The sequence below is a fragment of the Barbatula barbatula genome (genome assembly GCF_947034865.1).
Source record: "Barbatula barbatula genome assembly, chromosome: 1".
Taxonomy (NCBI): domain Eukaryota; kingdom Metazoa; phylum Chordata; class Actinopteri; order Cypriniformes; family Nemacheilidae; genus Barbatula; species Barbatula barbatula.
This window is the reverse complement of record NC_136766.1, coordinates 25,777,914-26,066,271: the sequence shown is the minus strand read 5'-3', so window position 1 is coordinate 26,066,271 and position 288,358 is coordinate 25,777,914. Positions and strand designations below refer to the sequence as shown.

The window sequence follows — 288,358 nt, the reverse complement described above, 5'->3', positions numbered from 1 at the left end:
TAAAATTACTTTCCAAAGTTTTTTTGTCACGTTGCCAGGAGACAAAATGCTTTAAAGATGAATAATCACTCTACAATTATCACAAGAAATACATAGTGTATTATTAAATTTTGCATTTAAATAAGGCATGACTGTTGTTATATTTGTAACAGCAAAGTCTATTACCATGTGAGAAATTCCAAAGTTATGGATGTGACGTTTTATTGAATTCTCAGAGAATGTCTATATTATCAATATATTGAATCATCTGATTATATTTTACTAATCCCCTGATGATAGAGTCCAGACATTAGTATATGCATGAGCTTTCCAATGAAAAATATTGTTATGGATGTGACAACATGGATTGAGAGACAACATGGTTCCTAAAGAGAACATTTCCTTTAAATTTAAATAAAAAACCTTATTTTAAATGCGTCAATTTCCAACCTACTAATTCTCATTGCTGGGTAAGCTTTAATATATAGTCTTACAAAACTAGTAAAACTTACATAAGTAAAGGCAAAAGAAGCGATGCAAAAAGAAACAATGGCACATTATGCAGCTTCTTTAGTTTCAACTTGACATAACACTTTCAGGGTCATGACGTCAACAACGTGTTCAAATAATACATGTATATCTTCCATTTTAATTAAGACAAAACCAGAGGGTTCCAGAGCTGCAATTTTGTCCTCTGAAAACTCAGCCTTTTGTAATGTGTCCATGGCCTCTAAAACATCTTGGTCCTCGACGCAGAGTACTTTGGGCAGCTGAACAGAACCAAGGAGCACACTTGACTGCTCCAAACACCACTCACTTGCTTTTTAACTGAAATTATATAGTGTTATATATGGACAAAACTTTTATATTTAAACTTTCGGCAGTGACTGCAAGATGTTCACGTGCTTGTATGCGTCTATCGAGTGCAGGTGTCGAATGCAAGTGACTTCACTTGCACAGGAAGCAAATGTGTCTGAGAGAGAAAGTTTTTTAATTAATAATATTGTTAATGAGGACCTACATTTAATTTCTGACTTTATTTCTAAGCACTATGCATATATCTACACTTTAGGGGAGGATAAAGATAATGAAGCTCTTCTTGAAACAATAATTAACACCAAAATGTTGTCCTTGGAAAGTAAAGAGACATGTTTCCAAAATCTTTGTTTGAATGATATAGAATTGTGTATAAAAGCACTTAAAAACAACAAATCCCCTGGAAATGATGGCCATACGTCAAAGTTTTACAAAAGATTTGCAAGTTATTTATCTACATTTTTATTAGCTGTAATTGAAGAAGCCATTGCTAATTAATTTTTACCAACATCAGAGTGATAACGTTGCTTCCTAAGCCCCAAAAGGATACATTGCTTTTGGAAAATTGGAGACCCATCTCATTGCTCAATAATGACTTTAAGGTTATGGCTGCAGTTTTTGCAAATTGTATGAAAAATGTGTTTAATTAAGTAATTGATGAATCTCAATGTGGATTTATGAAAGGACGCCATATTTCCTCTAATATTTGTTTAGTTTTTGATTTAGTACAATGTAATCGTTTACTTGATGGGGATCCATTGATACCTTTTCTTGACTTTGAGAAAAGCCTTTGATACAGTTAGTCTCACGTTTATATTTGACTCTTTGACATTGTTTGGACAATATTTTATTAAAAGTATTAAGACTTTGTATTTCGGTAGTAATAGTTCTATTAAACTTGCAAATGGAACATCACCTAGATTTGAGGTGATTTGAGGTATCCACTAAGGGTGTCCAATTTATGCACATATTAAAATAACCCAACTTGCAGATGACACAACTATTTTCCTTGGGGATAGTGATGAAGCACCTCTGGCTTTGAATGTTGTTAAAACATTTTCACATTTTTTCGGGGTTAAATTTAAACTTGGGTTAATGTGAGATTGACAATTCATCTATGGTGTGTAATATATCAGTTAAAGACACAATAACTTATTTGGGTGTTAGTATTTCTAAAAACACTGAAATAAGAACTTAAGATCTGTTAACTCATATAACTCATTGCTAGCTAGAGCTCTTTCTATTCATTGGACAGTTCTATTGAGTAAAGCAAAAGGTCTCTCAAGAGCAGCCAATCTCTTTACCTCACTTAGCACCCCAAAGGTATTTGCTCACAAAAATAAACCAAGTTTATTTAATATCATCCCTTATTATTAGTTTGAAAAGTTAGGAGTGTTAACATTTTTGTAATTGAATGCCCTTTATTTGTATTTTTTTGTATTTCTGCTTTTATATTTTGCATTATTATTCAATTGGTATTGTTATTCATCTTTGTTGCTATTCATCTTTTCTTTGTTTATATTGTATAATAACGGTGCTTTTTGTACATATATATATAAGTCAATTGCAATTGAGAGTGCAATTGTAATTCTGTTGCCAGACCCTTCTCCGCAGTTCTCCGATGTCATACGCCATCTGCGCTGCCTGCGCATGCTGCAAGAAGTCGAACGTGTGCTTGCACAGGGTTGAGGTGTCTTCTAAAAGCATTCTGCTGGCTCACAGTACAGTAAGTAATTCAATGTGAGAGATTCATTTTGAGTGAAAGTATGACTGACCAATCATATTGGTCACACCAATCGCATTTTTCGAAATGGGCGTTTTTTGTTAACTTTCCGCGATCTGGGGGGTTGTTCACCAACAGTCTCGTAAAGCGGAAGAAGCAAACTTCGTTCAAAACACCTTGTGGATGAAGAAAAAGAGAAAAGCTGAATAACCTTGTTCAAAGCAACAGGACGAAGATGTTTTTTATCAAGTAATTTGATCATCAAATTGTAAGTTATTTATCATTTATAAGGCCGCCGTGCCTCAAATTCATTCCGGTTGCTGATGTGCACATTTGTGAATGTTTTTAGTGATTTTGACTGTGGTAAGTCTTACATTTTTCATACTGTGCATGCATATTTGCTGTTATTCTACATAGGAGTGACATTTTATCAGATACAAGGTTAATGTACCACGGTCATTTCCATACGTTTAGTTCACTGAATAGTTACGAGTTTAATATTAAGATTTATTATAATCATAGTTTATTCGCTGGTGAATCACTGTTTTCTATCTGCTAGTGTTTTAATAGCTGTGTTTGGCTGGAGTAACATTGTAAATGTATGTTGTGGTAGGTGTGATGGTATAATGATGTATTCTCACTTCTATAGGAAAGGACAGTAAGGTATTTTACTGTGCTCAAACGTTGCTGCTTATTTCCATAAAGTTTCCCTTTTTCAACCATGTCAAGTCAATATCACTCCTGACGCCAGTAATCATCAGCTCTCATTGAATTTAAATGATTCTGGCCACTGCTGTTATCTGTCAGTATGAACAACGTTTTATACACTTGGACGTGCACCTTGAGATTCTGCAGGCTCAAGCGCTGCAGCGTTTTGATGGGTAGCTGGAGAGAGATGGTGCCGCAGCGCTGTCTGTCTGAGGGAGAGGTCTGCCTCTGATGGGCCCGCTGAGAAATGAGCTGGTTTTAATGAAGTGGCATTATTAGCAAAGAGGGACAGATAGCTTCCTCCGGGAGACGGAACGAATGCTGCAACATACATGCAGGGAGAAACGAAGGAGGCACGAGAGAAAGAGATGGAAGAGTTGATACTGTTTGATAGAGAGAGGTTGGGGAAAAGGAAGAAGTAGAGAGAGGGGAATTTGGAGGGCAGCACTTTCAAGGGAGATGCGATTTGTTTGAGAGACATCGGGCTGGAGTGTGAATGTGTGCATGTGAGGCAGAAAGCCTCATTTAGAATGGAGTGCTAAAAGCTCTGGTCTGAATTAGGCCAGTGTCCATTAATAATGAATATCCAAAATAGCACCATCACAAATCAAAGTCCCCGGACACACGCTGCAATCTAGGAGCAGCACTGCCCGCAGCTGAATGCGGTATAGAAGAGATACACACAGACACACGCACATGCACAAACAACAATGTACAGAAATCTCCACTTTATGTGTAATGCAATTTTTGTATGCGTGCTATACACAAGTCAACCTAAAAAAACAGCACACTCCCACTATCTAAGATAAACAACACACACACACACACACACACACACACACTTTATTATGACTCAATGGAGAATATGACACACAGACAGGGTACAATGCGCCATAAACCCCGACTAAATCAAACACCACGCCAATGATTGCTAATCAGCTCTTTATTTGGCACACACACACTTTCAGTACCCCAAGCCATCATCTCATATAAATGTAAAGCCACTACAGTAAGGTCAGGCAGTCACATTTAATGAAGAAATTAGATCTTGAGATAATTTTCGACAGGAAAGAAAACTCTGTAATATCAGTTGCTTTGCTTTATTCATAGATGGCAATGAAATTGAGATTTTTGCGTAAGTCTCTTTCATATATTAAGTCCGAAAAAAGACCCCAGGAATGTCACATAACTCCTCTGCATGCAGAGATAACTTTATATGAATTTGAAATGAAATTCTTCCAAAACCAAGTTATCTGAACTATTATATTAACTGGCATATTCAAAATATAGCTTGATACTCATTTGTATCGGAATATTTTCTTCTGAGGCAATAATAGTTAGCAACTAAATTTGTTATAATATATCATTTAATGATAATAATTATAACAATTTATTATTATGATTAATTTATTTTATATTACTTATATTGTTAATAATAATAATATGTAACTGAGAACAGTACAGACTTTCCTGTCGTACAGCTTTAGATATAAGAATAAAGACAAACATAACAGAAGAGCACTTAACCAACACAGTATTTACAAAACACCTCCAAGGTCAAAGTTTGGAGTTCAGTGTTGTAGGAACTGTAATGGAGAGAGTGAGTAGATGCTTGATCTGACTCCCCACATGGGATCTGAACTGTGGCACTACTCCCCAGTAATGGGTCAATCGGGTTAGCACATGCACACCTACACACACAGACACACGCACACACACACACTGTGTGTCACTCCTTTCTTCCTTTATGGTTTATTTATATATGCCATGGAACAAATCAGAGTATTTGTATAAAAGTTCTATTTTTAATTCAACTAAATTACATTTTAGAGGGCACAAATACTTGAACTAGTGCCTTGACTAATGTATGCTTTAACATATTGGCGCAACTAATGGTGAAAAGGCATTGACTAATGAAGTGCTAACCTTAATACGACTGGTGTCATAGTAACTAAAGGCTTGTGAGAAGAACAGTCACCTTTAACACGTGTTAATGAATGTATTAATTAATACTTCGCATTATTTGATCCCGTCATCATAACAGTTTAACAATACATATTTCTTCCAAGCAGCTTGAGAAAAAACAGTGCCTTTCAGGAATAGTCCATATTAGATTGTAGTGTTCTGAAGCCCTGCGACAGCTGTGTGAGAGCAGGCTGAAATTCAAGTCATTATTCATGGAAAGTCTTGTTCTCCATCACAGCTCTTAAATCTCCTCTGCGTTTCCTCATGTTCAAACAATGCCGTTTAATACCGCTGACGTCAAACCTGATACGACATGTCTTGTTCACATGAGATGCCCAGTAATAAATGGAATTTAAGGTCTGTTTGGTGGAGGGCAAGATTTGTCTTGAACAATGACTTAAATACATATCGCATGGTTTTAAAAGATTAGGATTAGAACGTGCTGTGTTTGCATTTATTTGTTGTCACTTCCTGGAGCGTGACGATCCCTCTTTCCATTTAGTTTCGTGAACGTTCAGCTTGTGATCCTGGAATCAAATCAAATATCAAATAATATGTTTAGAATCACATGAGGGTAGATGAATAATGACATACGTTTTTCGTCTTGAACTGTTCCTTTAACAGCCCTGCTGTCAAAACCAAAAGTGTCAAAGCAATATACGTAAATAGCCCACATTTTATTATATTGAATAATAATTTGTTATTAATTGTCATTTTTTATTCAAGAGAGTAATGTTTTGTTGAATGGTTTAAAAAAAAGTATATTCCAGGCCAACAGGAGAGATGCAGACAGTGATGAGGAACAGACATGTAGGGTTGATAATAGGTCATGTCTGGATCTTTATGTCTTCTCTTATTTCCCATTACTCTCTCTCTTTCTCTCGCTCTCTCTCTCTCTCTCACTCACTCGCTCTTGACTGTCTCTATTTCTTTATGTCTTTATTTTATGCTAATATCTGCTATATATAGTTGGTGGGCTAAACTCTCATTGTGACCACAGAGCTGTGAAGTGCAACAATATAACGGAGCAAAGCTTGTATCGAGCCTCAGGCTACCTGTGTGCTCAGGACAGGATTAAACTGGGCCAGTGCCAGCTGGAGCGAAAACGCCAACGCGTAGACCGGTTTTGGCGGACAAGCCTTCACGTGAACACAGATTTCACTGATTAGCAATCGAGCTGAATGAGCCACAGGCAATATATATTTATAGATAATCAGAGTGCTTCATTTTGTTTGGCAGGTTCATTCTACTGTTATATAGCATTCTCAGCTGCGACCATGTGTTTATGAGCACAGCAGAAAGAAAAGACATAAAATGAGCCGTGCGGTGTGTCAAGACCATGGCTTTAACAAAGAAATTGAATTCAGATTTAGTTTTCTTCTATTTTATGCACCTTCAGATAAATACTTTGCTCCATTTACAAAACCTCAAGACATCTTCTCAACTGAGAAAGAAGTTCATAATTATGATAAATGAAATCATCTCTAAACTGCCGAATGGTGCATTATAGGTTGGTGGACAGCAATTATAAACAAAGAATAAATAATAAATATAAATGGGAAGTCCTCCTTTACACGCTTGTGCGTGTAACGGTAAGGAAAAATTGCACGATGTGTATATGGCACATGCAAGCATATGGAAGCCACTTGACAGCACTTGTGTACAACATTCAGTCGCGTGTGTCTGTGATAATAAAACTGTGTCATTTCTCTTGACTCTACGCTGTTGAAGCCCCTCACTGAGATTGGTGTGAATTATACTAGTGCGCCATTTCCATTTTCAATACAAGACCAGACACACACGCGCCCCCCAGGAGGAAGGATTGGAGGTTTAATACCATGCTGGACGTTTAAGTACGTGTGTGTCTGTGTGTGTCTGTGCGCGCTGTTGAATATTTAATGAGACAAAACCTTAGTATGAATATTTGATGATGACATGTGTCCCATATGGAGGGTTCAAAGACCACCACGCCCACAGTTCAAGTTGTGTGAGGCAGGGAGGGAGGGGGTAAATGACGGAGATCACAGCAGTGTGTGCTTCTGTGTTTGAGAGATTACTGCGTGTGTGTGCGTGTGTGTGTGTGTGTCTGTTTGAGTATTAGTCTGTCTCAAATCTCCTCCCTCCCCATATCTGTCTATATCTTTATTCTTCCCCCATCCCTCATTCTTATCCGTCCTTTTGTCCGTCCATCTCAGAGCTCCTGCTATCTGTCCATATCCGACTTCTCTTTTAATTTTGTTCTGTCCATCTGTCTTGTCCTCTACTAGAGTGGATGTTAAAACATTGAGAAAAGATTTGTTATAAGGTGAATAAATAATGACTGAAGAACTTTAAGTTTTGCATGAGTCTTGTGCTATTATAAGCAGTTATTCATTGACATAATTCAACTTCAGTGTTTAATAGCCATTAAATACCCCTCGCTGTCGGTTATGCTCTCATGTAATGTCAATCTGTTTCCAGTTTTTCATAATATGGCATGCTCTCCAGATTGTTTATGAGACTGTGTGTGTTGTGTTTTCTGTGTGGTTCTCCCTGTGGATTTGGTGGATTCAATGCAATTACTCACATCTGAACCATAACACACACACACACACACACACACACACACAGACCTTATTCCCACCACCCAGAGAGAAAATATCAGCATCTGCTGTAAAAGAGAGAGACATTAATTAACCCCGCCCCTCTGCTTCTGACGTGCCCCTCTTGATCCCACTGCTTTAATCCACACCTGAGCCACACACACAGAGCTGATGTATGTTCCATATTCCACTTATTCGACAAGAAGTTGTGATTGTAGTGTCAACGGCGTGTGTGTGGTTGGCATCATCACGGTGAGCAAATGCCTGCAGAGTGGGGACGTTCAATGATACGGCCCAGCATGCACCTGGATTTTAGCTTCTTTGCTATATTCACTATCTCACCCCCTCCGCTCTGTTGACATAATTACAACTGAAAAATGCAAAGAGCGCGAGACATATCGAGTAGCCCCCCCCCCTTTAAAATACGACAATTAGTTAATGCGTTAATGAACTAACATTGAAACAATAATAATACAGCATTTTATTGTAACAAATGATTTATGTAAGTTCATGTTATTTCCAGCATTTACTTGTACATTATTCAAATCAAATGTCGTCACTGTTAACATTAGTTGCATTAAATGCACCATGAATTAACATGAATAACTATATGGACATCATCATAACATCAACAGGGAATACTGAATACTGAAAGACTAAATTGTTCATTGCTAGCTAATGTTAGCTAATGCATTTACTTATGTTAACAAATAGCACATTATTGAAGATCAGTGATGTGATGGGTGATTTGAAGCTTGTAATTTAAGTTGGTAAACTGGTGTTTGTCCGACTGTCAGTTTTGAATGCTTATATCTTTAAAATGGGAATTTTGTCAGCGCGTAGGAACATATCAGTTTTTTGACGTCCTTAGGGCTAACATAAGGAGAAAACGTTCATTTTGATTTCAGCGGGGCTTTAAATGCTCTCTCAATTGTAAATCACTTTGGATAAAAGCGTCTGCTACTTGAATAAACATTAATGTGTTATCCAAACTACTCAGAGGAAGAACAACACAGGCAGTTTAATGCACCAGTACATATCGTTTCGAAAAAACAAAAATCTATACTCTCGTGGAAGAATATTTCAATGCCTACGGAGAAGATGGGAAATCGTTTTGTGCACGGCCACAGTCCATCGGCAATGGAGAAAGTTAGTAGTTCCCTGCATACAAGAACACTTGAGCTTCACTTTTATTACTTACTTTTTTACTATATATAAGGACCTACATGATATGGAGCTTAAATATGTTACTTGAGACTTCTTTTGGCGTGATATTTAAGTGCTCACATACTCCTCCCAATCATCTAAAATGATAAAAAGACATCATACTGTTCCTACTGTACCCTGACATATTTTGTTTCAAGAACACACCCATAATGGCTTAAAATCTACGCCATCAGTTTACTACGTATTGGAACAGAGCTTGAGTGTCCCAACCTTTGAATGACGGTTCAGCTTCACCCCAGTCTCTCTCTCTCTCTCTCTGACTCTAATTGTTACCATCTCGGTTCCTTGTTCTATTCCCTTTCTGCTTCTGTCCATCCAAACCACGTATCCAACCAAAACCAAATGCCATTTGTGTGTGTGTGTGACGGTAATTATAATCCCAGAGTCCTGGAGAGCCACCAATAAAACCATTGAAAGGGAGTCCTTTGTGGTTTCTCTGATTTTATTGTTGCTTCTTTATGAGATTTTTCAAACTAATGGCTCTCTAACCCTCTCATGCTCCTATGCGTAGTTCTGGCAGGATTAAGCGTCGAAATACAGCATGTGAGATCTGGAAAAATTGTAAGGGGAGGCCATCATGTTTCTGAGTCATAGTCAGATGTCAGGCTGTTGTGGTGGACTCAATGATTTTCATTGACCTTGGACAGTTACACCAGCTTTTCTGGCCCTCTGATGGAACGTTGGAAAGATTGTTTGAATTAGATCTTTATGTACGTTTAGAGTTTGGGTAGGTTGAGTTCAAACCGCTCTTTGTTTCTGTTCCCTGCTTTGACTGACACTTGAAGGAAAAACACCTATGATTATTAAGCATGCACTTCCCGAGCCCTGCAGGCCATTAACTAGCAATTCAAATGTTTGCAAATAGAGTGTGTGTGTTTTACCCCCTCGCATGCAAATTAGGAAACGTGCACATGTTTTAATTATGCTCATTTCCTGATTTCTATGTGTGTGCAACAGGAAGCTTCTATTTTCAATGTGTAATACAAACATGGGAAATGTCTGGTGACATCTTCTGTAAACAAAACGTCTTTGTGCCTATTGGAAAGAGAAACATAAATGATGTCTCGGTAATCTCAACTGTTTCTCTGTTTCTGTTCCACCGATTAGATTAAATGTAGAGCATTAAAAATGCTCACAGGGATTTCTTTGTTCCTTAAATTGTTTAAGTACAATCATATTGGGTGACTAAATCCATCTCCACACCTTATTTAAACTTGTTTTGATCAATGGTGAGGTTTTGCAATTTATAAAAACAAGTTAAATTACTCCTTTTTGAAGAATGTAATGTAAATGTAACTTAATACAAATTGATTGTATTGAAAAAATGTGAGCGGACACAAAAATACAGTACAGATTTGCCAGTATGCTTAAAGTTCACCCAAAAAGTTGTTCCAAATCTCCATACATTTCTTTCCAATGAACACAGGGAACATATTTGGAAGAATGCTTGTAACCAAACCGTTCTTGGCCACCATTGACTACCATAGTAGGAAGAATTGCTTTATAAATGTCTTTGTTCTGTTGAACAAAAAGAAGATATTTTTAAGAATGTAGGAAAGCAAACAGTTCTCGGGTGTTTTTAACTACCATGGTAGTCAACGGTGGCCAAGAACTGTCACAAGCATTCATCCAAATATCTTTCTCTGTGTTCATCAGAACAAAGACATTTATACAGATTTGGAATAACTGGAGGGTGAGTAATGATGACATCATTTTTTATTTTCTGGTGAACTGTCCCTTTAACCAAAGTTTAATGTACTGTAAAAGTCAACGACTTTCATATGTTTTTTTATTATAACCCTCTTAGATCAAATTATCCGAGCTGTGCTATTCATGAGAATTTTTAACTGTAGCTCTGTACTCCTACGCTATGTCAACAGTAATCTCAATTATGTGTTTCTTACTTAAAGAGTTTTAAGGAGAAAAATATACATATTTCTTTAACCATCAGCTATATTTAAGAAGTCTATTAAGTCTCCCGAGCCTATGAAAGAGCAGCTTCCAAGCAATAAAATACTCCCCCGGGTGTGTGTGTGTTTAATTTAACTGCATTTCTGTGTATGAGCTTTGGACCTGTTTTTGACAGATGACATCTCAATCCTGTGGTTGCAGGTGTTCTTTGAGTGTGTGTGTGTCAGGGTCATACCTTGCCTCTGGCTCTTGGAACAGGAGTCGGAATAGAGTGAGCGCTTGAATGCTGAACGGATAGGGAGGAGAACAGGAAGAGATTCACACCCCTGGAATGTCTTTACTACTGTTTGCCACTGGGAATATCCTCTGCACTCATTTTTTTCCCTCTTTTCTCGTTCCTCTTGCTTGCTTCTCCACTCTTTCAGACAGTGAGGAACAGATGGGGCTAGACAGGGTGTGAAGGCACACCTGGTTTTCATCCACTGAGAGATTGAGAGACAGCATGAGAAAATAGACACGAAAAAGATAAACGAAAAGGAGAAGACAAAAGACGAAAGCTGGGTGAAGTGCATCGTGATCTCTGTCGAATAGTTTGCATACGCTGTCAGGATGTATGCAGAGTTAGGGAACAGTGGGACGGGGATGTGTGTACATGTCTGGGAATTGAAAAAAGTGTAATAAAACATTTAAATCCAAGATTCTGAGAGGTATTTATAAGGGTGGTTTTAAAAGGAACTCTGGATCCTTACGATAACCCACAATGTACACATGTATGTACATTGGTAAAATGTTAGTTAATTTGCTTCGGTACATTGGTAAATGTTTATGTAGTGTCAAAGTCAGCTCAGTGGGGTGTGTGTATATGCTTTTATGCCTGGACTCCCCAATTTCCATATTTCCTCCTGCCTTTGACTATTCTATCTAATAAAAGGAAAGATCAAATTAATAATAATTGTTTGTTAACGGCTAACGGTTAATTGAATTTGTTCTAGGTCAATAGTTTTTGTCACTGTTTTTATTTCTCACTCACATCCCCTTAGGCATTAGAAAATGTAATAAATAATGAAATAAAAAACAATTATAAAAACCTTTTGTTGTTTTCAGCATTTAAAAATGGCCTACAGATGAAATCACCAGGCCTACACTGTCCTGTAATTAAATCCATACTTTCTGTGTCGTTTAATACAAAATATAAATATGAGGTTTGGTAATAATATATATTTTCAAATATACAAAAGAATAAACGTAAACACCATAGTGATTTTCAGGAGTGATATTATAGGCTCAACTTTACTAAAAGGAAAATTCTGTCATCATTTACTCACTCTTTTGTTGTACCAAGCCATTATTATTTGTTCCATCTGTGGAGCACAAAAGAAGATGGATGAGAAACGAGAGGATGGCGGTTGTAACTGTCAACATAACGCAGCACATAAAGTTTTCTTAGGAGGTACCTTGATAAAAAAAACCTTGTCTGCTATGTCATTGACTAAGTGGACAATAAGGCAGCAAGACAGCTGCCTTTGGTTTTGGACACAGCCGAAATCTTGAACCATTAAGCCCTAAATTTGGTTGCTATAGTGATTTCCCTGCAGGATTTGTGGTGGAGTTGAGCAAATACGGAGAGATATTGATGGAACCACGACCAGGAGAAGCTGGTCGTATTATATCTTAACCTTTAATTTATTTCTATTCATGGTTTATATGCAGGTATGGAGCCTGTTGTTTTAGCTGTCGGCTAGCATTTGTCCAGGTTTAATGTGGAGGTCAGCTACCCGTGATGTACGACCCAAAGTAAGGTTGGGATGATTTGAGTTGAGTCTGGTTGTCTGAAGCCGACAATTTAAGTGTTCAAAAGTTGTTTAAATGTCCCATATTTCATAGAAAATGACACAAATCAGTTCGGTTCAGTATTGGTGATGTGAAAAAAATATAAGAGGGATTAAGTTCATTTTAAAATATCAGTTATTTTGTCAAATCATCTTTTATATTTTTTTATGAAAATTGAAGAGACAGTAGAAAATTCTGATAAACACAAGAGCGTCCTGCTGCTTTCTATTAAAAAGATCTTAAAGATCTCATTTGTGATTTTCTTTCCTATGGGAAGAAACAGCAGGACCGTCAATATTCAACAGAGTCTAGACCTGAGATAACAAATAGCAATAGTCCAGACACCAATTTTAACATTCGACCAAAGGTTTTAATGATAGACAGTAAAAGATAACATGACCACATGTCAGAATTATGCGTAAGATTTTTTGAACCCATCCAGGACATATTCAGGTCAAATTTATGTGATTCAAAATAAACCTATATCTCTGAAGAGCACATATAAACAGATTTTTGGTGTTCCTGAAAGTGTATCTTTTCATGTTTGTGGGAAATTATGGGAAAAATGAAAAGACAAATATAGAAACGCATGAGATTAAACGCTATATAAAGAGATATGGAAGGATTGACTAAAATGGACGAATAAGAGGTTTATATAAAAACATGCTCCGTTTGTGAGTGAAAACAAGACAAGGCATATGTATAAGTACTCTTCATCTACATCAATTTACTAATATATGATCATGTTCCTCTGTGTGAATTTATGGTTGTGTTATTTGGAAAATAGATTTTTCATTTATTTAATTGATACGTCTCGGTTGCATTTAAAATCAATTTTGCCTGTGAATCCTTTGTGTGTGTGTGTGTATTTCTAAAAACTTGCAATTGTTCAAGGCAGGTTATGTGAAGGCCAGTTCCTCAATAGACACTGTAGTCACTGTACTCTTCACAGGACAATGAAGTGACAATGAAGCGTCTGCTTGAGCTTTGATGGAGCAGAAAATGGCCAGTCAGTTTCAGGGTCAGACAGTTTTGTTTACTGGCAGGAATTGACATTGAAAAGAGACATTTGAAGGTTCTAAAACTTACATTTATAGTCGTTTAATAGGTTCCATCAGAAGCACGCCCATGACCCGAATTACTTCTAAACCCGTATACGTTTTTTGGTTCTGTAGAACACAAAGAAAGATATTATATTTGGATGAATGTTAGCAACTGAGATTTCTGATTACCACATAGAGAAAAATATTGTATATTTCTTTGTGCTATTAAAGGTAAAAAAAGATAATGGCTAGTAATACTATAAATTATTTATATTTTGTTTAATGTATACTAAGATTAATTTATATTACTATTTATTGTAGAATAATTGTATTACATTAACAATTTGTTGAAATATTATTTATTTAAAAAAATGTGTTGAATGGGTTGTGTAACTTTGTCGCATTTAAGTTTAGCCAAGTAGTGGTTCTTCTAACCCCAAAATAATACTGGCTAGACATACTTTTAACTTGCTAGCTTATGTACTTTACCTGTTATGTCTTTTTCTTGTTATCAGAAATAATCAGGGACTGTGTTCTGAAAAGTGAACCGAAAGTTAAGTCAAGGTCACAAGCGTGCACATTACTGTTCGTTTATGTTGTTGACGTCTATACACTGTGAGAACTTTTTCTAAATGTACGATAAAGTAAAAGACAATGTTACAGGCATATCAGGATGTAATTTAAACCATAACAAAGTATGTAATGTATATATTAAAATATACTATTTACCTTTTGTACTATTGAATACCACATTAATATCATAGGTTGTAAAACAAAATAACATGCAATAACTTAAACTTTATAAAATATGCTTTATGGGACCATTATGGCTAATAAACCTACAGATAAATAAGTCAACAAAAAAACACTTAAAAAATATAGCAAAAAGAAATTTAGACAAATAGCAAATAAATGTCATAAATGATTTTAGGTTTTTACTGTAATTTAAATGTTGTTTAGAAAAGAACATGTATTGTTTTCCCAAACATGACTTTTTATCTATAAGATACCTTATTATTTTATTATATTTCAGAGTATTCGATACTCTGCATTATGAATGAAAAGTGCTAAGTGTAAGGGTTAGAATTAAGGTTTGGGTTAAGGTCTTTGCACGGAATTTTCATATATACGTTTTTGGCGCTCCTATGGTGTCCCTGAATTGCCAAAAAGCCTCTCAAAATGCTGACTACGCATGCGAAAAAACACAGAAAATCGTATCCACTCCGAACTGTGAAAATATCGAAGGCAGTGTGTAAATGTGATTGGCACAACGTGAGGTCGTATTTATTTTTTAACTTCATTTCGGACGCAAATTTCGGACTCAATGTGCAATGGGCTTTAATGTTAGTTACGTGTAATTGTGCATAATTTATAGTAAATACATGTAAAATAAAGTGTTTATTAAATATTACTGTATATTTTTACAACATGGAGAGTGGGAAGAGAGATTGAAAAATAGAGTAGTGCTAGTGCTAGTGATGTACTTTAAAAATAATAATTATGAAAATGGAAGGCAGAGTGAATGGGGGCAGGGGTATTGGCCGGTGGTGAATGGGGTATTAGGTAAGAGGAGGTAAAATAGTGTAAGTGGGGGTTTGTTATCTCCATTAGCACCTGTAGGGCTAACGTGACCGTCTCTTTGTTACCATAGCGATGGCTTGTCACATAATACACACCCAACTAAAATGAACCCCAAGCCACCCCCTCCTCACACACAAACACACTAATAAAACCTTCCTGTCCCTCAGGTAATGATAACATGCACACCATTCCCTTTTCTTTGTCAGTCCATACAGTTAGTGTGTGTTATTCCTCTGGTAAGTGCCACAAATATGGCTGTCTTAGTTGATCAATAAAGGCTTGCGCACGTGCCAGACTGCCAGCGTGTGTGTTATCCCTTATTTTGCTGTGCGTTGTTAAAATCAAATGAGCAGATACGCAGCACCACACACTCAAATCGTGTTCTACCTGGATTATGGATTATGTGTGTAAAAGAAACAAGTGTGTGTGTGTGTGTGTGTGTGTGTGTGTGTGTGTTATTAGTTGTAGTTAATGACTGCAGCACAGCTCTACAGATATTGCTTGTGTTGAGTGATCTGAGATTGTCTTCGACTCTTAGCCATTTATCAATGCTATATGAGAGAGAGCGACTTTAGAGTGATGGCAGAGGTAAAAACTGAATCATTTTGTCGCCGTCCTTTGTTTGTGTGTGTAGGTTTGGCTTTATTTGTTAAGACTGCAATTTAAAAAAATGTCCACTAAAATAAAGTGAAACTCATCAACTGGACATCTGATCTTTTTTTTATTACATTTCTTATTTAAAAAGGCTCATAAATCCCTCAAATCATGTTTTTCCTGAAATCTGAAAAGGTTTGAATGGGTTTTTGAGGATTGGGGTAGAAGATCAAAATATCACGAGCCAATTATGTAAAACAACAGAAGTCTATGAGACAGTATGTCCCCACTAATATAGTGAATGTTTGTTGTGCGTGTGTGTGTGTGTGAAAAGTAAGTGTGTCAGTTCCTCAGTGGCATCTGGACTGTGATGTTGTGCACAAAGTGTGTGTGTGTGGGACATGATAGTGCAGTTTGGGCCCTTTGCAGATGGACGACACACAACACACAGCAGGCCTGCTTAATAATTAACCAGGCAAATCTATTATATGAATATTTAATTCGAATGGTTGATGTGCTGCTTTTATAGAGGACAACATGAGTGTGCAAATGTATGTGCTGTCCATAAACTGTGTTTGCGTGCGTGCGTGCGTGCGTGCGTGCGTGTATCAAATTTCCCCAAAATGATAGTAAAAGTCTCGCACACTTTTTCCACACACACACAATTCAAATGGTTTATTAAACATTCTAAATTATGTTTATTTGAAAATGTGAAAAAAATGCTGATAGTTTTCTGTGATGGTTTTGGGGTTGTGTTAGTGGAAGGCAATAGAATATATAGTTTGTCCAGTACAAAAATCACTAAGCCTATGGAAAGTCCCCACAATGTATAGAAACATGTGTCTGTGTATGTGTGTGTGCATGCATACCTGTGTGTTTAATGACATATTGGCGTTGTTTATCTGATCATAACACTGAATCAGAGAACATCTTTTCTATTTTATGTTTTTGTATTTTTATTTGTCTTTAAAGTTGCACATGTTTAAATGTATGCGTATTTATTATTACATATTAGATTAAATGAACTTTAAAAGAGATTAATGCAAGTTACTACATATATTAACACTACACTTGCTGGAAAACATTGTCTTCGGAGGCTGTGTTTCAAGGTAAGGTATAAAGGCTTTCAAGGTCTGAATCCAATGTTTGCTTACTTCCTTTCTCCTGAGATACCAGTATATCTTCCTGCATATTAAAAAGAGATAAAAGTGGGTAATTTGGAACAACCATTTACAATTTCTCAATGTAAATAGATGGCTGATTGCGTATGTGTGTGTATAAAAAATATAACTGTTGGTTGAGCATTAGTTGCTGTTATTTTACCATATTGCTGTATTATAAACAGTGAAAAGCCTCTTGAAATCAAGCCTGAACTCCCAACACTTGTTGTGAAGAACCACTGATATATTTGAATGGTTAAAATACATCATATAATGCTTTGGCAATGTTAATCTTTTTTGCCATTTCAACTCAGCTTTGTGAATATGAATCTGAGGCAAAAAGAAAGAAAGAAAGAGAGAGAGGAAAAACTCCAGGAGCAAATAAGAGAGACAGCAAACATTGGAGAATAAAGGAGAAAACTGAGTGTGTGTTTGTGCAGCGATGTTCTCGTTCCCATGTCACTTTCTGTTCCAATATCTGTGAGAATTAGAAACTCTCCTCTCTCTCTCTCTCTGCACTGACAACTCAATGTCAACAGTGACCTAAAGGGGGAGAGGGAAGGGAGAGTCGGAAAGAGAAAGAGGAGAGCATCTTGGGAAAAGACGGAGTGAATGAGAAAGGTGAGCAGCCAATAATAACTGCTGTGTTCCTTTTGAGCAGTAAAGCGTTGCGTCTATCAAAGCAAAACTTGAACAGAGGAGAAATGAAACATGAATCAACAGAGAAAGAAAAAGAACAAGAGATGAGACTTTAAATAAGTAGCGATATATTGTGCATATATTTCAAACTGGCTCGTGTTTACTTACTTTTGGGCCTAGATTGATGACCACGCACGTAGTTTATAGCAAACACACTGAGGTGAGAAATAGGTCTCTGAATTATTCATCGGGTGAAGTCACCAGACAATTTAAGATTTGAACATGTTATATTATTGAATATGTTATTTCCATTCACATTTTGGATGAATTCTACGTGTGCGTTCACGTGACACATGCACATTTATGTTCCGTTTGTGTTTACCAAGGTCTACGGTAGCATGTGCATACGTGACAAGGAAATAAAGATGATTTCAGCCTTGTAACATGACAACCAATCAGCATCCTTCCAGAAACAACTGGCCTCTTGAAGTGCGTCTGGGTGTCGACGATGGTGTTTGATTTGAATTTAAAATATCGGCCTCATTACGATTTTCATTATATAATCAATTATTCATGAGTTAGGCAAACGAAATGGCTTAGATGCTCAGCGAGCACTCAACAAGGGCGATCGGGTTTGAACTTGATTTTCACTTGATTCTTTCTTTCTCTCCATCAAGTTCTCTCGCTCCCCCTCTCTCGCTTTTTTGTTCCGTTTTCACTGTCTACCTTCAAAATGTTCTTTTGACAAAACGAAAGTGTGTGCGAGTCCCAGGGGAGCATTTTCCCCAGCTTCCACAAACTTATACTTTGCCACGTTTAGAAAGCAAGACTGAAAAGGAAAGAGAGAGAGAGGCAGATGTAGAGAGAGATTGGAAGAGGAAATCGAGGTTTGTGCAACAGAGAGCAATAGATGACAGTTAAACAGAAGGAAAGATGGAGGGTTGGCAGATGGAGGGATATGAGAGCTTTGGGACTCTTTGAGGGAGAACATAGCGAGGGAGAGAAAGAGAGAGACAGAGAACGAAAGGAGTACTGACACAAAAGCGTTAATGCCATAACACGGGTACGTGCCCCCCATACTTTAAAATCGGTGGGAATATTTGTATCTTTGGTGAGGAAGTTGCACAATTATTGAAGATAAAGTGTTTTTGTAAAAGGGCATAATTGACCCATTCATATGTAAACTGGTCGGTCCAGTTGAGTCACACCCAAAGCAGATCATCTGCTTTAAACTGAAAGATCTGTCATCATCAACTCCCCTTCATGTAGAGCCAAGCTTCTTTGACTTTTCCCCCGTGAAACAAAACGAGTTTTTCCATCAGAATGTCAAAGCAATTTATTTAGCCATCAAATCAATTAGGTTTAAGTTTGGATTATTAAAAAAAATGCATTATAGGTTGGGACTTGAACCCAGGTGTCATGTCTGCCCACAAGATGAAAACCCACAAGAGAAAATGATATATGATCATTTAGCCATGCAGGACTTTCGCTGTTTCTCTTTGAAAGAATAAATCAAAAATAAGGAGAACGACTATAATGGCCCTAAAAGAAGCATCTCTGATCAACAATATGGTGACGGTACAATGGAAAGAATGGACAAATGGAGCAAGAAAAGCGCTTCAGACTTATCTCATTCAACATGACAGCTTACCAAGAGAAAATTATGCTTAAATAAAAATACTTTTTCTTTTTCACTCAGTCTCAGGAAGATAAATAAGGAAAAGTAATGAGAAAAGTTTGCACGGGAGAAGAAAAGCCATTGTGCCCATATATTACCGGTCGCAAATTACAGCCGTTAAAAACACCTTTTTGCTCCAGCTCCCCCTCACCAGCCATCCTCTGCCTGAGCAAAGATAAACAACGTCCCTAGATGAAGGGTAAAAAAAAGAATTGAAATGAAACAAATGACCTCTTATTTTCATTTCATCCCCCCACTCTCAAATCACCCATGCTCTTCACTTTCTCCCTCTCTCTGCTCTCGCTAATGGTTATTTGCCTTGGTGGAAAGGGTACAGTGTTCTCATCGAGAAGAAAAGAAACTCTCCATGTGAGGGATAGAAAGAGAATGAGAGAAAGCAGACGTGCAGATGAGAGAGGACGAGAGAGAAAAAGATATATTTCATTTAGATCCATTTTCATCCCCAGTGACACACATCCCCTTCCTCTGGCTACAATAAAAGAAAAGAATGGGAAAAAGAGATACGGGAGATGTGAAAAAAAGAATTACATGTCAATATTTGTTCCCGTTGGCTCCTTGGATAAGGGCTGATGCATTACTGAGAACCTCTCCCTGTAAACCAATTCAATAACGGCGAGGTTCACCGAAGATCACAGTGACTCCAGGGGCAGCACAGAGAAACAACAAGAAATGGAAAGAACAAGTGAGGAGACGGAGAGATGAGACTGGTTAAATGGAGAGAGAGAGAGAAACACAGAAAACCATAAAAAACAGTTTTGCAACAAAGGATTCTAAAGAAGATTCAAAAGAAACGTGGCAAACGTTGAGCTACATTTGCAAAAGTGCTTTAAAAGATAACTATTTCATTTTATAACGTTATCTGCTCTTTATCTTAAGTGTTCTTTACATCGCAAAGGTAGCACAGAATGTGCATCTGAAGTGGCATTTAGGGGCATTCGCACAGCAGCCTTTTGTATAAATACATTTTTAATAGGCAAACGCAATCTGACAAAAAAATAACACACAGTTGCTTGACGTTGGAAAATGTAAAAACATTGAGTGCTCATTTGTGAAAAGAAGAGATTTGACAGTAGTCAAAACTTGTGTTTCTGTTTAGAGCACAAAGCACTTGTGCAACCCACGCTTCTAATCTCATCTCTTTAAGTTGTTAACACAAAGGTTCACTTACCTCTGCTGTCTTCGATAACATTTGGATAACAACTCTTTGTCTGTTATAAAGTCACAATGTGTTTGTGGTCATTGAGAATCAGAACACATTTTATGCTAAATTAATGGAGAAATCCAGAAGGTTTGCAAACTTGAAGTTTGCACGTACACATGCGAATTTATGTGATTTTGGGATATACTATGATTTTTCAAAAAATGTTTAGTCCGATTAGAGGATTTCTACCCATGATACCACCTGAAATATAATTATGTTCGGAATTGCATCTTATTATTATTTTGTTTGCAAAACAGAAAACGCATAATCATGTTTTTTTATTATTATTGTGTATTCCAAGTAATTTTAATCAGTTGCTTTTTTTTAGGCAATATAAATTCATCAATATTATATTAATCAATTTAATTATTCAATTATATTATTTTAATGTTAGTCACATGATATTAATTAGGCAATAAATACAGCCAACTAACACAATAAAACACTAAAGAAAAGTGATAACATCATAAAAACATGTTTTTAGAAAATAAACTCAATAGTTTTTAGATAAAAGTGTTCATTTATAACACATAGAGCACAGCAGAAAGACTAATGTGTGCTTTTCGAGCAAATAAATGTAGTTTCAATTTTAGGGCTTGCACAACTACTTACTCCACTAGTAGTCGACTCGATTTTGAGTGTTTGCTTGATGTAAATGTCTATGTTTCCACATGCCTTGCAGCATCAACGGTTAGACAGCCACCTGGAAAGTGCGGCCTTCACAGCTGAGATGACACGGGTGAGAAACCATCCATTACCGCCGCTTGCATTGTCATGAGTTGTGCGAAATACATACATGCGTCCCGTTTGCTCATATTTTCTGTCAGCCTCTGGACGACACCTGGATAGTTGCAGAGTGTTTTGAAAGAATTTGTGAAGACTGTAAACCAGTGATTATCAGTCCATTCCTACAATTCCTGCACGTTGTGGATACCTCACGTACTTCGCACATCCAATTCCATGTTAACAATTGTCATGTTAGCGGTGTTGTCGGAACCATATAGGTGGAATAATAATGAATCCAGAAACACTGCTCTGAGAGTAGCACAGACATTTTGGTAATCCCTTTAAAAAGAACATGCCATTACGTGTTACTAGTGGTGTGAAGTAATGAACTACTCTTGTTGCTAAAGGGGGCTGTTTCTGTGCATGCTCTAAATAATGCTTACATGACTTACAGGATCGAACACACAACGCACTATTCCAAGACGCATGTCTGAATGCATGTCAAACATACTTCAATGTTCTGTAAAAAACCTCTTTGTGTGTTGTTTCAACAGCAATGTTTTGTAAAACAGGCAGATAAAAGCAAATGTCAAAACATTGGATGTGCGCATTAGACTTGCAGCATTGAAAAAACAGCATACGCTGGTAAGGTGGGTTTTGAAGCATGGTTGCTGGTTTGTACTGGTTTAAGCTGGTCATTTGCTGGTTTAAGATGCATGTGCTTGTTTAAGCTGTTCACGAGCTGGTCCTAAGCTGGTTAAGTGCTGGTTTATGATCAGCTTAAACCAGGACATGACTTAGACCAGCACAAACAAGCTACACTGTACCATGCTTCACAAACTACCAAACCTGCATATTCAGATTTTTTCAGTTTTTTAGATATTAATCAGACAAAACTGACAAATATATTTTCTGACTGCATTTTCACGTCTGCCTGTTGCATTACCTTTCAAAACTCAGTTTTGTGTAACAAAATGGTGAACTTTGACAGTAGGAATGGGTCATTGTTACTTCTCGATAATTTAAGTTGTAGTTCTATTTAAAGGAATAGTTCACTCAAAAACGAAAATATAATTTCAAACCTGTATGACTTTCTTCAGCACAATACAACAGAAGATATTGTGAAGAACGTTGGTAACCACTGACGCATGTTATTGCCTTCCATTGTATGCACACAAAAGCTACAGGGACATTTCTCGAAATATCTTTACTTGTTGAATGACAAGAGGACAGATGTTGTATGATGACAGAATTTGTATTTTTTGGCACAATTTCTCACCTCTATTTCGCTATTCTAGATCCCATAAATATCTTTAATTTGACATGAATTCATCTGATTCGTGTTGATTAATGAGAGACTGATGAACAGGATGTGTAGACGGCAAAAGACGTATTAGCCCATAAGAAAGCTATTAATTTACTGGACTTAAAGATGTTCATGGTTCTATTCTCATCAAGTTAATGACATTGTTTTTGCGTCTCATATGGTCTTATATTAAGCCAGATGGTTGGACTGTATGGTGATGTTTCATAAACGGTAAATGAACATTGTCTTTCGGTGTTTAATTTGATTAATTGTGTTGTTGTTATTGAGTCTGGGAGCAATGAGAGACTCAGGTGGAAGGGTCGTGATCCTGTCTTCCACCTTCATCACCTGTCCATCAAGACACAAAGTGGGCTGGGACTGGCTGCATCGGGCTGTCTATCACCCTTAGTGGGAGGGTCGGTTATAATGATAGCACCCCATCTGGTCGTGAGGACATGACATCACGGTGCGCTGATTGGGGTGAAAGACCAATACGCCTACTTTTTTCTGTTCAGTCCACTCCTATTTTAGCACGGCACGTGTGTGTGTGTGTGTGTGTCGTGACATGCCATTTGAGAGAGACAGATGGGATCCACTCACATAACACACATAGACACTTACTTTGCCGGTCTACTGTCTCAAGCCTGTTTCACCCTCACCTCCCCGTGATGCTGGCAAGGTCATGACCCTTATAACCCCTGACTTTAACAGACTGGATAAGCATATGGAGTTAACTCGGGGGAAATACAGAATGAGAAAGTGAGATTGTAAATTGAAATGAATACACATTGTGTTTATTGCAATGAACTTACTGTCCATTACAAGCATCCTTATCATAAACATCACATCGGTCCATTCCGGTTTACATGTCGAAGCTGATCCAGGGCCCCGCCGACAAATGTGACACTGCCCTCACCTAAGCCAAATAACATTTTAATGCCACCCGCTCGGATTCTGTCTACATTCATTATGACAAGAGCGCTTAGGGCTACCATGTGTTCTCCATACAAGAACTCCAATCTGTCATACAGAGTAATGGCTGTTGCCGCTCTAAATGAACACCAGCGCACACACGCAAACATCCGCGTTCTGTGACTCCGGCAATGTTGGCTTCTATCTCGATCAAAGCGATAACGGCACTTCTTAATGTCTCACCTCATTGAGATTCTATCAGTCTATCAGTCAGTGCCCTCACACACATACACACACAGGCAGACGCAGCTTCACCTGAGGAATGGCATTCTCATTAAAATACATCAGATACGACCACGAGCATTCACCGCCTGAGCGGCGCACACGTCGTACACACAACTCATTTCAACTTCTCACAAAAGTCTTATTAAAACAAATCTCTCTCCTTATTTTCTACCTGTGCGTATGAATATTAAATCGATTTGGACTCGTGTATACGTATTCGTAAATATGCATAATGGAAGCGGGCGTGCGCGTATATGTGCAGACACGACCCAAACTTTCAACCGTCGTTAGTAATGACAGACACAGCGTAATTAGCCCGGGGTAAACAATTAACACAGGACATCCATTCTAATGCAAATGACCCAACCCCACTAGAATCCCACACAATGCATTTACAGTCATTATGATCACCTTCCAGGTTGGCAAATGTTTCATTCATGCATGTGTGTGCGCGCGTGCTTTGCGTTTTATTGTTATATTTCTGTTATTCTCTGGTGTTTACCATTCTCATTAAGGTTTACGCTAAATGTTTTTTTAATAACGCCGTTCCAGGTAAGCCGTATGGAAATTTTTGTCCGATTGGAAGCGGAAAGACATTAACGGACAGTGTGTGGGTGCAAAGCTCATCCTTCAATCATGCGGCCCATTCTCTGTAATCACACCATCATTGTTCTCCTACCTTCCCCGCGTCTGCCGTCGTCTCTTGTTCTCCATACCGGTTTACCTCTAAATTAGCATCGCCGCCATTCGCCGTCCATTCGGCTTTTCAATTACCTCTGCATGTTTAATTTACTCTCTGGATTTCATTTTGAGCATCGCAGATTGATTGTCGTAAATGGAGCTATTTATTTTTCCGCAAAGAGGCACGGAAGTGCATTAAGGGATTGATTTTAAGGCACATAAATGTTCTCATTCAGCGTGTCACTTAAAGACTTATTTTTCTAATACGGTTTTATGCATAGAAGGACTTGATGTACAGATACGTATTTCCATGCGCCGTCGAGTCGTCTTCTGTGTTTTTCGTCTTCGTCTATTTTGAAAAGCTTTTAAGGTCATCTATGTTAATGCGCACGGGAATAGAGTTTGTCGTAATGGCGGCACTTATTCACTTAATCGAGATCATGCGATACAGTTTTTCCTCCCGGAACAAAACTCTCCATCTTTTCATCTCACGCGCTCTCTCGTTCCTCTCCTCCAAGAATAATTGCAGCGATAGTCAACACGGTTGCTAATTAATCATGCAGTAGCTGAAAATTGAGGTGAAAGAGAAAAAGATGAGAGGAGAGGGAGAGAGATGAGAGGGCCTGGGAGATGAGAGATGAGAGACGTCTTCAAATGAGAGGAGAGGCCAGGAGTGGACGAGTGCAGGCCACATGGTGAGAGAGGGAGAAAGAAACAGAGTTATGAAGGAAACAAAGGAAAACATAGAGACATGGTGTCGGATTCAAAACCTCACAAATAGTACCAAACAAATCAGTATTCCTTGTGCGAAGCGCTTGGGAGGATCGGCTTCCAAATTATTTCAATACAGGTGGCTTATTGATTATATATTTAGCATCAAAATTTCACTGGCGTGGTCTGCCATCTTAAATAGATTTTTTTCACTGAGCTCATTACAGTGCATTGTGGGATTGCCTTTCAGGGTGCATGCCATGCTGCATTAGGATTTGGTCAAAATAAGATGTATTTTGACCATCTTGCGTTTCTAGGTTTTGGAACACACCCATTAAGATTTACAATTGTAATGAAAAGGTGGACAGGAGAGGAGAAATGGCTGCTCATGTTCAGTCTTTGCTCTCTCTCTCTCTCTCTCTCTCTCTCTCGTGTTTTACATTATATTAGTGGGACAAAGGTCCATTCTCTTGCAGTTTGGCTAAAATTACCCTCTTAGCTTCCAACAGCCCCTCATTATCGCTCTATCTATCCCCCATTCTTCCAATCTCTCTCCCTTTTGCCCTTTCCGTTCAAATCTGTTCCATTCTGCATCCATCTAATTCTTTCTGTTTCTACAGCCTTACCTTCATCTTTGTCTCTATAGCTTTCCTGCTCTCTTCACCCTTCAAACATCCATAATGCGTTATGCTATATTCCTCTCTTTTCCCGATCCCCACGACCTCCTCTTTCCCCTTTCGCTCTCGTCTTCATCTCTTCATCCCTGCCTGTGCAGCCCTCTCCAAATTGGAGAGGGCTGGTTTCCTCTAATTAAAATCTTTAATCAGACTTCTAATTAGCCTAACCAGAGCCTTGTAAATCATTTCCGCCTTTTGCCTCTTCTACAGACCCGGACCAAGATGCGTTCCAATGCCATTCGGCCTGCTGTAATGCAGCTAAATGGATGCGGACTGCTGCATGGTAATGGATATGATGGAGAAAGAGGAAGATTTCTGATTTTGCCCATGTTTATTGTGCTGAGGGGGTTTCCTGTGGTTGGCACACTGGTGCTCCGTACAGCCTCTAATGTGGTTTATGGATGCTACAAAAAGCCACTCTGTATTGATGAGAGATCCTGGTGATTTTTCATTATGGTCGAAATGGTTTTGAGATACTTATCTGAAATACAAAACTTCATATGTCTTGGAAATTGGCTTTAAAGGGATGGTTCACCCAAAAATGAAAATTCTGCCATTCTTTACTCACCCTCAAACCTGTATAAATTTGTCTGTTCTTCTAAACACTAAGAAAGATTTTTGAAAGAGTGTTTGCATCCAACAGTTCTGGGACACCGACTACCACAGCAGGGGAAAAAACTACTATGGTCGTCAATGGTACTCCAGAACTGTTCGGTTTTCCACATTCTTCAAAACATATTCAAGACATTTTAACAGGTTGGGAAGAGTAATGTCAAAATTTCGTTGTTGGGTGAACTATCCCTTTAAATTAGCATTGAAGTGGTATTCCAAAATATTTGTCACCGACAATTATGTCTATTTCTATACGCTTGTGAAATAATTGACTTGACTGAATGTTAAGGCTTTACATCAAGAATTTGATCAACTGACCTGAAGAATTGTTGTAGAGGGACAACTATAATTTCATTTGTGACAGCCATGACACCATAACCATGAAATTAAAACTAACATTTCTCATTTTGTATGAAATATTGTTTATTATAAATAATTGATCCACCCACTTTATTAATGACTGGCATCCAGATCCAATCAGTTCAAGGAAGAAGTTTGAATTTATTTCTAAATTGTTTATATAGCACTTTTCACAACACATATCGTTTTAAAGCAGCTGCAGAAGAATCAAGTCCTGTCCACTCATAGGCGTAATTTGCGGTTGGGACAGGTGGGATGTGTCCCCGCCACCTTTTGGAAGAAATTAAGAAATGCTTGAGGAGGGTGTGTATTGTTTACGGGCCGTTAACTTCTTAAAATCCTGGAAAATGCAGGATGGGCCATTTTCTCACCATTTCCTGTTGCTCACATTCATAAGTTATTCTTATTACAGAATCAATTTATTAAGGTATTCATTGTTTTTGTCCCCACCACTTTTCAAAACAAAGTAATGCCATAAGTCCTTTATTAATCATTACGTTCAGTTCAGCATTAACTAATACACATTTTTTTATCAATATTAACCTACTTAACGCACAGTCAACAAACATGAACAATTGAATTTGCAATATCCAACATTTACAAAGATGAATACATGCTGAAAGACTATTTTACTGCAAGTTCATGTTAGCCATGCGTTTTCTAATTTGAACAAATACAATTCTTACCCGCAATTCACGTTTAGCCTGTGGATTGTTTTGTATCAGGCTTCTTTGAGTCCTTTTGACATGATCTGATCTAATATCAATGCTCATATCCTTGAGCGGCCTATTTAGAACTTGCACTGCATTATTCAACCTATACGTTTTATGAGAACATGCATTCCCATTGAACACACTTTATGCTTTACCAGCTGAGCTTCAGAAAGGCCGCCAATTGGACAGACAGATGAATGGACAGATATCTTGTATATATCCCCAAAAGCGAAATTCAGGAAAGATGAGCTGTTAACATTATCTTACCACAATGAGCTTTTTAACACTCAGCGCTGACAGTGTCCTTTACTAATTAGGCTACATAGACTGAGTATCTCCGTAGCCAACCTGCCTCCAGGCTGGAACTTTATATGACTAACCCCTGCTACTGCACCATCCTTCACAGGAATCCAAGCCAGGGATCCCCGCTTACGTTCCACCGTATTAAGTGAATAATCCGACGCCCCCTGTGACCAAGGGTACTGTACACAGTGAATTGACCCTTGCCATTGTTAATGGTATAATGTTGGGGTTTCATTGTGGTGGTGTGGGACAAGCCTCCACAGCATTATTAGCTGTGTGTGATTACTCAGCACAGCTGGATGGGGAGAGGATGGAAAATTAGTGTTTTTTCTCCTTCTCCTTCTTTCTTTTCCTCTCTTGTTTTATGAGCTTGTGCCCAATGCCCCCAAAACACACTTACAATCTCCACGGTAGCTGAAGTCGTTATTTGAATAAATGACATCACCTGTTGATTTTCCAGGGGAGCTCATATCTTCTGCTCTCTCTCTCTCTCTCTCTCTCTCTCTCACACTCTCTTTCTTTCTTTTGTTTCTCTTCCCCTTCTCTTTTCCCAGCCGCAGGCCTGGTATTTTCAGGGCTGTGTGAAAGGGTGAAAGCATAAAGCACTTTTTCTCTCATCTCTCCATTTTAATCCCTGAGTGATGGCTGAAATGTGCGAGGCCCAGAAATGACTGTCTCTCCTCGCCTGTGGGCATAAGCCATCAGTCACCTCACTACAGTCTAAAACAGCACAATTCCTCCTCAACCTGACCACAGAGAACCCACACACACACACACACACGCAGTGACCGTGCCGCCCTGCAGGTGTGTAGCCTACGCACACGGCCGTTGTGTAGTTCACTCACAAATGTGAATAAGGCCTGTATTCATGTGTTTGTGATGGGCCGCATTATGTCGCATGCTCAAAAAAATTAAGAGCACTTCCTTTGTGCTCCAGCCAGCCTAAATGGCACATTATGCGCCCCTTTCCCATTTTCTCTCTCTCTCTCTCTCTCTCTCTCTCTCTCTTAAGAATGGATGATGTTGGTTGTACTTATTCACCTCTTTGAGGCAAAGGGAACACACTCCTATCACATCATGGAAAACACACGCACACACACTCCTGTATCCTTGTAATGCATAATGCATTGTGCTGTAGTTGATTCCCCCACCGCCCCCCACACCCCCACTTCCACACGCCCAGTCTGTTCCAGGCTATCAGACATGACAGTGCCAGCTGGGCTTCTGGCAGCAGCCGAGCAGGGAGGAGGAGAAAAAAGAGAGAGAATCCAAGAGAGAAGGAGAGATGGAGACACAGCAGGACAATGTGAAGCAGGGATCTGGGGGGGGGGGGGGGGTTGGGGCGCTGGGAGGTGCAGTTTGCTGCACTACAGCGTCTGTTCCATTCCCCGCTGATCTAAGGCGTGTTGCAGAACCGTGCCGGTCCGGATTTTTTGGACGGAAAACCACTCTGAGTTGAGCGGTGTTCAGTTTATATAAAGACAGCTGTCAGCACGGGAGTGTGTGCCACTTCCAAACACTCCACTCATCGCTGACTCACTCTGAGCAATTAACTGCTCCAGTTAACCTCCGTTCTGTTGATAGAGCAGAGAGAGAGAGAGAGAGAAACAGTGTATCTGAGTGTATCTGTTAGAGCAAATCACTGTGTGTGTTCAAGAAAGTGTAAGAACCAAAGAAAGTCTGTGCACGCCTGTCCATCTGTCTGGGAAGGTGTGCCTGTTTAAAGCAGCATGTGAGCTTTAAAGCAGCATGTGTATGTGATCATGTCTGAGTTAGCTCAGACTGTCGAGAGACTTCCCGGATTATTGTTTTGGGAGTTTGTATTCATAGGTGTGCATGTGTGTGCTTCTACCTTCACTAACCAGACGGCCATACAGAAGAACACTCAAGTAATGCCATCTCTGTCATCTGCTCTCCTAACCCGAGACCCCTTTTTCTTGACTCGAACTCGCCCTCTTTCTCACCCTGGGGGTCGGCCACCCGTTTTTCTCGTCTCGCAGGAAACTCCTGGAGCCTTTGCTTGGAAACATCTGAGACGGGGAACAGATGGTGCTGTGATTTCTGTCAATTGTGAACATGCTTCTCCCGAACTCTGAATGTACGCATATATATAGAATTGTGGGGGTTTTCTTGTAACTATTTAGACCTCAGCTCCTGTAGACTATACACCCTTGGGTGTGTATTTGTGTGAATGAAAGAGAGAGAGAGGGAGACACAGGAAACGTGCGTGTTTATGTTCTTTTCAGGCCTACTTGCTGCTGTGGGTCAGACCCGTGGAGTCATCTCGGATTCATAACACCGGGAAACACGCCACAGGTCCGTCACTCAGCACTTAGATCCAGACGAGAAAAACGGGGTGTTGACAGAGCATCTCTTTTATCACTGATCTCCGAGCAGTTTCCAGCTCTTTTTATTACGGTCGGATTTGAACGTTGATATGAGTGGCTGGTCTCAAACCAGCATATATGGGAAACTAAGCGTGAAACTGCACCGGAGGGGCCCGCGGGTCATGGATGATGATGAACTGATGCTCCGGTCTCTGTGCATGAAGGAGCAGCACCCCACTGTTTGTCCAGAAATGGATCCAACATATAAAAGATCCTGCAGTATAGTTGTGCGTATGTGTGTATGTGTGTGTGAGCTTTACCGTCTACACGCTTGCACGGAAAGTAAATCAGGGGCCTATTGTACCGTAAATGTCACTCGCCCAGCTTCTCGTCTCCTGACGCTGGCAGAGTGTATTGTGGGTTATGAGACTGGATGGACACCAACTCTGCAATAAAGGTGCCTTGAAGATCTTGGAAGGGACTAATACATAAAATGAACTGTGAATTTTGGTCTGGTGTGTTTTACAAGACAACATCCATGAGGAAAGACAATCAAGTGAGATGGTAAATGTCAGTTCTGTAGCAGAGGAAAAATGATTATCCTGTTTGGGAGTGATAATGAGTTAAAATGTAAACTATGATTCCCCTAGAAACACTTGCTGTGATGTTGAGAAATAAGTGGTTCCCAGGGTGTTGCTATGTAGTATGTAAACTGTGTGTTTTTATTGCTGCTATGCAGTTACTTGGACAGTCTAGTTGGCGTACTACCTCTACCATTTTACATGAACCATTTTTATAGTCTCACAGGTAAAAAATGAAAATATTTGAGATATTATATAATAATTGCACACCACTGGGTTTCTCTTCAGATCTGCAGCAAAAATAGTGCATATTAAAATAAAGTGTGCCGTTTCGCTGCCAGTAGTGACACCAACCATAATTGCAATATAATGATTATTTCAAAACAGATTTATATTAAGAAATAAACAATAAGTAAGTCCCAACTAACTCATACGATTGGAGGGCCAGAAGTTAAAATCTTACACAAACTGAAAAGTAATTCCTTCATTGATAAAAAATCCCCAAATTGTTAAAATGTAATTTTTATGAAAATATTTTATGAACAAAAATGTGCATCATCTCGCAAATACAGAAGTACAGTATACATAACAAAAATCTACTGTACTTATTAAAACACTCAATTGTATAAAAACATTTCACAAGTTGACAAAGAAACCGAACGTATGGTCAATAAAGATAAATCTTTTTATTTCTTAATTCTCTCTTATGCTGTCACACCATGTGACACGTGGTACATTTTACATCAGACTGACTGGAAATCGGTGTCCGGGTGACTTTAAAAAGGAAACTAATAAGATCCTCCAATGGAATTTTGAATTTTGAGAGAACATCAATTGGGGTTCATGCATTGCTACAGCTACGTGGATAGATTGACATTCAGGGGAAAAGGGGGTGTAAAATTACACCTGGGAGGTCAAAGGCTGGATCTTGGGGGAGCAAAGGGAGGGTAAAGGTGTTGCAGTGGTGAAAGGTGAGACCCTCCGAAGATGCAAATCTCCCACATGATGTCCCGGGGGACTCGTTTAAGTGCGAAGCAGGCGTGGGCAGATGGATCACCTGTGCCGAAGTGGCTTGTTATAGGCCCGGCGGACTGTCAAACACTGATCTGAGAGCAGTTTAAAAGATCTTATAACAGTTGAGGTTGGTATCTGGGAGGAAGAGGGGGGTGATTCTAGGCCAGCATGAAAGGGCAACTAATTACAGGCTCCAGTGACTGTGATGTTCTGTGAGAGTCCTTCAGGCTGCAGCTCCCAGAGAGATAGTTAAGACATATCCAGTAACACCAATAGGCTCCACATAAAGCAAGCATCCATGACCAGTTAACGTTAGTCATCATTACTGAAGGTGAGAGGGCGAAGAAGAGGGAGATTCTTTCAGTCAGCATGTGTTTGTCGGGGGTGAATGCACTAGATGTGATGCGTGAGGCCTCTGACGGCTTTACAATGACAAGCATATGTACAGCATGTATGTCTAATTACCCATCAAAAACACGCGAGGCGTGCAACAGCCACGCAGAGATGCTGAAATGCCTGATTGTGTATGTGTGTGTGTGTGTGTGTGCGCGCTTTGGGATTGCCCGTGTGTGTTCTCAGTGTGTTAAGTAGAGACGACTATCTCTGAGAGTGTGATATGGATTAGAGAGGCTGAGGAGTAATTGGCAGAGTCTATGTGCTGTCATGTTTCAGCAGACTGTTTGGCATTGCAGTGTGTTTGGCATTATCTGAATCTGTTTTCAGCCCCGATCCCCCATTTTCACCCTCTCAGACTATCCGAGCATCAATTGATTCTGTCTGCCTGTGTTGACTGCTCGCTGATCAATTTGCAGTTAAACTTGACTAATCTTGAACTTTACTCTAACAATTTTAAACAGGCGTTCGCGGAGGCTTTTTAAGAATGACGCAGCTGTAATTAAGCTCAAAATGTGAAAATGCCTAAAAGCCACCAGTTTCAAGCTATGGCGGGCAGTTACAAAGGACCGTCACGCAGAAGACCGCCGGCGCCCCCTTTCGGTTGTTATGATAACTGCAGCCTTTCCATTAAAAAACACAATTGTAAATTGCAGATTTGCAGTGATAAGATGTTGCAATTCAAATAAAACACACACACACACACACACACCTTGATAAACAGGGAGGGGTTTGATGAAAGCGAGTGATATCTGGAAAGAGGAAAATGCACAGATGGAAAGAGTGTGTATAGGAGACAGTTGGAGAGGAACATGAAGAAACGGTGAAAAGAACCTTCTCCGCCTCGTCTGAACCTGCCCTGTCAGTTCCTTTTAGCTGAAAACCCACAGAAGAAGCCGGAGGAAAGAAGGAAGCTTTCATTAATTAACGGTACAAGCCAACAAGGAACTTTTACTTTGTTTTTGCCCCTCACTTCTCTGAACAGACGGAACAGCTGCGCTCAGCAAGTGCAAAAAAACTGAATCTACTGTTCCGACTGTATATAATATCCTCCAACGTCTGCTGTTATTTAAGCGATTTGTTTATTCTGTCTTTTCTGTGATCTATCGGATGTAAACCGAAATTTCCGGAGGACGCGGCTCGGTTTGTGGTTTGGATTTGAGGGGATTTTAAAGTTGATATGAGTCACGTATAGGCCAGAAGGATGATCATCATTGGCACTGCACTGTCAGGAGCGCAGGGATGTCTGCAGAATGCATTTGGTGTCAGGAGTTTAGTATTGATGTTAGATCTTTAACATTTTCATTCTGAACTATTTTTCTACCATTTCAACAGTCGGTTGCCACAGCTACAGTTTAATGTGTTTTGACTTATTCTAAAGTAAATTTTTACTTGCTATCAGAATGCTTTTTTGTTTGTGACAATAATGACTAAAACCAAAGTACCATCACTTGTTTATTGTAACACTGATATTTTGGCAGAGATCTGAGAATTTAGTTTTCCCCAAAATGACAACATGAAATGGGGTTCGCAATAATAGTGTTCTTTTTTCAGATATATCTTTATATTTTACTTTATTACAGTTTAATCCAAGATTACTTTTTAGTGCAGTAGTGTGCATGGATGAACAACATGCAAGATCACAAGATCTTTCTAAACAAGATCAAAAGCATGCTAATTCATGCAGAATGTAATAATAGTAATAATATTCTCCTCTTTAAGGCCTTCAATGCTGCATACTACTCTTGGTTCTTTTCTCTCTCTACGACTGTTGGCTGGACTACAAAGCGTCTGGTCGTCTTCTCCACAGGAGCCTACTGCACCCAGTCAGAAATCTCCGGTTTACATCACCCCACCTGGACCCTGGGGCTGCAACTCTACAGGTCGCTCTGCACAGACACTTCCCAGACCAACACCCTAATCTCTCCTCTGCATTTAGCCAACTCTCTGCTGGCTTTAGGTAGCGGTGCAAAAGGTTCCACAGTAGAGCAATTTCACAATCTCCTGAGAAACACCAAAGATAAGAATGCATTTAGTGAAGCTTTGAAATCTGTGCGTAAATGTAATGGAACCAGCTTCATGCTGCACTGTTCTCCAAACAAGCCCCTAAACTGGAGGAAAGCTTTCTGGATGACCTCCAGTCCCAGTTTGTGCTGCAGCATGTGGCCTTGGCTGTTGTAGAGAAACAGGATGACATGGAGAAGCTGCATTCTTGGGAAAATGTGGAATGGCAGTAAGTTTTACAGTTTAGTGATTTTCCCTATGTTTTATAATAAACATACCTACCACATATATTTGTGATAAGCCTCTTTCACAAGAGTCGGAAACTACTTCACGGCAGGGTAAAGCAACTTCCCATACAGGTTAAATCCCATTGTAATAGAATGCTACTTACGTTTATGTATTTTTTTTAATTTACATTAAACATAAAAATCAATATCTGTGCGTTTTTCTGTTCTGTGCGCTCATACTGCTAATATTCATTGAATTGTTTTGAGTTATACACCCATAGCTCGCGTGTTATTCAAACATGATCGCATCACTGTATTATAAAAATTACATTCAAATACTGGTACACTTTTGAGTTTAATATTTGTTAGAAAATAAGATAATATTAACTGCTAAGGTGGCTTCTTTTTTATTGTTATTCAAATACGATTCTTTGTTCATTCGTAGTACCAAATGTAAAATGTTAAAACGTGAATTGTGAAAACGTAATAAATGCAGAACTTAAAAATTAACCAATATTAAGAAATATGAACCGTAACTAATCTTAATAAATTAGACCTTATAATAAAATGCTTACGTTAAACAGCTGTATTGCCTTCTCCAAACTTATAATGGGTCGCTTCCAATACGGCACATAAGATTCTAATGTTCCTGGATAATAATGGTCTTCCGTTTATTTTAATATACTGTAAACATAAACAATTATTCACTCCCAGATCACACTTACACACAGTCTAGCAGACATAATAAAACACGCATCCATAATGCATGGCAATGATCCAATGCACCCAAAACATCTGATATTAAATATTTTACATTGTTAAAGAGAACATCATCACTGGATTTATTATATGCAGTCAAAATCAGCAAGTACCTGCCTCAGGTTGCTGACCCGTAAAAAGTACAAACCTTGGGTCCAAAACAGCAGTACTAGAGCCCCCTCTTAGCTGCGAGGTGTTTCTAAATTAAGATTTAAATTTTAATAAGGTATTAAGCTTTTTTACATCATTTATACAAAGACATTTAATCCAGACACTCTTGTTAGACTTGGATACTGCTGTCACCGGAACATCGTTTACCCTGCGTCGAACGATGCGAAAGTAACAAAGGACCAGAAGTGTGAAAAAGGCCAATTCTTCAAGTTTTTTTCCTGCAGAGAGCGGAAGGAGCGGCACTTAGCATTTGATGGCTGGATGTATAGACACTAGGGGTGTGACGAGACACTTATTCCACGAGATGAGACACACGACTCGGTTCACGAGAAAGGGACAATATTTTTAAGTAATCCTCAATGATGAAATATATGAACATGTTTTATTTTATTTGCATTTAGAAAATTTTGCTTAAATTAATGTAAATGTTGATTTGTTGATTTGGGGTCAGTTGTGGCCTGGTGGTTGGAGAGTGAACTGTACAAGCCCAAGTAACTATTTAACCACACCCCCTCTGATTTAATAACACGCTCCAAAACCTTTGTAGGAACGGTTTTATTTCAAGGTTGTAAGTGTTATACGGTATATACGGATCAGCACATATCTAAAAGACCAAAGAGCTGATGTTTGAGACAAACAGGATCAGACAGAATGGTCAAAGCACTGCTGGGCTTCCAGTCTCTTGTGTGCCGGAGAATTAACTGCTGCAGATTGTGCTGCTGCTTGATAAATGAACAGTAAGCAGTTGCACGATTGATGCTAAAGGTGAAAATTGGCTCAGATGATAAGAAATTTCACTTTGTTTGGTGTGCTGTACATGGTTATTGGGATATCTTTGTATGTATTTATACGTATGCTGTATGATTGTGTGAGTTGGCCTTGGGAGGTCTACTCGATCGTGTTGGTTTGTTGTAATGTACTGGATGAAAGAGCGTTTTATTGCTTTCAAACAAGGTTCTCTTTAGTCGTGTGATTTACGAACGCTCTGCGAATCGCTCTGAACGGATCATTAAAAAGCACCGGCTCAAAAGACTTAAATCAGTATTTCACATTGTCTGCTTCACAAGCATCCTACACCGTTGATTTAGTCTATCAGGATGAACTTATCCTCCCATGGGGGGTGATGTGTCATCTTAAATAATTCAACAATGAGCGTCTGGGTCTGTCAACAGCGTCTTGTTGACACAAAATCTGGCCTTGTTTGCAACAAGGTATCTGCAGCGAGATCAAAAATGTTGCGGACAGATTTGACCTTGCATCTTGCATCAGATGTTTTAGAGCTTAAATATAACCACAAAGCCATGTACACGCATTTTAATCGCCGGACATTAAAATCTCTCAGTCTGTAGAAAAGGTTGGATTTCTTGTCATATTAGTATTGAGTTATACCCGCGTTGTTGTATTCGCTGCATCCGGCAGTTTAGTCAAATCTGAGACAGTTCAACGGTAAAGTTTCAAGAACAGACGTGCTTAAAATGAGTTTTAAACATGTTCGTGATATGTATGTCTATTTCAGCAGAGATCTGTCTTTCTCTTTTTGCGCATTGTCTCACCAACATGCTGGAGTCTTGTTTTACTCATCGATTTCTTTGTCTGAGTAATACTGGCAGGTGCTTTGATCCTATTTTAAACACAGAGCGATGGGAATGGAGCAGTAGGAGGGGAGCTTTTCTCCAATACCAAACGCAACAGGAAATAAAGTTTGGATTGATTTTCGTTGATAAGCAATCTAATTAATTGCTTTTGTTTTACGTTTTGACTTAATTACAGATTTTTTTCCATTCTTCTCCAGCAAGGAGCCCGAGTCTGTGGAAGTTCATTAATTCAGCCGATGAAATATACAAATGAGATCAGACAATAGATTGGGCCCTGTGAATGAGATTATGAAAATTGAATTCATAGTTTGGATTTATAATTTAAAGGCAGTCAGTAGTCACACCGCTTCAGGGTTCTATAGTAATTCATTTAGTTGCCTGTGCGATATTAACGTTGTCCGAAGCCTTTTTTGCCTCTCTGACTGGGTGTTGGTGGACTTTTATGGTGTTAAACTGAAAGCAGCTTTCTGGGATAATCTTGTATTGTACATCTTCAAATGGAATTTGAGTATTGCATGCGCACGGTAGGAAAAAGGTATTAAACGTTGTAAACCTCTGACATGTTTACATTTGATCCGTCGAATGACGTCACTTTCTACAAAGATCTTTAAGAATAGTTCATCCAAAACCGACAGTTTGATTCACCATCAGCCAGTGAGCACAATGCAATAGAAAGACATGCTGTCTTGTTATATCTTTTAACTTATTATATTCAATCCAGACTGAAAGCTCAGATAAAATAGGATTTCTTGTGGCACTGCCTTAGTGGAGAAAAACCCAAACAGATTTCTAATATATAGCCATATACAAACACATTAACAAAGATGGCAGTTTATACAGCCGTGAAAAAATCTAGACACCATTCCAAATTGGCATTTAATCGTATTGTGGCCATTCCAGTCCAGTGTCTGTTGAATTTGAATAAAAGAACAGCAATGTGAAAGACTAACAGCATGACAGACTGTGATAAAAAGAGGTTATCATAAATAAATTCGAACTTTTATAAATACATGTTCAAATATTATTGTTGTGTTGCATATAGGGAATATGAACTTGATTTCTTCACTGAAAGAAATCTGTTATTTTGACCTGTTTCTCCAGTTTTCATTTTCTGCCAATAAATGCAGATAGAAACAATATTTGAAGTTTGGGAGAGTTACCAGAACGAAACAAAAATGGCAATTTATAAAAACTGAAAATAAAAATGGTTTCTAACTTTTTCCTGTATGTGTATAGTAGACATGTGTATAGTTCTAGTTCCACTCGAGACGCATACATGAAAATACTTCAGCATTTGTTATTGGTGCACGTATACAATCTATACCTCAACACCAATGAAGGAGAGGGCTCAAAGCTGGGAGAAAATGGAGAGCCGGAAAAATAAAGAAAGGTAACAGATAAAAAAACACAGCGGAATGACAGAGGGTGAGAAACTTTTGAAGGAACAGTCAAAAGAGAATAGAGAGAAATTGTGGCCCATTCCGGGGGTCACACCAAAAATAAGAAACAAACCCCAAAACAGGAACACACATTTCAACCCCCCAGCCACCAACAGCAGCTCTGTTTGGAACACCAAAGGATTGAATGAGAGAAGATGAAAGTGGTTTAATTCTGAGCGTTTTGGCTTTTATTGTTTGTGGCTCAGTTATTACTGAAAACGGGCTTGAGAGAGGATTTGAGATGCAGAACTACACAATAGCCGCATTGTTTTTATGCTCTGTAATTAATGAAGGAGGAATGAGTGTCCTTCTCTTGTGTATGCTTGTTGGGTCATTCTATTTCTCTCTTTCAGTCACAGAATCTCCCAGGATGTTTTCTTTCTTTTGATTGCCGGCCAAGACCGCAGTGACAAGAATCCTTGTGTGGCATTTCACAAACTCGCATGGCAGAATTCCCCTTTTAATGCACGCCGTTCCAAGAGCTTTGCCACCCCATAATAACTGACAGATAGCATGCCATGTGTTTTGAACTTTACACTGATCAAATTTCATCCCCCTGTATAATTATTGAAATCCGACTGTTCTTGCTCTTGGCATGCGCTCGCAAGCTCAAAGAGAACATAGCATACCATCGAGGCGCTTGCAAAGCTTGGCACCAGGCCGAAAGCAGAGGTTTGCTTTCCCGACGCAGGATCAGGTGTTTCTCATAATAAATGACAGCCCAGGAACTCGTCTTGGGTTTATAAAATGAGACGTTTTTCTTATGGAGGAATTCGTTCCAAGTTTCTGTCTCTTTGCTTTGTTCATTTTTTTTCAGGTTTGTTAATTGTGTTCCTAATTATGTCAAAAGCAATATGTTTTCAATTGCGAACTTCCTTAGGAGAAGAATGTGTAGTGCTGAAGCAATGGTTTTGCTGAATATCAGGAGTGTTTAAAGGTGATTATGAAAATGACGTCTTGGGTGGTACATTCCTCTTTAAACCAAAGCAAACTGGGGCCCTGAGGTGACTGAGGGGAATGGACAAAACTAACACCAAATGCTCTCGCTAATAATTAGGATATAATATACATGGGCGAAACAACCCACTTGTGTCAGGTTATGCAAAAACAACTTTAGTGGCCCCCGAACATTTGACCTAGATGCCAGGGCTGCACGACCATGGGTAAAATGATAATCATGATTATTTCGCTCAAGATTTTAATCAGGTTAATAAACACAATTATTTTGTTAGTTCAGAACTTTGGTTTTTAAGTTGTCTTCAGCATGTTTACTAGGCCTATACTATTCTCAGCCAATGAATATGTTATAATCTGTTACCATTGAACTTCTTCAACAGCGTATTTCAAAGCACGCAATCAATCATCTAAACACTCCACCCCAAGAATTTACATTTTGTGACCTTTGGAATGAAACTTTGCTGCTCCATTTTTGATATCTTGTTTTTTTTTATATAAATCATTACTATTGGTCATCCTTCATGTTTCTCTGTGAGTTTCACAAAAATGTATTATAGGGGATGTGCAACGGGTGTTTCATGCCTTTTGACTACATTACAATGTTAAACGTGCTTGACATGGTCAGCTTGTCAAAAAACGAGTTTTACATACAGTATTGCATATAATGTCTGTGCACGACACACTCCCCCAAGGTTTGTATAGGTTTCAGAAAGTAACATTAAACGTAACATCAACACATGTGCACGTTCTTTAGCCCCCCCCCCCCGCACATCGGAAATAATAGTAAAGCTGTATCTGTCTTTTATAAATCTGATCAAACTAAAGACTGTAAATCGGAAGGGGTCCGATTTAATTTGTCTGCTGGATGATGACATTTGTAAACATTTTTGATAATCAATACAGTCTAGAAACCACCATATGTTACAAATGCAGTCTTTTAGCTTTTTGCCTGTTTCTTGGCACTGTTTGATATAGACACTTAACCATTGTGTACAGGAGGTTTGCCGGTTTTATTGGTTATTTATTTTCTCATGGCAGACGAAATGAATATCAGGAATCCCATTGTCATAAACATCATTCAGTTGCAAGTGTCATTTGGGTCTTGCGTTTTTCTCCCTGCAGTAAATTTGGTGCAGTGAGATACAATAACAAGACCTGGCTTAACCCCATATTGTCTTGCAATCATCCTTAGTATTTGATTTAGGTTGATATTGCTTTTCCCACCTTCACTCTTTCTCATTCTTTATCTTTCCCTTGACTAATCCAATGAGGTGAAAACACAGTGGAAAAGAACATGTGACTGTAATACCGCTAATAGTCTCTTTATCGAATCTCATCTTTGTCAGTGAATTTAATGGGTGTAATGGGCTGTAATAATACGCTCTATTCTTTTGCCTCCCGTGCACCCCTCCTTTTGCCTTTTCTTTCTTTTATCTTTCTTCCTTTTTCTGGCATAGTGTCTTTGATAATCCTCTTTATGATTGAACTCACCAAGGCCTCAATGTCAGATCCATCCAGGAGTCTGGCTGTATGACAGTGTAAGGCGACCTCATAAGATGCAGCAAGATTTCTGTCAGGACAGATTTCTGTTGAAATGCATGTTTGTGCATGTCTGTGCTCTTGCTGGTCATACTGTCCTATCTTCCTCATCTATTCAATGTCTTCATGTATGTTTTAACGTTTTTCCTGTTTTCTTTTAGAAAACTTTCTTTTTGGAATAGAGGATTTTGACATAGAAAACCAAGACTTGCGCAACTTCCTGGGTACAAAAAACAGCAAAGTTTCTATGATGCTCAGATCGGGTAATTTTTTTGTTTGTTTACCATATAAATCCATCAGAGTTCATATAAAAGTAGGGCGATTGATAATTTGCGAGTGATTAATCGTTTGACAGCATCAGATAATTTCAAACATTGATCAAACTGACTGTATCTACCTATGCATTCAACAGATTTAATGCACACCAGAATCGAGTATTCAAACAGACTTTGCTTTTTTATTCAACATAATATTGTAAATGATTCAACAAATGAAAATGGACAAAAATATTATTGTTGCACAACCTTTAGAGGCAAATCACTGCGTTTTCTGTAGCTCTCAATGAGACTTTTGCAACTGTTAACTGGTAGTTTGGCCCACTCGTCCTGTGCAAACTGCTCCAGCAGTCTCAGGTTTTATGGGTGCCTTCTCCAGACTGCAAGTTCAGCTCTTTCCATAAATGTTCAATAGGATTCAGATCAGGACTCATAGAAAGCCACTTCAGAATGTGTGTTTTGGGTCATTATCCTGTTGGAGGACCCATGACCTTCGACTGGGATGTTTGGCTCCAGAATGCATTGATAGTCTTGAGATTTAATTGTGCCCTACACAGATTCAAGGCACCCCGTGCCATATACAGCAAAGAACCCCTAAAACATAACCGAGCCGTATGGTGTTCACTTCTTTAAAAGCTTGATTTTTTCGTCTGTGAACATAGAGCTGATGTGACTTTTTATCCAAAATACAATCTCCCAGAAGGATTGTGGCTTGTCAATATGAATGTTTGCAAATTCCATTCTGGCTTTTTTATGTTTTTCATTAATAATATTGTTCCTGTTGTCACAGGAACTTCAAGTTGCTTGGACATGGTCTTGTAGCCTTTACCTTTACCATGATTGACTTTTATTTTCGTTCTGAGCTCCTCAGACAACACTATTCTTTGCTTTCTCTGGTCCATATTCAGTGTGGGTTACTAATTAAAGAAACAAATTAGCTTAAAATATCATCTTTTCTAAGGGCTACCAGCCAATGTGTCCAGACCATTTTAGAATCTATAATTCATCTATTTCCACAGCTTCTTTGCTTTATTCTATGACATACCAAAGGCATGCAAGTATACATGGTACAATACATCTCAGGTTGGATGAAAGAGCATCACCTCCAGCTGAACCTGGCCAAGACAGAACTACTCGTGTTTTCGGCACACCCCACGGTGCAACACGATCTCAACATCCAACTTGGCTCCACAATCACTCCCTCCGAATCAGCCAGGAACCTCGGAGTCATTTTGATGAGCAGCTGTCTTTCAATGATCACATTGCAAAGACAACTTGATCCTGTCGATATGCCTTATTCAACATTCGAAAGGTTAGACCTCCTTGTCCAGGCCCTGGTAATCTCAAGGTTGGACTACTGCAATGCTCTCCTTGCTGGTCTTTCTGCAAAGGCTATCAAACCACTCCAGCCAGTTCAAAACGCAGCAGCACGCCTCGTCTTCCAACAGCCCAAAAAGGCTCATGTGACACCCCTTTTTATCTCTCTCCACTGGCTACCCATTTAAGCCCGTATCAGATTCAAGTAAGTGATGCTTGCCTACAGAGCTATCATTGGATCTGCACCGGCATTCTTTTACACCCTACTACAATCCTACACCCCATCAAGAACCCTGCGTTCAGCAACAGGCGGCGCCTTGTAATGCCTTCTCATAAGGGCATTAAATACCTTTCCCGCTCATTCTCCTTCACAACTCCTTCCTGGTGGAACATTCTTCCTAACGCAGTCTGGTCAACCACATCTCTCACAACCTTCAAAAAACTACTTAAAACCCATCTATTCTGTGAAGACTTGACTGACAAATGAAAAGCACACTAACTCTCTCTTCTCTCAACAGGTAGTGGTCTAGCTTTTGTTGAAACTAGCAACTTTGTATTAGCACCTATCGTACTATTGCTCTTTTATGACATATCGCTTATTGCTGATAAAAGCGACTTACAAAGAATTATGTAAACACAAACTTTACGATTAATCGTTTGGCAGCGCTCATATTATATAAAGGCTGTGTTTTCCAACCCATTACAAAGGTATAGCAGGTGCCTTGTAAGGCAAGTGGTTTGAAGCACTTTACTGTGGTAAATTTGAATGGTCAAAACCTTTGCCAACCTTTCTTTTTAACAGGACATGAAAAAACATGGTGCCGGTTTTAGAGATGGGCCTTTGGGAAGGGAAGAGCAGTGTGTTACTGCTTTTTTCCTTACACGTGGAGAGTTTAACCCGACTGGACAGACTGCTGACCCTGGAACAGGTTGAGAAGTGGCTGGGGAAGTATCATACTGTCTCTCCCTAGAGCCAAACTCAGTAGCACGGTCAATCTACAGGTAATAGTCTACATATTCTACATTAAACTTCCTACACAATCATTATGAGTTTGTGGTACACATTGAAAAATACTTCTAGACATTATAGATAAATATTCCAAACATACAATGTAGATAAGACTCATTTAGAAAGCTAATGGTAGATATCCAGATATTACATTAGCATAATGAGAACAAACCATAGGTCATATATTATTCTCATTCAGAGGGGGAGCTATTTTCCTTTTAATGGAAATTGTATTTTCACTGAAATTGCAGTCAGTGTGTGTAATGCAGTTTTATGTGTCTTTCGACATTAAGCTATGCTTTTTATTCTCTAAACATTCATCAGTTGTTCACCATAAGTGTTGCTATCATTACCTTCTTTACGGCTCTTTTTCTGCACATCAGCAGATTAAACATGTTTCTTTGTTGCTTTGTTACTGAGGTTTATATTGTAGAGTAGAAGGATTTTAGTACTTTTGGCTTAAACCTCCCAAGAGGATTCAAAACAAATGGTTAAGGGGTGGTCCTTAAATACTGCAGTGCATATTGTATGGAGTCTGCTAGTGCAGTTTATGTTACATAAGGAAAGTTTGAAAATTTTGTCAAATAGATTTGAGTGAACTAACATTCAACCAATCACAAGTGATTGTTAAGAGGTAAATCGTCTTCCGTGGATGCGTATCTGTTAAATATTCAAATGCATGGAACAGCGAACAGCGCACTATTGTATACACTATTGTGTAGCAGCAACTTAAAACGGGGCACTTGGCACTGATCAATAAAGGTATGGCCTATGTACACGCATTAAAAACAAGCTATAGTGTCGATAATATATGCTAAGAGTTCGTGGAAATAAGAGCAATATTTAGAGTGCAACACTGTCACTTTGGAGTCGAAGCATCACATGTCATCACATAGTGATTGATAAACTTTTAGCGAAATTTGGTATAACAAGAATAGACGCGAAAAGTGGGCCTGATTTATGAAAAGAGCGTACAACCAAAAACTGAAATTTTAGGCTACTTCTAAGACGGTGCAGATCCAGTGATAGTCCTGTAGGCAAACATCAGTGAATTGAATCTTATACGGGCTTAAACCGGCAGCCAGTGGAGAGAGATGAAGGGGTGTCACATGAGCCCTTTTGGGCTGTTGGAAAACAAGGCATTTTTATGTTGCCGATGTTCGCTTGGGGAAGGAAGACGCACACTGGGTCACAGAGTGTATGTAAGGCCATAAGGGCCATAATTGCCTCTCTTCACATAAAACATGAGGTTCTGTCATGGTTCTGCCACTAGGTCAATGAAAGCAAGACAAGGTGGGACAGAACCATGAGAGCAATATATAGTATAGTGTGTATAGTGTATATACTGTATACACAACTGTCATATATATATATATATATATATATATATATATATATATATATTAACACATACGCATACATGTATAAATATTTATGATATATGTACATGTATTCATTCATATTTACCAATAATTTTAATCATATCTAAATATGTATGAACTTTTATATTTTATATTTTTATTGAGTGTACACATGTATGTGTATGTTTTTATGAATACAAAATAAAAATGCACAGTACACAGGCATATATTATGTAAACAGAAACTTTTTTCTGGATGTAATTAATCACGATTAATCGTTTGACAGCCCCCACAAAATATTTTTTTACCACAGGGGTTCTTTAAAACATGGGATGGGGCTTTATTTATATCTACAACACAAACATTTTAATTCTGTCATCATTTACTCACTTTCTTGTCATTTTAAACCATTGTGACTTTCTTTCTTCAACAGAACATAAAAAATATTTATTTTTTTGAATAAAGTTTTTGGAAGTAACCGAATAGCACCGAATGGTAACCGAATAGCACCGAATATTCACTTCTATTATATGGAAACAAAACCAATGCACGTGAATGGGGGCCAGTTAACAACATTCTTCAAAATATGAAAACGACAAGAGTGTGAGTAAACGATGACAGTCAATTATGACAGAATTTTTTAGTAACTATCAAGCATCAACAGCAGTTTATTCAAAGTTACTCAGAGCCCCCTTTCCACTTGGCAACGATCCATGCATAATACAAAAAATACGGGCACTTTACGGTGTTAAATTTGAATAGTCAAAATCTTTGTCAAACCTTTCTTTTTAACAGAAATCTACAGTCACTTTGAGGACATGGAAAACATGGTACAGGTGTTAGAGATGGGCCTTTGCGAAGTGAAGGCCAGCGTGTTGCTGCTTTTGCCCATGAAAAATACTGATAGAATGTAATTACTCAATTGCCTGCCTCTGACCCTCAAAATGTTACTTATGCAGCAAAACACAGAAGAGTCTCCTGGCTTTTGCAAATTCTGTTCAAGCCTTGATGCTTCAACAAGGCCTGGGCAAAGTCAAAGACAAGTAATTACCCCTCATTCAGAAGCCACTGAGTTAGAAGTTTGGCAAGAGTCACTGACGCCATCTTGGCTACAAGAAACAGCCTAGACTCAAACAGCAAAGAGTGACAAAGTTTTGGAAAAGCACAGATGGCTCTGTCTGCACTGTTGAACAGATCTGAAATTGGATGACAGAGAGTGACACTGGTGGAATTGTTTGGGATGTTAAGTTGAGTAAATAAAACGTTTGGCTCGTGGTTAAACACGTTTGGCGTGTTGGCCAATCCGTCTGCGTGGTGTTCTCCACATAGATTGCAAAGGTGAGAGTTTTGGAGCTTGATGAATGATTTTGTGACTTCTGTTGGATCTCAACCTCAACCCCCCATCAGTCTTTTCTCCTGCCTCGGCTCTTTCCTGTCTCCCTGCCCATTCTTCTTGTTTGTCTTTTCTCTCAAGCTACCTCTCCGTCCTCCCTCTCTGAATATCTGACCTCGGCTCATCTATCTCCTGCACCAGTTCCTCCCACTTTCCCTTTCTTTATTCATCACTTTATCCAGCACCTCAATCTCTCTGTCTGCCCTCTCATTTTCAGTCATTTCAGGCTGGTCAGAGTCCCCGCAGCTCATCTTCTGTTTCGCTTCTCTCATAACCTTACTTTGTTACATTCCCTTTGTACCTTTTATTTATATTTGCTTGCATAATGCAGTCTGCTTTTCATTTTGCGTCTTGCCTTCTATTTTCTGTGAAGTATTTAACTCATAGATGTCATTTGCAGATGGGGCATGTCCCCACCACTTTTTGAAAGCAATTGAAAAACAGCATAGGGAACACATGTAACGCATAAAAAGCGTATCTCCATCCGTCATTCCTCATACTTTGTTCAGAACATCAGCTTTTTCTTACAACGTGATAAACAATGACCAGTAACAGCTTGTAGCAAAACTCAAACATAGCTTTTAAGTGCATTATGATGCATCACAAACAATATTATTGAATTATAAAATTGACTCAACATGTCCATGAGGAAGAGGAAGAGGTTTCTTATGTGGTTCACTTCCCTTTTGTATTGAATAGAAGTGGCTCTGACCGCACACCCAGACAGCTTTTCACAAACCTGGATCCTGAAGTCTACAGCGGGCACTCTTGGATCACTGGGTTGCACTTTATTTTACATTACGTGTAACTATAGTGTACTTACCTAAGAAAAGACTGGGTAGTGTAAGGTATACATGCTATAAGTTTAGGTTTAGGGGTAGGTTCAGGGCTAGTACCTAGTTATAGCCCAGTTATTATATTTACTGTAATAAGTACACAGTATGTACATGGGAAACAGGACTGTAAAATAAAGTGCTACCGATCACTATCCCGGGGTAATGCTGCACAGGACAAAGCTTCCAAACCCACAAAACTGGTTCTGTTCACATCAAAGAGAACAGAGAAGTTGGAATCGGAGACATGTGTTCCAGTTTTATGTCTTTTGTCAGAACATGGTGGGATTTTACGACAGTAGAGGTTAAAATAGTAAGAGAGAGAAAGAATATAAAAATAAAACAAGGAGGATAGTTGTTGAAGTAGACAGGTCATGCAGGGAACAACCATTCCCAAGGTGCTACAAGAACTAAACGGTCTTGAACCAGTTGCTCTCATGTGGGACAGCATTTTGTTAAAGTTTTGCCGGGTGAGAAATATAAGCATCTACAGACTCCTGCCGGCCACGTCCTGCCCCACAGAACAAGACGTTGACATTAACATGAGCGTTAAGGATGCCCACAAGGGACCCACTAGCTTGCTTTAAAAGAAAGCCACAGACAGCCCAGACATGACTTTCACTTTTGGACTAGACACACACAGTAATGCAACGTTCACATAAGTGATGCCCCAGCGTACGGAAAGAGCCTGAAAGTCTTGCCTTGACTGTGTAACGTGAATAAAGCTGTATTACTGCTCTGACAAGATCTCCCGCTGTCCCCCCCATCAGCACGTCCTCTCTCGATCTGTCTCCGCCAGCTCTTTCATGCTTTTCTGGATTTTATTTCATCTAACCGCTCACACACAACATGCCTCTGTCTTGTAGTTTCTGAAGCAAATCACCGTAGGTCACTGACACTTAATGCTTTCCCCTCTACATGGTTAGTAATAGAAAAGCCATGTTGATGGCCGCTTCTTGTTCCTCCTTCTCAGATTGGGTCGAGCTGAGCAAACACAGCCTCCATCTCAGGTTGTTAATAGCATTTCAACCTTTTATCTGTCATCTCGCCCGAGAGCTTCAGCCTCCAACATGGCTGCCAGACGCTCTGTCACTCTGGCTCAGGTCTCTCTAGCCCTTCTGTCACACACTCATGTGGAAGTCTTTGGTCTCAGGAGGAGCTGCCATTATTATTTCCAACCCGTGCGAGTTGCCCGCCAATCTGCACTCGCACGCTAATATAGCCATACAACGACTACAGGGGCTGTAGTCGGGGCATGATGACCTAAATTGGACTGACGTGCAGCTGGAGAGGTTAGTGGTCGTGAGGGAGGTGGAATGGGGTTGAGTGGTGCAGAGAGAGAAAGAAAGGGCAGGAGAGCAGGCAAGGCAGATAAAAATATCTTCCCTGGTGGTGAGGCAGTGGGCCAATGCTCAGGAACGGTTAGTGCCAGGCGATAGCGGCTAAGTAGAGATTGAGTCTGGACTCCATAATGAGCATAAGGGTTTGAGGGGTCACCGTCTGCCTGATGTCTGGCTAACACACACAGCCAAACAAACTGACCTTAAAGAGTCTAATGCAGAGATACATAGAAAACACACACATACACACACACTAAAAACCTCTTACTGGGCCAAGGCCTGTGAAAGCCAGTGTGGCTGTAATTGGATTGCACAATTCTCTGTGTGTACCAGAGAGACAGAGGGTGTCAAGCTAGCATACACACACTCGTTGATGAGGTCAGTTTGTACATTGAATTGTTATTTCATGACACAAGCAACATAGGGCCACTTAAAAATAACCAGCACATTATGCCAAAATTAAGTTTTTGTCTTTTGCCAATGGGACGTGAATAAATATACCAGACATAAATATATTTTACTAGCCATATATGTGTTTTAATAGGTACCTATTCACAAAAAGAAATTTTCATTCTGTCACCGTTTACTCACCCTCAAGTTTTTCCAAAACTGTATAAATGTCATTGTTCTGATGAACACAGAGAAATACATTTCTGGTACATCATTCACTATCATATTAGAAAGTTAATAGTATATTTTTTGTTCTGTTGGAAAACTATATTAGATCATTTGAAGAATTTAGGGAAGCAAACAGTTCTGGGGCACCTTTGAATACCACTGTAATTTTTCCTTATCAAGGATGTCGCAGAACTGACAATTGCTTACATTCTTCCTATATATTTGGTTACTATTCCTAAAATAACAGTTTGAAAGACCAGATGATATGCACGGTTTACTGCAAACAAGGTTTAAGGTCACTTAACTTAAAAGACTTTATCTAAAAGTACGAAAAAAAAACAATAGGCTTTATGTTGTGAGAAAAGTAAAACAATGCTATATTTTAGAATCTTCAAAATATCCAGCATTTACTTAGATTTAGGAAATATGTGCTTTTGACATTTTATCAAACAGCTTCTTGAGGTCACCCTGGATGAGTTCCCTCAGAAGTGTTCTCAACTCTAAATGGCTTGTTGGTCTGTATTATTCGGTTCAAGTCATCCATTAATTTTTTTTAACAAAATGCTTATTTTGTAATGAAATAAATTAATATGTTCATTAATTTATACATATGATTTCAGATCAAATGTTTCTGTCATCATTTACTCACCCTAAGGTTGTTCCAAACCTGTATAAATGTTCTGCTGAACACAAAGGAAGGTTATTGCAAATTATGTCTCTAAAAAACTATTTTAAGTTTATTTCAAATAGGGCTACAGTTAAGAAGCTAAGATTTATTTAATGTTTATTTTCCCCTACCACATGGGAATTTGAGTTTTAATTGCAGTAAATGTAACATAAATAAATAAATATAGTAAATAAATATATTCAAAGTTAAGTTCCTGTCTGGCTAGTGGCCCATATAATATTACCGTTTTTGTTAATTAAATTTATATTAATATGAATTTATATTCATATGTTATTGTAGAATATCTTTGTAATAAATTAAATTAAAACAACTCAGCGGTTATTGATTTTTTGTGGAGGTCCACCAGAAGTTAAGTTTAGGCCCCAATAACATTTGTTTATGTTGTTGACGCTGATACCATCAATACGTCAATAATTATTTTGGCTTTATACTGTAAGTATAATAATATTACATTAATGTATTACGTGACATGTTGTTTGCCAGGTTTAACATGAAAGTCTTTTTAAATTATGCAACATGGCTCCATCTCTCTGTCCGGAGCTTTCTAAGGGATCCTTGGTCTAAAAATGGCTTCTTGTGAAAGGAAGATAAACTAGGATGATGGAACATTTTCTAGTGAGACACACCAGCATACTCAGTAATATTTTACTAGAACATCTTTAGTAGAGCATCTTTGATTTCATTTGAGTCACTCACATCACTTATGTAAGGAATAAACACTTCTTGCCGTTTAATGCATGCATTTCACATGCACCAATGCACTCCTCCATACAGCTCATTCTCAGCATCATTTATGAACCAGCAGGTCTGTGTTTCTCGCTAACATCTCGTAAATATTTTAGAAGCTGATAAACGTTGCGAAGTTCTCTGTGACGGAATGTGATCCGAAAGATAAACAAAAAGAAGAATATTGAGCGTTGAGGGAAAAAAGCGAAGGAGATGGAGAATGTAAATTAGACATAAGACAGTGATAAAGAACCCTGCCACTGAATAATGCCCAAGACGTTTTCTGTGAGGCGAAGTGACTGCCATGATGATGCAAGGCTGAATAAAACAGTCACCTGCAGTCTGAAAAAGCTGTGTTTGCCACTGGTGGGCCATCTCCACGCATATATTTTCACGTACCACTGTGTTTTTCTGTTGTATAGAAAACAGAGCAACCAACTTCAGGGCTGTTGCTTCTCGTGCGTTATTCATGAGCTGTATGTTTTTGTAGACGCATTTATTGATGGAGGCACTTGAATTATGCTAGAGTATAATGCAGCAGTGTAATGTGTTGTGAAACTGGTTTGCTTGTAAACAAAAAAGAATGGGCTAGATTTGAAAACTTTGGGATAGTGGTTGAGATAGAAGAGAGGAGAAGTGAAAGACAGGAGAAAATATAGATGCCTCATTTCCACCCAATGAGCAGCATTAGAGCTGAACCGTGTTTACGCAACTCTTCTCTCTCTCTCTGCTTCATTCTCTCTCTCTTTCTGCTACATCCTTTCTCTCCCTCTGCCCATCACATTGACTACATTAGGAGTCTGTTATGCCACATTACCATGTGATATTTATTTGACTTCGTTCATCCGCTTCCAGTGCAGAAACTACTGTACTGATCTGTAGACCCATCATTCATTCCTGCCGCCTGCTGGGCACGTCTCCTCATGGTGAAGGTGCCATTTATTATTTTGGGGCTCACTGCACCTGGGGAGGGTTTACCTGCTACTCCTCTGGGGTCCCATGAGCTATGTTGGATTTTGTAGGAGCGAAGCTTGCCTTCACTAGTAGAGATGTAACAATTCACTCAACTCACCATGCAATGCAATTCACAATACTGATCTCACAATACGATTCATTCACAATTTATTTTTACAAAATTAGTTGAGACAAATTAGAAAAACTGCCCTTTTATTATTCCTCTGTAATATGCTGCACATTTGTCTGTAAAATTAAAATAAATGTAAAATAACAAAACTAAACCACAATTTTAAAACAAATTCAGCTTTATTGTCAAGTGTGCTTAGACACACAAGGAATTTGTCTTAGTGACAGAAGCTTCCAGTGCACATACTGGTTAAAAAAGTGACAAGGCTCAGGAAACAAACGTCTTGGTTACGGCTGTAGAGGCGCAAGGTGCGTACTGAACACAACATGGACGGGGTTAGGTCTTCTTCCCCAAGGGGGAGGGCCTGCAAGTTCACCACCTTGTCCCAAAGGTAGGAACTTTGGGCGCGTAGCCAGGCCGGAGTCTCAGGTCCACGTGGGAGTCACCCGGCCCCAACTCTAGGCACTCATTGGACAGAGAGAGTGCATGTAGACCCCCTATCCTCGAGTGCCACCAGGAGAGCCGTCTTTATCATAGATGAGATAGAGCGGCCTCCACCCGGGCTCAACGGGCCTCCACGCACCCCTCAGGAATATGATGATCAGGTCGTGCCGACCGATACTTACCTGTGACCAGTACGTGATGTGCGGCAATGGCGACAAAATACACCTTAAGGGTAGAAGGGGAGAGATTGCGCTCCAACCCTTCCTGGAGCATGACGCTGATCACACAACTCTACAGGTCTATAACATGTCAATAACATATGTATAAATATAAGTATTTTGTGTGTTGCACATTTTTTTATTGCACAGTAGAACATTTAACTGTTCATGAGGTAGATGGCCTGAGGGAAGCAACTTTTCCTATGTCTGGCTGTTTTTGTGCTCTGTAGCGCCAACCAGACGGCAGCAGTTCAAAGAGAAAGTGTGTGGGGTTTGAGGGGTCCAGTGTGATTTTGCGAGTTCTTGGAGAGTGGGGAGGGTTATGCCAGTGATTCCAAAACAAATAAAAATGAATAATACAAAAGTCTCTTTATTATAAACAAACTTTGTCTGTGCTTCTCTTGGCTTCTCTTGGATTTTTTATCTGGTGTGATATGTGCATTTCTTGCTCTGTCCCGGAGTAGCTTAGTCCGCTGGAAGTGCTGCTCTCCCCTGGGGCTGCTCAGGTAGGCTCTCGCATCGTGCCATGCGATGACAGCGGGCACTGAATATTTAAACGCTGATTGTTTTAAAAAATGAGTGGCCTCAGCACACCCTTCAATATAAAGAGGTCTCACCATCCCAAGGAGAAGAGAGAGAGACAAAGAAAGAGGCGTGTTATTTATAGAGCCTGTCACAACGCAGGCTGGGAGATGTCTGCTAATGCCGCATGTGACTCTAATTGCCGGAGACAGCGTTGTCGTAGTAACACACAGCGCCATGTGACCGCAGTGGCAACAAGCTGCTTCAGGTCAAGGCTAGGCAGCCCAGTAGAACGTCTGTAGCGCCGGAAAACATCAAATTTACCAAGTTTCAACAGGAAAGCTGGAGATGTTCAAGCCTGGGAGAAAAAAAAGCGTTAATTAATGGAAAGTAAATGTGCCTAATGCTGTGTCAGCCTGTATAGCAAGGACATACCCTACGCGAGAGAGAGAAAAAGGCTCGAGAGACAAGGAAAAACGAACACTTGCAGGACCACAAATACACCCTTAGATACAAGCCTGGACATTCAGATTGGAGTGAGAAAAAGACAGGGAAAAATGGAGAATGAGCAAGGGAAGAGAATTAAACAAGCGGCGGCTGGTCAGATGAGGGATGAGGATGCCACGGAGGTGGCTGATCAGCGAAGGGGATGAGGCAGTGATGAAGTGATGGAGGAAGAAGGGAGGAGAAGTAGAATAATGGATGAGGACAATATAAGTGCATTAGTGCAGGTGTTTCTAAGAAACAAAGTGAAGCGCAGAGGGTCGAACAGTGTTAGGTGCAGGTGACAGCCTCCCCCAGCTCTTTTCCTCATTATCAAGCTCTTCCTCCAAATCTCTTTTTCTACCTTTTCCCTCTCTGATTCAAATCGCTGTGCCAGCTCTGCCATACCCGCAAGCTCGCATTATTTCTGCAACAAGATAGAGCGTGCAAGCATTCTTTTTTAATTACAAAAGTAATTTAGGTAGTGCTTAATCTTTCACAGTTAAAGCACTTGCCGTTCGGTCTCGGCTTTCACAAACACGCTCGGTGTCTCTCAATCTTCCAACCACAGTTCACTTATTATCTCCTCTTCCTTTTCTGCCATCTCTGTCTCTCTCTCTCTCTCTCTCTCTCTCTCTCTCTCCATGTGGGTAACTGTCGTTTATCCGAGATCTCATCCGGTGGGAATATAAACTACCTGTCACTGAGCGTCTTTCTGCCAAATTCATATCTGAAAGGAAAACAAAAGCGGGCCGAGGTCAGAGAGATCTTTTTTAATTATTCATAAGCCACTCTCCCTCGGCCGCCGTCTTCAGCTCCTGTCGCCCGCATTGTACCACCCGCACCGCCAACAAGGGCATCTGTCATGGCTTTAAAATAAAAGGTAGACAATGAGGAGGGATGACAAACTGATTTTGGAAATAATATTGATTTACAGTGACACTCTTTTTGCTTTGCTTCATTTGCAAATTCTACCTGTCTTAAGAGGATCGGAGTGTTTTCTTTTCCTGCGGGAGTTTTCAATGGGCATTAATGTTATATTTTTTCCAGTTCTGTGTTAGCTCATATTTGAGCTTTGCTTTTATTTAGTTTGCATAATTGATTTATGTTACGTGGGAGTGGATTTTTGGGTCTGGTGCTCACTTGGCATCTTAGCTCGAGATAATTATTTTATTTTCTATGATTCAGGAAGTGCATTTTAGAGAGAAATAAATGAACTTATTTTTACTTTACCTTCATTTTCCTCACTCTAAGATGTGTGGAAAGAGACATTGGCTGATTTCTGATGTCAAGCCTTGAGAAAGGGAAGCTCCACTTGGGACCTGTGCTGCAGTGGACGTCACTTGAACTGGATCACGTGTCTGGCAGCAAGGATGATGTGCATGAGGACGAGCATATGTAGAAGCCAAATCTCTTTTACGCTGATCCTTCCTTCATTATACTTGCAAGGGACAACATCAGCGGGGCATCATGCTCATGATCGGTGCTCCGGACCAGACTGAAGGTCCTTCAAGATGTCCTTCAAGATGAGCTGTATAGCAAAAATGGTTTAAACCACTGGCACTGACAGTCAAGGCTATTGACAACAGTGCTGTAGTTCTTGAGTCCAGCCTCGAGACGTTTTTCTGTCTTGGACTTATCTTGTACTCGTTGGTATCTGCACTTTTCTCGAACTTGGTCATTGGACTCGCCAAATGTACTAGTTGGTCTCGACCGAGGATAGTTATCTTTCCTCTTGGAGTAGGTTACTTTTTGTGATGGGTGTCAAGCTGGAAAAAGATGATAAATAATAGTTTTTGACTAGTTGATGTGACGCTAAGATACTGTGCCAAATAAACCGAAAGTTTTCCTGACATCAACACTCATCATACAAACCTCAACAATGGTGACAATCATCAAACTAATTCAGAAAACAGATGAACTACAATGAATGAGATTTGTATTATGATTTTAGCCAGTATGCCTTGAAGCATGAAGCTTTCTTTTGTTTATTGTCACTATTGTTGAGTTTCATACACTGATTCTTGATGTCTAGTTGATTCAACAATTTAATGTTTTTTTGTGTATTTTTTCTATCAATTCAGAGATGTATAATAAGCCATACCACTGCTTTAATCGCACACTTTAGTATCACACAATACTTATAAATCAATAAAACAATGCACTCATGAGCAATTATTTAGGTAACTGCCCAAAGACTACAATCATTGTCACCTGATCCCAATGGATCTTTGTTTTCATTGCCTCAAGTGTATAATTGTATACACTGTTATAACAGACCATGAAAACCTAATGTTAAAACACAAGAATCAATAGGCCAACTAAAGAAAATACTGATCACAATAATGATGGTTTGTTGAAACTTCCCTAATTTTTTCAACATTAATTGTGGTTGCAAAAGTGATGTTGATTCAATGCAATTAACAGTGAAAAGTCAACAAGCGTAGAATGGAAACATTTTCCATTGACAACCCAGAATGTGATTGTTACACTGCAATAAAAATCTGAAGATCTTAACGTTGCACATCAGCTTTATGTGACTTTGGTGAAATTGCTACACCTAAAATAAACAAAATTACCTATTTGATTCGCTTTTTGATCATTACATATAAATGATGTGGTCATAAAGAGAGGATTCTTTTTTCTGTCTCTGTCTTGACCGTCTCATGGATTCGAACCTCTTTGGACTTGGACTCGAACCACTTTAGACTCGGCCTTGACTAGTCCTGGAGCACTTTTCCACCATTGCGCTGAACCGTTCTCGCTGCTTAATCGTTCCAACCGTGCCGATCCATGCCAGCCGGTACGTAAATGGTTTAATTTTCCACCGCAGGGCTGATAGCGGAAATGTTTAGAATGTGAACACACACGCTGTCTTGGTAACACAGGAGACTGAGCTATAAAGGCTCTCTGCGCATTCATCAGCAGGATTCAGCACGGTTAGAAAACCATGATGAAAAATCAGAGCCGAGAACAGTTTGTAATCGTGTCGTGTCAAACCAGGCTCACGTGGAAACATAACTGTAACGTTTCAGACGGTGCTTACAACGTTTAAGCCTGATGGTGGAAAAGTGCTTCTGGTCTTGGACTCGACAAAGGTGGACTTGACTACAGCCCTGGTTTACAATAACACACATATTTGCTGAAAATATCTATTACTCTTATGTGCTAAAATGTTGCATTTTACTTAAACAGATACAGGTGATGGATAAAACAGTAGCTTTACAGTATATCTTACTGATCATTTACAGTATATGTATAAGCCTCATTCTTTCACAAAGTTTGAAACATCCCATGCACAATTATATAATCCTGGATATCTGGTAACGTTAGGAGGCCCATTTAATTTAGCAAAGTTACTAAGATGTCATTAAATTGTGACCAGTTATGACAGTGTAACACATTTTTCCATATTTAAATCCAGATTTCCTACAATCATGTGGGCCTGCCGATGCCCATCTGGTTGTGTCTATTGGGCCCAGTGTAAAGTACATATGTACATATGACTGGTACACATGTATCTACGTCTGCAATCCATTCATAGTGGAGACACTGACTGACGGCAACACTCAGAGTGATAGACATGCACCGCTATGAGATCGTCAGGAGAATACTTTAGAGCCAGTGTGTTGGGTGTTGGCACACTGACACAACTCATTCCCCCCTGTTACTGTAAGGAAAACACACACTGTGACAGTCAAGTGAATAAATGCTGATGTTAAGATACTGGTTCACCACACACACTCTTACACTGCAATATACAATGTGGAAACATGCTCATTATGTGTGTATAACACTGAGATTCTTATACACTGATGTTTACATGTCCCATGTAACCTTGCCTAAGCTCTGACATAGGATGGTCTTTTCTCTCTCTGTCCTTTTCTTAATGTCTCTCTCTCTCTCTAGCTGACTCATCTACTCAGACAAACTTACCCAAGCAGATCAGGGACTCCAGAGAAGCACAGGCTAAGCTGGCAGCGCTGCCCCCGCCCCAGGATCACTCTCTTGGGAAGCAAAGATCACTCACACGGGCTATTATTGATGGGCCATGCTTAATGCTAATGCCGCTAATGACTCAAGACCCCTGTCAACAACGCAGACAGATGATAAACCTTTTAATCTTTTAATGCCTGTCCCAATCGATGGAGGCCATGTCGGTACCACTCCATGCCAGTTAAATGTTGTGACAAATTATACCATAAATAAAGAATTGACACGGTGTTTGTAGACCACAGGACGTTGTTATAAAATGTAATTTTGTGGACTTTTTTATCGATACACTTATGGATGGATAAGCTGTGCTTGGCTGGTAAACAAGGCAGTGTGACCTGTATTGCAAAGTACTGACTTAAATGTAATGCTGTGTTCAATATACTGAGTGCCCACAAAAATAAATAATGAAATAAAATGAAAAAAGAAAAGTAATATCTAAAGCCAATAAAGCTGTTTACAAGTAGGGTTTACAAGGCTATAAGGCTTTTAATGTTTCAATGAGCTTATTAATCAGCTTCAATTTTACGGAGTCCTTTATTCATTTAAATTCTCCAGAGTGGAAACCTCTCAAAGAGACATAAAATGAAAGAAAATAACTGTGTTATGAAATTGGGCGAAGTACTGTAGCCTATCCTTATCCAACCTCTGTCCAATAATTACATGAGCAACTGGGCCAGAGATGTTATAAGTAGATGTGATATTGGAACCGTGGGGTCTTTTAAGCACTGACGCTTATTAAGGGCCACTGGAAAATGTGGAACGTGCGACTGATTTCTCATCCTCTCAGCAAAGGTTTCTCCAGCCAATTCCGCACAAACTGTTAGCTTCCTGCCTCCACAAATGAATTATTGAGAAATAAAATGAACAAGTGGAAAAAAGAGCACGCCTTCTCCACCATTAATCTTGTAAAAAGAGTGTCCCTGCACGTCCATGTTTTATTAAAAGCTTTGAGGGTTTTATTTGATTATCTCAGAAGGCATCGGTTCTCCTCACATGGAAACGCGTATTTTTAGAGGACCGCGTTATTTTTGCAAACGGGGTAAAAGGGGGCTAGCGGAGGCCAGAAATGGATTCTTTTAGATGGAAAGTGTAAATGCATTGTACATTTGTCCACATAAGGAACATCAGATGTTTGGCCCAGAGACAAGCCTGTTCGTGATAAATGCGTAATGTCAGAATGTGAGCACCGCTGCTACTGTTTCTACAAGAGCCTCACAGTGCCCTCTGAATTAAAAACACGATATGCGCTCGGTGATGTTAAAAAATGAGTTACGTAATTATCCTACTCCAAAACCACCAGAAGAATGTCATTATTCATTTGCGACTTCTAAAAGTTTTAGAGGGGCCCAGATGTTGCATTTTGGAGGTGACATAAGGGTCTCATAACCCTTTTGACTTTTATAAGTGTGTGTGAAACCTAACCCTCCACGTGAGCTTGTTTCTGCACACGTGTGTTGGTCTGTTTTAATGTATTCTCTTTATACATCATGCGTGTTTGTGTGCAAGGGAACTTATATCGCACGTTATGTTAAAGAAACTCTGTATGGAGCCTGAGGCTGAGCAATGAGAGCGCATTATTTCAGCTCAAGCTCTCATTAGCTTCACTGCTGATTTGTGCTCACATTTCATTCAGCTCAAATTCATTCAAATCCATTATATTTTGTTCCTCTCTTTTAAGACCTACTCAGCTATATATATACATTTCTATTTTTGTTATCAGTTGTCTGTAATTGCGAGAAACGTGGTGCTTCTATATGTAAATTCGTGAAATCATCATACATTTTATATTTCCTTTCACCCCTATTTTTCTTGCCGCTCTGAAGAGGATTCAATATGTTACGTGAACTTGGTCAAAGGGTGCATTATCTTATAATTTAATATACTGGAGGACAATACGGTAAGCTATGCAAAGTTGTTTGCTAAGGAATTATGGAGAGTGTTTAGGGTCCCTGGAGGAAAATTTTGTTTGACTTGCGCTCTTGTTCTCAGAGGGGGTCTGTCATGCTGCATATCTCTTCAAAGTGCGGATGAAAGATTGGGAGAGATGGGGGAGTGTATGTCTCTGTATGTGCCTGTAATGAAAAGTGAGATGCATCGTGAGGTGGAAGTTGACTGTGCGAGTGACATTATCAGACGGAAGGAGCAGGTATCCTCTTTATCCAAAGGGTTAAGAGGATTTAATGTTTAATCTGTCATTTTTAAATGAAATATGATAAACCATGAACTGTTCAGTCTCTATTTGTATTGATACAGAAGAACTGCACACAGGGGGCTTGTCTACCATCAGGCTGAGCTTGTCCATTTGCACTCAAAGCAATTTCAAATGCGTACGAGGATTGAAGATATGTGTTGGATGGAGATTGAAGTGTTAAGTAAAATGACCAAGAGTATTAAGGCATTCGAAGGATGTTTATTGTTAGACTTTTTTATTTGTTTTTTGACTGACGTAGTATCCGGGCGCAGAAAACGCCCGGTGTTCATGCGGCACTGCGCAGACCGATCGTTGCGGGGCATCAAAGTACCGCGAGAGCGTTTCAAAAGCATACAAAGCCGACCGTTCTCGCGGTACTTTAGTGCCTCGTTTCTGCGCAGCTCCGCAACCAATTGAACACACCTGCGGCGTCTAATGCCGTTTCCATGGAGATGCGTCCACACGCTCGAGCGCCTGAATGTGAGTTTTAGCGTTAGCCGTTAACTGTTGAAAACTTTGCCTTTATTTACTTTAAGTCATTGATAGTGCAACATTTACTTCAGCTAACGTTTTAACACGGAGGAGGACGCTGGCAGAGACACTATTTCAGAGGTAAGAGTGAGAAATGGTGCTTTGCGGTTAATCACAGGCTTACTGTAACGTTAGCTGTGAAGAGAGCTGTAAACATTACGTTTCCTAAACGTACGATACATATACGATGATAAAGATCAAATTTTTGTCACCAGCAGCAGTGGATTTATACGTTTAAAACCTTATAAATGTGATCCGTAGACAGTTTAGACTCAGAAGTGTTTTATAATCAAGCAGTTGCCAACCACAATCTTGGTTTTGTCGCTTCATCTCAGACAGAGGCAGTGTGTGTCTCTCAAACCTGTATTAACTGATCAACATCAACTCACCTGCCTCCTCCCCATTCCGCAATCTCATCTGATCTGATGGGAATCTTCGTTTCTAAACGTTTTCCCTATTGCTCACACTCTCTCCCTCTCTTCTGGTCCTTTTGTTTTGTCTGCTTTATTACATACATCAAAAACGGACAGTTTGGAACTGAATCAAAGCTTCAATAAAGAAGGAGGATCTGCCGGGCTTGACAAGTAAATGTGGAAATAGAGAGACGTGAGCTTGGAGAAGATAAATAGTTTATGAATGAGATATTTTTACTCTTGCTTCCTGACTGAGCCGGAAAGGCGTTCTGTCTGAGATGAATTTATCCGTCTTCTGGCTGGGAATGAACTGTTGAAGAATGCAGTATTGTTGTCACAAGTCTCTGCTAAAATGGTTATTCTCTCGCTGATGTTCAGATTGCGTTGTTTCCTTTCTCCTTTGGTGTTTTGATTTACGTCAGACAAAGAATGACATCTTGGGAAATCACCAAGCTGAAGGCACAACAGATTGAGCCATTGTTAGGCTGTTGACCAAATTAAACCGTCAGGTCTAAACATGGACAAACAACAAATAATCTAGCATTTTGGAATATGTGAATGTAATTTTTCTACGCTGATGCAATAGTTGGAGGATATATACGTATATGAGCATCAGGTTATTTGCTGTATATACTGTAAGTGCTGTATGAGCATTATCAATTGTGTTTCTTACCTTCACAAGCAGCACGAGTATTGTTATTCATTGTATATATAGAGTATTATATGGCAAGGGCAGTATATCTCACCTTACTTTCTTATTAAAGGGTAACGATACAGATAGACGTATCAGCCTCTCACTATGGCTGACCCAAGGACCCCCCGCAAAGGCCGTCCATCTTCCAGCCTGTCCAAGCGGTCCATTTCGGGGAAAGGTCGCTCCAAGAGCAAACACACATCCTCCACACCGGCCCCCAGTGACTTATCTCCTGAAGTGCCAGAGATTGCAGGTAAGAATAACAAGCTCCATGGTGTTATTGTCTGCCACCCTCTTAATTTCGCCCCAAACAGCTACAGACAAGCTCTCTGATCTGCCACTTATTTATGTTATACTGATAGACGTATTGAATTTGACGTCATTATGTATTCAAATGTAAGCATCTGCTTAAGAGTAGGCTTATGTAATGTCATTAAACTTTGAAAAGGAAACCTCTGTTGCTAACCCCCCTCGCAAACACACTCTAGCATGTACTGTAATACACTCAACGTTCATTTTGCTAACCAATAAGATGCTGTTGTGAGCACACATGGGAAATTGGCAGCTAATGCAAGCCTCAGTTTCTAAACACAGCTTGTTTTGTGTCAAATTTGCAAGTAAATTGAGCAAAAAGGGTGGCGAAAGCTTACTGAAGACACAATCTGCTATCACGCCCGAATGTGATAGTAGGGCCTCTGCATGTGTGTTTTGTCGTGTTATTTTTTTCCACTTCACGTTGCATTCACATTTCAGCATTCTTGTACTTTAAATCGAAATATGTCTTAACTTTTGATAAGTGCTGCGTTCTCAATACAACGCCATTATTTTCTAATTTTCGTGAAAGCCTAGCGATTGGCTTGACCTGAGCTGTGAAGCAAACGTTCTCTAGTGTGAAATGAGACAGTTGTTTGCATTATGTTTCTATTCGTGGTGCTTTTTCAGATGAGAAGACTGAAGACGAGCCTGTTTCGCAGGTGCCCATTTCAGACACTCGGGAGGAAGTAGATTCGTACACCAAACGTCTGGTAATTCACTCATATATGCTAAATTACAAGCCTTTAGGCGCAGACACTGATAAATCACCTCACAATGATTGGGATTCTTATCCGATTGTAATCTGCAATTTATAATTTTTCCCTCGCTTGATTCGCAAGCCTGCGGTTCTGGTTTACTAATCAGTGCTTTCATACCGGCATTATTGAGTTCTTCTAATGATGTGAGTGAATATTTTATCCACTCCCCGCATGCACTGCGGGTTTAAAGGTGTTGTTTGGGCCCCGCACACGTTTTTGACCACATCGATCACACAAATCCAACAGACGCAGCACAGAAAATATGCTATGCGTTACCAAACGCTCTTTATAATAGCAGAAGAGAGGCACATTGTTGATCTGCAATCTCTATCGTAGGCTCATGCATACGCATGAAGAGGTCTTTGGCTTAAACGAGATAGATAACCCCTGGTAACAAATCATGGCTGATGGAAATAGGGGAGGAAGAAAGTAAGACCGAGTGGGCAGAGCAGGCCGGCAAACTCACAGCATTTCTGTCCTTTCATCAATGAGGTTAATAGAATTAATTACAGCCCTCTGGCTGGAAAAAAGCAATGGCATTTACATGCAGCAGCTCAGCGTGCCGGCCCCTGCTGGGAGACCCTGTAGAAAAACCAGCTGGTACGCTGGTTGTAATGACAACATTTTTTCTGTAATGCACATTCACAGACATTAGCTCTTTAGTCAAAAATCAATATGTTTACGCTTTTATCACAGAGATAAGCCCAATTATTAATTTGACAAGTCACGCCACACAACTTCTGAGAGAATCGTGAGAGAGTTGTTTGGATTCTCGTACGGCTTGACGTGCAAAATACTGGCTTCGCATATCATTTAATGTTACGCCATATCATGTTTCATCCTGTTTGGTTAGTCTGTGGCCTAATCAAGATCCGCTTAGGCACATAGCATCTTTACAGACACATGGCAACAATTCTTTGAAAGTACCAGTGACAAAAAACTAGAACATAAAATATTGTGTATACACACAAAATAGGCATTGAAATATAAGCATGCAAGTTTAATTTATCATGAGTAATAATACATGTATATTTTGTACATATAAATATTGACATTGTATTACAAGGTTTATGGGTAGTTGACAAATAAATGTATCCTATTATGTGAGAGCAAAAAATTAACAATGAGGATAAATCTCTCTAAAAATATCAATATTAATAATATAAAAGAATATATTATTAACAGTTGGTTTTCTACATTTTCAAACCATAGGACACATTGTTGTCAACGGCCCATATACAAACACGTGTGCCCTTCTGGAGGAGTATAAATGCTTTCTTCTGTATATCAGTCTAGATATTATAATGTTGTATTTAATTAATCATTTTTTCCTCTAGAAAGAAACATTTAAAAAGTACTTAGCGCTGAACGGCATATCAAAGGAGTCATGGACAGATGAAAATGAGCGAGCCTTGGATACATTCATCTCAGATCCTTCCGTTAGGCTTCTCATTGTCTACCATGACCCTTCCACCGGCCCACGCGTGGACTGCACCATGCCAGCTCAGGTACGCCGCAGGTCTATTTTGAGATGTGACATTTAGCGTCCCAATCAGAGCCTTTTGTGTCATAAAGACTATGAAGATTATTCAGGGGTTCGAGCGTGCTTGTTTTTTATAATGGTATTTTAAGCTTCAGTTTAATGAAGGAACACGCAGAGATTTCTGAATAGGTTTATTCTTCATGCAACGTTCATTTCCAATGCATCTGGTGACATGCCAGGATACCAAAGATCTCATTATCCAACTGTGTGTGACGACCGCTGGTGATCCATTAAAGCTCAAAATATGATTTACCACTTCCTATGCTTCCAATCCCATCCTATCCATCTTCCTTTTCTCTTGCCCCCCCCCAGGTGGTGGAGCAGATGTCCTACTTCATTCGAGCAGAGGACAGTATAATCACGGAGGAGAGTTTTGAAAGCTCGGTGCAATTCGGCTCTATAAAAGGAGGGGCTTTAGAGAGTCTTCTCAGGTTGATGAACGGTATTCACGGCCCTCAGGTCACTCTCAGCACCACCTGGCAGGAGAGCACCAAGAACAACTACTTTGTAAACTTGCACCGCTTCGTTACCAACGTTACAGGTAATGACAACTTGCCATCTATTGAAGGACCTCCACAGAACATAACGTAATAAACTTCTGTGAATACACTTACTATACATGTCGTTTGTTTGGAACCAGGGATCTAGAATCTGACGCAATTTTTAAATGTATTAGTTTAGCTCTTCAATATTTGAATTATACTAGATTATAAATGTTGGATTAAAGGAATAGTTGACCTAAAAGTGAAAACTCTCTCATTATTTTCTATTATTAGATCATTTCCTAATAAAGATTTTTTTCCTTATGGCATATACGTTATGAGGATATCATTTAATATAACACTGATAATCATATACATGTGGGATGGGATCAGGGTAAATTATGAGTAAATAATGAAAGAATTTTGATATTTGGGTGAACTATACCTTTAAAAGGCTATTTCACTGGCAAGTCAAAAGTTTTTACTCACCCTCAAGGCATCCTAACTGAATACGGTTTTCTTTTTGAAGAATAATGCAGTCAAAGGTTATAATACCGCGTATCCTTTTACTTTCAAGCAGTAGGTTTTTGAAGCTCCAAAAAGTGCATCCATCAATCGAAGAACTGCTCGACACCGCTCCTTGGTCTTAACAAAGGTCTACTGAAGCGAAGCGATGCGTTTGTTTATGAGAAATATCCATATTGGCAGCGCTATAAACGTTGACGTCGAGCTTCCGTTTTCAGTATATAAAAATGTATAGAGGTCTGGAACAATCTAAGGGTGAATAAATGATGATGGAATTTTCATTTTTGGGTGAAGTAGCCCTTTTAAGGCTAGCCTACCTGATTTGTTGAGAAAACATCTTCTTCTATAACACATTCACAGTTTGCATTATATGACAAAAATCTATTGAAGCATCAAACCTAAATAACTCACGTGATGAGGCTTGAGATTGTTCAGGTGAAAAAACTAAATGGAGATTTCCACCATCGCTTCGAATCGCACTCGTTGCTGAATCATTCCTCTCCGTGTATGATTCAGGCTCACATTGAATCATAACTGTAACCGTTTCAGACTGTGCTTACAATGGTTCGGCGCGGCGGTGGAAAAGCGCTCAAAGATGAGGTCAAGGCTACTGGACGCAAGAAAATGCTTACCGTACTTACGAGCTTTGTGTAACATCTTAATGCAGACTTCATTTCATTTTTTTTTCTATAAACCCTCTTGTAGGTGTAGCTTTCAGCCAGTGTACCTCACTTTTCACACTTTTGATATGTTTGATATGCTTATTCAGTTGTGATTGGTCTTGTCTTCCATGCATACAATAGCTGCATTTACACTTGTAAGACATCACATTATATGTCGATTTTTGTGTTCTAGCCTAACCAAAGCCTTACCTTAAATTTGAACACTTCTCTTGTTCCGCACTGGTATTTCCTTCAGGAAATGCAACTTTAACTTTTGTAGCTTTATTCTGTAGCTCATTTCGATTCACGTTCAGGCTATTGATCTTTCCTCGCAACCCATATTGCAGCCGGAGGCCACCTTCTCATATGTTTCTCTCGCATTAGGCAAGCATTTCTGACCTGGGATCAGATTTCTGCTTTTTTGTTATGATCTCAGTCTCCATCAACTTCCAGGGCATATCTGATTCAGAATCAGTGCTTTTGTGGGTTTTTTTCTTTCACTCAGATTGAGCTCGCAGCCATTCAGAGGTAATCACCTGGCACAGTGGAGCACCGTGATGGTTCAATTATTATGCTCATCAGTCCAATCAGCACACCCACATCACCCTGAGCAGCACGACTCTGACTAAACAGAAATAACACGCCGACCAATCACAGGCCCTTCTTACCTGAGAAAAGGCACTGGAACAGTGCTCCCGGGTAATCAGAAAGCCTCTTGGCAATTTTAACAATTCGCCTCTCGGTTCTCTTTCTTTCTCTCTCCGTTTAGTGCGTCATTCTGTAGATGTTGTTCAAGGCAGTAGGCCCGGAGGCCAAAAAATACATTTCGAGGCCATGTAGATGGAACAACATGGCAGGCGATTCAAATTCAATACACAAAGTTGCCATGGATCTGTTTTAATTCAGCTAAGCAATCACTGTGAAGTCACTAAGTGCTCTTCAGTGGCTGCTGATGATGTATTCAGCTGGTAAGTGATGTATTCCAGAGATGATTTAGCTAGAAAAAGAATGAAGTGAGGAAGTGTCCCTGGTATATTGATTTCAGACATCCTTACATAAACTAACAATGTAAGCTATGTTCATTCTCACATGATGAGGTAAAGCTACGCTGATTCATCTTCATCATTTACCAAAGCAGAACAATTTTGGAGGGAATTCATAGAGAGTAGATACAGACCCACTCCTACATTAACAAAGCAAAAAAAAACAGAAAATACATGCACAGATTTTTAACTTTTTAGCCAGCATTCACTAGCTGCTGTGTTTTTTGATGTCTCATTATTTTTTCTCTGGTGTATCGCGTTGGTTTGTCTTTGTTCTCGCCGTAAAGGCCAATCAAATGCCGTCATTGTGTTCCTACACTCAGCCTCAAGTCTTCAGAACCGTAGACACAGATTCTCGTGCATAATGGCCTTGTTCCGTTTAATCTTTTCATCTCTCAATACGCTCTGCACTCTGTTTTGTATCTTGCTCTCTCTCCTCGTTCTCCTTCCATCAGGCTTTTCGCTCAACAATTTTATTTGACGGATCTCCACTATCCTTTTATCTGTCTTTCTGTCTTTAAACGGCCATTAAAGTGGTTGCAGTAACGGCCGTTTTGATGTCCAGCATCGAGGGAGCCACGGGTGCTGGAAAAGGCACCAAAGAAAACGAACAGCAGTCGTAAAATTATTTGTGACTGCTCACATGTGCCACACAATCATAAAAGTGTAGTTGTAAAGTTTTATTGTCTTTCTATTTTATGTTCTCATGTTGATTCATTTCAACAGCATGCACAGCATTATAACGTGCATTTGCTGTCCACAGCAGGAAGAAATGGAGAGCGATATGATAGATGTGATGACCTCGGAGAAAAAACTTATTGCTGCTCAGTGGTTGCTCTTTCAATGCTCAAAAGACTTTATTGAGGTCTTAGTTGTGTTCCTCAGATGAGTCTCAGATGTATCTCCAATAACTCTTTTGGGCTCATAAAAATAGAGAGAAATTTCGACATGCAGTAAAAGAAAGCTGTATAATTCAGCCCAGCTCAGATTATAACTGATATTTTCACATTAAAATATTCAGACTCGTTTTGAGACATTGTTGAGATCTTTAAGGAGATGCTTGTGCGATTACCAATGTTTCTTTTTCAAGAAAGTACTTATTTAAGAAGCAGGAGACCTACAGGCAAGTTCACCCCAAAAATAAAAAGTAATTCACAATTTATGCACCCTTACTGTATGCCACTCAAAACGTGTATATGACTCTTCTGTGGAACACAAATGTGATCCTTGACCAAAAAAACAGTCATAAGGGTACATTTTTGATCACCTGAAAGCTGAAGAAATAAGCTTTCTATTGATTTATGGTTTAGGATATTTGGCTGAGTTACAATTACTTAAAAACTCTGGAATCTGAGGTTACAAAAAAACTAAATGTTGTGAAAATCACCTTTAAAGTTGTCCACCAGAGATGCTGTAGCTATACATGATGTTGCAGAGGGGGAACATGGGTAAGGATGGCTATTACTAATTTAATTTTGTTCTTTTTTTCAGACAGCAGATCTCAACTGCTGGGCAGCACAGTGCTATATGTTCCTCTGGAGGCCCTGCAGCACCGCCCAGAGGAAGCCTTCAAGAACAAGTATCTAGTGCAGAGGCTGGAGAGTAAGACTGTGCTCGTGTGTTTGCATGCATCTGTGCTTGTGTGTGTGTTTGTGTGTGTAAAAGGGTAAGGGCTTGAATATTTGCTGATGGAGTAAGCCGTGAAGAATGAACAGTGTGAACAGTACATAAGACGCCATATACAGGAAATTACATCTACCGTGACAGTCTGTGGTTCAAGCCCGTGAGCGTGATTTACACAGAAACCACAGCTGAAGGGCAAAATAAAGGGCTAATTCAATTCAATACTGCCATGCTGCTCTAGGACAGTTAAAGGAGTCTTTATTAAATTTGGCGGTTGGGGAGGGGTCCAGGGTTAAAGGGACAGGCCGGGGGCACTTTCATTCTAGAGAGGTGTTGGTGAATAAAGAGCTAGCTTTTTTGAAAAGTAAGTTCACGACACAGTATGATGGATACCCCACTCATGATTTTTTTTGCAGCAGGCCGCAGAGAAAGGACTGTTTGTCCTCCAAGTGCTTTTTTCCCTTTGGGATACATCGGAGTAGTTCACAGACAATTTTTTAAATGTGGACATACAGCTGAGAAGCTTTCCAATGATTGAAAAAAATAAGTAAATATAGTCGGTAGGGCTGAACGATTAATCACAAAGCTTTCGAAACCCAAATTCAGAACCTAAAACCAACATAATTCCCATGACGGCTATCTCGGTTACTCTCCCTTTAACATCAATGTAGATGGGTGCCGCCAGCTCACTTTTCTTTCTTATCAGTGCGAAATAAATATTAAATAGGCTACACAATAATTTCAGGTTATACAAATATATTTCAGACATTATTAAAAGCTGTACTTCTGATCACAAGCCCAACTCTCTAACCACCAGACCTACAGCTGACCGTTTGTACCATGCAAACAGTCAACAAGGGCATAACAAAACAAAAACTGCGCGTCTGGACGTTGCACATGTGCGGCGGATTGGTCCTGTACAGAGAGAAAAAGTTTACTTTTACTTTTGGATAAAAGATCACACCTCCGGTGATGATTTTAATGTGTAAAGAGCGATAGACGGTTTCATCAGACACACACGCCTGGCCCAAAGTTAACTTCCGGTCCACGTTTGTTTATTGGTCTATATAATGTAACAATTTATATATTTATTTTTTGTTTATATGAATTATAATAAAATAATCTACTCCCTACAGGGAGGTATTTTCGGAGGTATACCCGAAGTTAAGGTCGTGCCACATAATGTTTGTTTATGTTGTTGGCGCTGAAAAACTTTAATACTGCATGGCTTCAGATGGCTTAATAATATATTACCTGGTCATTGTTCAGGTCGTTAACCATGAGTACTTTCATATCATATTTATTTATTTAGAACAAGTATACATGCACGGAGTCTATGTTGCCGTGTAACAAAACAAAGTACATAACAGGAATCTGCGACAAAATGTAAGTATGTCCGAAAGGTGCAGGAAGAAGCAAAAGCTTATTCATTTCCTGCCCCATTTTACACATCCTCATAGTTCCAATACCTTGAGTCTATACAAAAATTCTCAAAAAATGAAAACAACAAATATATCGCAATGCAACATCGCCTACATTTTAATCAGACAAAATAATATCAACATTTCACATTTACCACATTTATATTTTTATATATCTTTCAAATAAATAACCTTTCATTGTTTTAACACCTTACTCCACAAATGGAAATACACATACTTTTTAAAGTTGTTCTTATTTTAAGTTTTTTAAAGTTAAATCAAGTTATACCCACCCAGCCTTTCCTACAAAAAAACATTTTTTGTAAATTTTCCGGAAGCAGATTATGTCTTGCTTTAAACATAACTTGTGCCGTCTTAAATTTCACCAAATCCATGTGACTTTATAAGTTTAATAAGTATTCCCCCAAATGTCTACACAGTAACTGAGATACGGTAACATGAGTGTATTATACAAGACATACATTGACTTATTATTCAATCTATGTCTTGACCTCGATGCCAATTTAGCTTTAAGTAAGGGATAATGTACATGCAGTCGGTTGTTATCTCAGAAATAAGACCCGACAGTCCTGCATCACACTAAAGGGGCTTATTTCGCGATAACAGCCGGCTGCTTGTTATTATTATCCCGCTTTTTTCACAGCTACTTGCCACATGAGAAAAACATTTACATAAAATGTGAATTTGAAATATTTTATTAGCTAATTTTTACCGAATGTAGATCTTCTGCGAGGAAAGTCATTTACTTTCGGTTTTAAAGTAAGAAATGACTTTCAAACGTCGCAAACAGGCACATTGGTTTAATAATTTGTAAATATAATGTCATATATTTTATTGAAAGACATATTCATAATTAATTTTAGTGTAATATAAAACTGCTCCTCTCAAAATGATTTGCAACATCCGGGTTACAGGGTGTTATTAGTTTTGAGCGGCTTTTATTTGAAAATAACAATCCCTGGAATGTCGCGACTGGCCAATCAGAATCTATTTCAAATGAGCCGTATAATAACATGTTTTAGTTGAGGTTTACAGCTAATTTTGTGGTCTAAGATCACACTCAAGGCCACACCCCTTTTTCAATAATGAGGCATTAATGTACTTATGATCAGTCCGAGCTCATGCGATTGAATGAAGGCGGGGACTGATTTGTATATTCATGAATCCGCATATACAGTACTAAATAAAGCAAGGGTGTAGAGTTACATTCCAGTCATTTTATGGCATAAAGATTTTTATAACAGGAAAAAAACTTTTACATTTACTTATGAATGCTTAAAGATGATTTTTGAAGTGATAAAATTATCAAATACAGTGGGGCAATGTCTTTACCCCCTTTCTGCACCTTAAAGGTGGTAGTTGTGTTGCTGTCTATGGGGTGGGGTCAGAATGCTCTTGGTATTCATCAAAATCTTAATTTGTGGAACGACATGAGAATGAGTCAATAACGACAAATCGATCTCTTTAAACACGAGGGTGATGGCATACTTCTTATTGTTGAGTGAACTAATCTTGTTAATATGTTAAATGGAGGCCAAAAACAAGGATAGAGAAGCACTGACAACTTATTTAATGATCCAACACAAACGAGAAACTTTGGAGCTATTTTGTTCTGTAATTCTTTTTGCAGAATTGTGTGGCCACAGATTCCATGCAAGTCTAATGTCAGACCCTTTTAAGCACCTCAAACAATCTTTTCTCTTTTCCCTCAGTGGTGATGATCCACTGGACACGTCAAATAAGAGAAGTATTGAACGCTCAGGAGATGGGCGAGATGGGAGACAGCTCGGGTCCTCTGGAGGAGATCTCTTTCTGGAAGAGCCGCTTTGCCGACCTGGCCAGCATTAGTCAGCAGCTGCAGAAACCAGGAGTCTGTCACACACTGGAGATTTTGCGGCTCTGCAACTCTTTCTACGTCCCACAATTCAGTAAACTAGCCAAGCACATCCAGGTACATCTGAGCGCGTAAGTGTGCGCGTGTCCACGGGCGTACGGAAATATGTGTGGGGCTACATAGCAGGAATTGAACCAAGGGGTAATGGCCTGAACAAGAACATTCGCTGGCTGTTGATGATTTATATGCAGCTTCTGCACGGCTTCTTCTCACCTCTCGGAAATGAGGCCGTATCGCATTCAGGTTCGCCGATTACGAGCCGGTCCGGCTTCTCATTTAAACGGGAGACGGAGCATGTCTGTCAGCCATACTTCAGCGTTCGGTGTCACACTCTCATTGCCCTTTAACACTGATTTCAGACCAGTTTTATGGTTGTTCTTATAATGACTTGGGATGGAGTTTAAATGGAGGATTCTGCTCCTGCATCAGCAAGAGAGCGACATTCTTTTTTATTGTTATACCTTAAACTTAATATTGGGCAGGGCTGCTGCATCTGATTTCTTTCATTTGGTACAATTTCCAACGCTTCAGAAAAATAAATGTGATAACTAGTAATGTGAAACAATTAAACTGTTTGACCTTCTGTGGTAGAACTCATTGTGATAGGAAAGTTGTAGACTCAGCTGTGTGGCTGTTCACTGCCCGTAACAGCCGCTGTTGTGAATGACGGCATTCAACAATGGAAGTTGAACCAAGAGGCTGACTTCTACATTCTATCCGTTATCACAAAACATCCCCGAAAGAAAACAAAAACACAGCTCTGATAACTGCGTACTTCAGTGTCTCCAGTTATTTGCATAGTTCTATATACTGCGCTTGCCAGGGCGAATGCATCCAGGAAAAAGACTAAACGGGAAAATTATAGTTTCTGGGGGACCATCATGGTGGCTAGATAGATGAGTTACTTTTAACTACGTGTTGCGAAAGCCCCTAAAGAGATATTATTGCTGTGTAATGGCTCTTTGTCTGAGCAAACCGACTAGACCTCGATTTTGTTACTCATGAACTCATGAACCAGAAATTTTAATAACATAAAAATCAATGCAGATTTGTTTTGTTTGGTTCTCCCCAGGATTGTTCTTTGCAGGCCCAATCGAACATCTCTTTCCTGTCCCTGCTGAAAGAGCCGTGTGAGGAGCTGGCTCGACTCAAACCTTGTGAGATTGCACCTAAACTTGCTCACATCATCAAACTCATCCGTGTGATATGGGTCAACTCCAGCTACTACAATACCCGTGATAGGATCACCGCCCTGTTCGGAAAGGTACCTCTGTTTGCTTTTACCTCCATGTCTTCAGTCAACATTACATCTTATTTATATTACACTTTAGGCCAGAGGTAATTTTTAAAATTAATGATGTTGCTTATGTCACTTTAGGACCTCTGTTCTGCTGACTGGGTTTTACTGTTTAAAAACTTTCCTGTAGCTCAACGCAAGGTTGTGGGTTCGATCCCAGGGGATTGCAGATTCCTATGTAAAATGTATAGGATAATGCAATGTAAGTCGCTTTGGATAAAAGCGTCTGCCAAATGCCTACATGTAAATGTTTAGAGCACCTGTGACACACATGTTGTGCATTAAATAGCATGGTACATGTATGTAATCTCTTTATATCACATGATTATTTTTTGTTAATCTACAAATGCCAGCTGTGCAGTACCGCCTATTGTGCTGTATCGCCATTGTACAGTATGTACATTATGTGTCACTTCTATAAAACATGACATGAGTGAATAGGTTTTCAATACTCTTATAACAAAGAGTTATAAAAAAAGTCTTATAAAAAAAATCCATTACACCTTGATATTATTATGCACAACAGCTGCCCACTCTTCCTGTCTGGACTCATGGATCAATGCAGTCCTGCATAGTTTTCTAGGAATTAGCTGAGCTTGCATGCTCAGAGGTTTCCCTAAAATCAATCCACACACACACATCCCAGAAGAACCAGCAAACCTGTACAATCATATTAAATCCCTCCCCACCCCCGCTTCCGGCACATCAAAGTTCGAATTGCCGTGGACTCGGTCGCACCGATAAGCCATCAACCGCAGTCCCTCAGCACATGTAACACGTGTTTTTCAGATCAGAGGAGCGGGGCCCTGCGTCCACGCTGCCGCTTGCATCGCTTCACTTGATTTTTATTTCCATCCCTCACTTATTGAGAGCGTCAGGGAAAGCGTTTAACCTTCTGTAATTACGCCGTGACCCTTTCTCTGCAGGAATCACACGGTACCACTGCCACTTTGATTCTTTCTTTTTTTCATTTTTCTTTTTTCTTCTCTATCATTCTCTTTTTTGAAAACACATCAAGGCAAATGGAACTGCTACAAAAACATTTGCTCTAATTGTTTCCTGAGGGGTGAGGTTGTGAGTGCACGTCGAAATGCTCACATTGGCTCTGCTGTTGTTCTCCAAAAGGCCGTTTTAGTTCTGCGAGGTCAGAGTTTGTACCTTCGACCTGCATAGGCAGAATTAGCGCAACGGTAATCTGCTCTGAAGAAACGTGTTAAAGGGACAGTTCGACCCAAAAATTAAAATGCTGTCATCCTTTACTCATCCTTGAATTGTTCCAAATTTGTAAATCTGTATACATTTCTTTGTTCTAATGAACATAGAGAAAGATATTTGGAAGAATGCTTATAACCAAACAGTTCTTGGCCACCATTGACAACCATAAAATTGCTTTATAAATGTCTTTGTTCTGTAAAACACAAAAGAAGATTGTAGTGAGGTTGGCAGGACGAGAGCCGGGATTGGAGGCCGGTCAGCTGTACGCGCACCGGCCTCGTATCACGGAGGAGATCGGGAGCATAAGAGGACCTGGTCCTCTCTCACTGACTGACGTCCTCTTATGCTCCCGATCTCCTCCGTGATATGAGACGCGTACAGCTGACCGGCCTCCAATCCCGGCTCTCGTCCCGCCTACCTCACTACAAAGATATTATGAAGAATGTAGGAAAGCAAACAGTTCTGGGGCACTCCGGTGGCCAAGAACGGCTTGGTTACAAGTATTCTTCCAAATATCTTTCTCTGTGTTTATCGAACAAAGCTTTGAAACAACTCTGAGCAAATGATGACATGTGTAAAATTTTGGGGTGAACTGTCCCTTTAAAGTTAAACGTCTTCCTGTTGGTCAAGTTAATTTAAAGTCTCAAAGCTCTAGTGGTGATTACAGTACTACCCCCCCACTAGAATCACAGACATATCCCTCACCCCTTCCCTTAGTCCCTGAACATCTGTTCATTCACCACTTTAATTCTTCAGGCAGTCTTAATAGAGTAGTTCACCCAATAATAAAAGTGCTGTCATGTACGCACCGTCACGTATTTCCAAAAACGTATGCTCTTGTTTTTTGCGGAACACAAACGGAAGATCCTATTAAATATTCTTTTTTGGGTGAAGTGTTTCTTTAACCCGCAATTCAGTCAGGTGAGCTCTCTAGACTTGTTTTTATACTGTCAACTATCTGATTGAATGGTTCTCTGGCGCTTGTAGAAAACCTTTTGTTAAAATAAGTTAAACGTTTCTGTTTCAGCTGCAATGGAAAAGTGCTTTTCCCAGTTTACGAGCATTTTTCACTACCAGTCCTATTGGAACGTTTCATTTCTTTCAACTTGAGTGAAAGATTCCTGCAACTGAAAAACGCTCTGTGGAAGTTTAATGTTTTTTATTGCTATTCTATGGAATAATATGCCGTTTTTCTCATGGCAATTTCACTGTGGCATGAATGTACTATGAGTACAAATTGCCTGTTAAGCTCCATTAATACTCAGTGACTTGGATCTTTGTACCTGGTTCACAGACCTCAAGGATTGGAGATCAACTACCCCTACCGAATTTTAAACTAAGCATTTTTTTGTGAATTGAGAAAACTGTTCTCAAATCAGTGTTTTACGGTGAGTTGTAACAACGCCCGTATACGCAGAAATGGTCCAAAAAGTCCAGCCTGCGTTTTGTTGTCATTGGCTACATGTGGCGGCTTGTGTTTAATGAAGATGAAATGGGCCCCAATATTTGTTGTCCTTTTCCGTTGAAGGCCGACGTTCCATGGCATAAAATCAAAAGAAAACGGATTATTTTAGCAGGGAAACATTTCATTGTGCTTGCAGTTAGGAAGTGGAGAAATAGAGAAGGTAGAGTGAAAAGAGATGGACCAGAACTTGCTTTCTCGAATCGGTTTCCAGCTAATAATTTCCAATCAGAGGGCATCTGAGTCACGACGTTTGTGGTTGTGCGTTTTTGCGGGTATGTTTGTACATGTGCGTCACAACCACCTTCCCTTGCCTCCCCCTCGGGGCTTTAGCATTTCTTTATTTGTTTTTGGTTTGTCTTTTCCCCCGTCCTATTTCTCGGAGCTGGTAGAGCCTACATTGGATTTAATATCATTTTCCAATCAGCCAACGCTGGGGGACACAGACTTTTGACTCCGGCATGCTGTTCTGTTTAATACCGAACGAAAGAACAAGAGGGAAAGAGTGAGTTCAAATACATAAGGCCTTCAGTGGAATAATTTGTAATAATTGTTGCCAGTGTATCAAGACCGGCATCCTCATTGTTATTTTGTACATGAGATCCGTGGCTCTACAAGCTGTCTGCTTCCTTCTGTCTGTAGCCTGATATAAAACACCATCTGCTGGGGTTTCTTAAAGCTCAGTGCCTGTCATCTATTCTTACCTCCTACGTCCAGCAAATCTTACTTTCAGCTCCCCAATGAAAGACGACGGCGACGTTTTTTTTTTCCGCACCAGAGGTAAGACGCTCCTCTGCCTGCTGATTTTCGAGAGCTGCAGTGACAGTCTGATTGTACAAGGCCTTGGAAATCTCCCGAGACGTGGGGCGTGTGTTGTCTTCATTTACAGGAATGGAAAAAAAAAACATTATAAACTCATAAGCTGTTTAATTCTGTGGCTCTCTTAACCTTTTGCTTACATGAGAATTTTGAGTCATTTACATAGCAATTTAATTTCCTCTTGTTTTGTGCTTCCTTCATTAAACCCGGAATTTGCCTGGCGCTATAATCAGGGTGACTGAAGCACACACACACATCTTTAATTTCTCTCTTTCATGCTTTTCTTTCACAAACATACACGTAGTCTTTTTATTTCTCTCTCTCAGACACACACACAAGCTGGTTTCAGCTCTGGTGTTCGCTGTCGGATTTAACTACTGATCAAAGTAATGAAAAGCAATCTGTCATTTCACATCCTCCACTGTACACCTCATCCTTCATAATTACACTTTTCTTCTTCCTCTTTTGCTGGCTTTGTTACACTCTCTTCGTTGTATTTTTGCTCGTTTCTATACACCGACCTCTGTGTTTTGTAAGACATACGTGTCTGAGTGACATCGGGCACAAAAGCTGGGGTTTTAACAAATTTGAGCAAAGCCTGTCTTATTCACAGCAAAGTTCATACCCAAGGTTAATCTACACCTGAATGCAGAGCACATTAGCGCACACACCTGTCTGTGCTTGCTTTAGTTCGGTCAACGGCGGTCTCTCATCAAACATTCATGCGCTAATCTTCACAGTTATGAAAGCGAACATCTAGTCATGCTGTATAAATACACACAAAGACAGATTCATTCCTAGATCTGTGCGGGGTTCATCTATACTGTATATCTGTATGTGTTTATAAGGTGTTCACGTGCTGTTTTTTCTTTTTGGCAGATGAGTAATGAGATCATCCGTCTGTGCTGTAGAGAGATCTCTCTGGACAGGATCTTCCAGGGTTACGTGATCTCCAGCAAACAGGTTCTGAATGATTGTATCCAGTGCTGCCTGGTGTGGAAGGAGCTGTACCTGTACACCTCCCAGCTTCACCACAAGTACGGTACCATTCAATTGCTGTTTTTGTTTGACACATCACTGGATCGCAACACTTACACACTGTTAATGCACTGGGTTACAGCTGCACCTCTGCTTTACACACCATTGTTCAAAGGATTACTGCGGTAGGTTGGCATTAGCACCAGCCATAGTAGAACTTCCACTTGAGCCAGTTTGTTTCTCCCAAAGTTCTTTAACGTCAGTTTTGGTTCTTTGCCACTGTCACCTAAGGCTTGCATTAGAATTGTGCCTGTATTCCAGTTCATCATGGTAATAATAATGAAGCTTATTTCCATCAATGGGTTAAAATACAGTAGAGAAAGTCAAAAATGCAAGCTTTGCTCATAGGTTGTTTAACACACCCATGATGTGCCAGCTGTCTATTTAGATCCTTATTTATTAAAGTAATCATTTATTTGTGGATTGATGTTCATTTTGTTTCTGAAATGCTCAAAATACTTTTTAATATTGTTTAAAAATAAAACCTTATTAAGAACAATAAAGATATGTTTTCTTTAAATGCAGGCAAATACCATGATTACACTGCATATCCAGATAAAAGTCCTTGTAGTTATCATCATATGAAAATAATACAGATGCCGATAGCTTGCACAAGCTTCATCACTCTTTTCACATTGTTTTGTTTATTACCACACGATGACATGCAATTTCTATTTCTAACTAAAAAATTGTATATATAATTTTTACTAAATAAATATTGTGGACATGATAACGATTATTGTGGACATAACCACAAAGGAAGTGCTTACTGATGGACGGAATGCCTATTCTTCTCCCGATGGGGGGAAGAAGGGAGGCTGAATAATGCACTGACCCACCCAAGGAGGGGGGAGGTGCTTGACTATAAGCAAAACATACAAGGTTATGCAAGTCAAAACACAGGTCAAATATCAGACAGAGTTTGCCTGCCTCCGGGACAGAGCAGGGGAAGACTGTTCCAAAGTTTAGGCTCTAGATAGGAAAAGGATCTGCCGCCTGCACCTAGTTTTGAAATTCTAGCTATTACCAACTGACGGGGCTAATACTCACTGGAACTTTGAGGCTAAATATAAAACAGATGCAAAACCGGCCTATAGATTATTTATGATGAGTATTTTAATGCTAATGTTACTATTATCTGTCTTTAAAGACTGTTAATGTGGTTATCTGCATTGCTCCCACTACTCATACAACCTTTAACCTTATTGTTATACGATTGCTAACTTTAGCCCTGCTTTTTACTAAAGTTACAGCCTTACCATTACTGCCACCGTTACTGCCGATAGTCACGAGTAGCACTGCTGCTGCTACTGTTGACACCTCACTTGTTACCAGCACCTCAATTTCTACTTCACTTCAGCTTCTGTGTCATCTGCAGCTGAATGTTCCCATTCTCCTCTAGTGCTCTTCTGTCTGAGTCAGCTGTATGCAGTCAGCGTTCAGTCCCCGGTCTTCCTTTCTATACAGCAGCCAATACAGAACACACTTTAAGCCTGTGTATTATTTACCGCTCCCTCCCTGCTCTCTGTCTCTCGACTTTATGGCCCTTCCTCTCGCTTTCATTTCCACCATCACTAGCTCCACTTAACCCACATAGCCTTCTCAGGCTTTCCACGCAATAGTAGGTCTCTCTCTCTCTCTTTCGCAATGGAAATGATACCGCCATGCTTCTAAATCAGGGTGCCAATACCGTGCCGTGATTGTGGCCCTCCTGCCGAAAAAAGAACGTCATTTTACGGTGCGATGACAGAGTTTCTTCTTCAAAGTGATGGCAACTTATGGGCAAATGACAGGCTGAGCATGGCTCCCTGAGTCGCCTCCTGGTGTTTCACATTGCACTTAGGTTAAGGTGGAGTTTCATCTCTTGATGTGATGAAACTTTGCAATAGTGTTTCATCATGTCGCAGCAGAATCCACTGTCTGTTTCACACTATTTCACCGTAACCTATAGCATAGCCCACAACGCTGTGATTTTGAAAGATGTTAACAATGTTGTGTTCTGCAGATGAAAAATATTTTTCAAGTCAAGCAATACCACACTTACACTGCCTTTCCTGTACTATCGTATACAGCTATTACATTTTTCTCAGCAAGGGGCTCTTGAGATGTTTCAATGAAATAAATGTGTGGTCAACCAAACACAACTCAATATTCTCTCAGGGGGTTACACCTCAAGATTTCATACATTTACCCCTACCCGGCAGGTTTTAGGATTTTAGCACCTTTCAGTTTAGACATAAGATTGAGTTTGTTCAGCGCCATGGACCTACTGGTTTCTGTTTGTGACAGAAGGTTTTATTTGTGGTGACAGAGCTTGAGGGTTTGCTTTGCCTCACATATGCTGAAATCCTTTACTTAAGTGGCTGATTCAATGTTTAAAAATTGCATCTGAGACCTGGATAGTGTAAAGAACAAACTGTTCCATTACCCTTGCTATTGTTCTTCTGGTACTAAACTGTTCGCTAGCTCTTCCAATTTTCTTGGTTTATTGCAAATGTGTTTCACATTGCAGATTTGCTACAGAAACGGTATCTGAAGTGGCTTTTATTATGTTAGGATGCGTTATATATCAGTCAAAAGTTTAAGGTCACTTGACTTGAAAGATCTTAAAAATCCTTGTATACCTGAATGTTCAAATACATTTGTAGACAAAAACGCATATTAATCACATAAATGTCTGTCATTATGTCTGTAAAAACTGTTTTATTAAAACATTTACTAAACAATCACTAAATAATGACTGAATAATGACAAAAATGCACCCAATATCAGCCCATAGATGAGAACTCATTCAATTCAGTTTGAAAGCATTTTCAATAACTTTTTAAAAACATTTCAAGTTGTTGATAAGATAGCAAGGGTACGTTTTTACATATTATAGTTAAAGGCAGGGTGGTTGATCCTGTCGAGAAACATGTTGTCATATTGGTTGGAAATCTCTTTACATCCTGATCATGTAGTATAGTGGTCAAATCATATTTTTATAATGATATATTTCTTCTGTGGAAGGCGTAGGACCAAAAAAAGTTCTGGCCGAACACTGTGACTGGTCATGTGTACATTTTCAGCCAACATATTTTGTATACCACCTCGGACCCTGTTCAAGCAGAGGTCCGCTTTGTCAATGCAGGGAGAATGGCGGACAATCAGCAACAATCGAACTTTCCTGCGGAACCAATAACAAGTCAATTTAAAAAAACGAAAGTCCCTTTTTGAAAATGCAGAGACAAAAAAACGTCAGATTCATGAAAGAGGAAAAACTTACCATCGAACTTTTTCACGATGCTTTGCCTCACAGATGCTCAAATCCTTTACTCCGAATATTTGTACACTTTTTGGACAATATTTGTACACTTATTTTAGAAGTTTTTTTAACAAAAACTTCTAAAATATCTAAAATGACAATAGAGTTCTTCATTATGTGAATATGAATATGTATGTCAAATGTTTTTGGTGCTTTTAATGTTTCGATGAGTTTACACTTTACTCTAAATGGTGAAATAAAATAGCAATAAAGAATAAGGCAACCTAAACTTTTGAAAAATGTTAATACCGTAATCATTTGAGCGGTTTACAAAACCCTGTTTTTAGTTTTTAGACTTCCGTGAGGTAATGCCACTGGCAAAGAAATTCAGGTTTACTATTTTCATCCCCTTTGAAGTGCTGCCAAAAATCTAAATAAACCTCAACACTATCAGCCTTAACAAAAGATTAAGAATAAACGAAAATCCTGACCCATCCCTATAGTTGACAGAGACGTCTTAATGAGTCACAAAGCATGTATTTTGACATGGCAGGAGAAAATGTATTCTGCTCAATCCCATGAAAAGTGATTGATGTGATTCTCCACAGAAAACACAATGCACACTGATTGGCACGAGAACACCAAAGTTTAAAGCTGCTTTGATCTGGTTTTCCATTGAAGACGTCTTACCTCGGAACTGTGAGGATGCCAGCAAACAACAAATACATGAACATACGTGCAGTTGTATTAATGGAGACGTTTGTCAAAAACAGTGCCGTGGAGCCTGTTAATTGGTACAGTGGTATAAACAGAAGGAAAAGCTTCACAAATGACATTTTCTTTTACTTTTTGAATGATCGAACCAGGAGTTTGCAGAACAGAAGAGTGAATGCAGAAGAGCATGCTAGTTTTGTTATTATTACGAGCCGTTTGTTGTCACAATGGCCTGCCAGCTGCAGCAATAACAGCCTGTGATCCGGCGGCCGGGCCGGTGGCAGCACTTGAAGTGAATCGATTGCCGCACTCAGTAAATTCAATACAGAGCTGCAACTAAAAACTTAAGGCACGGCAGGCCTCTGAGGTAGGATTTGATTGTCCCTGCTTTACGATGTATTGACTGTGGGAGTGAATGGCCTGTGTAAAGCAGACAGCGTTATAAATTGGTAATGTTAAAGCGAGATCCAGATGCTTGAGGTTTGGTGTTAAGCAAAGCAAGACCCCTTTCTATTTTCACTGCCAAGAGGGAGACCATTACTGACACACATATACAGTATCCATATATTAGTCCTTCAGAGTTCAGTTGTGGGGCATTGTCTGAACTGCTGGGGTATAGGGCGCGCGAGAGATTTTGTGTGTGTGTGTGTGTGTGTTTGTAATAAACACACTGTAAGCTCTAGAATGCTTTGCATGTCTGTGCTATGGGAAGTAAATGGGCGTCGTTCTCTGTTAGCATCATTTTGTTGTTTTCTGCAGAAAATCGGATGCTGTGTGTGCCTCAGCTCAATGTCAAATACTTTGAAAGAAATGATTGATCAAAGCTATCCGTCATATTTATCAGTCTAGACGGCCGTGAATCAAAAGGTCACCTGTGTTTTTCTTCAGAGCTGTGTTACAGGGATCTTGTGTATAAGCAGAGATCACTTAAAGGTTTCAAGCTCATGGCATATGTATGTGTTTATATGTGTGTGTGTGTGTGTGTGTGTTTTGACACATGATTAATGAGGTGCCGCACGCCCTGCCTGTTCTCCTTCTGTGCTCCCGGTGGCCTTCACATATTTTCTTATTTTCTCTTTCACTGTCACCTTATCTTTCTATCTCATGTTTCGCCCAAAGTCATGCTTTCTTTACATTCTCTCATGTTTGAAAAAGAAATTGTGAAGGAAATCTCTTTGATGTCTCAATTGTTTCTCATAGACAGTAATGAGATACTATGAAAAGCAAATTAAGATTTTACTGCAGGCAAACTTAGTTAGAATAGGAGAAAAATGTTCTTTAAACTGTGCGGACACATGCGCCTGACCCAAAGTCAACCTCTGGTTTGTGTTTGGTTACAATATAACAACTTATTTAATATTTCATTTATATAGAAATTAATTTATACTAACATTTTATTGTATATTGACTGTATTAAATTGAATGAAAACTACTCAACAGTTGTTGATTCTTTGTGGAGGTCCACGGGAAATTAGGTTTGCGCCACATAATGTTTGTTTTTGTTGTTGCTGCTGAAACCATCTATAGAATCTCAGACTAATATGTTACAATATAAAATAGTCTGAGGTTTCATTTTAAGCACACATTTCTCATTAAATTCCTTCAAAATCAAATAATTTGATCTTTGCTGTTTACACTGTAGCTCTATCATTTTAGTTTACGTGAGGATTGTGATCAATTGTACCATTTGTTAACAAAATTAGAATTGTATTGTACTAAAGTAAAGCTGTAATGCTCTTTCCTTTAAAAAAAGCATTAAACATTCTCTCTCTTTCAGCAGGTATTGCCTAACACTGTTTGAGCTTGACAACTTCTTTTATCACTTCGTATAATTTTCTCCCTTTAATTGATGAATTGCTTTATTGTTTTCCTCACTATTGTAAATCGGATAAAAGCACCTGCTAAATGCCTAGGACGAATGACAATAAGATCTTAGATTTGCGAATGCATTGTCATTTTACGCATAATGAAGATCCTACATTTTTGTCATTTTTTCTCCTAGAAATTTGGGAGAATTGTCTTTGACCAAGGTATTTCTAAAATAAAACATAGCTGAGAACTCAATTTTGATTTTTGAGTTTCATGGCAGCAAAAAAGACCTTTAGGGTTCCACCATTTTTCCATTTTAATCATCCTTATTTAGCGCTCCTTGCCTCTTTTTCTTTTTAGGTTTGTTGAATTACAGAGTCAATCATGTTCGATTTTCCAGACAATGCCTTTAAAGGTTGCTCAGTACGGAGCGGCGCATGCAGGGCGCTGTTTCCCTGTATGAATCGTAACCCTCATGGTCGGCCCAGATGCTCTTCTGTATATTGATGGATTGAGCTTGAATCCTTTCAGGCACAAATGACCTCATAAAATATCTCCCGTGGCTGAAATCATTGCTATGGTACCACCACTGCCACCAACTGCTCAGGGAGTCATGTTTTGAATGAAAAGTATGCAGATGATTTTTGTGTGTGTCACTATAAACCCACAGAACACACAAACGTGTTTAACTGGTCACAAAGATCTATTACTGTACCAGTTTATGACTCTTCCAGCACTTTTCTGTTTAAAACTAAAACAGGGTCAGGTCTGTGTTCCTTCACTGCCATTCAGATTCACTGCTGCTGAATCTTCTTTCAATGTAAAAACCCCCAAACGAATCGCTTAATAGAACTTAGTGTTATAATCCCACTATTTCAGCGGTTGAATTGCCCAATAGGACATTTCTCACGCCTTACGCATGACAGGGGGAGCAGTCAAGAATATGTATAGAGAAAAGGAGGTTTCACTGGGTTCATCTGGTAGGCATCCTCTGTGTTTGGGGGATAAATGATTATAGAAATACATAGCATTTATACTAACCTTTCCTCGCTATTATCAGAGAGACATCTCGTGAGTTGTGTCCAATCTACTTTCATCACATCCATTATCCTTGGTGAAAGATGCCTTTTGGTAAGTTGTTGCTGATAATGCCTTTTGTAAGGTTCCCATCAATGAGACATACCGTCAGTTGTGCACCTCAGCCTCATTGGGAGTTTAAGCCCTTTATCACAAGACACCCTCAGTCAAGGGAGGCCCACTGCAGGTTGATCAGACCTTGGTGTGTGTCGCATTGTTACAAGGTCATCTGGCAGGCAATGCTGTGTCCATCCGTCTCAACCACAGCAATTGACTTATTCTTTCCACACCACTGGCCAATTTTTTATTATCCTCCATTGGACAAGTCCTCTGAACCCCACTTCCTGTGTCAATTACCTCATGCAGATTAGTGGCTGCAGCCTGGACAAAACCTGCTTTGCTGGTAGCTCAGTGACATCACACTTCAACCCAAGCAACGCAAGGTGGTTCTAGCCCCACTGACACCGTTAATGGATGCACGGTTCCCCCTGTCCCGTATGGCATAACATTACAACTAGGGGTGTAACGATACTTCGTAGGACGACATAGGACGAAGTAAAAGATTGAATGACATGCTAAAGATCGAACCAAGTATGTAATGTGCATTATTGAAGAAATGTTATACAGTCTTTTTGAAGGATATTTCTCATTCATTACTGTCTCAAGCAAAGACAGTGCAGCTTCAGAGATACATGAGCCAATAGGGTTTGATTGTGATCTCTGTCAGAGTGTCATTGGTTGAATGTACTGAATGAATACGTAGTTTTCCCCATCTATAAAAGTCAACAGTGCCCCAGAACATTCTTCTAAATATCCCTTTTTGTGTTCTGCAGAACATTATTTAGACCATTTTGGAACATCTAGGGAATGAGTAAATGACGACAGAATTTTCATTTTTGGGTGAACCATACCTTTAAGATATAATATTTTACAAACACCTTGTTTGTTGTTTGTTTTTTTGAATTCTTTATGACTTTCCCCTCAGTTTAAAAGCAACATCACTATCTCTCTGCATAATCTACTCACCTTTTCTCTTCCCTTAAATCAACATTTATAACCTTGTAATGGAGTAATTGTAATGCAGGTTTAATATGGTTCATGGTGTCCCTAAAATCAGACAGCATGTAAGAGAATAAACACAGGGATAGTTTATCGTATGTAATCTGTTACCGCTTATGTCTGACATTCACCTCTATGTCCTCTCGTATGTGCAGACATTACATTTATCACTTAAGGCCTAACAATGACCTTCTCACTGACCTGTACCTCTGGAACATCTACATTTACTCTCGCTCTCTCTCTTTAAACTTCGTCTTCATCTGTTATCCTGTTTCCTGATCAGTCTTTGACTGTAGTTGTAGGAAAGTTGGTTTCCTCTGCCTCACCTCCTATCTTTCATTTGCATGACAGTCGCGTACTGGACCATTATTACTCCTCATTCACCTGTGATAATTAGCCACCACAGATTTACGCTCTTTCACATGCCAAAACATACTTATTGCTCGTTTATCCCCGCGGTTAAAGGGCATAGCTGTCAAACTAACCACAAATCACGGCGATATTACGTGTTTAGCAGTGAACTGAGCAGTCTGGTACAGCTCTGTTCCTACTGATATAAAACGGGCTAACTGGTGATTAAGTATTTAAAGACGATGCGGAGATGCTGGGTGGTCCTGTAAATGACTCAACTGATCAGTGGCGCACGGCTCGCCGTCATTTAGATGTGTTTTCGAAACACAATAATCAAAGCCTGGCTGTATTTCAAATTAATATCTAAGCATCCACTGTGATGCATCTGATCTGGGTTCGGATACTGTCACGATTCAGTCTGTGTTCCCCTGTCTTGTGGAAGTTTAGTTTGTAGTTTTGGTTGTTTGCTTTCCGGATTCCTGTGTAGTTCTTTTATTCATGCAGGGCTCCAGACTAGAGGTCGACAAATTTGGGGGTTTTCCTCGGGCCGATGCTGATTTTTAGAAATCATGCCAGCCGAGGGCCGATATGTTTGGCCGATTTTCCACCTTCATCTCATAAAATGTAATTAAGTCATACGACGTTATACCGAAAATTCCAATATGTATTGAAGACATGTCAATTGATTGAGAAAGATTGAGTAAGCGTTTATTGCAGGGTACAAGTTCGCAGTCAAATCAGTGATAATACATTGCTCAAACTGTTCTGAATCGTGCTTTTTGTTTATGTTTGTTGGCAGACACTGCTATTAGTCATATGGTCATAAACTAAGTTAAAACTGAAATAAAAAAATCTCTCATATTACACCGCCGGCTGCTCATAACTGCGTTTTTAGTTATATTTAGCTTTTAGCCTTTTTCTATTTTATAGGAAAGCCTGACAGGAAAAGTAGACGCTATTGTGGTCCAATGCGTTTAAACTGCCACAAAAGAGCTCCTACGGACATTATGCGTAAACAAGAGGAAACAATAAGTCAGGATTTAAACTTTGGCTGAAGACTTAAACGTTTGGTGTAATGACGAAAAACCTACCAAGCAAGCAGAATGTTTTCTCTCCATTTCAGTTTTCTAACCCACACTTACAGTGTTCAGCGTGTCTCGCGGCTGTCAGAGCAGAAAATCCCTGATTCTCTCTGTATGTTTATCTGCCTCGGTCGCGTTCATTTGTCAACTATGTGCGCTTATTTCGTCCTTTCTATAGAAAGATCGACCGCAACGCATCTTAATACCGCGTCGAGTCCAACCCACCGACACATTTAAGCAGGAAAGTTAACGTGCACGTTTTAGACAGAAGTTTCGTCTTTTAAGGCATGTTTACAGAGTGTGAGTTGCTCCGTCTCACAGCCTCAGAGGGAGAGGATTAAGCCGCTGGGCTCGTCACCAGGTTTTGGTACCCGTGCACACATGTAGCCTAAACTATGTGGTTCTTCCAACAGATATATTTTTGAGTATCCCTTTAAACGCAGCATCTCTCCCCACTGTCCAGCAATAGTCAAGCATTAATGGGCTTCACCAGACTTAAGAGAAGTTATTTGCACTGTTCACACAAGTACAAGGCATCTCTGCTCGCTTTGACTAAACATAAATGTGTCACTATAAAATGAAACACTGACAAATAAGAATGCCAACACTGTATGGTTTCTAAAGCTGATATAAGGCAATTTGATTGTGATGTAAGCTTCAATCTGATTCCATCATCTATGACTTACATGTAAGTCAAGGGTTGTATATACTGACCCAATATCTATTTTTCATTTTTGATTTCTTAGTGACCTAGGATTAGTAACGTTTGACTATAGTTCTTTCCGAAGCTTTTTTTAAGATATGGCCTCTTTTTAGTTTATTTAATTTGTAAAGGAAGTGCTTTTAAAGGAAACGTTTGCCTAAAAACTAAAATTCTGTCATCAATTACTCACTCTGTTGTCAAGTTAAACCTGTGTGATTTTCTTTCTTTTGCAAAAGAAGATATTTAGAATAATGTCGGTAGCCAAAAACCCTCGGTCACCATTGACTTTTATTGTATGGACACAAAACCAATGCAAGTCAATGTGGACCAACGGTTTTCTGTTAGCAACATTTTTACAAAATATCATCAGGGTCGAAAATTTTGAAGGTTTTTTCCTGTCTGTGGCTCAATGGTGTGACCATGGCGCTACCAATGTCAAGGTCGTGGGTTCGATCCCGGGGATTGCACCTACTCAGATACAATGTATAGTATACAAAGTAAGCAGCTTTTGATAAAAGTGTCGCCAAATGCGTAAATGTAAATGTGAGTAAAACACTGGAAAACGGATTGTTCTTAATGATGAATGTGGTGTGTCTTGACATCAGATTCTGATCAGGTTTTTCTTTTACAAAAGCCACTAAAGTTTAACAAATATTGAACTGGACGATTTCAAAGGAATAACTGCTTGTTGAAGTGTTTGGTTCCTTTTTGACGGAACAGAGTTATTATGGTTCTGATTTCCTCTTTCTTTTTTATTATGTTGAATTAGCTTTCAAATTCTCCAATGTCTTTTTTATCATTAGTCATTATGTTAGTTTAGCAATTTTGCTATGTGTTTTGTCAATCGACTATCATTTTTATATTGCTATACGTATTTGAGTTTAGTTGTAACTTTCATTTATTGAGGACAATATTTGATTTGATTTCAGTTCAGTGTAACAACCTTGTGACAGAGGTGCTGGAATAGATTTATTCATCCGGTCTCTCTCCCTGTGTCTAAATCACTCACTTTACATGTACTATCACGTCCATTCTCTAATAGAGTCACCGCGCTAAAGGCTCGCACTCTTTCTCTCTGAATATTTCTCTCACGCTCCCTCTCTTTTCCCCTCCCTGTGACCCTGACTTCCTCTCTGGCCCACTAAAGGTGTTTGTCTGTGAGCGGCAGTGAGGATTACCTTTCCATCAGTAGAAGAATGAGGTGTGAAAAGCAATCTGAGGAACGGCAGGCCGACTGATATGGAACTTTGGCGGATGCAATTATGCCTATGACAGATCATTTCTGACCTGATCCCGGCCTGCTCCGGGTGGCAGCCAGACACCGTCATTGTTTTGTTTTGCTTGTGTGTCGTGTGAAATGTGAAAACCTTTAGCAGGGGAGTGGTGACACAGCAGACTTCCCCATTTTTCTCTCCTGTCTGTACTGTTCTGCTCTTTAGGAATCAAGATCCGATAAGAGGATGAGAAAAACTGTTCTATTTTTAATCTTCGTGTTTCTTTCTCGGGTTAGATATTCCTCTCAAGGCTGGTCGCTCAACGAGACCAGCATATTTGCTATGGTGGAGGCCTATGTGCAGAGATGTAAAGATCTAATTGAGGTGAGCAAAAATAATGTACAGTAGAAACACACACTGGTGTTATTCTTCTCATGTTTGAAGAATCACGATCTTTCACTGTCAGGTTCATGTTTTATTTTACTTTCTTAGGTGTGCGAGTGTCAGCAGCAGTTTGCTCGTCGTGAGGAGGGCAAGCAGGTGCAGTTGCCGTGCTTTGCGGGACGTCAGGGGTTGGAGGTCACTCAGAGCCTATTGAACATAGAAGCAACCTTTGACAAGAACCTGAAGACCCTGGGCTCTGTTAAGGACATCCTGAATGTCAGAAACACGGCTTGGCATGATGGCTACAGCAGGTGCAGTGTGTTTATGAATTTATCTGGGCATGGAGAGAGAGAGATAGGGTTCTGTAAAAAGAGTTTGGTCTTGTAAAATCTGGAGTGTACCTGAATAGTGATCTTGTTAATAAGATATCAATTATTGGTTCTAGACATCAGACAGTTTGAGCGCTTTTTCCACCGTTGTATGCACAGTCTGAAACGGTTACAGTTATGTTTCCACGTGAGCCTGGTTCGACACGGCACGATTACAAACTGTTCTCGGCTCGGAATGTACAACCGTGCCGAATCGTGCTAATGAATGCGCGCAAAGGCATTATAGCTCAGTCTGAACATAAGCGTGTGACGCTTGATGTTTACATTCTAAACATTTCCGTTATCAGCCCTGCGGTGGAAAATGAAATAATTTACGTACCGGCTGGCATGGATCGACACGGAGTGGAACGATTAAGCAACGAGAACGATTCTTCATGATGGTGGAAATGCGCTCTTAGATATTAAATGGAGAACAATTGGAAACTTTTTGTCCTGCGTCTGTGACATTTTACAAATGTTTCCATTAGAGTAGCAGAAGTAATATCAACTGTGCTCATACTTGCCAAGTCTACAATCAAATGTCTATGTTAACAATGTTTTTCATATAAAATATAAACTGAAATATTTAATCATTAAATTGATCCCAAATCCAGATTTTTTTTACTTACTGTATACAAGATGCATTCATGTTACAGCCTTATACTTGTGTATTTTAACAATCCTCTCGTTTGTTTCTGTTTTTTTTTTCGTAGCTATTTTTGGAAGAAGCATCTTAGAATAAGTTGAGAACTCCATCATTTCCCCAGTTATGATAGAGAAACCACTAAGCAACAGCGTGTGACTTTAGACTTCAGCAACAATTTAAAGCGATATGTATAAAATTGGCATTAAATTGGCTATTTATAGTTTATGATGTTTGCTTATTTAGTCTACATATTTTAAAGACAACGAATAAATTCATTTGTAGACCAGAAATATCACAATCTGGATGTAAAACGAATTGTATAACAAAATTAAATTGAATAGCAAATTAAATTGATAGCAAAAAGGTGTCACGGTGTGTGGACAGAACCCAAACGCAGGCAGCAGAGTTAAATAACAAAAACTTTATTTAAACAAAAGACCCTCGATGGGGAGAACATGATCTAAAACAAGACAAAAATGTAAACTAAAACTTTCCACAAGGGGAACAAAACAAACAAAGTCCTTTGAATAATAAATCAACAAAATCCACAAACTTAGAACAGGAACAAACACGATAATCCATAGACAGGAATAATCCAACAAGGTGACGTGAGGAGGTACGATAATGACGAAATGACAATGAACCGACCAGGGACAGAGGGAAAACTGGGGCTTGATAAAGGGAAAACACTAACAAGGACAGATGACACAGGGAGAGTGGCCACAGGTGACATGGATAAAACACTAAGGGAAAGCTAACAGGAGGATTGCACGAGGCAGGTGAGGGGACTGAAACACTAAGGGAAAGATGGATCAGGGCTGGAGACAAGACTAACACTAACGGACTGCAAACAGGGAAACAAGGGGGCGGGGCTAAAGGACGTGACACCGGAGAGAGAGCATGGCTTCTCAAACCAAAACAATGCTCTTTCTCCACACAAAACACATGGGACTGACATGATCCTGCCACAAGACTCGAAAACCAAGACAAGGAGAGGCAGGATCATGACAAAAGGTCACATTTATGATATTTATAAATTCAATCTTACTCTTTTAGATGACCACGGAGAGTAAAGCGGAAAATAATGCAGGGCTTTATAATAAATTGGTAGCCTGGTGCCGCATCAAGCAGCTTAACAGCCTCATTGACTTTAATGGGTGAAATTTCGTTTGGTTACGTAGCGCATTGCCGCACATGTCCGGTATGGACACAGCGTAAGATTGCGTGTCAGTCTGTCTTCTAGCCTGCCTTCAGTCCTCATTTATATTCATAAGTGTTTGTCATTTTCCACTGCTTATTTGCCCGTTGGCCTATTGGGGATTTCCATACATACCGTATTAGCATATCTTTATAAATATGCACATATCGACTCACATTCTGGATCATATAGATGTTTAACCATGAATATTCTGCCTAATGTGCGTGCAGTGGTGGGAGAATCGGTGTTCCCTGTGTGTGTGTCCAGATTGTCATTCACAACTGTTTGTGACAGCAGGCAGTTTGGCTGCTTATCTGAATATCATCACGACCAGTCAACAGCACTGTGTATGTGTGTGAGGAAACCTGGACTATCAGCCTCCAGAGACCACCACACAACCCCCCCTCCCCACCCTTAGCCCCAGGCAATGCCGGACTTTGGAAAAGCTAGTGAGCGTGCGTCTGATGGCTGTGATGGATTGGGGCCGAGGGAGGTCATAGGGTTGGGATGTTGTTGCCAAGACAAACAGCTGTGCTTGTGTCGGGGCAGGTGTTTCATAGTGTCTCAGCATATTGAGAGCACCCAAATCAATACCAGCCTCCATTTATGGATGTGTGTGTGTTTTCGATTCGCCTTTGAATAGAGGGCACTGATTTGTGTTTGAAACATGCTTTGTCGTTTGCAACCTCTTGTTTATCTTTGCGTGTTTAGATTCCGTGCAGAGGTGAAAGATCTGGAGATGATGATGCAGAATTTGATCAGCTCTGCCTTTGAGACGGTGAACAGCGTAGAGGAAGGAGTCCAGCTGCTCGATGTGTTTCAGCACCTGTCTGCACGAGAGGTCTTTCTTTTACACACACGAACACACTTGGCCTTCAATTCACACGCTTTTTATCACCTTCTCTAAGCCTTTCAACACCGCCAGACCAGCGCTCTTTTCACTCAACACTGCAAATACAATAGACTCCGGCAGGTGAGGCCACACACATAGACTTGTGATGTAACTTCCTCATTACTCTTAAAATTTACATTTTTGTTGAAAGTGTCGGACCTCACACACACTCACTTAACACACCTGTGTGTTTGTGTACCGAGCTGTGGGTAATCAGTTAATCTCATCTTCATTGAATCCTCACTTTTTCCATACACATCCTGTTCCTGCAGTTTTTTTCCATTCTTCTATTTGTTTTTTCACATTTGTTTCGTTTAAAATGTTTCATTTTCACATCGTATTTCTAAATCCTTTACTGACATACAGTAGTGAAAAATCCTCTGCACTTATAATATTTGTGACCCTGGACCACAAATCCAGTCATACAGTAAGTACCACAGGAATATTTGTGGCTAAAGCCAACAATACATTATATGGGTCAAAATGATCAAGTTTTCTTTTTTGCCAAAAATTATTAGGATATGAAGATATTTTGTACTGTAAGTATATCAAAACTTGATTTTTGTGTGTAGATGCTGCAAATTTGCGAACAAAAATGACCCGAACGGTGCCCACAAACTTTGCTCGCCGCTGCCCGCTTACCCACTAAAGTTTGGTATCTATGTAAAGCTTAGAAACGGCGACGGACAAACTAGTTTATTTCAAAAATCTACCAGTAAAATAAATTAGCCATTCATATACCCTTATACTCTATATGTTTATATTCAGAGCCATTCATATTCAGTTGATTTGCCGTCGCAGATCATACTTTTAATCGAGAGTTGTTAGGTATTTCTCCATTAAAGATGAATATGTATTGTAGTAAAGGAGTATGTGTGTCTTTGTCTCATTCTCTCTCTTTTCATTCTCAAAGGCCATTAGGAGGACCATTGACAGAAAGATGATGGATGTATACACTTTGTTTAGTACCAATCTAAATGTGGCGAACGAAGTGTTGTGTAGGATATCATCTCTCACTCCTGCTCAAATGCCTCAACATGCAGGACAGGCTCACTGGGCCCGGGCACTCCGCACACAGATAGAGAGACTCATGGAGGTGAGATTCTGTGTGTGAATGATCTTAATCCATTTGTTTTTACTCAAAACTGAATTTGCTTTTTCATTGCCGTTACTTAAATATTTGCATTATGCTGATGCGGACAGAATACTGTGGTAATGAAATTACTCCCTAAACCAACTGCAAGTCATTACATTTGACACAGCTCAAGAATCATAGGGCATATTTTGTACGTCACTATGGATATATCTTCTAAAATAATCAATTGAAATCTAAATAAAAATGTGGAAAACTGAAAAAGACATCCCAGTTTGAAAACCAGCTTTCGCAAACGAACCAAACTGTGATTCCAAATGGATCAAAAAGTTCTCGTGCCCGGATGCAGCAAATCATTTTGACAGTTTTTTTTGACAAATTAGAAATAAATAAGCCTTTTAATGACATATAGAACATTATATTTACAAATGATTCAACCAAATTGCCAGTTTGTGACGTTTGAACGTCGTTTCTTACTTTAAAACCGAAAGTAAACAGCTTTTCCTCGCGGAAGGTCTGCATTCGGTAAAAATGAACTAATAAAATGTCACATGTCCTGTTTTTTCTCATGTGGCAAGTAACCGTGTAATAAGCGGGATTACACACCGATCACACTGTCTGTGCTTATTTCTGCGATAACAACCGGCTGCCTGTACATTATCCCTTACTTACTATATGACCACAGGAAGATCAGAAAGTCCATCCATACCCATCATGCACCAGGCCATACCCTTTTCTCCTCACCACATGTAGGTGAACTCTGCTGGGCATTATGAACAAATGAATCAAATTCCAGCTCGACACCTTTGCCGAGTTGAATTCAAAAGGATTACACAGAGCAGCTTAACTCCATTGAGGAGGTCTTCTCTGTATAGAGAAGCATGTTGAGCTCAGAGCGGGGTGGAGTGTCAAAGGCCAGCGAGGGGCCCCAGCAGAGGCCCTGGAGCCCAGCCAGAATGTAGCCACACAGGCCCTAATGCTATTAAAGCCAGCTGTGCTTCCACATCCTCGCTCTCTTACTTTCTTTCTTTCAGTCGTTTTCCATTTCGCGAACTCTGCTTTCTCGCTTTCCTGTGTCTTATTTTCTTTCTCTCTCTTTTCTGCCTGCTTACAAAGCACGCTGCCTTTCCATTGTGTTTAAATTCATTTTTTCCGCCTTAATTCAGAACACAATTAAGAGCAGGAATAAGCTTTAATTGGTCACAGATATGATTATGTTGCATTTCCCCACAAATTATGTTCTGAAACAGCCTACGGAGAAACAAAAGGAGGCAAAAAGCTTAATGACAGCCATATGTGAGGCTTTGATTGGCCATCGTAGCATACCTTTGCACATTTGCCACATATGAGCTATTTCTGTCATGAGATTTGTTTAGCCTTTGTTTGTTTTTGTGTTTAGCTTAGTTGTACTTTGTTTTGGAATGTTTGCGACTTTGTGTGTGTGAGTTTCTATGATCTCAAGACGTTGTTTGTTTGGAAGTGAAGAGGTGTGTGTTTCGCAGAAGGGCCTGTCTTCTCTTTGTTTACGTTGTCTATCTGTTTATGTTGGGGCATCGATTTAAGACATTCATTTAGTTTGATTATGTAGAAACTCAAAAACAAACGCATTTTATCATGCCCTGTCACCCATAGACGGGAAATGATCAAAGACATGGACATACTATAGGGCAATGCACATGTTTTAAAAGCTGCAGTTTGTAACGTTTGCCTCTCTAATTACCACATTAAACATTAAAATCGCAGGTTAGCTTATAAAGTCGAATGACTTCTTACAGGGATAGTTCACCCAAAAATCAAGAAATGTCCACTCATGAATTACTCAACCTCAAGTTGTTCCAAATCTATATATATATTTCTTTGTTCGAATTGTAGGAATGTTAGCAGTCAAGATTTCTGGGGCACGATTGACTACCATTAAAATGCTTGTCAAAGGTTCCCCAGAACTGCTTTCTTCGAAATATTTTCTTTTGTGTTCAACAGAACAGAAAAATACAATAGGTCTTTCTACTATGCCAGTCAATGGTGCCCCAGAAATCTCAGGCCACATCCACCGAAGCCAGAGCTTTCGCTATCCGATCTTTTCAAGGCGTCCTCTCAAGAAATATCTGCGTGCACACAAAACCAATGAAACCGACTCGAAATGATGTAGTATACACACCAAATCAGTATGTGGCGCTGTAATTCTGCCACAGAGATAAAAACCGAGAAGAATACTTGGAGCACGCGCATAAACTTTGTGCTCTGGGGTGATGACATCATTGTTTCAGAAAATATACGGCTGTACACACCAAAACACAAGGGTGGCGTTTTCAAATGTATCCACTCTGGGACCCGGTGTAAAAAAAATTGCGGTTTCGGGCTCTCAAATCTCCGGATTCGTCTGGATGAAATGCAGATACGATATGAAATCTTGACATTTAAAGCTAAGCGCGTCTCCTTGTGGATGGCCTCTCAGAACATTCATCCAAATATATTTTTTTGTGTTCCACCAAACAAAGAAATGTATACAGGTTTGGGGTGAATAATTCATGACAGCATTTTCCTTTTTGAGTGAACTATCCCTTTGATAGCTTTATCTTGTAATAGGCCCAGTTAGTATACAAATATGTTTGCATGTGTTGTAGGTTCTCCGGCATGCGTATTTCCTGCCTGAGGTCAGCAGTGGAGATGAAGTTCATATGGCTTACGCTAAGCTATGTCAGAATCTGGATGAGAAGGTGAGGAAGATCTTCACAGAATGGAGTCAGAGTCTCGACAGACAATGTCTTAGCAATCTCGACCAGCCACTCATGACCCGCTGTCAAAAGAAGGCAGGCCTGCTGGACATCAACTTCAACAAGTACATGATCACACCTCTATTCTCATTGTTACTGTGTATGACAGTCATACATGCCTGTGTTACTCTGACGCAAAGGTGCGGATGTTACATTATGTTTCCTTTTTATTAAATGTCATGGTGTTTGTGCTTTCTTGTTGAGGAACCTGTTGAAGATGTTTAATGAGATTCATTACTGGGACCGGCTGCTGTTTGAGATCCCTCACTATGTCACAGATGTGTATCAGCGTAGAGAGGAGCTCCACAACCTGAAAGAGAATGTCCTGCTAGTGGTCAAAGACTATAACAGGTCGGTATTATTTTCAGAAACGTTTTCTTTCACTCACATGCAGAAAAACCCAAAGTTAAGAGGAACTCTACCTTTATTGTTGTAAAATCACAATTATTCAATGATATGATGATGTATATAATTACTACACAATTACAGTGTTATTACTATTATTCATTATAAGTTAAATAAACTCCAAAATGCATTAACATTTTTCACTTTATATTGTCTACACGCCCCGTTAGACTTTAAGTAAAGGGACTGTAAGGATTTTTTTAAGGGGATAGTAGAGAGCTATCAGCGAAATAGGTGTCCTTATATATCAGTCTTGTCTCTGTGACAACCCTAAGCTCTGTAACAGCAAATCATGTACCCACGGATCAAACTTGCAGTAAGAACCTTTGTTTACCCAATCTGAAGACCTTATGACACTTTCTGCCTGTCAATCATGTTGTGTGTTTGGACAGCTCGTACAGTATTTACTGTAGAAAGCAGAAATTGGAGTGCTTCAGTTTCTCAATCACGAACATAGTAGTTATACACAAGTTCAGTATAGTTTCTACTATTCAGTATAGTAGGACACGCGTGCCTGTATAACTTTTTATATTTTATGTTCATATTCATTTATATTATTATTTTATTGTACAATAATTGTGTTGAATTTTTTGTGTTCATTTTATTAAATATAAATGTTTTTACTTGAATGGGTCATGTAGTTTGGTCGCATTTAAAGAAACCATATGGTACATTGACGTCTAGCGGTTGAACTTGTTTTCAGACACTATCTGTTTTCAGGGCACTCTAAAGTTTGTGAAGAAGTACCGGAAGTTAAGGTCAGTCCACGAACGCGTGCATGCGCTGTAAAGTTTAATGTTTGTTAAAAAACAATGCACATGTGGGCTGTTGTGGCCTAAACTTAATTTATGGGATTATTTCTGATAACAAGACATAAAAAGAAATAACAAGTAAATAACATTAGCCATCCAGTAAAAAGTATGTCTAGCCAGTTTAATTTTGGGTTACCAGTAGAAGAACCGTTACTCGGCTAAACTTAAAGTGATAGTTCCCCCAAAAATAAACATTCTGTCATCATTTACTCGCCCTCTTGTCGTTTCAAACCTGCATGGCTTTCTTTCTTCTGCAGAACACAAAAGAAGATATGTGAAGAACGTTGATAACCGAAAAGCGGTGGCACCCATTGACTTCTTTTGTATGGACACTAAACTAATGCAAGTGAACGGCTGCCATCGTGGTCAACAATATTTTTCAATTATATCTTCGTTTGTGTTCTGCCGAAGAAAGAAAGTCATACAGGTTTGACATGACAGGAGGGTAGGTAAATGATGACAGAATTTGTATCGCTTTAAACTTGGCAAAGTAGCGTGGACCATACAACAAATGGTTTATTTAATACAATTGAATGAATATGAATGAATATAAATAAAATATAAATACTTATAATAGCCACTAGGCAGATCGATCAACAAACACAGACCGAAAAGTTAACCTCAGGCCAAGCGTGTGCATCCAATTAAACCGTCTATAAGCTTGAGTTTGTTTTTACCAGATTTATTTTTGGTCTTCAATATTTATAAATCATTTTGTTATATTTTTATTATTCCACGTTTGATAATAAATTTCACACAATCCATCCCTGCTTACAGCAGTACAGTACTGAATATGATACACTCCAACTAATGTACTCCAACAAAAGATAATTTGGTCCAATCATTAAACTTTCTTATAGTTTGAAACATATTTGTCAAGACATTTTCAGAAATGTCCACCTCAATAGCGAACAATTGTACTTTCACACACATTGATGTTCGCTGGTTTCATGCATTGCACATATCCCATAGCTTAATACTTTAATTACTTCTGACCTTCTCAGCCTACACACACTTACAGTAAGCTTGAGCGTACTTGCATTCTATCTGCCAAACATATTCATTCAAGATTTTAGCGCATCCAATTTGGAAATGTTCTTTTGAAATAAACACACACGCATACAGTACACGTACACACTACCACTGAACAAAACCATTCACACTCATAGGACTGAATAATAACCTCCTCCTCATATACACACACACATACACGCTCTTCAGACTGGAGGACTCATTGTAGCTCTCAGAGGGACGTAGTGAGTCATCTCTGTCCGTATTGTCACACATTTAATGCATTCTACACATGCCAGTTAGAAACAAACACTTAAACCCTGCAGAAGCTAAACAGCCCACTTGCCCCTGACTGGCAAAGTACACCCAGTAAGACTTGTCAGTCTATTTTCACAACCCTCTTGTTCAGTTGTGTTTAAAATGGCCTTGCTTCTAACTGCAAATGCAGAACAAACTTGTGAATGGTTGGAACACCTACGATAAAACAGCCATGAACTTTTACCCAAACACAGACACACTTCATTAAATTTGTGTTCACTGTTTATCAGAATCATCACAGCCCTAAATGCAGATGAGATGGGTCTATTTTCGGAGAAAATCCGGTTCTTGAATAAGAAAATCCAGCCAGGCCTGTCAAAGTTGCACTGGTCTACTACAGGAACTGCCAACGTCTTTATCAGTGACTGCAGAATGCATGCCAACAAGGTCAGTAGCTTCTTACACACACAGACATGCGCACAAACAAAGCCATGGCCTCCACACTCAAACAGATGGTGGAGTGAAAAGCTTAGGCAGACCGAAACTGGTTGAACCTGCCCTGACCAAAGTAGTATGAATGTCCGTGCCGGTCTAGACTGGTTAGAGAAGCCAGCATGGTCTCTCTGGGGATGCTAGAGGACGAAGGAAGTCTTGCTAAGCTAATTATGAAGCTGAGTCTGGACTCCAACACATCAGGTGATCCGAGAATGCTGGTCTTTACAGAAGAGAAACTGCCTACATTTGAATAGACAGATGACAGGGAATATGATACCTCGGAAAATATAGTTCAGCAAAAACATAAAAAATATGTCATCATTTATTCACCCTCATGTTGTACAAAACATGTATATGACTTGAGAAATGACTCGGTGGTTTTGTGTCCACACCATGGGAGCCAGGGATCTTCTGTTGTGTTTTGCAGAAGAAAGTCATACAGGTTTGGAATGACATGAAAAAAGCATCTATGCTTTTAAATGTCATCACTTCAGTCTAGAGTTACTAGATGCTGGACGCTCTTCTGACAAGGCCGGCTGTGGGCGCTTGACAGCATTTTTCCGACTTGGGTTGCGCTATCATTCACATATTCCCAGATATAATGTTCTCCCAGATATAACGTCCGGTAAAGAAATGGTTACTTGAAGTCAGAAAAAGTTTTTTCAGTTTTTGTACTCATGGATATTGTTGTAAGTTGTGCTGGTTGGTTGGTGGGTTATTTGTTCGCCCCTCCTGCATTTCTAGTTATTATTCTAGTTGTTATAACATTTTTCTTTTCTTTTCCACTTATTTCCAGAAACTGGCTACAACATATGATGATGACCAGCATCAATGGCACATAGATTTTTGACCTTGCTGATTACGATGTGGTCTGAGAATTGTACTTTACAGTAGACAGACAATGTTAGACTGGAATTAGTGGTCAGATTACTGGCAGGCGTTATTTTTACTACACCAGAACAGGAAGGCCCAATATAAACTTGCCACTACAGTTTAATAGCTTATGAAGCAGACGTCAACAGTGAAAGAGAGACATCTGCAACTTCTACACTGTATGTAGACGATAATGAGTTTAATATTGAGTTTGACTTTAGTTTATTTCAAAGGGCCAGTATATGAAATTTAACAGCATCTTGCGGTGAGCTTGCAAATTGCAACCAACGGCTCACACCAAATTTACATTTAGTCATTTAGCAGACGCTTTTATCCAAATCGCCTTACAGAGAATTCAGGGAGCAATAAGCGATATGTCATACAAGAGCAATAGCACAATAGGTGCTATTACAAAGTTACTGGTTTCAACAAAAGCTAGACCACTACCTGTTGAGAGAAAGAGCACTATGGAGGCTGACACAGGACTTTCACGTTTTTACTTCTTTGCCAAATGAGATTTTTACGGAACACGCTCTCTAGAGCAGTTTATCCGTTTATGGCTACGTTAGAAACAGCATGGTGAATTCCATGCCGTGACCCACAGTGTATGAAGGCAAAAATTATACACTAGACCTTTAATGAACATAATACAGTACATGGGTTATAAATGTATTATGCCATCAAATGAAAATATGAGAAACAATTGGTCTTGTGGTTCACAAGTGCAGTTTTTTCAAGAGACTGAAACTGTCCCATATCTTAAAACAGCATGGCATGTTGTACAGTTATACAAAAACAAGCTAAATCACTGTCTTGGGGAAAATATTCATATTTGTTTAAAGACACCGTGAAACTGAAATGGACCACGTCCATTTTTTATGGATAATTGCAGTGTTTTAATTATCTGTGCGCCTAAATATCATTTTTTAAAGGCATGCGGATCCAAATCAAAAACTTTAACTTCCTTCCCCCATCAAAACAACCTCTCTTCAGCAATAAGCAACTGGCAACGATCCCATCAGGTCTCAGTGGACGAAATCAAGTTCCGCCCTCCTTTTTTTCATTTCAGAAGTTTCACTTGGATATGCGTCATGTATGGAAAAGAAGACAATCGCTAATTCCATTTCCTAGTAATTTCACGTTGGCTGTCGTCTCCAATTTCAAACATTCAGACAATTGGTTTTTTTTCAAACAAAAGTTTTTTTAAAAGAGAAACATTTCAGTGACCCTAAACTTTTCATCAGTACTTTCTCTGTTCACCTGTGATCGACAGGTGTTTCAAAAATGTCATTTCGAACCGCGGTGGCGGTTATTAAGAAAACGAAGGCCGTGCACATGTTTTGTTCAGAAACATCCATGTCCTTTTCGCAGCCCGATATTGCTTTTGTAATGCAAGAATACGGCGGCAGGCTTCTCTCAGAATGAAAGTGCGACTCAGTGGAGTGCAATTGTGCCTCCTACAACAAAAGAGCAGAAATTTTGCAGAAATGAATTCACTTCCTCTGCTGGCTGTCCATCACTCCTACATTGTACAAGGCAATATAATATTAAAGTCTTGGCAGTGCCCTTTAGCCATGTGGTACAGACACACACACACATACACAAAGACTAGCAGCAGAATGATGAGTGGCCCATCTACTTTAATAAAGGCCACACAGACAACTCTCCGTTTGAACGGATCCAGCCTTAACAATAAAATCTTGAATCAGTGCCACCGCTGTGCCCTGCTGTCTCTCGCTCGCTCCTTTCTCTCGTGTTCGTGTGTGCGTTGCTGGGGGGAGAATCAGGTTCACGTCAGAGTCAATGTCAAACATCCATGGAGCCCAAAACCCGAACTGGCAACAGCATCAGTGGTAAAGGAGAAGTGTGGAGAACACGACACATCTGAGCATTACACACACCCACACACGCATGGAAACCCGAGAATACATTCTGCACACACATGCTCGAGATGTAATCTCCCCCTTGAGGCTTATTTCATACGACGTGCTTCATCCCGTGAAAAAGCAGAGAGGAGCTGGATCCAAAGCTGGGAGGAAGAGTGGGATTATGTGGCATTGTAAGATTCCTCAGAGAACTTCTCCAGAACGTCTCGGCAACATTGCTCTCCGCAGAAACAAACAGCGAGCTGTTGGATGAGAAAAGCCTGATGCTTTGTGGATAAGATCTGTCTCCTTTGATTTCAAGCACAGGGACGAGGTTGAAATCAGACGCTCGCATTCTGCGGAAGACAGAGAGCAAGACATGATCTGGAAAATCCTGCAGGAAAACCCCTGCTGTTCTGTTTGAATGTGTTTTCCGTCCACATTCCGCTCTCACACTCACATTTTTGCTCTCTTTTCTTTTCTGTTCTTTTGCCTTCCAGTATTTTTTGCCCTTTTTTTATTTCTTTGCTCATCAACAGTGTAATACACCATAAAGCAACAAGTGATACAATTCTTCTGTGTTAGTGGATCTGTCAGTTAGGCAAAGAGTGACAGGACATTTTTCATTTCAAAAAGGCTTTTATTTCTGCACCATTGTGATGGAGGCCCTACCATCCACAGACCGATTCACAACCTGTTGCGAACGTTGCATCATGTCTGATTAGGACTTTTTAAACTTGAAATGTTTGCCTTGTGAACGATTCCGCCATTTTTTGTTTTATACATAAAATCATACAATATAGTAAAGAACATCAATTGACAATCAATTCAATGTTGAAAATATATTACAAATCTTATTTGAAATCAAACTTTGATGCTCACTATCCTGAAATCAGATTGAGACTTTAGCCTGGATTTCACAGACTTGGTCACAAGCATCCATGGTCCTGGGTCCTCCCCCAGAAAAACCTTGAATAAACAATGCCAGTTTACCACCAGCTTCCGTGGTGTTGTGACAAAAGTGCGTGAATAGTAGTTTTGGCACAGGTTCGTATATAGCCAAAGGGACTCTTCTATATTTTCACATCACACATGAGACCGTACCGGCATTTGTTTTCATCAAAATTAATACAAATATTTGAAAAATACATGTAAAACAGGTGTTTAATAATAAAGGGTATGGTGAGGTCAGGGGTAGTGGGGAAGTCTTCTGTTCCAGATAGTTTGCATTCAATTGATCATTTACACTATTATTATTGTCCAAACACCTGAGGATCCGTAAGAAATGTAGTAAACAACACCCCGATACACCTCAACAGTCATAAGGAAATGCATTGCCAACAACTCAGCCTAATGAATTATGCACCATAGAGCAGCACTCATATATGCTTTGTTTTTCATCCTCAGTTTCGCTTGCTTTTTAAGTTTTCATACTGCATTTGGTCATTATTAAGCACAACAGCCTCATGGAGGAGATTTTATTGCTTGCTTTGAGCAGTCCATCAAACCTACTCTACAGGTGACAAACATGTTGTTTACTTCCCTTTGTACTTCTATGAATAGAAGAAGCTGAAATGTTCCTGGTAGCTTTAAATAGCGCTGTCCTAAAACCAGTCCTAAAAGCTGCCCCGCTGCCTCCAGCACACCTAGGCACCTGCATCTATGGCAGCATCCTGCTGTACCAGGACTCTGATAAGTGTCTTGATTCAAAATGCTCTATGTAGGCAGCGTGAAGAGACAGCGTACAAATACACATTTGTTTGCTGTCACATATTGCTCTCTGGATGGAATTATGTGTGGGTGGGCGATTGAGACCGTGACTGCAGAATTTTCCAGGAATTGAAATAATTATTTTGTTTAACATGGGTCACTATGGTCAAATAGAACTGCGTCACTTTAATAAAGAATTGCTTGCTTTGTTATGTAAATCTCGTTATGCATCAAACAATTGTGTTTGTTTATTATAGTTTTTCTTTTTAGCTAATGTTGTCAATGTTTTACTATTTGAAATTTTGTGGCATCTAGCGGTGAGATTGCTAATTTCAGCCAACGGCTCACTCCACCCCTCCCTATCAAAGCACTACGGAGGCTGACACATAACTAAGATGTCACGTTTTTTCTTATTTGCCCTAGGAGATAATGTACTTATGAAACACGCAGTTTCCCTTGAGCGCTAATTTAGAAACAACACGGCGAATTCCATGCAAGGGTATCTGCTGTGTATTTAGATAGAAATAGCTCATTCTAAGGTAATAAAAACATAACGCTTCATTACATAAAGGTCTTTATACACCTCTGAAGACATACAGTAGTAGTTATGTACGTTATATTGCATTCAAAAGAATTTCACAATGGACCTTAAACCTACGAACCCGTCATTATTATTATAATCTATATGTAATGTTATAATGAATCTGCAAATATGTTGCAAGGTGTCTTTGGAAGATGTGTTTATGAATATAGTTCACTTAGTTTTTGTTGGAATTTTTTGACATTCACATTTATGTGACATCACAAAAATTTGACTTGATCTAACCTTAAGTATTAGAAATACAACATGAAATAAAGTGTGTAACTTGCATTTTTGCCCTCAATATGCATGAGATCCACCGATGTTTGTGAACAAGAGCAGTTTATGGATGTGTAATAAATGAATCCTACAGTTGCTGTTTTTGGATTAACATTTGCTCTCTTTGTCTTGTTTTTGATCACTTGTCTCTCCTGCAGGTGCAGTTAATGGTGGACGAATATAAGGCAGCTAACCTGACTGTCTACAAGCTCTGTGCACAGATCAGTGAGCTGCTGTTGGTTCGTGTGGACGGGAAGATGGTCTACGGAGACCTGGAATTCCAGGAAGATCAGCAGAATCATCAGCAAAGCCAGCTGCTCCGGCTGCAGGCTGCTCACCAGGACATGGTCAACGTCATGGCCAGAGTCTACGCGACCTTTCAAACAGATGGTCCAGAGGTAAGTCGCCGCTCACGGTCTTCTCTAAAATACAAAAAGCTAAAGATAGTCAGGTTCATGAACATCCTCACAAGCTTTCATATATGAATATGTTTATAGACTGTTTCATCGGATACGCGCGCCTGACCTCCGGTTAACTTCCGGTTTGCGTTTGGCTAGTGTCTAATAATATAACTATTCATACTTAACTTTATTTATGTTAATATGAATTTGGATGATTATTTTACTGTATAATAATTATATTTCATAAATGATTTGTTGAATTTTGTTGTATGTTCATTCTATTAAAGAAACAATTTGTTTTCATTTGATTGTTATAAAAAATAATCTACAGGCACTCTATTGTCTTTGAATGTGTACCTGAAGTTAAGTTGGATTCACAAGTGCGCATGCGCAGTAACGTTTGTTTATGTTGTTAAGCTGAAACCGTCTATATGGGTATGATTTCTTGTATAGAAAGTGTATATTGTGGTTAATTTGAAAACAATGGAAGTCATTCAAGAATGTCTCCACATCAAATGTATGCATGTTTTCAGGTTCAACAGCACTGGGTGTCATACATGAAAAAGATGGATCATATGGTAGAGGATGCATTTCGAGTGAATATAAAGCGCTCTCTTCAGGAGCTCTCTAAAGCCATCAATGGAGACGGCAAGAATTCCCCAGAGCCTTTATTCAGCGTAGAGGTGGTATTGAAACAACACACCCCTGGATCTACTGCTCAGGTACACACACACACACACACACACACACGCACAGGTGCTTACAAACCTAAAGCCTTGTAAAATGCTGCCATAATTGATTCCCACTGCTTGATCAATCCGTGGCCAGACTGAACAGCAGAAGCTTTTGTTTGTTTTGTGTATCCAACAACCATTTTATTTTAAAGGCCCCCGAATGTCGCCCTTTTACAACATGTGATATAAATCGTAGTTTGAAGTTTCAGCTCAAAATACACCACATATCGTATATTATACTGTGCCCAAAATGTCAATTTTTGCCTGTGAGAAAAAACTGGCTGTTTTGGTGTGTGTCTCTTTAATTGCAAATGAGCTGCTGGTCTCCGCCCCTTTCCAGCAGAAATCGCATGCGCATCCAACAACAAAACTGAAGAGAATGGTCATCAAGCGAATGAGAAACACTGTGTCATCTTTAAAAACCAAACACATTGTTTTGAATATATGAGCGTCTTCACAACGTGTACATTGTTTTTATACGTGACAATCGCGTCATATGTTTAAAAACTGAAAACATGGAATCCAGGATTTTACTAAATGAAGACTTATGTTCAGTCTTGCATCCAACAGCACCTTGTTTGTTTACAAAAAATTATTGTAGCTCACTGTAAGTTGTCCAGCATGAAAACAATGGCGGACCGTGTACAACTCGATGAGGGCGGGGTCCATCAGCAGTCAAAAGGAAGCCAGCGATCAATCAATGTGATGTCACGTTACTGAGAGAAAGCAAAGAGCTCGTTCAAGACCACAGTTGATGTTTATTGGGGGCTTTAAAGATTGATCATTTATCATAATATGAATATTATCTCATCTCAAAATAATAATCAAGCCCCGACCTTTGTCGGATGCAGTAATGCACCATACAGTACACCGATAGCGCTTTGCGTGATAAAGTGACCCTGACATCACATTTAAACATCTTTTTTACAAACACTCCCTCTGCAGTTTAGGTCAAAGAGTATACATAAAAACTGCACATCAGTGCGAATCATTGTGTTAGTCACGGAGAGCCGATGGCCATGTGTTTTACATACAGAATAAAGACACTATCATACATCAAACAAAGGGCGCCTAGAACGCGGTAACCTCTATAAATCACAGCTGTGGCAGTAGTGCTGCGTTATTCAGCACTTACTCTACTGCTCAGCTCTACAGAGGTATATTTGGAGCAAGGCCTATGGGTAATGTCCCATGATGCTTAGTCAGCTTAACACACAGAGAGAGGAAAAGCAAAAGTGTTAGGATGACTTTAGGAACTTAATTGAGTGTATTTTAGGGACAGCGGTTGCTTTGGTTGGGCTGTGGAGACCGATCGCCTGAGGCGTAGCGCTCTGAGAGCCAGAGGGAAGGGAAATACATTACCTCTCGCTCAGGATTGGACGTGCCATTACAACTGCCCGTTTTGCCTCTGTGTGTTTCCAGGTGGATTTTTCTCCCTCTCTTCCAAAACTTGCTCAGATAGTGAACAGCATTGACGGTCAGCTCATCAACACCATCTCCGGTTTCAAACGTCTTCCGGAGCTTCTGACCCGTCAGAACTTGCAGAAGAAGCCCATGTATAAGATTATAGGTACACGATCTCTTTACCCCACCCACTACGTGCCTCCATTTTTATTTGCATCAGGGGTCAGCTATATTAAATTTGTGCTATTCTTTAAAGTATTATACTGTGTGTAATAGAATATAGTTTTGACAGTATATGATAGAAGTTATGTTTCATCATTTACAAAGTGTTTTGAGAGCAAAAAACATAAAAGCAGAGCAAAGAGCTGATGCACTTACACAGCCCATTACACTGCAGATCCATTTACTTGTGCGACCAACTGCAACGCAGATCAGTTTTTAGTCTGTTCTGTATGATACATCCTGATCATGTTGCCATATGTACTGTAGCTCTAGAGGAAAGAACTATTTAAAAAAGCATCAGATAGTCTTGATAAACCTGGTGCAGGTACATTTTTACTCGGTTTGTAAGTTCTGGGGCTGGATTTACCAAACATTCTTAAAAAATCGTCTTAACTGCCATATTCTTATTTACGTAAAATGTTTCTCAAAATCTATCTTAAACAAAGGTTGTTGTAAATATAGTGGTTTTAAATCTCAAAAGGTAAAATGTTTTATACTACTATATACTTACACAACTATTATAGCATCCTAACAGATAAAAAGTTGTATAATTAATATAAGATTATAATGCTTGTTAATATTTAGCGAAAATGTGATCGTTTATTTCGTTTAACACATCACACACTAATATATAAACATAAGTATGTGAGGCACAAATAAAGTTTAATGTATATATGAATTATTTACAGTTACCTGTAGATACTTGGATTTATAAATTAGCAAATTAGTCCCCGCCTCAATTCAATCGCGTGAGCTCGGACCATTGGATATAGGTACATACAGTATATGCTTCATTCATTCAGCACAGCTAATCAGCAGTTATCATTTCAGTGCCGAGTCTATGTGCCATCCTAACATATCTATGGCTCAAATCTGTTAACGTGATTCGTTACAGGGTTATGATGTCATAAACTGAGGCATTTTCGAACTGAATCTTTAAACTGTCCGTCAGTTTTATAGAGCAAGTACTCCACCATGGTTTAATGAATTTGTACATGATTTATCTTAACCATATTAAAAACACCACATAAACAACATTAAAAACTAGAACAGTTTTGTGAATCTGGCCCCTTGTTTTGATTCTCACACAATACTTTCTGTATATCTTTTCAGAGCCTATTTTTACTCTTCTCATTTAACATTTTAAACTGAACAACTAAACAAAATGTACATGTCTATATGTCCCTGTAGCATAATTGGTACAGCATTGTGTTTGCAGCGCATAAGTTGTGTGAACACTCATACAGAATTGATGAAAAATGTATAGATTGAATGCACGCTAAGTCTCTTTGTATAAAAAGCGTTTGCCAAATACGTTATTGTACCTGTATGAAAGTCAAATCTGTACATGCAATTTCCCTGCATTTGCTCTGAAGGGTCCTCTGTCATTTATTCCTCTCTGTTCTTTCCTCCCTGTCTCTCCAACTGACTGTGTGAGCCCCCATTTGGTTCTGTAGCCTACATAAGCTCCTCCACACTGCTTCATACATATGTAGAGAGCTTTAATGTCCTCTAATTAATATGATTCTGGGTAAAAGATCTAAAGTCAACATTAAATCTAGAGTACAGTATTTACTTTCTTACCACACGCTTGTGATCTCATTGTGCATTCACAATTTATCAGTGCCAGTTATTTCAACAAAAAAGCATGTTTATCCATGTATTTCTTTAGCTTTTTTATACTGAAGCCATCAAGGTGCCATTGGGGCCACATTAAAAAAAAAAAAGCCTCCTGGGGGGATTAACTCGAAGAGTAGGGGCCCTCCAAACTTTTATTCAGCATACTTCCAACAGTAATTTTACACATGAAACTATAAATAAAAAAATTAATGACAACACACTGCTTCGTGTTCAGGTGTGTGTGTAAGATTATAAACAAACACTTTTGACAATAAAGTTCAATGAAAGGAAGGAAGGAGGCGGGAACCGGCGAACGAAAAAAGACTTTTAATTAATACATAAAAATCTAAATAGACAGCCACGACACACACAAACCATAACTAAAAGCCAGGCCTGGTCCTCTCTTACTGACAGTCCGGTCGCTCGTCCTCTTATGCTCCCGATCTCCTCCGTGATACGAGACCTCGAATTCCGGCTCTCGTCCCGCCTACCTCACTACATATATATATTACACATTGAGCACAACCTGACCTGTACGTAACACTCACATGCCCTTTTTCTACTCTCCCGATTTGGGTTCCTGGAGGTGAAGAGTAGGTGAATGTTTTCATGGCCAGAAAGCTTATCCGGTTTCTATGGTGCAGACATACAGCAGCAGTGAAAGGGGTGGCGAGTAGCATAGAGAGGTCTCAATTTATTTTCAATAAGGGGTGAGCGGAACGGAGAGCAGGCTGTGAATAACTAAGAAGGGGAGTGTGCGTCTGTGCGGAGTATCGCCCCGGAGAACTCTGCTACCCTGAGGGACTGCCTATATTGCCTATGTCAGGATCTTGCGCTTCAGCCAACGAATAGTAAATTACATGATCAATTTCAATATGTCATACCTTTTTCATTTTAAGATTTGAGCACCAAGAATTGGCCCACCTACAAAATTGAATAAACAATAGTATGATAGAATTTTGCATTCCAAAAGAATTGGTGTGAAGTCTGCAGAGGTTGGATTCATTCGATCGAGTGTACATATAATCCACATTTTGAGAGTGTGGATTATATACAGTATACACTGTGAGTGTTAATCTGATCTTTATTAACACTGGTGATTTTGCTGTGTTAAATTAGGGTCGCTAGAGTACTAGCATATGTTTTATTTGACCATCTTTTGTGTATTGCTTTTAGGTCATCAGTTGTCACCAGGATGTACAAATGTTTCTGTGTACTCTACCCTTTTCTCTCTGTCTGTTTTAGAGCAAGATGAAGAGATCTGTAAAATCCAGGCAGCCATAGCTGCAGGTATGGTGACTAATGCATCTCACCTGCAGACCTACCTGAAAACCTGGGACAAACACAGAGAGATCTGGGAAATCGAAAAAGACATCTTTATTCAGCGCTACCAACGGCTCAACCCTGCAGTGTCATCGTTTGACTCTGACATAGCCAGGTCTATTTTTCTCTCTTTCATTTTCTTTTTTTGCTATAGCAGTTTTTTAAAGCAAAAATAAGAAAGATACAGATACAGTAATAAAGATACAAAGGTTTTAACATAGGAACTAATTTAGGTCTTTAAGTAATTTAGGTAACTTAATGTAAAGCATTACATGCACAATATCATGTCTGTTGTGAATAATATTACATATGTAAATTAATAAAGATGTCAATAAAAACTGAGCACAACAGTTTTAAAATACACCCATTTAAACCCATTAAAAAAATACACACTGTGAGAAAATAACATTGTTTAACTATTCTAAAGTCATAGAAGTAAATCATCATTAAGGAAATCATCTCTTCATTTAAAATATATGAGTGATGATAGCACACCAGTTGTGATGTGATGCCCTTTCAGACCATTGACCTGTCTTTAGCACAGAGATGCTAGTGCTGAGGGAAGGGTCAAAATCCATACCATATAGATGTGATCTACACTCACCAAACATTATCATGTCAACAATAGATGTTTGAGGGTCAGTGTGCAGTGAGACTCAAACGTAGGGGAGGCGATTGTGCATTAATGACCTTGTGCATATTTGAGATCTATCCTGATCTGAAAGGCACATGTTCCCTGCCGTATCCCCTTAAAAACGTACTAATGTGTTTGTGTAGACACCAGAAAATGTTGTATTTTACAAATATTTGCTTAAAATTACTAAAACATTTAAAAAAATATGTAAACATTTACTTAAAATTACTGCTGGCTTTTTTATGAGGTCAGTGGTTAAGAGTATGGGTGCTAGTTCCCATTTGATGTTTTTAAAGAGGTGTGATTAGAAACAAAATATGCATCCCAATGGACTTTATGTCTATGAACATTTCCCTCACAAGTGTCACTGTTCACAAATGTCATGGGCTGGAAAATAAATTACAAAACTAAAATAAAACACCCATCCTTCGCAATCCTGTATAAATGCAAGGGCAATGAACATCTGTTGTGTTAAAGTGTCAGAATTCCGTTTCATCATGATTATTTAATAAGCAAATCATTTTTCTGATTCAAGGTTGGTTTTAATCACTTTACTTAAAACATCCACTCTCTCCATCTCTCTCTCTTTGCAGATACACAGAAGTGGCGAATAACGTGCAGAAGGAAGAGACAGTGTTAAGTTTGCAGTGTGTTTTGCTGGACTGTTCTCCACTTAAATGTTCTCTGTTGCAGCATTGTAATGAGTGGCAGAGCAAGTTCACCCAGCTGCTCAGCCTTATGGCCAGTGCCAAACTCAAAGAGCTGCACAGTTTCCTGCAGGAGAACGCGCTCAGGTGTGAAAAGCCTATAGACAACTAAAGTTTATGATACTTGCACATTTTGCACATGATCTTCACCTATTACCTCCTATATAACCTCTTCACTCTTCACCTATATAACCTACGTTTATAAATCACAAAGCCTAAATACCATTCCCTATAACGCCATCAACAACACTACCAAGACACCGCTTCTGACAAAGCTTTCAAACTTTATTAAATCAACATTTAAACATATTTCTTGATAAAGAACCACATATATCCATCCACATTTGTTGGACATTGTGACCATGTTGCATTACTTTTAAATTTGTTTTTGCGTGATAACGTTTAATATCCCTGACAACCTTTCCAGTCCTATGTTCTGTAGGAACCTGTTAGGGACTGCATTTTTCAAGACCCCTAAAAAAATCACAAATGACATGGTAGGTTTTTTCCCTGTAGAATAAAACGTAAAAATAGCTTGTGACCTTAATTCAGGCATTGAACCAAAAATCCCTTGCCTCAGAAGCGAGGGAACCAGAAATGCTAATGCTAACTTGTTTCCAGGTTTTGGCCTACAAAACTATAGTACATCATGAGTGCAGAACTCTATAGTTTCAGCGGCAACAACAGAAATAAACATTATGTGGCCCAAACTTAACTTCTGGTAGACCTCCACAAAGAATCAATGTTGAGTAGTTTAATTTAATTTAATACAATTAATATACAATAAACTGACCGATAGCCAAAGACACACCAACTATAGGGAGCTACTACACCCACCCCCTTAAACTCACATGTTAATTTCAATTGTGTCTGATGTTAGCATTTTGTGTTAGCTAATGACGCAAAGATGTAGTAAAGTTAAAAGCATTAACATTTCAAATAAATGGACTGGTTAGACTTTAACAACGGTGTGCTTTAAGAAATCCACATCCTGAGACGCCACATCTTGGATAGTCCAAAACGCTGCTACGTTAAAGAAGTATGTAATTCCCTCGGCTCATAGCGATTGACGTCTTATAAAGTGATTTGAAAGCCAGCCAGGTTAGTTAATCTTATTGTGAGATTGGTCATGGAAAGCCAGCCAGGTTAGTTATCTTATTGTGAGATTGGTCATGGAAATTCAGCCTGGTTAGTTATCTTATTGTGAGATTGGTCATGGAAAGCCAGCCTGGTTAGTTATCTTATTGTGAGATTGGTCATGGAAAGCCAGCCTGGTTAGTTATCTTATTGTGAGATTGGTCATGGAAAGCCAGCCTGGTTAGTTATCTTATTGTGAGATTGGTCATGGAAAGCCAGCCAGGTTAGTTATTTTATTGTGAGATTGGTCATGGAAAGCCAGCCAGGTTAGTTATCTTATTGTGAGATTGGTCATGGAAAGTCAGCCTGGTTAGTTATCTTATTGTGAGATTAGTCATGGATAGCCAACAGGTTAGTTATCTTATTGTGAGATTGGTCATGGAAAGCCAGCCTGGTTAGTTATCTTATTGTGAGATTGGTCATGGAAAGCCAGCCTGGTTAGTTATCTTATTGTGAGATTGGTCATGGAAAGCCAGCCAGGTAAGTTATCTTATTGTGAGATTGGTCATGGAAAGCCAGCCAGGTAAGTTATCTTATTGTGAGATTAGTCATGGATAGCCAACAGGTTAGTTATCTTATTGTGAGATTGGTCATGGAAAGCCAGCCTGGTTAGTTATCTTATTGTGAGATTGGTCATGGAAAGCCAGCCTGGTTAGTTATCTTATTGTGAGATTGGTCATGGAAAGCCAGCCAGGTTAGTTATTTTATTGTGAGATTGGTCATGGAAAGCCAGCCTGGTTAGTTATCTTATTGTGAGATTGGTCATGGAAAGCCAGCCTGGTTAGTTATCTTATTGTGAGATTGGTCATGGAAAGCCAGCCAGGTAAGTTATCTTATTGTGAGATTGGTCATGGAAAGCCAGCCAGGTAAGTTATCTTATTGTGAGATTAGTCATGGATAGCCAACAGGTTAGTTATCTTATTGTGAGATTGGTCATGGAAAGCCAGCCTGGTTAGTTATCTTATTGTGAGATTGGTCATGGAAATTCAGCCTGGTTAGTTATCTTATTGTGAGATTGGTCATGGAAAGCCAGCCAGGTTAGTTATTTTATTGTGAGATTGGTCATGGAAAGCCAGCCAGGTTAGTTATCTTATTGTGAGATTGGTCATGGAAAGTCAGCCTGGTTAGTTATCTTATTGTGAGATTGGTCATGGAAAGTCAGCCTGGTTAGTTATCTTATTGTGAGATTGGTCATGGAAAGCCAGCCTGGTTAGTTATTTTATTGTGAGATTGGTCATGGAAAGCCAGCCTGGTTAGTTATCTTATTGTGAGATTGGTCATGGAAAGTCAGCCTGGTTAGTTATCTTATTGTGAGATTGGTCATGGAAAGCCAGCCTGGTTAGTTATTTTATTGTGAGATTGGTCATGGAAAGCCAGCCTGGTTAGTTATTTTATTGTGAGATTGGTCATGGAAAGCCAGCCAGGTTAGTTATTTTATTGTGAGATTGGTTGAACTGTTCATCTCGAACTTTCTTAATAAAACATCATGAAATGATGATATGGTAAAAAACTGGCCCGCATCCTATTTATATTTTTGCAATCTGGCCCTCAAAGACAAGTAGTCGAAGACCCCTGCCATACAGTGTCACTACGATAGAACACTCCGAGGACCTTAGCTTGGCATCCACCCACAACACCCATCACTACAGAGTCAAGCACCACTTATACTTTTTTCTTCCTGTTTTAGAACACGTTTCACCTCAGCAGCGGTTTGGAACAGAGCATCTGTGTTACTGTAATGTGTTATTGTGTTTAATTTGCTTAAAATGACATGAAATTTTCAATGAGCACATTGACTGTGTGTGTGCGGTTTCAGGGTGTCTCAGCCACCTCAGACTCTAGCGGAGTTGGTGGAGAGTCTTAAGCTGCTGGAAACTCTGCAAGCAGATCTGACTAAGCTTGAAAGTCAAATTCCGCCCATCCATGAGCAGTTTGCCATCCTTGAGAAATACGAGGTTACCGTCGACCCTGCTGTGAGTATTGCTAACACACACAAAGAAACACACACTCCCTCAGGTGTTCCAATCACATCGTTGCCTAAATACACTTAGATATCTTGCCTCCATTTCTTATTTGACAGAATATTATTTGACTCGGCTCTCTCCGAATGTCTCTCTCTCTTTTTCTCTCTCTGTCTCTGTAGGTGTTGGAGTTGCTGGAGGCTCTCAGTGGAGAGTGGGTGTGGTTTCAGCAGGTTGTGATTGACAGTGACATCATGTTGAAGAAACACAAAGACACGATGAAGAGCGGTTTGATCCTTTCCTCAGAGGAGTTTAAGAAGAAGACACAGGCAGCCCTACAGAGCTTCAACACCAATGGTGAACACAACACACATCGGTGCTTCACTTTTCATCGTTTGTGCTGGAAAATACATCAAAACAGACAGCAGAAAAGAATGAACCTGCATTACACATAGTCTTCTCTGACTGCCTCATTCACAGCACACACAAACTTTTACAATTGACTGAATTTACTTAGATATCAAAATGACGTTTGTGTTTTTATAGTTTTCAATTCCTTTAGACTATTCCAAACACTGACCAAACCTGCTTATAAAATCTGAAATGCAACAAGTTTTATTTTAGAGTTAGATAATGTTGTATATATTTAGACAGACACATTTACTATCGAACATGACACAATATATATATATATATATATATATATATATATATATATATATATATATATTTAAATAACAATACTTGCATTTAAGGGGCTACGTTGAAGTCATTAGGACTCATACACAATTGCTTAAATGACATTTTGAACCTATTAAAAACTTGCATAAAATGACATAAAACATGTATCCTACAGTATGTCACAACTTGCACAAAAGAAGATATTAGAAATAATGTTTGTAAGCAAACAGTTTTGGGACACTATGGGCAAAAATAGTAATTTTTTCCCCCAATTGTAGTAAAAAAACACTTAAAAGGGTGAGAGATTCAGGTGTTATACGGTGAGATTTGCAGTGTAAAATGAGAAATTCACACAGGGTTACGACTGGTGCTGTCTCAGTCCCTACTGTGAGCTTCACATCCCAGCATGCCTCTTTTTCTGTAGGTCAGTTCACTACACGCGCCGCGCCGCAGGCCTTTGCTTTACGGGACTGTGGGTGTTCTGCAAGGCAGGTAGAGCTGGTTGAGCCACCAACCTCCCACACGCCCCACGGCACATCACAACCAATTAGCCCTGAGATAATGTTTCAGACGATACAGAGCCTCACCTACAGCACAAGTGACCGTCATGCTGACATCTTGCCCTTGACTGCGCTCTCTGCATCCCCTCCTCCCCGTTTCCCTCTCTCATTGGCCCACTCAGCCAGTACCTCCTGCTGGTATCGCTGTGCTGTTTATTCTCAGCTCTATTAAAACGAGATTGAAAAGTTCTTTCTGCTGCCACTTCCCCTCACGAACAAAGTCGCGTTGTGCCGAACTGTATCAAAGAGGACAGAGTTCTCGTCCTACTTTTCCCTCCCTCCTCTATCAGTCTTCCTTTTTCCTTCGTTTCTTTTCACGCTCGCTCTTGCACCTTGTTTCCCTTGTGTTTGTGTAAACGTGTGATCGCTGATGGCTCTGTGAAGTCTGTTGTTTTTCCGTTTGATCTCCTGCTATTCCTTTTCAGTGTCGCTCCTCCTCTGTTCCCGGTATGAATCTAAAGCTTGCCGTCTTGATTTAGACAAAGTTTGATTTTTAGCACACGCGTTTAATGCGAAACCGCTGCGCTAAGTCAATACGTAGCGAACTTAGCGTTCGCCGTCATTATTTCCCACAAACCCTGAATTTCTGAACGTGGGCGGCAGCTGCAACTTGTTGAATATGGCAGGATTGTATGGATTGTTTCAGCAAACAATGGCGGGCTCCTTCAGGTTAATGAGGCCAGGAAGCAGCTTTGTGCAGAGAGAAATTTGTATTCAAGAGAGAGAGACAGTTTCAATAATATCACACTCATTCAGTCCAAACACATACAACCGGCCCCTTCCAAGGTGCCCCTTCAAAATCTCATCTCCTGCTCTCTACAGACCCACTGTGACATTTCCTCTCAGATGTGACTCGAAGGAAAAACACTACATACAGCAAGGAGCCAATTACACGTGTGTGATTGGTTAAAGTCTCCAAGGTGGATTTATCAAAAATGTAGCACATTTTAGCGTTTGCTAATTCGATTTTCTTTACATTTTATTCGGGCAAAATGCACTTGGTTGTGCATCCCTCCTGCGTGCTTTAGCGTGTGTTGTGTGCTCCAGTAAATCACACTTTACGCAAATATTGACCGGAGATTTTTTACGGTCAATTTCTTCACGCACCGTTTAATGTCCCGCGTTAATGCAGAATTGTGTAAATGTGTGTTTTTTGTAATTGGTAGCGATGTAGGTGTGCGACTTTGCAACTGTGTTTGATGGAATCCATTATGAGCGTTGACAGACGTAAACAACCGTGCCTGTAAACATCCCACCAGGGGCCTCATTCCGAGCAGAGAACGGTGTCTGTGCGAGTGCGTTTCTGTACATGGTGTGTGTTGCCATCCTGAGATGAGTGGTGCGCAAATATCTCGTAAATCAAAGCTGTCGCAAGCATGTGGATCGTGGGAGTCCGGGGCGCTGGGTCCGAGCCAGAACTCACGCCGCATGCGGAAAAAAAACCCACTGACACGCTGCGCCCCCGACTGTGAAAACACATTAATGGTGCATTGAGGGAAACATGCTCACTTCGCTTACATTCACGCAATAGGGATTAGTTGAGCTCTTTGAGCGAGCCGAGCTGCTCTCTGGGGAAATAACAAGCACATATGCAGTTTCTTTATTAATTAACCAAGTGCATCTGTGTGCATGTGTGTGGTCCTTGGATCCCTGTGTCTTTATGTGTACTGTGTTTTTTTGTATGTGTATCTGTGCAGGACCGTTTAGCAGCGGGGTGACCCCAGATTCTGCAATGAAGCAGGTGTCAGAGTTGCGCGCCCAGTTGGAAGCTCTTATGGAAGAGGAGGGAAGCATACGCCGCGGCCTCACCATCTTCAAGATTGAACAGACACCCTCCAAAGACATCCTGGTGCTTGAGAAGGTGCTTGTTCACTGCTGTTTCAAAAAACAATCTACTCAAAGTAGACTCTGGAATACACTTGTCATGTGGTGTGACAATATTGCCACTGCGAATGAAAGATTATGAAGGTCACCTTAGGTTGTGTGTGTGTTTGTGTAGGATCTGGATTACCTGCAGCAGGTGTGGGAGATCTCACAGCAGTGGGAGACTTTGTGGAATGAGTGGAAGGGGGGTCAGTTGGCCTTTCTACAGACGGAGGTCATGGAGAACACCGCACAGACAATGTTCAAGAAACTCCACACACTGAGCAGAGAGTTGAAGGCAAGCCAGTGTAACATTCACTATGCCTTCATGCCAAACCTGTATGACATTCTTCTGCACGACACAAAATTATTTTGCTAGTACATTCGTAACCAAACTACATTGCCACCCATTGACTTTCATTGTATAGAAACTTAACCAGTAAGACATTTCTCAAAATCTCTTATTTGGTGCTCCACAAACAAAAGAGACATATCGCTGCTGTCTTTCTTAAACCTAATTTTTTTTGTTGTTGCCATGAATCATTATTATTAGTCACCTTTTATGTTTGTCACTGGGTTTCATTGTCAACTTCAACAACACAATATTTAATCATTTAAAAGGTACAGTGTTTTTTAAAATTTTTGAGAAACAGCAAAATTGGACAGTTTTTGGAAGGACGGCGGCGATATACAGGTATTGAACAACAGTTTACAACATTTGTAATTGTATTTATAAAAAATGACCCCTGATAACCCTGTGTCGTTATACAGTTGTTGTCAGGGAATAACATTACTTTGAATTATTCTGGTGGGCCAGTCGTGACATTCCGAGTGCTGTGTTATCATTTCAGATCACATCAGATTGCTATGCCCTAAATCTTTCAACTCCTGAAATTTCATTTGCATGTTTAAAAATCAGTTTTAATGGCAGGGACCACTTTTACTGGAAGAATTTTACTACCATCAGGGGACACTCGGACCCAACGGGGGGACATATTAGACCACCATCAGCTCAACAGTTCAGATCCAAGGCAGTGGCATCAGTGATGTTTTCGTCCCTCGCTCATCTACTACTGTACTCATATGCTCACATCGCTGCCGCTTCATTATGGTCCAGCTGAGACTCTTGTTCCTTCGTTTCTCTTTGTAACGGTGATAAAAGCTCTTTTGTGTCTCTAATTACCCTTTAAAGCTAATTTAGCTTCTCTTCTCGCCAGCTTCTCATTATCCTGACATTTAGCTCTAAGCAGATTAGAAACACCTGCTTGATTCAGACCCTTTGGGTGCTCTTTCACTGACAGTGGATCAGTGCATCACAGTCCATCAGTCAGTTTTACACTTCAGTCTGCACTGAAGACACTGACTGTTTAGAAAGTAGCTTAGTAGAGTGATGATGGTGTGTGTGTGTGTGGTTTCAGGACAAGCAGTGGGAGGCTGTGGATTTTACTAAGAGCAGGATCGAACAGTTTAAGAAAATCATCCCGCTTATTGCAGACCTCAGGAATCCAGCCATGAGAGAGAGGTGAGGGGACATACACATGCCACAAAATAAGTGTTCGCCGTAGAATGAAGTGTCATTCTCACACTTACCCTTCTTATCAAGAGTGACATCGCTTCTTTAATTATTGACACTGTTGTCTCTTCAACAAATCCCTCATTTTAGTAGAGTTATTCTGTAGCTGCTGAGCAGTTTTTTTTTAAAGTCTTTTGAAATGTGGTCATGATTTATTAATGTTGCAATCTTCATTTTTTGTTAGAAATAAACAAAAATCTGTTGTCGAGTAAGTACTTTAACAAATAATTGTTCAAAACTTTCTTCGGATTGGGAACTGTAGCTTTTAATAATGATTTATAAAGGGTGTTAGTGGGTACGATTTTGTGAGAAATTTACTTCAAACAATATGAAGTAATCGATTTAAAAACGGTGGATAAGACTTATCCAGACAAATAACAAAAAAAGTAAGAGTAAGGATTCGGTAAAATGTCTATCTATATAACACTGATGCCCATGCCAGGATTGGCCAATGTGGCTCAAATGGCCGCTCTTATTGGGTCTTTTAGTATTGTGTACTTAATTTGGTTTTAGCAGATAGCTCACAAATATTGTAGATCAAACTACTGGAAAAACGAGTGGTGCTCCGTTTAGCCAGGACATCCCTGCGGTTCTAAGATGAGCGGCAATCGCACACCCTGACAGCCAGACCCTAGTTACATCTCTCTGTTCTCACGCAGAGCGATGCACGCTCCGGCGCCATCCCTGCCATAAAACGCACCGTTTTCCACTTCCCATTTTCCTTTTCCCCTAAGTTCTTTGATTAGATCTGGCGTTCCCAAAACAACAGCCCATCGGCCCCAATCAGGCGTACTGCAGCAGCCCTGCCAGAGACGGCAAAGACAAGCCTCATGTTCCCCTGATGACAGCCGGCTAATCACACTGATGTAACCCTCTGAAAGATCCCTGTTAGCATCTCCCGCTGGCCGACACCGCATATCGGGGGAGCAGATGAAAATAAACAGAGCTCCTGCCTCAGAAGTCCAGAACCGACAAAACGGGAGCAGAGAGAAAAGGGAAAGAAAAACAGGCAGTTTGCGAGAGATCATGTCCCAGAATGCTCAGCCTCAATCTCAGGGGGGCCAGTCGCTGGCAGAACGCTTTTTGAAATGGTGCTGTTGTGTTTTGTTGTGGATCAGATGTGCTGACGGTCTCTGAGGATTTCTGTGAGAGAAGACAACAAGCTGTGCGTCATGGCTACGGGATCCCTGCGGGAGAATTCAATCCTTTCGCTGTCATTGGATGTCACACCTGTTTATTATGACAGAGTCTGACCGTCGTCGTGACCAGTGTATTGTGACTAAACATCACAGTTCTTTAGTTCATAAAACTGTCATAATAACGCAACTGGCTTGTAATTTTTGATCAAGAGTTTGCTATTTCATATTTTATACCACCTTTATTCATTTCTCTCAAGAATTTGTATTTTAATTTATTGAATTTATGCATTTACAAAGAATTTCAAGCGAGGTTAATCCTCTTGTGTGTCAAAGCATGTCGACTATTTGAAACGTCAAATGACTGTTCAGGTCTGTTTCTTTTATTTTAGACACTGGGATCAAATAAGTCAAGAAGTCCAACAGTCATTTGATCCGAACAGTCCCGACTTCACCCTCGAGAAGATTGTGTCTTTGGGTTTGGACCATCATGCTGAACGCGTCAGTGACATATCAGGAGCTGCCAGCAAAGAGCTCTCCATAGAACAGGTTTGATAGCCCCCTCTCCATTTTCCACTCAGTCCTTATTGAAATTAAAGAATATGTTTTGGATTTTACATTATAGGGTCTTCAATGCACCAGGCTTTCAATATGACTAGAGAACAAAAGGTTTTGTATAACATAATTGGGTATTATGAGAAATCCAATTTAAGCCATAATGTTTAGAGGTAAAAGAGGCAGCTCCAATGCCAACGGTTATGAATAAACGTGGGCTTTCATCACATTTGATCAATTATTATGTTCCCTGTTAATCGAACCCATGACTCTCAACTGGTTCCAGACCTCTATCAGGTGAATACATCACATCACCACCAGATACAAAGTCTCAGAGAAAAGTTAAAATTGTAATGAAAAACTAATCGTTGCTGTCAGACTAAAACCTCATATCTCCGTTTTTCAGTATTTTTACTTCTTCATAAATCATTCTTCACGTTTGTCTTTGGTTTTGCAAATATTTAACCTATGAAAAAGTATCGAAAAGAGCCGTTGACCTTGACAACACAATGTTTGTCAAAATGCTGTGTTTTTCCGTCCTGTAAAGAAGCAGTTTTGAAGATGCAAGCTGAAAGCCAAACTGTGACAGAATTAATGGAAAGCACACGATTTCCCATTGCATCCAGTCATTAACTCTTGATTGGTTTTATTTTTCATTTTTCTTTCGTACGCATTTCTTCTTTTGTGTCTGATGGACAGACAGTAGGCTCAGTGATTCTCACTACTCTCTGCTCCTCTCATAACACAGAAGATCCTCTGGGACTCAGTATGTTAAAAAGAGAGGGAGAGTCACTGTCAAGAGGATAAGGGTCAGAGGTCATGTTTGAAGGGTCAGAGATGATATCCTCAGAGTGACATTCTGTAATCAGACCGCCCCAGCGGAGACTCGCAGCAGAGAGATTTTGAGTCTGGCGGCTGTGACGTACAGTTGGAATGGAAAGGCAACAGTATTCATGGGTACAAAGACTAGTGCTGTATTTACGGTTTAGTACATTTAAAATCTGATTCTCACATCGTGCATCTTTGTTTTTGTGCTCATATTAACAGATTAAAGGCCTGTTCGTAGTAAAAATTATAACTAAAATGATAACAATCTATGTCCACACTAATGGACTATAACGTTTGATTATTTTAAGCTGCGTGTGAGCCCCGTCAATTTGTATGGATTTTAAATGGATGCCCATTTTCTATCATTATAGGGCTCACAATATACACAGTTATTGTTTATGCAATAGAATTTACAACAACAATGAATTCATAATCATTCAAAATCATCATTTATTATGTTTAATTTGTGTTTTTCCTTTTTGGTCAATTAATTCCATTAAAAATACAAGTGTATGTGACTGTAGATTTTAACCATTGTGGTTTAACAGACAAATGCTAAAATGGGTGCAATACCACCTACTATGTTGGAGTGTCAACCAGATATTGTCACTACAGTATATACTGTATAAACATAAATATATTCTGAATTTATGTGAACATGTCCCCAAAACACAGAGGAAGCCTCGGACCTCCTTTCCTCTATCAATATTCTTGACTGCTTCTCTGTCACGCATGAAGCGTGGGAAATGTCCTATTGGGCAATAAAACTGTGCTCAAATATTGGGATTTTAACACCTTGTCCCACTAAGCGAATCTGTTTAACACAATATCAATTAAGTAATACAGCTAATGATATCACAGTCATTGTCTATCGACAGTTTGTGGTGGTTGAGGAGTGTAAAGCGTTTTGAGTGCCCAGAAAAGCGCTATATAAATGTCATTAATTATTATTATTATGAATTATTCATTTCATTGGAGCCTGGCCCGAAGTTAACTTAATATAACAATTTATTTTATATTAAATGTATATTCGTAATTGTATTAAATTAAAGCTCAACAGTTATTGATTCATTGTGGATGTTTATGTTGTTGTCACTGAAGCAATCTAAAAAATTTAGATTGTGACACCCCTTATCCCAACATTCTGTAATGTATAATCTTTAATAAAGACAAGAAATGATCTGTTTGTGTAAAAGCAAAATGCAGGTCTACTAGCGCAATTCTGCATAAGCATCACTTACGTGATGCAGACGCAGGTCGTGTGAAACAGGCTTATGGGTTGACTGCTTTATAATCCTGTTTTAGTCTTTAAAAGGAAGATTTCCTGGTCTCTGTTCACTCAGTACAGTATGAGCGCAGTGCTGCTGGAGGCATGTGTCCCCAGGCTGCAGTCGCAGGTCATGTGTGGCGGCCGCAGGGGAAATGAGCCCTGCGCTTAATTTCCTTCAGAGCAGCCTTCACTGCCCCTGCAGAGGGGAGCAGCCCTGTCCGCCTGTCAGACTGTGGGAGGTTGTTCTCTTCCCTCCCTCTCTCCCACTATCTCAATGTTTCTTCCTCTGGCTTTTAGTCCGGGGAGATTCCCAGACGCTGTGCTCTGTGCTCATAGAGGTTACAACAACACGGCTTCGGTTCGAGAGCAGGAACGAGAGAGCGCACCCTCGTAACCTCCCAAAGCACAAAGCGGTTCACCTAGAAGTCACCCACACAGAGAGAGAAAAGAGAAAGGAAGTGAAAGACAGACAGAGTGTAAATGAGAACTGTCAGTGCCACGTTTCTCGGCACGACTGCACCTTCTAGAAACAGCCCTTCTAATGTTTATTTGCAGGGGCTCTGATCAATATTTTTCCCTGTCACTGGTCGGTCTTCATGTGATTGATGAATGTCCTTCCAGCTCTAATACAACAAAATGCTGTCTACGCAGACAGCTCACTAGATTTTTAAACACCGTTTGAATAACTTGCCTATTATGCCTAATGATGTTGTCTTGGTAGGCTAATCATTTGGTTCTGTAACACGTCAATATGTATCATTGTCGCATCTATCTACGGGGTCTTTGTTCAATGTGCTTTCCCGGTCACTAGTCCCCAAATGTCCTCATCAGACTGGTCACTGCCCCTCCCACTCTTATAGATCAGTGCTGAGGTGGGAACGTCTGAAAACATTAGTGGTAACATTGAAAAGCCTAACGCTGATCTTTGGTTTACAGGCGCTGGAAGGAATCATGAAGACGTGGGAGGAAACGTCCCTGGACATCACACCCTACAAAGACAAGGGTCACCACAAACTAAGGTGAGAGGGCAGAGGTCACCAAAGGTCAAGAGGTTCAAGGTCACAATAAGCAGCATCTTGAAGTAATCATTTTCAGCCTTCTGAACAACAGGGGCCGGTTGCACCACCATAGTGTAGCGCACGTCTGAGACTAAATCTTATGCCTAGTCAGTGGTAGGCGTAAGTAAAAATTCTTGGAAAAAAATAGGCCTAAAGCATAAATTTAGACAATGTCTCGGACTGAATCCGCGCCTGCGTTATCTACAGAAAAAAAGTATTTTAAAGTGTATTTTAACACTCTGCATTGACAAGTGAACATGCCACAGGAGCGAGATTTCTGATCAGTAGTGGAAGAAACGGAAGAAAGCACGAACGATCAGATATTTGAGATGTCTACGGAGGAGCAGGAAACGTAATTTATCCGAAAAAAACCAGAGACAGCGCTGGATCATTTTAAAATAATTTCAAAAGAATGAATGAAAGGCTAATGCTCTTGTTAAGATTTATTTTAATTTATGTATATTGATATAACATTACATGGACAGAACCAAATCTGCTGTCCACTGCATTTCACGAAGACAGACGTCTTCATTTAAAGGACCGTTATTTAGGGTAAATATAATAGAATGGGAAATAATGGAGATAAGTAATGGAGAATAAAACTCTATTTTAAAGAAAATAACTAAAATATCTCTGTACATAAAATATCTTATTTCATAATGTAAGGAACACCTGTTACAAGGAATGTTTTCGTTTTCGGGGACGCGTATCGTCTAAGTTGAGCGTAGTTGCACCTGGTCATAGTTTTAGATGAATATTTATGACAAGAATGGTCGTAGTTATGTCCGACGTTGGCCTTATACACAACTTTTTTACGTCCGGCTGGTGCAACGGGTCCATGAAGTCCCCCCAGACCAATTTTCTGATGGTCCTGGTCTTGTCTCGGTCTTGACTTTTTTTTTGTCTCGGTCTCAGACTTTGTGGTCTCTGAATTTTATTTGATGACCGGTCAAGACCACAACTGTGGGAATTAAAAAAGTTGCTGGTGCATCATTGACTTATTTATTATTTGATTTCTTACGTTACTGATGTGCCGGTAAGAGATGACTATGGGATTGTCCTAAAATAAATCTGTCAACACAATGAATATAAATGCCCACAATATCAAAAAAGGTACTTTTATGAGATCTTGACATGATCTGAAAAGCTCTGATTGATTTTATACAATCATTCAATAAACCGTGACTTAATAAGTGACTTAAATTTTAGACACAATTGCAAACAGTAAGTCTAACAAATCTAGACCATATGAAAACTTTTGTGCGATTCTGCACAGCAGTTTTGCTGCTGAATAGATAAGAGTGCTTAGAATGAATGATTTTGTTATGATTCAGATTTTTCTATGGGGACCTTTTAGATACACTTTTGGAGTGCTGGGTCTCGGTTTTAGGTGGTCTTAACTTGAGCACTTGTACTTGTATGTATGACATAATGGGACACTTTACAATCAGGGTATACTTGTAAACACTACTTAAGGCATTAGCTAACATGTATTAACAATGAACTTTTATTAATGAATCATAGTTCATTAACAAGTGAATTGGAGCATTTATTAATACATTTTAAAATTGTTATGTCTTATCTGGTAACAACAGTTAATGCACAGTGAATAATTGTACTGGCCATAACTAAAAACTATATTGCTCATTGTTAGTTCTTGTTAGTTAATGCAACGCTACCAACGCTAACAAAAACAACCTTATTGTAAAGTGTTCCAAATAATATATTAAGAAATGTATTATTATTGTTAAATATATTTAAAAATATATTATTATATGAATACTATTATTAGTAGATCATATTATTAGTATATATTAGCGACGGCTTGTGATGTGGCTGATTTTGCTGATAGAATGTATAATGCAGACGAAACATGAATCGTGATTTTTGCAATTAAGTCGTAAATGTGATTTTGTGATAAACAACTTGTTTATTTTGGGGAAAGCAGTTCGAACGATTCCTGATGGCTTCCATTCTGCATTCTGTTTTCCTGGGGGTTTTCACACGCGGATACGGATGCGAAACGTTGTGGGATATCATTCAATCGAATCATTCTGGATTGAATGATCGGCCATGCGCACACACAGACACACACAAGACAATTCACTGTCAATTCTCTGATTCAAAATATTTCATTTGTAGCGTTTTTCCCTCCAGTAGGAAAACACATGCTGTTGGTGCAACAGTACGCACACATACACGCAAATTTGTGACAATTTGTCTTACGTAGCCGCTTGCTAAAGCCCGCGGCCTTCACCAGCAGTTTTTCTGTCTTAATTGAAGAAGTGTCCTAATGACTTTGCCTAATTGATGTATAGGATTATTTTTACTGAGACCTAATTGTACTATAACTTTCTTGCATTCCCAGTCGAGGGGTAATTGGTGATTTGTTTGTGGCGGAGGCAAAGTCTCCATCCACTGAGGGACCGTTACAGGCTTCATCCGTGCTGTTACTGCATCGTAATGTGAATATATTAGCACCAAAAACAAGCCATAGCCTAAAAAACACCATCCCTCAACATGATTGAGCGCACCGCTGCAGGGGAGAACCGCAACGCGTGAGGAGCCAGTAACTCCACATTATAATATTACTGTGTGTGTGTGACTCAACCGCAAACTCACACCTCAAAGAAAATAACTTGTGTGAGCTGCCTAGCTGCACAGCATTTTTGGACATTAGGGGTGCATGCAGAGTCACAATTGCAGAGTCGAACGTGCCTATCTTGAACAAAACCGCTGTCTAGATAGGCAGCCGTCTAGTTTTGAACCATGCTGTCTAGGTAGGTGGCTCAGTAGGTTTTGACACGCGGTACATCTGTCGAGTACTTTTAAGCAGTGGCTTCTCAGAATCCGGATCTGGAAAGAGATGTATTCATACACAGGCCAAAGGACTTATCAATGCTAAGGCACCTTGAGCTCTCACACAAACATAATTACTATCAATCTCCCTATAGAGCAGAGCTCAGAACGGCTGCTTTAAGCCTTCTGGGCAAACAAGTCAAGGGTCCAATAAAGAATGTAAACTGACTGTCTAGGAATGAATACATTCTCGAGGGGAAAGTCATTCCTGTGTTTAGATGATGCTGCTACTCTTTTCGGGTTTGATTGAGACCATCCGGGAGTTTCACAAAGTGTGCAACGCTTACAATTGTACAGACGAACCGAGAGCAGATAAGAACTGGAGAGCACGCTTTGTGAATGTGGCAGCCGCACAAAAGCTCTAATCTAATAGAATCATTTCTTCTTCCCAAGGGCTGAAACTTTTCAGAAAATTCCTTCATGCCTGTTCGTATTTTCTGTATTTGTGTTTATGTGTGTTTAGCTCGAATGAATCACAAATGGGTCAAAAGCATTGTTGGTGTCGTGTGTGAAGGTCTTGACCAGTCAAATGTAAGACATTTTTAATTATAAAAGTAGTTGTCATTTTTTTTAGGTTCTTTTAGTTTTTGGGGAAGTTTTTTTTTAAACCAATTGTGTGCAATAGCAACACCGTGATAAGGACTAGGTTTAGGTGTTATAGATCACTCCAGGTAACTTAAACCAGTGGTTCTCAATCTTTTTCATTGTAAGGCCCCCTTTGTGAAGAATGTATCGCTTTGTGGCCATCCCAAATAAAGACTTTGAATATTTAACTTAGAATTTTTATTAAACCAAAAACACATTCAGTTATAAAATTCTTAAACATCAATCAAACATCAATTTGTGATTAAAAACAAGGTAGTAAGGAACCTAAATACAGTCAGTTTAATATGTTGTAGTGCTGGTTAAGCTGACAAAGCATTGAAAATAACGTCACCTTTGAATTAAAAGGTTCTGATATTTGACAAAATTGAGTTATTTACATATTCATATATTGTGAAAACTTATTTATAGTATGTAATGTTTTTCTTTACATTGTGTACAAAAAGGTTTTATCTACAAAGTAAAATGTAAAAAACAAAAACTGCTCAGAGTGCAGATAGAATCTTATAATTCCAAGGTGGCAATCATTCTAAAATATATATTCAAAAAGTTCAAATATGTGATGTGACCTGTGATCTTAAGACAGATTACAACACGTATATACAGTATATGATGTTGCACATAGGCTGTTGGGTCAAATATGGACATTTTTGGTCAATTTAAAACATTACTTAAAAAAAACTTTATTTAACAATTTCCTGGCTCCTGCATCCGCCCCATGAGCCTGGTCACGTGGTCTTCCAGAGGCGCATAGGACACTGAAGCGAAAGTTGTTAAATAAGTTGTTATTTTTGATTGTTTACGCCCAAAAAGTATACTTGTCACTTTATACAGTTATGGCTAAACCACTGGAGTATCATAGACTATTTGAACTATGTCTTTATTCACTCGATTTGCACTTTTGAATGGTTACCGGGTACAGAAAGCTCCCGGACCTTAACCGGAAAACCATCTTAATTTGTGTTTCGAAGATGAATGGAGGTCCTTGGGTTGTCGAACGACTTGAGGGTAATTTGCAATTGCATTTTTGGCAGAGTATTCCCTTTAACACAACGGTTGGGTCTGTGCCTTTCTGACCCAACTATGGGTTGAAAACAACCTAGTTTTTAGATCAGACTTTGCATCACACCAGACATCTCTGAGAAAGCTATAACTGTGCTTCCTAGCGCGCCTTTGATGCCCAAAAAAAGAAGTCTAGGTAGGCAACTCCCTCGGTATCATTGAAATGCGGCCAGTGTGTGATTGTGTATATATTTAGAAATGCATGCGTAGTGCACTAATATGTAGAGTCATGCAGACTGCGGCTCTCCTTGCCGGAGCTGTCATTTTCATCAGTGTCTCACACAAACCTGTGAGCGAGAGACAAAGAAGGAGAATCACAGGGGGGTGGTTTCTGGCTGACAGGTAGGCACGGGGAGAATAAGAAAGAGGACGTATATATAGAAGAGGCTGGGGGCTCATGCTGAGAAAGGGTCTCACTAACACAGCAATCTTACCTAGAAGCTCAGATCCTTCCTCTCTCTCTCGCTCTCTCTCTCTCCTCCCTCTTAAGCACCCGCTTTGCGGTTTGTTCCTGTCACTATTGCAACAAAAGCTGGACATATGCTTTACTTCTCTCACACTCCTCTCTATTTCTTTTGGTTTTTTTTGGGATAGACGCCACATCATACTGTGTGTTTAGTATTCAGCGGTGGGTTGTATACAGGGGACAGAATCAATTCCAAATTACTCAGGCTCTCAAGAACGGACAGCCCCGTCCACAAGGAGAAAAGATGATTAATGATGATAGTATTCATTATGGAAGCTGAAGTGTTCGCACACCCAGATGGGCTGTGTGTGCATTGATGGACCTGCAGTGAAGAGGTTTGCTGTTTGCCGCCTTGTACTTATAATTGAGCCTTTCCACACATTTAGCATGTCGGTGTGCAGATCACCTGGAATTTATAAATACATGCGTAGAAAAAGGAACTACGGGACGGTTCTGCAGAATATGCAGTTGAACTGTCCCGGACAAGGGCTCAACTGACCGACGGACTTTGGAAACGTATCTAGCGAGCGGAGCCAGCCGGTGAATCGGGCTTTAATGACGCGGGACAAACCGCACGTGCAAACACTTTTAACATATGCTGCTTCCTGTAATTAAATTAAACTCATAAGCTTTTCTTATAAATGCAGTATTTTATTTACAGTTTGCTGCGGTGCACATTTCTGCCCGAGTCTTGTACATATGCTGCTGTTTGACGCAAATAACGGGACATTCGCACACACACACAGCTGCAGTCGAATGCTCCCAGCCCAACTTTTTGTTGATGATTTATTCTGAGGGGTCGTGTCCTCTGCTATTTGCTGTTAGTACATTATAAGTGTGTGTACTTGTGTGTGCCCTAACTAGGCAGCATTTCTAGTAACTTTGAACGAATAAGCATGCCTCGGATGCCCAAACTTGCTGCGTTGGTACACAGCTCACTGGGTCTTGTCATCCACAGTGCCTCACTCACTAAGCGATGAGCAAACCCCCACGTTCTCACACATACATGGTCGTGCGACACGCTCTCTAAACGATTAGCATGTCTTTAGGGCTTTCAGACTCAGTGGCCCAGGGTAGTACAACACTGCCACCTAGTGTGTGTGTACAAGTTCAAACATGTGCATTTAGACCTCTGTGTACAGTATACACGTGTGTATGTTGCATGATGAGTCGGAGGAAACGGGAATGCTCGGACCATCTGCTGCACATTAGAAAGAGACCTACAGTCCAATTCAATTAACATCCACAGTCAAGCCCTCTGATTGGACTTAAAGAGAGAGAGAGAAAGAGAGATGGGAAGAGAGATAAAGGGCATTGCAGGCATTACTGCCCTGCATTAAATATGAGTTTTAGTATTCTCGGATGAACTCTCCGTCTAACGGTGGAGCGAATGGAGAAGTCATGGATAACACGCGCACACAAACTGTAGAGTCATTGAAAGAGGTTATTGAATTATGTTTATTATGAAAAATTGAGAGAGAATATTATTGATTTACACAGGGCAGGGCCGGAGGGCCAGTCTTCTGCAGATTCATCCCTATTCAGAGACACCCGAACAAGCTAATCTAGAGTCGTGATCGAAATCGTGTGGCAGTTTGTAATGTATTTTATTAAGTGCTTATCGACCGTCGATGCAGTGTGTATGATTAGTGCAATATATGTGTGTAGCATGAATTCATACCACATCTGCTTTGGCATGTGACCCATATGTTCATTGACCCACGAAGAACAACAACAACCACAGAAATAATTTAATCAGGTACCAAATGGAACAATTTTATTTTATGCTTTTTTTATTTCTCTTCTTGAGTTTTCCGGCTTCTCCGCTTTGATGGGTTTATGAGATGGAAAGTGTCCACTCGAGTATTTTTCAGCTCCTGTTTTTTTTGATACTGAGGATTCAGGCAGACCTCTTATTTGAGGTTTGATTTGACCATACTAGTAGGGAAGCAGGGAGGTTAAAAGGGCCATTTCATGAAAATCTGAATTCTTCCATGTTTAAGTGCTGTAATCGGGTCTCTGGTGCATCTGCCAACTCAGAAAACGTGAAGAATGACAACCCAGTAACTTTTTTTATGTGAGCATATTTCTAGAAGCCTGTGAGAAAACGAGCCGTTCAGATTTCGCTCTCTTTCTGACGTAGGTAGCCATTCTTATGTCTTTTTCCCGCTGCCGCCATTTTATCTTGACTACCATGGTATGAAAAATGACACTGGTAGCCAAAAGTGCCCCAGAAGTGTTTGAGGTCTCACATTCTTCAAAATATTTTATTTTGTGTTCAATAGAACGAATAAATGGATAAGCAGTTTTCCTACTACAGTAGTCAATGGGGTTTAAGAACTGTTTGGTTACAAGCATTCTTCCAAATATCTTTCTCTAAGTTCATCAGAACAAAGACATTTATACAGATTTGGAACAACTAGAAGGTGAACAAATGGCAGAATTTTCATTTTTGGGGAACTGTCCCTTTAAGAGATTGGCGTTGGAACAAAATTTGGTTGGTGAAATTCTTGGACGAGAGTTGAATAGCTCTGTCATAGAGAAATTTGGAAATGTATATAAATAAAAACAGATGCCAGAGGAAATATCTAGTTGTTGGTGTTCCTTAGATCAAGAGCTGTTATACTCCTTTCTTTATTGCCAGTGCTTGACTGTTGATCATCATTTTTCAGTTGATGGTATCGAAGGGGGGGCAGATAATCGATGTAATGCCAGATTTCATTAAAATGAAATAAGAGGTTTTCAAACTTATTCAAGCAGCAACCCATTTTTCTGTTTTTGAAATGATTTGCTTTTCCCACCCACGTCCCCGAGTAATAAATGTGTAAAACTAAACAGTAGGATCTCAAAACCATAATTAACTAGAAAAGTTCTTAAGTCACAAAGTATTGAAGTGTTGAATTCATTTTGGGTAACATCATTGTTTACATCATAGTTAAAGGGATACGTCACACAAAAAATTTTGTCATCATTTGCTCATGGTTGCTTCAAACCTGTATCATTTTATTGTTACACTGAACACAAAAGAATAGATTTGGAAGAATGTTTGTAGCCAAACAGTTCTGGGGCACCATTGACTACAATAGTTGGAAACTGCTATGGTAGTCACTGGTGTCCGAGAACTCTTTGCTTTCCTACATTCTCCGTGTATTTCACAGAACAAAGAAATATATACAGATTTAAAACAACTTGGTGAGTAAGTGATGACGGAAATGTATTTTTTGGTATACTGTTTCTTTAATGCATTAGCGTGAAATAACAATAAACAATACTTCTAGAGCATTTATTAATCTTTATCTTAATCTTCATATTCGTTTTAGCAATGAATACACTTTAACAATCAAAAGCTGTCATTGTTAACATTAGTGAATGCACCATGAACTAACATGAATAATTGTATACAATTTGCATTAACTAACATTAACAAAGTTTAATAAACTCAGAAAACTTTATTGCTCATTGTTAGAAGTAGTTAATGCATTTATTAATTTGAACTAATGTACATTATTGAAAAGTACAACCAAATTTGGTCAAAACAAATCATCAGGCACCCCAGCTTTGCCCTCATTGTTTGTTCTCCTGTTTAATGAGAGGGCTTGACTTGTGTGCTGTGTAGATTTATGAGGTTAAAGTGAGCATTCTTCCTCATGTCAAGCCTGGAATGTTTTTAGGTCTTGATTAAAACAAGAGCACCGGAAACAAAACTGCACGCTTGCAAAAGACGAAATGCCAGTTAAAGTACACTTGGAGACATTCCTGCATATTCACTTTTGCATCCAGCTCATGTTAGAGCTAGATTTGGGTAACTATGCTTTTAACCAAATGCAAGGGTCTGGTCCTCAACTTACCACACTCAGGCTCCTCATTTAGACAATAAATGGTGATGTAAAATGGTTATTTTAGCCCACATTTTAACATCATATGTGACATAATCTAAAAAGGGTAACACTTTAGTATAGGGGCCAATTCTCACTGTTCACAAGTTGATTATTAGTATGCATATTATTACAATATTGGATGTTTATTAGTACTTTTAAAGCACATATTCGACCATATTTTACATCCCCAATACCATAATCTAACAACTATCATACTAACTATTAATAAGAACCAAATTAGGAGATTATTGAGGCAAAGTCGTAGTTAATAGTTACAAGCGAGAATTGGACCCTATGTAATACTATGTAATATACAGAACCTGTAGCTGTACAACTTAAAGATTCTTGGGAAAAGACTATACAAAATCTCGACTTTAAGTTTGAGAACTTGTTAATTTAATAATGATAAATGAAACATGCACCAAGATTAAATTACTATCAAACTCATTTTATTCATTCAAACCTAGAAAAACTGAAAATAGTCATTTCTGAATTGGCAAGATTTTGAACGGTGACACAATCGAATGACAGCCTGGCCAATATATCGGTCAGTAGTCATTACTGTACGTCTCGTCCTGTGTAGAGACACACCCATGTTATCCTGTCGCAGTTTCATTCCTTGCTCTCACCTGCTACTCCTCTGAGATCAGAGCCTGCAGTGAACACGTGCACACGCACACACAGACACACACGCACACATACTGCGGTTAGATGATGTGATGAGAGTGATGAATATGACAGATCATGAGCTCCAGTAGTGTATGAATCAGAGAAAAAGAAAAAAACGAGAGGAAGAAAATATGCTACCACTCCATCCTGCGCCTTGCCAACTGCAAATGTGCATGTGTGAATTCAGAATAAGAAAATGAGAGAGCACAGGAGATTTGAGCATACAGTCTGCGTGGAATATGTGCTCACTTATAGCAGAGGTGATCATTTCCAGCCATTCTGTGTGTGTGTGTGTGTGTGTGTGTGCATGTGTGCGCGCGCACGTGTGTGTGCGGGTGTCCATGTGTGTGAGAGAGAGAGATGGCAGCCAATCTGTTGGCTTTTCTGTTGGTTTGCTTATGTTTTTTAAGCTTTCTTTGATGATCGTGGTTTAAAACTTTCTCAGGAGATGATCTTGGCACTAGAACCCAAAGCCATTGCTCTTTTTCTCTTCTCATGGGCTATTAAATCTGATAAATATAACACTGTGCTCTGCCAAAAAAAGGAAATTCTGATCTATTTAACATAGTTTATTCATTCTCTAGTGTATTTTTATTTTTACAATTTCTTCGTAAATTTGGTAGATTAACAAAAAAGTTTATTATAGCTCTGGTTTCAATTCTAATAGTCTGTATCAAAGTAGTTAAGTCAAACATTGACATGATAAAATATTATACAACGTCATTCTAATTTTAAGAATTCTCTATAGACGGTTTCAGTGGCAACAACATAAACAAACGTTATGTTGGCCAAACTTATCTGGTAGACTTCTGCAAAGAATCAGTAACTGTTGAGTAGTTTTAATTTAATAAAATTAATATACAATACATTATAAATATAAATTTAAATTAAAATGAATGTAAATTGAATATAAAATAGATTGTTATACTGTATTATAACCAAACACAGATCGAGGTTGACTTGATAAAAACCAGATAAAAACCCATAAAAGGAAATAAAAAATACTATTTACCACAAAGCAGAAAAACACATTCTCAAACACTCAAACATAGCGAAACAAATTCTGTAAATAAATACTCTAAGCATGTATAACTCGATAAAAATTTTTTAGCATTAAAATAAGCATGGTTCATTCTTATAGCGGTTAGTTGTGTATTATTTTTATCAGTAATTCTTATTTATCCACAGGAAATGGCTACAACATCTGTTGTAGAACGACTTGAGATTTCATAGGTGCGTTCATGTGTGTGTTGCGAAAGAGTATGACCTGCCACGTGAGCATGGTCAAGAATGTTGTGAAGCTAATACAAAGTCCCCATCGTGATAGAAAAACGGACATGCGTGTGCTTATTGAGAGGATCTTGTTCTGGAAAATACTCATGATAAGGAATTATGATTTTAGTTACACAAGCGGAGACGCACACTTCCCCCATAAGCGCTCTCAGACGTTCCTCATTACGGCTGTTTGTGTAAAAGTCCTTCACTCCTCGGGCTGTAGTTCAGTGATGTGTGTAGAATGCTGTATGTGTTCGTCATGTTGCCTAAACTCAAAAACAGACAGTGTTTGGCGGTAGATGCCGCAGGCGAGAGATTGTGCCTTTTTCATGCTGTCGCTCTGGAGGTCAGGTGGCCCGCGACTGTCACTCACCCTCTCTCGTTCCCTCTGTAATTCCCCTTTCCCCCATTCCTCATTTCAAAGCCTCTGTTCCTCATTTTTCACCTTTTTTTTCACTGATGCACTAAAACGAATACTTGTTCCTTCCCATAAACCCCCTTCTCCTCTGCCCAGAGGATGAAGATGCGGTTTTAACTCTCTCTCTCTTTCTCTCTCTCAGTAGCACTCATGTCCTTCACAAACCAAATTGACATTGCTGTCCTGGAGGTGCACATTGTGGGGCATGTTTGTGTCGTTATGAGTGTGTGCGTGCGGGCAATGATACTCCATGGTACAAATGCACACACTCTGCATGCAGGAGCATCGGTTAGAGCTTGGGGAGATGGAGAGGCAGAGACAAACAGAGATAAATGACACACACCTGCGGCTTCAATCTGAAAAATCAAAAGAGATGCGAGTGTGTGTGCCTTTTCGCTTGATGGTGTGTTCGCGTTACTATATTTGAGTGTGTGTGCATGCGTACGTCAGGTGCCGGCAGCCACCGTTCGTTCCCGCAGTGAGGCTATGGCTCCACCGTTGGCATGGAGACGGCTGCGGCAGCGCGTGAGGCTGCTGCCATGGTAACACAGTATGCCAAGGAGGAGGGGGTGGAGAGCCTCTGCTGTTCACTTTGTCCTCTCTTTTGTTTGCTTCATTCTTCCAGCTGTGTGTGTGTGTGTGTGTGTTTAGGTTTGGATATAAGGGTCAAATTTTTTTAAATGTCCTTAAAAATATAGTCTAAAATGAACTTTTTCTGTATGTTAAAGACTCATAAATTGAGTTTTGTTTAAAAAAATGTCAACAGGTTCTGTAACTGTTACTGTAGGTTCAGGAGGAGGGTCTGGTAAATAATGTTACCATATCCTCATCCTTGTTAATATGGCTGTGTATGTGTGAGGCAAATTCATTATAACGTTTGAGCTATTCAAATGACCCTCATTTATTACTTCTTTTATAAATGTGTTGCTTGTGTGTACACAGCGGAACAGAGGAAGTGTTCCAGGCTCTGGAGGATAACCAGGTGACCCTATCTGTAATGAAAGCGTCCCGTTTTGTCAAAGCATTTGAAAAGGAAGTTGACCACTGGGAACGCTGTCTGTCTCTTGTGCTGGAAGTCATTGAAATGATCCTCACTGTACAAAGACAGTGGATGTATCTGGAGGTAAACACATACACACACACACACACACACACACACACACACACACACACATCATTTACGTGGTCTGTAAACGAACTCACACTTCCTACAGTTTTACACAGTACATTATTCACGCTCGAATATTCTTTGAAAGGTCTTGGTTACATTATCCAGGCAAATATCCACACACACACATCCTCAAAAACTCTCTAAACACTTCTAACCGGCCGGAGATTTCCTTTAATAAACGCAATACCACACATCTGATCAGAGAGGTCAGAGGTTTAGCAACTATGTGCTGTATGCCACTATGCGATGTTCAAACACACCGTGAGAGCTTAGCATTTCACACATTTGCACTGCTGAGATCGGAGTCACACATCTGTTTTCTTGTCGCTGATGAGGAGAGTAAACAGTGGCTGTCAGACTGTATTTCCTGTGTGTACAAGTGTTTGTAAACACACCTGTGATGGCTCCAAACAAAGCACCAAACGGTTTTATCTTTCCTTCTGTTTTTTATGTCTTTCTTTCCTTCAGAACATATTTCAGGCAGAGGACATTCGTAAGCAGTTGCCTCGTGAGACCGCCGAATTTGATGACGTCAACTCCAGTTGGATGAAGATCATGGAGCACCTCAAAAAGGACAGAAACGCTTTGAATGGAACACACCGCCCAGGTAATGAAGAGCACCTTCAAGGGTTGCGACAGAGTCTTCATTGAAGCTGGTCGGGTCTCACTCAGTAGCCATATATCGAAGACATGAAATCTTTTCCTTTAAAGTGGACATAAGACACCCAGTTTCTAACAATCTCATGTTAATCTTGAGTACCCATAAAGCAGGGGTTGTCAACCTTTTTGAACCCAAGGTCCTCCATTGTATTCAACAATATTGAAAGAGCCCCCTCCTGCTTACAAAAACTCATAATTGTGACTCTAAATATATAAAACGTTGTATTTGTAAGTAATATGCTATGGTAAGGCCTTCATTTGGACAAATTTAAAGGGGCTTTTCTCAATATTTTGATTTTTTGCACCCTCAGAATCCATATTTGTATCTAGGCCAAATATCGTCTTATCCTAACAAACCATACATCATTGTAAAGCTTATTTATTCAGTTTTCTGATGATTTAAAATCCTTTAGACTAGTTATGTTGGCCTTCTCTACACAATGAAGTATTTTAGACCTTAACATTCACTTGAAAACTATTGAGTCATCATCAAAATGACCAAATAATAAGAAATAATAAGTTTTTTAAAGGTATTTGCATGCTTATTTTGTGCTCATAGTTTTAAATTATTCTGAGGCCCCCCTGGAAGTCAGCTAGGGTCACCTTGTGGGCCACGCAACATGCCCCCCCCACTGTGAGAACTCCTACTGTAGAGTAGTAGTGCATCCTTCCTATCTACGAAGAGTTTATTAAGATTTATAAAAGACAGATGCTACTGTAAGCTCCTGGAGGCGTGAAGTGGGAGGAGCTAAAGCATGAGCACACAATACATCATCATGGCTTTATTCACTCACCTTTATTGCTGGGACCGCTCCACCTTTTAGTGACAAAGAATCTGCAAATCTAAAGTCAAACTATGCCTTGTTTACAAAACAAAATGACACATTTCTTTGTCCAATATTTATTCTTTTAGATTTTTAAATGTATAGTTTTATGACCCTGACATGTCCTTGATGAGTGTTATGAGATTCATCCAGTTCTTTTCTAGTCATGCAAGTACATTTACATTTATGCATTTGGCAGACGCTATTATCCAAAGCGACTTACATTGCATTGCACTATGCATTTCTTTATGATTATTTGCAATTCCCTGGGATAGAACGCATGACCTTGCCGTTGCTAGCACCATGCTCTAACCACTGAGCCCAGGGAAAGTACAACCAGAAATTATGCTCAAGTTTCAGCTAATGATCATGCACATTGTAGAGCATTGAACATTGAGCCCACCAGGCGATGCCTTTACCAATAACACAACCGTCTCTTTTAATTGAAAGGTGGAATTTTCTCTTCAACAGCTACCGCATTCAGTGTTACGATTTTTCGCATTGATTTTTCTACATGTGGTCTGTCTCTTCCTCCTTATACTGATTTATTTGATTAAAACAATGACTTCTTTAAAGTAGAGTCAATTACACGTCTCTCATGCTCTCTCTCTCTTTATTACTCTTTCCTCAGGTCTTTTAGAAAAGCTCTCAGACATGAACAGTAAGTTAGAGGAGATTCAGAAGTCCCTGGACATGTACCTCGAGACCAAAAGGCAGATCTTTCCCCGTTTCTACTTCTTGTCTAACGATGACCTGCTGGAGATCCTGGGCCAGTCACGCAATCCTGAAGCCGTGCAGCCGCACCTCAAGAAGTGCTTTGACAACATCAAGAGTCTCCGCATCAACAAGGTGCACACACGTACACGTTCACACAAACTCACAAATACAAAAATGTGCAGTATGTGATCAAATAGATGCCATCAGTTTTAATGCATTGTAATGTGTGTAGACTGGGATCAACAGTAATAAGTGGGAAGCCGGTGGAATGCTCTCAGCCGATGGAGAGTTGGTGGACTTCACTCATCCTGTTCTTCTAGAGGGGCCGGTAGAGGTGTGCTTCCAACATACAGTCCATAAAAAAATACAATCAACAGAACATTTACACTGAATCGAAATGAAAATATGTGTGAAATATGTGAAATTAAAAACTGTGAAGTGCTTCCAATATAGTGTTGTTAACGGTACGTTGACATGAATATCTACTGTAGAAATCGTGTCGGTTGTAACAAACCCCTGAGCCTGCATATTAAACTTTAACGTGGAACTTTTTCAGATACAGTAGACTTACAATGAAGGAGAGGCTTTCTTGAGCCAGTTAGCATTCGCCTGTAACAACCTGACAACCATCTAACAACCACTCGGAAAACTTGAGCCTCTTTTAAAACCCAACCTTTGCCGTCTCAAGCAACACTGATATGTACATGTTTACATTTAGTCATTTAGCAGACGCTTTTATTCAAAGCGACTTACTGAGAGTTCAGGGAGCAATATGAGGTATGTCATACAGGAGCAATAATACAATAGGTGTTAATACAAAGTTACTAGTTTCAACAAAAGCCAGACCACTACCTGTCGAGAGAAAGAGTTAGTGGGGTTTGTTTTCTTTAAAAGATTTATCCATTGATTCATCCGTTGTCTCTTTTTTTTCTTTAAAAGAAAAGAAATTCTTATTTCAAGTACACTCTCAATCGAGCATTTTATGTGTGTGCAGGCGTGGTTGTGTGATGTTGAGCGGACCATGCGCTGGACTCTAAAGGACTGTCTGAAGAACTGTTGCACGGCTCTTAAGAAGATGGCAGGGAAAAGGGGCAAGTGGGTGCGAGACTGGCCAGGACAGGTAAGTGTGTGTGATTATGAATGTGTCCATGCCTGTATGTGCTTCCAGCAAACCCTCAGCAACATCTCTCCGTTTTAAAGATGTTGATCACTACTAGTCAAATCCAGTGGACTACAGATGTCACCAGAGCTCTCGTGACCAACAAAGAGACAACGGATAAATCTGCTCTCAAATCACTCAAAAAGAAGCAGGTGAGAGGAAGCAAACAGTTCAAGAGTATTCATTCAAGGTTGCTCGTTCAAAGACCAGAAAAATTCTGCCGCCAATTGTGCGCCCATGAATCCAGACCACTTCAGGCCTCACCGTGCTTTCTGGAATGAAAAGGAGTTCACCCAAAAAAGAAAATTCTGTTATTTACTCACCCTCATGTCATGCCTTTATGATTTTCTTTGAACACAAAAGAACATATTTTGAAGAAAGTAGGAATCCGAACAGCAGTGGCTCTCATTCACTTCTATTGTATTGACACAAAACCAATGCAAGTGAATGGAGGCCAGTTAACAACATTCTTCAAAAAATCTTCTTTTGTGTTCTGCAGAAGTAATAAAGTCATACAAGTGTTAAATGAAAAGATGGTAAATGATCACTTTCCTTACATATGCATTCACAGCTCATGTCTTTGTGCTTAAACTGGGTTGTGATTACGGTTGGTTTCGAATGTTTTGACCGTAAAATGGCTCCTTGACAATTGTTTGCTGTTGTGTAACATTGTGTTTTGGCGTGTTGTTTGCTTTTTATTAATGATTGTGTGTGTGGTGTGTTACCCAGGTGTCCATGCTCAATCAGCTCTCTGAAGCCATTCGAGGGAATTTATCCAAGATCCTGCGGTTGAAGATAGTCGCCTTGGTCACCGTGGAGGTCCACGCTCGTGATGTCATCAGCAAACTGGCCAAGTCTGGATGCTGTGACGTCAACGCCTTCGATTGGCTCTGCCAACTCCGCCTATACTGGGACAAGGTTAGAGAGAACTGGATTGAAATACAGATCTGTTAGTATACAGTGTATAAGTTTTGAACTACAATCTGTAGAACGGCAATTTCAATATTGTTGATGTGATATTTTAAGTCAAAATTTTAAATACAAATTCTTAATTACCAATATATATCATCTGTTTATATTTGACTGAATGCTTAATGACAGAGTCCAAACATCAGAAAAACCTCAGTCTATGCAAACTAAAAATGTAAACTTTTTTGCACGTGGCACTGGTGCTAGAGACGTTTAAAGTTTGGTAACAGAAGCCAAACAGTAACCAAAAGAAATGCAAGTACAGTTCATCATGAATAGACAGGTATCTGACAAAAGACATTAATGTTACAAAAAAAATGCAGGTTTTTGAGAGACAGCATTGTAGGATTTTCTCTGAAAAAATACCCAACAAATGGAAACGCTTTTCATGGACCACATAGTGATTTTATTTATTTCTATGCGCGCACATTTATGAGAAATATGGACTGTTATGGATGTGACAATTCCGTTATGGTTGTGACAACTAACCTGGCAATGGAAAACTAAGCTTTAAACACAAAAAATCCTTTAACAGGGTTTTTAAACCGCCAAATATTGACATCTGACCTGTTTGGTGAAAACCTGTGGTACAAAGTCGAATTTTCTATTTTGATATTTCCATTGAATTGCCCAGAAAGCTACATGTTTACCATCACTGCTCTGTATGTGTCTCTTCTCTGTATGTAGGATGTGGATGATTGCATCATCAAACAGACCAACACGCACTTCCGCTACGGCTACGAGTATCTGGGCAACTCAGGTCGCCTGGTCATCACCCCCCTCACGGACAGGTGACATATCAACACGATTTCAACACATCTGCATTCGCAAACCCTTACAGAGGTTAATATAACTCTGGTGTAATTGTGCACCACTCACTCCCGCTGTAGCAGCTACAAGTATAGCCCAGCAGAGATATAATCACAGACATGCTCATATTATTATGTGACTCACAGATTATTAGACATATCAATATCCTGTCCCGTGTGCCTGTCAACTCCTGGGTTTGACTGATGTGATCAGCGGGTCCTAATGATCATTAACAAGTGCTGATGCTGTTATCTGACTTCAGCCGTTACCCAAAGAGACAGATCGTGTCATTAAGCGTATCGTTCAGCATCTCGCCGCCCTCATCAGCAGAGCAGAACCTGCCGCGAGGTGAACAGAGACGCATTACGAGGCAGACGCGGATTCCACTCCAGATGGCTCTATGTGATAATATAACAAAAATCTTCTTCTATGAAATCCAGCTGGAAAGTGGAGTCAGGAGTCAATGGGAGATTCTCTGCTGTGTGCTTTTAAAGGCAAGAGAAAATGAGCGCAGAACGTGCCTCCAGTGAAATGAAAGGAAGTAACTAATCCGGGTTTATTATGATGAGAGGGTGACATACTAAACCCACTCAAGGACATGGGCAACATGCTTAAGCCTGTCTGTGAGCATTCTTTAATGGACGTGTGCGCTGTGGAAGGATCTGACTGCCGCGTGGGTGTGCTTGTGTGTATCTGAGTTTGACACAAGGCCATTTGTTATCAAATGGTTAATTTCACAAAACGTACAGTGTATGGTACATTAGTGACCACAAATGATGTCAGGAGCGGGCATGTTTATCCAATATTTGCATTGAATGCCCCTCAGGTTTGATTAAACCATCAAAATATTAGATGTATGTTGCAAAATGGACTAAACTTAGTTTAAAGTATTTATTAGTAGACTAAAGTTATTGGGCAATGAAATAACAATTTACAGCATGTATCCGATGCCATTACACTACAAGGGCAGAAGCTTTGCTTTATAAATTCCCAGCAGACACAACAAACCATACATACAGTATGTTATATACTTTACACAAAAACAACACAAAAAGAAAGACGTTTTATTAAAGTTCCTATATGTGTACATTGCGCATTGCAATGTGTGTAAAGGTTTTGGTATTGTGTGCAGGTGCTATATGACTCTAACCACAGCTCTGCATCTACATCGGGGTGGTTCTCCTAAAGGTCCCGCTGGCACTGGAAAAACAGAAACGGTGAAAGATCTGGGCAAGGCTCTGGGCATGTATGTGATAGTGGTCAATTGCTCAGAAGGCCTGGACTTCAAATCCATGGGTCGCATGTACTCCGGTCTTGCTCAGGTATGGATCAGTGCACGTGATAATGTCCATATACCTACAATCCAATTGGTTTGAATGTGCACTTTTTTCATTTTCTAGACGGGCGCATGGGGTTGTTTTGATGAGTTTAATCGTATAAACATTGAGGTGCTGTCCGTGGTGGCTCAGCAGATTCTGTCCATCCTGTCTGCTCTTTCTGCTGGGGTCAACAAATTCATCTTTGAAGGAAAGCAGATCAACTTAGTATGGTCTTGTGGAATCTTCATCACCATGAACCCAGGTACTGGAATGGGATGTGTTCTTGTTGTGTTTCTCGCAAAACTGTTGCATATCTTGTTGTTTTTCTCTGTGTTTGTGATCCTCATTTGTTTTCTGTGCACTTGTTTCGTAGGCTACGCTGGCCGCACTGAGTTGCCTGATAATCTGAAGTCTATGTTTCGGCCGATCTCTATGGTGGTGCCAGATTCCACCCTCATCGCCGAGATAACTCTCTTTGCAGAGGGTTTCAGTAACTGCAAGGTAAACACACACACTTTCCTCAGCCTCCTTTCTAACTCTTTATATTTAGTGTGAAAAGGTTTTATTCAGCACAAGACTTGACACAGAGCGATTAATGCCAGTTCAATAATTTCAAACAGAAAAGAAGAGTGTGAGTACTCCTTTTTGTGACAATTTAAAGATTTCCTTATAGCATTGTGAGGCTAATGATGTTTCCATGTGTGATAAACTTGCTTCAAGCGTTCAAGGTCAAGGTTTATAACACACTCCCTCACATTGACATGACTGAGAAGTCCTCCTCAGTCCACAGGTAATAGCCCAACAGCAGGTCAGATCGCTGGCACATCAGATGTTTCTTGAGTTATTGTGTATGTTAATGATGGACAGGTTAAATGCTGTCATATGTTACGCAGTTGTTTCCAGTCTGTGTTTTGGATTGGTTTGGTTGAGTAGATGTGCATAATGATCTGTTAATGATCTGTTGGGATTGATTGTACAGTAGCTACAATATTGTTATGTTTGTACAATTGTTAGAGGGCACAATTTACTTAAAACGGCAAAATACCGCAATTTCATTCGCCGATGGGAGGGGATATTTCTCTGGGTGTTTTACTATCTACCAAGAGCAAGACAAATGAGCGCAGGGTTTAAGACATGCTTTTTTAAGGTGTCAGTTAATGCAGCATATACAGGACGAGTGCAAACCTTAGTAAATCGTAGTGCCCGATTCCTTTACATACTCTCCATGAAGTTTGCATCTGAAGAGAAAACTCCTACAAATGTATATGCAATAAGGTCAGTCGCAAAAACAGCTGTGTCCACACCTTTTCAGCGCTAATTTTCATTGCGTGTCTCTGGTAAATACAAACGTTGTAATATACACAAAACATTTAATTCAGATTCCGTTTCAATACGAAAAAGAACAATGATAAATCAAGTGTATGATAATATGTATATAATAAGACTGAAAATATCTGCTCATATGTAAAACAAGAAGTGCACGAGTGGTGGGGTGTCATGGGGTGTTCGGTGCTGTTGGGCTGAAGAGCACCCACCAGCAGAAACAGAGATCGGCGCCCTGAATGGGTGTAAATACAGAAAATATAGGGGAGGAAGGGGAGCGGAATCGGCAAAGAACCTTCGAGACGGGAAGTTCAGTGTATGCAGCTGCATTATGAAGAACTAATGTGAAAAATGGTGGGAGAGCAGGTTATTACGGGATATTTGATTCTATTGGAGACTTTCATCTCAGTTGGGCAAACGCATGATGAACCAGCTCCTACACACACACACACACACACACACACTAAGACACTCCAGGGGGCTGATCCTGCCATCGGATTTCCTCCAACGTGTAGCAGGCGTGTCGATTGTGTGCTTATGCATGAGTGTGCGTGCGAGGCACCCGACCAGCTCAATGGCACAACACGTAACGCCAACCCCTTCAAACACAAACTCCTCAAACACACACCCCTGCGGTTTACCAAATCCCTCAAGTTTCCACTGGCTGCCTCCACCGTCTTCTCCCTGCGAGCACGCTCCAAACGGGAAGCCTCATTTGTTGATGCTGTACAGAGGCCTGGTGGGCTGGCAAACGTACAGGCACGGGGAATTGGACTCAGAATTACAAATAATGGACTTGAGATTAAGAGAGCTGGGAAGCGAACCAGGACCAGCCCCAGCCAAGCACAGAATGTCAATGGCAGATTTGATTGTCCCCGCATAGTCGGCCCTCTTCCAAACACCACTCTGCACAGTCGATACAGCAGAATCATCGTGTGCTGCCGAGAGAGAACTATTACCTTCACAAATGAAAGGAAATGGACATATCAATGCTGGGCCATGTCAGAGAGAGGGAGAGAGTGCTGCTCTGACGCATTGGAGTGTGCAGGTCTTGGAGTTATGAGCCATAACTGACAGCGAGATGGCCGGCCCCTGTGAGCCCATAGTCTGCTCAGCCTAGCGTGACGTTGGCGCGTGTTTCTGCTTGTGGGTTTCCAGAAGTGCTGGTGTCTATGTTAGACTTTTATGGTGGAGAGGGAGCGGACATGGTTGCCCTGACTCACACACTTTGACCATTTTGTAATCAGGGTGATATAAGAAGTTTGTAGCTTTACTACGACCGCACCACTTATAAACTCATTCCAATATTGCAGTTGAAATGTTGTTTTTACAATCCCGTTTTGACTAATAGACTTCGTCGGCATAGCTGGAAACGCCCACAAAAACATCATATCCGTTTGTGCCCTGGGGGAAAGCAATCCATTACAATCAAAGGGTGGAGACCTCGTTGGGCACGTAAACTTAGCTCTTTATAATGATTTAGACAGATTTTTACTCGGTGCAGTGTCGAAAAAGTTGCTATGTGGTATTCTGAATCTCTAATAAGTATTATGTAGTATATATAGTTTTATATACTTTGGAGAAACCTGACCAGTCTAGTCCCGTCCTCCTGCATCGCAACCCAAGGAAATTTCTAATTCATTCTGTGATTTGGTCAATTGTACCTCAAGTTTGGGATCGTTCTTGTGACTGATTATTATGTTATTATTATCTTTCATGGAGTTACTTTTGTAGTTATAACCATAAGAAGGCTAAATCATAAATTATTTCAAGGGTCAGTGTGATATATTAATGCTTTTATGGCTCTTAATTGCCATACTGAACTGCCATTAGATTAAAATTATTAAATACATTTCTTTACCACTGATATCAAGCATCAACATAATAAAAGAAAATTCTGTGTTCTCAGTTTAACGCTGCTCTGAGCCACGTTAAGCTGTTTCCTTATAATGGACTTCTATGTGGGAAAGCGTCACGAGCTACGGAAATGTACCAGTGAGCTTTTGCAATACCAGAGTCCGCAGACTAATTTCCAGTCGTATATGGAGTTGTTTTGGCTCAAGGAAGTGCTCAGCACTGTAAATAGGATCTGTTATATCGATTATATATTACTTTTTTATTTAAAAAACACACCATTTGCCGGCCAGAAATCCTTCTTTACCCAGTGTTAAAGGAGCCATTCTTTTGCTGTTTTTGAGGGTTTGATTATGTTTTTTGCGTGTTTAACAACGGATGTTCATGTTTTAATTAAAAAAAACGCTTTATGTTTCACGTATTTCAATTGTATTGTTCACCGCTGTCCCTCTTCTAACAAAACGACTGGATTTCTTCAGGTCTATAGAAACGTCCCTCCTTCCGAAACACTCTGATTGGTAAAGCAGACCAGGTCTGTCGTGATTGGTTCCCCGTTAAGAGTGTGTGTGTGTGAAGAAGTCACATCCATACTACATCAGCGAGCTTCCGCTTCTCAGGCTGTTGTGATCAAATGTTTACAATCTCTGATAACCAAACACTACTCCAGCGGCTCTTCCTCTTCTCTAAGGAAGGCCTCACCCCTTTTTTGGCGTATTCCCTTGGTTGGAGGTTATAAAAAGGATTGGAATAGTGACATCATATACCCGGGAAGTATGGGAAGTAGAGGGCTGTAGTCCGATTCCATCCGTTCTCTGTAGTCCTTGAAAAGCGAATTCTGTTAAAGACAATATCTCTCTTGGCACTGAACTTTGAGCTTTATCATTTTGCAGGGATTGTTTATGGTCTAACAGTAACGTTACACACTAACTAAAGATTGTAAAGTGGGAACGCCGACTCTGGCGTCCCAAAAGCTCACCGGCGCCATCTTGTGCAACTAGCAAATACTATTCTAAATACTATTCTGAATACTGATGGTTACTGTTATGCAGCTCACAAGGTTTTGAAACACTGCCGTAATCTTTTATCAATGATCATCAGCTGTCACACAGATACCTCTCACCTGCCATTGCCTGTCTTCTGTCTTTTTTTCTCTGTTTTGTTTTCCTCGAGGTAGAAACTCTTTTGATTTCTCGACTTCTGTTCGCAGAGGAAAAAATAATGCAATAAGCATTATTTAATTTGTACATTCCCTCCCCCTCACCCCTCCTCTTGAATGTTTCTCTACCTGTCTGCCTGACAGAAAAAATGACTGTTATATCTCCTCTCATGGTTTCTAGGTCACATTTCGTATTTCCAATAGATTCTAGCGACGTGAACTGAAAACCGTTCAGACACTCTTTACATTCTCAATATACATGGTTTGGTTGCGCCCACTATTCCAAAGAAAATGTTCAAAATATAATAACTTTCATCACCTAGGAAAGCCTTTGACTTTACCTTTTATACCCTATGATATGGTATGTTAATGTTAACCAGTTGGCAAAACCCGTATCTATTATACAAAAGTTTAATGTGCCGGCCAATGAAAAAACACTCAAACTTGCTCTGCGCTCCAAAAACATAATTGATAAGCTGTAAAACATGTCTCACTCTACATATTTCTCACTAAAGGATGATTTCACTTGGAAATATGTTACGGAAATGATGTTTAGCATATACGTGTTTAAGATATTAAAGTTACCTCTCTTTCAGGTGTTGGCTAAGAAGGTCTTCACTCTGTATTCTCTGGCGGTGCAGCAGTTGTCTAAACAGGACCACTATGACTTCGGTCTGCGAGCTCTCACCTCTCTGCTACGCTATGCTGGAAAGAAGCGCAGAGTTTGTCCAGACATCGCCGATGAAGAGGTCTTACACACATGCACACACACACAGATTTTCTATACAGGTGTGACCTGTAGCATCCGGTAAACACAGCTCAAAAATATTCCACTCACATGCACATTATATATACATATCAGTGTATGTTTGGTTTGTGTGTATTTCAATGTCTGTGTGCACGTGTGGAGACAGTGATGAAAACAGCAGTAATTCTGACTGAGATGGGTCACTTAGGCATGCTTCTCTCTGACTTTAATTAAAAATTGATCAAAGGGGACAAAACCTTAAAAGGGAAGTTGAAAAGGACTCATAAACCCCACATGAGTGCTTGTCGCCCCCATCCCTCTTATCTGAATATGCAAAAGGTGCGCCATGTTTATTTAAAGGTCTGTTAAGGGTATGCGTGTTGAAGTAAATGTCATTCGGAAATGGGAAGGCTACTGCTTTTGATGACAGAAGAGCTGGAGGGGCTGTTTTCTTATGTGTCTTCAACCGCTTTTGTGGTTTCTGTCAATTAAGGTTGACATTTGGTCAACGAAACTGCTCTATATTAGCTTTAAAGATCTACTCCCGTACTGAGCTAATTTAACAATGTTTTTTTACTCTCTTCCCCTTTGACCACAGATTCTGCTGATGTCTATGAAAGACATGAACATTGCCAAGCTGACCTCTATCGATCTGCCACTGTTTAATGGGATCGTCCAGGATCTTTTCCCTGCTGTGGAGTCGCCTACTATTGACTATGGAAAGGTAGTACTGTATGTACCAGCGTGCATCTGGGCTCATAATAGACTAAATCTGTGTGTATTTGTGGATGCTCTGACTCATAGCTCTTAAAAGCATATTCTGGTGTTTACCCCAATCCTATTTTGTCAGAGAGCGGCTGTCACACAGGATTCACGGGCTTTCTTTCACTCAAATACTTTTCAAAAGATCCATTAAAGCCCGCGGTTATTTGCCTGCCTGTCTGTACACAACAAGTTTTGTGTTTACCCAGTCCAGTTCTTAAATGCAGATGAAGACCAATGCAGAGGTACTAGTGGTCGCATAGATAATAAATATCTGGACAGGCACCCTAAAATGTTATTTTAAAAAACGGAAAGAAAAACTGATCTGTGTTACAGAGGTCCCTGTATGCGGTAACTTTGCGCTCTTTAGGATGAAGTGTGTTTGGTCAATAGCATCCCCAAACAAAGCTCATGTCATTTGTTGTTCCAGAAATTATCATGTTGGGCTGCAGTGTTTACATTTACACCAAACGATCTGTGTACATTAAAACATGAGGTATAAACCTAAACCTATTTTAAAGGGATAGTTAACAGAGGAATAAAACTTCTATCATTACATACTCACCATCATGTCGTTCCAGAATCGTAAGACCTTTGTTCATCTTCAGAGCACAAATTATGATTTAGGTTCCAAAAGACAGCAACTACCAATCTCAAGGTACGTAAAGTTAGTAAAGACGTTGTAAAAAAAGTCTTTGTGACTGATTCAACATTTTATTTAATGAAGCAACGAGAATACTTTTTGTGCTCAAAAAGCATAAATAACGTCTGTATTTAAAAATGTCCTCTCTTCCGTATCAGTCTCCTTGTGCATAAAAAGTATTCTCGTCGCTTCATAAAAATTAACATTGAACCAATATTGTCATATGGACTATTTTATGATGTCTTTACTTACCTTTACTTACTTACCTTACCTGCGGATTTTCATTGTTTTCTTTCGTTCTCTTCATTCTTTGGTGAATGAACCTTACCTTTAAAGGGATAGTTCACCCAAAAAAGTAATTTCTGTCAACAGTTACTCACCCCCAGATTGGTTCAAACCTGTATACATTTCTTTGCTCTGTTGAACACAAAAAATATTTGCAAGAATGTTATTAATTTTCAGTTCTGGCACATCATCCACTACCATAGTAGAAAGGGAACACATAATGAGATATTTTGAAGAATGTAGGAAAAAAACTGTACTGGGGCACCTTTGACAAACATTAGGTTTTTCCTACTTTGGTAGTCATTGATGTTACACATGATACACTAAATCGTCAGCCAAATTTTATAATTGTGACTGATGTGAAAGATTATTAACATAAAGTGTTTTGAAAAGAAATGATTTACACCTCAATACTTGAATACTTAAGAGAAACTGTCTGAAAAAGAAATGTTATGTTTATGGTATGGTATGGAGATAAAAAGCAGTTTCCTGAACATCTACACAGCTGCTTCCTGCTCCATCTGCAGTCTAGAGTAATAAGGGCAAAAATCAAGCCACAGCACGCACAGATACACACACACACACACACACACACGCACACACTTACACAAAGGAGTATATTTTCTGCTTCCCTGCCTTCGCTCATGCACATTATACAGTGTTTTTATAGCTGTTTTATATCACCCATCGAGGATCTTCCTCTCTAACTTACTCCAGCACAAACGCTTCAGAACTGCTTCCTTCATTTCTCCTCTCCATCTGTTTAACGAGTGGAGAGAGATCTAAGACAGGGAGATAAAATTAACCTGAGAGTTTAGCACAGTTGCTTTAGTGCCTTCAGAACACTTCTGTTTGGTGCAACTTTACTCAGGGGTGCAGTATGAACGGGGGTTTATGAAGATGGCCGCCCACCTTTTGCCAGTTCATTTGTCTTTAGTGCCTCGATGTGATTTGTCTAAAGCAAAGGGCTGTTTTTCCATCTTCGAATTTATGTAACGCTTAGAAACTTCCTGATATAACAAACAAGTGCTAAATGCTTCATTTACATTTTCATTCTCTTTTTCTTTAGCTAAGAGAGGCCATAGAAGCAGAACTTCATCAGAGCGGTCTCCAGGTGACCCGCTTCACAACGAGCAAAGTAATCCAACTGTACGAGACCAAAGATTCCAGACACTCCACCATGATAGTGGGAAAGACGGGCAGTGGCAAGACGGTCACGTGGAGAACCCTCCAGAACGCCCTCAGCAGCCTGCACCACAAAGGAGAGCCAGGATTCAATCTAATACGTGTAAGGCCTCGATTCTTCTCTTGGTCTGGTTTCTTCCCTTGTTCTCTTGCTGTTTGATCTTGGCACGCTATATTGATCATCAGTTTATCACAAGGTTACTCAAAAACATTCAGTTTGGGGACTAAGGCCCGTTTACAAGGTGAATAATAAAAAAAGAATCCTCCACGTCTTTGAAAAGTTTAACTTTCACACGACGGCGTTGTCAAAACAGTCCTCAAGCTTGCAGGTGCGGCCATCAAAGACGTTGCCAATGCCATGACTATTAGTGCACATCTGTTGTTAGTTGTGTATGAAAGCAATTAGACGTGTCATACATTGTTTCCTGCTACTATCATTTCTGTTTAAATACACTTGTGCTGCAATAACAACATATTTATGTTGCAGTTTTTAAACAGTATAGCCTGTATGTCATTGCATTTACTGCCCTTTTTTCGCCCAAAGAATTGTGTGCAAGCCAAGCATAGCGCTTCATCTTTGGAGAAGAGCACATGAGTAACTTAACATGATAACTAACCAGCCGTTAGCATGAAATGAACTTCCTATATATGCGAGTAGTTTCGAGGGCAAAGATCATGCCTCTGAAACAAATGTCTCTGCAGCAGCTGTTTTAGAGCATAAGAGGATATGCCAGCCTTCATTCCCTCATTAGCATGAAAATGAAGCGCCGTTAGCGGCCGCGCTAACTCGCCACCTGATACCCTGACTGCCAAAACAACAGTGTTTCCCTTAAACACCCTTCATTGTTTAGAGCATGTGAAAACAAGGCCGTAACAGTCATCAAAAGCCCCCCGACACACTCTGCTCGTGGGTGTTTTGAAAATGATGGCATAGTCGAGACGGCAGCTAACACTAATTGCCGAGTGCTTATGATCTCGGTCTTGTCAGACTCGGTTTGGCGGCGGCTAAAGGAGCGTCCCTTCACCGCTGTGCTTTTAACACAGCCGTGTTTTTACTCAATTGGCTGAGACTATCTAAATTTGCGTTCAACGCTCATGTTTTTTCTGATCTTTTGTTGTTTTACTCCTTTGAAATGTCTTTATTCTTTATAGCCCCCGTCACGTGTATTATTCCACTGTGGGTAAAAATAGAAAAGTATGGCGGGGGATACAGGTGTTTTGTCTTTAATGATTTTCCTCGAACGTGTGCTGTGTGTTCAGGTGTGATGTGACACACTGCTTTTATACTTTGTTAGTGTTTGTCAAATTTTGTTGTTTAGCTATCAGCTGGATTCGCCCCTTCTGAATTGCACCCAATAACAAGCAATTCTTTTGTCAAGATTGCATACTGGCAAACAACTGTAACTGCTGTATTGCTGTGTGCAGTATGTATGCAGTATGCAACGGATAACTTTGTAGAGTAGACACACTGCAATAATTCTCCCTAAATGCAGTGCACTTATTAAACTATATAACTTTATAAACTATAACTATAATTCCCTTTCCAAGTGACTATACATACCGCGAGGGTCCTCACTGGACGTTCTCCCTCTGTAGCAGTTATTTTATTGTGTGTGCATGTGTACTGGTATTCATCACTGTGTGGGGACATAATGTGTGTGCGTGCGTGCCCCTAACCCCCCCCCCAGTCCTGGCTCTGGTGTGTATCTTAGTGTAAGTACCTGCACCCTGTGTTTGTGATAGTAACTCTAATGGTACATATTTATATATTTATACATTTCAAAGTGCTTTCGCCTCTGTAATTCTTTACAGTTCTGTGGTCCATCTTGTTCGCTCTACTCAAGCTGCATCCTCCACCTCTCGATGTCTCTCTCCTCATTCATACCTGGCTCAACACCTCTCTCTTTGCGTATCTATTTCTGGAGTCTATCTCTATCCCTCCATGCAAACATAACCTCCCCCTGTTTCCTCATTACCTTCGCTCCGTAAAACACACGTCTGAGTCTCCTGTGCATCAGCCTCTAAACACTGATTTCATCTCTCTTTGATTCCTTTTCCTCAGTTGATCAATTCCCTCTCCACCGGCTTTGAACTCTGACCTTTGATCTCTGCTTATGTCCTTATAGGAGTTTCCCCTGAACCCCAAGGCAGTCAGTCTGGGTGAGCTGTATGGAGAATACAACCTCGGCACCAACGAGTGGACAGACGGTGTCCTCTCCAGCCTTATGAGGGTGGCCTGTGCAGGTAGTGACCATACCGACCCAAATGGACCTACTTTACACAATTAGCACTTGATCCAGGTTTAAGTGTGAATGATTTGTGGGTAATACATTTTTAAGGGGAAGAAATGTGTGAATATAATCTTTCAGTAAAATGAGAAGATTTAGCAGAAGATATTTATTGAAAGCCTTTTCGGCCTCTAAAACATCACTTGCGTTTGTGTCTTTGTTTTTCTTGTTAAACATCCTGTTATACTCATCCTGTTATATAACATACGTCATCCGACAGAAGTAAAACGCTCTGTGATCACCGTGCCATGTTGATTTTACAGCCTGTGTTTAGAAATGCTGAGCTGCCAGCTGTTGTCATCTTCTGATGGCAGGTGTTTGTAACTTCAGCTGAAGCACTAACAGACACAGAGGAAGCATAATAAGAAACTGAATCCCGATGTGACGAGAGAGAATTAAAACTGAAGTACAGAACAAGTTTGTAAGGTTTGATTAGTTTGCATCACACCTGGTCTCTACACACAAATCCTCTTGGTTTTCTGTGATACTTAAGATGGCCGAGACTTGGAGTTCCAATAATAAGAGAATCTGTCTTATTCTGGAACAGTGTGTGTGTGTGTGCTCATAGTGATCTCATGTGAATGTGTGTCTATTATATTCTCTTGCCTAGATTCTAATACTGAATGTGATGGGCTCATGCCCCACATTAGTTTCTCCCTAAAGCATGAGCATGTAGCATGAATAAATTTCTCTCTCTTTCTTTCCTCTACAGCAACACACTGTTGCTTCCGCTGACATATATAAATCCATGAAAACATTTTGGAGACCACTTTCGTTCTGTGAACTAGTGACAACATTTCTCCAAAATTCCAAGTATAAATGTATTTTATTTGCAGAAATTGAAAAGGGGAAACATCTTCAATAATTCAAAGAAAAAGTTGTTATTCGTGTTTAAAGGTCCAGTGTATGAAATCAAGCAGTATCTATCGGTGAGATTGCCGATTGGAACCAATGGGTCACTCCACCGCTGGCTTCCGAAGCACTACGATGGCTGACATAGGGCTAAGGTGTTGTCTTGTTTTCGCGTCTTTGCGGTAGTAGATAACGTATTAACGAAACGGTTTTGTCCATTTAGGGATATTGTAGAAACAACATGGTGAATTCCATCCATGTCAAGGGACCAACGGTGTGTCTAAATAGAAATAGCTCATTCTAAAGTAATATACAAATCATTATTTAAGGTCTTTATGCATGTATGCATTTGGCAGACACTTTTATCCAAAGCGACTTGCATTATACTATAAATTTAGATTCTGAGTATGTCCAATCCCTGGGATCGAACCTGTGACTCTGGCTTTGCTAGTTCCATGCTCTAACCACTGAGCTACAGGAAAGTTATGTTTAGTATATTGCATTTCTGTTAATTGAACAACATAATACAAATGTATTATTACATGCATTTTAATGACATGTAAAAATGAACACACGATGGCAAATTTTCATGCATCTTTGCATTCTCTTTTGCTGCGTCCCAACGTGCATCCTTTGCATCCTAAATATTGTTCGAAATTAGTAGTAGTATGCCCCAAATCATAGTATGCTGAAATTAGTTTTCCCAAAGTACCAGGATGGTCAACAACTCACCACGAGAGGGCAAAGTTTAGTGACGCTATACCGCATTAATAAACTTAAAAATGAGATGCTTCACTGAATTAAGTATAAAGCAAATATTAAATAAGAAATGATGACTAAATACATACTTAAATGCAAAAAATTGTATTTTGATGGTATTGTGTCGTCTAGGCCACAACAGCCACTTCCGTTTCGTGTAAGTATGTCCCAGTGCGTGCATACTGTTTTTCTGCACACATAAATAGATACTTTTCCATACATAACAGTACATACTTTGAGGGCATATTATAAGTAGGCGAATTGGAACAAAGCATCAGTCTATCTCATTAATGTTGGGTGACTTTATGGCATTCCTGAGGGTAGACTGTAATTCTGAGGACATAGAGTAATACGTGCAGAGAGGCAGTTTAAAGGTGAAAGTGGAGTGGTATATATATATATATATATATATATATATTTCATAATTTGCGATGAATCTCAATCTGATTTGTGCTGTATGCCTACTGTCCTCTTAACGTGATCAACTAGTCTGTATCTTTCTCTCTCCATCTTTACTTCTGTTGTTGTATCTCTCTATATCTTCTCATATCAGCTTGATCAACATAAGGCTCAATTTCCCGCTACTTAATATTTTTCCAGTGTAAGTTTGGTTTGATTTATTGGCACGCCATGTTACGCATTTCCAAAGCATCTGCTTGGCTAGGGCCAATGTGCAAAGCACCTATATTTAATCCATTATTTAAAGGAAGTAACAAAAGACGAAGTACTCTCACTTTCGGTGGAATTTCATTTTGTTTTGCTCAGAATAGCTTGGTTACCATCACCATGGTTTTATGCCCATTTGAAGTTTCGTATCAGAAACTGTCAAGTGACTGAAGACTGTCCAAAAATTCCCAAAAAGTTTAGTGGTGTGACCTCTATGTGAGAAAAATTATGGGTAGGATTGGGGGAGAGTATTGTATCCCTACTATAGTATGTGAGCATTGGTTCTATGAGAGGTCCTTTATAGAGTATCTAAACTAAACATCTGTATGTGTGATCTATGCATTAAGGACCAGAGTATTTGTCTCTGGAAAGGAACTACATCTGAGAATCCTTTCGTCTTACAACATGTCTCCACCGGACACGGGGTGAAGCGATAAAAAAGAATGCACTAGAACCCATTATAATTGTAATATTTTGTCCACACTGGATGTGGCCCGTCGCGACAATCCCATTGGAACAAGCCGTGTGTGCATCCAGTGTAGACAGTGTTATTAGTAAAAAATACGGTATATTAAAAATATATGTGTTTAGGCAAAGCTCTGCCCTTTGCTGAATGCATCTATTCCACCCTGGACTTCTGCAGTTACTTCAACTTTCTCTTTAAATGTTTAAATAGGCTGCATCAGCAGTACAAAATAAAAGTACATCTGCGGAATGAGTCAGTATGTATTAAAAAGTCATAATAGTGAGACATACTGTAGTACTAGAACACAGCATTCATTGCGGTGTCCTGATAGTGGCAAAGTTGTTTGTTGCTGTGTGCAGTAAATTGAAGAAGTACGTTTCACAGATTTCACTGAACTTTATGCATTGTGTCACGATGAAATACAGCTCCGTCTCAATTTAGTTTTGTTTGCTATATAGGAACAATCATTTATCTTATTCTTTGTATATTTTGCTATGTTTTCTGTGCCTACTTGTTATTGCTATTGCTAAATTGAGTTTGCCGAGTCTGAATTCAGTCAAGGTGGTTCTCATTATTCACAGTGGACAGGTGGACATATCAGGGCTGAATAACATTGCTTCTGTACTTTTGTACAGTTTGGCGTTTAATCATGTTGATCAAATATTCTTTTATTGAAGAGGATTTTATAACGGCACAACCATGGGTCACTTAATTGTGTTCCTGGAATTTAATTGGCTGTTTTTGTGTCCTTATAATTAATGGATATTGGCCCGGTTCAGCGCAGCTTGCATTCTGATGTTCCAATGTACTTTCACTAAATTCTGTGTGCAAGGTCTCAGCTGGGCGTATTTCCCATTTGGCAAGTTCTTGGTTTGTTATTGGACCACACACCTCAATGCCATAAAAAACAACGGCCTCAATTACTAATTGTAATATCAGGCTAATTTTTGTTTGACTCTCTATAGGGTGCTTCCATTTTATGACACAGAAGGTCTTGGAAGATTTTCTCATTCAATTCATTCACTGCAGGATCTATTTTGCCTGTGGACCGCAGTTCGGGACTGATTGTGGTTTTTGTGTGTGTGATAAAGCATTCTGTTTTTTTAAGTTGTAATTATATAATGCACAGTGAACTTAAATGAACTGCATTTAAATAATAATGTCATAGTTATTGTATTAAAAATAAGTTATCTTAAAGGGACAGTTCCCCTAAAAATGAAATTCTGTCATCGTTTACTTACCCTCTTGTACAAAAAAAGATATTTTGAAGGTAACCGAACCAAAGTGGTACCCATTGACTTACATTGGTTTTGTGTCTATACAGTAGAAGTTAATGGGCCCCCCTCTTCAAAATATCTTCTTTTCCGTTCTGCTAAAGAAAGAAAGTCATACAGTGTGAGTATTGTGACAGAATTTTCATTTTTGGGTAATCTATCGCTAATGTATTTATTAATACAACCTAGCTCGTAACTCTTATGAGTTTGCTGCTAGAGTAAATTGTCTAAAAAGATCAAGTAGATACTGTATGACAGTATACACTAGTAAATCTAGTCTTTATGTCTAGGTCATGGGTCATTGAATTGAATCAGATAAAATGGGGGATCCCCCCTGTTTTTTTTATTGGGGAACCAAAAATGACTTAAATGACCTTAAACATTTTTTTACAACATATATTGTAAGACAATACTAAAAAGTATTATTCTTCATTTAGTTCTGTGCAACATAATCAAATATAAAAAACCAAATTAATAACCTTAAAAATGTGTATAAGACTTTAGAATTGTGAGTGAAAGTGGGGATTTATAACCATTTTTTCGCTTTATCACAGAGGCGCCAGACAACCAGTACACAACAGAGGTGTGACCTCTATGTTAGGAAAATTATGAGCAAGCTCATGAATTCCACATGAAGTTTTGTTTTTAATTTAATAATGTCAACATGTTTTTGTGAGGGGTAGGATTGGGGGAGAGTATTGTATCCCTACTATAATATGTGAGCATAGAGGCCCTCTATAGTGTAGCTAACCTAAACATCTCTATGTGTGATCTATGCATTAAGTACCAGAGTATTTGTGCCTGTAAAGGAGCTAAATCTGAGAATCCTTTCGTCTTACACCGCGTCTACACCGGACGTGGCGCGATGCAACAAAAAAGAATGCATTAGAACCCATTAGAATTTTTTATTTTGTCCACACTGGATGCAGCGCAACAATCCCATTGGAACAAGACATGTGTCGCGCCACGCCAGTCGCTTCCAGTGTAGACACTGTGTTATTTATAAGAAACAGATACAGTACATAAAAATGTTTATTACTTTATTTAGCAATATGTGTGTAGGCAGATCTCTGCCCTTTCCTGCATGCTTTTGTTCCACCCTGGACTTCTGCAGTTACTTCAATTCCTCTTTTTCTCTTTAAATGTTTAAATAGGCTGCATCGGCAGTACAAAATAATAGTACATCTGCCAAAGGGAATGAGTCAGTATGAATTAAAAAGTCATAATGGTGAGACATACTGCAGTACTAGAACACAGCATTCATTGCGGTGTCCTGATAGAGCCGAATCATGTCTTATCATGTCAAGAGACGTTTTCTTTGGGTGGGAACCAAAAATGACTTAAAAACAAAAACATTTTTAAGGATATTGTACGGCCGTGTCACACTTGACTTCTTGAGATTTAAGATTGAAAAGTGGCTAACGGGTGTTTGATACTGGAGTTATAGGGTAAGATTGGGCTGAACGACTGGCACTGTAATAGATCTGACTGGCATAATAGTCCCACTGATATTTTATATAAATATGATATTTCTTAAAAAATGATTACCTGATTGATTTTAATATAATTACAAATAAGATGATTACATTCGAAATCAATACAAATATATATTTTTGGATAATATTTTATTGGCATCTGTTATCAAGCCTCTGAGCCTGTGAGTTTGTGGTTGGCTGCCCAGTCAAACTATTCCAGTACTTTAGTGAAAGAAAATGTGACTTTTGTATAGCGGCGAACACAATAGAACATCACTTAAAACAAATCAGAGTTACGTCATTACAGAACTGTAACACTACAACAGAGTGTATGAAGCTGGTCCAATTGTGAATGTTGTGAACGTTTTGATTCAACTGCACTTTATGGGAACACATGGTGGTCTTTGCTGAAATAAGCATGTTTTACTGCCAATTCTATTTCAATACAAAGAACAGAAGACTATATAGCATTGATTAGTTTGCTTTTGGTTATAGAAGGAATATTTAGGCTAGCGAAGGACCCTTATTGAAACGACTCGAACCTTGTGGATGCAATTATGTCTTAACAGAAACTTATGTGAAGTGATAACAAAATCATATGCGACTGTACGCTACAGTACGTTCATCACCGTATTGTGCTTCATTTGCTTTTTCTTTTTTTACATAAAGAAAAATTCTTAAATAGATTTGTTTTGTAGGCTACTAACTCATTGCATAATATTTTCAAGGATATCATGTAAGCTTGTTCTGAAATGGTCACAAAATCATTATAAACAATAACTACAACTAACATTAAGTTCACCCGGGGGAGTGGGTGTTAGCTAATGCTGTAAAACAATATTTTTAAGAAGCTGGTTTATATTTAAATGGCAAAATTGCATGTTGCCTAGCTAAGGCATTTATTAATTTAATAATTTTACCAGCCCACCCTCTGAACTGTCGAGCCCCTTAGCATTGTCAAGAAAAAAGTCCAAGTACCGCCCCTGCTATGGAGTAAGGGGCTGTGTTCTCCGAGGCGTTTCTGCCAGCTTACAACGTGTTTTTTCAATTGTTTCCAACTTAAATGCTTTTTTTTTACTAACAAATAGCCATTGTCAACTGTTTAAAAGAAGAAGTCAAATGTGAACACAGCCTTAGACAATACTAAATATATAGACAATATTTACTGTATCTTATCTGCACAAATTTCTGATTTATCATTATTATTTACTTCTAAAATAAATTCATCCGAGGGACCCCCTTGAGGCTAATTTTTACTTCTCATTGGGGATCCCTAATGCCGCGTCACCCGCCCAATAGAACTTTTTGAAATACAATTCAGTGGAAGGGTGACTTTGGTCTTAATAGTGGTAATTGTAGTAGTTGTGAGTATAATATGCAGTAGTTGGCTATAAAAAGTTTTAGCTTTGTGCTTTGTGAGGAATTCTAAGAATGGAGAATTGATTGCTACAAAACAGCCTTCCCTGGTTAGTTTTCACACATAATCTTCAGTCATGATTATAGTCAATTTTAAAACCGCTCCTAGTGCACTATTGAACAGCGTTTGGAGAGCGGACTGAAATGTTGTACGTTAAGCTCTAGTAAATTTGATTTTGAACACTTTCATCTTGTCTCGAAACTCTTGCTTTGCAATGCAGACTTCTAATGAATTCCTATTTATTCTCGCACCTCGGGCTGCTTGTTTACTTGATTTTGTTTAGAAATCTCTTTTCTCTTTTTCGGTGGCTTCCCCTGTGATTAAACTTTATGTGTATGTACTCCTCGCCTGTACTCTCGGTCTCTCTCTTTATATGCTACATTTAGTGGTAGCTCTCTCTATCACATACAGTTTTCCATCAGTCTCAAGGTGGTGCTCTCTGGATGTTTTGACCAAGCCAACACTGAGCGGAGGAATGGCATCATGCGTCAAGCCTGCCTAGGTTTCCATAGCAACATGTGCTACTAAGATGCTTTGATCGCTCTTGCCACCCGCCAGTCATTAAATCCAACCAATCAGTGTTCCCATTTTTGCATGCTTTTATTTTATTGGTCTCATTTAGTAAATTCTAGAGTTGATATCACTGGGGGCCATAACTTGGGGCTTGTTGTGTGGATGCATGTGTGATTGCAGAGGCCCAATATAGTTTGTTTTTGTGCCACTTCCTGTTGTTGTGTGAGACAGGTCTGGTGTTATACGCTTATCCAGGCAACCAGCATGCCTGCTGTTTCCAGTGTGTATTTGTGCATAAGACAGATGGGCCGTGTACTGTTTTGTTTTTTATAAGTTTGAGTTTAATAAATGAGACATACATGGGCAGATAAAGAGACAGAGAAAGATAAATGATCAATCAGAGTCTCCGCCACAATTGCCTGCGAGTCTCTCTGGGGTCTGTACAGACGAACTTGGGAAATAAATCTGACAGCGAGAAGAAGAAGAGAAGGGAAAAATGAAAAATATAGAAAACCGAAATCCAGGGTGTATTAGGACATTGTGTTTGTGTGTGTGTGACGCGCTAACACTTCCTCTCTGTGTGCACGAGCTCAGATGAGAAGCCTGATGAAAAGTGGATTGTGTTTGATGGGCCAGTGGACACGCTGTGGATCGAGAGCATGAACTCTGTCATGGACGACAACAAAGTCCTCACACTCATCAATGGAGAGAGAATATCCATGCCTGAACAGGTACAGGTGCTAGACCATACACTACCACCAACCAGGATTATTTCACTTTGATTCCAGATATGAGACGGTGTCCCACCCAACAAACCCAACACAGTACTAATCTGTTTGCATCAATTATTTTGGAATTTTATAATGATGAAATGTCATTTTTCACCATAAAAATTAAGCTGTAAGTATTTCATCATATATACAGCCGCAGAAAAAAATCATGTCAAATGAAAATTTCTAGATGTATTGCGGACATTCCAGTGCAGTGTCTGTCGAATTTCAACTAAATTAAACCTCAGGAGGGACATAAAGTCATCCAACAGCAATATGAAAGAACGTCAGCATGACAAGAGTGATAAAAATCAAGGTTAAAATAATCTTTGAAAATGTCCTAATATTCATGTTCAAATATTACTGTTGTTTCTTTGGAGTATTTGAGGTCTGAAAAAATACGGAGCATCTTCTCTGTAATGTTGACGTCCAGTTTTCTCCAGTTTTTATTTTCTCCAAATAAATGCAATTAGAAACAATATTTTTATTAAAAATTTTATGTACTTTTTTAAATGAGAAAAACAGTCTCTGAAATTGTCTCTGTATATCTCTTTCTTATCTTTCCAGTCTTAAATAAAAAAAGAATTCAAAACCAAAATAAGTAAATTCCATATTGCCAATATAGTTACTCATTGATTTTTCACATAGTATTGTTTTCATAATAGAAAGACGAATTAAAGTCCCACACATTGTTGTTACTTAGACGTACGTTGTATAACAAAATGTTGAACCTTCTCTAGGTTCTTTGGAATGTTATCTAAACAAACATTTACGAGATATGACATTGTGTGCTACTTTTCTGCATCACCGTAATGAGTTCAAATTGTATGTTTGGTTGGGTTTTATCCATTAATGTGAACATGTGCTGCAGGTGTCATTATTATTTGAAGTGGAGGATTTAGCTGTGGCGTCCCCTGCTACCGTGTCTCGCTGCGGTATGGTTTACAACGACTACTCCGATTTAAGCTGGAAGCCGTACGTTCAATCCTGGATGGAAAAACGACAGAAGGTTTTAGACACATCATTAAACTCACACATCCGTGGTATTAGATTTCCTAAGTGCTTTAGTTCGTAATATTCTCTCTCATCTACTCTATCAGATTGAAATGGATCATTTAAAGCAGCTGTTTGAGCGGTATATGGAGAAGACCCTCACTTTTAAGAAGATTCACTGTAAGGAGCTTGTGAGCATCACTGAACTGAACGGAGTGGCATCGCTCTGTAGACTCTACGACTCACTGGCCACTCCTGAGAACGGGGTCAGAACACTCACACCTCATTGATGTTTTCATATGACATACAGAAGAAAAAACGAAGATTCATTATCACAAATAAATCACTCGTTTTGTATGTAGTCAGGATGTTCAGACATATGTTCTTTGGCGTTGGGATGTGATCTTGCAAATCTTGTGTCAATGTTTGACTTCATCAAAACATTAAGCTTCATTTAACGTGCTATTTAGTTTGGTATTTGTTCAGATTGACTGATCGTTGCTCTTATTCTCTCTCTACGGTTAGGTCAACCCAGCGGAAACTGAACACTTTGGCCGTATGGTGGAGCTCTGGTTCATCTTCAGTCTCATATGGTCTGTGTGTGGCTCTGTGGATGAGGATGGACGCAAGAAGGTTGACAACTTCCTACGTGAAATAGAAGGAACTTTCCCTAACAAGGTACACTTAACAAAATGTCAAAACACATTTTTTTTCCATAAATGGACACCAACTGGTCTCAACGTCCTCAGTGTTATTCCAAGACATCAATGATTTTTCACTCGGGTGTCCTACAAAAAACACAGTTGCAGTAGTTTATTATGTTAACTATAAATGTGTTTCTTTTGTAGCCGCTTGCATTTAAATCAGCTGATGCTCTGCGTCCAAAACTGATATTCGTTTCTGCCTCTGGACACAAGTTTAACATAACCAGAGAAATAATCATCTTTATTAAACCTCAGGATACCATCTATGAGTACTACGTGGACACCAGGAACAAAACGTGGGCGTCATTTGAGGACAGGCTGCCCAAGGCCTGGCGCTACACTTCCAAGTAAGATGTGTGTGTGCCCCTGTTCAGGGGTCTCTGCCAGCCGCCTGCGGGCTCAGTCAAAGGCCCTTCGCTTGGCTCCGACCCAGACTTTTGAATTCCTCATCTATTCATATATTTCATCTTTTTACCCATCTTCGTCTCTCTCTTCTCTCCTGCTCTCATTTGTCATGTCAGTCCAACTCTTTCCCCTTCGTTGTCCTTTGTCCTCTCCGCTCTTTCTGCTCCCTCTTTGTCGCCTGTCCATTTTTTCCGCCCTTTTCTGCCTGACTCTTTTTTTATCCCTCTGTTCATTTGAAATGTCTCGCTACATCTTTCAATTTTCAGTCTTTCAATCAGGACTCTTCACCTCCTACAGTTCCTCATTCATTCTCTTCTCTCAAGCCTCCCACCCCTTGTGCTCACTTTCTCTCTCTTTCTCTCTGTATTCTACCTCTATAGTTTTACCCTAGGCGTTGCACTTTTCTACTTTCTTGCAGATGTCTGTTTAATTATTATGTATCTCTGCAGCGCTCCATTCTATAAGATCATGGTGCCCACAGTGGACACGGTACGCTATCATTATCTGGTCAAGGCACTGGTGAGCGCTCAGCACCCTGTGCTGCTGACAGGTCCAGTGGGGACAGGAAAGACGTCAGTGGCCCAGAGTGTCCTGCAGAGCTTGGACGCAGTCACATGGGCCACACTCACCATCAACATATCCTCACAGGTATTGAGAATCACTGATGGCATTAATAATCATGCATATCAACAGTAGCTCTTTCTTCCTATCTCGCATATCTTTTTTATTATTCAGCTTTTGGGTATGAACTATTTAGACTTCCCTTTTAACACTTCAACCCATCAAACAAAACTCTGATGTGAAATGCACTCGGTTAAGACTCGGGCTTGCGCCAAATACTCTAGTGGGAGTTTTTTAGCATGTACGTTTAAAAAATGAATGGTACTTTTGAAAAATGTGACCCTGGACCATGAAACCAGTCTTAAAGTGGTCATATGGTGCAAATACATGTTTTTCTGTGTCTTTGGTGTGTTATAAGTTGCCCACGCATGTATTAGACACGTAAAATCGCAAAAATTTAAATGTCGTAGCAAAATTCTATCCGAAAGCGAATGCTCATGTAGACCTGCCTTAAATGTCTTGTGTAACCACACCCTCACAAATCTACGTCAGTTCGTGGTATGATTTTACTAAGACAGCCCAAATGTTTTCTCAAGTAAGGTGGATGTAAATGTACCTGTCTCTACAATTGCTTTGGAACCTGATGTTCCAAATATGGTAAGAGGCGTTACATTTCCATCACACGCTTGCAGTATTCGACTGATAACTACGCCATGGTTAACTGGCTAATCATTCAATTCAATTTTATTTTATTTATATAGCGCTTTTCACAATTTGCATTGTTCCAAAGCAGCTTTACAGGGGAAAAACGAAAAACCCATGAAAGGGTAAAACACACTACATGGTGTGTTATATAATAAATCCAATTATTCTAGTAAATAATATCTAATGTCAGCATCTCCTGGTGGTTTATTTAGCATATTTTCTTTAAGTGAATGCTTGGCTGAAAAGATGCGTTTTTAATCTAGATTTAAATTGGGCGAGTGTGTCTGATCCTCGAATAATATCAGGAATTCTGAATCATAGCACACCTGGCTTTTCAGAGCGATGAGCTTTGTAAAAAATCTACGATAATATTTGTTTAAGCTTTGTCATATGACTTCTTTAAGTAGCACAGGAACATTTGTTGCCAATAATAAATTGTAGGGATAATCAAATTATAGATGTTTCTTTTATGCCAAAACCATTCAGATATTAAGTAAAGATCATGTTCCATGAAGACATTTTGTAAATTTCCTACCGTAAATATTTAAAAATAAAATTGTGTGTGGATGGCTACAAACTTCACACTGTGATAGCCGCTCTTTGGGAGTTACCCACTCAAGTTTGGTATCTACGTAAAGCTTAAAATTTCTCCACTACATCATTACAGCAGTAAGCCAATAGAGAGCATTAAAGCAAACTTGGTTCTTCTTCGCAACGGCCTGCTACAGCAATTCTGAGCGTGTCTGGAAGTCTTGTTTCAGGGTCACTCATCATTTGGAGGTTGCATGCAAAACTGACTGTTCAAAAATCTGAGGGGGCTTCTTTGTTTGAATGGGCATGACGCCTTCGAAAGTTATTTTCTCAATAGTTAGATTTTTTTTGCACCCTCAGATTCCAGAGTTTAAAATAGTTGTATCTCGGCCAAATATTGTGATATCCAAACAAACCACACGTTGATGGAATCGTTATTTCCAGATTATGTAAATACATCTCAATTTCAAAATATCGACCCTTAAAACTATTTTTTGTTGTCCAGGGTGACAAATGTGTTTTTAAAAGGATTTGCTCACAAATTGTACATCACTACTCATTGCCTCATAATCATTATTGTGCCAAGGAGACCTAGGGTAGGCTGGTTCTGTGACAAAATATACTGCAGTTTGCTTTGAATAAAAGCAGTAACATCAGGGATTCTGTGGGTTGATCCCAAAAGTTTGAATCACGTTATGACTGATGTGTTTTCAATGGTCTGTGAAGTAAATGGAGAGTTAAAAGATTATTGTCTCATCATGGACTCTGTAATCTTATTCTACACCCTGTGACTTCTTCCTGTGAAACGCATAAAGAGAAATACTGAAGACTGTACTTTCTATGCTATTATAGAGAATGGGCACAGAAAAGGACAAATATTAGTATTATGAAGTAATATTCTAAGAAGCGGTTTCTCATGCAGGTCTCGATCCATAGTCCCAGACTAATTTAAATGTTAGAAGTGTCTTGATCGAAAACAGCTTGCACTGACACATCTTTAAATATATCAGCGCAACTGTGTTGTCTCGAGATGCATGCAGTAAGTTTGTTTTCAAAAATGACTTAAATGTCTTAGTTTAAATAAGACTTAGCCCTGGTTCAAGCTAATCCCTGTCTGAGAAACTGAGCCACACGGTAGCTTTATATAAAACATACCCAAGTGTAGCAAGTGTGTCCCTTTGTGTTTAGTGGAAAATGAAAAGCATATGTTATCAACATGTGGGCGACTAAATAATGCCTGAATTAGCTGGTCTGTTGCTAAGTCCCGTTGAAAGAAAAAATTCCAATGCCTATTTTTTTCATCAAATACTGCAAATACTTTTATTTGAAATAGTCTATAAATGTGGGTCAATCTCTTTTTAAAAACCGTGTGCCTTCATAAACTTTAGTTAAAATCCTACCTGTAATAACTATCCATCTTAAATGACGTATGTTCGACGGCTTGGGCGGAGCATCTGTTAACTCCTCCTCTTCAACTGTCAGTCCGCTGCCAGTTCTATTTCAAAACGCAAAGGCTGTATTTATACATGCAGTCAAATTGCAGTGAAAGACGAAAGCCACGCCCACTATTTTTCTATTGGGGACTTTAACCTCTTCCAATTTCCCACCCCTTTCGATTTTTTAATGGTTGACCCCTTTAAAGAGACTCAGAACTGTGTGTTTGTGTAATATTTTCTAGTGGTCAGATGGCAAAGCCTGATGAGTAATTATTCAAGCACACGGTGAGATCACTACCATCATCATTATTATTCTTAGACACCAGTATCACTGGTTACGAAAATAGGACGTTTTCAACTTACTCCTCAAACTGTCACTCACTCTCATTGAATATTTTACCCACTTACGTTCTCTGGATGGCATTCTTCTCAATGCTGACACAGTTTTTCTTTCTCTCTCTCTCAGACTAGCTCTAATAATGTACAGGAGATCATCGAGTCTCGAGTGGAGAAAAGGATTAAAGGTGTATATGTGCCGGTGGGTGGGAAGAACATGCTTGTTTTTCTAGATGATCTTAACATGCCCGCCATGGATGACTTCGGCTCCCAGCCTCCACTGGAGCTGCTCCGCCTCTGGATTGATTACGGCTTCTGGTATGACCGCCAGAAACAGACCCTCAAGTCTATCAAAGTAAGTCATTGTATGTGGAGTTTTCATTTACAGGTTTATAGTTGTGTGTGAGTTGGACGCGTGTAAGTGCTGTGTCATGTTTTGCTCTAAAAGGACATTTTTCTTCTGGCTGCGATGGGGCCTCCTGGTGGAGGTAGGACTCACATATCAGGACGCCTGCAGAGCCGCTTTAATCTCATCAACATGACCTTCCCTACAGTAAGTACAGCTTGATACCCTTGAACAGTCTAAACAAGCCATATTCTCTGGAAAAACAAGCATTTGCAGCCTGAAATTGTCCTTTGATGACATCACTGCTAATGTTCGAGGTTTTAACTGCAAAAAGGGTCAAGTGCATCTTCCTATTGTTCAACTATATAAAGTTCAATGGGAACAGTAATAATGCAATATAATATGTGTAAAATAAAATATTTTTGTTAAAGTAAAAAGTATAATTTATTTAGTTATCAATTTCTTCTTGTACTCTTTCGTTCTCTCTCCAGGAGTCTCAGATAAAGCTCATCTACGGCACCATGATCAGTCAGAAGCTGCAGGAGTTCGAGGAGGAGGTGAAGCCCATCGGAGGGGTTTTGACCCAGGCCACCCTGGAGCTGTACCAAGCCATCAGCGCCCGTTTTCTACCCACACCCGCAAAAATACACTACCTCTTTAACCTCAGAGACATCTCCAAGGTACGACACATTGTGTGGGATTGTCTCTCCACTGGAAATGCAGCAGCTTGCGTTTTATATTGTGAATTGTACACGGCGATGGTGCCGGTTTAGAGTGCCACATTGTTTTAGCACGCAATTCACTAAAGGAATTATGGAAATCAGGTAACGGCCCCAAAGCGCCAACAGCGTTGGCGCTGAATGCAATTTGCACAACACCATTCCCCATCTTGCCGGCCAGTTCTTAGCACTTGGTTGTGGAAGACACAATAGAGTACTGCATTCTGGCATACCTTACTGGGACTGCACAGCATCACTTCATCACTGGACCTGAACAGGTTCCTATAAATCTCATCTGTGGTTTTAAACTTTTCCTTATCATTTAATAACAGATCATTACTTAAATGGTTGCTGGAATAGGGAATAACAATTATAACAAGGACGTGTGTTTGCATTAAAACACTTGGAGTTCGGTTCATCAGAAAATAATACAGCTTGTTTTACCCTCATGCCTATCTGGTTTTGATACATTTGTTAGAGAAAAGATGTCATGCATTATAAGCTAAAATAACATACAAAAGTAGCAAAGCGGTTTAGCATATTCACTTCTGAGCAACATTTTCTTTGTTTAGACCAATTGTATAACCAGTATGATACTGTACCAAAAAAGGTGTTACTGACACCACGCAATGACATTTATTTGGAGCTTGATCAGAAAATAGAAATGATTTTATATCAGAGAATTACACAGAGGGCTTTGTATGCGTGTTCGATCTCATCTCTCTTCTTTGTTTCTCCTTCTCTGCTCTGCAGGTGTTCCAGGGATTATTACGAGCACACAGAGACTTTCACGACACCAAGAAGAGTATCACACGCCTTTGGATTCATGAGTGCTTTAGGTAACAAACAGACATAGACACAAACACACACACATATGGTTGTTTTAGATAAAGGAGGTTTTGTGTGTGTTGCAGGGTCTTCTCGGATAGATTGGTGGATCATGCAGACATGGAGACATTTGTTGGACTTTTGTCAGAGAAACTAGCATCTCATTTTGATGTTCCCTACCACACCATCTGCCCCAACAAACAGCCCCCTGTGTTTGGTACACACTGCTGAGTTATATTAATATGGCATTATAATTCATCATAGTATTATTATTATTATTATGTAAATTTAGTGGTTGAGTCTTTTGATTTGAACATAAAAATTTTAATAAAATAAGTAAATTCACAATTATTTGTGTAGCGCTTTTGACAATGCAAATCTTTTTAAAGCAGCTTTACAAAAAATGCATGTTTACATGTTACCAGAAAAAAGCTGAAGATGTGATATTATAGTATTTATAGCAAAATGTGCATTTTCATATAGATGGTAATATAATCATGAAAATAATTGCTTTACGTTTTTTTACAAAGTATTCCATTTGAAATTGTTTAGTTCCTTAAAGGAGTCAAAAGTTCATTGGCTACTTCCAAATGATCAAATGTATACTGACTGTATACTAAGTAAATGGCAAATGCTATTTACTGTTTCTAAACGAAGCGTCTAAAATTGCTATAATGGTTATTGCTAAATATTTTTTTAGTGGTGTTCAAAGAAAATGTTTGTTTCTGTGTGTGTTTGTTGTAGGGGACTTTCTCAGGGAGCCCCGTGTATATGAAGATCTGTTGGACTTCAAGGCTCTAAAGGCTTACATGGAGATCCAGCTGGAGGACTATAACCTCACAACTGGTGTGGTCCCCATGAGCCTGGTGCTCTTTAGAGATGCAATAGAGCATGGTGAGCCCCTCCCGCCAGAACTGTGTGGTTTAGAGGTTAAATATCCGCAAGTTTGAGCCGTTTCAGGGGATACTTGAGCTAATACCATTGTTCTCCTAAACAAATCACTTAACCTCAAGGTGCAACAGGGGAACTGTCCCTTCTATCTCGACGTGTTGCCATTCTATGGTGATGTAGTCTAAAAGTCGTACAAAAGAAACAAATTCCACTGGCCCTGATTGTGTGGCGATAAATAAAGATTCCAATCTACTGATGTCATTCATATTAATGGCACACCGCTGCTCTCATCATTTGGTTACGGACACATAACAATACCCATAATTCACTGCAAACTCTCAAGTCCCATAATTCGGTGACCAATCTGCTGCTCAGTCAAAGTACAGTTCCCATTCAGTACTCATACAAATACAACTTTTCACGAAATCACACGCACTTCAGCCCTCAGATCCCCCACTAGCATGAATAATTACCCCTCTAATTCCCACAAAGAAGTCCGCGGCCGCATTACAAACCCCTCAGCGGGGAGAATAATTAGGCAACGGGTCCCACAGCCTATATGTCATTCAGCTTCGTACACGCATTTGCTGTCAAACATGCACATAAGAATGCTTTATTTCCATCCTGACGCACACACTCTCCTCGCTGTGGCATTAAAGCGGTCTCAGTGAATGCGTCCCACACATCACAAACTCTTAGCTCAATGACACGCCGTTGTGCATAGCTGATTGATTATAAAAATTAGCAAGTGTAACGTATATATTTACGAGCATATGCATTATTAACCAATTGTGATTTTGTGTCAGTTAATTTGTATGTGATTGTAAGTTTCCCCGCAGGAATGATGTGTGCATTTTTCTATGCATTAGCATTTTAGTGCGTTTGTAAATGTTGCATTGACCAAAGAACGCATAATTCATGCATTATGGTTATAATGAAAGTGCTCTCTCTCTCTCGCCCCTCAGTAAGCCGCGTGGTACGTGTGATCAGTCAGCACAGAGGAAACATGTTGCTGGTTGGTATCGGAGGCTCAGGCAGGCAGAGTTTAACCAGGTTGGCCGCTTTCATCTGTCAGTTTACAGTCTTCCAAGTGGAGGTCACCAAACAATATCGCAAACAAGATTTCAGAGATGGTGAGCTCTCATGTGACGGACACCTTCTTCTCAAATAACCAATGCTTGGTCACTCTCCCCCCCGCCCATCATGACAGCGTGTGCCCCCTAATGCTGACTACACTGGCTTTTTCAGAAGAGTTATCGATACATTCATGGATGTGAAACCGTAAAACCAAGTAATGGGGCATTGTTGAGGTGTTTTATAAATGTCCTGTGACATGTTTTGCTCAATGTGCCCAAATGAGAAAGAAAAGCACTTTGGGTAATGATGTTGCCCGTGCTGCAATCCAAATGATCTGTTGTCATGCATGAACTCAGTCTTCACAGCATAGTTTAACGTATTCTCAATGCTGAGATATTCGACACATTTCCTCTCCCCATGCAGACATTAAAAAGCTCTATCGATTGACCGGAGTGGAAAACAAGCCCACTGTGTTCCTGTTTAACGACACGCAGATCGTGGACGAGTCCTTCCTTGAAGATATTAACAACATCTTGAGCTCCGGGGAAGTGCCTAACCTTTATAAAGCAGATGAGCTCGATGAGGTGTGTGCATGTGTTTATACATATACATTTTTGTTATGACTGTGAGCATGTGTTTCAAAATTGAAAGCTTATCTTCCGTGATGTGTTTGTATAGATCCAGAACGCTCTCTCAGACTCTGCCAGGAAAGACAATATCCTGGAGACTCCAGATGCCATGTTTAACTACCTGATAGAGCGTGTCAGAAACAACTTGCACATTGTGCTGTGCATGAGCCCTGTGGGAGATCCATTCAGGTGATCTATGAGTTTCCATAAACTTTTATTGATTTACATGACAGCATATTGGTAGGGACAATAATTTAATTTATTAATATCATATGCGTTAATACCACACAACCATTCAGTTTACTGTCATTTTAATATTTGACATGGCGATACGCAATATTAATGATATTACAAATATCATTGTGATGCTTGTTTTACTTTTACAGATTTGTTTTTATATTATGTGGGTTGATTTTATTAAGAAAAAAGTTCATCACAAAAAAAATGACTTGAGCTGGATTCTTTACAGGTAGGGTCTACAATTTAGTGACAGTATCTAGCTGACACGCCAACATAATAGGTGGTCTTACACTTACTTAACATTTCGTTACAATACTTGTGCCTTTCTACTCTTGCAATTTGGACAACAGAATAAACCAAATTAAATATGAATTTCACGCACAATTTTTAACAATTTTTATTATTTCAATGCAACATAGTTGTGAATTTTGTCCGGATGCGATAATTGTGTATTGAAAATAGGATCTAAAATGTCAAAAAATATGATGAAAACTTCACGCTGAAAAAACACCTAAATGTGCCAATAATATAGAAATGCTAAATAGTTACCATACGAATAGAGAGAGAGAGACAAATGATTGATAATAATAATGTGATTCATTAATACAGTGCCTCTCCATAGCTCAAGGACACTTTACAATGTAGATGCAAAAAACATAACAAAGCAGTAGAGTAGAATATTTCAAGAAGGAGATAAGAGCAAAGACAATTATAGAAAGTATATTAGTATATATAAATATAATTAAAAAAGTATATTACTTAAGAAGTATAACCTTCAGAAATCAAATAAGTTTTGAGCTACGATTTGAAGAAACGAATTGAAGAATGATTAATAATGCAAAAGAGTGCAGAGAGCAATAACCCTAAACGATCCATACTTTGTGTTTATCTCCCTTTCTTTTTCTCCACGGAAATACAGTACAAATCCCTTTAATGGCATGTTTGTACCCTGCCACTTCTTAAGTCTTCAGTGTCTCCACAAATAATATCTCATGTGCATAAATGTAATATAGCTGTCAGTAATACAGCCCACTGCTTAAAATCTAACATGCTCGAATATCTCAGTCAGTCTTGATTTCCATACTAACGTTGAGATCCATCCTGTGGCCTCTTACGGCTTAAGATCTCCCTCTGAGGGCTTGTTTCACAGCGAGTGCCAAAATACAGTTTGAGCGCACAGACTCGCACACATTATAATTGCTCATGAATCAACGGATGGCTCAGTATATGAGATCAGAGTGGATGAAAGTTACAACTGTGTGAAATTAGAGAGAACGACAGGAGTGAACCTCTGTGGCTGTGTCATGTCACACACATCGGGACGACGACAAAGCTCTGCTCGATATCTGCAATCTCTTTAGTCCGTGCTGTTGTAAGCTTACAAATATTTTCATAAAAGATGTAGTCAATTTGGCTTTGCCTCTCTCCCTGTTTATTTCCCCTGTCTTTAGCTAGCTGTGTCTCACTCAGTTTCAGCTTTATTGGCTTTATTGGCATGACGAACAACAGTGCATTTGTATTGGCAAAGAGATGGTATGTTAGCGGCAGACTATAGTTATAGTGAAGGGTTGTGCCAAATCAATAATGATAATGGCACAATAATGGCAAAAAAGATCCATAATAATGGGTGATATTAGGTGAAATGAGAGAAAACAAAACTAGAGAGACGCAGTAGATTGCTCATTGGCCCCCAGATGATAGACACATTCTCTTCTTCTGTAATTATGCGTCACACTTTTGCCGCTATAGACACATGCATGGCAAATGTTCTTGTTAATCGCTCATTTGCATCTGCTGTCACTTAAAAGCGTCAGTTGTGTGTAATACCTGCAGGGCCTTGAGTCATTAAATTTGACAATCTGAGTCATTGAAGCCCTAACTGGGATTAGTCGTGCACTGGTCTAACTTTAATAAGACCGATTGGAGTGGTGGGTGACATCAGCGGTTGTGACAAATCAACATATACAATTTGACCTGTCCACAGTGAAAAGATGCTGAAATTAGTCATATTTATGTTTTTACATATAATAATAATCTAATTCCATTTATCTTTTTATTATTTAGAAATTATTATTTATTGTATGCTAATGCTAATGCTAATATTCCGTTTCACTCTGAAGTGCGTCGGAATATGGAAGGCCATTCAAATTCTGGCCACGTGATGAATGTTTCAAGGGGTTGGTTCGGCGTAAGAAGGAAATTTCTATCATGAATTATTACACACCCTCAAGTCGTTTCCCAAACATAAGACCTTTGTTCATCTTTTGAAAGATAGTTTGATAAGGTCAGAGAGCTTTCTAACCCCCATAAGCAGCAACACAATGGACACTCAAAGCGCAGAACGTTAGTAAAGACATCCTTAAAATTGCGCAACGTATACAAAACCCGTCAAAAGGTCTCGATTTGTGTTCTGAAGATGAATGAAGGTCTCATGACCGTGAAAGGACTTGCGAGTAATAAATAACAGCATTTTTATCACGTCGCCACACAGTTTAAGTCATGTAAATGAAAGTTGCCCTATTTAAGCAATGTACCTGTATGTGTCTGTGCATGTAGGAACCGTATCCGACAGTATCCAGCGCTGGTGAACTGCGCCACTATAGACTGGTTCTGCGAATGGCCTCGTGACGCTCTGTTAGAAGTGGCACAGAGAAGTCTGGGTGGCCTCTCTCTAGGGAGCGAAGACGGGGTGAGATGCATTAACAAAATAGACACAAAATTGACAAGACATTATGTTAACACACCGTGCAATAACCTCAGTGATACTCACTTATTTGTAGTCTTTGTGAGGAGCTTCATGTTTTAGTGGCTGATATATAGTGAATCATTCATGAAGGTTAATTGAATTTCAAGTGCTGAGATTCATCAGGAGTCTCTTTTGCTCTCGTGTCCTTCAGCACTGTAAGACTACACGTTCCTTTTTCTTTTTCCTCACTGATTTTGAACGGTTCATATGACTAACCGGAGGTTCTCCGTTGAGTCTTTTTTTGTCAGGATAAATGGGGAGTTTAGCGTACCTCTGTTGTGTCGTTGTGCGAGGTTTGTAACAGTAAGAGTTCATTCAAGAGTCATTGCACTGGTGGCTTCACAGATCCAGACTAAAGTGGCCAGTATCTTTGTGACCGTGCACCAGTCCGTGGCCCAGTTCTCTCACAGGATGAAAGTAGAACTGAAGAGACACAATTACGTCACTCCCACCAACTACCTGGAGCTGGTTTCCGGATACAAGAAGTAGGAGTCTTTTCATTTCTCATCCCTGTGTTACTTTGTGAAGATTTATTTGTTTTCCTGTTTCCATTTACTAATGTCTGTTTACGGTAAACCAAGTATTTGTCTTAAAGGGATAGTTCACCCAAAAATCTAAATTTTGCCGGGTAAAAATGACAACATTTCGATTTTTGGGTGAACTATCCCTTCAAAAGTTGTCTCTCTGCTTCTTGTCTCAGGTTGTTGTCTGAGAAGCGTGAAGAGTTTGGGGAGCAGGTGTCTAAGTTGAAGAACGGTTTGTTTAAGATCGACGACACACGGATTAAGGTGGAGGCCATGTCCGTGGAGCTAGAAGATGCCAAGAAGAAAGTGGCAGCGTTCCAGAAGCAATGTGAGGAATATCTGGTTGTCATCGTTCAGCAGAAGAGGGATGCAGACGAACAACAGAAGGTGCGTTTGTTTGTTTGTTTGTCAGGATTTAGTTTACGTTCCTCATCGGTCCTGATGTTTCAGAGCATCTGGGAGTATTTGTATCGGAGGTGTCCCTGCACATGTGTTTTTGGTTATGTGTGTTCGTGTTGTTTTACTTTTTGATATGTGTTAGGCAGGGTTGTGTTTTTGTGATATTTATAACCCTCTAAGATTGTCTGCGCTGTGTTTGTTAGGCGGTGGGTGCTCACAGTGAGAAAATAGAAGCAGAGGAAATCAAATGTAAGGCCATGGCAGAGAATGCGCAGAGAGACCTAGATGAAGCACTTCCTGCTTTGGAGGAAGCGATGAAGGTATTATTTCTTTCAATAAAGGCTGACAATCAATGAAAGCATCTGATCTTGATAAAAAATAACTAAATATGTGTATTTTTCAGGGTTCGGACTTCTTTGCTTTTATGACGTCATGTATTAATTAGCATGTTCATGAGTCATGACATCATCATATTTGCATTCAGTCTAGTGTCAGCACTCGGATCTGTTTCTTTTCTCTTCTGCTCTCTAAACTGTCACATGTTGTTTTCACACCTCGGAATTCCCAATTATAATATCATGTCGATATTTTCCGTCGCTAGACGGATCAGGAATAAAAATCGTGACTAAATGTGACACATTTATACTACATTACCTAGCGCTAACTTACACTAAACTGCTAAAATCGTTATTTGCAACAGCGGCATCACTGCACAAACATTTTAATTCATTGCATCCATTACCAAACGTGCCGAAACCAAATGTCGCATGTTGTTTTGCAAGTCGAAACTGAATTCATATCGTTGTCATCAATAAACAGTCTTGTTGGTCTCTTTACAGGCTCTTGAGTCACTGAATAAAAAAGACATGACTGAAATCAAGTCTTACGGCAGACCTCCAGCTCTTGTGGAAACGGTCATGCAGGCTGTAATGATCCTCCGAGGATGTGAACCAACCTGGGCAGAGGCCAAAAGACAACTGGGTACGAGAGACATTTCCAGATCTTTATTAAATCACTCCATTACACTGATGTCACACATAGATTCGGGCACTTGCCCAGGCGTGAAATCCATACCAGACTACTATATAACTAACATCACATGAGCCAAATAGAGAGAGAGAGAGAGAGAGAGAGAGAGAGACTGGGGCAAGTAGAGGTTGGTTGATTCATTAGCATGCCAGACTATATTTAAAAAGGTCAGCACAATGCAGTGGAAAGCATAGAACAGATTGCTCCGAAAATGAAATATGTGCTTGCCCGAGGCTGAATTCGAGCCATTTGTTTTAGGAGAGGGCAACTTCATTAAACAGTTGGTGAATTTTGATAAGGACAACATATCTGACCGCGTGTTGAAGACCATTGGACAGTACTGCACACAGCCCGACTTTCAGCCTGAGATCATCGGACGGGTCTCGCTCGCTGCTAAGTCCCTCTGCATGTGGGTCAGGGCCATGGAGGTACACTCACAAATATACATATTAACCCTCACAATATACGTGCATTAACAACTTCTGCCCTTACGAACATTGATTTTAACTGTGATGTTCAAAAAAAATTGTATAGTGTACATATTCATCCCATGTACTGTGTATGTGTCAGGTTTATGGGCGTATCTACAGGGTGGTGGAGCCGAAGAGGGCCAGGCTGCATGGAGCAATGACGCAGCTGGCTGAGAAACAGGCCGCGCTGGCTGAGGCTCAGGGCAAACTCAGAGAGGTCAGTGTGTGTCTATGTGCCCCGAACTCCGTTACCCTGTTCCAAAACCTACTGTGCTGTCTACAAAGACAGCATTTTGAGGCATCATAGGCATGCTCCCAATAAAAAAGGGAGCCTAATTCTAAATGTGTGTTACATATAGCAATGCCATTCCCAGAATGCATTGTGACACAAAACTAAGATGTTGGATGAAGTGATATTACCTATAAAACAAATCATGTCTTAGTGATGGGCAGCTCACTAAGTATTGGGACAGAGCTTATCTGTGCATACATCTGCACATAAGTCTAGAATTTTGTATACATAAGTGTTATTCAAATGTATAGCATTTAACAGGTTGTGTGTGTGTGTGTGTGTGTGTGTAGGTAGGAGAAAAGCTGGATGAGTTAAAGAGACAGTATGAGGAAAAGCTGTCCCAAAAAGAGGAGCTACGTAGGAAATCGGAGGATATGGAGATGAAACTGGACAGAGCTGGAAAACTGTTGTCTGGACTGGCAGGAGAGAGAGTCCGCTGGGAAGAGACAGTAGCTGTATGAACACACACACACACAAATACAGTCACCGTTTGGATATGCAGGTGTGAGCCCTCATATGTGACCGTGTCGCGTGTGGATGTTTAGGGTCTGGAGAAGAACATGTCCTGTCTGGTGGGGGATTGCCTGCTGGCCGCTGCCTTCCTGTCTTACATGGGCCCTTTCCTGTCTAACTATAGAGATGAGCTGGTCACAAAGATCTGGATGACACAGGTGCCAATCCATCACTCCTTCCTGTATTCCGCTTGAAACGTTTCACTGAATTTGCAGCAGTGCTTGCATTTAGAGGAACAGTTCACCCAAAAATGTGTTTCAAACCTGTATAAATGTATTTGTTCTGATGGAAACAGAGAAAGATATTTTGAAGACTGCTGGTAACCACACAGTTCCTACCCACCATTGACTACCATAGTAGAAAAAATGACAATAGTAGTCAAAAGTGCCCCAGAACTGTTTGCTTTCCTACATTCTTCAAAATATCTTCTTTTGTGTTCAACAGAACGAGGACATTTACAAAGCCATTTTTTCTACTACGGTAGTCAATGGGGTCCAGGAACTGTTTGCTCACAAGCATTCTGGAACACTTCTAGTTATTCTACATTGAATCCTTTTATCGCATTTAAAGTATTAAGATACTTAGATGACGGCTCTGTTTCTCTTGCCTCGATCTTCCTCTGTCATTTTCATCTCTAGGTGAGAGAATTGGAGGTGCCCTGTTCTCCAGGGTTCAGTTTCGCAGCTTTCCTGTCTAAACCCACAGCAGTGCGTGAATGGAACATCCAAGGTCTCCCATCCGATGCCTTCTCCACAGAGAACGGAGTCATCGTCACCCGTGGCAACCGGTCAGACACAGAGAGCCAATCCCTTAACACTAATTAGAATAATGATGATATCTCATGAATAATGGGCGGCAATGAATAGTGATAGGAGAGTAATTAGCTAAAGATAATAGTAAGCTCAGTTTCTTTCTGATTGTTCATTTATGGCCTGCTCATTTCTTTTCTATGCGCACACACCAAACAGATTAATGGCATTTTGGGATTATAGATTGTTATGAAATGGCCTATTTGTGGATAATGTGACGTGCATTTATAGAGCTCATGCTTCTCATCTCTCTCTCTGTCCTTCCCCACAGATGGCCGCTAATGGTGGACCCTCAAGGACAAGCGCAAAAGTGGATTAAGAACATGGAGCTTAAAAGAGTGAATATTTAACACGCGCTTATCTTTTAATTTATTTATAGTGTTCATAGGGTCAAGACAGACTGCATTATTTGCTGTAAACATCCAAACAATCTGGATATCAGAACAGTACAGAAACCTAGAAAACAAGGCAGCTGTGATTAGTAATATGGGTTAGATTTACTTCACCACAGAGGAAAACATAAGCCACATTGCAACATTTCCTGCTCAGTCACGACGCCTGGTCACGTGACTTAGACGAGCCGTTTGCAGAGGCCTTAATTAAAGTGTTAGAACTTCAAACTCAATCCTCCTGTGTGTTACAAACCGTCGCTCCTCTGAGATCCCGGCACCTCACCTGCTCTCCTTCAGCGGAACACATCGTGCATTTATCACAGATGCACATTAATGTACTCGCTCTCTGTCCTCTGCGTCAGGACGGTTATTTTGTGTGCTGTACTTAGGATGCATAGACAGACAGATAGGAAGATAGAAACGTGAAACAGTTGATAAGTGTTCTGTTGAGTGCAAGAAATGGCTCTCAGGTGTGTTCAACTTCAGAAGGAGCTATGGGAACGCACACACACACACACTTGCGTGCAGTCTCTCCGGATAATTTGCTGTGCAGCTTCTGTCCTCTCTCTCTCTTTGTGTCTGACCTTTTCTTCCTCTTCGCAGGTCTTTTCTCTTCTGTAGTGGTGAGTGTCTGGAGCGGCAAGTGCCGTTCCCACGCTAACGGTATACGCTGACATTTACCAACAATAACGAAATGACAGAGCCGAAGCCTCTTTTCTGCCTCCCCCAGTTCTTCTCTTTCACATCCCATTTTCCTGCTTCAACATCCATTTATCACTTCTGAATCATATTTATCCTCTCTGCTCTCATCTTTTTCCTCTTTAGTTGAAATCGTTCTTTCGTCCTCTGCGTGTCCTTTATGTTCTCCTTGTCCTCATGTGCTCTCGCTCTCTTTCTCCGTCGCAGGGGTTGAAGGTCATTGACCTGCAGATGCCTGATTTTTTGCGGGTCCTGGAGAATGCAGTGCAATTTGGTTCCCCAGTTCTCCTGCAGAACGTCCAAGAGGAACTGGACCCGGCACTGTCCCCAATACTCAACAAGTCCCTCACACGAGTTGGTCAGTCACGGCTCACACACACACACATGCGTGACAGTCAAACCAGTCCTTGCATGTTTTTCACGAACTGCCAGTGGTACACATGCGGTGTCTAAAAAATCTCCCTGATATATATACGGTACCATTCAAAAGTCTGATATGCGCCGATATGTCTGATATACGCTCGCCTGATATGTTAATAATGAGCTTTAAAAAATTACTTAGACAGATAGAAATATGAAACAAAATTTTGGGGAAAATATATCAAACTGGGGGCCCAAATTGAATCGAGGGGGGCCCAGTTTTTGGTCAATTTATGAAAAACTTACATTTTTAAAAGATTTTGTGAAATCAAACATCAGAAAAAGAATACCACCAATAATACAGTACAGTATACAGTATAATTACAGTAATGTTTCATTGAAATTTTTTAAGTTCAAGATCATAAATCGGCCACAATGCACCAAGGGGACCTTACAACGAAAAAGTCTAAGAACCACTGAAATAATGAAGAAAAAGCAGCCTATAAGAGTCCTGAATAGATGGTAACTCATTCAATACTCTTTGGAAAAGCTTCTCAGGGTGAGACCTCAAGAAGGTGGCTTTTAAAATACGAATGAGCGAATGATTTTGCTATGACTAAACAAAGGTTGACCACTATAAAACACTAAAATATAACATAGTTTTGATTTATATTAGATAATTTCACAGCATAATTTCCACAGTTACACCTGTCCTACTCCATAGTTTTGATGTGTTTACTTGGTAACGCTTTAGATAATGTACCACATAATTAAACAGTTTAAACTAAACTAATTAAATAATAACGTGACTAATTGTAACAATAATGTACTTATACCGTACATATTTGTAGGTAAAGGGAAACAATATGCGACGATAAGGGTTTGCATGACCTACTTTTCTAGACAACAATTTTATTGGGAGAAAGTTAACACTGTGTACATTATGTACAATAACAATGCAGCAACAAATTGTAATAACATTTGTATACTTTTATTGTTACAGCACACACATATGAGGAAATGATGAGTTTCTGCTTTGTTTTATTGTTTATACCAAATATGCTCCTTACCTGATGAAGGTGTATCTTAAACGGTCGATCTCAGGTGACAGTCATTTGAATCATTTCCATGTGAGTCATTTAATTTAACGCAGTCCATTACCTTCCATACAGCAGGGGTTCCCAAACCTTTTCCTTATCAAGACCCACCAGTTTCATTTATAGAAAAAGGGCAAAAACACACATTCGTTCTCATGTTTTATAACTTTCTGTGAGACAACTGCACGTTAACTCCCGGACCAAAAAAGAAGAAAAAATATGCTGGTAGCATAATATACCGTAAATATACCAAAGATATCGAACCCAACCACTTACGTTAAAAGTTGCAACGTGATTGGACAGCTTTTATATTTATATTTTAAAACGTAACTTACCGGACATCCAAAACAATGCTGTGTGCACAGTGCTGCACGGGTTATACATGCTCAGTGTATGCCTGCACATATGAGGGTATTTTAGGCAAGCTGGTAACTCGCGAAGACCTCATGAAGTGTTTAAAGTGGCGGCAGGAATTCCTCCGTTGCATGCGCAAGCACATATTTAATAATTACTCCTTTTATTTTAACAAATCACTTGATTTTCGCGTCATATATTGTTATCACTTCCTGTTTTTGGTTCTGTCTGTTGCTTTTGGTCCGTGTTCCGTTCACATTTCAATGGAACCGCGACAGGGTTCGTTTGAAAGTAGGCCGAGACCCATCTTTTCAGCGGTCTCGGCCCGCTTGTTTGGTGAGCACCAGGGTTTGGATGGCACACTTACACAAATAAACCGAGCAATCGCGCCAGAGTTCGTTTCAACCGAACCAAACATGGTATAAATGAAGTGTTTCCAAACTTTTAACTGGTACTGCAAGTGTCTGTTTATTTCCTATTATATGCACATTTGTGTATGCGTGATCTACAGGGGGCCGGTTCTTGTTAAAACTCGGAGACAAAGAGGTGGAATACAGTCCTGAATTCCGTTTCTACATGACCACCAAACTGTCGAATCCACATTACACCCCTGAGATCTCCTCCAAAACCACAATCGTCAACTTCGCAGTTAAAGAACAGGTCTGCGTAAATTTCAATATTGTGAAACTCGAGTCAGGTGTCTTGAAGGATGAAATATAATTGTGTGTGCATGTGTTAGGGTCTGGAGGCCCAGCTGCTGGGGATTGTGGTGAGAAAGGAGCGTCCTGAGCTAGAGGAGCAGAAGGACTCTCTAGTGATCAACATCGCCTCCGGCAGGAGGAAACTACAAGAGCTGGAGGATGAGATTCTGCGGTGGGTGGCACTCACAGTCACAAAACTGCATTAACACCTTTATACAAGTGCCATTGACATCATTAACTCTAATCATCAGTGTTTGTATTTATACATACTGAGAGATCTCACATTGTGCGCCCGTCTATTTCCTGTGAGCAGGCTGCTGAACGAGGCCACCGGCTCCCTGCTGGATGACGTTCAGCTAGTAAACACCCTGCAGACCTCCAAAGTCACAGCCACGGAGGTCGCAGAACAACTGGAGATCAGCGAACTGACCGAGAGCCAAATCGATACTGCCAGAGAGGTGAGAGAGAAAGAGAGGCACGAGGAGGGGTCAAGGAGAGATAGACTGCATAAGAGAGGTGCTGAAAGGGTTGCCAGATTGGATTAAAGATTGCTTCTCTGAATAAGGGAGGGAGATAAAAAGAGTGCTGAGATGAGGATGTTGATATAAAAGAGGCAGATAAAGCTATAGACACCCCCGTGTGTGTGTGTTTTTCAGGCCTACCGCCCATGTGCCCAGAGGGCGTCCATCTTGTTCTTCGTGCTGAATGATCTGGGCTGTATAGATCCCATGTATCAGTTCTCTCTGGACGCCTACATCACCCTGTTTACGCTGAGTATAGAGAGCAGCCCCCGCAGCCACAAACTGGAGGAGAGGATAAACAACCTCAACAGGCACCACACTTATGCTGTCTACAGGTCTGAAACACCAACTCACACATACACTTTTGTGCACCATTCAGAATCGCAGCGAGAAGCTGATTCATTTCCACCTGGATTCCTGCATTTAAAGTGTAGAAAATATGATGCTGGAAATTAAAATGTTGACATTACCCTAATGTCATTCGACGCCTGTATGTTTTGTCTGTGGATCACAAAAGAAGATATTTTGAGAAATGTCTCAGTCCATACAATGGAAGTAAATGGGGCCCAAATGTTGTATCTTCTTTTGGGTTTCGTAAAATAAAGGAAGTCATGCAGGACTGGAATGACTCGAGGGTAAATAAATGGTACAAAAAATAAATGTCCCTTTAAAGACATTGAATTAATATGGAATCCAGTGTGAAAAAATTCATACTATTCATTTTTCACGTAGCATCTGTTTGATGCCTATCATTGATGTGTCTGAATCATATTAAAGTGACTTTGAGAGCGATATCAGTATATCTGATCGGTTTTCAGATACACCTGTCGAGGACTGTTTGAGTGTCACAAGCTTCTGTTCAGTTTCCAAATGTGTGCCAAGATCCTGGAGGCATCGGGCAAACTCAACATGGATGAGTACAGCTTCTTCCTTCGGGGGGGACTGGTGAGGAATGCTGAGGGCACTGTGCCTGTTTGTGTGCGATGGGAAAATATGGTTTTTACTTGTTTAAAAAGGAAAAACGTCCTGAAGTTGCATAAAGTGTGTGTGTGTCTGTGTAGGTGTTGGATAAAGAGGAACAGATGGATAACCCCTGCTCTACCTGGCTGTCTGACGCTAACTGGGACAACATAACAGAACTGGATAAACTGACTAATTTTCATGCGCTCATGGCCTCGTTCGAGCAGTACCCACGAGACTGGCACCTCTGGTACACAAATCCAGAACCAGAGAGAGCGCCTTTACCTGGTATATTGTGTGTGTGTGTGTGTGTGTGTGTGCACGTGGGTCAGGTTTAGCCTGCATTGTCCTATATTTTAATTGTAAGTGTCTCCACCTTTCTTTTAAGTTGTAATGGTAATGTGATCTTTTATTGTTTACCTCCGTTGTAACATGATAATAGTTTGCTGTTGTTTATGGTCTCTCTCTCTCTCTCTCTCTCTGAACAGGAGAATGGAAAAACAAATGTAATGAGCTGCAGAGGATGCTGATTGTGCGTTCTCTCCGGCAGGATCGCATCTCGATCTGCGTCACAGACTTTGTGATCAAGAACCTGGGCTCTCAGTTTGTCGAGCCACCCATCCTCGATATGAAAGCTGTAAGAGACCTGCTTGACAACATACATAAACATACAAACACTGCCCACCTTAAGGCTTAGCATTGATCATACATAATAAGACAATTCTAATAATAAAAAAACAATATACAATATAAGGAAATACAATTACAATCAAAGGAAATCTGAAAATGTATGTTAAGAAATGAACACATATACTGTATATATTTATTAAATGTCTTTGATTCTGATTGTTCACGATAAAGCACAGCCTCTCGTACCTTATTGCTTACACCAAACGCCCCTCTTTTATAAAAACTATGAATATTGCTGCTTTTCTTCTGAAACCTTGCATGTCGTGATGTAAATATTTTGCTATAAATCATTATTATTTGTCACCCTTTATGTTTGTCACTGGGTTTTGCAAATATCTAACCAATAAAAGTGCTTGTCAACTTCAACAACACAGAATGTAATCGTTTAAAAACTACAGTGTTTTTTCGATTTCCTGAAAAACAGCGGATTGGGACATCAGCGGTTTCTGTAAGACAGCGACGATATTCAGCTTTTGAAATGGGAAATTGAATATGAGAGTGTTACACAATAAAATTGACCAACACCCTCATCTTCACAAAATATATAAAATATGCTACAGTTTTCAAAGACCACTTTTTCATTAAACGTTATTATCTGTCTTTTTGCATTTTTTTCCTAAAAAAACAAACAAATAAGAAAACCTGCAGCCGTACTAAAACATGTTTACTCTTTGTCTCTGTGTGTGTGTGTCAGGTTGTAGCAGACAGCACCACAAGAACTCCTCTGATCTTCGTGCTGTCTCCTGGGGTGGACCCAACGGCAGCCCTGGTCCAGCTGGCAGAGACGTCAGGCATGGGTCAGCGCTTCTTTGCCCTCTCACTGGGTCAGGGCCAGGCACCCATCGCAACGCGCCTGATCAAAGAAGGAGTCAAGAATGGTGATCTCTCTCGCTCCGCCTCTGTTCTTGTCATTTTTCTTTTTCTATCTTTAACTTCGCTTCCTCTGTGATATCACTTTGCGGTTCTTCTTCAGTTGTAACTCTTTGTCAATTAGATTTATGTGGACAAAAATAGCACAAAACATCAGCACACTGTTCCTACCAGAAATAACTGGATTTATTATCACCACATGAGCACAAGTGGTGTCTTAGACCTTATTACTGAAAGCAATAGTGAAATAATCATTATGACATCACTCATTATGACTCAATCCCCATCACGCATGACACCATCAGTCGTTATGACATCACATAGTCTTTTTGACGTAATCACCCATTAAATCTTCACCAACACTCATTATGACATCACTCATTGTGACATCATCCAGTGACATCTGTAGCGGTCCGAGTGCATGTTTTTCACGATTCTGGCTGCAACAACCTGCTGTTTGTTTTTTTGTGTGTGGTTTATATTTTTCTTTCATTGAACAGGCCATTTCTATTATTTAATAGCATAGTAAAGCAAAATCCTGTTTTCCACGTAACAGACTTCATAAATCAAATACAAATGACAAATATAATAGAGAAAACTCTCTGTCTATCTCTCTCTCTCTTTCTCTCTCTCTCTCTCTGGCAGGTCACTGGGTATTCTTGGCTAACTGTCACCTGTCTCTCTCTTGGATGTGTGCGCTGGATAAACTGGTGGATGAGTTACAGATCCAGGAATCTCATCCAGACTTCCGACTGTGGCTCAGCTCCTCCCCTCACCCAGAATTCCCTATTGCTATCCTGCAGACGGGCATCAAAATCACCACTGAGCCACCCAGGGTATGCGCACAACTCTCATACTTCTGAAGTCTGGTGTGCATTAATGAAAGATGTCTTTTGTATGTGTGTGACTGTGCATCTCTGTAGGGGGTGAAGTGGAATATGAAGCGTCTCTATCAGCTCGTGTCTGACTCTCAGTTCTCGCGCTGCGCTCGGCCTCCGCTGTACCGCAAGCTGCTCTTCACGCTTTGCTTCTTCCACAGCATCATACTGGAGAGGAGGAAGTTCCTACAGCTCGGCTGGAACATCGTCTACAGCTTCAACGATTCTGACTTCGAGGTAGGGAGAGAGGAATCATCAAGAGTTAACCTCTCATGGTTTAAAGTAATTATACTTCCTCTGTTTCTCAGGTGAGTGAGAATCTTCTGAGCCTCTATCTAGATGAGTATGAGGAGATTCCTTGGGATGCTTTGAAGTTCCTCATTGCTGGGATCAATTATGGAGGTCACGTGACGGATGACTGGGATCGGCGTCTGCTTACCACTTACATCAACCACTATTTCTGTCCTGCTGTTTTCGATACACCCTTTTTTAAGTGAGTTCAACAACATTGGTACAATAACTCTAGACTTTGTATGATCATCACTCGTTCTCCCGGTTGTTAGGCATTATAAAGTGTTAGAGCGCCCCCATATGGCCAGAATGCGTTTGCCTCATTGCACAGTGAGAGTAAATTCACACACGGCTCAAACAGATGATTTCAGTCCACACACACACACACCTTTCTTTGGATATGTGCCAAGCCATCACACACACGTACCCTTTGATCTCTGACACCCCTCTATGCCCTGCTGCGAGGATTCCCTAGTGCCCTCTTCAGTCGGTAGATCTTACCCACAATCCTGATCTAATAAAGAGCAACAGCTCCCCCATGATGCCGAATGTTGAATCTTGCAGGATCTTGAATTAAAAAGGCCCGATTTAAATGTGTTCCAGTTCCTTTGGGTCTCTTAGGGTTGCAAGGCCCAGCAACACCACATACGCAGATAAAACCTCTGTTACTATAGCAACCACATCCTATAATTACTTTCAGTCTGTGCCTCCATGGTGACTTGAGTGCACAGCAGAAGCAGCTAGAACATTATAGGCAGTGGTAGACAGGAAATTGCATGGACTTGTTGACTTGCAAGTGAAATTGGCAGGAATTACATATGAAGATGAACAGTTCAGATACGCTTAACAAACTATCAGTTAGTTCATTGGCTCTCTTGAGGAAAACCAATTTGTTTTGGGGGGGGGGGGGTTGTGAATTGCCCTTTTTCGTTTTATAACATCAGCGTAACGCTTGTCTGAGCCGGCAAAATAACATTGGGACCCAAATTATTCACAGAATGTCTAATTTCAAAATAACATATTGACAGATTTACACGTCTTTGCACCTCAACTCGGAACAAGTCCAATGCAAAAACTGTTGCCATTCCCTGAAACAGGATTGATAAACTGTGAAGCAATTAAACAATCAATCTAGCCAAACTATAAATAAGACTATTGTTCAAGTAGACCTGTGTTTTTGGTCTTCAAAAGCATGTTTGTTTGTGTGTGTAGACTCTCCTCCCTTCTTCCTTACTACGTTCCCCGTGATGGACCTCAGACCTCATATGTGGAGTTCATTGATCAGTTGCCGGCACTGGAGCTCCCGGAACTGTTTGGACAACACCCCAATGCCGACATCGCCAGCCAGATTACAGAGACTCGAACACTCTTCCATACACTGTTGTCTCTACAACCGCAAATCTCCAGCACTGACTCCACCCGCACTGCAACCAGCAGGGAGGACAAGGTGTGTGTGTTTGAAAATATTAAAGAATGGTTTGTATAATGGTCAAAATAAACAATTTATACGTTCTAAATGTCGTGTGTCTATAGAAAGCCCCCACTCAGCATGTGCGTGAGAGAGGAGGTTTGAGGCGTTGGTGTTATTGCATTCAGAATATTCAATATTGGAGTTTCTTTTCTATAACAGAAGAATGCAATGACTCATGTTGCACTACACAAATTTCAGCCAAGGTTTGTTCAATTGAAGGTGTGTGTATGTGTGCAGGTGTTTGAGCTCTCCGCTGATGTGCTTCAAAAGATCCCTGCTCTGATAGACTATGAGGGTACCAGGAAGTTGTTGAAAGATGACCTCTCACCTCTGAATGTAGTACTGCTGCAGGAGATCCAGAGATACAACACCCTGCTACACACCATCAGGTCTGTTGTGTGTGTGCGCCTGTGAGATAGAGCATGCTATTCATGAATATTAAAATGCTCAGTGTTTTATTTTGTTCTGCATGCAGATCATCTCTCTTAGAGCTGGAGAAGGGCATTAAGGGTCTGGTTGTGATGTCCAGCAGTCTAGAGGAGATATTTCACTGTATCCACGATGCTCGTGTGCCTCCTCTCTGGGAGAAGGTAAGAATAACACTTTAGCTTTGTAACTGAATAGACACCATGCACCATTTTGTCTCAGCCAGCTCAGTTAAGTCTGGTGTACGTAGCATCCATAGGGAACAATGACCTTATTACTCGGTCGTTTCAAGATTACGGTCAACGACGTGAGTCAAATAATCCAGACGCTACATCATACATCGACAACTCAAAATGAGAAAGCCTTCAAGCTATACACTTCATGCTACATCCACAAATATGTACACTTGTGTAATTACTTGAGGGATGATCACAGAGGCACTCAAGAATTCTTAGCTGTTGTGCAGATGGTTTGCTAAAATATCGTTTTTTTATTAAACATATCCTCATCGCTTGGTGACCAATTACCTTAGGGCTATGACAGCATGGCTTGGGTGACTGACATGTACCACACGAGCTAGCGAGTGCAATCATTTACAAATCATATTATTTTATTCTCAACACATATTCAGATGTCCTCAAGAAAATATTTGAGAACTTTTTAAGAAATGTTTGAGATTCGAACTAACTAACTTTCTTACGAAATGCCTATAATTTATCTTAAAAACAATCGTATATTTTGCCTACAGAACAGTTTCGTGAATCCGCCCCCTGCAGCTCAGATTGCAATAAAGTCATGCTAGCATCATGCTAACAATTAATTAATTAGCTAACAACGTGATTCCAGAGTGCTTTTGTAGAAGTCAATGCCGCTAATGGCTAAGGCAATGTTCATGCGTTCTTTAGCGACCTTGTATTCCTCGTGTACTCGCTGTACGTCATCAACTGTCAAATTCCAGTAGTCAAGAACACAAGTACAGAGAATGCATGAAAGTTGGATGTGTTCTTGATATCAAGGATGCATCAAATGCAGACTTGCACTGAACCCGCTTGAAATTTTTATTGGAAAACATTGGAAATTTTACTCCCTCTCACAACACACACACGTAGGCAGCACACCTATGATGCCTGAAAATGGGAAGAGCTTGTAACTCATGGCACACATACCGTATCATGTTGTAGTTGTAATAAAGCCCTGTGTGAGTTTGTGAAAGCGTGATGTGAGGTCAGGGGCGTGTGTTCAGTGGGAGTGTGTAAATGAATGGTTGAGAGGACAGCTGTCAAAGATGAGGAGAACGGTGCCACATTTAGAAGATTAAACACAAACACGCTCTCACCTTGTGTTTGAACACACTTCTCATATATTATTGACTGAGAGCTGCTCAGTTCATGCCGAAAACACGCAACAAGCTTCTGTCTGCAAGATCCTCTGCTAATGCCCGCATACGTGTGTGTGTTCAGGTCAGCAAGGGCAGCGTGTGTGTGTCAGACCTTATCTGATACAGCCTCATTATACTGATGTAGATTTGTGTGTGTATGCGTTGGTCATCAGGTAGTGTGTATGTGGACTTCTTGGGTCACTGCTAAGGGTAATTGCGCTGTAATAAGCTGAACAAACAGAGCCATGTTTACTTGAAGATATACAGAACTCGCAGGGCCTATTACTGATCCGAACGGCGTCTATCCACCCTCTCCCAAAACGAGTGGAGAGCATCCATTAAGACTTCGTATCCAGTCGCTCATTACGGTCTCTCTCTCTCTCCATCAGGTTACCTTTAATACAGAGTGCTCGCTTCATCTTTCTGTCCAGCGTTATGTTTTGGCAGAGACTCGTATCTCTGCTGAGATGTATGACTTTCATTTGCCGCTGACTCTTGTCATTTCTCTTTTCGCTCCCTTCTTTCATGTTCACTGTAACTGCTGGCCTGTGAGTGGGGAGGATGCTGGCCCTCATATGTCTCTCTGACACTGCTGATATAACCTTTCGTAACCTTAAAGGCTATTAAAAGATAACACTGTTTTTCCGTTCAGATCAAGAGGTTGAAACGTTGCAGTTGATTCATAGGTTTCCAGTATTAACAGTGTGCGGACATTTGCTATTTTTCCTAAGTTTGCAAACTTTGTGTTCTGCACCTGTACCCTACACACTCGGGTGGGTTCCGCTCTTTCTTTTCCGCAAATTTAGTATTAAAAGAATTTCTTTAACTTTGAATATGGTGTCAGATGGGCAGATGATGCACAGGGACTCAAGCGGTTGAGAATCCAAATGCAATGGGCCTCATTCATAAAACATTTGTTAATATATGTGTACATTTTGAGTAATTCACAAATACTTCGTAAAAGTCCGATTTGATAGTGAAATGTGTGTTTGTTAATGAATTCCAGTCACTCGTAAACAGGGCGCGCTTGCACGCTCATTCATAATTATTATTCCGTAGACACCTTGGTTGCTGTGATTGGGAATATCCATGACAGTTACATGTTACGAGTGTCTTATTTTAAAGAATATAACAGATTATACAACGGTTCTTCTGAATCTCGAATCTGATTGGCTGTGAGCCATGCGATATTCTACCATGATCACCACAGGAACTGACTGTCGAAACTGCTTCACTGACTGTTTGAATCACTCCGCCACTAAACTAACTCGGACTATGCTGTCCTTGCAACTGCGTCACTCTGAAGACAGCTAGCTAACTAGCAAACAAACACACACTAAGCAGTTGATCCATTCCAGAACGTTTACTTCTGTGTTGCTTTCTCTTTTTTTTTTAAACTGACATACATTAAACAAGATATTTTTTACAAACTGCACATTAATAACGTTCCATATAAAAGTGTGCAGTGCCATCTGCAAATGGATGTACATATGCGATAAGACTTTCTTTCATTATAACATTGTATCGATTACAGTTTAACTTTCAAGAACCAATATTATGTTAACACATAAAATGAATGCTTACAGATAAACTTACATGCAAATCTTTCTCCAAGGCAAAGATTGTACGCGTGGTGAACCGAAACTAATGAGATCTAAATCTCAACACTGCGCATGTGTGGAATACCAAACGTCAATACTGGAAAATGGCCACACGCATTTACAGTAAGTGAAACTAAACGTTGTGCCTGTGGTTTTCAAACACTACAGCGCCGGGCGCGAGGGTCTCGATTACGCGTTTATGAAAATAGATTTGGGATTAACACATATTCTCGGTGAGTTGCCTTTAAAGATCTCTCTTTCATTCATAAAAGCGTCTGCCAAATTAATGAACATGTAATGTAATGATAAGGGCAAGACCCGTAACTGTTAGTCATGCAGCTGCGATCCTCCGGCAGGTAGGTTTGCTTTAGCCCATTAACTTTGTAACTGCTAAATACATATAAAAATAAATATATTTTATAGTAATTTGATGTTTTACATTTAGTGTCACTCTCCCCGTAAACTCCTGCCTTTGAACGTATATGAATAAACGATAGTGATAGTTTATTAGTTATTGTAGTCAAGTGGGTCAATTGTCCAGGAGAAAGAGCATCCAGTAGGCTAAAATAATGAATAATGGATGCAGATGGTAGGCTGTGCGACATCCAGATGCAGCTCTGGTGCGTCTATTACGGTCTAAGCAAATGTTTTGTAGACATTTTCTACGTTTGTACCGGCTTATATGGCAAAGTCTAACTGCACACATTAAGCTAGTACCTTAAGGTTCCATATTGAATAATAACTAGTCAAAACAGCACACTTGTAATACGACTGTCATTAGCTATAGTGGCTCACCGGAAGTCTAAACACAAACAGCTCAAAGATTGGCAGCGCCCACATTTACATTAAAAATCAGGTGGATATCAACGGCTGTGATGGCCTACGGCCTCATGCTTCTGGCCTTATCACAGCCATGCTAATATAAGAGTACTATATACAGTAAAAGACCATAATACAAATGCAGTAACCAGCATATTAACTTCTCCATTGTTGTGTACGATGGTTGGGCAATGTAGTGTTTGTCCCAACTCTCCTCCGCTGTGGTGGGACAGCTTTGCAAAAAAGTACAGCGTCGAGCTCTTTTGCCCAAAGTAGAAGAGTAAAAAGTAGGAGAGTAAAAAATTAAAAAAGACATTAAATATCATGATACACAGTTCATCAAAATGAAGTGTCCTCAGTTTGTCAAAAAGAATACAACATATTTAACTATTTTACGCACCATTTACACATGGTCAGGAGCAGGTGTACATTTCTTACACACCGAATAACATTTTGAAAATGTTATTCATTTTCATGAACCCGAACATTTACTTCTAAACGACTTAAAGAAGGATTTACACAAAAAAAAATCGTTGAAATCACGTGACCCATGACAAACTAAGCTTCACTTACTGCTCAGTCACATCACGTGCACGCTTTGCTATGCATGTCAGAACGCTTGAATCCCAGAGCTTTTTTATGAGTTCTTTGCCCTTTTTCACATTTGAATCCTACATAATACTGTATAGATGGTTTTGTATGAATATATACAGTACGTACATGCACATTATTCTGTACCACATATAGTATCGAATCGTATGAATATGAACTCATACTGGATTTTATTGCCACACTTGAAGAGGTCAATTCTTTTATTATACTGACCATTCACACACACGTTGTACTCTAAGCTTCATTTGTACACGTAACATTCAAATTGATCTGAATTTCATCGGTTGTTTGCTTCGTTCAACGGACCTTTTTCCAGAAGCGAATGTTCTATTAACCACAGCGCTATGAAGAGTCGAACAGGGTGACCCACAGCGCTATGAAGAGTCGAACAGGGTGACCCACATCGCTATGAAGAGTCGAAAAGGGTGACCCACAGCGCTATGAAGAGTCGAACAGGGTGACCCACATCGCGATGAAGAGTCGAACAGGGTGACCCACAGCGCTATGAAGAGTCGAACAGGGTGACCCACAGCGCTATGAAGAGTCGAACAGGGTGACCCACAGCGCTATGAAGAGTCGAACAGGGTGACCCACAGCGCTATGAAGAGTCGAACAGGGTGACCCACAGCGCTATGAAGAGTCGAACAGGGTGACCCACAGCGCTATGAAGAGTCGAACAGGGTGACCCACAGCGCTATGAAGAGTCGAACAGGGTGACCCACAGCGCTATGAAGTGTCGAACAGGGTGACCCACAGCGCTATGAAGAGTCGAACAGGGTGACCCACAGCGCTATGAAGAGTCGAACAGGGTGACCCACAGCGCTATGAAGAGTCGAACAGGGTGACCCACATCGCTATGAAGAGTCGAACAGGGTGACCCACAGCGCTATGAAGAGTCGAACAGGGTGACCCACAGCGCTATGAAGAGTCGAACAGGGTGACCCACAGCGCTATGAAGAGTCGAACAGGGTGACCCACAGCGCTATGAAGAGTCGAACAGGGTGACCCACAGCGCTATGAAGAGTCGAACAGGGTGACCCACAGCGCTATGAAGAGTCGAACAGGGTGACCCACAGCGCTATGAAGTGTCGAACAGGGTGACCCACAGCGCTATGAAGAGTCGAACAGGGTGACCCACAGCGCTATGAAGAGTCGAACAGGGTGACCCACAGCGCTATGAAGAGTCGAACAGGGTGACCCACATCGCTATGAAGAGTCGAACAGGGTGACCCACAGCGCTATGAAGAGTCGAACAGGGTGACCCACAGCGCTATGAAGAGTCGAACAGGGTGACCCACAGCGCTATGAAGAGTCGAACAGGGTGACCCACAGCGCTATGAAGAGTCGAACAGGGTGACCCACAGCGCTATGAAGAGTCGAACAGGGTGACCCACAGCGCTATGAAGAGTCGAACAGGGTGACCCACAGGCTATGAAGAGTCGAACAGGGTGACCCACATCGCTATGAAGAGTCGAACAGGGTGACCCACATCGCTATGAAGAGTCGAACAGGGTGACCCACAGCGCTATGAAGAGTCGAACAGGGTGACCCACAGCGCTATGAAGAGTCGAACAGGGTGACCCACAGCGCTATGAAGAGTCGAACAGGGTGACCCACAGCGCTATGAAGAGTCGAACAGGGTGATCCACAGCACTTGGCCATGCTCAGAGTTGAGCTGTGTAACACATACAAGACTTCGCAAGGAATGCATGAGAACAGCGGGCTTAAATAGACAGATTTGGCAAGGCTAATGGGACACAGGTTAACACGATTGGGATAATGAGTCCAGCAAAGGGTTATGGGTAATGTAGTGTGCTGTGGCAGTCCAGTTGATGTGGGGAGTACCCTCTGGTGGAACACGAGGGCACTCCAGCTGACAGGTGTGACACATTTAAGGTAGTAATGTTCTGCAGGGTAACATGCGTGCAGTGTTAAAGACCTTTAAAATAGTCAAAAGCATCTAAAAATGCACACATTATACATACACACATCACATTACACACAAAACACATTCATAAAGCTTATTGAGTCAGGACCTCTGCTGTGGGAGTGCCTGAAAATATTACTACAAGAGAGAAATATTAATATAACATAAAATTGTAGTCAATGTCTAGATTATTCCGCGGTCACACTAGATTTTCAGTATGCAACATTCCTACAGAGAGCCCTGCATGTGTTAAAGCAATAAGCCCCACGAAGCAGTGGGTTACCAGCTTAGAACGTGGCTCAGAGTCAAGGACCAGAACTGACCGTTTTACGAAGACCACTTTAGAAGACGTAAACAACCCTGGTCCACTGCTGGCCAGGTGGAACTTTAAAACTGTTTTTTAACACTGCACAAGCGTGTGAACAAAATACAACCAACAGAACATATACATCTTCCGAAGTGGTTTATACGGGCAGCAACCAGAAAAATGCTGGGTGTGTGTTATTCATAGATTCAGACGCATTTGCACTGTTACTGTTTCACTTTAAAACCTATATCGTAGAACATTGGATTGTGTGATATTTTTATTATTCGCATTTCCTCTAACTGAGAAGCTGAAGCTGTGGCGTATTGGTCATCTATATTGAGCGTTGCATTCATCCCCATTCAGTGGAACGGCAGCGGCCCATCTTCAATTTGATGTTGCTACATGTGCGTTTCATTGTATAACTACATTGTTAGGGGGAGCAATACTATTTTTAATAATATCATTGATGACGTTGATGAAGTAACAGTTTCATAAAAAACAATAAAACCTCGTGAATCCTTGGTTTCCAGTGATTTTACAACCGCTTTGCATTGTGCAAGGCAACACCCCACTTTATAAAATCACTGTAATCCAAGGTGTTAGGCTGTAGTTTGCCTTTTTATTATTTTATATTAGATACCTTATACGTTTGTCCATCATATACCATACACCTCACATTTTGATGGTTTAAACAAATAATATTGTGCAAACAAGCCCCTCACACACTTTTATTTAACTTCAGGCTAAATCTTGGTGTTGAAAGACGTCCATGTTGTTATTTGTCAGCTAGCCCTAAACTGCCTTTTATCATAATTGAACTGTCTGTGATTCTCCAATTTCAAAGTGTAAAAGCGCCATCGTTTATTCTGCCTGGAAATATCTAATTTTCATGCCAGCGAGAAACTAAACCCATAAAGGTTTTTTTATGGCACAGCGTGAAACGAAACCAATCAGGAGTATTTTCCTAGTGCTGGGTGGCAGTCGCTGTGTTTGAAATGCTAATTCTTTTGGCACAAGCCACACTCACTTTTGATTTTTTATCAAATTCAAACATCTTTGTTCTTTGAACATTAAAATGACACTGAATGAATGAATCATTTCCTCGCTGCAAAGAAATTCCCGAAAACATGGCACCGCACCGTTTCGCGCTGACAGTTTTATGCGAGTTTGATTGCACAATTTGAATGGCTTATGCAAGATTTCTTTAAATGCCTTTCAAGTCTAATAGTAATATTAAATTATGCGCTTCAACTACCTAATATGCTTTTCATGACAGACAGTAATATCGCTCATCCAAACCCACAGAAATTCTTTCTTTGTCTGTTCGCTTCTATGGCCTTGGGCTGCACTCTAAATTACACTGTATGAAGGCCCTTACTGTAAGCAGAGATACATTTCAGTGAGTTTTGTCGAGTTGCCCTTCACATTCATCTGGTGTTAAATTGCTGAACAGAGAGAATACAAAGAAGAAATGCTGTCTCTCAAGCAGAATGGTAAGATCAGTAAATACACCACAGCAGAAGCATCAGGTGAAAGAGTTCATAGACTCTGATTTCTCCCCCAGGCGTACCCATCTCTAAAGCCCTTGGCATCTTGGACGCGGGACTTGTGCCAGCGCGTGGAGCAGTTTGCTCGCTGGGCGGAGACGGCTCACCCTCCTGTCCTCTTCTGGCTGTCTGGATTTACTTTCCCCACAGGCTTCCTCACCGCAGTATTACAGAGCTCCGCACGACAGCACAACGTGAGCCGTGCACCCACAACAAGAAAAGATAGATATTCACACTCACTTTAAAGGTGCTGTACGCCATCCTGAAATATCTGTCTCCATGACAACTCACACACACACACACACACCTGTCGGAAAACCTTCAGCATCGTTACATATTCAAATAAACCATTTAGTTTGATTTATAAGCTGTTTACCACACAGTAACCAAAAAGGCCCCACAAGGTCAAAAATGACTGGTGATTACTATCTTTCTGTTGGGTTTAACGGGACCACATGCACGCTGCGGGGTGTTGGTGTGACATGCTCAAACTATCTTCAGTTTTAGTTGCACAACCATATGCGCAGTCTGCAGGGATGCAGCACAATCTTGCTCCATTACCTCTCTAATGCCCCAGTGATAATGTTTATTCTCAACCCCTTTTGGGATCTGCAAACAGCAGTTCTCACACAATCCCCCTAACTAGCACTGTGGGACTCAGTAGAAGCTCCTGGAGCCCGCCAGCACAATGAGCTTTAACTATATAACCGAGCACCTGTGATGCTTTAGGGCAGACGACTGTACAACAAAACAAAAGACTGATAGAAAGCTGAAAAAAACTAATGTCCCAAGTGTGTAGATGTAATGCTCACACGCACACACTCATAAGGGACCCGTATTTTGGCGGTACAGTAAGTGTGTTTTCTAAAGTCTGCCAATTCTTTGTAAAGCAACGTGATAGCTGTGTTGTGTTTGCTGCGCAGGTGTCTGTAGACAATCTATCCTGGGAGTTCACAGTCACCACGGTAGATGACAACAATCTGCTTTTCCCTCCCAAGGTGAGTAAATGCTGCCATCCCCTGTCCATTAGAAGCTGATGCACATGGCATTTGCATCTTTCTCTCTCTCTCTCTCTCTCTCTCTCTTGCTTGCCTGCTCACTGCCGCCTCGTGTGGCATGAATCCAAAGTTATGCCTTCCTTTTTTCCCATCTTGTCCAGGATGGAGTGCTCATCCAGGGGTTGTATCTAGAGGGGGCAGGCTGGGATAAGAAAGCCTCTTGTCTGGTGGAGGCGGAGCCTATGCAGCTAGTCTGCCCTATGCCCACCATCCACTTCAAACCTGTGGAGAGCCGCAAGAGGGTCGCCAAGAGTGAGCACACGCTCTTTTTCACACATTTAATATTCTGCATTGAATTCAGATGTTCAGGTTATGTCTGTTATCCTGCTTTTCTTGTGTTTAGATATGTACAGCTGTCCCTGCTACTATTACCCCTTGCGATCCGGCGGTGCCGGCCATCCGTCATTTGTGGTGGCAGTTGATCTGAAGTGTGGAGCTATGCCTTATGATCACTGGATTAAGAGAGGCACTGCTCTTCTTATGAGTCTTGACAACTAGGAAGACAACACACACACGCACACTCGCACTTGTGTTTCATGCCTAATTAATATCATTTCTTTTGTTTTACAATATGCAACACGGAACAATCACTTGTTATTCCTACAAACAGCTCATTTTCACTTAATGAAAATAATTTAATGTTGCTTAAATTCAAGAAATAATAATTAAAAAAATAAATGAACACCTGATGTAAATTTTAAAAACATGTTAATAAATATGTAACAGTATTTACAGCATGTCCCTATTCACTGCATTCAATATGCATTACATATACTCTTTTTAGTCAAGTCAACTTTATTTATATAGCGCTTTTTACAATTTTCATTGTTACAAAACAGCTGTACAAAAAACATATTGACTATAAGCGAAACATATAAGGTTATGCAAGTCAAGACAAAAAAAGGTGAAAACGGAAGACACACAACAGGCACCACCAGCACACACACAAACGCTCGCACAGCGTCCATCACCGAGAATCACACCCCAAGATAAGGAGAGAGAAACACAGGTCAAATGTTAAACAGACGAGGAAGCCAAAACTCAATTGGAGAAAAGTAAAACCTCAGAGGGAAACCAGGCCTAACCAGGGGATCCAGTTCCCCTCTGGCAAAAACTTTGCCTCTGTACAAGCTCGACAGCTCGAAGTGTTCCTGGTTCCGGTTGATCTAACTGCAGCCTAAACCTTCAGAGGATTTATATTATGGTAGTGCAGTTTTAGCATTTAATAGTCTCAGTGGAACCACCAAGTTATTCAGGTGCAAAGCATCAAGACCAGGCGTGTTCTGAAGTTTGTGACCACAAGGTGGCACTGCAAATCTAAGAATTTGCCTCTCATGAATTTGCTTGACAAACAGTACAAAATGTAAAGAATATTAATTTATCTTTGCTTCGAATCCTTACCCATTTTTTTACATTTTCACCAAGATGCTTTTCATTTAAATAAGCTTTGTCAAATGTATATATAATTTGGCGTGAAGCACCTATAAATATATAAATGCTCCTCACAAAAAGTTCTAAAAAGTATTTTGATTGCTCTTATTTTTAGTACACATGAGCTCTGAATGCGTAATGACTCACAGTTACATAAACTTCACAATTCTTAAGGCATTTTAAAGCAAAGTCACTTGAGGAAAGTGTGTTGTGGCTCTTTCAGCCCGATTTCAGACTACAGATAGTCGCACTCAGTGTCTAAAAAACCATGTTTAACTGCAAATAACATACATCCCATTCAGGATGTGCTGTTGCTAGTCACTATTCTATAAAGGAAATTTAACCTTGACGTTTAGTAAAAGACATAGAAACTTTACACTGACTAGTTAAGCAATAAATAATTTTAGAAGGTTACAAAACTGAATTACTTCCCATTCCCATGGTCACTAAATGCATTTTTTGTTTGATTCATTCACAGTTTGGACTGCACAGACTTCTGTTTTGCTGAATGTGTGAAGAGTTTTGGAAATGTCACTTCAGTATTGAACAATGCTTGTTGAAAAATACTGCGATTACTGGCTCTCATAGCTTAAAACCAATGTTGCAGATGTGTCTATGCCACAATTAAAGGAAGAAGAAATGTATATTAAGCAGAGGGGGGCACTGCATTTACATTGTCATTTTATCCAAAGCGACTTATAGAGAGTTTAGGGAGCAATAAGCGATACGTCATAAAGGATCAATAATACAATAGGTGCTAATACAAAGTTACTAGTTTCAACAAAAGCCAGACCACTACCTGTTGAGAGAAAGAGAGTTAGTGTGCTTTTCATTTGTCTGTCAAGTGTTCACAGAAGAGACGGGGTTTAAGTAGTTTGAATGTTGTGAGAGATGGGGTTGACCGGAAAGAGTTCGGAAAACTGTTCCACCAGTAAAGAGTTGTGAAGGAAGGCACTGTAACGTAAATTCTCAAAAATGTTTCCCTGACATCCAAAGAAATGAAAAAGTATCACCAAATGATCTGTGTTTAGTGTCCAGCTTTTCCTACATTCTTGCTTTTAACTTAGTTATATTTGCTCATTGGTGCCGAAGGCAAAGAAAAGCAAAGATCTTCCAGGACGCTCAATAAGAGGGAATTAGAATTTTCTGGACGGAAGTAAAACGAGAGAGCAAAGAAGCCGGAACAGAAGAATAGTTCAGAGGGAAAGGGAGAGAAAAGATAAAGGGAGAGAGTGAGGGTGGCCTCAGTGTAAGGCTGCATTCAGTCTCTCATCCTGTTCTGAAAGAAGCAGACTTGCTCAGACTGTAAGGAGCCCTTTATTCATCCACAGGTCTGTGTATCCCTGTACCTCTATAACTGATTGTCGGGGTGCTCATAGCAACATGTTTAATTCACATTCAAATTGGCCTCCAAGGCGCCTTTGTAATCTCTTAGAGAACTTCACATTTTTTTATCTGAAAAATGGAAGTGAAAAAGAAGGACGAGAAAGACATCTTTTGAGTCCCGAAATGGAGGATGAAGTCCCCGGGGCTTATTCAACACTAGAATGTTCCCACCTCAGAGACCCATTGAGACGGTGAGAGGGTTCTTCACGAGCAACAGCTTGCATTTCCTCGCCTTAATCTGACACTTGTTGCTGCCGAGCAGCTCACGAGAGAAGCTACGAAGGCAAACTCTGAATGTAAACCCTGAAGCATCTGAAGACGAGTGGACAGTTAGATCTGTGTCCCTTTCGTGTCTCGCTACATCTGAACCCACATAACTGAGTTAGCTCATCTCTGTATAGTGTTGCATTAAACGTCCACCATCTGTGTATTCAATTATCAAAGCAAAGAATCCAACCGCAGACATTCAAGGAGGAAGAGACACACACACACACACACACACCACTCCACAACTATAACCAAGAGGTGTGTCTCATCATGCCATACACAAACTAGCACATTCATCACAAAATGTATTGCAAATTCATCAAATCCATGATACCCGAGCAAAGCATCAACGCTCAACTCATCCACACGGTCACGGAGTGAGTGATGGTGGAATTTACAAGTGATAAGCGTCCGGGCGAAAACGGAGGCGGGGCAGTGCGGGTCCAGGAGACTCATCCACCGAAAATAAACCTGCATGAAGGGGAAAACGAGAGAGAGAGAGAGAGTGAGAGTGAGAGAGAGAGAGAGAGAGAGAGAGAGAGAGAGAGAGAGAGAGAGAGAGAGAGAGAGGGAGGAGGAAGAAGGGAAAGAGCTCGAAAGAGTGCGAGGGGAAACACACGGGAGAGAGAGAGAAAGAGGGGAGTGCCTGCGTTTGCAGTGGATTAAAAACTGCGCAATTTCCAGACTCGCATCTCTTCCACGCTTAAATGAAACTCATGAGCGGACACGAGACTCGCGCCGTGGCACCGTTTTTGGCACGCAACCAATGCAACGAAACCGGAGAGAAGTCGTGAGATTTGTGCGCGCTTTCTTGGGGAAGACTCGGAAACAATTGTGCGCGCCGATGTTAGTCGCATCATCTCCCGTTACAGTGGTTTCAACGCAGCTGATCCACGTTCACGCCGATATATTGAAACGCGCGTTTAGAAATGGCACGTTCGTGATATGACAGAGGTGCAGACGGATCGCGTTGCGCGGCGTCCATTCACCGCGCGAGAGGAACGGAACTGCGCAGCTGCTTCTTTAGGTTGCATTCGTACGACGAGGACATGCGAGATGATGAAGCCACTTCCCGGTTTCACGCAGAGCAGGTAAAGAGCGATACTTTCTTGACTTTATTCATCGCTCTTCGATTTATCGTTACGCATCGATTACGTGTCGTCATAAAGCGCGGTGCGTGTTAACGGATGATCACGTTGCCACGAATCGTAGGTGCGAAACGTGTCCGGGCATATGGATTAATATCAGATGTGTGAGTGAACAATTCCCGCCTTTAATTTCCCCGCAGCTACTGCGGACATACAGGTTGAATTCAGCCATTGCGTGACAGCTGAAATCACGAAGAGTGTCAACGAGTGAAGATAAAGTTGCCCGCCCTGTACCAGCAACACAGTGAGATCACAGTTCATTTGAACCGCTTTACGGGAAGACTGTGGGAGTTCAGCATTGCGCAATCGTTTGATATAGACGTCGTATAGGTGACGCAGCGCAGACAATCGTGTTATACTTGAATAGATGTGATGTACTGTAAATTAGGATTGCACGATAAACGTGTTGCAAAGGGTTTTAATAGTGAAATTGTTCGATGTTACGTAATCGTCCGTAGTCGTTGAATGCGGGGCCCGTGACTGGCCAATAAAGCCCTGCGCATTTTCTTGTGGAAGTGTCATGCGGTGAACTTGTGGCGGGATCAGAGATTTTCCAGGAAGAACGTTTGAATTTTTTTCTTTGCCATGTTTTTTCTCTTCCTCTCTTCTCTGCTGACTGTGCGTCACCGCCCCTTTTTTCCACACGTGTTTCTTTTGCGCGACCACAGCGAGGCGCTGCAGCGCAGCTAAAACGTGTTCACGCGCCTCTTTTGCGAGCTTTCTAGATTCGGAGGTCTTGTTTCGATGGTTTCGGGCGGAGGGTCCACGACGACCGGGCGGTTAGTCTCAGCAGCTAGACGTGTCATTTCGGTATCACATCACAGGACTGTTTCCTCTTTGAAACATATCATGCATAGACGCACGTGCTTGTTGGCAGTTCGCAAATACTGATGTTGTTACGGATGTCAGTCACAACAAATACTGAATTTATTGATATTAGGGCTGTTCCACGATTCACACATCCAGAATAAAAGTTAACGTGTAATATGTCTGAATTGTGCATGTATTTTGTCATTTAAAACACATACGTGTACACACGCATGTATGTACTGTATTTAGGAAATATCTGCATTCATATATTCATATTTAATATAACTTTTTGAAAGTGTTTTATCGTTTATGATTCTTTAACATATACATGCATGTGTATGTGTTTATAAATACAATATGCACAGTGCAAATGTAAAATATTATTATAAACTCACCTGGTAACCCCCCAAAAGCCTTAAATGTTTCAGCTATTCCGCACAATCTCTCTAGTCCCGTGATTCTCCGATCATCTTTATTTCAGTGTTGCTGTAAAATAGACTTAACTTGCATTGACCAACTTTGAAATATCTCCCAACTTAGTAAAGATTTCAAAAGTATTAGAGTTTGAGTGACTGGTTCATATTTGCTTCAGCAGTGTGTGGCAGTTATTATAGTTTTTGTTTAAGTTTTATTTAGTTTTATTCATATTTTAAATAAATTGTTATGTAATTATTGTTAAAGTTTTAGCATTATTGGTTTGTGCTTTTGTCATTTTATAATTTATTTAATTTAATGAATAATTTATTAGAATTTATAATTGAATTGATTTTTTTTAGGTTGCTGTATGCGATTTATACATTTTATTTTAGTTTTGGTTTATTATTAATAATTATTATTATCAATGTTTCATTACATTGATTTCATATTTGATTTGATTTCAATGAACAGAAACGTTTTTAAAATGACAATTGCAGTAAACTAAAATAACATTGGTGTGTGGGAATATATTTGTGTAATACAGTGTAATACCAATAGATGTCAGCACGTGCTCGGAAAATGGAGGCTGTTGAGATTAAATGAATTAGGAGAGAGTTTTGTATTAACCATAAACAAACAGTTAAACAAAGAAAATGAATACAAATAACCGGTGAATTTTACAAGCACGTTTTAGTTGGTTTGGTGACAATAAAACAATGTATTTTGTATGCATTCTTTTCAGAGTTTCTCATTTCACAATGGCTGAGATTTGGTTGGCCAACATGACTGTCACTCAGGATTGTGAGGCTCCCGTGTGCCATGACATGCCTCAGTGCTTACACCTAGCCAATGGGAGAGGAAGATCAAAGCAGATTTTTCAATGTCGGCCAATGGGGTGGATGGATGCTGCATGCGCAGACCTAGTGACTGGACTGGAGAGGAGAGAACAGAGGTTGGTCGGCATGAACTTGTTTAAGATTAAAGCATGCATGGATTTGGCCTTCTGAGATACATGTTGAGAATCCTTAAATCTGCACAAGCAACAATAGTAAAGGACTATATCAAATCGCACAGTGTAGCAGTATCCTCTAATACACAAAGTAAATGACTGTGGTCTGTTTGTTTTTCACTTTTTTGTGCCATGCTTAGATGCTTTACATAAAACGTGTTCATGGTTTTATGTGATCCTAAACGAAATCTAGGTACACACGACACACTGATTTTACATCGATTTAACATGTTGGCAACAATTTTTATTGAGGAATTCATTTAGGTGCTTCAACAAAATAAGAAGATTATGGTTTGCATTGAAAAGAAATGATATTGTTGTTTGTGTGTATCTACTGAGAGACAAGTCATTGTTTATTGCTAATGCAACAGCAGGCCAAATATGTTGTCAATAGTGCTTTAATAGTATACTTGAATTTTCCTTTAAATGTTCTTTTAAAGGTTTTATGCTTGAATTATACTGCTACATACAATAATATGTAATAGCATGAGCAAGAATGGGTGAAAGATATCATTGTTTCTCTGTGTGTCGGTAGTTTAGTGCTGATGTTGGTAGAAGTGGCTTTTGTTTCCCTTCCACTGCGTTCCACTGTGTTTGGATATGCAGTCTGTGGTTTATATTACAGTGATTTATTTATTTAATGATGTACTTAATAAATGATGTAAAATAGCTCTTATGGGTTGTGTTGTTGTAGATTGTTCTGATTAAACAATAGGGATGAGAACGAACAAAGAGCCCTTGCTGCTGCTTTCCCATCTAAAGTAATGAATTAGAGGAAGAGCGCATGTGTTGGGCTTCATGCTGTTCGTTGCAGAATTTCAATCAGCAGTGTGTATCTGATAAAATAGATGGTGTTTCCTTCAGGCAGAGAGAGATGAATGTGTCGCTGGGGATCAGGATGAGTGCTGTTGAAGCTGTACAGCAGAATGTAGTGGCTTCAATTGTCTTGGAGAGAGTTGTTGCCTTGTTTCTGGTAAACGTATGGTGTCATGAAGCTGTAGAGCATCACATCAATCACTATGACAGGACTGTCAATCAGATGCCATCTCTACACTGTCCTCACTGTGTCAGGACACCGGCCCCCTTGAATGACACATATATCTTCTCTTAGTTCTGGGATGAATTTTGTCTATTTTATTCATCTTATTTTACTCTGCATTCATTTCCATCTTCGTTTTTTAAATACAATATTGCATATCACTGCCTTCCTTTTGAAACCTCGTATCTACGTTTTTATGTTTACATAAATCATTATAGTCACCCTTTATGTTTGTCACTGGGTTTTGCAAATATCCAACCAATAAAACGTATTAAAAGTGCTTGTCCATATTGGGCTTGTCAAACAGCACGCAGTCATTTAAAAAAGTACATTTGAGGAGTTTGGTTCCAAAATGAACATTTTCACAAAATCGTGTTTTTTTTTTATTGTCCAGTCCAATTAATATCCATTGAACTGCAGTTGGTTTATTTTACAATAAAAACGTGATTTTTTGAAAACTTTGATCTAATTTTGGACATCCGAGGTTTCGGAAGGACCATGATATCGGGTCAAAAACACAATGCAATCATATTCCGATGTGCTGATCTAATGTTATAGTATATTTTGCATCTCACCAAACTCTCACTCATGATTATTCTCCTTTTTCCAAAAATATTTGTGGAAAAAATGATTCCCACACTTTATAGGGATCGTCCTACTTCTATTCACGTCTTAATTATTCAAAACCTGTATAAGGTTTTGAGAAATGTCTTGATGGTTTTGTAAATATAATAGTCAAGTCAATGGGGAGGGGGCGATGGTTACCAACATTCTTCAATCTTTTGTGTTTATACAGGTTTGCAATACCATGAGTGTGAGTAAATGATAAAACATGTTTGGCTGATTGTCTGTTTAGTTTTTTTCAACGTTGTTTGACAGCTTCTGTACAGTAGTCAGGACCAGTGCTGTTTTTGATCATCAGACAGAGATATAGAGATTTGTTCATTCACTGTTGTTTACATTAGTTTGAAGTTAATCAATGGCCAACCAAAGTGAATGGATTTGGCAGAAGAGCGGAAGAGAAAGGGGGAAAGAAAGTGCGAGTCAGCTGTAGGAAGTGATGCGGGTAGATATCCTGCACACGCCGCCTCACAGCGTGGAAAACGGGACATTGTGTCACTCAGGGATGAATAAAAGAGCAAATGTCACGCGCTCAACCCAACCCACCCGGAAGGTGTGCGTGCATGCGTGTGTGTCTGTCTGGAGGTACTGAGGAGGCAGAGAGTGTGAGGCATGATGAATATGAATAGGCAGGAAAGATGATCAGAGCTTTGTGAGCAGGAAAGACTTCATTATGAATGTTTGATCATACAGGGATTTATAGTGTGTCCAGACTGACAGTTAACACATGAAACGTTGTCCCTGCGTGTACATGTTCTGTCTGTCCTGAGGGTTTTTCTGGATCTATATGTTTCTGAGGTGATGTATGCCTGAGGCCTAGCTAACCATGATAAAGAGAGGGACGCGATGGTGAGGAGGAGAGATGTATGAAATGACTTTACGGGATAAGTGAAACATTCATGTGTATTACTGAAACGATGAGAGGTTAAAAAGATGCTGCACCCGCACTTCCATTTAGTTTGATTTGAGCCCCGGCAAACCTTTTTAAAACGTCTGTTGTTGTGTCAGAAAATGTAGTTTTAAGAGTTCGTGTTTGTAAGATGTGCTGTCACGATTATGATATTTGGCTGACGATGACAATTGCATTTATGAATTTGGCAGACGCTTTAATCCAAAGCGACTTGCATTGCATTGTATTATACATTTGTTTCTGACTATGTGCAATCCCCTGGAATTGAAGCCACTTTAAAAATGCTATCAGTCATAGAAAGGCTTCTTGTCTGTTTTTCTTTCTGTTAATGACATTTTGGTAGACTGGTTTTCACACTGAGATTAATTTAAATAATATTGAATTGTACTGCAGGTTATTTTTATGGAATATGCTTTAACGTTTTTTTGAAGTGATGGTGTTGCTGTGGTACATTTTACCAGTATACTTAAGTTACACTATAATATGCAATATATACACTAAAATATGCAATATGGAGGCACTACATCTCCCCCTTGTGTCTTCTATGGAGATGTGCAATAATTGCGATGATCTGAAACCATCCGTGAGGTCAAACAATCGTGATGAAACGATTATTTAAAACTCGTGACAGCCCTACTTCAGGCATGGAAAGACAGGAAGACAGGGCATGTTGAATCTCAGGGTTTAATACCCTTGGGTATGTGTTAAACTTTCTTATCAGCAACAAAGATTATAAATGTCTTAAATGTCATACAGTTTCTTTGTAAAAGTCAATGAACTTGAACTGAAATGAAAGACATTCAGTGTACAGTTGTACTTATAGGGTTCTCTTTAAGTCCATTTTCAGCGTCTGTCAACTTTTATTTTCAGTGCAAGGAAAGCAGCTAGGAAATTTCTGTCCTTGGAAGAAAGCAGACATTTTTTAACGCTTGCCAGACTTTCCAATTTCAGGCTTCTGTTTCATACACATGTAAGTCTACTGAGCTCTTTCCCTTAGAAAATGTGTAAAATAAATCTAAACATTCTTGTCGCCCTCCAAGTCTTTCTAATGAAAGGAGTTCATCAAAGCCCACCCCCACCATGCAGTCCGGGTCACTGGTCCCAGCTCTTTGTGTACCAGCCCTTTGTGTTCAAGAGGCCCTAAGAGGGAAAGACAGACAGCGAGAGAGAGAGAGAGAGAGAGAGCAAGAGAGACAGACATGGCATGACACTTAGAAGATGGAGAAACTGACTGCTTTGTGATCGCAAAGCACGCAACTCTAACTTTGCCCAAAGCATTCATGTGAAAAAACTGCCCACATTGTGTTGTGTACCTGTATGCACAGAAGTCCTGACAGTGATCACTGCACACTGTTTGTCCCCTGCTTAACCCCGACACAAACAGACATTACCCAGATGCTGCTGCACCCAGCCACATCAATCATGTCCATCCACCGCTCTCTCTCTCGCTCTCTCTCTCGCTCTCTCTCTCGCTCTCTCTCTCTCTCGCTCTCATGTAGTGACTTCTGACTTTGTTTTGCTTGCTCTCGGGACACGGAAATAGTCTCAGTTTTTTCTTTCTGAGTACTTATTAACTCTGAATATAAGAGTATAATATAAGAACAGCAGGGCGCTTGTGTCAAGCCTACGTCACGCTCACAATAAGCCTTCTAATATGGTGTGTGTGGGACGTCTCTTTGGGGTGATGGTGGGAAGCTGAGCTCAGGGCTCGTGACTTGGACTCAAGTCAGACCTAATTTGCAAGATGTATGACTCGGTTTGGTAACAAATAAAACGCTTGTGATTTGATAACTTATGGCTACTTGCGATGTGAGTCGGATTACCGCTTATACAGCTTGTACAAAATGTGCTTTGACTCAGTGGATCTTCTGGACAGCATTATTATGTCTGTCTGTGTCCTGCAGTTATATGTGGATGTAGTGACAACAGCATGCTAGGCGAGTGATGTGACACTTATCCCACAAGAAAGAAATCCTCAATGATGAAATATATAGGATCAAACAGTCTCTTATTTACCTTAAAAATAAGGCAAAAAATTTAGGTGTTATAAAATCAATCTTCAAACTAAACTTCTGTTTAAAAAAGCCTTCAGAGAAACCGTTAAAACTACATAAACACATCATGGTTTATGCTAACATTGCACATATAGCGGGTAAAATAAATATTGAACATTTAAAAAAATTTCGCCGTAAATATATTTCTCAAGGTCAAATCAAATTTTCACCGGATGTTGTTAACATCCCAGATAATTCACACATACAAAGAAAACAAAACAAATAATTCACAAATTAAGTTTTATGTAATAAAATAGAATGACACCAGGAAAAAGAATTGAACACGTTTACTTAGATGTGTTTAATACTTTGTACAAAAGCCTTTGTTGGTAATGACAGCTTGAAGATGCCTCCTGTATGGAGCAATTAGTCGCATGCATTGCTCAGGTGTGATTTTGGCCCATTCTTCCACACAAATAGTCTTCGAGTCTTGAAGGTTTCCTGGGCCTCTTCTATGAACTCAGATCTTTAGTTCTTTCCATAGATTTTCTATTGGATTCAAGTCAGGTGATTGGCTGGGCCATTCTAGCAGCTTCATTCTCTTTCTCTGAAACCAATTGATAGTGTCCTTGGCTGTGTGTTTTGCATCATTGTCTTGCTGAAATGTCCACCATCAATTCATCTTAGTCATTGTGGTAGATGGCAGCAGATGTTTATGATGGTCTCACTTAAAAACCGACTGCGGATGGCCGACTATAACATTATAAATAACATCAATATATTAAAAAACCTTAACGTCAGATAGGTTGCCTTTAATATAACGAATAATCAAGACACGCATCAAGCAAAACATTTATAAGAAACGAAAATAAAATAAACTTGCGTTAGATAAGTTGCATATATTTACAAAATGTGTAATCACGGCATACACTGTGCGAGAAAATGTATAAATAAGAAAGGTATACGAAACGGAAGAAGTTTGTTAAATAACTAACAAAGCAACCGCTTGTTGGACGGCACTTCACTCCCCTCACATAAAGATTTTTGCTGCGACACTTGTTACGCTTAAGCTTATTACAGCAGCCGCGTTCAGATGCGCAATTGTAGTCTGGTCTTTAACTCAACTAAGTAATTTATTACTATAAAAATTCAAAGTGACGATGGGGTCGGTGCCACGGTTGGACAAGTGATGTAATCGGTAAGCGGGTGTCGTGGGTGGACACCGTGTTTCACTGGAGACACCGACTATCTCAACAAGCATAATTTGTGATAATTTTTGTCTGACGAATAAAGGATTTGCTAACATAAGCTCATATTTACAGTGTTTATTGAAACTGTTGGCAGCATATTTGCAACATGTTTCAAGATGCAGAGATAAATGCCCGGTTTCATAGACAAGGCTTTAGGCTAGTCCCAGACTAAAATGAATGTCTTAACTGAAATTAACTTGCCCCGGCATATCTAAAATATGTCAGTACCACTGTTTTGTCTCAAGATGCACACCAGTTTCTTCACACGATCATTTTTGTAAAGGTGACCTAAATTTCCTAATTTAAAGGGACAGTTCACCCAAAATAAAAATTCTATCATCATTTACTATCCCTCGGGTTTCTTTCTTTCCGCTGATGAACACAGAGAAATATATCTGAAAGAATGCTTGTAAACAAACAGTTCTTGGCCACAATTGACAAAATTACAATGGTAGTCAAAAGTGCCCCAGAACTGTATTCAAAATATCTTTTTCAGAACAAAGATTTCTACACAGATGTTTCACACATATTATTCAATATACATGTACATCTGCTTTAAAGTGTAAAACGAAGCGTCTGTGTAAGATCAGACTGTAAATTGGGTCTGTAATTAATGTTGGTATAATTAGACAGTTGTTATGGGAGTCTGCCACTGGCTCAAAGCTGACAGGGAAGATATGGGATGACTTTAATTATCTGTTGTCAATTCTGAAGGCCTTACCCTATTAACACACTCCTATATGTGCGAACAGCGCGCTGTATAGTAACACGTGGATCGTTTTGTTCCACTTCATGTGACTCTCGAAGCTGAACTGTATGTGTTTGTTGTGAATGTGGCAGCATTGTTCTAACTGTGGAGAACCGGAGACTCTAATTCAGTTTGACAACAAAGAGCACTGTTTACATGTGAGTGGAGGCTCCAGTTTCTCTCTCTCGCTGTGATTCTGTACCTTTGTGTGTCTAGATAAGAGTCTTTAACATGCTTATTTACAGGTTTGTAATACAGTCTTTGTTCCCCAATAACCGTCTTCCTGTTTACACATTTATGTGTTTTGTCTGCGTGTGTCCTGGAGCGCTAACACACCCCTGATTGGATGTGATGAGCTCAGTGAGCTCTGTTTTTTGGTTGACTTTGTTTTGGAGTTTGGTGGCGTTGTCATCTATGGAGGACCGGGATTGACGATTGGTAATAAAAGATCAATTTAATGATTAAACATAAACATGTAAACATATAGATAACATTTTATTTGGGAAATGAATGCACTTATTTAAAATGGTTTATTTAATTTGTGTTTTAAAATGTAGTTTAATTGAACAGTAAACGTTAAATTAAAAATAATTTTTAAATGTACAAATAAATGGATACATTTAAAGCTGTTTATTTAATTCATACTTTAAAACGTGAAAAAAATTAAAAGTTATATTATGCACATTTTAAATGCTTATTTTTAAATCGCTTTAAAAAAAAGCATTTGCCAAATGCTTTTCTCTCTCTTTTTGCAAATGGTTTTCTTTATCCATTTGTCCATCGCAATTGGCAAATAGAGAGAGAAAAGCATTTGGCAAAACGATTTAAATGTGCATAGTAAAACTTTTTATCGTTTAATTTTTTACGTTTTAAAGCATGAATTAAATAAACATTATTAAATGTATAGATTTAAAAATATTTTTTTTATTTAACATTTTATTGTTCAATTACTACATTTTCAAACACAAATTAAACAAAGTCTATTCATTTCTCAATTTAAAAAGACATTTTTTTGTTTACAGTTTTCATGTTTTAATTATTAATTTGATCAAATTATTCTTAATTTTATTTCAAATCGGCATTTCCGGTCCTCCATAGTCATCAGGAATGGACTAAATCAACTGTTCATGATGCAACTTTGCATCATTTTGATGACATTATGAGCTGAAATCTGCCTCGCATGTTATTTTAAATATGAATCCCCTAAAATTATTTATATAGCAATGTTCATTCTGAAGCACAAGCTTACCACAGCGACTTTTTAGAGCAGTTTGTTAAAAGTTATTAGTTATTATTACTTTTTTGAGTTTTTCTCAACTGAATTTTTTTGAAGGACAAGAATACTTTGTGGTCGAAAGCAAACCAAAATACGACTTTAATTGATATATTCTCAAACCAAATGTACATGCGTTGAAGTGCTATATTATTATATTTGCGTGTAGCAACCACATCATGAGTGGAAGAGAAAAATAGACCTTATTTAAATACTTTTTAATGTGAAGACGTCATCAGTAAAACTATACACAACCGAAAGGCTACAAATAGCAATCCTTATCGCAACTGTCATTTTTGTTACACTTATATTTGGCACAGTGACGTGACTACCACCGTTGGCAGTTCACCACCATCATGGCACTTTACTACCGTGGTGGTTGCGGTTTTCACGGCCACCGTCACAGCCCTGGTAACAACTGGTAAGAACAAAAAAAATTGAAAATAATTTTGATCGCCCGATTCTTCATGATTTAATGTCCCAGATAACTATAACTATTGGCAAAAATCCCCACCGATAGTTTTTCCTGGTTACCTTTGTTATTCAATGAGAGAGTACGGTGCAAAACAGAGACCTCTAGAGGCGGAAATAACAATAATACTGACAGCCTGTGGAGACTGAACTATGCACAGGGCGGAACAGGCTACATTTGCGGATTTAAAAGTTTGACAAGGTAAAGCACATTGCAGTTGCAGTACACAGGACATGTTAAAAAGTAATTCATTTGCTGACTGTTGTAGCCTAATAAACTTCTTTGATATTTTACTTGGTGTTATGTTTTATTCAGAATCAATAAAAACTATTGTTAATTAAATGTTTCCGGCACCTTAGTTATCGTTATCGGCTTAATCCAATATCGGTCGACCTCTAGAAAATATTCCTTTTACAATGTTTTGCAACTTTGCATCGTGCCTGGTTAGCACATAACAAATACAGAAAAGAAAGTCTTTTTGTGAGTCAGGATTGGCAAATTCTTACTCTCGGGAATGCCTGTGTATGTGCGTGGCAATGCCTGTGTTCTCTTCTGTGAGCCTGTGCAAACGTCCACTGTGCTAAAGACATTCCTAAAAGAGCAACAGTCCATGTGTCCGCTGGTCGCAGTGTGTTTTGGTTTGTAAGTGTTTTTTGCCGAGTAGCTTTTAGCCAGGGCCAGGCTTCTGTTGCCATGGTGAACGTGGAATCCTGAAAGCGTAGCTCTCCGTCAGCTCAGACCCATTACAACATCTCATTGGCTGTTTGTCCTGCATGGGATTGTGATGCGGCCTGTCAGTTGGCCAATAGGGCACAGACTGAGCGAGAGCTGTTGCTAGGGGGAGTAGCTTGGAAAAGAGTCAGCTGGGTTTTTCTCTCTCACTCTTGCTCTCCCATTGAACTCATTGACTCCATCTCATCCCCCTCACCTCCTTCCTCTCTCTCTCTCTCTCTCTCTTTTTGCTGGGGGAATAAAGCACATGTAGAAAAATTCACCCAATATTTCATGGTGCTCTTTGGTGTGGAGCACGGAAGCTGTGTGTGTGTTTGCGTTTGTGTATGTGTGTGTGAAGTGCAGAGTTGTTTTGACTTCATGTGTATGTGTATGTGTGTGCGTGCCTGTATGTGTTTTTAGTTCCTGTGGGAATAAATGGTATAGCCATATTGTGCATTTTGTGCATGTCCACGCCAAGAGCAATTTGTATAGTGTCACGTAGACCGAGTCACCCCCTTTTAAAGGGCCGGGTATACTTGGCTTTCCGCGTCTTGTCCATCTCGCAAACAAAATACGCATTTCGGTCTCAAAACATAGGCTGCTCGCGGACAGGGTGTGCTGTGCCGACAGCCAGGGACCCTCCAAAATGACATCATGAGCGCGGCACGTGGACTGCAGAATATACTTTTGCCTTAAGTGCTGACCCCAAACCAGTGTCCCCAAACACTATTATTCATCCATTCAAATGAGGACTTCACAATAACGCCTATTGATATAAACTAATTAATAAAATATAATATTATAATACAATATATTAATCACACAATACACAGTCTTGAGCAGATATTATAGTCTTAACTGTCATTTGCCATATCGCTCATATTTTTCCCTCCTTTTTCAGTTTTCCTGAACACAGGGCTTAAAGTTGTCCGGCACCATGCTGGATCTCAGGCTTAAATTCACCTACTAATGGTATGAGAGGAACACAGCTATCACTCCCAACCAAACAACATTAATAGCCAATCAGAAGTAAAATGAGCCGGGTCTTGGAGTGTGGTTCCTCAGTTGAGACGTCATGTTGAAGAGAAACAAGCAAGCATAGTCGTAAGGATGGTGAGTAAGATTATAAAGACCTGAGGACGAACGATTTGATATTTGAGGCGTTTAAAACTAAACTAACCGCGGACTCGGAGGACTACAGAATACGCCATTTATCTGTTGAGTACCTGAGACAGCGCTGAATCGTCTCCAATCCCAAATTGTCCTTAATACACAATTTATTCATCATTAGAATCTAAGACGAGCCATTTTGTTTTGCTTTACCACTATACACAATAAAATATATACTTTTTCATAAAAAATGACATGCACATTTTCTGTTGGTTGAAATGAATTTGGTCTGGTGTATTCAGAGTTTAAACAGTCTCTTTACTTTGCACTTAAAGCTTCTCTGTAGGCTCTTCCTCTTTTTAAACGATGAGCAGAAACACGGTCACCTTAAACGCATAGACGGTTAGTATTTAAAACAATTTTAACACATTTACACATACTTACATTTCTCTACAAATATAAACGCATTTATGCAGTTTTTCCAATATTTTAGCACGGAATTAACAAAAAAGCCTGCAGATTCTGTATGACCCTGCTTATTCTGTCTTAGCCTCTGAAATGAAAATAAGACTTTACATTGTCCTTTTATGTGAGTTAAGTCTATTTATTATCAGAGTATTTGTCAGTAATACAGCTATTTCAGGGTGCCCCTAAAACCTTCAGTCAGGGGCTACAGTGCCCCTAGTAAAAAAAGTTAGTCTGGAGCCCTGGAAAAGAGAAGCACTCACTGCTGACTCCTCAACGTTTGTAGCTTTTACAGGAATTTATATTGTTTTCGTTTCACAGTTTGTAGTGTAGAATTTCGCACTAGGAGTTTAAAAATGGATAAGAAATCTGCCTTTACTAATTATTATAAGAAAAAATAAACATGCTCAAAAGATTATCTTTTTTTTTGAGGGCTCATTTGTGACCCTGGACCACAAAACCAGTCTTATGGGTACATTTTTCAAAATTGAGATTTATGCACCACATGAAAGCTGACTAAATACGCTTTCTATTGATATATGGTTTGTTATGATAGGACAATATTTGGCCGAGATACAATCATTTAAAATTCTGGAATCTGAGGGTGGGAAAAATCAAATTATTGAGAAAATCATCTTTAAAGTTTTCCAGAAGTAGTCCTTAGCAACGCATATTACTAATGATGGGAAATAAATTAAACTTACACCATTGATTTACCACAACTTAAACTTTATACACACAAAATTTCATAAAAATAATTTACCAAGAACATATAAAATGCAGTGAAAACTTTGTATTCCTTCATGGCATCATTTTTCATAACGGAGTCGAAGTGATCCAAACATTGATTGAATTCGTCGTCTTCCGGGGCATCCTCTTTTGTCAAGCCGGTCTCTGGACATTCGGTATCATCTTCCGAAATATTTGCAAAAAAATCATTTACTAGGTTCATTAAATGATTGCTGTCATTAGCGTTTAGATTCAGCAAACGCGCTATTTCAGAATCCATGTTTTGAACCGTGATCATGACGGATTGTGTACGCTGCGCACGGGACGAAATTGGCAGCCAATTATAGACCCTATAGCAGGCCGTTGCTAAGAAGAAACAGGTTTGTTTTAACACTCTCGATTGGCTTACCCATGTAATGACATAGAAGAGAGTAGACGAACTTGAAAGCGGAAACTTTAAACTTTACAAAGATACCAAACATGAATGAATAGGTCTCATAGAGCGGACAGCATCAAGTTAAGTTTGTACGCATGTTTCGGACCATTTTTTGATCACGATATTGAGGGATCCACTCACAAAAATGATGTTTTAATATATTTACGGTTGGAAATGTACAAAAATTCTTCATGGAACATGATCTTTACTTGATATACTAATGAAAAATTTATAATTTTGACCCAAACAATGTATTTTCGGGTTTTGCCATGGAGTCCTTGCGGTGACTTCAGGCATGTGAATTACAGAAGACGTGTGCAACGTGTCTTTCACCTGTCTGTTCTCACATTCCCTTCCTTTTTGAGGTGACCGATACAGCCCCCCTCCTCATTCTAAACTGTCTGAGATTCATTTTGTGTCTCTTTTTGTTTCTCTCCATCTGCCTCTTTGTTCAACAGTAGCTGAAATATAGTTGTACAGAGGGAACGTTCTGTCTCTTTTCTGTCTGGTGTCACCTTTTTTGTTTGTAAGGCACATTCTGCATCAGTATGAATGCCTGATTTTCTTCAGGTTAGATGTGGAGGTCACTTTCTCTTGTGTGCGGAGCTCCTCCGAGTCCTTGTGCAGAAATAATGTATTTCTTTTTCAGTCCAACACAACAACAGTGTACATGATGCTTGTTCAAGTGTGCAAGCTTACTTCCCATAAAACATGTGACCCACTCTGCAGATGACAACTTTAACCACCATAGTGAGACTAGTGGTGTTTTATCTAGAAAAATGTATTGAGTATATGTTGCTTATTGTTGATGGTCATTGGGTGATAATTCTGTCATTATTTATTCATTTTCATGTCATTGTAGTCTCGTGTGGCGGACCTGCTTTGTGGAAGACAACAGAATGTGTATGCACAATGTTTACGCCGTTCGTTTCCATAAAATGGAAAATAGATGTCATCGAATGAAAAATGTCTGTATGACTCCTTCGCTGAATTCTATGTTTTGGTGTAAGATATAGACTCAAAAACATTTTCATTGCAACACAGCTCTCAAATAGATGGTACTGCACACCGGACTATTTATGAAAAGATGTTCTACAGGTGAACTGTCCCTTTAAAAATGGCGATATATGTTAGCTGCCTGTTATGCATTGAGAGTTACTCTACAATTAGCGAAGAGTAATTTATATCGCTTTGTGTTTAGTGTTAGACCACCTGCCAGCTGTTTCCAGGTGAGTGAGTGCGGTATGCCGTATGTGGTTTGGTGTCCCAGCAGAGAAATGGAGTATTCTGTTGAGCATTGTGTGTGTGGTTTCAAGAGCGAGGTGCTCTCTGTAAAAAAGTGATGCGCTGCCTGAAAGCACTTTCTTTTCCTTCCTTTCAAACCGTCAACAGATTATCTCACCCTCACATGTAAGAATCTTCCTTTTAGTTTCTGTATCCGTTTCACTTATATTGTGCTGCTGCTGACCTCTGCACATATAGAGGTCTACACACTCCTACATGATACAATACTATTTATCACACATACACACTGCCTGAACCTTATCCAGTGTTTTGTAGCTGATTTATCTAGACACGTGTTAACCTACACACCTCCTCATGTTAGAATATAAATACAGATAAAGTAGTTCACATATGTGCTTATTAGGGAAGGACAATCTATCGAAATGATTTGCACAAAATACTTAAAGGTGCAATGAATTAAGAAACCAATTTTAACCTGAGCTGTTTTTGTTATGTAGAAGCTCAATCGTGTTCAAACGGACATATCCTGTAAGTGTCAGAACTGAAGTCGTCCTTGTTACTGAAATGACAACTTTTATTGACAGCAGGCCCAGTGGATGCAAGGTCCTGGAATGTACCTATAGGTGGATCATGTGCAAAAGGAAGGACTTCTTTCACTGTTATTTTTATGAAGAGCGACCAAGCAACAAACATGCAACATGCAAAGTCGCTTGCTTCAGATTCTGATATTAGGAATGCGTGGTTGAAGTTTATTTATAAGTACGTTTCTGCTCATGTGGGTAAAACATTGAGTGTTTGTTCACTTAATTTGACCGTGGAGTCTTTTGTAAACAAAGCACATGTCGATGCGGGATTTGCTGAGAGACTGAGATTAAAAAGCAATGCTGTGCCATCAATATTGAATCCGACCGGAATCTTATGCGAGTTAAAATAAATGTACGATGCGTCACAATTACTTTGTTAGAGATCGCTTTGTGTCCTGATTTTGTGTAACCTACGTGTCTACCCAAGTTTACAGAAGGCTAAGCACGTAGCTTGTCAAACAGACAAACAGAAATGTACATCACAGGGCAAACTGATGTCTTTAGGAACTGTCATCCAATCATAGCAGTGGCCGTTTACTTCCAAGTCTTCAATGCGGCCCCCCACAAAAACCTGAGCCGGCCTCAAAACCAGGGTATAAATAGCATTTTACTTATTTATTTTGATGTTTTCGATTGTCAAAACCATGCAAACGTCATAAGTAGACCTCAGACAACAATATAAAATAATAAAAACGGCCTGGTCAGGACACCTTTGAGGTTAGGTATAGTCGATGCAGATACTAGAAAGACTGGTATGCAAAAGTTTGCGCATGACTACATGCGTGTGGTCTGACATATAGAATTGGTTCAACAATAAGAGATCATTTTAAAAATGTATGTTGGTCACACATACACTAAATTGTCTATAGGCCTATCGTCACTAAATAGGCCTATAGAATTACTATTCTATAACTATATTAAGAAAAATATAGTATTAATACTAAATGTGTAAACAGAGCTATTTAAATAAAAAACACCGCTTATCATCATAGCACTATTATGTTACATTAGCACTCTTATGCATGTTATTGTTGCACAGACACACTTTTCTGTGTATTATTAATATAGATTGTTTGATTAATTTAAGGGATTTGCAGCATCATACATTTTCATTTTCCTTTTAGATAGACATTTTACTTACCTTAGTTTTTAATCAGTGCAGATGTTATGCATTCTGATGTAAAAGCAGGCCATTTTATTAAGTTCAATTCCTTTTTTTTCCTTCCGCTTATCTGTGTGTTGCAGAACACACCGCTGTTTTATAATTCTGAGCTCCGTTCTCTTTCTCATGGATCAGCATTGTTGTGGCTGTTACACGATAATTCACAAGTTTTTTCTGCAGAGCATCATATCAGACTTGCAACGAGTCTGCGTTATTTTGGGGGGCAACATTGACGTGCACCATCAGTACACGGTGCGCGTGTCATTGATTTTAAACGATTTGCGGCTTTAACATATTTGAACAGAAGTTCAGAAATATATGAGTGCACTTTATTTTCACTCGGCTCCTTTCATGCATGCTCTGAACTTGTCGCAAGGGAGACGATGAAGCAGATGTAACTTTAACTTCTTTCGCTTCAGCTACCTGAATGGATGTTTTTGTTTGCAAGCAGGATTGCAATAAGCGGGAGCTTCAATGAGTCCACGATGCCGCGGACGTGCACCGCTAAAAGAGAACATCGGTTGTAAAATTAACAAAAAGTTGCCTGTGAGTAAATCGTAATTAGCAGACCCCTTGCAGTTCCACCGAGGACCCCCTATGGGCAGCGGACCCCCGGTTGAATACCCCTGATTTAGGGTCCAAACATAACACAACACGTGTCCATGTCAGACTTTCTGGAGCTTTACACTCTTTGCTTCCGAGTTGTTTACATCCAGAGATTGTGTGTTGTATTTATTGGTTATATTTTTAGCTGTCCAATATGAATTTATCAAGGTTAAGGTTTTGAACATGGTCAAGGAATACTCCAATTTTATTAGTTGCTAAAAGCTTAACCAGCTTTCCAAAACATGGGGCAGGAACAGAAGGTTTGTGAAATACTCATATTGCATCATGCATTTTATTTGTTTGTGTGGTTTTGTGTTTACTTTTGCATTGACTGTCATTCCTCTTTTGACTGCTACTACACGATGATATAGATTAATGATGATTTCATCATCTGCAGTTGGGTCCTGTGAGTCAAGTTGGCATTGTCAGAGGCTCATAAGGGCTCGTGTGGGATTTGGGGGTGGGGTAGTGATGAGGGGTGCCTCCTGAGAATGTCTCAAAAAGGCGAAGGTACTTTTGTCAAGTGTGTTATTGTCCATTTGTGTCTACTCCTCAATTCATGTGCATTTTGGTGTTTAGAATGCTGAACATAACACACGCATATCAGGCACAACAGACACACACACGTTGCATGAACACACAACCTATTTGCTTTCATTTTAGATCAAATGCACGTGCGCCATCAATTACACACTTTCCGTTTCACACACACACCCCACTGTCTAGCTCTTTTTCTGTCCCCTGCTACACTGGTGTCTGGGGATGAGGGCCCTATTAGTGCCTCTGTCTGGAGCCTTGAGAAACCCTACACCCGACAGAGACAGAGAGACAGACCAGAAGAAAAGGGGGGAAATGGGGTAACTTGATCTCTTTGGTTTGTCTATTCAATACAGAGGTCACTTATACAGGCGGTCAGGCACAGGGCATTAATCTTCGTATGCACACACAGACACATAAACACCCATTTGTCGTAAAATCCCTAAGCAGTAGCATGAAATGCGATGATGTAATTCCCAGCAACAGTACACACTAGTGGTACCACTTTCATGAAAATGCTGCTTATGGACTTATGGGCGGTTCCTGCCAAATGAAAAGGGGCTGGTGACTATTATGTGGCCTCCGGCAAAAACATATCATGGAAGAGAGAGATAAAGGGATATAAACAATGATTGTCTGTGTTTTTATTTTAAGATCGTGGAATCTGGAAGTGAATTCATTATCCGTCTGTTTAATGCTCATGACATCCGCTTATAATTCAAGCCTGGTGATGTTTTGTCCATTTTGTATGTGACATGTTTTATCATTTTTATCATGAGGGTTGCACATAATGATAATGTATTTATTCAGCAGACAAAAATAATTGTAAGAAGGCATTCTTTGAAGTAAAAGTCAAATGCCACGGTATATGACTCATTCAGTGCCAAAGTATATGTGCAAATATCATGATATTAAGGGTTATTATCATCTGATGCCATCAGTGTTTTGGGGTACAATCATAAGAGCGCCTTAGATTGGGCCTAGGCAGCTGTCTTTAGGATTATTCCACTGCCAGCTCTTAGAGAGCAGATGTCTGTTTTTTTGCCGGTGCTGCAGGGCAGCGCGTCTGCCTCGCGTGGCCTGGTGATCCCCTTTTAGCCGGGGGTTTTCCTGAGCCCCGCAGCCCCTGCATGTGGCCTGGCCCTGGGCCAGAGTTGTAGCCTGCTCTGCCTGTGCCAGAGTCCCTGGAGCCCTGAAAGGACAAAGCTGGTCTTCATCCAGCTCTCTTAACCCCCAACGCTAGCACTTATCTCTCTCCCGCTCTCTGATATCATTTCACTTTGATGGCCTGCTTCTCCCACAAACATTGAACACACATACACACACACACACACACACACACACACACTAACATGGTCTGCTGCAACTGCTGTGGCTGCTGTGTGGCAGCATTTGCGTCGCCGTGTGTGGCCTCACATCAAACCTGTAAGTATTTTGGTTAATAAATTCTTGCTGTGTGCCCGTCTGAGTGGTACCAGCATCTAGGCTCCAGTACTACACCATGAACCACCCACAGCGAGTCCCAGAGAGATCGAGAGAGGAGAGATATCCTGGCCCGGGAGCTCAGGGTGGTTCTGGTCTTGTGTGGTCCTCCATAGTGTTTTAATTAGGATCTTCTCACTCAGATGGATCATTAGCTATAATGAGTCTAAACCACAGAGAGTCACACACAGGTTTAACGCCAATACACTGAGAAACGGCAAGAAAATGTACACTAAAACGTGTACGCACATACATACGTGCGCTAAACTACTTTAAAAAGTTTACATTCCCATCTGGAATTTCATCTTTATTTGTGTGGATATGTATATGCTGACAGACCTTTCATTGGTACTCTCATCTAGAATTTCCTTTTTGAAACTGATGATTTATACGATGTCTGCGCGTTTCTAAAAACATTTTTAGGGTTGTGTTACACATGACGTTTTTGTAACGTTTTGTGCACAAGCAATACCGTTATCGAAATGATCAGTATTTACACATCGCAAAAAATGTGCATTATGCACGCTAGGCTAGTAGCCATTTTGTGAAGAAACACTGTTGCACTTTGTTTTCAAATGTTTGTGTTCTTAGGCCCACAAAACACCAGTGACGTGTAACGTTCACAATGCATTGTAAAGCGTTAAATTGAACCTTAGTCTGTGGTAATTATAATTCTTGAAGTAAAAAATAGATTTGCTTCATAAAACCGCAGTTTACCAAACGCAGTATCAAAAACAAGGCTTGAAATCACTCGTTTTCTATATCACAAACATCTAACCTCTCAAGTAGATCAGATAGTCTGAGACATGAATGTGGTTGGATGGCTCATGGGCTCAGCACCAAAACAGTTAAAACACTGAACTCGCATGACCTCCATGTCCAGACAATTTCTCTCCCCCACTGCAGTTAAACCCTCATCAGCATTCAACCCTTAACACACACACACATGCTATCATTCACCTTTCCTCTTCTCTCACTCAACACTCCTGCGGGAGTTTAACCTTTTCTACACGTGTTTTGCACACAGCTGCAGACGGAGTGTGCAAACATGTGTATCCAAAGTCTAACTGACTAAACTTGCTTCTGGGGATATCCTCAAATATAACAATTGATTCGCAGCGTGTAGAATTTAATTAGTTTTCCTTGAGTCTTTTCTTTTATGCAGTTCTATGCTCATGAAATTTGCTTTATATATTGAATTGAATGATACGATAAGTGGAAGTTTGAGGTTTGTCCTCATTTACATATGAAGTTCGAGGATGTGTTTGTTTGTTGAACCGAGTAAGGAAAATCTTGAGAGCCATCTCTCTTTCTGCAGACAGACAGAAGCTGGGTGGGGGTGGGGATCACACAAGCCAACACCGCCTTGACCGTAGGTCACACGTGTTTCTGTCCAATAGGAGGCTGTATTTTTCAGAGGTGGACTGAAGTGACTCGGTCTCTGGTCGCTGTGTTTTTGTTTGCATTTTCTTAGTTTTTTCTTTCCTTTTCCGCTCTATTTGTACTTTTTTGGTCCCAAAAGGTGACTTACTCACTCTCTGTTTCTGATACACAGTAGCACGAATGCGAACACCCATGCACACGTTTGTAAACAACAGCCATATATATGCAAGCATGCACGAAAAACTCTCTGCTCCAACAGGAAAGTGTGTGTTTGTTTGTGCAAGAACTTTCGTGCGAAGGCATATACGGACCAGCTGCGTGTGGTTTTTGTATTTGACCCCTTTTCCCTTCCTTCCTTCCTCCCTCCCTCCCTTTCTATCTCTCTATCTGTCTCTCATCCTTTTGGAATTGAGCTTTCTGACATTCAACAGCTATCAAAGCAATGACTGAAGATCCCAAAGCATACACAAACGGCACATTCAGAACCGTTCAGATATAAGTAAGCTAAAAGAATCCAGATGCACGTGTGAGAGTTGTCTGTAGCTGAGTCCTGTAGGACAGATGCGACAGCTGTTATTTGGTCCGTGTGCCTTTTGGACTCATTCAGACACTGTTGTTAAACACAAGACTCAAAGTGCACAACAAGGTATGTTTAAGAGACTAAGCGGCCTTTACACTAGGTGACGAAAGCAATCCTAGTCTATACTGGCGTTTCCACATGCGTTTAAGAAAGTATCTCCTTCGGCATTGCACTATCGTATCGCATGACCATTCAAGCACGCTGGGCATGCGCATATACTTCTAAACTGTTGTATGCATAAAATGCATAAAAGTCGGTTGTTCACACTACAGTTCATGTGGACGGATGACTGTGTTATCCATGTTACTGAGCAACAGGTGAACATGTCAATCTTTTTTAAGTTCCATGCACAGGTAGTGAAATTCCAATATAATCTCAGGGGATTGTGGGAATTTATCTCATTCTAAGGTTTTAGGCCATGTCCACGTGAATACGTTTTCCTTTAAAAATGCTTGTTGTTCTTTCCGTTTTGGCCGAAGAGCTTTTTTGTCAACGAAAACGGAGCTTTTAAAAAAACGCAGTGTTTCCGCTAGGATTTTATGAAACTGTGGCGCTGGATGACGTCAACAGACTGTCTTTTGTACCTGCTGTTGCGCCATTACGCCTCATGGGAGGCGCTATTTCGTTATCAGCACAGTGAGGCGCTGAAGTGTTGCAGTACAAGAGCTATATTAGTAGCTGTGTTTCGCGGCTGTTCTGGTGAATATTGTTTGATTTGCATTGGAGAACGTTCAATTTCTTCAAAGGTTTGTTAAATGAACATGGTGTACATCATTGTAATATTTTAAGCTGTGCAGATGGTTTGTTGAATAAGCGTGATGTTGTACACAGCGAGTGCATCAGTACGAACGCACATTGCGATCAGAATGACTCCTTTGGACCGACTCGTTTAATCTGTTATAACTTTTCATTCACTAGGGAATATAAAAGATCAGGGAATCATTCAAAGATCACTGAACCACAAGAGAACGCGGGATGTGAATGAGATTTGCTCATCTAGTAAGATTAGATGGCTATTGTGGGCTGAAAAGATAGTTGAAAAGCATATAAAGAATGCTTTTTTTGATTGAAAACATTTATTTTTGAAGCTATTTATTATCAAGCTATGTTTTATATAACTTAATAATTGTAATTTTCTTCAAATTTTTTGAACGTTTATTATGTAAAATGTTTGGTTAAGCCACTTAAATGTACAGTAGGCCTACACGTGCGTGTGTGTACAAGATCAGGTCGGCACCACCTCAGCTTCATTTTGAGCAAAGAAAAACCCTGCGGAAGTAAAGTCTGGATTTACTAGCATTATTCGTGTTTAGTAACATCAATGTTAATAATGATTTAGTAGCATTAAAACATTACAAGTATCTTTTAACATTAAAATAGCACCGTTCCATAATTTATTTCTGGGTTGAAGTAGGAATTATCCAAACTATTATCCAAACAGGACTTTGCGAGAGCACCTGAAGTCAGCAAAAGTTACAACTTCAGATCCATTTTGTAATAGCCAAACATTCGATATATCCAAACAGTCGATAACAGTGACAGGTTTTGAAAACGCTGTACTGTAAACTGAATGTGCTGCTTCTCCCTGCCGTTCACAAACACAGAGACCCGGAAGAGACGTTTCATGCACCGGGAAAGTCAGACTACTGATGACAGTTTCCCACTAAATGAAAGCAAGGGTTTATTAAAAAAATGCCAGGTTTGTTGATATACACGTCTTCTGAGCAAAAGTTGCTAAAGGGGTCAGCAAAGTCCAGAAATTTGTGAAAGAGTTGCAAACTTGGCCCACCAAATTAGGAAGAAATGGGAAAATGTGCGTCACTGTAGTCGTGGTGGGGAGGATTTGTGCCGTGGTGGCCCACCACGGCATAAGGGATATAACGGAAACACTGAAACGCTCCGCAAAGTCTATATATGTAAAAACCCTATTTTGGCTTTGTATTGTGGTTGATGAAAACACGGGCTATTGATAAAGATTACATGTTTTTTGTAATGCGACACAGTTGTTTTGGAACTTGAGGATACTTTTGCTTGACAGAAATGGTTGAAGTGTCTTACGTTTTACTCATGTGCAGTACGTATGCGGTATGTATGGCAGCGGCAGTCTTGACTAAAAGCGTTTTTAAAACGAATGGTTTTAGTAAAAAAAGCTTTCTGGTCAGTGACGTTAGGTTTAGGGGTGGGGTTTGGGGAGGGACTTCAATATAGCTTTTTAAAGTATTCGTACATTATAGCATAATCAAATCATTACGAATAGCCACCTTGTAAAAAGCGTTTGCATCTTCGCATTCACAAATGTCACACACACTTTCAGATATAGGGTTGCAAGCTGTGGCTCAGGGCCAGGGGCTAAAGGTGAAAGGCCGCATGAAAAGCTAGACCTACTGCAGGGTCGAAAAGGTCTCTTTCCGAAAGGTTAAAGTTCATCCATCCCTGTCATGCTTAAGCACGTGCCCTGTGCAGGTGTCCTAGCAACCAATCCCGATTTATCTGCTAAGTAAATATGCAAACCTGAAATTACCCACACACAAAGACTTTGATGTTGAGGATCACAGTACGCTGAGATGTGGTGGAAATGTGGAGCAGATTTTCCAAGGATTTTTAGGTCAGAATAAATCTTTGTCTGTGCGATATTGCCATAGCCAAACAGGGAGTTAGAGTATGAGGACAGAAGTACATTCACTTGAACTCTTGTTCTGTTTGTTCCTCCTCTAAGACACTTTGATCTAAGCGGTGTCGTATATGGAAACGCACTCGCACAGATAGGGTGCGCTGTGCAGAGGGTTTATCTCAGAGGTACTGAGCATGTGCGTTCAGATATGGCAATACACATGTCCAGTCTGTTGAGTCCATGATTTCCTTATTGGACAAAGTTGATGTGTATTCTTTCATTAGTGTGGTGGTAAAAAGCCTCACTACCCAGGGCAAGGGTACAATGGAGTTATCTTCAACGACCTGTGCAATCAAACCAGATGTTTTATTATTCTAGCCAGCAACTTGCTTTCGAGCTAAAGTGTGTACTTCGAGTTCTGCCTGCACATTTGTTTGAGTTTGTGCGTGCATGCCTTGTGCAAACCATGTTTATCTGCAGGCCTTGTGTGTATGGATCTATAGCCTATACATGTGTATGTGAACATCTGAGTTTGGTTTGTTTGTCCGCTGTAGTTCCTGCTAATGTTTATTCCAGAGCTGTTTATTTATCATCTTGTATGCAAGCAGAAAAGAGAACATGAGTCTGCTTCCCGTGTGTGTACATTTGATTCCTCCTTCCGCTTATAGTCTCTGGCTGTGTTACCAGGAGAAGCGCTATTACTAAAAATATCCCATTAACTCCCTCACCTCCTACTGCACCCCCTGCTGGATAACCTCCCCTCCCCCGCCGCCTCCTGCCGTGGATCGTGGATCGCTCCACCCTGTCATGAAATGCAGGCTGCTTTTGCAGCACATTCCACATGGAAGAACAAACCAACTCTCTGCAGAAACAGAGGGGGGTTACCCTTTGATACCCCAAGAAAGAGTCTTGCTTTAGAATGTGGTGTAAAAATACCTTTATACACATTTTGGTTAAATGTACACTACATTGTTGAATCATTATTGGAGACACATGTTGCATGTACACAAATGTGTGTGTGCATTTACATTTGTGCTTTTGGCAGATGCTTTTATCCAAAGTGACTTTCGGTGCATTCAGGGTATCCATTTTATCATTATGTGGGTTCCAAGGGGATCAAACCCATAACCTTCTGTGCTGCTAATGCAATGCTCTACCCACCGAGCTGCATGTTTGCGTTCATGCTTGAAGTTGTTGTGCAAGTGTGCATGCATGTGGTCCCTCTCTATGCGTTTGTTTCTTTGATTCTTATTTTTGGCAAAGGTGTGTTTGCACGCGTGTGTTTTTCAGAGTGTGTGTTTGGCCAGCTGTGAAGGTACATTCTTTAAGCTTCAGGCAGACAGGGGGGTTGGAAAACAGAGCAGGCAAATTCCAGTTCACACTCCAAATATGCCCACTGTCCAGAGTTAAACTGCAAACCCAACCAAACTCACGTGTGCATTTCTACATCTCTATCCACATTTTTATTGGCCCGACACTGAAGTAGCCTTATTGGCATGATCAAAAAACAAACAGGATGTGTTTATGTGTTTATAGGCTATATATTGCAGATTGCATTATTGATGGTAGGGCTGGGTATCGTTCGATTCCGATTCAGAAACTCGATTCGAGTCAACAATTATAGATTTCAATACAAATCCTATAGATGTTTCTAAAAAGGGATCAGTCAATATCTGATAACAATGGTGAATAAAAAATGTAACGAAGAGCATAAAATCTGCATATTGAACTTGAAAAACACTTCTACTGAAACAGAACGGTCGCTCGCATACTTTGATCAAACAGGATCAGGTTATTTTACATTTAAGATACAGTATAACAAACGAAATTTCACAACATTAGCTGTGAAGAGAGGCTGCAATCATATGAACTGCTGCATTTTATGTGAAGGGGATGTTAAATTCGACCGCATCCGCCATCTAAATTGAGTTGAGTCACCTTTTTATCATCCACCGGTTGTAAAAGGAAAAATGTCATCTAGTGGATAGTGGGGCATTAACATTCACGTTAATGAACGTTTCATGGCTTGCTGGAATATGAAAGATTAAAAAATCGATTCACGGCTTTTGAGAATCGATATTGAATCGACCGCATTTAAAAAAACGATTGAATCGATTTTTTTTGCCCAGGCCTTATTGATGGTCTACAGTGTTATAATACTATAATATTGTGGACTATGATGTCATAATAACATGATACATGTACCCGCCCATTATGCTCCCTCTAGTGCAAACAGGACGTTTTAAAGCTCCTGTTTCTCAGGGCTACATACACTGGAGTTGGAGTAAGTGTTTAGGGGCAGTATATGAACTGCGGGCCTACATGTGAATGTGGGTTGTGTTTACATCGGTGTGATCCAATCACAGAAACCTCCATAGAAGAAATGGATTCGACAGAAATGCTCTGACAACAGCTAAATAATTTGTTGTAAATAGGTAAATATGCAAAAAGTGCAAATATGGTCATTTTCCTCCCAATTTCTGTTGTCGTTCCGTACACAACCTGTCCAGATCCATGTCTGTATTTTAAGTATCTAGTATGCCGACAGACACATACCATCAGTGATGAAGAATGTGTGCAGATTTTCATCAGGTCCGACTGACTGTGGCAAACCAGCACACTGAAAGCCACTTAACCTACACCTCACATACACTGTAGAGATGTAGACATTAATATATTATTGATGCATGCACTCATGTGATGGTTGACAGTTGGATGAAAGTGGAAATGGACCTATAATCTCATGCTGAAACCAGACAGACAACACAAACGCTAAAAAGCGTCTGCCAAATGAATAAATGTAAAATGTAATTTACATCCTCAGAGGAAACCATTTTTCATGAAGGAGAGAGGGAGATTTAGACAAAAGAACGGATGGGAGATCATAGAAGTGATAATAGAGTTTCCTCCGTAACACCCTTTCCTCTCTGTCTCGCTCTCACCCCACTGTCTTCATTTTGAACAGATGGGTTGAGGTATCAGATTTTAATGAAAAAGGGAGCGTGTGAGTCACATGACTGGCTTCGACACTCTCATTCTGAATCTTTGTGTTCTGTAGTAGCTTAAAATAAGGAATCTGCAAAGGAAATATTACAAATGTGATGTGTAGTTACATTTGTGTCTCGTTTTGAGTTTGGATTCCCCTTTTGCCGTATAACTAATGAAACTATATATTTTCAAAAGGTTGTATATAAGCACGAGAATATCCCTGCAGTATACCCTTACAGTATAAGGTAAAATATGCCAATGTTCATATTCCTCTCATTTTCTGTTGTCATTCTGTACACAACAGGTTGTTAATGCAAGTAAATTCAAAGTTTGTACACATTTCCACATTATTTATTTACACTTAAGGGGGAAGTTCATCCAAAAAAACAACTTTGTGTGATTTGTTTTTGTTTTTGTTTAGAGAACTTCTGGCACAAATTAAGATATTTAAGTGACATCCGGGAGATTTCAAGGTCTCCTCATAGATATCATGGTGTCAGTTTTTGTTAAGGTCCAGAAAAGTACTAAAGAAATCGTGAAATGGGTCCATCTGCGTTTTGAAGCACAGACAATGCTTTATATTCGAAAAACAAACCAAAAAAACGACTTTAATCAATATATTCTCCTCTGTCTTGTCAGTGTATGGCGCGAGTTCATGAGAGCACTTCTTCTTCGTCTTCATCTTGGACGAGAGCACTTTAACGCATGCGTATTAGGTTTGCATGGGGCTTGCCCCTATTGGACGCCGGCTCTCACAATGCGGAAGGGCAACTCTGTGTTCTCTGCGTTGTAAATCTGAATCATTATGAATCGGTTAATAGTGTTCATCTAAATTAATTGACAGTTTTGCTTAGAAAATTAACCCTGTGTTCTTCCGAAAGACCGAAGTGGTGCATTGTGGGATACATTGTTAGGAATGTGCTGATAGATAATTGCACACAGCTGCAGCTCGTTAAATGTTAATTGCCAATTAATCAGTAGCTCCTTAATGTGACGTTATCAAGAGGAAGTTATGCTCTTGTAGTTACACAAATCAGGACCTTGATAACTTTTGACATACATTAACAAACTGCTTTTTTGACTATTGGCCAAGAGTCAAAATATTTCACTTCTGGTTGGCACACGGACATATTTGTACAGCTATAAATCAATCCAATGGAAGTTATGTAATGCTTAGGCCAAACACACAGTGGCAACCTTGATAGTATATGTTACTTTATTTAGCATCTGAATCCCCCTCCCTTATCTCAGGACAATTATAGTGTAAAGCCTGGGAAACTAATCGGTCGGCCATTGGGCAATCTCAGGTGGTTTGAGCATAGGGGTCAGCTTTAGTTTTGTTGGCTGTCTTTTGCAGATTCCGCATGCCAAAGCGGCGGCACAGCTCTCCGGCAAGAAATCGTGCTCTGATTGGCTGTTAATTTTAGCGGATGAGCAAACCATCATCTGCACTTCCAGCTCTTCTGATTTCTTTGTTTGAATGCCAAATATAGAGTACTGCCCCCTACGGGTGTAACAATACTTCGTAGTAAGATATGATGTTTAATTCTGTTTGTTGAGTGGTCAAGACACTACTTACTCTGCGCCAGCGTGTCACATGTCCTTATGCTTTTTTCGTGACAACTCGGATTTCGGGTATCGCCGACCTCAATCCCGGAAGTGAACGTCTCTAACGGCAGCGGTTATCCAACCTCTGTACTCAGGGCAGATCGATCAACGCCGACCTAAGCTAGACGCGTCATTTGACATCACGGGCAAGATGCCGGCTAACTCTTTGCAGGCTTGTGTGAACCGTAAATAAACTTTAAACTACTTTTACAAGACCTAATATGTACAGGGCTCTCAAGTCTTGAGACACACGCATTTCAACCTGCTCACATGCCACACCTTGTATTCCTCACGCAGAGAAATTACCAGGATAACGCCCACCAAAATGCAACACTTTTAGAGGAATCAAGTGAGTTCCCCATAGAGTTCAGAAGGCCCTGCCATGCACCAGCTAATCAAATAGTAAAATATAGCTACCGAGCAGCCAATCTGAAGATAGCATTGCTGTATCCGGGTAAGATTTAGAAATTCCCACAACAGCAACGTTCACGACATTGATCCAGATGCTCGCTGAAGTAGCTACAGACGAGGACAGCTGTCACATTGATTTAAAGAATAAAAATTATTATGGAATATTAATTTGCCATTTGCCTCTTCCCTGACATATTGGAAACAGACAAATGCAATAATGTCTGGATAAAATATAATGAAATTTTAACAGTACTGTCAAACCTTTGGTTTATTATATTTTATCCATTTGGCTTTTTCTCTGGAAAGACTTATTTTCAAAGATATCAGGGAGAGGCAAATTATCATTCTTTCATGCTCTGAAGGATCAGCTCCCTAAAAAGGTGACCAGGTCAGAGGAGGAGACTGTGGAGAAGACAGTAGTGGAGGCAGGAGGAGACAGCAAGGGTGTCAGTAGAGGATGAGTCCGTGGAAGACACCATAGAGGAGACAGTGGAGAACCCCCTGGAAACAGGAAAAAAGAGAAGATTAAGTAGAGCAGCCACCTATAGTTGTTTCTTTGAGGAGTGGTCAACCCGATGGCCATTCATCACAATGGGAGCCACCAACCCCTGTGCTGAAGGCCTCAAAACCTGCTAAAACCTGTAAACATGCGAATGTGATGCGTGGTTTTACGTCGTAATATCCAAAACCCGAGTTGTCTCGAATGCAGCATTATCTCACATATGCGGTAGAGAGAAGTCTCTGGGAGAAGGGGAAGCAAAAGACACAATCTGTGTCCCCAAGTGGTTTACAAAGCGTCTTATTTTTTTTCACAATCGCCGGAACAACACTGCATACTTGAAGCATGACTTCTGGCGTCTGCGTAGAATTGACGTGTTCTTACACTTTGGGCAAGGTGCACATCATGGTACACCGTAGGCCACAGCACTACCCCATAAACTACAATATGTAGTACTGTAAATTGGCCTTTAGCCATTAATTGTAATCCGTCCGGTGTGTTCAAGTGCAACTTTCGTCCGACACGGGTGTTGCAGCGCGACGCAAAACAACGCCACAGTCGGCTCTCCTCAGCGTTACTTCTTTGGCATCAGTTTGGTGTGTCCCTTCCCTAACTTCCCCATTTGTTGGATCGTAGGAATGGAATCGATGAAGGACGGCTAAAATTAGCTTGAAAGTGTGAATCATGAGATGGATTTGTGGTTGAGTGTTTCTATTTTATTACTGAACAATGTAAGCATGACTTCTCTTGACTAAGTCAGCAGGTTTCCATCTCGCCTGCTTTTCCGGGTCTCGCAGTGGAGCATTTGAGGCTGCACGTGGCTATTCCCTGCCGGCTGGGTGTGCGTGTGTTTGAGGCTGATTTGAGGTGACTTGGTAGGAAAAGAGTAACAGCACAAAACAGCTGTTTCTTTATTCGTCCTTCAATGGCGATGCATACATTCAAACACCATCATCTATATGAAGCAAACACTCGTGGCTTTCTGTTCTCCAGCTAATTTTCAATCATAAGTCTCATACTTTTAGAATAGTTAAGAGAATCATTTCTGTGTTAAAAAATACAGACGTCTCAATATGATCAAAATGCGATTTAAATGGCAGATTCGTGTATTGCAGGACAATCTACATCTGGTGTATGTTTTAGGGTAACTTAGTGAGCGCAAGGCTGTTAAATGAACTTCTGCAGTGATGATGCAGTCTGATTCCAAGATATCACATGTATTGAAGAATGAGATAAAGTAAGATATCCCTTCCGCTCTCTGATCTTCTCTATCTGACACACTGGGAGGGTGAAAACGAGGCTGAGAGCGAGAAAGAGAGAGAGGTGACAGGAGACCGGGGGGGAGGGGCTGTTTAGAGCGAGAGATGTGAAAAAAACGAAAAGAGGCAGGCAGGCCTATAGTGGGGGTTGGGCTTAAGCGCTGTGTGTGTGTGTGTATGTGTGTGTAAGAGAGAGACCAGCTCCTTTCCTCTCTTTGTTTGACTACTGAGTGGAAAAAGCAGAGAGAAAGAGTGTGTGTGAGAGTGTGAGTGAGAGAGAGAAGGATTGAGGAAGGAAGGCAAAGAGAGAGAGAGAACGAGGGACACACTCTTTTTTTATACTTTGGCTCAAAAAAGGAATTCTGTTGTTGTTTGGAGCTGGAATTCTGCATCCTCGACTGTGTCAGCCTTTGCATGGTGTGTGTTTTTGTTTTGCGACCCTGCCGGCGTGCGAATGTGTGTGTGAATGTGTGTTTGAGGGGGGCAGGTAGTCAATTCTGCGGCTGGTTAAAAGGAAAATAAGAGCCGAGATTTTGCTGAGCTCGTCCGGCCAAGAGACTGAACAAGCAGCTCACACTGTGGATTTACCTCAGAAACACAGGGAATAACGCTCAAGGTAAGGCTAACTCTCCCCTCTCTCTCTCTCTCTCTCCACCTCTATCCCTATGTTTCTTTGTGCGTCAAGCAGGCATTTAAACTGAACTCGTGAAAGTATCCGGGCTGCATTTGGACAGCTCAGCAGAATGAAAACACTTGGGTCGAGAGCAAGAGAAAGTTAAACTGGTTTTTCCAGTAGGAATGCCGCACAAAGGACGCTTGTTGTATGCAGTCATTCCAGCTTGCTCTGTTTGTGTATTTGTCATAAACACACACTCGCATATACACTCACACTTTCTGTTTTTCTGTAGGTCATATTGTCTTTCTCTTTCAAACATGTTCCTCGTCTCTGTGTATGTGTGTTGTATAAAGGTTAATATGTTTTGACTTTGTCAATTGTGTTTTTTAATGTAAAGTTTGTTTGCATTTTGTAATGTAGGCACTCTTTGTATGCGTCCATCGTGGCAATCGGAAGAGATGGTTAGGCATTATCTGTTAGGTGAGAACTAGAGTAAATCCCAGCGCTTGGGTGATATAAGTGTGTTAACCCTTTACTTCCTCCTGGCTGTGTGGTTGTCTCGAGTACACATCCATTACCGGCATCCTGGAGTGTTTCGATCAATCAAGAGTCATTGTGTTTGTGTGTGGTGTCAGTGTCATGGGCGTGTATCTGTTGGCACCGCCCCTAATTAAAGCGCTCCAGTATGATGAAGAAGCACTAAATATTGCCGGACGAACACACTTCATAATTGTAATGAGAAAATATGTACAACGCAGCCCTCGTGTTCTGTCAGGGTGTCAGTATCGCTCTTCAGCCGGAGAAGATCCTTTCTCACTCTGTCTGTTTTCTCTCTTGACCTCGTTCGTCGTCGCAGTAGCACATCAGACTCGGTTCGACTGAAACATCTAGCGTCGCCAGTGATGCTTTCCATCAGCGCGTGTCGCCCTCAGGCCAGACTTGCTTTTAGCCTACATTCGCTGTCAGTAACAGCAGCATGGCTCGTAGCTGATGCTAAACTCACGCGCAAGCTAACTCTGTTAGCTTTAGCATTGTGAGGGCTGTTATTACCCATAATGCCATAGTGATTAGCAAGGTGCTAATCTATTCATTTGCTGCTAATGTAATTGTCAGCTCTGATAATGACTGGGTCGTGTTTATTTATTTCTGTAATTGTTCGTTTACATCACGTTTAGTCGATGCGTTTATCCAAAGTGACTTGCAAATAAGCTAAGATAGCTACAGTTTTATTTCCTAAAAGATTACCTTCATGCGGTGCACACCTGGGATTAGCAAACTGTGTCAGCAAAGAAGAATTGGAGAATAAATGTTTATTCTTGTTACGTTTTTGTGTATACCTAATACAGATGCTCAGAGCTCACGTTAACCCCTAAGAAATTCCTGGGGTGAGTGAGCACTTAAAAACAACTGTTTCTTATGCTGTTTCGATCAATAATTGTAGTAATTCTGCTATTTTGGCAGTTAAATGTTGCATCAAGAAAAGCTGCATTCTGTCTTCATCTTGATGGCTTTGACTCGGACTGTCTTCATTGTACGTTCTCTCTTTTTATCGCTCGCTGTGATGGGCGTTTGTTCGTCTGCAGATGTGCACGCACAGCGAGGTGTGCTAATGTGTGTGTGTGTGTGTCCCCTGAACCCCACCCCCCCAGGACAGGACAGGCCTCGCTGAACGGGGGATTGTGCATTCATTGGAATGGAGAGAGAGAATAGAAGAGGGAGGGAGGAATGATTGAGTAGGCTGCCTGGAGAAGAAAAGAAAGAGAGAGAGATGGGGGAAGGGAAATGTTGCTTGGCTGGTGTTTTGCTCTTGGTTAAAGGAGGAGCGGGGGAGGCGGGTAAGGTAGACATCCAGCTGGTCGGTTTGCGAGAACGATATAGAAACATCAGAAGAGGAGAAAATGGGGAGATGCCGGAGGTCCGCGAGCAAACGTCTCATGGGGGTCATATGTGCATGGCAGACCTTAGCATAGATACTTCTGCTGCCTGTGTTTATAAGCCTTTGCCAGAGGAAACTCTTTTTGTCACACCAGCAAAGCCGCTGTGAAAGTGCTGATGGTGCACATGGTTTCTTGGTGAGATGTTTTGTTTGTAAGACTTTGTTGGGAGTCACAAAGATGAGAGGATAGACAAACGGTGTCTCCCCGATCTATCTCTCTCTTTTCTGAGAGTCAAGCATTTTCAGTCTAGCATACGCGCTCATGAATTGCTTATTATCGTGAGCGTGCAACCTGATCACTCCAAATGCACACCTGTGTTTCCTGTACCTCCTTTGTCTCGTTCAAGTCCACTGGGAATAAGGTGGTACTGATACACACACACACACACACACGCTCTTAAATAAACAAACAAAGCTGTTTACATACATATAATAAGCATACAGTGTGGAAATCGGCATTTGCGTTGCCTCTCGAGTGTCTTTGTGTGAAAAGCGTGGAGCCATCCGTATTATTTTTGTATTCTTATACAGTGTGTGCGGAGTAATGATGAAAGAACATTGACAGCCACATCAAAAGACTGTACACCACATCCATGCAAACCGACTGAGAGTGAAAGAGAGATGAAGGTCAACGTTGCTGTGAATTGCCCTTCGCAACCCATTTCGCTTCTGTAATGATTTTCAAAGAGAAAAAACGTTGGCTTTTCATTAGAAAATAGTTTTTATTAAACAACACTCGCATTTTCAAAGTGCTTGCCCATCCACGCTGAAAACACTTACATTGATGTAAAGACATTTCATTTCTGTCAGCCGTTTTTTGTCGTGTGTATGTAGAAACTGACATTATCACTATATGTATGTCATTGTTTTCAAAACCCTCATTTGGGAAAGGATGACGTATTTTTCAGTATCCTGTTTTATAGAGATCATCAAAATCCTTTCGGCATTTTGATATCTACTTTGGAGAGCGCTTTCAAAAAGCTTGTGTGGACCGGGCCTGAATGTTGGCTCTGGCTCTAGCACCCGTTGGCCAATTCTGAGTCTTACACCATATTTACATAGTTGCTAAATTTGTATCCGTTCACATGTTGGGGTGTCTCAGTGGGTCATATTTAACAGCTGCCACTTGCGAAGAGTTTGAATATATAATTCAGTCAATGTTCAGACAGGCTTTCATGGCCAGTGAGCTTCTTTTCTTGCTGAAACCGTCTGTAGTTGGAGAGCTGTGCGTGCTTTGTTTGAATTCTCAGTTTGTAACTCTGTCAACTGCCTCTGTTGTTTGGTTTTCTCCTATATGTGTTTGCTGACAACTAAAAACATTTCTTGTTAAACTTAAAATGGTTTGTGTGTGTGTTTGCTTGTGTTTTATAGGCAGTCTAGACGTTTTGTAAGCCATTTACGCCAGATTTTTGGAGCATCCCACACACTATACAATCTTATGCCTGTTAAAGAAATCAAACAGACCGAACATATAGTTTTGTTCAAGTGCATTATGGGCCGTGACCCCTTTGTAACCTCAGTGATCGAAGGGCGTTTTGTATTACTAAAATGGAGTCATGTGACTAAGTGATAGGGTTACACCATCAATGGATAAAATGGCACAGACCCAATCAATAGCAGCGATCATAGAGATATATAGAGCAAGAGGTCATGTCAGGGTCAAAAGTGTATGTGTTTGAGCATGTTTTCTGTCTATTTCTTCTGCCTACATTGCTCTCTCTTTCTGGTTTTGCTCTCTGTAATGCCGCTATGTGCAAGCTGCTTTTCTAACCCAGTTCTCCAGTGAGCTTTGACCTCTTGTGTGAGGTGTGTACGTGTTTGTGCCAGAGAGAGATTTTAATTGTACTCTGACCTTGTGTACTGTTGTGTAACGTCTCTATGTCAATGTGTGTGTAAGGTGTACGATAAGAACTGGAGCCGTTCTGGCTGCACAAAAGTGAGATTTTCTGCAGGTCTGTACGAGATCTGGTGAGTTCTTTGGACTGTGGTGTGTGTGTGTGTGTTTGCTCTGCCTCTGCAACCTGATCCATTTCCTGAAGAGATTCTGTATAGATGACCCCTGTGTGTGTGTGTGGGGGGGGGGGGGTGGGTAGGTTGCAGTCAAAGTCATTGTTGATTTAATTGATTTCTTGATGTCTTCTGTGATGTCTGGGCCTATTTCAGCTTTTTTTCACGTGAGCGTGTGAATGTGTATGTTTATGACACACTTTATGTGTTTCACATGGTATATAAGTGGCAGCTTTGTCTTAGCCTGTTACAGTAGTTAAAATAGGCCCCTGACAACGAACAAGGCAGTGCAATAAATGTTTTCATATAGATAAAAATACACCAGGAATGACAGATAGAATGGATAAGGAATTCAACTATTGACTTTTTGTAAAATAACTTCTATTAAAACCATCAAATGCATATTTTATGTGTAAACCATTTTACATTTATTTGTATAAACCATTTATAAAAGAACAAACCGAAACGTTTTAAAATGTTGCTTCGTCACCCGCCGCGTTTACGGACCCGTCCATGCGTCTATTGAAAGTGTGATTTGTAATCATTTTAATGCTATAATATCATTATTTTATTCAAGCAGTATGATACCAGTCTATAGAGGACTGACACTTTAAGCTCTTAGATTTATGTTTCATCAGTAAGAGATGGAGGTAGAAATGAAAGCTTTGGGATTTGAGGTTTTGATCCCGAATATTCACTTCCATGTTGGTGTGAGCTGTCGTAAACATGTTACCACCTTCAGTCCAGCAGGTACAAGATTCAAGCAGTCATATGATGTGTGTGTGTGTGTAAAGCTGGTTCCATTTGTTTATAGCTGCATCAATGGCAACTGTGGATGTTTCTTTCAATGAATGTTTATGTGGAGCCATTTGCTTGCAGCTATAGTGGCGTCCCCTGCTGTGTGTATGTGTAAGTGTGTGTGTGTGTGTGTGTGTGTGTGTGTGTTCATGTGCTCTGGTTGAGAATAAATAGAACAGCAGTGTGATTTCACACCCCTCCTCCACCACTCGCCCCGCCTCTTCAGCATCAGTGCATCTGTGTCATGTCACCGGGTTTTGCTGTCCCAGAGTAACCCTCCCCCTTCCTTACTCCCAAGCACTCTCTTTCTTCTCTTTTTGTCCTTATTATAATTCTGCCCTTATAATTGCGTTTATATATATTTAATTAAATCCTACATATAGAGACTACCTTGTAACATAACATATGTAAACATTCATGCAAGAAATAGCTTGTGGAATGTTTTTCTCTGTGTAGCAGCAGCCCAGTCGTACACGTGCATCACATATTTATGTGTACACGCGTGTGTGTGATCGCAGAGAAAGATAGCACAGAAGGCTTTTGTATGTTAATGTGTGTGTGTGTGTGTAGCCTGAGGCTCCTCCCCCAGGGAGAGACGGACAGGTGTGGAACAGATTGAGTTCTGCCTCATTGATGCAGTCTCTGCACACACACATATATATGCACAAATACAAGGCGACACCTGCACGCAAAGTGTAAAGACAGTGTAGTGTGCAACACAGACACAAAAATGCATACACGCACAAACTGCACACCACAAGTAATGCAACACAAAGTTGCATACCCATTAGTGTAAACAATACACATGCACACAGACATCAACAGCACAACACAACTCGTACAATACAAACCTGCCTACCTGTTAATGAAAACATATACAAATACACATGCACACAGACAGCACAACACTATTTGTACTATACAAACCTGCCTACCTGTTAATGAAAACATATACAAATACACATGCATACAGACACAACTCGTGTAAAGAAAATCTTCTTACACATTCATGTAAACGCACAATTAGATGTGCTCAGGATACTAAATACTGCCCTGACCAGGACTTTACCGGAGCTGACAATGGTCAGAAACCTGTACTGCTGTGTAGTCTATTAACTGATGCTATGACATAATGTTATGTGTGGTCTCTCTTCAGAAACTCCCACAACACACCTCAGCTTTCTTACTATCTGACCTCATTCCATCCCGCTTTCTGCTGTTAAGCACATAATCGCACGTGCATTATGATGTAAATTTGTTGACAATGTGTTTTTGTTTGTACCTGATATGACACAGTGTTTACAAAAACACAAACCTTAATCATTAGAATCTGAGTTGGTGTTAAAAGTATTGTGCAAGCTCATTACTTGTTAGTAGATTTTCCCTTGTGTGTTTGTGTGTGGTCTTGTGTTGGTTGAGGGACACCATGTGTGGATCATATGTAAATTTTATCTATGTTCGTATGACCAGATGGTCTTACTGGGGAAAGAGTATTATATATTTACACCATAGCTCTTTTTTTTACAATTGCCAACATCTGAAATAGTTTGTTACAAATATTATTTTATACATTAACCATATTCACCAAGAGTTAAGTTGACACACATAAAGGCCTGTTCAATAATACCATTAAAACGAGGTATTCCAATAATATTCCAATAATTCCTAGCTGGATTAATATTTATCCATAAATCCATACCCAAAAGAAACGCACCTTCAAAAGAAACTCCAGCGCTAGAAATCCATTCTAATATTAACACACAACAATGCTCCTTGCATGATCATAACCCTTCTTTTCCAAATATAGTCCTTGAACTTTTTATTTTTGGTAATACATCAGCCAGAGGTTCTCAAGCTTTCTGACCCTCCCATAGACAGCAGCACAAAGTACTACTCTCAAGGCGCAAAAGTTAGTAAAATCCACCTAATTCGAGTGGTACAACCTTAATTTCATGAAGTTACAAGAATACGTTTTGTGCAACAAAACAAAAAAAACTCAACATTTCTGTGTCATTGCAACAATGCACATCCACGGAAGCAGGGTAGTTCATGACATCATTTTTGTCTTTGATGTCTTCTATGTGTTTTGGCCTATTTTCTTTTTTCCACCTTCATCTCATAAAATCGAATTAGATGCAGCATAGTTTCCGCTAGACGTTGGGTAACGATGTTATACATAAAGGTCCACAAACAACATTATCAAAACCCATCAAATTATAACATTTACCTAGAAGATACCATGGCATCATCTTTGAAACCCTTGACTCCCGTAGTTGCTCCCAGCATGGAAAAGCAACACTGATTATAATCATACCTGTCAACACTCCCGTTTTGGTCAGGATTTACCCATTTTTCACACCCATCTCCGGTTAAAACAACCGGGGAAAAATAAATCTAGAACAGACCGTGGAATGCATTCGCGAAAGGAATTCTAGTCTAGACGTTTTTAGTTGTGGCATTTTTTAAGATGGTCTTTATTTTTGTTTATCCTTTACAAACGTGCACAACGGGAAAGTTAGGTTCCAGCGGTTTACCTGCCATTCTTCCGCTGTGTCTGCACACTGCACAGCGTATGTGACCGCGCTGATGACTTCATTTAATTTTTTTTATTCACCGTTATAATCTGATGTTTACTGATCTTCTTTTTAGAAATGTCCATAGGATTTGTATTAAGTCTAATCATTGACTCGAATCGAATCGAGAGCTTATGAATAAAATTGAATCAGAACATTAGAATCGATACCCAACCCTATTTTTATAATGAATTATAGGGCTGGGTATCGATTCCGATTTATAGATTGATAGTTCGAAGACTCTACACATCTGTTGTGGTGTTAAAGCTACAGTTGGTAAATACAGCCGCTAGAGGGCCCACGATCAAAACAACAATGGCATAGCTTGATAACGCTTGATGAATGATGGGACCTGTCGTCTTCAACTCCACCGATAATGGCCATCAATCACGGGAACGAGAAATCATGTTAGCGGATGAAGAAAAGTAATAAAGTTTTATAAACATTGCGTATAATTGTGGTCCATAAATAAGTGACTGCTCGGAACAAGCAAGTGACTTGCTAGACACTTGTTCCGCATTTGTCCACGACACTGTTGTCATGTGGTTTCTATGTCAGAAAAGGCGGTAACAACGGATAACACGGATATGACGCCATTGACAGGCAACTGTACTGTGTCACTGTTAGGAATGCCGATTATCTCATGATTTACAAGTAGTTGGAAACATTTGAGATATTGTAAGTACTCATCTGAACAAAATGTATAACGCTGGCTTAGTGGTTTTTGGATATTTTACTGCAAAATTGTTATAAACTGCACCTTTAATGGTAGTTGACTTGTTCAGACAGACAATGCAGTCTTCATGCATAGTTGTTCAAAGTTAGTTAATGTTAGTAATAAACAATGTCCTGCTCACTTGAGATCTGTTTAACTTTTTACATGTTAAGTTAATGCCTCAGGGTTTAAGATTTATTTGTGTGTTGATGTAATGGAGAAGATTTAGAAGCGTGTACAAGCCTGTTGGTTGATCGCCTCAACACACTGTTTCCTAGACTGTTGTTCTTGTTCCTGGCTCCATTTCTGCAGTGACGTGTGTGTGCAAGAGGTTCTGTCTGTTTTTTTTAGGTTTTTGGGGTAAAAACTGAGAAAATTGCCGGTTTGTTGTGGGCTGCAGTCTGTTTCTCAGACTCGCTGCTGTTATGTGGTCAACTGCATCTGTGAGAAATGGACCCCACCCTCATGAATGACTGACAGATGTTCAAAGATGTTTAAATATTCATGAAAGACACATGCACACCCAGATACTTTAAAGCGAGCCGGTGTTTATGTGCTTGGCTTTGTTGGTTACTGTTTAGACAACAGTGCATGCGTGTGGGTACATGTTTGCATGTGGGTTAATTGCACAAACCATACAGGGCTGAATTTGACCTTTTCTTGAGATGTGTGGTAAAAGTTCACTAAACTAGATCTTTACCACAGCGTCAGCACCCACCCACCTTCCTGCACACCTACCCACACAAACTGATCATAATCGTAACCACAGAGTCGCAGACAGACTAGTGGGCAGCGACCTGATGGACCAAACAAATGAGACGGCTTTGACCTCAATGTCTCATGTAACTCTGAAGCAGGGCCTGTTGCTCATTGAGTACAACAACAGTAAGCGGTGCGAACACAAAGGGCGAGGGTTTGATTCCCAGGAACAAAGCATTTACATTACATTTTTGGTTGAAATATTTCACTTTATGAAGAGTTGGTAAGCTTTTCTGACTTGGCATAGTAACCACTAAGAGCACCCTTCCAAACACCCAGACCCTCTTAAACTGCACTCTTAAGAAAATATAAAAATCTGGTTGTTTCTATGTGCTTTTGTGAGAGTTTTGGTGCGTGTGTGTGTGTGTGTGCTGGGATATTTGGGCTATTGTCCCAACATGAAGTGACGCTCTGAGTCATATGGTGACTAACCATCAGAAAAGTTGAATACAAAACCTTGATTCAGGTAAAACAAGCTTACACACATAAGCGGTGAGCACATGTGTCAGAGAAATGTGTGGATCGTTGGGAGCAGGTGTGGTAACAAGTTTTGTTAGGCAAGTAAAGCGATATAACTGTTCTATTCTATAACAAACAAGAAAAGTATATCAGTGACAGCCTTTTTGCTGTCTGAGGCCCTCGGGGGTTACTGTTTTACCAAAAGTAATTCTGGATTAATGTGGTCAAATGGTCATTTAAGGTTTAGTTTTATTTTGCTTATGAGGAGAACTGGAACACTTTGTGTCCTTCTAAATGTTTTATAAGACCAACTTGTGAGGACATTTTATGCTCATAAATTGGCTAAATCAAATTAGGTTGAGCAATGATCCATATTATCATATTATGAAAAACATTGCTTCCACGCGGGGTCCTCACTGGTCTAACTTTTAAGGAATGGTATGTGTTTTTGTAGTACAGTGGCAGGTGGCTTTTAAGAGATTACTTATACATTGGCAGAACAGGTTTTTTGGGTTGGTGAGGTTGTGCTAAAGTGTGCCTCGGGTATTTATTTGTGTTATTTGGTTCTGGAAGAACGTCACTGAAGAATAAACATACATGTTCTTTTATACTGGATTAATAACAGGATGTGTACATTCAATATGTTCGAATACATTCCATTTTTTATGTCTTGTTAAATATACAGTATATGTAGTTAAGTAATAGACAAATCATGTTTCATCTGGGTTTATGTGTAGGGTAAAGTAAATGTCACTTTCATATAAATGTCTTAATATGAAAAGCATTGGACATGTGGGCGCAAATATAGCTACTTGGATCTGTGTTTGTACACACCTGCATATCTCATGGGCACACAATGAGGAATTCCATTTTCTCGTGTTTTCTGTCACATGCTGTCTCTTGCTCAAGCACCAGACATAGACTTTGACTGCGATTTTGAGTCTTGGAGTCATAATGTCCCTCACAGACCCGCACTTTCATATTTGTTTGGTCTGTGCATTCTCTGAATAGTCTTCACCTTCAGAGAGTATAGTACCCTCTGTCTTTTTTGGAAATAGAAACACTATGGCCTTTTCTCATCTACCTCCTGTACACTCCCCCTCACTGACCTTTGAGCTCATGGAGTCTGTCAAGGTTCACAGTGACATTTCAAATGAAGGGCTAGATCTTAGCTATGAGATTTCAGAGCTTGATTCCACAAAAGATAGTACCTTGTTTCTCTTTGAACCGAAATTTGCGCATTTTCTAAACAAAATGTGAGTGGTGTTTGTGCAGTGTTTGAATTTTTAAGTGTAGGGGGATTCACATATGTTTAGATTTTACAGTTGTTGTTGGAGGTCAGCTTTTAACTCTATAGTCTGAGCAGCTGTCTACCTGCGGGGTGTGACCTCTTGACATTCAGGTCATAAGTCGAGTGCCCTGACTGTTTCTATTTTGCAGCTACCAATAAACATATAAACCCACTTTATCTGTCGATAAAAAGCTGTCGATGGAGAATGGGACATTGGGATGATCAAATCAGATGGGGTGTTGTTTCTTCCCTTAACTGTGACAAGAACAATGTCCTTGAGAATTTGTTGTAGTCTCTCCACTGTTTGGGGGTACGCAAGTGTGGCGCGTGTGTGTATTTATGTGGTAGGTTGACGTGGACACATTGGGGAGGGGTGGTTGTTAAGCCTCTGAAAGAATCAGCAATGTGTGGCACCTGTGGTAACTAAGAGCTTGTCCACACAAATGCGTTTTCGGCCTTTCGTCCACACTGAGACAGCATTTTTTCTCGACGAAAACAGCTTTTTCGAGAACGCATTTGAAAAGGGATACATTTCAAAACGCTATTTTTGCGTTGTAGTGTGGATGAGGAAAACGGAGGGGTTAAAAAATTCTGACACGTTTTTCGTCATGTGACGCAGTTGTTTCGGCTGCTCTCCTGTTTGATAGCAGTTACCCGTAGAAATTACTGTTTGGTCTTTGCTCCACATTGCCGCAACATAATACGGCAATTAAATAAACACCTGACAGAAATGACACATGCTGACGTGTCTTTTACCTTTTACTAATGCGCAGTACATGGATGTAACGAAGAGCGTTTTAAAAACAAAAACTCAGTTTTCAAATGAAATTGCACTAGTGTAGAAAGCAGAGGAGGGTAGAGTAGAAAAAATCTATAGAAAAACTAGAGAAATTGTTACTTTGAGAAAGAGAAAAGTTACTTTGTATTTGATTATATACTTGTGGTGAGGTAGGCAGGACGAGAGTTGGGATTGTAGGTCTCGTATCACGGAGGAGATCGGGAGCAGAAGATGACGAGCGACCGGACCAGAGAGGACCAGGTCTCGACTTTAGGTTGTGTTTTATTGTTTGTTTATTTCATTAAATGGATTTAATCAATATTTTTAATTATTATTATTATCATTAGCATATATCTTTGCCATAGACACACAGAGACTGAAGAATAGACAAGCTTTTCTGTAAATTTCATCTATTCCCAATGTCAATGTAGCCTACATAACTTATTTAGAAACTCGACCATATCAAACTAAAGTGAACCTGCTGAGTTTTGTGTTTACAACCCACTTAACTAATGCTCTAGAACATCTGCAGGTGCCCTCTTATATGAAATACAAACAGATTTTAGTACAAAACTCATGTTGACTCATCTTGTTGCTTGTGTCACATGTGTGTTGTGAAAACCTCTTACTTGTTGATGGCGTATGGTTCACTGTTTACAAGTTTTCTTCCTTCCGTTCTTCAAATGAATATTTCTGCAAGCCCATGTCTCTTTGTCTAACAGGTCACTCTAATGTTGCTGTGTCTGACAATCAGGATCGGGCGAGCAATACAATGATGCATTTGCAGCTTTTGTTTGATAGATAAGGTTCATATCCACTTCATTCAATGGTCTTTGGGTCCCGCTAAGTGGAGTGAGTAACCTGCGAACTGAACAAATCATTTGAACTGAATCATGAACCTATTCAGACGGTTTTGCCCATCGTTCAATTAATGCTTTCAGAAGAGTTGACTCAAAAGAATCAATCACTCAGGAAAAAGAGACGACAACCTTGAAATACGGGACACATTTTAAAATGAGGAAACGACACGAAGTGTCACGACGTAAAAGGACAGATTCTTTTATTAGAAATATACTCAAGTAAGAGAGCAAGTACTCCCATTAAATTTGACTTTAAAAGTACATATTTTCCAAAATGTTACTCAAGTAAATGTAGCGAGTTACTACCCACCTCTGGTAGACGGCATATAATTAATCCAGTGCTGATTCAGTGAAGCACACAAAGTGGGAGCAGAATGATGATTTAAAGGCCACTACATGTTCTCACGCAGGCTTACGCATAGATACACATACCACACAGTTCTGCCATTGCCCATCTGACAGTTATGCATATTTCATTTCTATCTATGTGTGTGATCTGAATTCTGCTGTGCTCGTGGGAATGCCGGTATATTTAGCTTGTGTGTGAAAGCTGGGTTTTATGAGACTAAGCTCTGTTCCGCCCTGTTTATGAGGCCTGAGTCAAGCAATCATAACAGAGCTTGGTCTCAGGAAATAAATATGTTTAAATAACCCAAAACAGAGAAAACACTCAACATATGCATATCAAGTCTAGTGTGATAACGGTATGTTACTGTGTATAAACACACTGAGTGTTTTGGTGTGGGAAAGATCACAGGGCATCACACCCTCGTCACACCAGTGGTCATATCACTTCCCCCTCTGATGTGTTCAGATTCCCACCATACACACATAAACATGGTCACAGTATTGGATAGCAGAGATACAGTGCTGTGGTTAGTTGCAATGTGACGTTACAAAAGCTCAAAAAATGAATAGTAGTTTGTTTCCTGTATCCCAAAGAAAGTAATTGCACATGCTTCATTAGATGCCTGTTTTGGTAGGCGTTATGCTCCGAGCAGCTCACATCCTGTGTGTGTGTGTCCTTCCTCTGCTGTCCAAGACGCATGGTTCCCGTGACACACACCCATGGTTTTGGCCGGCCTGTTGTGTCTCGCTGCCACTGATGTAACCTTGCTAAATTTAACATGCTGATCACACGCACACAGCGTCTGTTTGCAGTTGCATGGACATACCATGCTGTCCACACACTTCGTCAAGAAACATCCTGACTCATAGATGGCACACGGCAAAGGTTTCTATGAAACTTTACGTCTGTGAGATTATTGAAGATGAAATGCCTATACTGATTAGTTTTGCACTATTGACAATATTCAAATGGCCTGTCCACTGTCTGCAGGTCATTCTATATGAATTAAGTTCTCGGCATACCTCTATTCATCCTGCTATATCTGCTTCTAATATTTATTCAATTCACCTTGACATCATACTCCGGTCTAAACTACTCTTATTCTTTTAACCGGCAATCTGTTATTATTAGTATACACATGGTATGACGCTCTTGATTGCGTCATTGGATTGACGGAGAACAGGAAGTCTTAAGAACAGCGTGTTTTACACATCATATTTTGAATATTGTATTCAGACTTATTCATAGTGGGGAGGTGGTACTGTCCTCCCGGGTGGCTGTAGGAGTAAGACAGTCACGAGTCCGCCTTAAATGAGGAAGTAGGCGCGGCTGTGAGGGAATTCCGGGGCCGTGCGGTGACGTCAGACGCGAAGGCGGCACCGTGGAGAGAGAGAGAGAGCGCGCATGTGCTGAGCGGTCCCTTTAAAAAAACCAGCGCCGCTCATCGTAACTCGATCCCTGCTTGAAACTCAGAGACACAGAGCCCTGTGCTCCCTACACAGAGAGAAGACTATCATAACGAAATGACATATTAACAACGCGCCCTCCTTGAAGACAGAGAACATACTTTTGACTATTAAACCTGAAGATTTAAGGAAACAAACGGGTCCTTTTTGGGTTGATTTGGCTTAGCTGGACTCGTGTCTTCCTCCGTATGCATCGGATAAGTTGCAGTTGATCTGGCTCACCATATTCTCTGGTACTACAAGGAATCTCACCGCCACATTCGCGTTGATGTTTTGTCCCCGGTTGCGTTGACGCGGCGCGTCTTGTTACATTTGAAGAAAAGCCTGTAATCGAAGCTTCGGTCTGAATGACTTCATGTGTGATCACTCATAATTGAATCACTTCTACACCTTTCTCGTGTCACACATCGGACGTCTCGAATCAGATGTGAGGAAAACTAAAAGACGTCCTCGTTTGTTCTCCAACAGATCCTGTCTAAATTTTGGAAGTCAAGGCTGGATACACAATCGCATCTCGCAGGACGAGTTTGACTACTTAAGGTAAGCGTATCGTTCCCTATTAAAACCGATCAGTGTTACTCAAACTACTTGTTTACGCTGTTTTATTAACAGTATGTGTGAATGAATGTGTTGTGGTAAAGGGTGACCGGAAGAGCAGTCCTCGTTCCCACGCATGTTAACTCTTTACTGTCCGAATCAATGTTCTTCTATTGAACTAAAATGTAAAAAAAACAAAGCATAGTTTCCTGAACCGGTGTTTGGCGATGTATAATATCTTTGTCTCTGTGGGGGGTTAAAATGCAGAAGTTGTTTTAAGGTGTTCATTATTTTGCAGTCTCGTCCCCACGTGTGTTAGGACTAAGGGGGTTGGGTTTGCAGCGTCCAGCCCGGCCCACCGAGTCCTGCCTACTCGTGTCAAACACAGAATAGTGAACCACGTTGTTCTATGTGCTACTTTGTAAATGTTACCAGATGTACACGTCGGTCAGACGGAAGTATTTAATCACGTCAACGAGTAGAGTTAAAACTGTGTTAACGCGCGTGTGCGTGTTGGCCGCTCGATCCGCTGCTCTTTGTTCGGCACGGGAGGGCAGTGCTCCACTGCGAGCCGGCCACAGTCTCATAAAGCTGAATGGATCGTTTCAGTCTGCTCTTACTGAACTAAATGCAACCGCCTGAAAGGAAATCATTTGCATCGTTTTCTACTACAACAAGCCCGCGGGCCTGCCTGGGGGTGGGGTGTTTTTCCTCGCGGTATATACACATTCCGACGCGGGTTAGGGAACATACCGGGGGAACTTCTCTACGACATGGACAGGTTTTTTTTTGCATGTACGTTTATTGTACGTTATCGACGGCGATTAAAACGACCGGGAACACGAAAGTGATCTTAATTGTTTGGGGTGGCTGGGGCTTTTGCATTTTATGGGCAGTCATAAACAGCATTGGAAGTAAATACAAGGGGCAGGGAACCCCCTTTGAAGTTCGACTTCCGATCAATTAGCTCGAGTGACATCATAAACAGAGAGGCTACTTTTGTTTCGCTTTGATGATAAGCGTTATACATAGTATTAGTAATCCGACGCAGATCAGCGGTTGTTTTGAATGTGACGTCAGCGCGCTTTATTGTTACGACATAAAGGTGTATCCAAGCAAGTTAAAAGCCACAATAAATAAACATCTATTAAACTGCATTGTGATATTTGAATTTGTTTACTTTCTGTTAGTTGAAAGCTTTTTTCTTTCAGGTAAATATTTTGTGAATTTTAAGTGATGAAACAACTGTCACCCGTACAGACTTGTATGTGAATAAGTATGTATCATGTAGGTCAGTGGGCTTGCTGGAGTGCTTAGTCAACACATCCTTGTCATGTTAACCATTCGAGGGTGATTGTGACATTGACAATGAGCCAAGCTTGCGTGAGTGTAGTTGTGCTGGTATTTGAAAACGGGTAAATGGTGAAAAGATCTCGTAGGCTGTAAAATACTCCTCATTCATTCCACAGAGCCTATCGGTTGTGGGAGTGTGTATATGAAGTAAGGTGAGAAACTTTTGTGGTGACAGGATGAAGTGAAGTACACCCGTGAGAGGAATTACCCTAAAGAAAGTGGGCGAGTCTGTGTTGGGGTGTCTGTTCTGTTCTAGTCGATTAACACCCAGAAACAAAATATAAGGGAGTTTCACACCGTTTCTGATACAGAATCCCCCCCTGACTGGCTTTGTCACCTTGCTAGTTTGTGTAATCTCACATTTTGGCCGAAAACCAACGTGAAGGGAAAAGACAGATCGAGTAAAAGAAAGGGAGGGGTTGAAAGGAATGGAATAGGGGAGAGAGTGGTGGAAAACAAAAAACATCAGTCATGTTTCTGTGAGTCAGTTTTTTGGATGGAGTGAGCGTGCCAGGATGCAAGACACAGTTCGCTCACATGCGTCATACTCCTAACGTGAGGGGGAAACATGACTGAGGTGGGCTTGTTTTCCTGTGTCATAAGCAACTAGGCAGACACACTTGGTCTCATTCTCGCTCTTTCTCAAATGTATTTGATCAATAGTCCTTTTTTAATGGTTTTAAATGTTTACATTTCATTATCAGACATGTTATCGAACAAGGTTTCTCCGCATGACTGCATCCCCGTCCAACTTTCTGGGCGTCAGACGTTAGTGCTTCTGTATGCTGCCACAGCAACCAGTTGCTATGGCAACCAATATCCTTCTTGTTGGTGATTTTATTCCGTTTTTCTAACTCGCAACTTCTATTTTTTGCTTGTCTAAATCGCTGGTTCCTGGGAAATGACAAGTTCACATGTAGGAGGGGGCTTTCGGGGGCTTACAAGACACAAACAAACAAAAAGAGCGAAAGAGAGTGCGGGTGAGAGAGACTGTTCTAGAAATGAAGATGTTTTGATGACTTCAGAGAGAAGTCATTCCTGGTACTTAGCTTTGAGGATGAAAGGCCTATTTCCTGACATTTCAAGATGACATTTCGGCTCATTTGTACATACTGTGAAACTGAATGTGTTTAAAGTTTGCTCGCAGATGGCTGTGACACACTCCAGACTTTCATGTCTAGCAGTCGTTCGCACACTGAGTCACCGCCAGTCATACACAACACTCTTCTTTTTGCCATTTGGGTTGTATGTGAGTGTTGTGTAACATGTTGGTGCAACGGTAACTTTTCTGTTCCTTAAAAGTTGTAGTTCTCATAAGACTCGTTACACAATACAGAAGTGACAATAAAACAGAAACAACGCAGTCAAAACATAAGAAACATTTACATTCTGAGTTTCAGAGGGAAGTAGCAGTCCTTGTGTTCAGGTGACGGGCCATTCACAAATACTAACGAAAAGTATGTTCCACAGGAAGTTACATCATTCCCCTGAAGTCCTTTTAAGACACCCTCTCCCTCATCTTTATTGAGAGGCCCACTTCCTGTTGCTCTGACGAAAACTTCCTGTCTTATCATAGCCTCCAATTAATGACTTTCACTAAAGCTTCTATGTTGCCCAGAGGATATGACGATTCAGTCAGAGATGTCTCAGTATCTTAAATATGAGCCTTCTGTTGACATAGTATCGTGATTACTACCTGTTTAAATATGTAAAAAGCCTGTCATTTAAGATGTGACCCAGATCCCAAGGTGAGCGTACTATTCTAGTATGAGAAACATCAATGTCAGTAATAGCCTCCATCACATTCAGGGTTTTGACTAAGCATGTTTTTCCTGTAGTGCTCACCACAGTGACAGCACCTGATGCTGTTATTTACTCTTAACAGGACATTGCCGCTAAGAGAAACCTGTTGCTTTTCTAGGTAACGCTAGAGTACACTCATACCGTGACTGTGACCCAATTCATGATTCAAATCTCATTCATATCACTACTGGTCTTGGCGTCACATTTTTTGATGGTATTTAATGATGGTGTTTAGTCTAGGCTCATTTGATAACACTTCAGCCAGAAGACAGTAGAAGTGGGTTGAAGGCTATATTGTAAACGTCTCTGCACAAGAGCCTACAAGATTGCGGAAGACTGTTGCGACATTAGGAAAGCGTAACAAGGCCGGTTGTGAAAGTGTATTGTAATGATATTTTTAGAAGATTGGCGCGAAGGAGAATTTTGCAGAAGCTATATGCAGCCATCTGGTTCTGCAGCAGGGACTCAAGCAAGCGTTGAGCGTGTCCTGAGCTGAACTCCCTCTCTGGATCGGAATGTACACTGTGCTGCACGTGGGTGGGTGTTTGTGTGGAGGCTACAAGTGCGGGCTTGGAAAGCAGAGACGCCAAGAAGATGACGACAGCCTCGCATCAATGGCGGGGAACAGACGCAATCCAAATGTGACGTTGTGTTTCCTTGTGCTCGTGTATGCATGTGATCTCTATCGGAGTTGGGTTATGTTATGCCAAATGTGTACGCTCACCCACAGACCCAGCCGCCGCCACCCCTTGCTCACTGACGAACATTCCAGCTCTCCCATTTCCTTGCCACTCGCCAATCTGTTTTCCCCTCTCACGTATTCCACGCTTACACAGCTATTCCGTCACATTCCATTCCACGTGCTTATACAATCGGCTGTGTTGACTTTTGTGTAGTTTTAGGGTAGTACAATTGCAGGAATAGCTGGTGGGACATTGTTCTGACAGGGGGAAATGACATCACTCACATGACCCATAGCGTTATTTCGGAGCTTGAGATCTGATTTAGAAATGGTCTCCATATTCCCAATACTGATATCATTCACCATTCATTCATAAGCGGTGTCCTGATATGGGTTCAGCTCTCAGGGCTGTTAACCTCCAACCAGCTTTATGGTTTGCTAGTTGGTTGACGCTGTAATTTCCTGCACGTTAGTTTGAGACGCCCACAGACGTGATGCTCATCTGGTTTGGTGTTTTTAGATGCTGATCTGGTAAGAGTGACGACCATGCCAGTGACTGGAATCGTTTTTGATGTTTGTTGTCACTGGGTTTTTTTTTAGTCTGAGTGACTACATGGAGGTGAATAGGGGACCTCCTAATTGTTATGTCACCGTGTATGTTCCTGAATCAAATTATTTAAAATAAGCACAACCACATTATTATTATTATCAACATCACCACAGGCCAGCTTTGAGTTTTGGATTCCCTGATTTGGTAAAACGGGGAGAAACCCCCTTTACAGTTCTCCCTGTTGGCACATTGAAAGCAACACATCGTGGCGGAGGTCGATGACGGCACACTGTAAGAAATTTCCGATGCTGTCACTATAGTGGGTGTCACTAATCACCTGACCGTGAAGAGAGTGCGTGTGAGAGTGAAGTCTGGAGTGTGGGACTCGGACCAAAGGGAGTTCCCCGGTTATACATGTGTGTAAGTGCATGCGTTTCGATTTGCACATTCTCTTTCAATAAAGGTTTCATCCAAAATCAGTTAAAGCCGTTTCGAGATTATATCTTTTCCACATTACTAGAAATCGCTACGTATAGAAATGCTTAACTTGTTCTTGTAAAAATTAGGCTGAAGCGGTTTCATTTATCATTTTAAAGAAGTGATATGAAGAAGATTTAGTTTCAGTATGTTTTTCGAATGCACTATGCATTCACTACCCACAGATGTGTTGTCAGTTGTGTCGTGATATTCAGGCCCGTGTTTACTTGGACACCTCTTCACAATAACTCATCATTTTGTGTGAGAGACCGTGCCACTGTGGTCCTGCTTACCACCCAAGATGTCAATCGAGAGCTTTTAAAAAAACACGTGTTACCCTCTCAAATACATGACTGTTACATTAAGCAATATTATAAATGTTTATCTACTAATGGATGTCAAGTGTCTCATAATAGACACTAGTCAAATAGCACCATGGCAATACCTGTGGTTTCTTAATGACAGGCCTGAAAAAAAAACAGGTGAATCCAAAATAGGTTCTACTTGACATGGTGTGCTTAATGTAACTTTCATCAGCACAGTCCAGGTACACGGTCTCCATGCTGTGAAAATGATAAAATCTCAAACTGAATGGCTCACTAGGGGGCAGTACTAACTGTAATTCTATCCTAGAAACAAATGTTTAGGTCGACTGATTCGTGGAAAGAAAATGACAGGACTTGTCTGTAAGATCTATCACAATAGAGCAGTATGCACATGCATTGAACGTGTCCATGCTGTAGTCCAACTGCGCTCAAGACAGGGAGAAAATAAAGAAAACCTAAGCCTTTGGTGGTTGTCAGTTCATAAGTGCCCTTTTCCCAAAAACACATTTTGTTTTAAACGGCGATGCCAAGTTTTTGCCCTCTTGTCTGTCAGTTTAGTGACTGCATGCCTGCAAGACCTAATTGTATGTGCTGCCCTGTGCTAATGCTAATAGTAGAAATAAAACCAACGTAAAAGCAAATTTGTAACATCAGAGCGCTCAAATTCAAATCACTGATCTTTATCTCTGTATTTCTCTTTCTACAGTGATCCACGACGTCAAAGTCAGGCGAGATGACTAAATGTGTTGGTGCTAAACCTTAACTCTTCAAAAGTTCGAGAAGTGCAGCTAGATGCTTGTTTGACAGGTAAGTGTACATCTGAATGTGTGCGTTTGCTAAATGGACTGTCACGTTTGTTAAGCTTGTGCTGTATATGCAGTGTCACTGCAATGTCATTTTTATTTTGGTTCCCACTACAAGCTAAACTTGGAGTTCCTGAAATATCATAGAATCCTTTTAATAGTGTGAAATAGTGAGCCAGAGAGGAGTGGGTGGGCTGCTGTGTAGGGCTCAAAATGCACACACATGTGCACACGCTGCTGCTGTCTGAATAAACCCGCTGAGCAATAAATGGGTCATGCACACACACTTGCTCTGTCCAAGCGGTGTTAATTATTCAAATGGTACATTTTTGTTTTCTTACTGTCAAAATGACAGCTTAACTTTAAAGAATTACAGTCTAGGAACAACCCATCAGGTTATTCTGCACTTTATGGATGGCAAGTTTTTGCATATGAGTTTCTGTGTATGCGTGTTGTGTTATAGAAAGACAAAGCTTTTGTGTGCCTCTTCATGCACTTCTGCCAAGTCCGTAATTAGAGTGTTGGGCATCTTTTCCTTATGGATGCATATGTGTGTGTGCCAAGCAATTTCAATCGTGTGTGATTGTGCATCCAGTGGGCCATCAAAATGCGTGGGATCTCTGTGTTTGGATGTGTGGGTGTGCAACATGAGCACAGCCGGTCTTCTCACTTGGAGTCTCCCAAAAGGACACTTTAATTTTAGATCCGTCTTTCTTTTCTTAATCTATCCCTCCATCCTGTTTAGGCCTTCTGCTGCCAGCTCCAGCCCCCACCCGTTGGTTCTTTCGCCGTCTCTTCCTCTCTCCATCATGCCTGGTCTAATGAGATTAACCTCAGTGTCTTTCTTGTACACACAACACACACTCATACAAGCAAATAATCAAACTCAACCAACACAAGTACACGCACTCCTTTATGTACACATGCAAACAGGCACTGCTGGCCTGACTCCAGGGCCCCACTCATCCCTCCCTCTCTTTGCTCTTTCCCTCTGCCAAGAGGCCCCAGGAAGGGTTATAATGACCTCAGTGTACTCACCCCATAGGTAAACTCCCACAAGCCCATCTGTTCACACTTCTCTCCCCATAGAAAACAGAAGAGTACTGCCCCCTAGAGATTGCCCATGGTACTGAAATTCTAGAGCGTTTCTTTGTTTGTGGCTGCCTTCAGGCCAAACACTCATGAAGCATACAAAGGACGCTTTTCTCCCTGCTGTGTTTAATGGATTAAACTGTATATTTGTGCCTCACCCTCAAGCCCAATCTCTTTTCTTTTACTTTCTAGTTGGCAGGAGTAGCAGTAAACAGCTTCTCCATCGTGTTGGTGAGTGACCCTCACTGTTGTGCAGTGGAGGGCTTCACACTCGCAGCTAGTGTGGTGAGTACCAAGACCTTCTAAAAAAAAAAACAGTACACATTGGTGGCATCTATTATTTGCTTGTTTTTGGATGAATACAAACATTTGTATAGCTTACATTTTTAGCAGTATAGTTTTATTTTATACAGTTGAGTAACATTGATAGAATTAACAAGAGATTAGTGCTCTGCTATCTGGCTTTTTAGGCCAGACTTGAAAATATTCAGATACGCATGAAGGCTTAGTTGTTTAATGGTTCAGTGTAACATACTTGAATTTGGGGATTTGTCCTGATGGATTTTCTAAGCATTGCTCAATGTGTTGGCTTTGATAGTTTCTAACTTTGCAGGACTGACTGTTTGTTTATTGACTAGGCTGGATGCATCACACAGCAGAACAGTTTGGTGGGTGCAGCACACGGGACCCTTTTCCTCTGGACGGACTCAACAGGGGACCATGGGCTCCTGTGGGCAGCCGCGCCTGGCCACCTCCCTCCAGGTATTTTTGTGTTCATGGGGTGATGCATTGTCAGAATAAATGATTTACTAGTTTACGGATAATTCCAATACTCACTGGGTTCAAGCAGTCTTAACTACTTAAATAATGAACAAAGAAATAAAATGGTCCTTTTTCCTGTTAGGTGCTTACCTGGTGTCACTCAACACCAGTTTCTCCCCCATCTCCCTCCCAGTCACATGACTGGACTAAACCATCCAAGTAAATTCTTAAACAGTGGGTAAGTTTCTAAAGCTTAATTATTATTTATTACACAAAGCTGCATCTTGTTGTAAGGAAGCGTGCTGATGTGTCTTTGTTTTTCATAGTCTCTTACCTCGAGGCGATAAACAAGACCTGTCTCAGGCTTTGTTGCCAGGATTACAAAGGGTGCCCCCAGCACCTCTCAGGTCTTGGGAACCACCCAGAACCGGCCAAGGATATGAGCCTTTGCCTGGTGATGACTACAGCCGGCTGCACAATGGCTATAATGCAGGACCAGCTCGAGCCAATGAACTACTAAAGGTGGATATTGACAATATACGTCATTAAGTTTAATGTGCTGACTTGATGTAAATTATTTTCATATATTTTTAATTGCTTACATTAGTTTTTCTTTGCAAACAAAAGCCATCTGCTAATTATCAACAATAAAGAGTTCACTCATAAACCTCTCCTTTTCTCCATCCACAAGTATGGTGCTCCTCATCCTCAACATGGTTCTAGGCCCATACCTCCATTACCTGATCTATGGACTCAACCTCAGACTCAGCAGCAACCCATGGGACCTCACTCTCATGCTGGGCATTTAAAACGACCAGGGCCTCCTCTGGGAGAGCACTCTGTCATTCAGCACGCCCCTACTCCTTTGCACCGACCCATGGAGGATTGTCCCAGCTCCAACAAAAGAAAAAAGAGCTCTCAATCTGAGCAGGTTGGCATACTTTTTTTATTAGAAGAGGTGTTGTCACGATACTGGAATTTCTAACTTCGATTCGATACCTAAAAATATATGGATTTTCCATACCACGGGGGAAAAAGGGATAACATAAAGGCCCTACATTTTGTTTGTTCAATTTAACTTTTAATACAAATAATTTAATGTGATTTTAAATAGTTAATGTGTTAACAAAATTAAAAGTCAGTCAGTATTAATGGACCAGAGCTTTCTGTACATAAATAGTTGTATTTTTTTAACTAACATTTAAAAGAGATTAATCAATAATTGAACAAATGTATTGCTCATTCATTGTTTGTATATGTACATTTATATGATTAACACATTTTTATTCAGCTTTTATTCACAAATAAACAATTCACAAACATCAACTTGTGAGTGGATGAAATTATTGATCAGCGCACATACATGGAGCGTTATGGTAAACATGGGAAGCGTAAACGAGCATGCACCAAGTGGCAGATGTGTTACTGAGACTCTGCACTGGCCATTTTTTTACATAGCACCATTTAACTGCTGCAAATGAGTCAAGTCTGTGAGAGGAGGCGGGGCTCCGTTGTCACTGCGTTCACATGCAGTGTGTGTCAACTCACTGTCGGAAAAGAGAGAGAGAGCAAGAACGCGCAGCTGGTATCGACACGTGGTATATGCGTATTGGAACAGTTTCAGTTTTTCCAGTATCTATATCGAAATATCGATATTTTTGACAACACTCATTAGAAGTATATCATGTTTGTAAGGTCTTAACTCTGCATATTTGCGAACTAAATGTTTTGTTTAAAATGTATAAAGAGTTTCTCTGTTTTAGCAGCTGTTTCATCCAGCCATGCAGCGAATACCTGGGCCACCTGTACATTTGAATCAACAGCCATCCCCTCACTACCCCCCTCACAAACCTGGCTTTTGGAACCCATTGCACAAAGTAGAAGCACCCTGTAACCAGTCTGAACGCAAAAGTGGACCCATGGATTTCCAGGTCAGTAATGCTCGCAATATTTTCTTGCAACCTGTCTCATAGTTTATACATCATCAGTTACTATACTTCATTTACGCTTTTGTTAGGCCTGACGTCATGTCATTTTGCTGGGCTAATTCTCTCTATTCTATGTTAATAGGACAAGCCAGGACTTGGAAGCTTTTCCTACAAACCACCTCCATCTACTATGTCTCCACCTACCATTCCTCCCACAAGAGGCTATGGACAGAACAGAGGTCCTCCTCCACAATCACAAAAGACTCAACCATCACCACAACATTTGGGATCAGCTTCACACAACACACCCACCCACCATCCTACCTACTCCTACCCCAACAACAGACCTTCAGGCCAAGGGGAGCCAAAAAGTAAGGCTCTACAAAGAGGACATTCTGGAGTAAGTTCTTCTAAAAGTCAGGTTCCACCACCTACATCATCATCATCATCACTGCGGGCAGATAGGGAGCACCCGGCACCCTCACCTACAAACTACACCACTGTGCCTTACAGTCACCCCCAGTTCCAGCCTCACCCAGGGCTGGTTCATTCCACCAGCCCACCGGCCAGCATCCAAGCCCAGGCCACAGTACCTCAGCACAACCTCCACAAACCCTGGAGGAACCAGGTTACACATGGACAGCATGCAGTAAGTAAAGATTCCATTTACTCTTTTATTGAACTAAATCTGCCTTTCCGATGCTTCAAGATTATCTGTGTAATAAGCCACTAAATCAGTCCACTAAATAAATCATATTGCAGAATATGGTGTAAACTATAAATATGTTTAGTTGATTTGAAGTCTTTTATACATTTATTTTTAGGAGTCACGTAACTATTCTGCAACAAGGGATTCTCAGGTTGTTGCTTGCCCTTCCCAGGCACAGAACAGGGTTTGTAAGGACAACAAGGGTTCAGGAACCCCCCAACGTGTGAACCCCCCTCAGGCCCCTGCTCGAGCACCTGTAATTACCCCGAACGAGACTCCCTATCCATCTCGCTCCCTTGAATTGTACAGAAATGGTGAAAGCATTGCTTCAATGAGTTCAGCACCATCTACCACCTGCTCCAACCCTATTGCTTTGAGTAGTTGGAGATCCACAGATTCTTCAGTGCTAATCTCAAACCCAAACCATGTATCCATGATTAATTCAAACGTACCACGTCCAAAGTATCAGGATTTCCACTCTGGTATTGGAACCCAACCACAGCCACACGGAGTGGCACAATCTCAGATTCAGCAGTCCACTCTTTCCCACCCAGGACAGAATAGGTCTAATTACACCCCAGTGTCATCAGCTTCCTCCACCCTAAACTCAGGGCATCAAAGATCAGGAGAGAGCGTCATCACCAGCAATACCTCGAACACTCTCCCAAAGGCAGTCAGTTCACACCTACAACACCCTCAACCTCAAACGCATATAACAGTCAATTCGGCTCTTCGGCCAGTATCTAACTGTTCATACACCACAGTGCCCATTCAAGAGCCCATCTCGGTTTCTCAGGCAGCTACTGTTCCAGTCTCAGTCCACCAAAGGCCATGTTTGCAACCTTCTGCCCCGAGCCCTCAGTCTATTGCTGATGCTTTAAGCAAACTTGATGCAGAGTTGCAGGGTCACATGCAAGCGGAGAAGAAAAGAAAACAGGAGGAGGAGCGGAAACGGAATGCAGAAAGACCGGAAGTGGAGGCTAAACCACACAATGAATCGGCCATCAAGAGTCTGGAGCGTTTTCTGTCAGGTAGTGTGCCTGAGCCTCCACCTCCTCGTCTGTCTCCTGCCAATGCACCCTCCTCCATTTCGCCTCCTAGGCAGAATTCCCTTCCCTATCCCTGGTTGAGTCGAGGTGGAATCCCACCACGTCCTACTGGAACTGCAACAACTCTTCTGGAAAGATCCCAACCACCACCTCTCACACCCCAGACTGAATATGCCCGTGAGAAGCAAAGACAGAGAGAGAAGTGGAAAACTGGTGCATCCTTCACTGCCCCATTACAGAATTCCCATAACATTCCCATATACCCCTCTAAACCTGATAGCCACAGAAATCAATCCAAATCGGACCCATCCAAAGACACTACCATGTTCAAAACCTGTCATAATGTAGGCACTATAGAAGCTTTGCCTAATCCCCCACCGCTGCGAGAGCCACCTAAACTTTATCAGGCTTTCCCCAAGCATGCTCAGTCTTCATGCATATCGGTTAGCACAACTGCAAATGACCTTCAAAGACATATGCCTAGTACTGGGCTTGGAAGTCTTGGTTGCAGTTCAAACAGCTGCAGCGGTGACTCTGATGGTGCACAGTTTGAGGAGGAACCTACCGAGCTCCTGCCTGATGGATTAGCTAACATTATGAAGATGTTGGATGAGTCCATTAAGAAAGAAGAGGAGTTGTATTCTGGTCAGAGTGGAGAACAAGCTGTACCGGAACATCCATTTTCTATCAATGTCGCTCCATTAAAGACTTACCTATGTGCTCCAGACCTTATGCCTGCCCTAAAGCAATCTCCGAGTGTAGATTATCAGCAGGACAGCCATTCAAGTCCACCTGTATTGAGCCGGCAAGGTTCCCTGGCTTCTCCTTGCAGCCGTACTTCTTCACTTGAGGAAGATGATGAAGTTCTAAAGGGGATTCCCAAGCCTGCCATAGCTAGTATGCAGTCCCAAGAAAACCGTCTTGCCACATCAGGTACAAACTATCGCCACAGTGACTTGGCTAAGCTGTATGGATTTCCAGAGGCAGAAAAAAGTGAGTGTGAGGATGATGAAGATGCAGATCAAGATGATGAAACTCCATCTTGTTCACCACCTCAGCGGCCACACCTTCATCAAACGGGTGTGAACAGCATGTTTAGAAACCTTGCTTCTGTTCTTGAGAGCCAGAAATACACCTACCGTGGTGGGCCCTTTGGTCGCCCTCCTCCTTCAGCTTTAGTGGGAGTGAAGTACTCTTCCTCTCTTTCTCTGGGGCCTGATATTTGCCGTCAACAACAAAGCACTTCCCCGACATCAGGTTTAGCCAGTCATCCAGGCTTCAGCAGTCCAAACCAAACATCTGCCAGTAGTAACTCTGTTCAACCTAGCCCATTCTCACCCACAGAATGGGCATCAGAGAGGAAGCAAAGTCGGTCAGTCAATCATTTGGTCAACGATGATGAAACCCCAGGAAAGAAGGACACTAGAATACCCAAGGAGTTGGTTGAGTTACTGGATGAACGACCAAAGCTGACCACCATCTCAGAGGCTTCACTTGCTGAACTTGGTCATAGCTACGAGGTGAACAAACACATTCTTCCTTCTAAGGACCACTTAAAGGCAGACCCGCAAGAGGTTTGCAAACCCAATAAGGAAAAAGACAGACACAGAGACCGAGAAAGGAAACACAAACACAGTAGCAAGAAACACGAGGAAAGGAAAGAGAGGAGAAAAAAGCACCGGGAAAAGCAAGATGATGCATCCCTTTCCTCTTCGTCATCTTCCAGCTCCAGTCGACGGCACAAGGATGGCAAGGCGCACAAGGAAAAGAAGAGCAGGCAGGTGCTAGGTAACCTGGACCTTCAGAGTAAGGAGTTTAGGGAGAAGGAGCATGAGAGTGACCGAGACAAGAAGAGAAGGAAAGAGGAATGTAGTCACCCTCAGAATGAAGTGGAAGAGTGGGTGCGGAGTGAAAGTAACAGCGGCTATTCCTCGGATGTCCCATCGGCTTCATCAGCATTATGTTCTGAAGACATGCAGAAACTAAATGCATTGACAGATGGACCACCCAAAGAACTGAAAATCCGCCTCATAAAGGTGGAAAGCGGAGACAGGGAGACGTTCATTGCATCAGAGGTGGACGAGAGGAGGATTCCTCTGGAGGAGATCACCATAAAGAACACAGCTAGTGAAATCATCAGAGCATGCAAGTAAGTCACACTTTATTTTCTGGCTGCAGAATCAGTATGTTGATGTTAGTTGTATTATGTACTTTGAAACTCACATAAAAACGTTTTCTTCTAGGGGAGCTCGCATCAAGGGGAAGTTTAGGGAATCTTACCTCCTACCTGCCTTTTCGGTTAAACCAGTTTTGACCACAGAGCATCCCATCCCTCGAGAGAAACTGAACCCTCCCACACCGAGTATCTATGTAAGCTTAAGTTCACTGTAGTCACATTCTTAATGTCTCCTGCCACTTTTGGTCATTTACTGTAATTAATGTTACAGAATAGAAGTTGGGGTGCATTTGAGGAACACTACGCAGGATATTTAGTTACGGTTTATAAATGCAACAATTGTACCTGGCCCATACACTTGGCCAGAACAGCGCCAGAATTGCTCTTATATAATGCTATATAAGGGAAAATATTTGTATGTGTCCATCCCTGAATGGCCTGTATATTCTACCAGGTCGATAACAGATTTATTGTAATTGTACTATGTTGTTGTTTCTCTGCAGTTGGAGAGTAAGAGAGATGCATTTTCTCCAGTGCTGCTGCAGTTCTGCACTGATTCCAAGAACCCCATTACTGTCATCAGGGGACTAGCAGGCTCCCTTAGACTGAGTGAGTTAACACATGCATGGATGTCATAGATACAATCTACTACAAGTCTGTCTGTATCAATTCAGTTGATTTTGTGATGTGATTTTTCCCTTTCAATAGATCTGGGCCTGTTTTCCACTAAGTCTTTGGTGGAGGCAAACGCGGAGCATGCAGTGGAAGTGCGGACTCAGGTCCAGCAGCCTGCAGATGAGAACTGGGATCCCAGCGGCACTGGCCAGATCTGGCCCTGCGAGAGCAGCAGGTCGCACACAACGATAGCAAAGTACGCTCAGTACCAGGCCTCCAGCTTCCAAGAGAGCTTACAGGTATAAGCACAATCGCACAAAAAAATATAGATACAATTTATTTAATTCAAACTTTAAAGTGTTTATAAAAATAATAAAAGTAAGGGATCTTCATTTCGGTTAATATCCCTAACCGAGAACCAACACTCGATATCCGAACGTTAACTGTTAACTTATAATATTTTAATGTTAAATTGGAATTAAATAAAAATACATGAGGTGTGCAGACTTTAAAATGAGACACAGTTACAGTTGACGAGGGTCCGTGATCTGTGAAATTTACTTAGATTTTTAATTTATTTATTTTGACATGCAAACAGCAGCATAACGAATAGATCAACAACAGCACCTGCATTCGCATAGGATCACGTTTTCGAGACGGATTAAAATCCCCTCGGCATTTACACACAATATTGTTTATGCATGTAGGTCTTGGCTGTTCTGACTGTCACAACTGTATTTCATTGTTCCCTTAACAATGACAATAGTTTAGCAGTTCTTCAAGATGACAAAGTTCTAAATTCTATAAACTTGGTCGTATGTGTCTGCACCCTCCATGAGTTAACGCATGTAGCCTATAGCGCATTTTTTCTTTCACCATACAGAATAATAATTCAATCATACATATTTTTTGTTTTAAGTTAATATAATTTAACAGTTAAACGGTCAATATGAACATCCCAACAATTCTTTTGTAAACTTTACAATGGTTCCCAATAACAAACGTATACATCATCTCACAACATACTTATTCCTTTACAGGAAGAGAAGGGCAGTGATGAGGAGGATGAGGATGACGAAGATGAGAAACCAGCCACTAACTCTGAGGGCACAACCAGTATCCCTGCTCCCGGCTCCAGGTGAATCATCAAGTAATACTATAAAAAAGTAATTTTTAATAAAGATATATAATTACTTAAAATGGTTTTGTTATATTTACAGTAATACAGACCAGAAACCTGTTGGAAAAATAATAAAATTTGGCACCAACATCGACCTGTCTGATCCTAAAAGGTAAGATAGGTAACAAGTAGCCTTCTTTGGCAACATATATAGATCATAATTTAATAAATGTTTTTTTCCCCTATATTCATAGATGGAAGCCACAGCTGCAGGAGCTGCAAAAGCTACCAGCGTTCATGCGTGTGTCCTCCAGTGGGAATATGCTGAGTCATGTTGGCCACACTATTCTTGGAATGAACACCGTACAGCTCTACATGAAGGTCCCTGGATGCCGCACACCAGGTTTGTGTTCGTCTAAGATGACACCACACGGTTCTGGCCAAAACAAATAGGTGCCATATAAGGAACTTTTTGAAACACTTTCTCTAGAAAACAAATCATGCTTTTATTATAGTAACAGTGTACAAGTCAGCTCTTCACATGCATATAGGCGGTGTTGAAATACTTGAAATAAAACTCACAGAACATGCAAAAAAAACATAGCAGCAAGTGATTTGCGTTACATTTAAATTGTACAATTGTAACATTTATATTATGGATTTATGTGCAACTATTTCAAGCATAGCCTGGGGCCCTGCAACAATTTTCTAACTTTGTTTACCTTGTGGTTCTTTGTTGATGATGTTTATGCTTCTGTTAACAGGGCACCAGGAAAACAACAACTTCTGTTCTGTGAATATCAATATTGGGCCTGGTGACTGTGAGTGGTTTGCTGTACACAATAACTACTGGAACGCCATCAGTGATTTTTGTGAAAAGTAAGAAACCGCGTCAAACGAAAACACCACCACAGCACGTCTATTCCATCAGGCAATGCAAATTGTGAATATACAACTTATTATTTTTCCTTAGGCATGGAGTAGACTACTTAACAGGATCATGGTGGCCAGTGTTGGATGACCTTTACCGCTCGAATATACCTGTGTACCGGTTCATCCAGAGGCCAGGAGACCTGGTATGGATTAATGCAGGCACTGTACACTGGGTTCAGGCTGTAGGCTGGTGCAACAACATTGCTTGGAACGTGGGACCTCTTAACGGTGAGCAACTTGCACCTATCAACTTTAAGATTGATCAACTTCAACAAGATCCTTTCACAACAATGTCTCACTGGTTTGTCATCCCATTTGTAGCATATCAGTACCAGTTGGCTTTGGAGAGGTTTGAGTGGAATGAAGTTAAGAACGTGAAGTCCATCGTTCCCATGATCCATGTGTCCTGGAATGCTGCTCGCACTGTCAAAATCACCGACCCAGACACTTTCAAGATGATTAAGTGAGTTAGCAGCACCTTCACAATTAGTTTTACAAGATCATAGTAGCAGGCACATTTATTAAAAGTTTGCTTCCTCCTTTTCAGACACTGTCTCCTCCAGTCTATTAAGCACATTCAGATGCTAAGAGACCAGCTGATGGTAGCAGGGAAGAAAATCTCCTACCAGAGTAGAGTGAAGGATGAGCCGGCCTACTACTGTAATGAGTGTGACGTAAGTAGGAACAAGACTTTAGCTAGGTTTTCTTCTCGTGTCAAATTTAATAATAGAACTCTTGGGTAAAGTCAACATAATGCAGCTTTCGTTATTCTGCACTGGAATTCGACAGAGCCCATTAAAAGAAAGTTTACCCCAAAATGACAATTTTTATTCTCGACTCCCCCTAATGTCAATCTAGTTCTACAGAAGAAAGTCAAATAGTTTTAAAGGCCTGTTTTGGAGAATGTTGGTGCCTCAACATTTGGGGGCCCCTCAGACTTTTTACAAAATGTTCCACAAAAGAGTCCCGTACAGGTTTTAAATACGTGACTGTGAATAAGTAATGACACATTTCATTTATGGGTATAAAAGGCAAGAGCTTTTCAAAAGCCGTCATGTATGTTTCCAATTATCCCCTTCAAAAAAGAATTGCACTAGCTCGATATCACGATACACAGCAAATTCAGAAATGCCATCAATGGAGAAAGATGCTTTTTAGGTCCAGATGGAGATGTGTAACAGCTAAATGGTCAATGCTAAACTAACCCTAAAGCTCGACTTTGCTGCAATTAATGGTTTGGTGTAGCTCAAAGTTCAGACATCAGGCACTTCTGAGGTTCAGTTTGCTTCTGCCAGTAGCAAATACGTGATGAAATGGGACAATAAGGATTATGTGAGTGTTAATAAGAGCTTTTGGTTTGATTGCTGTCGTGCAGGTGGAGGTGTTTAACCTGCTGTTTGTGACCAGTGAGAATGGCAGTCGGAAGACGTACGTCGTGCACTGTGAGGACTGTGCACGAAAAAGCAGCACTAACCTCTCTAACGTCGTAGTGCTGGAGCAATACCGCATCGAAGAGCTGATGAACATATATGACTCTTTCATCCTGGTGAGTGCACCACACATCCACACATAAACAGTGATTTTGAAGTTGAAACCCTAACTCTTTTTTCGTTTGTGTTCTCAGGCCACCGCTCCCAGCTCGTGATGAGGACAACTCATCCTTTCCCTCACACAGCCATAACCAAAACTCCTGCTCGCAGGACAAGATTAATTTGTGATTTTGTTTTTATCCAACAGTAAATTTACTACTACTGCTATTTGTTGAAAAGCCAATGGAAAACCAGTTTACTTAGCATTGTTTACAGAACCAATTAGCCAATAAGACGGCCTTGTCTCTGAATGGCTCTAATAGACTTTTAATGGAACACAATTTGGTGCTTGCAAGCAGTGAAGTTGATGTGACCATGTCATTTGTGGCATGCGAGGTTTCTTTCATGTTGATATTTTTTGTCTTGAATATTGAATGGGTAAATGCTCTTTGTACTTTTTCGTGGGGTGCTTTTTCCTCTAATAATTTATTATTTTTGAAACTAGAACAGCCTAGATATATACCACATTGGCCTTGTATTTAGTAAAGAGATACAAATTAATAATACTAATTATAGAGCTATGGACATTTTTCTAAAGCATTAAGAATTAAAAGAAATACAATTGTTCAGAATGCTTCAAAACATACGGGTTTTAAAGACTTTTCAGTTTTAGTTAGTATGAAATGTTGTGCATTTCTCACCATCAGGACAAACATTTTACGATTGCATTTTTAAATCACTCATCTGCATTTTGTGAGGGCAGAATTGTTCCATTTGGTCAGTGAATTGCTTCTCACCTCTATACAGAATATAAATGTTTTTATTTAATTTTTGTTCTATTTATTGTTATATAGTATGCTCTCCCATGCGTCATTATGGTTATCAGAGATGTAGTAAGGGTTTTGATTTGTTATTCTCATTTCTCTGTTATGTTTTAAAGGGACTTGGATGGTTCTGATATTTTTTGTCTTGGTGCTTCTTTCCCTTTAATTATTTTTATATAACTATATATTGAATCTGTAAATTGACTTTATGCCCACAAAGATTGTAGAGCACAGACAGGTGAAATTTGAATCATGTTGTCTTTTGTACACAAATGTTTTAAAGACATTTTCACTTTTCCACTCACAAGAAAGAAACGTAATCGCTGATACATATTTACCTTGTCATGGTATGTCTTGCTTTGGACAAAGCAAAAGACAAACTGGGGCAATTTTCAGATTAGACCTGTCTCTGACTCTCTTTACAATGGTGACTATTATGTTTGTTTTTGATACCTATGTGACACATTTAGTGACGCTTCTGTCCTGTTGTAAAGGCTGTTCATTTGAGGACACGTTTGCCATGTTGACTACAGCAGGCTTTCGACGTACACAGTATACATTTGTTGGCTACAGGGGCTGTCATGCCAATATTGAGGCATTTATAGCGTAAATCAAGTTGAACTGTAAATTCTGTAGCATTTTACTGGAATGAGTAACATGCGAAAGGGGATTTAAATGCATTATCATTTGGATTTGTATACTGTCATTTTTTCCAAGCTTTAGAGACGTTAGCTTAAAATAATTCATGTATTATCAGGAAAATTATGGTTTTAATTATGCTATAGATGGTGCTGAGTTCTTTTTGAGCTACTCTCTTGTTTTGTTTAGAATTACTTTTCCTGTTGCAATATACACTCTCCATTTTTTTTGTGGTTATTTAAAATCTGCACTGTTTTGAAATACACACATGAAGCAAACTGAGCCAGACATGTCTTAAACACTTTGTGAATTTGTGTGACATTGATATGATTATTCTGAATAATATTAAATGCTTTTGATAAACTTTGATTTTCACTTTTTTGGTTGATTTATTCATGTTGACTTGTATTTTTATTGTTATTTAGCTGAATATAAGAATAATTTTGTTTGTAAAGAAACACTTGCCTGAAGGTTGATGAGTCTAGACTATCCGATTGTTAAGTATTACGTGATGCACCACCATATACTGAAGGTCATATACTCTTTTCCGGGTCTAAACGCTCAATAAGATGCTATAGGCAAACAACAGAAATGCTACTATACACTCATGGCGAGCTATAAAATTAAAGCTACAATCCTTTACCTTTATTCTTCAAAATGTATTCAAATATTAATGTGAGCCTGGGGACTAAAATCAAAGTATACACTAAATACACGTTACGCTTAAATATGGAATATGAGTAAACCGTGCTCATAAACCACCGTTTAAGCTGTAGCCCCGCTTGAAAGGAATAGATGCTTGGACCAAAAAAGCTATTCCTTACGTCACCACTTAACCAAATAGACTATTTTGCAAGTCACAAGCACCTTTTTCAGTTTTTACACTTATAATTAAGTCTTGCCGATTTAACATTTCTATTCAATTGCAATTGTTATCTAGCACGCAATTATCATCGGGTAAACGTTCATCCCTGTATATTTATAAATTTTTTTGCATCTCTATCCATGTTCCTTCCTGTTCTTCTCTACTGACAAGGGCTCAAAAGATATCTGACAAGACTTAAACCCAGAGTATATTTACATTTCTGATTAGCTTACACAAACAGACCTTATCGCTTAACTTTGATATACATTTGGAACAAGAAATTTGTGTGCCGATGGGAGTCTGCCATGCAAATCGCCCATGTGGGCTCAACAGTTTTGCAAAGTTGATGGTTTTAATGCCTGCTGTTACCCAGCAAACGTTTTATCAAGTGAAAGTTTTTCTAATATATAACTAATACACATCATATTAAAAAAAAAATCAAACAATCCATGGTTTGTTAAAGTATTGAAAGTGTGGAAACATTAAGCTCACTTACCAGTTAGTAGACACTTTTATTCGCTTCAGGACCTCCCGTGAAAAACTTAAGTTAAAAAAAGGACATCAGAGGTTGATACAGAGGTTAACATTGGACAGACCTACGGATTTCCTGCTTCCTGTAAGCACAGGAAATTCTGTCCACCCCTCCATCACATTTCTCAGTTTTGGTCCATTTAAAGCTAAAACGACAGTTTCTGTGATGAAAATGTTTAAATAGCACACAAACTGTTCACTATAATCACATATAATCAGCATTCTCATGACAGAGCCTATATAATGATCACTAACAAGTACACGGTTTTAGGTGAAAACTGCCCCACAGCTGGAAAGAAAAGCTTTGCCACAACAATACGTTTACATGGCCAGGCACTGACTGCAAATGTAACACAACAGTGTGTATCCATCTTCACACTTTTCAAATTAGAGCATATTGTGATTTCTAAAGCACCACAATTTCCCAACAAAGTAGGAGCTTCCAAATGTTTCAGTTAAAATCTAAAAAAAACAAATTAAAATGCATTCCTTGAATGCACTACAAGTTGCTTTAGATAAAAGCATAATGTACTTCTAAGCATTGTGACAATCCAGCTATGACCTCTGCATTGAACTCTACAGAGAAGGTAATAAAGCTTGTGTTGTACTAAGGAATAAAAAACTGAACAGAAATATAATATGCAAGAAGATCCTAAGTTAGATTTATCATATTTTGCACGAGCAACACACATTTTAGAACCTACTGTTGTACAATTACATCAAAAATGACAAACCGATATACATAGCACCATATCAAAACATGGATAATAGATAAGTGTAGATATGTTTAGCCAACAATGCTATAATAAGGTTGGATTTATGTGGCATTATCTTTCACGTTCTGTACAATAATTCCTTGAAAACACAAAATCTTTCCACAAATTCACAGGAAGTCATCATCTGACAATGAGAGGAAAAAAAGTACAAATCAGCCGACCCTGCATAACTATGTTACAATTAATCCCACGCTAGGCTGTGTCCCTCTCACCACGCTCAACAGGTCTTTACGGGCAGACCACAGCAGGCAGAGGGGCATTATGAAAATGTCTAAGTGTGTTGTAGTAATGTCATGGAAAAAAAATGGCTGGACCAAAAGCAATGGAAAATGATTGAACAGTGGGGTCAGGGGTTGCACCCAACAGTCCAAAGATAAAAAATAAACAAGTACAAGCATTGTGGAAACGCTCCATCTAACCGACATGAATTGCTTGCCTATGTTCTGTATCACAGATGGAATCTTATCAGATAAACAATCCACTATTTATTTTGCCCTCCCACTGTAGTTTCACATAGGTTTATGTACCCTAATGCATAACATATTTGCTTTGGCTAGCTTGACTTAATAAATGTTAAAAAACATTTAATTACACTTTGATCCATACTACCTTTAAGTTTAATATCTATGGTCTATTGGCATTAACCAAACCAACACAAGACGACAAAAAAACAAACAGTTTTAAGAGGAACCATCCGGTCGGTGTTGTTGATGAGGAAGGGATGATGTGGGTTGTGTGGTGGTTTCATGTTCTCTACATCTATCACTAGTAATCAAAGTCTTCACTTCAGCTCTTTAAATAAACATTCCTTCCCCCACACAAAAAGGAAAGAACGGGAGTGAAAAAAGGGGAGGGGGCACAAAGAGGCACTGCTATAACTGCCAGGCAAGATTGGCTACATTCAGGACCCCAGCCACAGTGAGCGGACTAATGCAGCAAAACTCACATAAGAAATGAGGATCTGCCTAGCACTGAGAAAATCATCTGCAGAATTTACTAGAGAATCTTCCTGAATTTTTTTTAAAACGCTTAAATCAAGCAGGAATTCAAAACATCTTCCTCAAATTGGACAAAAAGAACACAAAGAGGTGTATGCTGTGATAGGAAAAGAGGAGAGAACCGCCGGACTTCACGTCATCTGGTGAGTTGTGACCATGTCCCTGAAAACCCTGCCCGTGAAGACTCAAAATCTCACTTTGAAATATTGAGCGATTTTAGCCATTCATTTCACTGAGATTTCAATCTTTGACATGATTTTATGTAGAAAATAATACTTTAGCTGGCTTTGCAGGGTCGCATAGTAACTATGCAAAACTTTTCTTTCTTCTGTGACTAGACTAACTGTAATACTGTAAAGATGCATCCGCATATTCGCAACATCTAATGAAACTCACACAAAAAGACAAATTCTGGCATCATTTACTCATCCGCTTGCCATTTCAAACCAGTATGACTTTTTTCTTCTTCTGCACAACACAAAGTAGACACTTTCAAGAATGTTTTTAACTGCCCCCCCTTCACATAAACTGGTTTTGTGTCCATACAATAGAAGTGAATGGGGCCAGTGCTGTTCGGTTACCAACTTTCTTCAAATTATCTTCTGAATCAAGTATTTTCAGATCGTTATGTAAGAAGAGAATAGGCTATTTTAAAAGCATCAAACAGTCATCTTGCCTATATAAAGACAAGTAAATGTATTAATATAAGCAAGTGTTGAGGATTTTGCTACAAATGCATCTGAACAAAATTCCCAAAAGCGTTGTTCTATAATCCTTTTGAAAAACAAATCCCTGTAAAGAGGGAACAGTCTGGTAACTTGACATTAAGTTCGCTTGTGTTCAGGTTTCCCACAAGTGTTGAAGTGGATTGTATTGTAGTAACAGTAATATAGTAATCACCTGCTGTATGACCACTAACAGTGCATCTGTGCATCACAATACAAAGGCAGGAAGACATCAGCAGCAGGCGCACAAACACGTGTGTATCACCTGCATCATGCATCCCGTATGGCATATTCAGGATGTAGCGTGTGTTCTGTAGGTCATCCTGTGTTCATTTTTAAATGATGAGTGTAAGGCATTGGAGCTGCTGATCTCTGACATGTATTTATGTATTTCTACCCCGGCCTATTGTTCTGGATATACAGGCTAACAGTGTAACAGTTGTACCTCCAGATGTGGGTTCACATAACCTCTTGGCAAACTTCAGCTAAGCAGATTCTCAATGGAACTGAGGGGGATTTATGAAACAAGAAGTGGTTGATCTGAGTCACCAGTAATCATAACACTGTAATGTGGGCTTGACAACATTGCTTTACTGTAATGCAACCGTCTCACTGCTACAACGTGAAAAAAATAAACATTTACTAAATAAGTTGGAACTTTACTACATGGTAGTAACACTTCCTTTAAAGGGATAGTTCACCCAAAAAAAAATATTCTGTATGAAAACCTGTATGTCTTTCTGCAGAACACAAAATGTGATATTTAAAGGAATGTTGGTAACCGAACGATGGCAATACCCATAAACTTGATTTGGTTTGTGTCCATACCGTAGAAGCCCATGGGGTACCGCCACTGTTCGGTTACATTCTTCTGTGTTCTGTAGAAATAAATGACAAGAGGGTGAGTAAACGATGACCAAATTTGCGTTTTGATTGTAAAGATTTGTCTTGACAGGATGATTCCAATGACAGTAAAACAGAACTATATACAGTACCACCATTACAGTACTTTTAATGTTCATTAAAGAAGTCTATAGGAGCTGAGCATGCTCTCCATAAGATTCACTCATTGTGCTACGAGATGAAAGAACAGTAAGAAACGGGCACCCTTGAGTCCTCTTACTCTTCATTACTTGATCTCATCACCCATGTTGTTCCAAACACACTCAACTATCAATTGGTTTCCGCCACACATGAGCCAATTCTCTATTCCTCTTTATCTTCAGATCAGGATGAGCTTAAACAGCACACTGGAGAAGGGGGCTCATCACCAGGTCCTCGATCTCTCGGAGGAGCTTCCAAACAACAGCTACCACCACCACAACCCCACCCTCCAGCACACTCAGTCCCAGTCGTCCACTGCGCCAGCTGGAACCCCGGTCAGCGGCCCTGGGGTGGTCGTGCCTCCACCTTACTCTGCAGCAGAGGCCAGAGGAGACAATGCTCCGCTTGAGCTGCGGGGCTCTCTTGACTGCTGGGCATGTTCGGTGTTAGTGACGGCACAGAACCTGTTGATCGCGGCCATCAATGCCTGCCTGGCTGGGTTGGTTTTTGGGCTGATCCTTACGCCTGCTATTGTCATGGTGGTGTTCGGCTTTCTCTGCCATTCGACGGTAAGACCTGGGAGATGTGAAGAGAGATTGTGATATTCGACTGGTTGTTGGTTATGACTTGTTCAAGGTTATCGTTTAATGCAAAAGAACAAAACAAATTGGTATTCTTTTATAGCCCTACATTTTCCTTTATATTTTAAGTAAAAATAATTGAAATACTATTTCAAAGCGTCATGCATAGTACAAAGACCATATTTAGCAAAAGACAGCAATCAATACGCGAAAGAGAGAATTATGATCTTTTTAAGGTCCTTTTTTATATTAAATTAATACTTAATGTCTACTTGGGATCCTCAGACATACAAGCAGAAAAATGATCTGTGAAAAAGAATCAAAAGTGACTCACCTGGGGATTTGGAGAGTTTGGTCTTTGATTTACCATGTAATCTAATAATCATTTGAGTGAAGGAGTATTAGCAGGGCCGGGTCAGGAGTTGGGAGGATGACGTCGGATGCCCAGGACTGGATTGATGAAGATTAAAAGCCTTTTTGTCATTCATAAAGTGACCGCCCAAAGCATTCTTGCACACTCATCAACAAAAAGAAAGATCTACACTTTTCAAGTCTGTTTCATAACCATGAAATCACATCTGCAATTTCGATAAAGATCATACAAAATAAAAGGACCTCTGTATGTGTCTTTGGTGAATATAGTTCGGGGGTCAGTAAGGATCAATGTGTATACATAAGGGCCGGATTCTTCCACCTCTCCAGTTACTAGACCCTCGAGACCCAAGATCAGTGGCCACTAATTAGTCTCCATGTGACACCAGATATGTTGGGAGAAGTAAATCCTAACAACTAAAGACTTGAAATACCATGGTGGTCTGTCTTATAACACTTTCATGAAATAAATGGCTCATCAGTTTGAATAACTCATAAAAAATGTGTCAATGTCAGCAATTTTAGTCATCAACCCAAAACCAGCAATAAAATACTGATGTAATTGAGCATCAACATTAATATACAGTTTAGAAGTACAATGATATAAAAACAATTCCTTGTCGTTATGATTTTTACAAGCATCCCAACAGCAGAAACCTGTCAAATTGAGAAAGTGTAGCTCAAAACACAGACGGGTTTTATCAGTTTGCTCCTCATCTCTGTAGTTACACCCTGTTGTTCCCACTCAACTCTCCTCTATCTATCGTGTGATTGATGGAGAATGCGGAGGTCGTGATTACTTCAAACTCTTTCCTTTTGAGATACACTGTCACTAAACTTTTTTATACAACCTATAATTTCAATTTGTTTCAGAGCATCAGCATGTTCAATAAATATATATATATTTTTTAAATGTGAGATTTTTCAGCAGACATTCTGGTCTGGTGTATCTGTTTTTAGTCTGTCCACACATCAGAGACACATTCCTCCGGAGACATTTCATTTCTCCTGCACCCTCCTCAACAATCCCTACATGCATTCCACCACTCAACACACCCCACATGTCTTCACACGATACTTTGGTTTGTCAGGATTTGTGTGGTCTCACTTCTAATGTATGATGAGATTCATCACAATCTCTGTTACAATGACGTGGATTTATATGACAACAAATGGAGGAACCTGTATGTTCAGATCATTTTGATTTATCAAATAATAATGCTCTTCCTTTAGGTGCGCCCACATGGTACAACGTTGTACTGTTCAGACCTGCTTACCGATGGTGGTTGTGTGGCGTTGCTGGTTGTTGGTTTCTTGCTGGTGACTCCACTCCTGGTTCTGGCTTTGGCTGCGTACTGCCGGCTTGCACGTCACCTTCAGCTGGGTCTGTGTTTTATCCCTTACAGTCGTGCCGTTTACAAGAACCTTCCAGCTACCCAGCACCGTGGTCTAGGAGGGGGTTGCTGTGGACAGAGTGCTGGGAAAGGAGGGGGAAAGGTGTGGGTGTAGAATGAGAATGCAGCATTAGAAAGAAATATTAATGTGTAAGAATACGCGATACAATGCTGACCTGAATATGGCCACATAAAATGTAGAAATATTTGTACACATATAGAGAGAAGGGGATTTTCTGTTCATTTAGTAATGTTATGCTTACTCAACACGTATAATAAACAACACTATGTATGTGATCAAATACATACTTATCAAGCTGTCTTACAAACGGTGTATAACAATTTTAGACAAAAGTATATGTAATTTGTCTAAATATGTGCAATACATTAAATAAAGTGTTTTAGGTACTAGGTGTCATTAAGTCGTGTTGTAACTTTGTTTAAATACTACAAGTAGCCTAGAACAGCACCAAACTGAATTGCATTATAAAAACCTTGAGCTGGCTTTCCATTACCATACCCTGAGCCAGTACACTAACAGCTACATTTTAACATTTCATTTTTAATATGTACAAATTTTATTACAAATATAATTTGTTTCTACATAACAGCAATATATTTATATTCTTATAATTAATGGGTTTCAAAAACTGCATGAAATAATAATATACTGTAATATTCACCTATTTACCAAAGCACTGTAAGCAATTGAATATTTGCAGATGTCTGCATGACATCTTCATACTTTTATCCTCTCAAAATAATAAAAATATAGCTGGTTACATATAATGACTCATTTAAAAAAACAGGTTGCCTATATTATAATTAATGGAGCACCGTGTCTAAGACAAAGAAGTGGTAAATGCCTCACTTCTCTCTGGAAGTTTCCCAAACTCCCTGAAAACTGCTGTTGTCAAACCCTTCCGGAAAAAAAGCAATCTGGATAAGACCATATTAAACAACTATAGACCCATCTCAGATCTTCCCTTCATAGGCAAGATCATTGAAAAAGAAATTGAAAAGTTGTCTTCAACCAGCTGAACAAATTTTTAAGCTCAAACGGATACTTTGACAATTTTCAATCTGGGTTCCGCCCGCATCACAAAACAGAGACAGCGCTCATTAAGATAATAAACAATATTTGCTTAAATACTGATTCAGGCAAATTATCAGTGCTGGTTCTACTAGACCTCGGTTCTGCATTTGACACAAAATAGTTCTAGAAAGGCTGGAAAACTGGGTGGGGCTTTCTGGGATAGTCCAAATATGGTTCAGGTCATACTTAGAAGCGAGAGGTTATTATGTGAGTATAGGCGACCAGTGGACATCCATGACTCGATCTGAGTGGACATCCATGACATGCGGAGTCCCTCAAGGCTCAATTATCGCGCCCCTCCTATTCAACCTGTACATGCTCCCAATGAGCCAAATAATGAGAAATATCCAAATGGCTAACCACAGCTATGTAGACAACACACAGATATACTTAGCCCTATCGACGATTACAGCCCCATTGACTCCCTGGTCAAATGCATTGATGAAATAAATTGTCTAACTGAAGAAAGTTTTGGCACATCCAACTGAGACAAAACCGAAGTAATTGCGTTTAGAAGTAAAGATGAAGTTCTCAAGGTGAACGCGTACCTTCACTCTAAAGGTCAAACAACTAAAAATCAAGTCAGGAATCTCAATGTGTCTCTAGAGTCAGACCTTAGCTTCAGTAGTCATGTCAAAGCAATAACTAAATCAGCATACTGTCATCTGAAACATATTGCAAGAATTAGATGCTTTGTTTCCAGTCAAGACTTAGAGAAACTTGAGCATGCTTTCATCACCAGCAGGGTGGTATTGTAATGGACTCCTAACTGGCCTCCCCAACAAGACCATAAGACACATGCACCTCATACAGAACGCTGTGGCAAGGATTCTGAGCAGAACCAGAAAATATGATCATATCACACCAGTCCTCAGTTCTTTAAACTGGCTACCAGTTACATATAGGATAGATTTTCAAGTTTTATTACTGGTATATAAATCGTTCAATGGCCTCGGACCTCAATACATTGCAGATATGACCTATGAGATAATGACCATAGGTCATAAGGATCGCCTCAGCTAGAAATACCAAAGGTTCTCTCCAAGCAAGGAGAGTCTGCATTAAGCTATTATGCCAGTCGCAGCTGGAACCAGCTTCCAGAAGAGATCAGATGTGCTCCCACAGTAGTCACATTCAAATCCAGACTCCAAATCCGTCCGACTGTTTGTACTGTACTTTATTTATTTTCTATTCTAAAATGTATTTTATTTTTTATTCTTAACTGGTTACATTTTATTTTTCTTATTTCTTCGCTGTTCTATCAAATGGATATTTTAATTTCTTCTATGTAAAGCACTTTGAATTACCATTGTGTATGAAATGTGCTATATAATAAACTTGCCTTGCCTTGCCAAAGTACAATGAAACACTACTGGAATCTTTTTTAACCAAAACCCCATACACAAGTAAATCAGGGGAGACGTCCACAGTCAACACAGCCATCTACCAGGACATTTTAGAGCACCTCATGTTTTTTCTTCTGCTGACAAGGTCTATGAAGATGCTGATTTCATTTTCCAGCAGGACTTGGCACCTGCCCACAGTGCCAAAGGTACCAAAAGCTGGTTCAATGAACATGGTGTTACTGTGCTTGATTGGCCGGCAAACCCGCCTTAACTGAACCCCATAAAGAGGGAAGATGAAAGACACCAGACCCAACAATGCAGATGAGTCACTAAAAGACAAGGTTCTCCCCCATGACTCCATCCTACAGCATTTGCCTCATTCATATTTTTAGGCAAGATTAAAGGACAATCACTGTTAATTTGTTCATGTTCAATTTTACTAAAGGCGGAACATTATAGGCATGAATTTTTTTAAATGAACGATTGACCCTAACAAAGCTTTAAGTTGCTTTTTGTGGAATTCCTCATTAGGTAGAAAACAAATACATTTGGTCCCTGTCTCTCACAAGATGGTACCAATTCAGAGGAAGAGGTTGTCCAGCCTGGTCTGCTTGACTCAGAAGAGGATGATGAGGTGACCAAGAGGGACAGGAGGATCATGACACAGGGCAGGTTCTAAACATTTGGAGGCCCAAGGGAAAATTTTATTTTGGTAGCCCCTCACAGAACCCCCATCCCCTCCACCATTTAGAATAAATAAGTATTTTATTACGCTGTATAAAAAATGATATCATTAAAAAGTCTGTTTCAATTTCAAACATTTTAGGGCAATAAACCCTGACAGTCTGATGAGGACACGACGAGAAGCGGAAGGTCTTCTTGTATCACCCTGAATGGGTTTATTCTCCAATTAATTAACTGATTCACTTCAGACCTAAGAGACTATTTTCATGTGTTTTTGACATAAACTTGTATTTCCCAGTAGCATAACTTAACCTATATAAGATGCGATAGAGAACTTGCTTGTAGCCTTGTACTGTATGAGATTTGTCGTCTATATGCGAATGTACTTCAAATGAGAAATCGATTGAAAACGTGTAAAAATAATAATCTTCCCTGATGACAAACAATGACTGCAAAATAGATATGCGAGGACATGCGTTGTAGTCAAGAATGAGCACTCTTCCAGAAGTTTGATGTTATGTGCATCGAAGTTGGAGACACATTACAGTTACTGAGGCCCCACCTATAAGCCTGAGGCCCTTAGGCACCTGCCTGCTCTGCCTGTAGGTGGCGCCGGTCTTCTGTCCAATTGCCCTACCTTGTCAGATTTTCCAACCAGAAGGCAAAAATTAATATATTCCAAAACACATCGACAAAATAAACCGGTAGGATGATTTTACAATGCAAAATACCCTGACAGATAGTCTTACCAGCATAAATAAATATGTAGAATGATTTAACAACGAAAAAACCCAATCAGATTGCCGTAGAAGTATAAAATAAAAAGGTAGTGTTATTTTACAGCGCTAAAAAAATGACGTAACATTGAACATTGCGCATGTCTGGTAGGACAATCTGACGGGTAGGATGAAATTTCAGGACACCGCCCTGCCGTGACATGGTGACTGCCAGTCCCTAATCTAAATTAATTTTCCATTATTTTAATGACGTTGGCATTCAAAATTGAATTTTAAATGCCCTATAAACTGAACAGACTTCACGCACACACACAAAAAACGCCTCCCAGAGCCTTTTAAATGCCTCGGAAAACTACAGAGTTACCGCCATCTGCTGCTGAAAACATGAAATGACAAGTATATTCAACCTTTCCAAGACAGGAAATGTCATTTTCAACAACAGTTAAAAAATATACTTGTTATGAATAACACAATAAACCCGATTAATGATCTCTGTTATCATAAGAATAGCACCTTTATTGCGTCACACCTACGCTACGTAATAAACAACTTATCATCGCCAATAATAAGCTTTAAAATACTAGACCATTTTAAATAGTATCAGATCTATCATTGACAACGTGAATCAGGGGAGAGCGCGAACGCAGTCCCCCACTACCAGAAATTATGCAGTCGAGATTCCCACATTTGGGGAATTCGCAGAAGTCAGCACAGCCGAAGTGCAATGGCTGAGCCTCGCCCTGGGTGAACCACCTTCATGATCATGGTGTCTCCCCTGCCAGGTAAGTATGAGTTGTACACGGTCTACGAAGGGCACTGACTTCAGGGAACATACATTTCCACGACGATTAAACGGAAACGACACCATAAAAATTCAACAGTGATCCAAAATTAGGAGTTTGTACCCGTCTTTGCTTTGAACAGTTTCAATGAAAATGTGCTTTTAAAATGTTTTAAAATGTTTCGTTTTAGATGTGTTCAATTCCCGTGATGCAACGCGCGCTTCAACCAGCCAATAGAACAACATGAACGAATAGACGCGTATATGTTACACGTATACTCCTTGATACAATCTAAACGCTGGTCATTCATATTTCGGGCCCATAATCATGTTATGTGCCGTTTATAAGGGTTAAAATCACAACGCAGAGGAACCATGCTTCCGGAACATTAAAACATGGCGCCATGCAGTGGCACTGTAGAGTAATACACGTGAAACATGAACAATGCACTGTTCAACAGTGCTGATTAAATACACAAATACCGGCACAAAACTTAGTCAAACTTTACATTACTGTCTGATCGGTCCTATAATAACACAGTTGTGTAATCATAACCAAACGGATCCGTGGAAATGGATTTGATACATAGACGCGTCAGTCTGCTTTCATATGATAAAACGATTTAAGATGACTCAAAAACATGGATGTCCGTCCAAAGAAGTAAAAAGGTATGAAGACTATAGAAACGAGTCGAAAAGACATATTATTGTCGAACAAAATGAACCTTTACACGATAAATCCTCCCGGTAATCTTAAAAAGAACTAATGTCTTAATACTTAATAAAAGCGTCTGCCAAATGAAAAAAAATGAATAAATGTAAGATATTAATGTGATGGTTTTGTTACCAGCAGAATTTCTTCAAGAAAGACTTTGAGGACGTGTGGATATTGTAATGAGGTTCAGCTAGGAACAGTTCTCACTGGAGCCTCTTTACAACGAAATATTTCGAATGAGAATTAAAAACACTTTTTAAACACGTAACGCTGTTGCCCTCCAGTGGACAAATTAGGTACTGCTAAAAATAATAAATTAAAATCAATGATTTTAATGCATATGTTCCGAGAGTTTAAGTGTGTTGGGTGGCATGCAAATACATTTTAAATCAGCTTTTTCCTGGTTCTTTGTGTTAACAGCTGTAAAATCAGAAAGTATAGCATTTTTTATTTTATTTGTTTATACATTTCATTTATTGACTTCAAACTATGCAGAATTTTAACTTGCTTTAACTTGTTGCTGACTAAATACAGAAGGAAGTCTGGGCTAATAACACAATACATTAGGCTGCTTTGTGTTACAGCAATAACATTATCAGACAAAACCTGCAATTGAAAAAAGAAAATTGTTACTCCCAGTATATCAAATCATCAAAAATGTTAAACCCTGCAGATATAATCCAGACATCAGTGTCCACCTAGACAGGTCTTTACACAGACAAAAAAAACTTTTGTTGTTTTGTTGCAAACTCATTCAAAGGTGCTGCAGGAATACATGGTTGCAAAATGTCTAATCTAGGTTTAACAGGGGAATTACAGCATATCATTTGACACGAGTCAGCAGTCACTCAGACTTCAACCGTAGATGACCAATCATGGGGTTGGCATCAATTGTTGTCTACCAATCAGAGGCGCTCTTAATCAGTTTAGCTTTTCTGATTAGACTACCAATCATATTAGATCTCAACATAGATAGGCAGTGTTGCCAGATTGGGTTTGGGCTTGATTAGAATGGGTTAGACCGGAGACAAATACATTGGGCGGGTGGACAAAATTTGGACTGCTAATGAAATTAAAAACCCACCCAAGCAGCCTGCCTTTTCTTTGCTTTTATTTAGTAAAGTTATTTAAAAACATTCGAAAATAATGTGTAGTGCAGTCATAAACACATTATTCCTTAACACAGCCCCTATTAGTTCAATTTGACCAATCAGGTCTGTGTCTGGGATAGGGACACTTGCTGTCAATCAATCTACCCTTGAGATGCGATGACTCATGAGTGATAGGGTTTTGGTGAGACAAACAACCAGATATTGAACATTGATCGCAATGCCAAAGTGGCACAAATAGATGTTGCTTGGTAATTTGGAGAGCAACTAAAATCCCACAACGTGGATGACACACGTGATGACACACGACTCAAAGAATTTGTAAATATAACTAACTGAATTCAGAGTGAAGTTGAACGGTTTAATACAAATCAAACTGAATATGGGTTTATACTACTTATTTTCATCCCCAGAACACCTTTAAACTATAAAGTCTCGTCTTTAACAGCTGCCGGACTTGCTTCTTGCCATTTTGCATTATATGTTCTGCAATATATACTTAAATGGTTTCTGGACATTAGTATGATTTTCAAAGTTATGTCGCCAACTACTGGCGTGGCATGTGTAATACAGTAATTTTTGCGGATCTGTGTAAATGTGGATTGTTTTAATAACGTTGTAGTGTGTATGTGAAACTTTTCAAAAATGCAAAAGAAAAACTTTTCCGCTTTTCATCGCGTAAATGTGGCCTTATTCAAAAGAAGGGTGCTTGTAGTCCCAGCCATTCTTGCTCCAGCATCAACTACTCACACATCGAGCATATACAAATTCCAAGCAAAGCAACAAGTTTTGAAAGAACAGACATTGTGATGCTATTTCCAATGACCCTGAGACAGTATAAATAAACAGAGATGGAAACCATTTGGCAAATAAACTGTAGTCTTGAGCTTATCACCCTTATCTCCCCACTGTCATCATCATCACGAGGATGGCCCCAAGTCACTTAAAGACAATGTTCTCCCTCATGTCTCCATCCTACAGCATTTGCCTCATTCATATTTTTAGGCAAGATTAAAGGACAATCACTGTTAATTTGTTCATGTTCAATTTTACTAAAGGCGGAACATTATAGGCATGAATTTTTTTAAATGAACGATTGACCCTAACAAAGCTTTAAGTTGCTTTTTGTGGAATTCCTCATTAGGTAGAAAACAAATACATTTGGTCCCTGTCTCTCACAAGATGGTACCAATTCAGAGGAAGAGGTTGTCCAGCCTGGTCTCCTTGACTCAGAAGAGGATGATGAGGTGACCAAGATTGCCAGGAGGATTATGACACGGTTACTGCCATTCCCTAATCGAAGTTAGCTTTTCCTTTTTATTAATTAATGAACGGGATTTGAAATGCTCTCTAACCTTAACAGACCGTAGTACATATAACCTGAACAGACTTATATGTTTATTCTCAAGTACACATTACTAGAGGCTTTTAAATGCTTGTCATGCCTTAGAGAACTACTGTTATACCACCATCTGCTGTTAAAAACATAACATAACTTTGAATTTTTTCAAGAGGAAAAAATACATTTTCAAAAACAGACCCTAAATTATAAGAAAATCTGTATTTACATAATCGAAAATTACAAGAAAGACAATAAAATCATATTGCTGTGAATAACTGCTAAACCTCCCGATAAAGAATTGACGACTTACAAATTCAGTCTATTGAAAAAACAAACAATAACACAGGAAGAGCATGAGTAATAAAGCCTCCCGATCATTTTATATTATTGGTTTTCAATTGTCACTCAAAACCAACAGCCGTTTGTCAAATGATTTTCCAGATCTATCGTTGACCAAATGAATCATGGGAGAGCGCGAACACGGTCCCTCACTACCAGAAATGATGCAGTCGAAGTCAACACAGCCTAAGTGCAATGCTCACTGTAGACTATCGCGTCCCCTCATTGGCCGAGTGTCCTACATTGTCTACAGTCGCCGTAGTCTCTAGACCAATCAGAAGGCCGAACGGTCTACAGTGACGGCCAAATCAGGTGCGATTAAAAGCGCCCGTGCTCATGAGCGACACAGACGGATAATCGAATTTCGTATTAGTATTAGTATTGACATATTTTCAATAATTTATGTTTGTTAATTTGCGATATCGGGACATAAAGCTAGCCTCCTTCGCTAACGCTAGCCTGCTTCGCTAACGCTACAGCTTCTGCAAAAAAGTTCATCGGTGACGACCTGTCATTCACAGCGTCCGTGGTGAGAGTGATTTAATGTTTACACGACATTACAAAGTAGACAAATCACTTTTAATTCGTCAAAAAAACAAGCACAAGACAGTTATTTCATATGTTGTCATATAAAAGCGTTAGCCGCCCTTGAGCTTTCAATTGACATTTCATTACGATAATTAACCATGTTATTTGTGGTAAAAGTGTAGTAACCATGGGGGGTTTGGGGTTCTGGTTGCCATTGGCTTGGTTTCTGTAACAAAACCATGGTTATTTTGTTGTAAACATCGTTTTACTATAGTAACCATGGTAAACTGTAAACCATGGTTATTGTTTTAAGGCTTACCCAAGATCAACATTCCATTCAGGAAGTAAATAAATGTAAAACATTAGTTAGTATGATTATTAAAACAAATGTATTTAATACATGGCACAGACACATACACCTTTGATTGTGGACATGTTTTACTTCATCATGACCTCATGTATTAGTCATGCTAAGAGAAACCCCCTGTTTCTTACAGGTGTGTTTAACATGGATCCATTGTTGCCCACCCTAAATATTTTAGACAAAAGTGTGTCGCAAAATAGGCAAACATGCCTTCTTAAGGCTTCAAAGGAGGCCAAGTCACTGGCATCTCGCAACACATGCTATGACACGAGCACAGTCCAGGATGAAAAGACGGCTTGTCATGAAGGTCATATCTTGGATGGAAATATATTAACATATTTAGTGCCATGTAGTTGTCATTGTGCTTGTCATTAACATCATTGCAAATTCTATGTCTTCAGCTAAAAAGAGATGTCAGCCCATCGCCTAGACTTCATCAGAGGCGCTGTACCTCGGCCAGCTTAATCTGACCTTTGGCAAATACAATGGTCAAATCTTCACATGGCTGGCAGAGAATGATGTTGGCTACATTAAGTAGTAAGTCTGTTGCTTGCACATTTAAGATTTGTTTCCATCGTCCTTCGATACAATTATTTTTATTTATTCACTGTTTGGAATTATCTGTAATTATTAATCATCATTGTTTTCTGACATTTGAGTATCCTTGATCTCCATGTTAAAGAAAGCCGCCATCCTGACAAAAAACAGAGCCATGGCACCTGGGTGAAGGATCTCCTATTTAGGTATGTGCAGCTGTTTCGAGATAAACGTGGACAGGGCCGCTTTAAATCTTTCACGTATCTAGAGATGTGGCAGTGGTACAGCCTGCACAAGACCCTTCAAGCTGACCCACAAGCTGGGACCACCATGAGAGGAAAATGGCACAGGAAGCAAACTGCTCTGTGCGGCAGTGACTGGTGATGAAGGAGGAGGACATCATCACCAAGTCACTGAAGCACTTCAGGCGGTACATTCTCGACAAAGAGGTAGGTTTAAGGTGCCTTTACTAAAAATCACAGTGCAGCATATAATATAAACTTCAAGGCTGAAATTCACCTGTGCTTGCTTCGCAGGACCGGGCCACTCATGAAGTAGCTGCCAGCTCAAGTTCATCAGGGTCCAAAGGTGATAGTGTTTGTGCGGATGACACACTGCTGTTGGAAGCTCTTGCCACCTTTGAACGAGAAGGTAAAGCGATTTTTTTTAATGTTTTCAATTTTAAGTGTTATCATAGCATGAACTGTTAAAGGGATAGTTCACCCCAAAATGAAAATTGTGTCATCATTTGTTCACTGTCATTTCAAACTTGCATGACCAACTTTCGTCTGCTAAACACAGAAGAACATATTTTGAAGGACAACAGTGATACCCATTGACTTGCATTGGTTTTGTGTCCACACAATAAAAGTGAATAGGGACCGCCGTTCTTCGGTAACACACACTTTCTTCAAAATATCTTCTATTGCAGAAGAAATGTTTGAAATGACAAGAGGGTGAGTAAAAGATGACAGAATTCTAATTTTTGGGTAAACTATCCCTTTTATGCATAAACTGAATCAAATAAGACAAAATAAAGACACTTTGTGTGGCTGAAGCTTACTTCAGATGAATATGTTGTCTTGCTGCTTTAACATTGACTTTTGTCCACTTGTGTGTTTGGCCTCATTTAGCATCAGGAAAAGCAGGGGATAGAAAAAAAGTATCTGAAAACAAAGGCCCATTCAGATCCACCACAGAAGCCAAACACATACTCTATTCCATCATCAACTGTAAGTCCATACACTGTAGAATCAAACAAGTTCACATAAATCATTTAAATTGAGAAAAGCGATTGACATTTGATTTTGTAAACTTATTTTATGTGTTAATCTTGTCTGCATGTGAGGTTGGTCCTGATGGGACTGGTGCAGCACTTCAGCATTGTCTGGGCACAGCAACATCAAACACAGCAGCAGATACTCCACGTCATGGGACAACTCAAAGTTTAAGTATGGTTGTTAGATAAGGACACAGCTTGCATACATGCACTCGGTGGTTGTTACTAAAGGTTTTGTCTTAGCTTTAATACCAGGTGACATTCGAAGGCTGGCATAAAACATGGGAATCTGGTCCTAATGAGCTTTCCAAAGCAGACATCGTGTGGCTAAAAGAGGATGAAGACAGGGGACTCTTTCAGAAGGTCATGTCCTATCAAGACAAGCATGGCAACAGAAGGTGGAGGAAAGTTCTGAAGGATGACAGGATGGTTTCATCCTCCTGAATTACCCGGGGTGGTGGAAGGGAAAGTCCCCTCAGCGGACTCATTTTTTCACAGCTCTGTGTTTTTCTGGAGACCAGTTGGAGTGTGGCGTTACAGTCTTCGCTGTCCTAGGTCTGACTGCCCAGCACGTTCCAGTCAGAATGCTTTCCTGTACCGTTGTGGGTATTCCAAAAGGGTCAGACAGATCTGCCACATCTCTGGCTGGTACACCATGCTGATTGAGGTCCTGGCATGTAATGCATGCAGAAAGGCAGCCAATGAGTCAGAGGAACACTATCTGTCGTTTTCTGTCATGGGATGGGTGCATTATTGACCAGCTCAGTCCAGCTCACAGAGCTGTGTTCCCTGCTGTCTTAACATTACGGTGAGTCTGCAAATTTCCACAATAACTCTATGTCTAATTTATTGAACTAGAAGAAAATATGTATTGCTTGTAGCAGCCATCAAATTATTGTGCTTTAATTTCAGACGTGGTTTAGACAAGCAAGTGATCCGCCTGATGAGGGATCGCACTGAGGGCAACACCATGGCCAAGGTGTGGAGACAGGTTCTGGAAAGCCACTTCGAGGAATATCTGCAAAGAAAAGACTTATACACCACCCTCCTCAGCCAGTACAAAAGACCTGGGAAGATCACAAGAAAGTCAGAGTTAATTGTTCTCTTAACTGTTTAGGTATAGATATATATATGATACAAACACGGCAGGGACCCTCACTGTAATGAGGAACAAATAACCAAATTAACCATCCAGTTGTTCTTTAAACCATCAGTAATGAGGTATGTGCGTGGACCATTTAGTTTTTCATCAGTAATGAAGTCTGTGTGTTTATTGTCTCTGCTTTTAGGGATTTTGTGCCAACAATTTCAGCAACCACCACCAAGGAGAGAACTGCCATCACCAAGGCTGCTGAGGAAAGTCTTTCTTCTTAGTGAAGTAGAAAACATTGAGGACTACCGAACACAGATCATGTCCACGTTTGGCAAAGTCTCAAAATACGACTCCACCAAAAAGGTTAATTTAACAACTTTGTACTTATGGCTTGGTATGCATAATGGAAAATCGTAATAATTTTTTAATAGTATTTGCTTCCGGTTATAAAATTAATAACACCTGACTTAACTGACTTAAAATGAGAACAGGTGTAAAGGTTTGAATCACTTTGTTTTGTATTTATTATCGATATGCAAGAAACTTTCCGGAGGCGGAAAAGGCACTGCGGAATGGTGTACAAACGTGGCCAACGAGCTGGGTCAGATCCTCATATCGGTCCTGACCTGTGAGGAATCGCTGCACAAATTGTGGCCAATGGCTGAAGGCCTCATGAAACGTTACAGGAATGCTGGTGAGACACCTCCTGAGCTCATGTATGTTGACCGTGGCTGTTGTCGTGTCCATGGTGTGTCTTCAGTGGAACAGCTCTTCAGTGAGTGGACAGACGGAGGTATGCTGGTACAGGTTGACATCTTTCCTTGAATCCATCGTTTTGACGCGGCTGTGCAGACAGATCCCCACCCGAAATATACCCTGTTCAAGTCTGCCCTCTCTGCTGCGGTCTTTGCTTACAACAAGGACGACATGGCCCTACTGGTACAGGCCATACACGCAGGTCACCCAATCAGCTATGCTTCCCTGACTGACAGCCAGATCATCGAAATCCATGTCAGCAAGTCAGACTTGAGCCATCACGTCAGGAGGATTACAGTTGGTGCACAGGGAACATGTGCGCGTGTCAACAGCGCCATTGACATCCTTAAGGGAGCTGCTGGGATGGATTGAGAATCAGGTTCATCTTTTCAAAGATGCTGCAACGATCGACCAGTCTGGGAGAACCAACAAAAGCACCTCGAGTGCATACAAGATCCACCGGGGAGGAACTTGTACACCATCACAAAGTATGTGACCCGTAATGGTGTGCGCCTTCCACGGTACAGCACGGTGAGAGGGAGCAACAGTCTGGAAGGCTTTCACTCTTTCCTGCCCAAAATGATCCCTGGGCCCCACTGTGGAGCTGTCCCCTTCCAAGTGTATATCCTAGCTGGCATTGCACGCTGGAACTCTGACAGGGAGTCAGCAAGTGTCAAAGGTCAAAAAGGGAGAAAGCACATGGTGTACGTGTCTCCTCTAGTACATCGACTGAACCAGATGTGTCAGGAACTGTTTGGGGAGGTGGAGGAGGCAAACTTCAGGACTCCAGTTCCCGCTGGTGATGAGCGGATTGGTCTGGAGTATCTGTTTTCTCAATCATCAGAGCCTTTCAGTGCTCCTGACATTATGCTCAGACCAGAGAGACACTTCGAGCAGACGAAGATGAACCTGATGAGGTTTCTGCTGGTGTGGCAGAAGAGGAGGAGAAGGAGGAAGATGTAGGCTACAGCTCTGACCGTGAGGGTGATAGTCTGACTCCACTAAAAAACAATCTGTGCCTCACTGACCAGGTAGTGGCTAGTGACTTTGATCCCTGTGTGGAGGATGTGTGTGGTCCTAATCATCTCCCTGGGTACCAACATGTAGAGGAGCTGAGCAAAGTCCTTGTTGAGATTGCCTTGGAGGAAGGAAAGCTGGCAATAAGTGATTCTACTAGACAGAGGGTCATCAGTGCCTGGAACAAGTTTGACCTCCATGATCGTAGCATCCAGCAGTTCGACAGCCTTTACTCAGCCCGCCGGTGGAAATGCTCTCTTAGGCCGCACAAATGGAGATCCATCAGAGTCGTCTTTGGTGCAAAAGCTGAAGTTCAGTAAGCGTTACTCGGCCGCCCACTTGGTTGACTCCAGAAAGAACCGGCTGATGTACTGCATAATGAAACAGCTGTGGCTTCATCCTGCTTGTGGAAAAAAAGGCGCACCTAGGACCACTGAAGCATCAGAT

At 40.1% G+C, this 288,358-nt stretch overlaps 4 protein-coding genes across 7 annotated transcripts; all 4 read left to right on the top strand.

The window, feature by feature from the left end:
* Positions 1-33,988: 33,988 nt before the first annotated feature.
* Positions 33,989-54,791, top strand: serpinh2 (serine (or cysteine) peptidase inhibitor, clade H, member 2; the record flags this gene model as incomplete). Its single annotated transcript, XM_079469428.1, is given in 11 exon segments — positions 33,989-34,084; positions 34,087-34,336; positions 34,339-34,492; positions 40,907-41,037; positions 41,112-41,213; positions 43,350-43,491; positions 53,194-53,378; positions 54,516-54,542; positions 54,545-54,660; positions 54,664-54,729; positions 54,732-54,791. Coding segments are annotated over 11 exon segments (1,329 nt in total).
* Positions 54,792-63,640: 8,849 nt separating this feature from the next.
* Positions 63,641-197,702, top strand: dnah2 (dynein, axonemal, heavy chain 2; the record flags this gene model as incomplete). Its single annotated transcript, XM_079449974.1, has 85 exons — positions 63,641-63,667; positions 64,015-64,243; positions 67,906-68,016; positions 71,192-71,430; positions 72,446-72,637; positions 77,046-77,203; positions 88,754-88,841; positions 88,950-89,152; positions 91,765-91,894; positions 92,859-93,041; positions 95,663-95,877; positions 96,017-96,163; positions 98,589-98,745; positions 104,259-104,498; positions 105,035-105,223; positions 106,658-106,805; positions 109,727-109,919; positions 111,032-111,232; positions 114,099-114,255; positions 114,426-114,600; positions 117,182-117,345; positions 117,484-117,645; positions 118,766-118,869; positions 120,449-120,605; positions 123,646-123,728; positions 135,940-136,120; positions 136,637-136,775; positions 138,284-138,501; positions 138,602-138,703; positions 139,364-139,489; positions 139,570-139,680; positions 140,258-140,446; positions 141,185-141,288; positions 142,440-142,629; positions 142,708-142,888; positions 143,000-143,127; positions 147,556-147,708; positions 148,306-148,431; positions 150,467-150,685; positions 152,709-152,826; positions 160,887-161,023; positions 161,934-162,071; positions 162,163-162,321; positions 162,581-162,733; positions 163,015-163,106; positions 163,614-163,812; positions 166,864-167,088; positions 167,182-167,286; positions 167,571-167,759; positions 168,552-168,637; positions 168,713-168,843; positions 169,371-169,520; positions 170,483-170,650; positions 171,018-171,178; positions 171,273-171,412; positions 174,020-174,152; positions 174,555-174,694; positions 174,910-175,120; positions 175,336-175,452; positions 175,972-176,113; positions 176,420-176,589; positions 176,732-176,852; positions 177,218-177,378; positions 177,469-177,594; positions 178,075-178,223; positions 178,517-178,583; positions 179,544-179,694; positions 181,659-181,807; positions 181,887-182,020; positions 182,162-182,306; positions 182,505-182,704; positions 183,188-183,314; positions 183,431-183,617; positions 183,818-183,966; positions 184,714-184,897; positions 185,535-185,725; positions 185,813-186,004; positions 186,076-186,260; positions 187,271-187,505; positions 187,767-187,918; positions 188,005-188,119; positions 196,164-196,340; positions 197,070-197,144; positions 197,306-197,456; positions 197,548-197,702. Exons 1-85 carry the CDS (start codon positions 63,656-63,658, stop codon positions 197,700-197,702), a joined length of 13,146 nt encoding a protein of 4,381 aa, XP_079306100.1. The 5' UTR covers positions 63,641-63,655.
* Positions 197,703-200,901: 3,199 nt separating this feature from the next.
* kdm6ba (lysine (K)-specific demethylase 6B, a) lies at positions 200,902-267,353 on the top strand. 4 transcript variants are annotated; one of them, XM_079463661.1, is made up of 24 exons: positions 200,902-201,379; positions 203,406-203,615; positions 247,464-247,535; positions 253,430-253,530; positions 254,811-254,903; positions 255,257-255,380; positions 255,523-255,618; positions 255,707-255,902; positions 256,072-256,311; positions 257,144-257,311; positions 257,451-257,957; positions 258,133-261,215; positions 261,310-261,436; positions 261,746-261,851; positions 261,951-262,156; positions 262,898-262,995; positions 263,078-263,149; positions 263,232-263,380; positions 263,742-263,856; positions 263,951-264,138; positions 264,232-264,373; positions 264,458-264,584; positions 265,286-265,456; positions 265,535-267,353. In XM_079463661.1, exons 6-24 carry the CDS (start codon positions 255,262-255,264, stop codon positions 265,553-265,555), a joined length of 5,931 nt encoding a protein of 1,976 aa, XP_079319787.1. In that variant the 5' UTR covers positions 200,902-201,379; positions 203,406-203,615; positions 247,464-247,535; positions 253,430-253,530; positions 254,811-254,903; positions 255,257-255,261; the 3' UTR covers positions 265,556-267,353. The 4 variants fall into 4 exon arrangements, with proteins under 4 accessions (XP_079319787.1, XP_079319788.1, XP_079319789.1 ...); XM_079463663.1 differs by lacking the exons at positions 200,902-201,379; positions 203,406-203,615 and adding an exon at positions 232,556-233,004 and having other exon boundaries at positions 257,147-257,311; XM_079463660.1 differs by lacking the exons at positions 200,902-201,379; positions 203,406-203,615 and adding an exon at positions 232,556-233,004.
* A 2,618-nt stretch (positions 267,354-269,971) lies between these two features.
* tmem88b (transmembrane protein 88 b) lies at positions 269,972-274,604 on the top strand. The gene is made up of 3 exons (XM_079470959.1): positions 269,972-270,215; positions 272,024-272,410; positions 274,028-274,604. The coding sequence occupies exons 2-3, from the start codon at positions 272,030-272,032 to the stop codon at positions 274,301-274,303; spliced, it is 657 nt and encodes a 218-aa protein (XP_079327085.1). The 5' UTR covers positions 269,972-270,215; positions 272,024-272,029; the 3' UTR covers positions 274,304-274,604.
* Positions 274,605-288,358: the final 13,754 nt, after the last annotated feature.

Coding starts and splice junctions, on each gene's coding strand:
- kdm6ba (XM_079463661.1), top strand. CDS start 255,262: ATGCATCACACAGCAGAACAGTTTGGTGGGTGCAGCACACGGGACCCT. Junction 256,312..257,143: donor AGAGCTCTCAATCTGAGCAG/GTTGGCATACTT, acceptor TCTCTGTTTTAG/CAGCTGTTTCATCCAGCCAT. Junction 261,437..261,745: donor CTCCCACACCGAGTATCTAT/GTAAGCTTAAGT, acceptor GTTTCTCTGCAG/TTGGAGAGTAAGAGAGATGC.
- tmem88b (XM_079470959.1), top strand. CDS start 272,030: ATGAGCTTAAACAGCACACTGGAGAAGGGGGCTCATCACCAGGTCCTC. Junction 272,411..274,027: donor GCTTTCTCTGCCATTCGACG/GTAAGACCTGGG, acceptor CTCTTCCTTTAG/GTGCGCCCACATGGTACAAC.